The sequence below is a fragment of the Psittacula echo genome, assembly GCF_963264785.1.
Source record: "Psittacula echo genome assembly, chromosome: Z".
Taxonomy (NCBI): domain Eukaryota; kingdom Metazoa; phylum Chordata; class Aves; order Psittaciformes; family Psittacidae; genus Psittacula; species Psittacula echo.
The window spans coordinates 28,593,532-28,881,889 of NC_137742.1; the positions used below are offsets into that span (position 1 = coordinate 28,593,532).

Genomic DNA, 288,358 nt, shown 5'->3' on the forward strand with positions numbered 1-288,358 from the left:
CTGATCCCCAAAACCTCAGAAGCTACATCATTGTGTTAGATACTGTGGATCTCCCTCCTTTGGTGAAAATGACTACATCTGCCTGGGATGCAAGCCTGTGGCCATGCCTGAGAGCTGGTGTGCTCCAGCTGCCCCTGGGACTGAAAAAGGTGTTGCTGTTATACCACATTTCCGCCTTCTGCATGTTGCATCCAAGTGCTGCTTCTCATGGACTACATAAATTCTTTGGGGCTGAAACCAGCCCTTTAATTTTAAAATTGGATACACACTATTTTATGCTGCAGACTTTCTAACTGGTCAGGGCTTATAGTTATTTCTGAAGTAGCAGAAAATCAGATTTGGCCCCAGTGTCTCTTCAGAGTTGCCAAATATATATAAAGCCACTTTATTCTCTAAACTCAACTATTATAGATTCCTTTCATCCTGTGTAAACTATAAAATCCCCATTGCAGCTGTTTGCTTCTATGGAGAGTATAAACTCTGCATGTATGTTCTTCCTGACAAGCTTTGCAACAGTCCAGTGATGATTTAGGCACTCCACCAAAGAAGAAGAGAACCTGTGCAATGTATAAATTCTACTGAGAGCCTGCACAGCCTGTGTACTCTCTAGGATCCTTTGCAGAACACTCCAACAATCAGAACAGTCAGAACAAGAAAAGCTATTGTTGTATATCCCAGAATCCCCACAGTATTCACAGACCCAGTCAACAGTAACAACTGAAAAAGCCAAAATGTGCATTTTGCAATTCCAGTTGTTGTTGGGATACTGTTTGACAAAAGCAAACAGAAAACCTCTACCAATTTTCAACTCAAAAACATATTTTCCAATTACTGTCAAGTCTCCCATGGAACGATGTGCTGGCAAGAAACTTCCATGATACAATACAAGCTGAATGGTTCCCAAACAACTTTGATTTTTGTGGCAATTTAAGGTCACTTAGAAAGTAAAGGTTCCTGTTCTGGCACTTATACTGCACAGACAATTGTAGCTTAATTATATTTTAATAATTATAGCTCAAGCTTCTAAATTAAAAAAAAAAAAAACCAAACATTTTTGTGTTCTGGCAAACACTTGCAGGTATTAAAAGGGACTGGGTTAAAGGTCATGGAGTTTTCAGTAAATTACATTGGCTAGAGCTTACATCAGGGGCTGGGAACCTAAGGCATACCATACCAGTAACCAGCAGAGCACTCTAAAACCAACGGTATTCCCTCCCATGCTAAGATTTTAAACAAGTGACCTCAAATATATGGAACATTATTGAAGAGGAAAAGGCAAATGTAATAAAATACTAGTTTGAAAACCCAGGAGTCTGGGTAGTGCGACTACCAGCAAGCAGTGCATGCTTCCAATAGCCCTGAATCCAGGCCTCCTCCTACAGCTGAAGCATCCATGCAGGCAGCTAGCTGTAATGCCTCTGCAGGTTGTTCTCTAGGTTTACGTCAATCCAGCTCCCAGCCATGCTGATCTCTTCCTTCTAAGGCACTTTCCAGCTGTTTTACCATCAGGCTGATTGTCTATTGCTGTATTGTATTGCTGCTTCCACTGCCTCTTCATTACCATTGCAGTATACCGTGTTGGAAAGCGTAATCTTTTATTGTCAGCAGCTTTCATAAAATTCTTTCATTCACAGGTTTCCAGACTTGGATATCAATGTTTTATTTCCCTCAACGTCCAACTGGCATGTCATTTCAATAAGAATGTCCCAAAGTCCTACTTAAGGTCATATAAAGTTTGGCCCATCCAAACATCTGTTCCTGCCTGCCAGCAGAGCAAAGTGTTTTTCCAGCTCAATAGCTTCCTGCCACACTCTTTGTCAGCATTTCTGTTTAAGTGAACTGTCTGATGGAAAATGCTTATCTACTTCCCAGAAGATTTTCGTCTGTTAGGCCTTAGCCTTCCACAATTAAGATCAGAGCCACATCCATTGTCCCAGAAGTGTCTCTGAACAAACACTCTTTCATTTATAAAATCCAGGGTGGATCAGCCCACACAGATCCCCTAAGTCATAAGAGCAGTGGGAGGAGACTGCTTTCACTTTTGCGCACGGGCTTTTTCAAAGTCCCCATTCTGAGACACTGGTAGAGAAAATATTCAACTGACTTTGACCCAAATTTTGTAATTATGCTGACTCTTTACCAAGATGTGTAATTCCAGAGGACACACACTTTGGACAGGTGGAGAAGAAGCAAAGCGAAAGAACGAATGGCTCCTGTTTCAGATCTTATCAAGGTTTCTGCTGCTCTTAAATGCTACCTATCTTTTCTTACACACACACATACTCGTGGCTGAAAGGTCTGCGTTGCCGCCAACCTTTTTGTGAGTTTCCTCTCTCCTGATTCTTTTTTTATATATGTGACAGGATGAATTGCTGAGGAAATAACACTGAGGCATGAGTCCTTGTGCTGCTAGTACAACCCCACAAAAGGAAGAAGCAGACATTTGACAGGAGACTACAGCAGGACAGGATTTATCCTTCACTGGCCTGTGTGTTTATGGAGTTATCCTCTGTGTGATTAAGAAAATTTTCCTCTGGTAGTCCTCTGGCTGATGTTGCTCATCACCCTTGTGCGTGTGGGTGTGCTCCTCCTCGAGGATTTTCTGTTTTCCTTCTCCCATCCCTGCCAGTAATTACCAACACACAGTACTGGGGAATGAAGAAGGAGGGAGAGCCCCGAAAGGGCCTACCGCCAATTCAATAGGGCTTTGATTTAACAGCTCCTAGTCCTTTGAAACCATTTTGCCAAGAAAAGCTTGCCATCAACACGTATAATCTCTTATCAGAGGCCATTGAAAGCCTGGGCTCCGAGGTTAATTCTCCCATCGCAACGAGTTTCAATCAGTTCAAAACTCACATCGAGATGAAAGCTGCGAAGCCTTCTCGCCCGGTTTGTCCCGCAAAACCCACTGAGATCAACCGACTGGGGAGGATTAGGGCATGCTCATCTGCTGGCTCTCCAGCAGGACGGGCAAGCTCAAAAGAAAAACAATAATTAGGGATAATTGCTTGTGTCCAAACACAGGCATTAAAGCCCCTTTCCCCTTTGGTACTTTGTGAGCTGGAATGAAAAAGACACCCCCTGTTTTGACAGCTGGGCAGGCGAGCGGAGCTGGTGACAGATGAAGCGAGACGTCCCCGGGCATCCGCGGCTCGGCGGGGCGGGCCCGGCCAGGGCGGCCCCACCTCAGGCCCTCCCCTCCGAAGGAGGAGCCACCGCCTCTGGCAGCCCCTCCCCGGCTGCCGGAGGAGCTGCCGTGGCCCCCAAAGCCGTAACGGCCACGGGCTCGGCGGCGCCGGCACCGCGCACCAGGGCGGTCCCTAGGGGTGTGGGGGCCCGGAGGAGGAGGAGTCCGGGAGGAAAGACGCGGGCGGCCGGAGCCTGGCCGGGCAGGAGCGGCGCTTTGCACCTTCCGGACTGAAGGGGCCGCGGGGTGCGGGGGGGACCGGGAGGTTCTAGGTTCCGCTGGGAGCCGGGAGGGTATCCGGAGCCCTATCTACACGTGTTAGGGCTCTTGTACACTTAATCGTCAAATGCAGATCAGATGGGAGCAGTAACGCGCTTCAAAACGACTGACTAAAATTACACTCTTGAGCTGTAATGTATACAACTGCATGAGTGATTAATTAGGGGAACCCACATCCGACAAGAAAGATTTTTGAAAGCAGTCTTGGAAAACACTGCAAATACAGCTGGGATCCAGATTAATACATTTATCTAATAAAGCTCTTCCCGGCCGCCTTCTGCCTCTCTCCTGGTCCTGTCTCCTTCTGCCTCACATTAGACTCGGTTCAGCCATCACTTCGCTGCCTAATCGGACGAGCTGAACTTCTCACAAAGAAATCATATTTGCGTGTTAATGGCTGAGACGATAGCGTTAAGGTATTGGACATTAGAAGGAAGGGAACAGACAGAAGCTTCGCTTTTCTATTTGGGAGGTAAAGCAAGGCTATGGTTCCCCCCTCTGAAACCGGAGATGAAAATGGAGCTACGTTCCTCCAGAAGAATGAGTCACAGCGAGCGTGTTTCGTAAACGAGGTCTTTAGCAGCAGCAGCAGCACTGCTGTGGCAGGGGCGCTTGTGAACATAAATCAATATGCATTTTTTTTAACTGTTGTGTTTTAGGTGGTGCGGTACCAGTGCCGGCTAAACTGTATGTAATACGGATTATCATGCAAAACTGGTCTAAAGGGTGACGGATAAAAGGAGGCACAGAAAGCGATAACATACCTAATGCCAGCAGAGCAAACTCCACTGACAGAGCTCTCTTCCGTTAAAAAAAAAAAAAAAAAAAAAAAAAAAAAAAAAAAAAAAAAAAAGTTAAAAAAAAAAGTATATTTTTTTTACTTCTCTGTAAAACACCAAACACCCAGAAGCTGATCGACTTCAGAATACACCGAGGAAAAAAATGGATGCGAGATTTATATGTCTCAATCTTATTTTTCAGTATTATGACGACCTTACACACGGTAGCTGTTCTCTTCCCATTTATCCTGGACTTCAAGCATTCTTAACAGCTCATCTTAATGTCTCCATAGACAGCCTGTCTATACTTCACATGGAAAACTAAATTTTAAAAAATCAAGTATCTATAAAAGTGTTAAAGGTATATATATAGAAAAGGCACAGTCTGTTTCCATAGCTCCAAAACCTAGATCAAGTCAGCTGCTTTCACCCGGTGCCCCGGTTTCCATCTGGCCAGGCTGCCTGTGCCTGCCAGCACGGTCCACACCCGCAACGCTGCAACCCCATGAGAAACTCACGACTACAGATAGCAAACTCTGCAAGGAAACACGGTTTATCGGACACGGGCGATGCAGCGGGGTAATTTTTTTATTGTAACTATTTTCCTCGACTGCACAAAAATAATGAACGAAAGTTTAAACGGAGAAACGTCAAAATAAGTACATTGCAATGCAAAATGGAAGAGCGGTCCCACGGGGACAGATACAGCGTGTCTCTGTACTTTCTCGAGGCTACCTACGGACCTTTTTCTGTGACGAAATCTGCTACCGGACGGGAAGATAAAACAATTGTCAAACCGAGCAATAATTAGTTGTAAAGTATCCTTAAATTGGTTCAAACGCAAGAGACACCTCTTTGACAATGCTGGGGGTTCCCCGCACATAACAGGTTATCATTTAAATGCCGTGTGAGCGGGTGTGTGGTGTGTGGTTTCTTTTATCTTTTCCTCAAGGGTAAAATCTTCTCAGCTGTTTCTCACGAGAATTTTTGGGTGATTTTTATGGAGGCAAATTGACAACGTACTGGCTGTATTTCGGAGCCCAGTGCCCGCTGCAGCCTCACCGGCACCCTGGCTTGAGCAAACCCGATTCGGCTCGATCCCTAACCCGTCTCCCATCTTCAAAGTTACACAGCGGAATGCCAATCCTTTTCCTCCCCACTTGCACTTCCTTTGATTAGACAAATTTTGACAAGCCGCAGAGCCCTGATTAGAGACCCTGCCCTGCCTCGCGGGACTCGGAAGAGTCTATACAAATCTTTTATTATGTTGCCGTACTGCGGTGCTCTCTGCTGATAGATATATTTTGTTGGTAGTTGTTGCGATACCCGTGGTTGTGATTAGAATGGTAACGACCGGTTTACTTGGTAAACGCAGTAGTTCGTTCTGAAAATCTCTTAAAAATCTTTAGTTATGAAAAAACTAAGAGCAAATAAAGCACTAAACTACGTTCCTCCAGACACTGCTGGAGAACCTTCCCACCTAGTGCAGGGTCAAACCCCGAACAACAAACGTTGAACTTCGGTGTAGGTGGTAATCTGGAGTTTGAATGAGAGGCTCAAGCGTCATCTCAGTCTACCGCAAAGCAGCCTCCAAGCACAAATGAAGGGACACTACCACGGGTTTGTTCCTTCACCTCCTCTTTCCCTAAAAAAAAACCAAAAAAACCCAAACAAACAAACAAAAAAAAAGCTTTTGAGTAAATCAGTAAGGAATTAAAAACGAGGAAGAAACATCACATGCACCGGGATGTAATGGGATTTGGCTTTTGAGGACATAATTCTCTTCCGATCTTATTGTACACATTGCAAGTATAGAGTGGGGAAGGAGGGTGCCCTTTAAAACGAAATTTGAATGGGTACTTTCACATTTCCTTTTAAAATAAGGTCGCTTACTCTTTGACTACAACTGCACGACAGCCTGCTGCGGCTGGGCGCCTGCACACATCTGATTACAGCTATGCGAAACAGAACCGTAGGCTGGATGCTGCATCAGCGCCTGGGGCTTCTATTCTGAATGTTACACTTCGGGGTTTACGTTTCTGTTTGTTTAATACCATTTATGCCAGGTGGTTTTCTTCCAAATTAAACAAGAGGCGCCGATCGCTATGAGAATTAGTTTGCGTCAAGTTTTAGGTGGAAAAGGGAATTTGACAACATTTGTCGAACATTTCAACAACCATTTACTACTAAAAAGCGCGGCTTCCACAGTTATATACCTTGTACTACAGTTCATAAACTTGATTTATGATGAAATAGAGTTGCTGGGTTTTACTGCTCTGGCCCTTCCAGCTGGCAAAAATTTGACTGCAACATGTGGGATTTACAGTGAGGGAAAACAGCATTATATCGAGAGCTTCCCCTGTATCCGTGATACCAGTCAATAGGTAATGGAAAACTCCGTCTCGCAAAGCCACATACGTGTTCAAACCCAGGTTTAGGCAGTAGGATGGCCCAGAGGAAGTCTGCAGGCTCCCCTGTCCGCCCGGTGCAGCCCGTACAGCCCAAAAGCCTGGCGATGCCTGCCAGGAAGCGGGGAAGCCCACACCGGGGACAGGTCTTTCCTGTCCCGGGCTGCCGCCGGTGGTGCGGGGGTACAGCGGCGGTGCAGGAGGAGGGGGGGGACCCTCACGGCAGTTTTGCAGTCCCGGCTCTCGGGTGCGCACAGGCTGCCGGCCGCGGGCACCGGATTTCCAGGAACAAATCTTTCCTCGAGCATCCGTGGTTGTCCCGGTGCGATTCAGGTCAGGGAAATGGGTGAAATTTGTGCCATGATAGTATTTGTACTTGAAATAAGCTGCCAACGTAGCCGCGTAACCTGGTGAATTTTAATACAACAAGGCTGGCAATGTGCGCTAGTCAGTGTAAATCCTCATCTCCTGGCTCGATCTTCTCATAAAAGCATAGGCGCAAAGATACAGGGAAGTACGAGCGTGCTGTAATCAAGCCTTATTAACAAAACGGTTGAGAAATCAAAACGCCGCCCCATACATAGAGTCACCCTCGCAGCCCCTCACCCTCCCGGGTGGTGCACCGAGCTCCCTCCGCCGTTGCTCCCCACCTCCGGGGGCAGCGGTGCCGGCAGTTGCCGGGGAGGTGTTCTTCCAGCCTGGCCCTTCCTCTCCGCCCACCCCCCCCCCCCCCCGACGAGGATGCCTGTTTTCCCCCAGCGCGACCCCTGGCTCTGGGGAGGCGGATTCTTCGAGGGACCTCGCCGCAGAGGGGCTTCGGCTGTGCCCGCTCTGGGGGCAGCAGGCTTGCGAGGGGATCCGCAGGGCTCCCCATGTGCACAACCCTGCTTTTCGTCCTCCTCCGACCCGCTCCTTCCTCCCCAAGGACAGCTCTGCAAGCCCTGTCCTAAAACATGCCGCGTCTTACCGAGGTGGTTGTCAGAAGGCTACCCCTCACCAGGAGAAAAGAAAAACGATGATTTGGAGCCTGTATGGAGGACACGGGGTGGCCCAGGAGAGTGGCTTTCGCTGCCTGCACCCGGGAGGGGCTGCGGCCGTGCGGTGGGAGCCAGAGCCTCTGGCACAGCCTCGCTCGCGAAGCGACACGCAGGGGCATTTTTGTGGGTGATTTGTACAAGCCCGTGGAAAGCTAGGGAAAAAGAAAGAGGGAGGGAAGGAGGGAAGCGGAGGGCATTTGGAAGAGTGCAAAACCCGTGCTGGAGAGGGAGAGCTTGGCTTTTGAAGTACGGAACTGTATCTTGCCAAGGTGGTAACTGGAAAAACACCCATTCAAGCCAGCATTCCTATAGGTTGGGGAGAGGGATTTGGCGGGGAAGGTGGTTTGTTTTTGGTTTTTTTTTTCCCTTTTTCTTTTTTCTTTCTGGTACAGCACAACTTCATGTAAGCTTTCGGCAGCTAGAGCCGTCAGAGTTTCCATCCCTCATCCCGAAAGCCACTAATCTAAGTTGCTCTTGCAGTGGCTATTTACAGGCAATTATAGGATAGGCATGTTACCGAAAAGCAGGAACGAATGTGGTCTTTCGTCCTGTTTCATGCTTTGAATTAAACAGTTCTCTATGTTTATGCGCACTTAAGCACTTTTCTTCTTTTACTTGACTCCAAAGCCCATTGCTTAAAAAACTACTCCTGTAACATCTTCAGATTTTCTAACCTTTTTTTTTTTTTTTTTTTTTTTTAACTGCCGTCCTTTCTGGACTAAATAAAAGGTGACGGTTTCACTTTAGACCATTCGTACTCTGCCAAGAAAAGCCACCTAGCGATTAACGAGCGTGTTTCACTGCAGGGGGTCTCAAGGAAGGGGAGGTTTTGCTGGCCGCAGGCTGGGTGGGTGCTCACAGGCCGTGGGAGAGCGGTAGGGGCAGAAGGTGGAAATAAAAAGGGGCCTTATTATTAAACTTACTGAGAAGCAATAATGTAAACAGGCACTCGGATATGGAAGTGGGCAACTTCTAGTTTCAGTGCTTTGGCGGGATATATGGCTTCTCATATGGTCTTGGTGTTTTAGTTGTTGCTCCCCTCTCCGTAGAGATGTGGTCTTGACACAGCTGAGTTGTGAAGTGAAGAAGCCAGAAAGAGACTCACAGGCAGGACTGTCTCCTTCCCTGAGAAATAATGACCGAACACATTGTAAACCCAACGTTATAACCTCAGCAGCAGCACGCTCACCAGTGTTCTTGCCATAGAGACATTATTCCTAAAATCCATAGTAAAATGATTGGTTTTCATTAAGGTCTCTATGCATGCCATTTCCCATTTTTCTGTGATGCACATTCTTTATTTGGAGTTCTTAAAATTAACAAAACTGGTTTAAAAACCTACAGAAAGTCCCTTGCTGAGAATAAGCCTTGTGTTCTTGGGCTAATACCTGCTATTACAAAATACCGTTCTTCTTTCCCTCAGATGAACTGTCTGGGGAACAGGACATCAGGCAACTACTCTTTGTTTGCAGCGATGTGGAGGAAAGGAGAATCCCCCTTGATAATGCTACCGCAGGTGATAAGGACATTCAGAAATCTTGATCCTGCAATTGGTTTTTATCCAAAGCTCAGTGACTGTCCCCTTGCATCCCATTTCTCCACACTTCATTTTTGGCTCCTTTTCTCAGCCCAGCCTAGCTTTCCCTTCTCTAGACCCAAAAGTCCCTTTTCCCTTCAGTTCTTTAAACCACTCCCATCTTTCACCTACACACCTTTAGGACCTTTTTAATGTCGTTCCTGAAAGACGCTCGTTATTACGAGACGTCACCTCAGGGCGGTGCATTCAGCCCTGTCCGCAGCCTGCCCTCCGTCTCCAGTCTGACATACAGGGAATTCAAGAGGGATACTGGATGAAGGTCCAGATCAAAATGAGACAATCCAAAAGATGCCGAAATTTGGGCTATATCATTTCTCCCTTCTTTCGAAAATATTAATTGAAGGCAACAGTAATTGGAGTAAGACACGATAGCTCTGTTGGCACCAGTGGTATACCACAATTTATAGCAATTACAGATCCATATCACAGTCAAATGTCAACCTAACAGACACATCAGCAAAGAAGAAGACCTCTTATGGTGTTGGAGAGGAAGGGACAAGAACTAGAACTGTGACTTTTTCTAAATCTAAAAAAGGAGGCAGATCTGATTCCATTTGAGGTTTGTTCCATTTCTTATTTTATCTTTGTGGTTCACTAGTTCCTCGCTAAACAATAATAGACATAGCTACATAATTTAATATTTAGCTATTAAAACAATTCAACATGTCCTATTCACAATTTAACTAAGATCCCACCTTAAATCAAGCGCTCCTGTGTAACAAGCCTAAGTCCAGCATGGGACAATCGCCCTGTAGCTTTGAAACCCTGGTGCGGTGTGTGCTCATGTAATACAGCGCAATTCCTGGGCTGTTTGTAGCCGGTCCCTGTGGATCGAGGCCTTTCCCTTTGTTACACATCTGCCATGTGATCCGTGTAGAGGACTGGAAAGGGCAGCCTTGTAACAACATTATTTCAGGAGGATAATAAGTAGCCATCATAAATTCCTTTTTTAATAGTTTATTGCCGGTTGTAGTCTATTGACAGTGCCGGTTTTATAGCATGGAGGAAAACAGTTCCTTGTTGGCACTAGTCACTAAAACTGTTTGATAGCTCTGGCCCTTTTTAGTGCCTTCAGAGAAAACCTAGTGGCTCATGAAATGAATCATAAATAGCTGAGTTGAAGTTGAACAAAAGACGGAAAGAGGGAGGGAAAAAACAGTCTTGCACTTACTGAAATATGTTTACTTTGGACAATAATCTATTGACTAGTTTAACAAAGATACTTTAGGGCTCAATCCTGCTGTCTTAACTGGAAGAAAAAATAAATTCCATGAGAATTGTGTCTTGGGCCGTTAGAAGGAGACTGTTTAGCAACAGTTGTCTTTCTTCTAGCTTACAGAGTAGTACATACAAAACTCTACGTACCAGATTTCACATTTTTGAAAGCAGAAGCAACACAATCTAATGCTTACAGCTGTCTTGTCATCACTATCCTGTTGTGTAACACTGGACAATTTATGTGACCTCTTGGGGTAGGATACAATGAAATACGTAGGTATTTAGAGAGGGTTGAGAAAGAACTGGATTTCCACTGAGTCCCATAAAATCCCAACTAGGCTGCTGTGTAACTCCCCACAAATTTACAATCCCTATCTTAAATAATTCTACTCTGAACCCCAAGACCATCACTCTTGCTTAATTCTGTTCAAAATCCAGAACCTGGGTGCCTCAATCAATACTACCCTTTATAAGCCATGCAAAGGCTTGCAGTCTTTACATGCATCATCACACAATTTTGCTAAAGGTTACTCCCCAAGGGGTGATGGGTGCAATATGGATATCAAGATTCCAGTTAAATTAAATATTAATTTAAATTTTTGCTTACTTTCTCCCTGAACAGCCCTTCCCTGTATGACCTGTCTGAACAAGTGACTTTTAGTCACACCTAGAAGACACCCAGGAAGATATGACTTTGGACCTAATTTATTTTGGATGAAATACGCTGCCAGATGCCAGCTTGAAAGACAGGACTATATGATGGATCCCACTGTATAAGCAACACTGAGACAGAAATGAAACATTGGGTTAAATGTCCTCCTCAGCCTCAGAGGCTGAAAAATCTTAGTTGAAATCTATGTTTCGCTTTGATCATGAGAGCATCTAAGCCACTGCCCCTCAAACTGAACTGCACTGCAGAAATCAACCAAAAACTCTGCATCCTTGATTTTCAGGCATTTAGTTATGCTTGTGGTACCTGCTTCCTGGTCTGTTAGTATTCTCGTCTAAAACTTCCATTTTTAATTCCTTGGAAGAAGACTCAAAGCCACAGAACTCCCATGTCTCCTAAGTGATGCCAATTATGAGGCTAGACACAGTTTTTAGCGGTTAACCTAAATTCTTCACCTCATACAGCTACAAGGGGAATGAGAAATGTCTATGCTTTTATAGGTAAGACAGATGCAAGTGTAAGCCACCAGCCAGTGGGCTAAGACAATTTTACTATATAGCCAGTGCTTCACCTGAGATAAACCCTGTGCTTTGTGGAACGTATGATCCAAAGTGGATACTGGGCCATATTACTCATATAAGGTGAAGACAGCTTCCTACAGAGATATCCATCAGGTGCCTAAACTGAAGCTGGTGAGATGTGATTTCATGTGCTCCCCTATTCCTAGCATTCTTTGTTAGCCCATTCTGTACAGCTTTGTGCTCTTAACTGTGCCCTTTTCATATGTGTGTGCACTGCATAGGAAACCTGGGCACTTTAGGCTGAATTCTGGATTTCAGTCCAGACTGACTGGTGTTGCTTTTAGTCTGTGATAGCTTTCCTTCCTTGTTATCTTGCAGTCTCATGGTTTTATGGGGTGAGAATATGTGATTTTTCCCCCCCCCAAGTAGGTTCACACTGCTACAGTTATGCCTGCCTTTTTCACTTCAGGATTAGATTTCTCTTGAACTCTTGTCTTGGACTTTCCTCCTGAAAATCATCCTTCAATCTACTTCTCTATCAGAGAACATTGTGCCTGTGATTTATGATTGGCAGAGATTCTCAGTTTTGTCGTCGGGCCAACAAAAAACATTGGCTTTGTCTGACGATCTGAAATCTTGTCCCAGTAAATGCCTTTCTCCTCTTGTCATCTCTTGTATGCTGGCACTGATTGAGGAAGAAGACCTAACATCTTTGGTTTTGGTGCAGGGAGAGAGAGAGAAAGGTGCTTCTTCAAAAACTGTCAGTAAAGAGTCATGACAGTGGAACTTGAGTACCCCTGGGTATGATTTGGGGTAGATTTCTCGGAGGAGTGTACAAAGTCTGATCTGTTACAGAATGTGTTCAAAACCTGAGAGGGGATAGGGAAGTCCAAGCAGAAGTTAATAATAAATATCAGATCACTCCTTCATGTCTGGCACTTTTAATTTTTTTTTTTTAAATTTAGTCACAATGTACTTTGAGTAAGACCCAAGGGCATTAATTAAAACAATAAATGTTGCAATAATCCTGTCTGTTATTTGTTGGCCATCTGAAACTGCAGATTAAAGACTGCTGCCAGAATGAGTGTGCAATAAGCACTTTCCCTATTTTTGCTATGCCAAGCACGAAGCTCACGTGAATGTGTCATTTCAGTCACAGACAGCCCCAGCGAAACCAACAGTGCAGCTGTTCGCATGGAACAGGCTACAGGGTTAGGGCCAGAAGTCCTGATTTGTATGCATTTACACCCATGCAACTTTGCACTGATGAATGGTTTCCTTTATTTTTATTGCCTTTGAAGCAGAAATAATTGTCTTCCTTATTTCATTTATGTTGTAAATGCAAAATTGCTTGTTATCTTTCAGTACTTGGAGGATCCTATGCCACAGCAATAAAATAAACAAATAATTTATTTTATGTCAGTATTTCTTTTTAAGGATTTCAGTCACCTGTGAGGACCTGGTGCAACAGCCCATGTTTTATTAGTGTGCTCTACCTTTCTTTCACTCAGGTTTCAAAGTCCGCTTGCTTGACAGAGTCAGCAAATCCCTTTTTTCCACTGTCATAGTACACCTGCAGTTTTCAGAAGTCTGAAGAAATGTGTGTGCATGGACAATGAGTGCAGTGGTTTGTTTGGGTTTGGTTTGGTTTTTTTTTGTTTCCTGTGAGATAGTCCACTTTACATATTCTGCTGTAACATTTGTCTTTCCAAATGGTTCATTCACTGTTTTATTTGATAAAAATCTTAATCCTTTTACCTTTTACCTTTTTTTAGCTTTTCTTTCTGTTGTTGGAACACACTAAGGTGTGGAAATGCTGTGCAACATTGACACGTGCCAATAACAATCTGGAGAGCAGTAACCAACTTAACAGTGTCTCCTCATGACCTGACTCTCCTGCAGGAAGGAAAATCCTTTTGACATAAGCAGCAGTTGGAGAAGACAGGCAGAAATGTTGGTGTCTTCTACCCTTCTACATTTTTCTGTTAAAAATATCTTTTCTTTCTCTGTAACTAGGGAAAATGAGTGTAGAGAAGTATTCCAAACCAAAGAGAAATTTAGAGTCATTAAAGCAAAATACATATGCATGCAATCATTTTAGTGATGTATTACTTTGACTAATCATTAGCTTAAAATGCCACATAAGAATTCATAATCCACAGTAAATCATTTGGTAAGAATGATTTAAATGTACTGCTGACTAATGTAAAACAGTTTAGTTTCCACACTCGGTTGGCTGCCAAACATTGTTTAAGAAAAAAGGGGGTGTGATCCAAGTTGACATAAGTTATAGCAGATATAATGCCCCAATATAGTGGTGGTTTGCAGATTATTGGGTTTAAGAGATAGGAATAAGATGACATACCAAGTACCATGAGGATTGCCAGGCCTATTTTGTGTCTCAATTAGGATGCTTTGCAACTCTCCATTTAATTCTTCTCAAAGCCTGTTTGGAAATGCCTTTACGACAATCTCATCTGCTATAATACTGGAGAAGTGAAACAACAGCAAAATAAAGAAAGTAATTCTATGGTAGGGACAGAAGTTTGCTCTTAGTGTGATGATGGAGGAGTTAGTGTTTAAAAAACAGTTAAATCAAGCATACTCTGTGCTGAAGTGCAGAAGGAAACAAGGAGAAGTGACAGGAAATACATCAAGTCAATGTGTTGCTGAGGACGGGGACTGGGAGTTATCTGGAGCATAAAGAGCATGACGATGTGAAATGCAGAAAGCAGTAGTAAGCAGTGAGTGTGAAGGAAGATACCTCCTTGAAAGGAGAAACCAAGGATACATAAATACTAATCTTAGTGTAGACAACAATTGTTTCAGTGAAGTGCTTCCTATTCACTCTCCGGTAACAGATACATTATTTTTGCTGTCACAATCAAAATCTTCTAGAAAATGAGCCACTTCTACATTAGCCAGCACACTGTATCTTTTATCTTCCCTTACACTAAGATTGTATCAGCGCCACAATGGTGCAAGCAGAAGGGAGGATGTCTGCCCCACAGCCACTGCAACGTGATGCAGCACAGCTGAAAATCAACTTTGATACTCGTAGTAGTCCAGCTGTAGCATCATGGGTGAACTGTTCAAATGTTTACTCAGCATTTCAGAGTTTAGGAGTTTGTTCAGCCCTCCACACTGGCCCTGCTACATGATTATTAGTACCTGAGACAACTGGCTCTAGCCTCACATATTGCAGCCACAGCAGTGCAGTAGATCCCAGCAATCTGGGCAGGGTGCCTATGATCTCAGATCCCTTTGGTGTACTGGAAAATATCTACCCTACGGTGCCTGTCTGCAAATATGCTGTCACAGTTTTACTGTTGTGTGAGGTATGAGAGCACATTCCCAGCAGACGAATGATAAGGAAATTAGCTCATTCTGCACATTTAATATGCAGTTCCTGCAAGCTCCCCCCCCAGTGCCACCCTCTCTAATGCTCCTTTTAAAAATACATCATGATCAAATGGGTGTAACTCTTCTAGACACTGTGCAGAGAAACAGCCTTTGCAGGTTCAATACACTATGCAGAATCAATACTTTTACAGAAAAGCAGAAGTTAACATTGGGAACACTGCATATAGGAGTATAGGAAATAATGCTAATCCCTAGGAAGTTAAAAAATCCATTTAATGCATATACTCTATAGCCTGAAGGGCCACAAGTGACTAATAACTTCTAAGTTAATAATTTTTTGGAGCATGCAGCTGTTACATCTTAAAGTAATGTGGTTTTCAGTGTTAATAAGCATTTTCTGACAATCTGGTTGCTTTTAGGCAATGGTACTCAAAAAGCAGATGCATCTGAAATTACTGTTAGAAGGCAGACAACAAAGAGAGGAGGAGGCTTGTTAGAATTTGTTTGAGAGTAGGTGATGTTCAAGGGGGAAGGAAGGTTTTGTGCAGCAGGAAACAAGCCAGCCAGGCAATTACAATGAAAATAAGATAAACAGTTTTAAAGGAACTATTTGACCTGTTTGGATGTACTTTCTCCTGCCATTATCACCTACCAGCGTCTGTACTCCCAGGGATAACTTACTGCCCACATGATGCAGCAACTAGTTTTGTGGAGCTTTAGCCCTCATGCTTTCAAGTCATTAGCCCCCTGTAAGACTTGCTTAACAGGTTGATTGTGGCTGCGGCTGGAGTAGCAGAGCAGAGTGCTGGAGAAGCAGAAACAAATAGGACTACAGTATTGAAAGCTGTACTTGGACACAGGGATGAAACATTAGGGCAGACCCAAAGGAGAAGACAGCAGAGAATGGCCACCCTTGCCCTTCTGGCATTTATGTATCAGATCAGACACACCGGTGTATGTGAGCACCAGTCTCACTGAACAGGGGAACCAGTCATCTTTGCTGCTTTGGGCACTGCACAGTCACCTGATGAGGAGCTGGGGGTAAATGTCTCCTGCAAAGTTCCTGGATCACATATATGTTAAAGCATGAACTTGTTGGCAGAGTTTTGGTGTCCCTGCCTTTCCTCTCTCTCTTCTACCCTCCACAGGTGATGATGAAGCTGAGCATCATCATCTGTGATGCCAGTTTTTATCAGTTTTAAGCTTGGTTAGGTTAAAACTGATATCTGATAGGACCTTGAAGATCAGGTACTATGCATCACCTGTATGTGCTACCCACGGCTGAAGACAGATGGTATCTAGTGCCAGCTTTCCCTGCGGCAGAAGAGCGGAGACTCCTTCTTCCACTCTGGAGCACTTAGTCAGCTCTCTCCAAGTGTCTTGGGTTCAGGACTTGCAATTGCCTCCTACACCATCATCCCCTCAGTCCTTCAAATCTTTTTTTTTCAAGACTTAAATAGCTCCTGGTTCAAAAGGAAGTCATCAGTGTAAGAGAGCTTCAATGCTCCTCTGCCTGAAATTATTGCATGTCCTCTTCTGCTATTTCCTTTAATCCTGTGTCTGAACTTGCCATAACCTCTAGCAGGAGAGATTTGCCCTTGGAGATCCTACTTCCTTTCCACTCCGGCCAGCACCTATGATGTTCCTGTCTGTCCCAGTGCTCTGTACTCTCAGGGCTGGGTGATAAAACCCTGCAAAAATGGCATTCTGGGCTACAGCTTTTCTTTGGCTAACTTAGAAAGTCTTATCTGCTCATCTGAGAGACTTGTTAGCTGTGATAAAATTAATGGATAAAAGAGTTATATCTGCATGCATGTGTGAATCACTATTTTGTCTAAACAGCGACATCTCCTGATACCCGAGCTGCAGCTGTGTTAGTGGGTTACTACTCCAATAAAGTTGTTGTTGTTACCCACAGTAAATGGCCTCCCGAGGGCCACCCTTAACAAGAACCATGTCTACTTCTGCGTTTCATTCAGTGCCAAGCATGCTGTCAGCACTTAACAGCTATTAATAATAACAGAAAGAATTACAAAGCTTCATGGGATAGAATAAAGCCTGCTTAAAGGCAGCTCTTTGAGGGCTGTCCTAATTTGCTTGCATTTGTACAACCAAACTCTATCTATTTAAGATTATAAAGTTAAAACTACCAATGGAATATAATTCTGAGTTCAAAGCGTTGCCAGACAATAACTGCTAAGACTATTTCTATAAACAAAGTCCACTTTCAAAAGGAACATTCACTTCAGCTTTTAACTGTGATTTCCTGGGGAAAACAGCTGTGTTGGTGAAAATTCAAATATGCTGTTTATTCATACGTTAATTACAAATTGTTTAGAATAGCAGCAAAGATTTCTGTTTTGGGCATTATCTACCGCCTAGTTGATTAAAACTGGTTTGAAGAGTTCATCATATTCTTTTGTTTCAAAAGCTGATGGTAAATGGTAGCAAATATCTGGTATGAAGAAAATTATTTTTCAAATGTATTGGTCTAATCTGGCATACCTGGGGGCAAGTGACATTATTTTAAATGGTTGGGCCTGGGGAACCACGGCTGAATTTATTCCAGTATTGCAGATAATGAGAATTTTAGAAGTTTTCACAGCGGGCTGAAAAACATATTTACATATGAAACACACAAGGCAGTGTGCAATTTTCCATTTTTGAAGCATATGGATTTCTCTTGGTTCTGCTTCTGGCAGGGCAAAGTTAGTCACACTGGCGAGAGGCAAGAGAGCTGCTCAGTTCTGCTCTTGAGGGACGTCAAATTAGGATTAGATGGCCCTTTAGTGAACGGAAGACGGGAAATTTATCTTGGAGAGACAAATTCTGACATATTTTTGTTATTATACAATGTGTTGTAACTCCTATTAAATAAAATAATTAAAATAATTTATGCTCTGATAAGCAATGAACAATAACATCAACTGCTGAAAAATACTGATGGATACCTTTTTTCCTAATATTTCCATTCTTATTTTTCAGTCTTCAGCAACATAGTACAGGTTAAAGCAAGATGCATTTTGAGCATGTTCACATGTGTAAAGTGTCCCTGCCCATGGCAGGGGGGTTGGAACTTGATGATCTTCAGGTCCTTTCCAACCCTAACCATTCCATGATTCTATGATTCTATGGGCATATCAACTACGTGCACTCTTGCACTCCAAGGTGCTCTAAGTGGGCATGTGACTCTTCAATTACACACAGTTTTCTGTCCTCATTGCTCATAATGTGCATGTATCTTGGCTAAAATAAGTGTTTCAGTGCAGCAGAGAAGCACACAAGCAGAGATCCTGTTCTATGTTCAGGATCGTGTTATCATCTCTACATCTTTGACAGTGAGTTCTTCAGACTAGGCTATTTCTTTTACATTTCCACATTGCTTTTCATGTACTTTTGAAACACTTGCAAAAAATACAAGCAAAACGTAAAACAATTACAGTCAGTTCTGCCTGCTGGATATATAAAAGCACATGGTGAATCTGGCAACCATAACATTTTTGTTAGTTGTTTTATAGGGTCTAAGAAAAATACCTGATTTATACTGGTCTGTGGCAGCTTAATGGTGTTGCTTGTTATGAAAAAATTCAGAATGTAATGCTCACAACACCTATACGAGCAACTAAGTGCCAGATAAAATGAGCCTGAATTCATTAAGTTACACCTGCATCAACAATACTCAGGCTGATACTCATTCTGAGCTAATGATATTACAAGTGAATTATTATCCAGTTAGATCACAAGCCCAGGTTTGATTATGAAGGCATGTTTATACACATTCAGGTTTCATTCTTTGGAAGCAACAACACAGTTTAGCAACTCATTTTGATTTCTTTTTCTGCTACTAAACAGATGGAGGAGAGCTTGTTTTTTGTGAAAATAACAGGAAGGTAACATAAAATATTTGAACATGCAACATAAAACTAAAATATCTTAGTAGTGCTACCTTGGGGGCCACCACCTTCTGGTCTGTATGGATAAGTAAACATTAAAGATTAACACATTTGTTGCTTGGTTTTGATTAACCATCAATATTAAGTGCAGCACACAGAGTGTAGGCTGAGAAGGTAAAGGCATTTAAAGCAGGTAGCATAATGTCAAAACCAGTTAATCCCCCACCCTCCTGCCATTACCTGGCTGCCTCTTTTCAGCCATGTTGGATCTTACTCTGCCTTGCCTTTTTCCTCACACTAAAGGCAAGGCCAAATCCTAACAATATTAACACTGATCTTGAACAATTTAAGAAAGGGCTTCTGCAGTTGCCTACCACAGCAGGAGCCATGCAAATCTTTTCCACTTTGATGCTGCCAGTGCTGCAGTCTCTCATCAATTGTTGCATTAGTCCAGTCCACACTGACACAGCCCCAAAGCAGGAGTTTTTAAGAAAATCATTCTATTCTTTGAATATGCATGCTGAGGCTCATGTGTGTCAATGTTTGCATATTCTTATGCTTTGCACATACATATTGCAGCTTTTTCAAATAGAATGGATTTTATTCTGAAATGCAGTTCTAGGAGGAAAACTCAAACGTGTTTACTTGGAAGAGTTAGATTCAAATAGAGGCCTCATTTGAGGGTCTTAAAATACAAGAATAAAGCCTGTATCTGATGTGATTGATTTGTAAAGACGAAGCATGTGCATATTTGCACAGCTTTTACAGACACAACTGTGCTTATTCTGTCTGTGAAAAAAGGCATCTGGTCAAAACTGAACCCTGATGCTAAGGTACTCTGTGCTCCTGTGTCAGGATGGTGCAGTTTATGGGTGTTCTGATCAGTCCCTGTCCAACCAGCCTGGAGGGCAGGAAGGACAAGCAGAAGACCAAAAAGTCATAGAAGACTCTTGACTGTTGGCGCACCATGTAACACTCAAGTACCTCTGATTTTGAGGGCAAAATCTGGGGAAGCGGAATATATAAGCCTTATTTAAGCAAATATGGCAAAAATAATATTTATTTTCCCTTAACGCTTTATCAGGATTAGTAAAACCACAATGTTAATGGATTACATATGTACAAATTTGAAGCTATGTGACTTCACTATGTATAATTTTCTTTTCTTTTCCTTTTTCTTTTTTTTTTTTTTTTTTTATTCTTCTTCCTTTCCCAGGAAGATTTTGCAGGTGTCCTGGGTTCAGCAGTAGCAGTCAGTTTTTCTCCTTCTTAGTAGCTGTTGCAGCACTGTGTTTTTGACTTTCAGCCTCGGAACAGAGCTGATGACAGCGATGTTTAGACTGACCAAGGACTTTGTGAGTCTCATGCTCTGCCAGGGAGGAGGAGAAGCCGGGAGGAAGCAGGGACAGGACACGTGACCCAAACTAGCCAAAGAGGTATTCCATACCACAGCACGTCATGCCCAGGATGTAGAACTGAGAGTTCCCGGAAGGGCTGGATCACTGCGGGGTGGGGGTGAGGTACCGGTTGGTGAGCGGTTGTATTCTCTTCCTTGTTATTTCCTTTATCATTATTACTATTGGTGGTAGCAGTAGTGATTTGTGTTATACCTTAGTTATTAAACTGTTCTTATCTCAACCCGTGGGAGTTGCATTCTTTTGATTCTCCTCCCCGTCCCTCCAGAAGCGGAGGGAAGAAAGGGGGGCGGGGGAAGTGGACTGTGTGGTTCTGATTTACAGCCGGGGCTTAAACCACGACAACATGGAACTGTTGTTTTGTGGCAAAAATCCTACTGCACTTTCACAGTTCTGAAGAGATTAATTTCTGCTGAGGTCTTCTTAGTTTACTTTCTTTCCTCCCTTAAGGTGGTATAAGCAGAGCTAGGCCAACTGTTCATCCAAAGAATGTGTTTTACTGAAAAAGGTAACAGACCCATTACAGAGGTGCATGGTGACTGCTGCCCTGCTCTACATAAATGTTGAAGGTCTCATGTTAACTGGCGAAAAACAAAAGGCTGACAAACAAAACCACCCAAGAGGTGCAAACTGCAGCATCCTCACTGCAGTTTTGCCAGGCTTCTGAGTGAGGCCACGCTGTGTGAGCCAACCACAATGCTGTGCGGAAGGTACCTGGGAACAGGAGGCTGTGACAAGCCAATGCTGCCCCAAATGATGGTTTAATATGTTGCTGGCTGGGTTTGGGTTGCAGAGCAGCAGAGAAACAAGAAGGGAACCCCAAGTGGTGTCTGTTAGCATGGAAGCTACCACCGGGTTCATGGTTAGAAGTTTAAAACAATTTCTGTTTTTTAGCAGTCACCTACTTGGGCTGCACTATTGTTCAGTATTTCTTTAGGTATGCCTCTAGGCTAACAAAGTCTGAAGCTTTACCTTCAAGCTAAGCTCTTGATCCACTTCACCGTAAGTAAAGAAGAAGCTGCAGCAATGTGAAATATGAAAATACACAGCCATCTCTCTTTTCTGCAGCTGGCAGTGCGGGCAGAAAAGAGGGATAGGAACACATTACAGCGTAAGGGCATCCAGGACAGGCAGGTCCAGTGGTGTGTCTCACTGCTGCAGGCACTCCAGCAACTGTGCCTTGTAAGCACTTGTAAACCCCATGGGGTGAAAGGGTGGCAAAACCCCTTGTCACTGTGTTGCTCATTAACCCTTGTCTTGCCTGTTTCTTCTCTGAAAGTGTAGTCAGGCATTGGAACAAGCCACCCAGGGAAGTGGTGGAGTCACTGTCCCTGGAAGTGTTCAGAAATCCTGTAGAAGAGGCCCCCAGTGATATGGTTTGGTGATTGACTCGACGATATTAAAGGTCTTTTCCAACCTATTTGATTCTATGGTTCTATCTACCGAGGGCTGTTAAATAGCGTTCCCTTGTTCCCTAAGTAGCCAGCACAATGTCTGCTGTACAGACTGACGCAAAAATAAACAAAAAGCATCCACTATCTTTCAAAAAAATCTGAGACAATACAACCCAAATAAGAGCGCAATAACCTCAGCCTAGGATTTTACATAGGATGTACAGCTGCAGCATGTCCCATGGTGTTTGCTAAATAGAATGTAGCATGTGTAGCTGCATTCAACTGCTAGTTCGAGTTGCCACACATAGCACATATATAACCCTGTGCTGTTATCACTACGGGTGAGGTTCAGGAGGGCATTTGCTGACTGACCACATGAGCTAGAGAGACATTTTAGCTTGTTTCCCATGGAAAAAACTTCTCCATCACTTTGCAAATGTAGCTCAGGAAGACAGACACAGGCTTGATACATCTCAGAATTAGACTCCGTGTAACTTTGAAGGTGTTAATATTGTGCCCTGAGACCTCTCAAAGTAACCTCCATCAGTGCTGGTAAAGGGTCCCCCATGAGCTCACTACTGTCAGTAAGCTGAGGCAAGCCTCTCATATATGTAGGTCCACAAGGGTCTGCTCCTTGTGGACATGCGCAACACATGGAACTCTTGCAGCTGCTGCAAGTCACCCCATGCCTGCAGGGCAATGAATGTTTCTAAATCACATGCTTTTGAAGGAACTCTCCCTGAGATCCCCACTTGCCCTGTCAGGCTTTGCGTCATGTCACAGATGTGAGCTGAATAATGCCTATTGGATGAACCTGAACCAGAAAATACACCCTAGAAGAGCAACCTGTGTATTTCAGCTGCTGGTCGGCATTCAGTGCACAGGACAAAGTCTGATACAAACCTCTGAAACATGCAGTGAATGAGGACACCGGGCTCTCCACACCTGCTGCCTCACTCCTGCTGAGTAGTGCTGCTCAGCTAATGCAGGCACAGCCTGTGAGTTCCTACCTGGCTGCGCTGTATGCTCCTCTGCCAGACACGCTGGTTCACATCCAGGGATGGGTTGGCAATACAGCGATGTCCAGCATGTCCTGCTGATGTCTATTCACTTTGACAGCTAAAGTGGTGCCAATAATGATACTTGCAGCAGGCACAGATTACCTTACGTGCTGCGTACAAACATCATGCCCTACTTCTTTGCAAATGACCCTTGGACTCCTTCTGCTCCTTCATGCAGAGGGAATTCTGTCCGATCAGACACAGGGATGAGGAGGAAAAGTGTGGATGCAAGTGCATTGTACAGTTTACCTCCCGACACTGAAGTCCTTCAGGATTTCCACTCCTCCTGTGAGAGTGGGGGTACTCAGCTCTTCAGTGATTTTGCTGGGTCTTTCACCACAGGTATTATTTTCCCTCAAACTCTCAGTGGTGTGGGAGCTCAGGATACTTTTTAATGGCATCTTTAGCACTTGTATTAAGGGACAAAGCCTTCACCTGTCGCGGCTCAAAAGCCAGGTGGCATACGACAATGCAGCAGGTGAGAACGTACTGGCTCTGCATCCTTGCCACAGCCCGAGTCAGTGCGGACACACGGTCGTTTTAAATCCGTTCAGTTTCAGCTTGGACGGCTGAGCAGAAGGCCGGGCCCGCGGCGCCTCTGTGCCGCGAAACGGACGCAGCTCCCGGCACAGCAGCAGCGCGCTTTCCGCCTGCACTCCGCGGCCCCGGCCCCTCCGTCCCGGTCTCGCGCCCCCGCCGCCACTCTGGCCAGGGAGCTGCCGCTCCGGGCACTTTGGCGCCCCCTGGCGGCGGCGGTGGGCATCGGCAGGCGGTGAGCGCTGGTCGGGAGGAGGTGTCCGGGCGAACGGCTCCGACTGCTCTCGGGGTGAATCTGGAATCATAGAATCCTCGAATCACCTCAGTTGGAAATGACTTTTACGATCACCGAGTCCAACCATTACCTCGGCACTGCCAGAACCTCCACTAAACCATACCACTGAAGGTCTCATCTGCAGGGTTTTTTGAGCACTTCCATGAACAGTGACTCCACCACTTCCCTGGGAAGCCTGTTCTAATACTTGATCACCTTTCCACCACCCGAACACCGGCCGGGGCAGGGGGAGGCGGCCTGGCCCCTTGGGTCACCACAGGAGGCTTGGGGTCATCGCAGAATCCAGGGCACTGCATCCCCAAGCATCCCACAGGGCCCCTGTGCTGCAGGCCTGCCCTGTGCGCAAGTAGGACTCTGGAAAGGAACAAGCCCTGGTTTCAGGTTTATTTTTTTCCCAAGACCCCATTTTCCTAAATCCCAATTCAGTTTAAAAATAACTCTTTGCAGGATCTGAGCACTGCTACTTTTGAACACTGGCTTGTGCAGGCTTTCAGCTCAGGTATGTGCTGCAGAGACTTGCACAGGAGCATCAGTGACAGAAACAGGTGCCTCTGGTGAAATCACATACAACACTCTGTCACTATGGCCAGAATTTGAGACACATCTAACTATAATAAAGCATTATTTTGCGGGGTTGCAGTAGTATGGCAGGCAATGTGGGAGAAGGCAATTTTGCTTAAAGATCACTGGTTTGAATGAAAAGTGGATTGAACAAAATCTCAAACACAGTCTTCTGGGTGCTTTGAGGAGTTGAATCAGTCAATCTAACAGAGCTGTGTCAGTTCACCTTGGTTGAAGGTCTGGCCAAATAGGTTTGTTCTTTCACTCAGCAGAACAGAAAAAGAACATAATGTTGAGAGTTGAATTCATGTAATGGTTATATCACTGAAGATACAGTAAGAAAAGTAAAACCCCCCCTAAAGATAAAAAAGGTGTCTAAATAGAAAAAAGTATGAAAGTAGAAGGTGGAAGGAAGAGGAAGAAGAAAGCCTTCCTAGAATATTGCTCTGTTCTTAAAAACAATAATTAACACTCAGTACAGCAAGGAAATGTTGTCAAACTGGAGCTTCTCAAATATCTGTGCAACATGAAAAGCCTCCTACAAAATTCAGGCAGAATGCATCTGATGGGTCAAGCTTTTAATACATCGCTATTTAAATTTATTTGTTCAACCTTTCCTCTAAAAATAAACCCAGGGCTCTTTCAGTGAACTTAGTGTCTACAGAAGTAAACTTAAAACCAATATGAGGCTTGCAGTGCAACCTTCTGGATTTCTCATATTTACTCTGACAGTACAATTTGGTGTCATAAAAATGAAGTTACGATTACCCCATGAAACATGCTTCTGCTATGAATATGAGAAGAAAAGCTCAGCAGCAAAAGTCCGGTTTCTGACTGAAGGAGTTTTCTTGTTGTGGGGGAGGGTGATTGGGTAGAAATCTTGACCCTGGTCCTGCAATTGGATCCATCAAGCCTGACCTCTGTGCTCCTGCAGTCCCTGCTGGAGTCAGCAGAACTATGTGCTAAGTGTGGTGATGTGTCCATGTGGAACTAACTGGGGATTTGGGACCTTCCAGTTTCCTGCTGTGGAAGGAGGATGAGTTCACCTTTGTTTAAATATTGGAAGCAAAACAAGAGATTTCCATAAGAGAAACATGAATGTATTTTTAGATCTTCTTTTCTCTCAGTCCTGTAGAGATCAAGCTGAACGCAGATTGCCTGCCTTTCTCCAACTACACATCTACCTGCCAACACCAGGCCATTGCTGCTGAAAATCAGTGTGCCCCATATTTCCCTAGGGGTAAAAACCTCACACATAATTTGTAGTCACTGTCCAGTGATTGCTGCTGCAGTTACTAATCCAGGTTTCAGCTGGTTAAGTGTTGTGTCCCAAATACGACCTCAGTCAGTGTCATATTCATCACTGTGAAGCACAGTGGTTGTTAAGTGCTCCTCAAAAGTGCTTTATTTCTTGGCACCTTCTAAATATAGGGACAGGGAGCTTGGTGTGCACCTGAAGCTCCATGCAAGTGGACAATGTTATGAATGCACCTCTCCATCCAAAGCTACGTCTTCTGATTGCTAGTGAGCCTATATGGATACTCAGTGGCTTGGCTCAGCTGCCAAGTACATCCCAAATAACCTCCCTGTGCTCAACATCAGGATCCTCTAGCCCCCAGGAATGAGATCAGTCACAGATCAATGACAAATGGCAGGAGCTGAGACAGCTGTGTTGGTAAGTAAGAGAAAGTTCATGCATTTGACAATGGACACCTGCTTTTAGCCATGCTATTCCAGGCCACGAGACTAACAAGCAGGCACACCAGCAGCACACCGCTCAGTTACTTTGGATGGTGATCATTTCCCTCTAGATCAATTTGCATGTTGCCTGCTCCAGCAGATGTGGGCAACGAGAACACATTGGTTTGAGCTATTTGAGGGAAATAGGCAGAACTGAGGGGATCTTGCATGGGTAGATGCTGACACAGCTGTGCCAGGGCACTTCTAGGCATGCCCAAAAGCAGAATTTGAAGCATATGTTGTAATACGAAATAAAAATGAAAGGACTCATGGCATTCTCATTACTCTGGTGTTCAGACATCTCCTGAGGAAAGGTTTTGGGACCTTCATTCTGGATTGCAAGATTTCAGAGCCTATGCATCTCATCCTTTGTTTTATATGGCTGTAAATCCATTTGTGGGTACAATTCCTGGAACCATGTTATCCTGAAAGTTGAAGTTGAGTAAGAAAGTCCACTGTAGCCCTGGGATTACCTGGATGCTCTGGGGAACCTACAGCCTGAGCTGTGTGCTAGGACCTACATTCAAACAAGAAGGGACCTCAGGAGGGGTACCACCACTCCCATAGAATGAGAGTGCAGGAGTGAGAAGCTGATTTCCAACGGCTTTAAAACTGGTAGGACCATACCCCTCTGTCAAGGCTTCAGAAAGGTCCCATTTCCTTATTTACATTAACCTAGTAGTTGGTAGGACTCCTGGTGAGAGACAGTGCTTTGCATCCCATCAAGGTGAGGAAGGGAACTGAGGTCACTGTTTATATTTTCTCTGTTCCAGTTCAAGCAGAGTGCTCCAAAAATGCCTATAGAACTGGGCTGCACAGGTGGACCAAGCAGAGGAAGTCTAATCTGTAGACTGCACTTATTAATGAATGAGCTGGTCTATGGAATCGGACAGAATTAAGACTTTATAGGCAATTTCATGGATCAGATGCTTGAGGATTTTTGAAGTTTCCCAAGCAATCCCAAGCAGAGGGAAAATGAACCAAGAATAAATCAGGTGTTTTCTAATGATGATGAATGTGCAGGAGCAGTCATGACCTTCCACAAACATCTTGTGCATTCACAGTTCACACCGGTGAGCAAATCTGAAAATCAGGCTTCTTGTTGCGGAATCCTAATATGGATTTAGATCCCTGAGTTTAATAGCTTTGCTCTTAATAATTTTGCTATTAAATAATTAATAGCTCTGCTATTAAATTGCATAGCAAAGGGCTAATGAATTCTGAGAAAAAGAAGGAATTGGTTAAATATCTTCAGGGACACTGAAGTATCAGTAACAAGATTTTGCTCATACTTGCTTATCATGCAAGTGTTTAAAGAAAAGATTCTTGGGGATTAAAAAGCTGGTGTGTCTTAGAATCGCTGTCTGTTATCCATGGTCATTTTATGAAGAGAATGGGTATATTTCCTCATAACGTGGAGGCGACAAGTCACCACAGGCGTAGTCTTCTAGCAGTTCCTCTGGCTCATCGGAACAGTTCTCTGACCTAAAAATGGGAAGGGAAGCAAGTGCAAAAAAGAGTTTAATAGACACGAAGCATGCAAGTAACCTCAGTGCTGCATTCTGCCATCCTTATCTGCGCAAAGCACCTCCTGACTTCTTGAGAAAATGCTGTGAGATGAAATTTTACTAGGGTTGAACTGTTTGCTGTGTTCTTTTTGCATCAGGAGGTGACCTTTGGTTTCATGCTGCCCATGCCTGTCACACATACTGCTGAGAACAATGGGTCAGTCAGCAGTTTTTCAAAGAGACTTTGATAAATGAACTAAAAGTGACTCGTGTTCTAGGAAGGATATAATTCTAGAGTAATTCCTATAATAAGAATATTTTTCCTTAGAGAAATGAACTATATAAAATTATTTAGTGTCCGATTAAAGGAGTTTCGTACTGCTCTGTAATATGAGTGGTCTTGTATATGCCCCAGAACCAGGAAAAAGGTAAGGGCTGGAGGGTTGCTACAGTGGGAAAGGAGCATGTTGTGACCAAGGGTAATAGGAATGAGAACATCTAGTACCAAAATGATTCTTGCACTGTTCTACAAATGCTGTTTGTGCACTGACTCGTGTTGTGACTGAGTGGAAGCCTCTGGCTGTAGATAAAATAACTTTCTGGTCAACAGTCTAAAGGTAGTGAGATAAGCATAACCCCCCTCCCTCTCCCCCCCAAACAGAAGCATATATTCTAGTATCTTCAAAAATAACAGATTTAGTAGACAGAAAATTGAAAGGGATTCATAACTGAATTTAATTTGGATAATAATGCTTTCCAGAAAAAGTATGTCTCCATAGTCTTTACCTAAGAAATACTTCTAACAAAGAACAAAAAGCCAACTGTTTGAAGAAGGATAACACCCTGGACTACTGTTTTTTCCCTTTGAAACCATACATAGCACTTGAAATAGTCATAAGCTTGTGTCTTAACACACTAAGGCATTTCAGAAGAAGTACCTCTGATTCCTGGTATTCTCTGCATGATAAGCAGCGCAGTTCTCATCTCCAGTAAAAGCCAGGTTATCCAGGGGGTAGGCAGGGCAGAAGTGAGCAGACCCCGAGCCGGGAATTGATGAGGCACTGGGGGAAACAGCACCGCAGCAGCTGAGCACTGGGTGAAGGTATCCAGGGCTCACAGCAATGCCCTCCTGCGCTGGGTACGGTGGAGGGATGTACTGTACCACTGTGGCACCATGAAAAGTTATAGGCTGGTTAATGCCAGTGAAGACAAAGGACTGTCCGCTTGAGGTCTGGTCGAGGTCTGACGTATTTTCCTCTCTTTCTTTGCAGGTCTTACATGTAAGCATGTTAAACTTACAAACAGCAATCAGAATAAAAGTTACCCCAACAGACAGCAGAATAGGCCCTAGTAACTGAGTCCACTCCAGGTGAGTAATGCCATCGTATTTTATCCATCCCATCACGGTGAAAGTGATCCCCACCAGTCCCAAAAACACACCTGAAAAGAGCAAAGTGGCACCAGCTTTATCCCCATCTGACACCAGGGCATCGGATCTGTTTGACTGACAAGGAGTGACAGAAAAGACATTCAAGGAGAAATCTTCTACACTGTTGCTGTTTGGCTCCATTTCTGAGTATAATGTATCTTCTGCCTCAAGGGAAAAGGGGCTTGTAAGAGACTTAGCAGAGCTTTTAAAGTTGAAGGTTCAGGTTAGTTATACAAGAACTTTGTGCGTGTATGGTTAACAGAGTACATCATGTGAAAGAAGAAACTTTGCTTAGAAGAATAAAGGTCTGCGAAATGAAGCCTGAAGCAGTCACTAAAGACTCCTTGAATTACCACCATCACTTCCGAAATGGCTTCACCCTTGCATGGTTGCTTATCTCTTTGTTTATCCTTTTCTTTAATTCGGCACCTGCTGATACTTCCTCGCTATGAGAGAAAGGAAGCTGCAGCCACTGCAGCTTTCCATAGACTCCCTGCCAGCTGATGCATCCAACATATGGACAACACACTGTCCACGTGTTTAATCAGCAACAGCTTGCCAACTCTTGCTCTCCTTGGACCATCACTTCCAGCTCCATTTTCTGCAGGAATATGTGTGGGCATTGCTGGCAGTGCTTTGCAGTGCTCTGAAGCGTGACATTTACAGCCACACCTGCACCTCTGTTGCAGCTTGCTCTGCAGTCCAGAACCCCCGTGGTTTAAGAAATACCAAAGTAGGCTTTCTGATAGTTTGCCAAGGGGCGGTGGTGGGAGGGTAACCAGCAACAGGGTGCTGAACGCTGAACAGCCTTAGGAGAGCTGCTGTTGTGGGAGAAAGGTTGTTTCAAGCCAGCCAAAGCTTTCCAGCTGTTTGAAGGTAGCATTAATTGCTCTGTAATTTCCTCTTAACTGTGGACATTTTTTGTTACGGGATCTCCACCCCTTTCCCAAAGTGTACACTGAATAAAGCCCACATACCCTGAACAGCACACCGCTGCAGGAATGAGAAAGCATCTCCTGCAATGTTTAACCTGGTAAAGCGAGGGACCTTATCCTGTACCTAGAAGTGTGTGCAACATTTTTTTTTAAACCACAATGAACTGTTCTGTTGAACATATGTCCCATATATTAAACAGACAGCTTAATTGAATATTGAGATTTTCCATTTCCTAACAGTTTCAGACCAAAGTATTTGCTGCCAGAGGGTTCTGGTAGAATATCTTTGTATAATTCATTAAGGAGGAAAAATCTCGAACTACTCAATCTGTTTTGACTTGCATGTCAGGGGACTACACACCGGACAGAGATTACTACTCATGTGGGAGAACATACAATGCTATTTTCTGCTACCAGCAGGTCTGGGGAAGCAGGCTCATCCTGATATTTATAAGATGAAAATAGCTCTAGAACTAAAAATCTCACCTTTCAGACTGCTTCTTCAAAATCAGTACAGATGCCTTTAGTCTACTGTGCCTTCATGTCACAGCGTGACAACAGCTCACTTCTGAAAGGGCTGCTCGCTGAATTTGGCACCTTCAGAACTGAATGCAATCGCAGATGGGAATTTCTCAACTGTTAGCAGATAGACCTTGAGGAATATTAGCGCTGAATTCCTTTAGAAAATGTCTGGGTAGTTTCTAAAGTCAGTATAATGTCTCTTCTATTACCAAGGGTGCCAATAAATTTTCTGATAAATACACTCAACATCAGCCTTTCCCACAGCACCAGGTCTAGTCAGGACTCTGCATCACTTGAGCAAAGAGTTAGGGCTTGCAATGCAATGGTTTCATATGATGACAATTAAATCAGAAAGTGCTGAAATACTAGCTAAGCTGTCCTTGTATTGGCAATTATAGCCAAAACCTAAGTCACCTTTACCCTTATATTTGGTAAACTTAACAGAATGAACTTCTGTTACTGCTCTCTGCAAGTCAGGTTTTTCCATACCATGAATCATTCTTGTCACTGCTTGCTGAATCTTCCAGGCTTTCCAACATCCTTTTAAAAGCAAGCATTATATCATAATAGTTGTCTAACTAATGATATATACAGATGCAGTACCACCTCCCTCCTCTCACTCATTCAAGAACACTTCCTCAGTCCTACGCAATAGTCCTTAGATGCTGGCTGGAGTCAGAGTTTTCCAAGCTGAATGTTGTGCCATCCCATGGTTGATGCTCTTTGCCTCTGGCCTAGAACACGGGTTCATGGTTGTTGAGTAAGTGAACAGCAGAGCTGGAGAATACAGGTGGTTTCTTTCAAGACTACTTGTCACTTGAACTTAGCAAATTGGATAGAAAACACTTTCTGTATGGTGCGGTAGGATCTAAATTAAAATTACAACTTTTCGTTTAAACTGTCGCCTCCCTGTAAGATAGAGTTTCCTCTAAGCCTCCCCAGATTTCCGTCATTATTTCCCCAGACAGTGGCAATGCTGCATTTGGGCAGATATCAAGGTTTAAAGAGATTACCGGATCACATTGATTTTTTAAGGCCAGTACTTCCCTTTGCCAAGTATGTGTATATTCTGGGGATTCACTTAAATATGCTCATTTATTAAATATATCCCCTGTTACCTGGAATAACTCATAAACAAATGTTTTGTGAAACCTAACAAATTGGTCAGACTGAGATTTTCAGAATGAGTGGTGTTTCCAGATCTCACTACAGTTTTCTTCCCAGCTGCTTCAGGGACCTTAACCCTAAACACAAGCACTGCTTTGCTTTCCATTCCTCTATATAATTTTCTATTACCAATGCAGAATCCTCCCGCTTGCTGCTGGAAGTAGGTTTTCTGTAATGCTCTGCACCTCCTAAGTTCTCTAACTTGTTTCTGGTCATCCTAGTAAACACTGGCAGGCCTTCACTTGATACTTTTCTCCTTCTGCTATTTATTTTTACATAGTTGTTTACATTAATCAGCCCATTGTAGTGAGGTTTTATTTTCTTACATGCCTGTAATATAGCCAGGGACTTAGTCATAGACGTCACATAAAAGAATATTATACCATGGTATTGCACACTGAGTGACTTTAAAAAGAGTAGGTACAAATCAATTGTAGGGAGATAAAGAAGCCAATGATTTGTCTGAGATAGACTTCTTCCAAGGGATAGAAGCATTTTTTAGTGAAACAACACAAATCATATGTGTAAGAGTACTTGAAGAATCATCACAAATGAGCATTGCACACTTGGTACCTGGATTACTGCACTGCCACCCTCAAAGCGTAAATAAGCTGGGAGGAGCAGGCTCAGCCAGCTACCCACAACCACATCTACCTGCAAGGCAGTTTTATGTGCTCCCAGGGAGTGTCATCTTGTTAACAGGCACACCAAACTGAAGCTTTTTTCATGCCTGATTATTCAGATACATACATGTGTGATAGAGGAAAGAGCACAGTTCTAAACGAAGGCTGACACATTTGTGGCAGAAACATGGAGGTATTGACAAAAGTGTCTGCCTGGGCACAGAAATGCCCTGGGAGCCATTACTCTGAAAAGGCAGGATGGAAAAAGGATAAATGGATACAGCACTACCAACCACAAAGGGCAATGATGGGGCAGGTGCAATCCAGTGACTGTTGCTATCCTAAAACATAGCATAATTGCAGACATCTATGGTATCTCAGTTTTTCAGATGAGTTAGCTTTCTCTTTTTAGCTGCTGCTGAGGCAGAATGATTTCCTGTAGAGAAGAGGCATCCATTTATATTTTCATGAATCCTTCACATATCCAAAGGGTTGTATTGTTGCAGTTAGAAGCAGAACAATGTCAGTGCAGGCAGCAAGGAAGAGAGACCTTACCTTCACTTCCAGAGGATAAGCAATCCTTACCTCCCACTTTGCCTGTTTAAGTAAGTGTGAATCAGTAACCAACTTGATTTGCTTCCTAGCATTTGTATGTCAAGCACTTAAGCTAACCTTTGGGCAGAAAGAGGGTTATAGCACCATTAGTGTGACAGTAAAGTATCTCACTTCCTCAATAAAAATGCTATTCCGTATTATTTTAAGCTACTTTTATAGTTTTACAAGGTGTTGCTTCCTTTCTAATACAGGCATTTCACCCCTACTCCCCACATCAGAAATTCCTCCCACTAACACTGTTCACCAAGTGGTAGCCCCCAGTGTTGGAGGCAGATCTGCTAGCCTCTTACCCACATTTTCTGACCTTGCTGAAACAGATTTTGACAACACAGTAAGCAAATACTGCTGCTCTGGCTATGTTAGCTCTCACCGCGCTGAGCAGTTTATGAAGATGCAGCCAGCACATCCGCTGAGTTTTCAAGGAGTGATTCTCCAACTCAAAAATAATACAGCGAATAATAACAATAAGCTAATACAGCTGTACACCGAACTATTTCCTAAGCACCTTCTCAAAACAGTACAAAGAGAAACACTCGTCTTCAGTGCTTATTTTCAGAGATAAGTAACACCTACCCTTCCAGGGAAGTTCAGGTGCTGACTCCAAAGAGTCAGGTCAGCACCTTTCTAAAGCATGCTTTCCTTGAAGACTACTTTTTTAGAAATAAAGTGATTCACAGACTCTTCAGTACAAGATCAAAACACAATAACCTTGAAATAAAACAAGATCATGTTTCAGTTCCAGGGGTCTCAGCTCAGTCTCAACATATTCTGCTTGATTTGTCTGGTCTGTCAGGTACATCTTGGGAACAACTGATGGAGCAAGTTGCAGGCAGCACAAAAGTTTAGTACCTATAGAGTTAGCAATTAGATGTGACTGTTTTTTTAAGATGGTGACATATTTCAAGATTTCTTTGTTCAAATACTTTTTGATGAGTGAAATGAGTGTTCATTTGTAATTCAAAAAACAGAACAAAGCCAATGTGGGTCTTTGTTTCCTCAGGATCTTTTAGGTAAAATACCCCAGCTTCCTTACTTGCTATGTAATAGCACAACAAATTCCGAGACAGACAAGCTCCTTCAACATGTACAAGGCTTTGTATTCATGAATCAAGCATGCCAGTGGGCACCACTGTTAAATATCAGGTTAGAAACAAAAGCTTTAAAAAAAAAATCAAAAATACGGTAAACCATAGCTTGGACTACAGAAGGCATTCAAGGAACAGCATCCTTGAAAAACTCACTAGGTAAAAAACACTTCAGAGAAAAGATGACGAAACACTTGCTGGCTTTTGTGGATCCCCTTTCTTCATATAGACATTTCCCATGGCTGAGTCATGTCAGTTTAATCAGCTCCCACATGCCAAATCCCTCTCTGTGCTGCATTCACTCATTACTTTCACGCATAAGCCCCTCAACTCTATTGCTGGCTAAATATACCTCCCTCACAGGCTGGTTTGGTTTTGTGTAGCTGCACAAACAGCTGCCCTAGCGCGACTGAGGGAACAACACAGGAGCGTAAATAAATGGCCACATCCAGGAGCTCCTGAACATCTCCAAAGAGCCCTGCAGGTGAGAGGCATGTTCACAGAAAGATGACAGGAAGCAATCACCTTTCCCTGGGCACAGGAAGGAACTCAGGTACTTAAAGCTTGCATTCTGTTACAGCCATGTTCCCTGAAACTCAGCAAGACAGAAGGCAAGTTGAGGTGTAGCTGAGGTCCCAGATCATGCAGGTGTTGAGTGTCAGCTGAACAAGACAGAGATCACTCTTGCAAGATGTTTTAATCCTGGTTAAGTTTACCATGCTGAACCAAGTCAGAACAGGAGCTCTCCCACCTTCTGCTTCTGGGCATAGAATGAGGTCTATTTTTCTCAAATGGGGTTCAGAGTAAGTTGTGAAGTGTTAGCAGCAACTCAGTTCCTGATAATTACCCTTACCTACTACAAGCAAATCCTCCAGTTCAGGAATAAGTGCAAACAATGGCATAATAGAACTAGAACCTGTTGTACTCCACCCTGAAGGCAGGCAGCTACTGCTTAGGGGCTGCACAGGTACACAGGAGCTAAGAGGTCTGTTTTCTGAAGGGTCTGTCAATTGCTATGTCAGTTAAAAACATCCACTGCATGCTTTTCCATGAATCTGCCTCTCTTGCATTTGCTGATAAGTAACATCTGCGTCTGGAACATACTGGGCTGAGAGGTTCTCACTCTCACAAAATAAGCACTCCTTGTATAAACCATGAATGATGATATATATAACAGCTGTATAATCCTCCTGAAATCAGTCATTATCACAGTTAAACTGTTAGCCTATTAACTATCCTCAGTGCCGCTTTAGGGCTCTTAACTGCTTGTTAAAACTGATCTTCCTAGGGATTATATTTACATAAGTACCAGAGAGGGTCTAAATCAAGCTATGGAATGTTATTACCAGGCAGACCAAAATCTAACCATTTAAGTTCTCCATAACATACTTGGTCCCAATCTTAAACATCCCTTTTTGTGATGTTCTCAGAGCATATATGAAGTCAGTTACTGTGCAAACCAGTATTTTCCACAAAAGTCATACAAAAATAGAAATAAAAACACTTCCTAATTATTTCTTTTTGAAGCTCCAAACAGATTTAATTAAAATAAGAAAAAAAGTTGGCTTCTACTTAGTGCCTCCATTATATAAACAACTAAAAATAGAAATTGAAGCTGTAACAGAACAAGATGAGCATTTAACATTCTTACAGCAAACTGAATGCCTTCAGACTACTTGCTCAAGATGTCCAGCATTATCTAATATTCCTTGAAACCCAAATTCATTGTTTATGCTTTTTTGATGAAAAATTAGACACAGCCAACATTATTATTTTTATTATAAAATGTAAATAAATTCAAAAATTGTAAATCTGAATGTACAATTTAATTTAAAAATAAAGTCTAACTGACGGTCCTTTATAAGCTGGTGTCAGATATGGCTGAGGAAACAGATGAAGATGAAGAATATTCATTATTTGTTATTGATGCTTTTTCTTCGTATTTTGGAGGCGATTCAGAGGAGAGGTATAGCACTGGTAAAATATCTGAAGGTGAGTTGCTTCCAGAAATTGTATATATGGTTTCATAGTCTCTAACAGCAACTGTTCTTTCATCGCCTGCAAGCTGTGCTCTACAAAAACACGAAACTGCATATTAGCATAATTAATTTCTCTACAGTGAGTGAAATTCCACTTGGCTTACATAAACATACATGTACACACATGCTCCCTAAAAATCCCTGGAGCAAATAAATTGCATAAGCATTACGATTTCATTCTCTAGGCTACATTATGACTCATATGAAAATTCTATTACTTCAGAAGGGAAGGGCAAACAAGCTCCTTTCTAGCTTTTCACATCACCAGTCACAGCCTGGCTTATGGGTATTAGGGGCTTCTAGCACAGCTATCTCATAATCTTACTAAATCTTCTTCTGATCCTTAGCTCCTGACATATCTTCCCTTTTGTAGTGTATCACATACATGCTGTCCACTTCCCTTACAAAATTAAAAGACTTAGAATTGCATTGCAAAAATCACAATCCTTAGCCATTTGAGATCCTACATGAAAGGCAACTTGAAACTTTTATTAAGCTTTCCAGAAACCCATGACAGACATAAGGAGTAGCAATCCTGCTCAGAGCTGGAGAAACAGAAGTAATTGGACACGACCAGACTGACAAGTTCTCAGTGACAGTCAAGGAGGGCAGCCAAATATTCATTACCTTCCTCTGACCATCATACCTAGATCCCCATCAGTTGTAACAACATGGCTCTGGCACCCTGCTCATCTCACCCTGGAGTTGGCTGGCCTTCAGCATGTTGCTTCATCTGCTTTCCAAGGGAAGGGAAGGGAAGAACTCCTCATTCCTTATGACTCATTCCAAGAACTGACACTTGCCTTTGTGCATACATCTGGTCACCCACCAGTACTGTGAGGAGCAGGAATACAGAGCATCTTATCTTCAGTGGTGCTACTGGTGTGTGAAGGTGTGTGCTTAAAGGAGAGAGAACATACTAAAAGATGAATGCTGAAGTGCTATATAACAGACTGCAGTACAAAACCAACCATGTCTGGGATCAGATCATGACTCAGCTGCCTGCAAGCTCTCTCATCCAGCACAGCCTCTGGCACAGCACTTGCTGACAGAACTTGGAGCAACTGAAAAAGTAAATCACATTTGCCTAGTAACCACTCACATACGAAATTGGCATGCCCTTCCAGCTTTGGGATCTTCAACCATGGCGCTATGTTAGGAGGAACAAGGCCTCTGCTGCTCTTCCATGAAAAGGGCTTGGGAACCAATTTGCAGTAGTCAAGATGCCATGGCCGTGACCAAGTGCTGCGCCATGGGAGAGCATGATTGAGTGAAATGCCCAGAGGTGGGTGGTATCAGCTCACAGGGTTTCTGTGAAGACCCTGGGAAGCACTGAAGGGCAACAGTTTGATCACCGCCAGCCACAGAACACCAAAGCAAGAGGTCAAGGTTTCAACATACAAGGTTGAGGTCTTTTGCCCACTCCACTAGAAACAAGCTGGGCTACAAACTACCATCTTGTGTACATATGTTCACAAGACAGGGAAGTCCAGACAGGCAATCAACAAGGATTGAGTTGATGTGATCACATAGAAAGTTCAGAGCACAAGAACTGGACATTCATGGATTGAGGCAGCTGATCCAGCTGCAGGGGATTTTGTAGCAGAATGGATGAAAGAGAGGGGTAACCTTATGTGCACCAGCAGGGGGAGCTCACAAGAAGTGTGAGGAACTATTGTTTTTGACATTCCCCCACCACCCTTTGTTTTTCCTTTCTCAGTGAAGGATGTACTGCTTGCATGCCTTCACAGCCTTTGGTAATCCACATATTTTACCAAACATGGGCAGGCAGGCCACATCTGAACTCAGGGCCTGAAATTAAGGGTAGAGAGCACCTGTGTCCCTCAGTTTAGTGCACTGTACTTATAGACAGGTGGTATAAGAGTCACATACTCTCTCTCCCAGATGCTTACAAGGCTACAGCAGAACATGGGTGTTCCTGTATTCCTCCCAGTTATCCACTCCAGCCTGGTCTGCTAAATGTATTTAAACAATGTTTTTTGAGAGTGCTCTTGGACCATATTTGAGTCATCTGTTTCAGAGCTACTGGAGGTGCAGGTTCACACTTGGGGCAAATAATTTCTCCATATACATCCATTTGCTTTGTGTGTACATCTGGGATGTACATGCCAGAAGGGAGTTACAGCGCATGCTGGACATAGGCATGCTCATGTCTGACGCTTAGCTCTAGGACTAGCAGCAGCTGGCATGAAACACCTTCCAGCTTTGGACACCTCCACCCAGCCCAATCAGGACACAGATACGTCATGTAAATTCCTTCTTTCAGCAGCAGCAGTTTATTTCCTCTCCTGTTTGCTCTGGCCATCCTTTAATTGCACTAGTACAGCTCTGAGAGCTGATACATTTCACTTGCAATCTGACAGCAGGCTAAGACTTCTATACTTAACGAAATTAAATGTTTCTTTGCACAACAATTTATCCCTGGCCATGAAAGCCACTGCTCTCTGGAAAGTACCTTCACTTGATCAACCCGACATCTCATACCTACATCCGCCCTTGCCATCCTGAATTGGCACGTGTTTATGGCACTGAGTAATCAACAGGTTCTCATCAGCTTTGTACAAAAAGTACTTTCTCTGAAACAATTTAAGTGGAAAACCCTCAGACCATTAATTGCGTGCATAGCTAGGATTTATTAGGCTTTGTATCAGCACACATCATCAATCTCAAGCTGGACCTCAGTCAGTGGGAACCAAACACTGAGTGTTTTCCCTCTCTAGGTGGTATGTAAATGACCATTTTATTTTGTCTGGGGGCTAGTCCCACTGTGCACTAGAGAGAGTGCTACACCAGTCATCAAGAAGACTGAGTAGGGGTTTTGACAGAGGTGTTTATTCTATGTTAAAAAACCACAACACAGTGATTTTGAGAAAAAGCAGAAAACCAGTCTGGCTTGTAGCAACAGCAACAGAAGGCGGCATCTGCTGTCTCCAGCAAAGATAGAGAGGAAATATTTGGAGGAGGGCACTAGGAAGTTAAAGACAATATGACGAGCCGTTGAAAATGATTGACTAGAGAACAATGCCTCACACAGTGGGGCTGAGCCTCAAGAATCCACCAGGTACACTTCAAAGGATGACTGAAAAACCACAGACATGGCTGCACAGTGTGGTAACAAGAATAAGTACCACTGCTAACACAGGTATCCTCCTCCTGTGACATTTAGGACTTTGCACAGGAAGAAGGTTCATGCTTGCTCACTTCAAAAGGAAGATTAGCACGAGTTTTGAAGTGTGCCGACATCAGGCACACAGCTGGTCATGGAATACACTGCCTTGTGTGAGTAGAGAAACCTGGAGTATAGTGGAAAGCTATTAAAGCAATGGATGAACAACTACGACGATTGGACACAGCCAGGCAGGCTGGAGTTTTTCTGCAGTGATGGTGCTTAAGATACTGCAGGTTGTAAACTAAAGTCATCCAGTGAAGAAGTCCCACACTACCTACTGACTCACAGATCAAAAATAAGCTGACATAGGACCTTCCTAAAGGTAAAGTCAATTCTGGATCATGAAAGCCCTGAAAATGAGTTGGGGGCTCTAGGCATGTGGCATCTAGTTCTCCTGGCCAGATCTACTTCTGTGCCCTAGTATATGGGTCTTGCAGTACCTCTTACACCTCCAAGTTAGAACCCATTGGTGGTAACCCACAGGGGATAAATAACCCTGTGTAGACTGGACGTCTTCAGTCACTTGGCAGCTCTTCTTCCCACAGTTTGGTAGTGGCAGCACCTAGCCAATCAGCTGTTCTCAACCTATGGAAGACTGGATGCATGGTAAGGTACAACACCTTGAGATAAAGTTGGCATTGCAACCTTCCTTTTAGAGCTCCTGCTCTTCTCCTGCCATATCAAGGTATCCTTTTATCTTGACACACTGCCACAGCTGGAACAAGGCAGACCAGCACAGCAGGTCTCACTTCCTCAAAGCAGTAAGCTAATGGTCACAGAGGGAACAGAAGCCACTAAAGTGGAGTTGCAGGGTCACAGGGCCTGGGGATAGGTGTCATTAAGGGCTCACTGCATTGGTTCTACAGAGAAAAATCTTTCAGTGCAGGTATCATGACACTGAAGCACTGCTGTCAAGGGGCACCTTCTCCTGGGCAATCTGTGGACGAAACCTAATCTGACTATATTTAAATAAGACCACTTATTTAAGGCTTTGTTTTTACTGCATCGAAGTTCTTTTCAGTCATAATGAACTGGTAAGAATTTAACTCCCATAAAGGACACTCTGTGGTTCGTGATTGCCCTTTCATACCAAGATATTTTAACGCTATTTCAAGTGAGGTATCTGAAGCAAGTCCAATGACACACTAGGAAACTTTCTAGTGCCTAGCAGAGAGTTAATTCACAGTGATTACTTTAGAGTGTGGTCTTGGATACCTTGAGAAGCAGCTCAGATTTCCAAAGACAGAGAAGAAAACAGTCTTACCCATCACTGAAGATAGAATGATACGGTGGGGGATTTTCACTTGTAGGCAAACCACGTGACATAAGACAATGTGTTACAGTTGGTGACACAGGATCAGCAAAATAAGGAGGTGGTGGAGGTGGGAATATCATTACTGTATCACCTAGGGAAAAAAAACACCAATTACTACCTCTGAAAAACTGAGCACTGCTGTTTATTATAACTGTATCCAAAAATATTTCCCATCTTTGGAATTACTTTATCTACCTTTTAAGATAAAGTGCAATGCTCACACATATAGAACTGTTATATTCTGGGCTATTAAAGTACATTGGAGGTACATTCAAAATCAAAATTATCCCAGAATAAAGATGCAGCACATTGACAAATGGAAGATTTCATTTAGAAAATACAGGTGGGGAGAGGAAGTGCTCCATCTAGCTAAGAGACACAAACCTCTTCACTGTTGGCTAAACTGGAAGTGCAAGGCACAGTTACTGTTGGCTTACTTTAAGGATAAGCAAATATTTAGTTTTCCTCACAAATCTAAAATAGTGCATCTTAAGTTTCTCCACAGTACTGCAGAGTTATAACAAAAGTATTCATGTCATATTAATACCACAATGTTATTGATGCATAATTCACTATTAAGTGTACTGCGCAGCATATCTGCCAATTTCAACTTCATAATCAAAGAGTTTAAATTTTTTAAAAACAAACAGAAAGTTTGTATCTATCATTCACTGCATGATTCATATCGACATTTACAGCTGCCTGGCACCTTTCTTCCTTGGTAATTTGTCTGCAGGGACAGGTCCGGGAGCATCAAAAATATTGAGTAAGGTGAGGGTATTTTCTAGTTGAGTTACCATTGTTCCAGAATGCCACAATGTCAACCAGACCTCAGCCTTCAGCCTGTCAGTTTCCTATTCCTGATGGAAATATAAAAGGAATCCACCAATTTTGCTTCCTTGTCTTTAAAAACCATCTGAATTCCTTTCTATGACCTTTGATTTGTCCTGGTGTCTGGAAAACTGACTTTACACCTTCACATCTTCTAATAGTCACCAGGCTAGAGGTCTGTACACTGGTTTGACAGGCAGAAGTAAAAAAGTTTTGTATAACAAATTTCAAGTCCAGTCAGTCAGATGACAGTCAAGCCATATTATGATTGAGAGGTAGAAAGTTATCAGAATAACCTACGTATAGAATGTGCTCACAGGATATTAAAAGCAGTGGTACATGCAAAGGAGCATTCCCTGCCATCATACCACATTTACCCAAATACTGTGAAATTACAGAAGCATTTCGCAATTACATCTCTGACTGATGAAAGCAGTGGCCATGATTAGAAGAAATACAGCACACTTCTTACAAAACAGATTCTTCTGTTTAAGGTGTCAGAGCTTAAGGCTAAAATAAATCTTAAATAAAGTCACAGAAGTCAACACACCTGTGATTTGCAGTGTCAGCTACACCCTCTGGGCAAGGAAATGGGATTGGACTAATCTGTGTTGGATTACGTGGCTACTTTTGCACAGATAGTAAGACCCTTTGCTCTCTTGAAGGTTTTGCCTTTTGGAGAATGGTAACTGAACTGATCTTACAAAAAAACCGTATGAGACAAAGTAACATTTTTCTGTTTTGGCTGGTTTGACATATCAGAACTGACACGCTTAGACCTCAAATAAGTAATATTCAGAGGTAAATAATTAGGGAAAAAAACCCTTATTACTAACTCTCAAATGTAAAGTTCACACATTATTTACCCACCTACTGTAACCTGAAAAGGTTCAGGCCTCTGAGGTTGTTCTTCACTTTCACAAGATTCTTGGCTGAGATTTAAGTTTTGTTTCTTTTTAACATGAGCTATCACGAAGAAACACAACCCAGTGAGCACAATCAAAGGTCCCATGATTTGAAGAGACAGGAATCCACAGCCCTGGAGGTCCACATCAGAGCTGCCAGTGTGGTTGAGCTGTATGGTGTGCCAGCTGGGGCTGCAGCCAGGAACCCAAATGCCCAAGATGCTAATTAGCATTCCACTAGTTAAAAACAGGAATCCAAATATGAGAAATTGGGCAAACTGACAGTTCCCACGACAAAAAACAAGACTGTACACCTGTTCATTCTGCAACTCTCTTTGTCTTATATACAATCTGGCCCTTGATCTTGCCAGTAAAATACAAACCAGTCCACTTACAGCCAACACAGGCCCAGCAGCCTTAAGGACCTCGTTACAGTCACTGAATGTTCCAGATGGGCATGACTGTAGAATAAAGACTGAAAGCAGGAATCCAGCGCATAGCAACACAGCTCCACAAACAAAAAGGAAAAAAATAAGTTTCCCATGTTGTCCATTATTTCCTTCACCCCCTGGTGCAGGAACAGCCACTGGATACATTACAACAGAATCTTCTCAAGCAGATGAGTTGGGTTTTTTTTGTTTGATTGTTTTTCCTGTTAGCATTAAGTGGCAGAAAACTACAGTAGATCTGTGAACATGAAAACACATGAATAAAAATAATAAGAAAAAAAAACCAATAGTGGGACTAGCTACATTACAATGTTTATTTCTGCATTTGCTACTCGGCCTATATTGTATATACTTGGTCTATTTTCTGTTTTATAGTACCTCCATTATGGATTAAAGGGCCTAATTCAGTCTGCTGCCATTGAATGCTGATGAAAAGACAGAACCTGCTTTATAGGTAGACTGAAAAAAACCCTGCAATTGCTGCTGCACATCTAAATGAATTGTTTCTTTAGATACACAGTCCTATGAATAAGGCGATATTATTTTCAAAGGCTGAAGGACAAGGACAAGCTACCTGAACAAGGACAGGCTACCTTTGCCCTTGAAAGCAGAAAGCTACGGGAAATTTCTGCAGTGAATGGCAAAAATGAGAGCTCTTGAGAGAAAGAAACTTAATGCAAATGAACACTGATGATTATTGGACTTTAAATCTTCTCATGCATACCTTTTCAAAGCATATAAATCTTGCTTTTCCTTCCACAGGCAATAAAAGCTTTTCTGTTTCTCTCCTTAAATCAGCTTCTGGTCCTATACAGCTTCAAGAGCAAGCATATAGAAGATTTTGGTTCTATTCTGAAAAATCAAAGAAATAAAAAAAGAAAGACAATTTTAAAAGCCATACTAAAGACTGTGTACTTCATCTCTCACTGATTCAATAGTTAGAGTTGGTAAGCATACTGCTCCCATACTTTCTTTTAACTTCTTATACTCGTGAATACTTTGTCTGTGCTACAAGAAAGCTTTAAAAAGAAATATAACAAAGGTGACTCCCAAAAGGCTTCTGAGCCCATGGGAGTATAAATTCAGCAGTAAACCAGAAGAAAATAGGAACTAGTGCTGAGGCTAGTCCATATGGTAGTATGGATGACAAATCTGCTGGATGTGGACAAACTGGGACAGGCAAAGCCTGACAAAGTTAGGATTGAGTGCCATTCAGTGAGCTCTAAGGAAAACAAACCTCAAAATTATTTCTGACATTATGCACAAGGAAGTTTGTGCTGCTCTGACACTCTGCACTACAGGGGTCATATGGACATCTGTACTCTATACTACAGTGACTAGCAACCATGAGATCTCAGGTCCAAGTGGCTACATTCATCAAAAGCCAACCTGAAACCCAAGGGAATTTCAGACTATGAAAAATAATATCTGGATGAATCACAAGAAAGCTGTTCCCTACCAAGCCTAGGAGTTACTTACGTGTGCTCATATTGCAGCATTTTAACACTGCCCTCTTCTCCTCACCCACAACCTCCCATGACAGACAACCTCATCTATTACTTGGTGAATAGTATCAGGATACATTGGATGTATCAGGAAGGATATATATGGACTGGAGGAGTTTGTCATAGATAGAAGCAGGGAATCTACTTAGTTACTGTTATTAGTTAGTTAACATTCAGACTTTCCTCTACCAGCTTCCACTGGCCTGCTACTAATTCACATGACTGGAAGCAAGAAGTCAAGTTAGACTGACTCCTCCTTACATGTGCCTCATAACAGTTATTCCACAAGAAAAACAAAGTATTATGTGATTTTTGTAAACAAACTGTTGAACATACGTCAGCCACAAGAAGCTTTGCATCACTCCCTAGTAACTGCAGTGCCCCACTGGGATGAAAACAAAACACAACCATAAAACCCATGTGTCACTCAAACATAGATTGTTTTGCATTGCAAACAGATACTTATATCACGTCATTTTACTTAGTCACTTGTAAGAGTAGGACCCAATTAAAGAACTGGCTGAGCAGACACATGAATGGTGAAGTTATTACATGTATTACTGCTGACCATCAAACCAGACTGCCAGCAGCATGGGAGAAAGCAGAGAGCAGCATGCAGGTAAAGGGCACAATAAGCGCTAAGCTCAACAGGCAAGCAAACAGGCTATACCAGCAGCAGCAAGAAGGCCACTGCAGGAAGAAACCAAGTCTCCCAGCTGGCTATCTTGAATACCAAAACTGAGAGACCTCCCTTAATGCATCCCATTACTGTGGTCAATTAATTTGTGAACAGTGCCTGCTAAGTGTTCTTCACTGTTCTGGATTCAGTCTATCCATCTACTAAGACTGGTTCGAAAACCTGCTAGCTGAGGTTCCCTTGGTAGAAGAGTCACAGTTTCAGTCTGGAAAAAAAAAAAATGCTTATAAAGAATACTAAAGATAGGACAGTATATCAACAAAAAGAAATTAAAGAAATTATGATTGATTTCAACCTGAATACCATTTGCCAAGCACACTTTCAAAACTGCAAGAGCTGGAGACATTCAAAACCCGCCTGAACACATTCCTGTGTAACCTCATCTAGGTGTTCCTGCTCCGGCAGGGGGATTGGACTAGATGATCTTTTGAGGTCCCTTCCAATCTCTAGCATACTGTGATACTGTGAGTCAGTTTGAAGGCTTTCCTTCTGAGCAGAGAAATTATATTAGTTTAGTCACTCCTCCGTCCTCGATTTCACTGGTCTTTCTGAAATTAATATAAAAGTTTCTCATAACTGCATATAATCCTTCACATCTAGGACTTTCTCCATTTTTATAATTGATCTGAAGTGGCTCAGATTTACTGTTCCACAAATGCACAAAACTGAATAAAGGGCCCCTGAAATACAAAAAAAAATAAAAAAAAAAAAAAAAGAAAAATCCCATCAAAGCCCAGTTCCAGACGCAACTGTCTTGAGATACTTTTTGCTGAGGCACATTAATCATTATAACAGCAATAATACACTATAATTAGAGATAACTCTGAATCCTTCTTTTGCATTTCCCTCCAGGGAAGAAAACATGGACAAGTACAAGTGAATTACAACAAAAAGAAATAATGAAGGGAAAAACAAAATCCAAACATTTAGCCCCTAGAAAGAAATACCTGTAAATTTGTTCTCATTACTCCAGCACAGCGTCTGCTTCTCTTCCACCAATCTTATTATGAAATTAAGTTAAAACACACATTAGAAATGAAGCATGTGCATATTTTGTTAATTCTTGCAGGCCAGAAAAGAAGTAACATTCAGAACAGTCTGTTGTGGCTTTGAAGATGCAAGCCACAGATTTAATGCTGCAAAATCCAAAGGAGGACTAATTTTCATTTATGCTACCACCAAATTTCAGTAAGAAACCCCAATGCAAGATTAAGCTTTATTTCTTGTGTTTCAAGAAGAAGCATTTTAAGAAAGAAGCAAGCCTTATATTGACTATGTGCTTGAAATACTTCCATTAAATCTGATATACGCAGAGGTATAAACATAAGAGAATTTTCCTTTTATATTGACCCAAAGTCTGAGAGCAGACATGGAAATACTAGGTCAGAAACTGCTAGAACAAGATCTGTTAGTGTGGAGGCAGCTAAGGATGAGGAAAGAGGGAATTGGAAACATAGCTTGTAAAGGAAGTCTGGTTATGAGCTTAACTTAAACGATAGAGTGCTTTACCCTTTTGTAAGTCTGGCCCAAGCCAGATATATTGAACAGGAAATAACATCACAATCTCTTGTCAATTTCTGTGTAATACTTGCATTACAACATTCACATTATGAACAACTCCAAGAAATTTAAAATACAAGTTTTAATGATGGAACAGGGACTTTCTGCTTTCTGCTTGAACCTTCAGAGCTCATATTGTCCAAGATTTCCACTGCAAACGCCAGGCTATAAATTTACTCCCCCTTACTCATATGAAATTTGATAGCCAGGTGCAATCACATGAATTCAGGAACTGAGGATTAAAAGAAAAAAAGCACTGAAAGAATTAAAATGCTCCTGTCCCTCTGTTTTATGTTTCTTAGAGAAGGTCCCATTCCTGCTCTTCTGCTTGCAAAAGCACCCAAATAATTTCATGCAGAAGGATCAGATCTATCCTGTGTTTTTATTTCAAAAACTACAATACCCTGTCAGTTGTAGTCTACAATGGAAACCCATCAGAAGTCACAAGCCATCCTTTTCAAGATTTTTCTGTTTAACTGTTTTCACCCATACTTTCAATTTTTGAGCAGCTACTGGGAAGTTGCCACTGCCATTGTGGCTGGGTGGGTTTTTTTGTTTTGTTGGGAGTTTTTTTTGTTTGTTTGTTTTGGTTTTTTGTTTTGTTTTGGAGGTGTGGGGTTTTTGTTTGGGTTTTTTTATTATTATTATTTTTTTTGTTTGGTTGGTTGGCTTTTGTGGGGTTTTTTTCTTCTCAGGTTTCAAGTAAAACCATGACTTCTGACAGGACAAGCTACCTGGAAGGAAAACTGTTAACTTCATTCAGTTTAACTTCCATATCAAAACATGAACAGCTCTCCACTTCCTCTCACTCTCTGCATCCAGTTCCCTCCTCCATTTTTAACTCTCTCTGTACCTATGCCATTTTCTGTTCTTTATCACATCACAATTTTCCCCCAGATTGCACTCTAAACTTGACATTCAGCAGAGCACCCATCCGTAAGTACAGCTGGTTAAACTGCAGTAAACTGGAGTTCACTGCCTTCATCCCCACAGTATTCCCTCCCCATGGTGTTTTTAATCATTTGTATTAAGAGCTAGGGGGAAATGCCTGACAGGATGAACTTCCAGATTTCTACTTTCAAGCAACATTAAGGCTACAAGGACTAACAGGTTCTGAGATGCCAAACATAACCGATTTGATCTCTTGCTCACATGCTCTTGGATCAGTGCCTAACAGTGCTCTCATCTCATGGAACATACAACTCTGATATCCCAGGAGGACTTCCCTAAACAGGGAGTGGATGCCACAGAAACAAACTGCTCATGTGGACTGACAAAATGACTGCGTTAGCTCACACTGCAAGAAGAGCAATGCTGTTATTTACGACCATTGAAGGTGGGGCAGAAATCAATGTCTGAAGAAGTGCCAGAAAGCAGCTACAGTAGGAATTTCCAGAAAATGGGATGAACCCAGACAGTCTCCAGACACGTGTGCCAGCTATCCTTTTCACCACAAACTGGCAGACAGAGATTCTGACCTCTGCCAGGCAGAAATGTGCTCTGTGAAGAAGCTGCTAGCTACTATCCCTGTGGGCCACAAGAGAAAAACAGCTAGAGTAAAAGCTCGCTCACAAATGTTCCCCACTCACTCTGGCAGGCAAGAAAGCCCTGATGGCACAGTTGGATGTGAGGACCCCAAAGGGATGTCTGGACACAGAGGAGCTTGCAAAGCAAGATTTGGTAACCCATTGATTGGATGCCATGCAGGTAACTAGGACAGCACCTAGATTCAACAACATGCTCTGAAGGTTCCCATGCATGCATGTGGGATGCTTTTTACAGGACCCACCGGTGGACCCAAGAGGTGGGACAAAGCAGCTCCTGCTTTCTGCAGTACCTCCAGGAAGGCTGGGGAGAAGGTAGACAGAAACAGGTAAAGCCAGAGCTGACTTTTTTCAGACAGGTAACACAAGACAGACCAATTTCTGGCAAGTTCAGTGAAAGTCTGTCCCATGAGGCTGATGTACCTCAAAGTTGCAAATGCCACAGGCAGGTCTTCGAGAGGGTAGGACAGTGACGATCAGGAAGATGAAAGTCTCCAAAAGCTACTCAAAGCCTTCCTGTTCTGGTTTCTTGAGGTTGGCTTGGAGCATTAAATCACAGCCAACTCATAGACAAGCAATTAAGCTGTACTCCATCTGGTAAATACAGCATCCCATGGGATAACCCTCCTGACACACCAGCCCATCCGGCGTGCTCTCTTCTAGCTACTACGTCTTTTAAGCCACATTAAGGTCTTCAGCAGGACAGATCATGCCCAGAGAAGACAGCTCCCATGCTGGAGCAAGGAGTGGCACAGGGTTGCTCGTGTACCCACTCCTGTGAGGGAGCAGCACTTGGTCGGTGTGGGGCCAAACCATCACCCCAGCAAGAGCCTTCTCACCAGTGCCTTCCCAGGTGTGTGTCACCAGCAGTAACTGGACCAAGGTATATCAGCAGAATAATTTGTAAAGGCCCCTTCAGAGATCTCTCATCCTCTCACTCTAATGGCATCAAGGTCACGCTGTGGGGAAGCAGTGTGGGGAGCAGGGGGCTCTCCAGGGAGATAAAGATGCTTTCCTTGCCGCAGGATGTTTATGCCCCAGATACGCGAGACGCAGAGGCATTGCCCTAGCCTCCACGCTTGAGGGGAGTGAAAAACACAGCAACGGCAGCGGCCGAGCCGGCAGCAGGAAGACACGGCACGAGCCCACCCGCCCGCCGCGGCCCCCTCCCGGGGTCAGCCGGGGGACGAGCCGCCCTCCAGCAGCGTCCGCCTTCCGACAGATAGCGTGCCTGCCAGGGTGCCCCTCTCCGCACCGCGCCTGCCTCCCCCTGCCCCGGAGGAGCGGCCAGGGGAAGCTCCCTGCTTTCGCGCCCGCCTGGTCGGTTCTTTCAACCCGCGGCGGAAGCAGCCAGAGAAGGGCCTCGCCACGACCTAAGCCCCCCGGGGTGGGCAGCGCGGAGCGAGAAAGGGTCGCTGGCGAAGGGCTCCGAGCGAGCGAGCGCCCCCCCCTTACCTGGCCGCGGTGCGAAGGACTGCGGTGATGCGGCCAGCGACCCTATTTAAGCTCCTTCTCCGGGCAGCGCGCACCTGGGCGGGGCAGGGCAGGGCCGGGCCGCCCCGCCCCGGGGGACCGTGCTGCTGCAGTGGCTGTTGCGGCACCGCCTCCCCCTGGAGCCGAGCGCTCCGCCCGGCGGTGGCCTCGGTCGGCGGTCGTCACCTCTCAGTCGCCTCGCCCCGCCGCAGACGGGGCGGTTCACGCCTTCCTGCGGCCCGCAGAGTGGGGGACGGCTCTGCCGTCCTTTGCCCACAGGCCAGACCCCCCGGGGGGCTGTGCCGGCGGATGGGTCCGGTTTGAGCTTTGCCCGCGGCCCTGACGGCTGAGGAGGAGAAGGCGAGGGTGCGAGGCGGCGCCATCTTGGTCACCCAGCTCGAGTACCCGCGGCCCTGCCGCGGTGCGGAAGGTTGCTACGCGGCTGGGAGGTTTCTCAGCTGGTGGAATGGAAGCGCAGCTCTGTGGGCTGTTGCATGTGTCCCTGGAGTCATGTGTACGTGGTGTGCCTCTGAAGTACCAGTGGCTTCGAGGTGAGGCAGGTGAGCAGCCCTTCTGGGGAGGTTGTGCCATTTCTCCCGTTTCAGGAGCCCTTCTTTGTCACTTTATCCTTGCAGCCTTAGCCTGCTGCACACTTTGAAGCTTGATAAGTATTAAAGGCAGGCCAAGCTTAGATGTGACTCATTTCAGAGAGTCGTAGAATGGGTTGGACGGGACCTTAAAGATCATCTGGTTCCAATGCCCCTGCCATGGGCAGGGACACCTACTGGACCAGGTTGCTCAAAGTCCAACCTGGCCTTGAATACTTCCAGAGATGGGACAGCCACAGCTTCTCTGGGCAACCTGTGCCGCTGTCTCACTGCCCTTAAAGAATGCCTCCCTAATGTCTAATCTAGGTTTACCTTCTTTCAGCTTAAAGCTGCTTTCCCTTGTCCTGTCTCTACATGCCTGTGTAAAATGTCCCTTTACAGATTTTGTGTAGCCCCCTTTAAGTATTGGAAGCTGCTCTAAGGCTTCCCCAGAGCCTTCTCTTTTCCAGGCTGAACAAGTCCAGCTCTCTCAAGACTGTGATGAATTTCTATGAAATTCGTAATTTTCCTTCAGTGATGGCCAGTTCAGCCACTGGACATGGGGGAAGTTGCTTTCTGTCTTACCTACTAAGTGCAGGCAGTGTGGAGGAAGAAGCTGGCTTTGGTAGTAGAGACAAGAGCTGTGAAGTGCAAGGAGCAGCTGTGTGAGACAGCAAAGAGCCAGGGGAGAAGGGTTGGGTTGTGCCACATGTAAGCAGGTGTAGCAGTGGTAGGACCTGAATGACAGTGGGACTAAAGCTGCCCCACTGGTTAGGCACAGCCTGGTAGCTGATGAAGCGTGAAGGAAGCCATTTGGAGTTATGTGAGTCAAAACAAGGGGAGCCAGAACAGGGATGAAAGGTGGAGTGATGCCCAGAAAATAGATGGCAGGAGGAAAGAGAGTGTATTAAAGTTTTGCTTGACAAGAGGATAGTTTGGTTGGATGGTGAGACTGGGGAGAAATGGGATACTGGGGTTTTGAAGGGGATCTGGATTTAGGTAGAGAAGTAGGGAAAACTTAGAATTCAATGAAGAACCAAAGAGTGCATGAAAATGTATGTGGAGTGGAGGAAGGAGCTTGTGATGGACTATAAGGCTTCAAGCTTTCCAGAGCTTGAAGATTCCTGAATTTTGTTGGCCCATTTCTGTCTCGACTGTTTTATGTCCCAATCCAGCTCCCAGTGACTGGAAGGTGGGCTTCAGTTGTTAAAAACATGTATGCTGTTGTGAAGAGTCTTAGGGTAAGGAGAGACTTTGAAGTAATGATTCCTGTTCTGTGAAGAATAAAATATTCTAGTGAAGTAGAAAAGCAGTGAATAAAAAAAAGTGCCTGAAGAGAACAAAAGATGAGCACTGTTACAAACACATGCTGAAGCTTAAGTCTTGCAGAGTGGAAGAGTGTAAAAAATGCATAATCAGGCTATTTTACGATGTGTGACAACAGTGACACAAGATTTAATTATGTTTATGTAGCAGTTTTCTAATACCTGATTCTTGTTCTGTTTTTCTTTCAACATGAAGATGTAATAATAACAATAGAAAGCATTTATGTGGTGCTCGTTTCTGTATGAAGTATTTTATCAGGCTAAGCTTTCTTCAGTTGTCTGATACCATTAAATGATTCAACCACTGCTGTGCTCTCTTTTCCTGTTATGTAAATACTTTATTCCTTTTATGTAAATACTTCTCGTGCCAAACCTAACATGTCTTAAGGATTTCACTTAAAAAAAAAAGTCAGGCTTGACAAAAGTTAACATGTTTGTTGGCCAGCATCTACATGCAAATGATTAATGATTTCTCTTTCCAAAGCTTGTCATAAGCTTTTCCCCTCCATCCGCCACTTGGGTTTCTTGTAGTGTTGGGCTTCAGGATTTGACACCAGTGATGAACGAAGGGATTTCAGGAATATCATTCTTCAGTTAGTGAGATTCTGGCTCAGCCTGGTGTGCTTTTTCAGTGGATTAAGTGGATGTTGGTTCCTGTCATGGCTACAGTCATAAAACTGTAATCTTGAGATGTATCTTGTGATTTAAGAGAAAAATAATTCTAACTACTTTTTTTAACTTTTGATATAGTAACTGTTTAACTGTGGGAAATGCATATTGAAATTCCAGATTGTAAGTGGTCATATTTGTCAAAAATAGAGGTAAAATGTTTTTTGCCATGCAAGAAGGTACCAAGAGGTTTGTGCTAAGTCTAGATATCATTGTGTGACAGTGTTTTTTGGATGTTGATGTTAGTAGAGAAAATAAAGTATTTTGGGCTGGCATGGAAGGCAGTCCTGGAGCTATGGAAAGCTATAGTACATTTGCACCTGGACTATGGCAGGGAACCCAGAAATACCAGAATGAAATTATTTCTGTGATCAAAATCAGTAACACTTGTGGAGACACTGCCAAGAAGATTTTACAATTATGAGCAGAGAAATACAGTTATTGATAATTTATTGGTTGGGAATTAGTCAAGGGTGCTTTGATGGAAGCCACTACTTACGGCAATAAACTGATGAAATATGAATGAAAATTTCTCATTTCACATTCCTTTTTATTATTTTATTATTTTAGTGAGCAAATATGCTTATAAATGGCAAAGCCATTTATGTGGCTTGGATTGTTTGCCTAGTGATGGCCTCTAGAAATGAGGTTGCAAGTGCAGTAAGACTAAATGCAGGTCATTTCTAGAATAAAATTCCATGTTGTGGAAAATATGTTTATATGTTATGAGCAATATGAGGCTGGTCAATAAAATCACAGTTGTTAGACTAATTTTTCTCTTTTGAAATCAGACACTGGATGTGCTGGGATTGTGCTTCAGTTCAAAACACAAAATGTGATTTGCAGAACTTGTTCAGATGTTTAAAACCACAGAGAATTCAGACTGTCCTAAACTGTCCTGATGAGAATGTAACCACTGGAGAAATACCTAGTGTTTATAATTCATAGCAGTTAGGACTTTTCCTGTGATGTTTTTCTGAAATCGTACAAGATCTTTGAGTCTAGGCTGGTGCTATTTGCTTTGTTTTAGTCAGAGCAGACCTTTCATTAGTATACTTTCAAACAAGAGCTGCTGAAAAACACATAGACGTAAATAGTAAATTTTACTTTATAAAGTGAGACTTGCTTTCCGTGATGTTGGGGTCCAAGTGAGATGATGGTTCAGAAGTCAACAGTGATACAGTTCTCCAGCTCTCATTAAGCTGTGTACAGCCAGTTCACAGCAAGAACTTCGTGTGCATAGAAACTGCAAAGCTCAGTTGAATGGCTAACAACTGTTAAGTGTTGGTTTAAGTTCTGCTAGACTTAAAAGAGCTATACTTAGAAATAGGGTATAAAAATTTTTGTTTTATTAGAATTGTTGATTTATAGGCTCAGAAATGACAGAAGCATTGCTGTCAACATTCAGTAAGCTTTTGAACCAAACGTAATTAACCCTGAAATAGTTCTTTGCAGTTTGGCAGATGGCTACAAAAGAGCCACAGAAAAAAGTATCATGCTGACTGTAGTGGCAGGGAGGGTGGACTAGGCATTGACACCCTCCTCCAAAACAGCAGCCAGCTGGGCCTGTGGTGTTGTGCTCATGGAGCATACCCTAGTGACTTGTAAAGATCATTCCTTCAGGAGGAACTGGGAGAGACGCAATAACAAAACCAAGATGACTGTTCTCTTCAGGGCCTTGGCAGGGCAGGAGTGTGCCTGTCTTGGCTGGAGGTCACTGCCTCCTCTTCATAACTTTCTTTCCCACCCTCCTCTCTCCCTCCCCTCTAAAACATGTGTAAATGCAACAGTCTTGCTCAGTATTACTGGCACTAAATCATAGAACCGTGGAATGGTTGGAGTTTAGACCTTTGAAGGCCATCTAGTGTAACGCCTCTGCAATGAACAGGGACATTTTCAACCAGAGCAGGTTGTTTAGAGGCCTGTTCAATCTGATCTTGAATGTTTATAGGTGTGGGGCATCTGCTTCCCCTCTGTTCCAGTGTTTCACCACCCTTATTGTAAAAAATTCCTTCCTTACATCTAGTCTGACTCTACCCTTTTTTAGTTGCAACAGCCCTACTTTTCCCCATCTTTTCCACATAAGCCCTCTCTAAGTCTTGAAAGGAAATTAAGATATTTAAAGAGAAGTGATTAAAAATTAAATAGCATTCAAACAGGTTAAGCATTAACCCTAATAAAAATAAAATAGTTGAGGGTTTTTTTTTTTTGCCAGGAGAGATAGACCCAAATCTCACATCTGAATCTTTTACTGGGTTTGCTTATCACACAAGCATTTTATTTTTAAGAGAAAGGCATGACAGATACTTCAGCTCTGTGATGGCACTGGGGTCAGGAAACGAAGGCAAGCCCTGTGAACGCTTCTATGTGCTGCGTCTATCATTATAGTGTAATTTTCTGTTTCAGAGTTCATCATCAGAGCTGTTATTTAAAAGGAACACATGGCCAATATACACTTAACCAGGAGAAAATGTATCTTGATGGTGTGTCATTGCTGACTTCAAGTAACTTTTGAAAGTAAATTAGTAAGTGGCCCCAGTCTGGGAGGAAGGACTAAGTACAGTGAGAAACACTGTGGTGTAACGCTTTCCAGGAGAAACCCTTCACTACAAGAAAGACATTGAGGTGCTGGAGCAGGTCCAGTGGAGGGCAGCAAAGCTGGTGAAGGGTCTGGAACACAAGTCTGATGAGGAATGGCTGAGGGAACTGGGGCTGTTTAGCCTCGAGAAACAAAGCCTCAGGGGAGACCCTTATCGATCTCTACAACTACCTGGAAGTTGTGCCAGGAGAAGTTTACATTGGATATTAGAAAAAATTTCTTTGTTAAAAGGGTTATCAAGCACTGGAACAGGCTGCCCAGGAAAGTGGTTGAGTGACCATCCCTGGAGATATTTACAAGATGTGTAGATGTGGTGCTTAGAGACATGGTTTAGTCGTGGGCTTGGTAGTGTTAGGTTAATAGTTGAACTTGATTATCTTAAAGGGAAAAGATGGATGGAGACCCAGGAAAATCCTTGGACAGAAAGTAACAATATTCTGTCCAAATAAAGAAAATCTAAGCATGTCAATGTGAAGGGTAGAGAGTGTTGCTTCTGTTGTGGATGAACAAGATTTCGAATGGGTTATAGAGAGGGGTAGTTTGGACTAGGTGAAGCTCAGAAGTACCTTTTGGTAGGAACTTTAAGTCAGTCTGAAGTGAACCTTGCCTCCAAAACTCTCTGTAAGCAGATCTGTCACACTGCCCCATGTCTTTTCCAGTCATTCTAGCTGAAGTAAAAGATGCCAGATACTAAATTTTGTTGAGGTGGAAAATAGTAAATAAAACCAAGGTTTACCTCACTGAGATCAAGAGAGTGAAATCAAGCTTTCTTCAGAAAATTTCTTTCTTCAATAGATGAAAAAAATCAAAGGAAGATGTTGAGAATGGAACTTCAGTCAAGTGGGTGTGAATCAAAGGAGGAAAAGAATAAGGTGAAAGTGATAGTTAAATAGATTTTTCATTGAACTAATGGAAGGTCCAGAAAGCCAGGATAGCATAGAGGAGATTGTACTGGTAAATGGGGAGTGATTGGTTCTAAAGAAGTCACTTTTTTTTGACCTTTTTAATGTTAAAATCCACATTTTAAGCTCTGAAGAGTTCATTAGATTGGTAAGATGGTCAGGTCTTTATCCCTGCTTTGAGCAGGAGAAATGGCTAAGTGATCTCCAGAGTTCCTCGTAGCCTCAGTTCTTCTGTGATCTCATGAAGATGTGCAGATTTGTTGTCAGCGGTTCTACCCTTGGATGTATCTTAAGAATAGTTCAGAAAAGTCCTTAGTTATCCTAAAGTGATATGAGTTTTTTTTGTCCTTATTTATTTGATCCTAAGTCTGTTCTTGCCATTTCGTGTGATGATGAAATCTACCTTATTTATTTTCCTCCAGTCTTTTGTCATCTGCAAAACTTCAGGATTTTTAGCGAGGTAACTGGAAAAATATTACATATTAATTCTGCAGGAATCCACCAGAAATGTGCTTAAATTTGATTCCCTGCTTAGTTACGTCTGAAGATTAATTTTTCAATCTATCATGTTCTTGCATTGCTCTAGTTATAAACCAAAATGTTGTGTACTACTAAATCAGGTATCTTACATATATCTTTTTTTCCTTTGACCCTATTCTTATGATCCAGATTTTCAGCCTAATCCTAAATTAGTTTAAGACCTCTATTCAGTACATCCATGACTGATACTAATTAACTGTATTTTAATTTTCTTACCAAGTTCTATATTAGTTGTTTGGATTATCACCTTTTTTTTTTTCCCTGATGGTGCAGTGTTAGCTTTTTCTTAGTCTTCAAATACTTTCCAGCATTTTAAGACTCACTGAAATAAAAATTAATGTTCCATGGTGTGGCTTTTTCAACTTCCTAAATTCTTGGATGTTGTTATCTGATCTGCTGGTTTAAAAATATTTAGCTTTACTGAATCATGTGTTAACATCTCTCCTTAGATACTGTTGGATTGCAAAGTATTTTTACCATGTGACTACATAATCTAGATATCCTTTAAGAAACGTGGCAAAATGTTTATTGATCACTTTGCTTTCTCCCTGTTTTGTGTTCTTACTCCTTCTGGCATTTCCAGCTAGTATGGGTCCAGTAACACAGTGGAAGTGAAACATTTTTGTTGTTGCTTTTCAGAGCGAACTCCGTTTTATCACTCTTAGTTAAACATTCTACATGGACTTTCCTACCCCCTGTGTTTATTTACTTTACTTATCAATCTCTTGCCGTTTATGACTTCAGGGTTTGTAGCCACTATTAAGAGAAGTCTTCTGTTATGTCATTAGAGCCAGCTGCTTTTAGTTTCCCTCTCTGGCTATGGTTTAGTGAACAGCTGAGCTGTTTGTTTCGTTGCTGCCAAAAGGGGGAGATCTTATTCCCTGCCCCTTCTCTGCAGTTAGGCTGGGGATTCCTGTGCTCGGTGTTTGCCAGGCTCTGCTGCATGCTGGTTTAGTTGGCTTAACTTGCCATAAATATTTTCTTCTCCTCTCCCGACTCCCACACTGCATTTGATGTGTATGTGGTTGGTGAGTTGACTGAAGCAGGTAATGATGCATGCCAGAGATGGTACAAGGTGTGGTGGGTGAAGATAGAGAGCATGGCCTATCTCTTTTGGCAGTATTGAACTGTTCTGCTGGCTTATCATGAAGCTGTATCCTAAGCCAGTTTGGTTGCTTTTAATTAGTGTGGGCATCTCAATCATGGAATTATATAGAAAATCTAAAAGTTGACCTTTTGAAGTACTGCATGCCCATTCTATTTGAACCTGGTTATAAACAACAAATGCAGTCAAGTAATTGTGACTAAGTTGTCACTAATATTTGGTTGTGCAGTCCAGGCAGGCATCTTAAGATGAGGTGTAATTTATGATTCTTTGTTTGGCAACTACATCAGAGGGTGTTTCATTTGTGTTTATTTCTGTCCACAGTCTCTGTGCTCCGACCTCCAGTCCTGAGCTCAGTACGGGGCACTGCAAATGAATTGCACATGATCTGATCACAGTCAGCAAGCATGGGACTTTCTGGAGAGTTTAGGACCTTCCTAGAAGAAAGCAGCTGCTGTATTGCAGATTATCAGAGCGCAGAAATTCTCAACTCAGGAAAGTGGCAGGCCAAAGAGAGCTTCTTTTCAGCTTGTGGCAGCTGTTGGCTTTTCCTAACTGTCAGTGGCAAGAGAAGCAGGAGAATGCACTGCTGCTGCCTATACAGGGGACAAACTGCTTCCTGAAACACAGGTTATAGTTTTACTCTTTTTGACCAAAACCAGGTTCTTGTAGGTCTGTTTTAAGCTGGACGATCCCTTGGAGGAAAGGCAAAATGGTATTTCCCAAAAACCTCTGAATTCTAATGTGTGTTTTTGTGGCATCTCTTAGGGATCAGCTGGCAAAAGTGCTGCAACCTTAAGCAACCTCGAGAAGTCATAGCTCAGGAAATGGAGATATAGGTTCCCTGCTTCTCCCTCTAGGAAAGTTACTGTTGCCTGGAAGCAAGGGTAGATGCTTAGGTGACATGTGCTACGCACGTTCAGTCAGCACTGAGTACAGTAGTGCCAAGACGTAGCTCTTAGCTACAGGGAGACAGACAGCACTTCTTGAATGAGAAGATGTCTTGCATGTCCTCCCATTAAATTAAAGACACAACAGAGAAACACAAGCTGAGATGATTTAGGATCTCCTCAAATAACTTGCAGAATGCCAAGAGAATAGATGTAATGGCCCATCACCTTGACATTTTTGTTTTTCAGTTTGAACCCCTTCATGTGAGAGTTGTGTAAAATACATATTCTCCGCCTTAATCTTAATGTGGGCTCTTAATGAGCCCACATCTGATTTCCCATGTAATTTCCTTGTTCTGTCTCCTGTGAGTGTAGTGTTTGCATTATATTACCTTGAAGTTTATATTGAAGTTATGCCAGAGTAACAGTGTGTTTGTCTGAGGTTAAGCTTCTTGTCCTAGATATACAAGATGCAGTTCTTAAATCAAGCAATTGTCTGCATTTTAGACCTTCAATAAAATTAGATTATCCTATCTTCTGACTAGAAGTGGACAGCCAGCCTACTGCTTGTTACCAGAACATGGAATTGTTGCAGCAGGAGAAAAGCTGCAGCAGCAGCAGGGAATAGACTGGTGAGACTTTGGAGAGATGTCAGCAGCAGAGGTGGCAGATCACAGCCTGTGACACTTCTCCTGTGCTCACATACTCAAGTACTTAGCTTGTGTTGTCAGTCTGGGAACTGCTCAGAAACAAGAAGGGACTCATACACAGAGGCTGAGGGATTCTGACATGTGCTCAGCCAAAGGCCAAAAGTTGTGTCTGTTCAGACTTTGGTTCTCTGTCAAAATCCACAATCCTGTAAGACTCCAGAAAAATAGGGTGCAAGACAAGTGAAAGGTAAGTGAGTTTTTGAGCTTGGGTTGGTGTGGTTTGATATTTTTTCTTCCCAAGTTTTATTGGTGCATCATGCCTGGATCCAATGTCGTATCAGTACTAAGACTGAGGCAGCTTTACTGCTTCTATGTTGGTGATGGCTATTCGTATAACCTGCCAGTGACAGGAGTGGGAAGTGGAAGGGAATGCTGTGGATATTATATAAGGAGTTTACCTCATTACAAAGGAGGAGATATCTGGAGGGGAGAATCAGCAGTTGTTTTAAAAATGGGCTACTTCATTTAACGACAATGAAGAAGGAGTTGAGTCACCACTGAATTTTGAGTCATCACAATTACCACTGCTAACTTTCTGGAGCAGAAAACATGACTTGGGAAATGAGAACTTCAAGAAGGTAGGTTGGGTGATGGTAAGAGGAAAAGTTTAATCATAATCAGAATGGTGAAGTTGGCATGATTTATGGCTTGTGATTATTAACCTAACTTTTAAAAAATAAACAGCTCAGTTCTAATAATAAATAAAAAAAGGCAAGTTAAAGAACAAGGCTTTTTAAAAGAAATACATCTGGGACAATGGCAAACAAAAACAATACTTTCAGTTATAATAATTACAATAGACATCCCAGATTTAAAACCAAAGAATTGATTCCAAAGGAAGTGAAAGTAGCTCCAGAAAATGCAGAATTTGAGTATTAAATGTTTAATAAGTAATCCAGAAGAGGCCTCTTGTGTTTTTAAGAATATTCTAAAGACTGTATACTTTCTATTGGTTATTGAATGAAGTAAGGACGAACATAAGTAAAAATCAACATGTCAGTAAACAGTACCGTCATACTGAGTTGAGAAGGAATACTCAGTCATGTAATAATATGCAGAGTTGAAGATAAACATTAATTTTTCAATTAAGAGGCCTGGTAATCAGTCCAATCAAGGGCACCACAAAATACATTTTGCAAATATGTTATCTGCTGCTTTAGTACCTTGAACTGTTTTTAGCTTACTGTATCCTTGGAGGAATTCCTGAGTTTTTTCTTGGATGCTCTAAAGTAAAATTGCCCTTGCATGACAACTGAAATGGAAACCAATTATCTAGCAATTCCAAGAAAACGAAAGGTACACAGATACTAAGATGCCTATCTTAAGCTTCTCAAACACACAACACTTGAAATGTAATACTTTTTTGGCATGCTGCAAGACCTTCCCTTCTAGTTAGATAGCAAAATCTACCACCGTTTTAACTCTCATGCTGTTCCAGTTGATAATCAAATAACTTAGCTCCTTCAAATACCCTACATAAATATTATTTGGCAGTGGTAGAGATAATCACAAACCTTGGGCAGTATAATCCAGTTTATAGTACTTGTGAGTAGTACATGGGCACCGGTGTACAATAACAAAAGTCAAATGTTAACAGAAGTGCCAGAGTAAGTGATCTCTGACACTTTCAAGTTCAATGAATACTAGAAGAACTGAGCAGCCTTATACCCTTTGCATCCCTAATTGGTAAGCTGGGGAGATAGAAAGGGAATGGATCGTGAGCTCTCCATGGCATAGCCTGTTCTTTGGTCATTGGTGAAGACAGATGGGCTAGATGGATCATTCTAAACCAACCATAAATATCCTGGGATGCATCAAAAGGAGCACGACCAGCAGGTCGAGGGGGATGATTCTCCCCCTCTACTCCGCTGTCATGAGACCCCACCTGCAGTACTGCATCCAGTTCTGGGGCTCCCAGACATGGACCTGCTTGAGTGAGTCCAGAGCAGGCCATGAAGATGATCAGAGGGCTGGAGCACCTCTGCTATGGAGACAGGCTGAGAGAGTTGGGTTTGTTCAGTCTGGAGAAGAGAAGGCTCTGGGGAGACTTTAAAGGAGCTTCCAGTACCTAAAGGGGCCCTACAAGAAATCTGGAGAGGGACAAGGACATGTAGTGACAGAACAAGGGGGAATGGCTTTAACTGAAAGAGGGTAGATTTAGTTTAGATATAAAGAAGAAATTCTCTACTGCAAGGATGGTGAAGCACTGGAACAGGTTGCCCAGAGGAGTTATTGCTATCCCATCCCTGGAAGCATGAAGGGTCAGGTTGTTTGGGGCTTTGAGCAACCTGTTCGAGTGGGAGGTGTCCCTACCTGTGATAGGGGGTTAGAACCAGATGGTCTTTAATGTCCCTTCTAACCCAACCCATTCTATGATTTTGTGTGACTGTAAAGCACTTATGTTCTTCACTCCTGCCTTCCAGCAGAAGATAAGAATCAAGCTCTTGGACTATTAATTTCCAGTATGACAGGAATGGTACTTATTGCAGTGATATCCAGCCATCTGAGAAAGTCGATTTAATAAATCATTGCTTACTAAACTTACACAGGCTGTGGGGTTAGGAGGAAGGAAAACAATTCAAACACCTTTGCTCAGTTTCAACTTTTGTTTCTGTGGTCGCAGCTTAGAAGGAGTATTCTGAGACTGAGCAAGTAGTACTTAAATCATGTACTATTTCATACTGGTGGAAAATAAGAAATCAGAAAGAATTACTTTTATCTTGCCACTGATTTTTTTCCTGTGCACTCAACAAAACATAGGCTTATTAAGGAAGTTAAGGAATGTACAGCACTTGATAACACTCTTTAAGGAGAGCAGCTCATGTCTACAAAGTTGAGATTTTTCTGATAAACATATCTGCAGTTTTGCCTAATCTAAGCTATTAGTTTAAGCGTATCAACTCAGTAGAGCCATTAGCCATTGCAGATGACTTGGGCATTCCAGTTTAGTAAAAATGCAACTCTGTGGAAGTTGTCTTTCCGCCCACCTTTTCTGTTTTATGTATATAAAAGAGGTCATATATTCTCTCTACCCCTAATCATCTAAAAATTGTATCACAGAATTATAGAATGGGTTGGGTTGGAAAGGACCTTGAGATCATACAGATCCATTGCCCCTGCCACAGGCAGGGACACCTCACACTAGACCATATTGCCTAAGGCTCTGTCCAACCTGGCCTTGAACACTGCCAGAGATGGAGCATTTACCACTTCCTTGTGCAACCTGTTCCAGTGCCTCACCACCCTCACAGTAAAGAACTTCTTCCTTGTATCTAACCTGAACTTCACCTCTTTAAGTTTAAACCCATTACCCCTTGTCCTATCACTACAGTCCCTTTTGAAGAGTCAAACCAACACTTTTAGAATGTTCAATACAGGCATAGTTTTGTTCTTTTATCTTACTGCTTAGTAGCTGTGTGGGACTAACTGCAAAAGTATAGGCAATATAAATCAGCATTTAAGTTATATATTACGTGTTTATTATGGGTGCATTTTTTTTAATTTACATTTTATGAAAAGTCAGAAGTATTTACAATTTTTGTAAGACAAACTTGTATGCTCTAATTTACAGTCTGACGAAGTAACAATTCATAAAAATTCAGATCCTTTAGAGTTGTGTTTACAAACTAATTTTCTTAGGAGGCAGCTACAATGGATATTGCTGTATACATAAGCAAGAACCAGCTTGCTACATATGTTTCTTTTCATCAGATAGCTACATGTACTTTTTACATTGGTTTTGAATGTCTTTACAAAATGTTTAAACAAATTTGTATGGCTTCAAAATTGTAACCTGCACCCAATGCAAATGTATGTATAATCACCTGAATGAAGGCTAGTTTAAAAGTGCTGAAATATAACTACTTCATTTAACTTAGAAATGAAAGTAATACTTGACTAAGGATAGCAATACAGTTTTGGGTTTTTGTTAATAAAATAGTCATGTTATCTATGGTTTGACTGCAAAGCAGATTACAATTAAGATTCCAGTAAAAAGACTGTACCATTTTATGAGTTAGAAATTTACCATTCAGTAAGATTAGCAAATTAAGAGCCAAATATACTCTTCCAATCAACTCTACAGTACAGTATGTACTTAATGTTAGCAATGGAACTCTCATCTGCAAGTGTGTAGTAAACATTAGCATTTATGTAGCCTCTACAAAGCTTAATTTCTTGTAAAGATTGCCTCAGCAATCCAATTCATTACTGGTTTTGCATAAATTAGTTCAAACACATTTTACTGTTTTAATAGAGAATTTGAAATAGATACTGGTATTCAAAATGGTCATGTAAAATTCCCACGTGCAGGTTACTGAATTATTTTGCCCCAATACTTCTGATTTCAGCACTAAAAAAACTCTTGATAATACAAATACATAGAAGATTTTATGAAGTAGTGACTACTGTGTCACTTCCCTGTGCTTAGGCTGTGGGAATGTCAAGATTAGATGACAATACAAATATTAAAATTGGTGGTTATAGAAAAAAATTAAACTAATACAAATAGCAGTACTTGTTATCCTGCTGCCAAGAAATACAATTCTATAATGCTATTCCTCCTAAAGTACTATGTTACATTCACATCCCCAAAAGCACTCAAAGTAGAAAGACTTGCAGTCAAAGTGAAGAGAAATGCTGTTTGCTTTTACCATCTTCAGTGATTTTTCAGTATTCTTGTCTTTGGTAACATTAAAGTTACTGTCTAAAAGTGTCAAAGTCCTGCTTGGTGCATCTCCCTTTACTACAGTCACATTTATTGCAATTACCCCATGAGGAAGTAATCCAGTATTTTAAGCCTCTTTTAAAACAAATCTCCAGTTTTTTGCAAATCTGCCTTCTAAATAAATCCCAATCAAAAGAATTTTTATAAAGTTGTGTGTATTATATAGAAACTCCGTGCTTTCTTGATGAAGAGCCAAACTTTGTAAAAGGAAGTGAGGCACGTGAATAACAAATTGGATAGGCACCGGCTTTTTTTAAAGGCACGAATGTTACGCAATTCATAGAAAAATAAATTAAATCTACAGCATTAGTTCAAACAATCACAACACCCACAAAATTTACTAACTGCAGAAGTAAATCTCTGCTTTCTTTTGCAATTTTGTAACACATTGCACTTAGGAAAAAAACCCTATATAAAATGACTTACATGTTAATAATATATGATACGTGGGCATCAAGTTACATTTATACACCTCTAACTCAGCTGGTTTTGTGGCATGTGTAGATAAAAGAGCTACACGAGACTTTGCCTCTTCTTTCTTCAAAAAACTGGCAACTAAGAATCTGAAAAATTAATATTACTTATGGAAAGCTCAAATATTTCTTACTCCTCTCCTACATTTTTAGGCTTAATGTTTACAGTATAACCTACAATTTCATATTACAACTATGGATTACTATTTTGACTTCATCTATATAAATTTACTAAAATTTCAACAAATTTTCCCCAATATTGCAGTTGATCATTTACAGACAGTGTTGAAGTTAACTTCAGTGCTATTTTAAAGTAGAAAAAGTTTGCAAAATGACTTTGAAAAGTGCATTTTCTGTTTTGTAGTTCAGCTTCAAAGTAGGTCAACATTTTGAAAAAATTAATGCGTGCTAAAATAGTGTTTAACAGGTAGAGGCAGAGAGTGAGCTTCTTGCACTCCTTCGATCCAAAGACTTTCACAGGTACATCAGCAGTCTGCCATGTAACGTCCTGAAAAATAAAGGTAGTTTTTTTTGCAGTCAATAGATAAAACAGATTTTGTCAGTATTTTCCTGGGAGCAGTTTGAGTAACTATGGAAAAACAAAACACTTGTGAGATAGTTTTCAGCCATGTTTTAATGAAGAGTAACTATGTACCACGTAACAGTTTCATATTTTGTAATTTAATGCTACAGAATATATAATATCCATTATGAATATATAAGCATGTCAGCTCCTTACCAGTGGCAAATCTCTTCTTAAGGAGGGACAGCCGATAGCCAGTGCCTACGAGCTCTACATCTACTCCTGAAAGGGTGCTTCCTTCACTAATGAATTGCACTGCAAGAGTTGCCGGTTTACTGGGTCCTTCTGAAACTTCAAATTTTGCCCTGAGGGATCCAGAACCTACAAAATACCAAAACTGAAAAGCTGGTTGTTGTGCAGGAACAAGATAATCTCTCAAAATTTTAGTAGTAAGAAGTGAAACTAAAGGGATGACCTCTGAGATCTGTTCCTAATGGCAGTCCTACATAAATGTTCAAAAGTGATGACAGAGCAAGTACGTTTTTTCCAAAACTCTACTGAAGACAATGACTAGTGAATAATTTACAGAGAAATGATACACGTCTGCAAGATTATATAGAATGTGTGTATCAGCCTGGTAATCACTTATTACTTGAAATATCTGATTGGGAGAAATTATATTTATTTAAATAATTAACAACGGAATAACAAAAATCAGCTATTTTTGCTTCTTTAAAACAACCTGCTATTTGTAGGCAACAGAAACTGCTAAATGATGAGTAAAGTTAGTAACTGAGATATTACTGGTTTAAAAGTGGGAATTAATGAATGGAATTGTTTTATGCCATGACTTGTTGATAAATTTGGCTCTAGGTCCACTTTATTTTTCCAGTAGGTCACAGTTTGGGTAAATTGGCTCATCTTTCCACTGTAAGTATAGAAACTGATATATTCCAGTGATTTTAAAGTTTGTTTTTATCTCCATCTCCACTTGAGAGCTCACATAATGTGTTGGACCATAAAAAAATCCCAAAATATCATACCACCCTCTATACCAGAATAAAGATGACTTCACAGATATTTGTCCGAATATTAAAAATGTTTGTGCGACTTCTCCCTTTGTAAGGTAAGACTTTGTAAGTGTAAGACCAGCATAGTATTACTTCCTCTTAAACACTGACTTGTGAGTACTATGTTCTTATACTCAAGGAAAAGAAAGATGGTGCTAAGAGAAAGGAATATAGCAGAAGCACCAGGGTGCAAGTCTACTGAACATATATGCAAGGTGCAATCCGCATCACTAAGCAGCACATTTTGTGTTGCTCTGCAGGTGCACAGTAGCTCTTCCTCGGGCTGCATTTGTGTTTTAGTATGACTTATTTTAAAAGAAGCTCCACAGTTTGGAAAAGGGAGAAAAAGAGGGCTACCCCTGTGTAATCACAGTGGAAGACAGAACTGCAAGGTCAGTGAAGGACAAAAGACACCAGGCTACAGCAATAATTCTCTCTGAATTAGTTTGAATCATTGACCACAACTTTGCATTCTTTGCAGGCATAGAAGTCCTCCCTTTCCAGGTTTGTGATTGTTTGTGTATGAAACCAGTCACACTTACAAGCAAATCTATGGTTTCATAATGGCCTTCACTAAATTCTTAACAGGGCTGAAGGCCTTGCCTTTACACCCTGAATTCATTTCTCCACAGAGGCTTGGGGATGAGATGCCTCCTCCTTTTGGCTCCTGTTTTTCTGATTCAGAAAAAAAATGCATCTGAAGAGGCTGCAAAGGCTGTGACATCAACTGGACCTCAGGGAAAGGCAGCTGGGCAGAGGACAACTGTTGGTACCTTACAAAATGCTACATAAATTACCACTCTGAGCAGATGTGCATAGATTCATTTTTTTTTCTTGGAGTCATATATGGTCAAAACAAAGACTCAAAATGCTGATCAAGAATCATCTGTTGTTAGGACAGGACTTTCGTATCTTTTTGTTTTCCTTTCACAGCTAATAAATAAATTCACATTTTGATATCTGTTTGATTGAGAAGGTGAACTGGTAAACAGCATATAGCATGACAAGATATGTGAACACGCAGGAGGGTGTAGAGGCTAAAGCTGATTACCTTTTTACTGTTACAACTTTCCTGTACAAGAAAACAAAAAAAAAAGAGTTCTACTTGCCTCCATTCTCAGACTTCTCTGAAATGCTAGATATTTTCCAATATGCTTTCATCTGGTCTGCATTCCTGTAAAAGGACAGTACGTTAGTTATAAGCACCAGTTTTAGTAATTTATTTTTCTAGATTTACACTGGTATATTACAGACATCACTAAATGCATATTTACAAAAATGCTTAATAATTGTAAGATAAGTTTGTGTAAAACTATATAATGCAATCAGGAAAAGAGAAAGGTGTGTTTCTACTGCCCCAGAGCAGCAGCACTCAGAAGTACACGCCACTTTTTTATAGTTAAGACTGTCTAGTACCCAATCTATGGTTCCACAACTCAAAACCCTCTGTAGTCTCAAAGGGTAAGGACAGGCCAAAAGCCATTGAAGTAATTTGAAAGCTATGTCTTTATGCTTCATGATGATGCTATGAGGGGAAGCCATGCTGGTTGCCTTTCTCTGTGTAAGACTCCTGGCAGCATTAACCTGGCACCAAGCACACGGCATTTTAACTCCTGGAGCATTTTGCTGCAGTTCCACCAAAGAAAAAGTCAACAACTTAAAACTGCAAGCAGCATGAAGTGCTGATAGGCTTGAAATGGCTTTTGGCATTGGTGTAGCAGGAATGAAATGCTCACACAAGTAGCACAGATGATAGTGGTTACTTGCAGGTGCTCCGGTTATAAACCCCCCCAAACCTGACCACCCAATCCACTCCCTCAGACACACAGCCCAACACAACACTGGAGCTGCTGTGACATGACTGTAGTTTTTTTTCCTGGTCAGCTTGCCAGGCTCAAAATTCCGTCCTTGGGGAGTTGCCTGCGTGAAATAGAGAATCTGAGCTCACGTGCCTTCACTTGATGAATCTGTAATGAAACTGTAATTGAGTCTTCCTAGCTAATGCTAGGTGTTCTGGGTGGGTGCTCCTGCTCTCACTCAGGCTTCATTAAAGAGGGTTTTGTGGAAGAAGCCTGGGCAGGGAGATTGGCTTCACCAGATGTTCTAGTCATGTTTTTCAGGAGGACATTGAACCTGCCCTTACTCAGAATAATCTTAACAGTGATTTGGTTTGAAGTATTGCTCCCTTAAAATACCAGGTCAAGAAAGATTCAGTCTGGCCAGGATTTTTTGGACTTAAAGTGATACTGTATTACTACTTTGTTCAATTAATACATTTAAATGTATTGCCTCCAGAAATATCAGAACCCATCTGACAAATTCATCAGGTTTATTTTTTCTTCTGAACCTTGCTTTATAAGGTAAACTGATCTGTAAGTAACAAGGTTAACAAAGCTGTGCAGTCAAAGTGAAGAGAAATGCCTTCAACTTGGTATTCTTTACCTTCTTCATGTTAAAAAGACCCTCTTGGAAATACACAGCCCAGGAATTACATTACAGCTGGGCAAGTACCTATGTGCTGCTAAGCTGCAGGTGCAGTGCTTGAATTCTGCTCACCTTCTTCTCTACAGCTGTACTGCTCTGCCTAGTCCCACCCTCTTGTTTTCACAGACTTGCAGGAACATAATTACCTGAGATCTGTGTCTCACTTTTCAGGGACTACTGTGTATACAGGCTTAGAAGACAGCGACAGATGGCTGCTAGTCAGACAATAATCTGTATGACGCTTGAACTGAAAGACAATGCTACCTGGCTTATGAAGAGCTTCTCAGTTACTGAGGTTTTAAAACTATTTCAATTAAAAGCTAATTTTTAAGCCAGAACAATCAAGTAATCTTTTTAAGAAATGCTTTTTTTCTAATCTCTTTATATAATCCAAATATATGGATATATTTATACACACACAAAAAATGGTTTTTTAAGCATTAAGATATTTTGGTTTCAAATTACTGTATTAAAATGCCCGTTCTGTCTATTGGCCAAAAGAAAGCAAACATTGGGGATTTCATAAACGTTTGTATTACATGGTTGGAACAGGTGCATATTGTCTCAGTTTATGTGAATTAGCTGCACATGATCTGTAAACATCTGATACTACATATTTTATCAAGAGAAAAAAATTAGCTGTTCCAGTGAAAATTTTCAGACTGACATTAATTAATACACTGAAATGAATGTGAAGTAATACTGAAAAGTGTTAATATTACCATTTTGCAGGTGGAAGTGATTGCATGTTTGTTACTCCTCCATCTACTGGTACCACAACCTGGACGTTAGACAGTGTGCTAGGCATATTCATAGACTCTGGATTGTATTTATAATCCACTCTAACGTCAGTAGTGCTAGCATTACATTTCCAGTAAGTTGCAAGATTCAAGGGAGTGGACTGGATGCCATTTGAAGATACCTGTGAAAGAATAAACCATTGAAAGTAGCTTAATTGAGGTATTCCCCTCTTGGGCATAATTAAAGAATGATAGTAACAAATCCTGCAAAAGATCAAGAGAATAACTGATCTCTGAGTCCTTAACTGCACAATTCTTGCAGCCTAAAGTTAATTCTTGTTCTTTTAAATTAAAATGAGAAGAGGGACTCTTCAAAAGGGACTGTAGCAATAGGACAAGGGGTGATGAGTTTAAGCTTAAAGAGGAATTTCAGGTTAGATATATGAAAGAAATTCTTTACTGTGAGGGTGGTGAGGCACTGGAACAGGTTGCCCAAAGAAGTGTTAAAGGCTCCATCCCTGTTGGTGTTCAAGGCCAGGTTGGACAGAGCATTGAGTAACACAGTCTAGGGTGAGGCGTCCCTGCCCATGACAGCAGGGGGTTGCAACTTGATGATCTTAAGGTCCTTTCCAACCCAAACCATTCTATGATTCTATGAATATTTAAAGAAAAGGTTTAAATGCTTTCTGGTCTATGAGGCTCCTTCCTGGCTATTCTAAGTCAAAATAGTTTTGTTTTAGTCTTGTGTTCTGCCTCACATGTGAAGCATGCTTGTGGCAAAATGACTTCATCCTTAGCAGCCGTGTGCCATACCAATTCAGTGTCCAAGCAGCCAGCAGCACAGGGCAATCAATACCTGTCACTATGGGATAGGGAGCTAGCAAAACATTCTTAAGTATTCAAAGCAGTATTTTCCTGCAGTAGAAGGGTTGGATGCTGCTTCTTTAGCTGAGCTTGTGCTACTGCCCTGCTGCATCTCTATCATCTTCCTAGTCTACATGAGGACCCTTCTCTGTCCTGGTGTCACCTCTCACCTTTCCTTGGCAGCCCAGAACCTTTTCTATCTGCCAGGGCTTCCGCATGCCAATGCATCATATTCCGCTGACAGTAAAGATCCTAAAGTGATAGTATTCTTCCACAGTACTCATTTCTGCTATCCGAAGAAAAGTTTTGTTCTTCCATTTTTCTCAGGAATTCTGTGTGTCTTAACATGCTTCTTATAGATTCAGTATGCCAAGATTTTAAACTATATTGGGAGAATCTGGAAACCATAATGGTATTAATAGCTGGAGTGACAGATTATTTTGGTTTTTGATGTAGACAGTTGTCTCAGACATTCAACCATTTCAATGCAGGCCTAGCAAATCTCTCTTCCTTTGAGGTGAGTTGTCTATTTTGAATTTTCACAAAGATTTTTTTATTGACAGCCAGAACATCGTCTCACAGATTCAGGAACAGCTGAGGTTGGGAAGGTCATCTGGTCCAACCTTTCTGCTTAAGCAGGGCAACCTCCAGCCAGCTGCCCAGGACCATGTCCAAATGGCCTGTGAATATCTCCAAGGGTGGAGACTCCACCACCCCTCTCGCAACCTGTTCCATCGCTCAGTCACCCTCAAAGAAAGAAGTGTTTCCTGATGTTCAGAGGGAACCTCCTGTGTTTCTGTTTGTGCCCACTGCTTCTCGTCCCGTCACTGGGCACCAGTGAAAAGAGCCTGTCTCTGTCTTCGATGTACCCTCCTGTCCGTTCTTTGTACCACAGATAAGATCCCCTGTGAGCCTTCTCTTCTAGGCTGAACAGTCCCAGCTCTCTCAGCCTTCCCTCAAAGGAGGGGTGCTCCACACCTTCATCATCTTAGTGGCCCTTTACCGAACTCTCTCCAGTACGTCCATGCCTTTCTTGCAATGGACAACCCAGAACTGGACACAGTACTCCAGGTGTGACCTTATCAGTGCTCGGTACAGGGGAAGGATCACCTCCCTTGACCTACTAGCAGCACTTTGCCTAATGCAGCCCAAGAGACCATTTGCCACCTTTGCAGCAAGGGCACATTGTTAGCTCATGTTCAATATGGTATCCCCTAGGACCCCCAGGTCTTTACTTCCAAGCTGATTTTGAGGTGGGTGGCCCCCAGCATATATCAGTGCATGGGGTTGCTCCTCCACAGGTGTACTTCTTGTCAAACTTCATCAGGTTCCTGTCAGTTCATTTCTCCAGCCAGCTGAGGTCCCTTTGGAGGACAGAATGACCTCCAGAGTATCCAGAGCATCCTCCCAGTTCTGTGTTATCAGCAACCTTGCTGAGGGTATACTCTGCTCTACCATCCAGATTATCAATGAAGCAATTATCAGTCAAGGATTGTAAATTCAGTATTGACTCCTGGGGTATACTGCTAGTTACTGGTCTCCAACTGGACTTCACGCCAGTGACAGTCACTCCCTGGGCCTGGCTGTTCAGCCAGTTTTCAATCGACCTCAACATCTGCTCATTCAGCCCATACTTCACCAGCTTTTCTATGAGTATGCTATGGGAGACATTGTCGAACACCTTCCTGAAGCAGACAATATCAGTCGCCCTCCCCTCATCCACCAGGGCAGTCATGTCATCATAGAAGTTTATCAAGCTGGTCAAGCATGTCTTTGCCTTGGTAAATTCATGCTGAATACCCCTGAAGGCCTTCTTGTCCTTTGTGTACCTGTAAATGCTTTCCAGGATGAAATGTTCCATTATATTGTGAGAGATCAGAAAGTCGTATGTTCTCATGTATTACAATTCATTAACTACAGCACCCAAAACTTATGAAATTACAAAATCAAAGGCAGTACAACTACAAACGCAAATAACTCCCCACCAAGCCCCTAAATTCAAGGAGAATTTGACTTTGCCAACAAATATATACAGAAGCAGTGTTAGACCCTTGCACACATGAATTGGGAGTGATCTGCGAGCAAGCTGAAACTGCTCATGAATCCAAGGGAAGGACATGAAACATGGAAGGAATGCACTAAACCTGGACAGAGCCTATGCACTGTACACAGCGGTATACCCAGAATTCGTCTAGATGAGGGATGACAGTTCATCTGCATGCTAGTAGGCAAAGAATGATTCTTTTAATTCCTGTGTGTTATCTAATCTGCCAGAATTCCTTAAAAAATTCCCAAGGGAAAAAAGCATTTACCTGATACTTTAAAACATCCACATTGTAATAGGATGCAGACGGATTCTGCTCTGATAATTTCTTGAGGTAGAAAGTTATAGCTTGCATGTTCATCCAGAAGTCCATAGTACTGGAGTCACTTTGTGACTGATCACTACAAAGAAAAAGAAAGGTAGGAGTCAGAAGGCAACACTGAGTTTTATTATTTGTATGTCTAAAAAAAATGGAGATTAGATCCTTCCCTTTCTTTGCTATTTAAGCAAGAATTTGCTCTAATGCTTTCTAACACATAACTGTATCTTTCTAAATATTAAGACAAATTAACAGCTTGTTATAGAAAAATTCTCCTTCAAGTGTGTGGAGCAGTGTGAGTTTCCTCCACTGATTATCTACATCACAAGATGGAGTTCATGCTGAATTTGGATTTTACTTTTAATAAACCACGATTTTAATACAACTAGGTGCTGTGAGGATGTGTGGGAGGTGGGGATGAAAGTGATATTTGAAAAGGAATGTTATCCAATTTGGAATAAATCCTAAAATCATAACTAGTCTGGGATACGACATAGCTTCACTGATGTACTGAATTTAGATTTGTGCTGTGTCTCTTACTATACTTTCATATATTTCTAGAGAGTGTAAGCTTGCAAAGTTTTTTTTTAATTAAAAGTGATTTTCAAATTATTATAATCAATTGTTTCTTAGATAATAATAGCCACATTCAATCTTACTAACATTTTATTATATCATTTCTATATGTAGGTAAGAGCGCACATGACTGCAGAAGCTGTTTGGAAGCTACTGGAACATGGTGTTCTGCAGATCAAGAATATTTGCAGCTCTGGTTGCATCAGTTTTATTTTGAATAAGGATGAAGCATTTAAGAAAACTGATTCAAAACCCTGAATTTAAATCAATTAAGAACCAAAGACCTCTTCTGAATGTCTGTGGATACAGTGAAGAACTGCATCCATTCCTAAGGAATGCAGAGTGTGTCTGCGGAGTGAAAGCTGACAATGAGTACCTGCAACACAGTAAATATGACTGCAGTGGGTTGAATGTCTTAGAACTGTGACTTACGTACTAGTAGTCTGTCCAATTTACTCAGAATTTGCTTCTTGATAACACTACTGCGATTGATGAATTTTCCATTTTCAGTAAAATATATACACACTTACTTATCACTAAAGAGGCCTTCCAAATTTAAATAAATGAAACTAGTAGTAAAACCTTTCTGTTGCTCCACAAACAAGTACAATTCAAACCAGAAATTCTGACATCACTAGAAATAGAAATATCACTCACATTAAAAACTTTAATCACCGTAAGTACCAAGCAAATGAAATCCCTTGCAGTATATGATAAAAAGTCAGAATGTTGCTATATGAGTTTAACTTTTGTAAATATCCATTATATGTATCCTTTCTAATTAGAGGCAAAGTGTTACAGCACTTAAAGACTACTAGACACTTTCACTTCTTTTAAAATCTACTTTTCCAGTATAACTCACTCTGTCTGATACAGCTCTGCTACCATTTCAGTTATAAACTGGCATGTCAAAAAGTGATTAATTTTGTATGAATCATTCATTACATATGAATGATAAAAATGAAATTAAATAGAAAAGAATGGATGTGTACAGTTTGATTTTTAGTAATTTAAAAAATGTAACATCAAAAAGCATTTAACTCTTTTTCAAATATTTTTTCAATAAATTAAATAGATACTGCTTAGCTGAAACACATCTCTGCTAAATAATATGAACTTTTATAAATTTTTTAAAAGATCTCCAAGTGCTGTGATTTCAACTATTATCCTACACAATCAGCACCCTCTTAAGAATTCTCGCAAGTGTGCTGCTAAACACTTGAGAAATACAGCTAAATAATGCATACGATCTAGTGTAGAAATTAATACAGCTTAAAAATATGCTAGTAGATGATGAATGAGATTAGGTGTAGCTCCTACTACTTGTCTTCCGTGTAAGGCTACTGTTTCATCATTTAATCCTACCACTGTTACTACTGTGTGAAGAAAAAGTTATAAAATGCATGTAAACCCAGCTGCATTTACAAACTATTTTTTTTTACAGCTCCTGTTACACTCAACACAAGTTTCAAGTCAAATACTCACTAAGGTTTTTTAATGGTGGCATTGGAGAGAACTGAGGTGAATAAGATTAATTCAGGAAATGAAACTGTGTATAAGCAAATCAACAAGACTATAGAGAATTCCAGTTTACATATACAACTGACATTTTACAAATCATGTAGTTTACTTTTTTATTAAAAATATACAAAACCTGTATACAAGTTGTGCATTTGGAAGTATCTGCTCTAGTTTGCTTGTGTTCTTCATCCTGAAGCAGAGCACGGCTGGAGATGGGTTGCTGGTGAATACCTTAATAATCCCACTTGGGAATGATACCGTCATATCACCAGTAATCTTCACAATACATCTAGAAAATAATGAAAACATCAGTTTCATTGCAACTCATTACTGCCTAGCTTTAATACTAATTTTAAAGCAATCACTGTACTTTCAAAATCTGATGATCTAAATTAAAAACAGAAAATCAATTTCAAATGAGGGTAATGTGACAATGTACCATCACTTTCAGCTTGAAAGTTAGATGAAATAAGAAAAAACTTTAGCTGGTTAAAGCATACAGTAGTCTTTGTGGATGTTTTTTAGGCTTTGTAAACACGGCACTGCTATGCTTAGGCAAGGCCTAAGAAGCATAGCAAGGGATGTGATGAAATGAGAGGCTTTTAGGTGGCCAAATTTACATCTAGCACCTACCTGACTATGATAAAAACCCTTCTCATTTTCAGTTTTCTCATTGAACACAGTTTTGTAAAGCAAGGATATATGAACTCCTAGTGGGATGCCGGCCAACACAGAGCAGTCAATCACTACTGTCACTTATATCAGGGGGAAAAAAAAACCAAAACAACCAACCCTCTGAATCCCCCTTCTAATAATTTTCCCCAAAATATTAAAAGTAAACCCAGTGTGTTTTCTTACTGTAACTTATTATTCAAAATTCACTATTTAACTAACTTTGTGGGATCTGCTCCTTTAAAGTAGGCGTTTACAGATTCAGTAAGGGCTACTGCAACAGGCAAGGTGTCCTGGTTTCCAAGGCTGACAGGGCTGGGACCACCTGAAACACCTAGAATACATACAGTGTATAGGTTTAATTTTCACAAACCTTAAAAATAGATTTCAGAACAGTTGACTACATCTGTAATTTTCACAAGAGGTTTTTGCTATCAAGGTTACAGTAGCATCTGAAGTATTACTTGAAAAGTATGTAGAAAAAATACAGACATAGTACAGTACAATCGTACCATCAAAACACTGCTTAGCAGCCTAAGGAAACAGGACTATCAGTATGAAATTATGTAAATGGACAGACACAAGAAAATACGTGAGACAAAGGAACATGTCATTAAAATAGCTATTGGTGAAAGTGAAATAAACAGATCCAAAGGAAATCAGACATTGACTAGAATACTTAAAAAAAATCCCTACTGTATGCTTACTGTATGGAAAAATGTATGATAAAATGGTCACGGAAATGCGAAGAATTCACTTAGAGTATGTATGAGCTTAAATGCAAACACATTAATATTATGCCTTATAAGTTATCTGTTAAACATTCTTCTAATTATTTCCGACAATAAAGGTTCCCAAGCAGAAGTTGTTGGGGAAGCCTTTACAGATGCTTGGCCAACACAACACAGTTCCAATGCAAAGCTAGAAAAATGAACTCAGATCTTATGGTAAGGCTTTTTGAAATGCATGTGTACAAATAATGAAACCGTTGTCATAGGATTTTACATTTCACAAATTTTCTGTATGTGTACCAAATATAAAAGACAATACTGGAAGTTCTATATTTTTATTACTACAGCAGTGTAAGACATCTTACTAATTTCTTATACCACTGCTGAAATGTCCTGTATCACATAATATTAACTATCACAAAGGAAGCACAATCTTTCTTTTTTCATGAGCAAAATGAGAATTTTTCTCTTATACCAAAAAGCAGAAACAAAATACTTCAATATAATATTTCTCATGGCAAACTAATTCTATTTACTCTAAAACAGTGGCTGTGGCTTGTGAGCTCTTTCAGAAGCAAAAATGAAGTTGGGACCTTGTTCTTCACACAGTGACTAAAATGAGATATTAAATCCAGAGATAAGTGAAAGAAGTAGTAACAACAAGAGAGTAAAAGACAGGAGTTGGTCTTATTCTGCTACCTCATACCTCACTCTTCATCATGGTTTCTTGCCTAAGGTAGTAAAATGCTCTAAATACTCTCAGCATCATGAAAGAAAAAAATTCAGTGCAACACCAAGTCGTCCTTAGATTGAAAGTGATACTCTAGTCACAGGTGTTCAGAAATTCTTAGCTGAATGAAATACTATGATGTTAGCTCCAAAACACTAATGTATTTATTTTTTCAGTATGAACAGCAGGCTGGGTTTATTTATTCTTTCAGACAATACAAGGGTCATGTTTCCAAAGTTTTCTTTTTCTCCCTGAAGCCTACCAATAAAAGCTGTGATTCTCAATCTCAGGAGTCTAGAAACCACAATTTCAATACGTAAATGTGCAATAAAATAATGAGTTAAGAATAACCAGAAATTCTGTTTGGTGAAATATTGAATTCCAGAAGTATTTTCCACTAAAGTGAAAATGTGTACTCAATGGTTTTGGCACTATGGTTGCTGGGGTGTTTTACCTTCTTTTTCTCCCAGTTTACTAAGGAAGAACAAGCAGTTGCAAGCAGACAGGAGGTGATTACCATGTATTATGTCAGATTGTTTAGAGATGCATATTTTTAAATCTTTTACTTATCATGTCTTCGTGTATATTTTTATATTGATATTTGCAATGCAGAGTAATGCAAATATATAAATGATACTCACGGGTAAAAGACAAATACTGATTTCTTGACTGAAGAGTGAATTTTATTAACAACACTATTTTTAGTGGTTTTTTTTTTTGAAACACCAAAGCAAACAAATGTAAGTATATAAATTTCTCTGAGATGTATTTGAGAGACTACAAATAAGACAGCTTTTCTAATTTGCTCACCCATTGATTCATCAAAATCTGTGTTTTTGTAAAACCTAGTAAATTGAAACAAATATAACTGTTTAACTTAACTATGTAAGCCATTGTTTTGTTGCCTTGCTGCTGAAGAGACAAAGCAATGCAGTAATATCCAGCTTCAGGGCCTTCCACACCTGCTGTGAGCTCTCAGAGGGAGCCTTGCTGCATCTCAGCCTGCAGCTCAGCCCAAGGCTCCAGTTATAGCACCTTCAGCAGTGACAGCAAAGCTGACTTCGATGCCCTGCCATCTGCCTCTGCCCCAGCCACCATTAACAGCCCCTGAGCTGTGCTGACACAAGAGCTACCGACAGCAACATGCAAACAGTTGCAGTGACACACTCAGGGAGGTTGCCAAGCTGCAGAATAAAAGACTGCATCATTGGTCATAAAAAGGGAAAACAAACAAACCTGATCAAATGGTTTTAGTTCAATTTAGGAACAATGATTCAGACAATTTTAATACTGGCTAAAAGGCTGTCATAAAAGAAAAATTATTTTACAAGTTACCTTTGTTATCTGTATTTTCAAAGAACTGTATTACATGTAAGTATAGAAACATTTTTACCTACTTGTCTTATGATTATCAAAGTAAAAATATTCACTTTACTTGAAAGAAAGTAGTATTGACAAACCAAAGAAGCAAAAGCAAGTTCCAGGTTGTTTGGGGCAGAGAAGGGATAGACAGAAGATTATGTTATATAAAAGCAGTTATATCAAGTTTTGGTGATTTCAGCAACATATAACTTGCTATGTAGTTGAGCTTTCAGGCTACTTGTATCTGCCATGTACTAGAAATAGCTGGACAAACTTGTTTCAAAAGTACAACTTTATTAGGTGCAGTATATTAGGATGATTAGTTAACATGTAAATCTACTTTGAATACAATACCTGGTGGTGTCTCACAAAGCTTTTCAATTGTAGGAAGATTTCCAATCAAAAGATCATCTTCTATTACATTTAAATAAAACAAAACATTGCAAGAAAACAAAGTATTTCAAGCAAAAATAATGTTAAAAATTAATATATACATAAATACTTTGCAAATTAAGGCTAAAGCGTAAAAGAAACATTCCATTATGCATGCCTTAAAGTTAACTTGGAAAAAGATCATTAGAGTCAGCTCTACTATTTTGAACAAATGGGGTAACAGAAACACTGTACTGTGCAAAAGTCAAAAGAATATAGACACTAGTGTATAGTATATTCTCATGCCCATAGTCTTTCAGCTATCTGCACTGTCCTTCCCAGCTCTTCAGGACTATTTAGTTATTACAGTCAATGCAGACGGAACTGTCCTTTGTTTACTTTTTCTAGGCCCAGTGAATAAACTTGTCAAACCTCAGTGTCAGCACACACCTCCTTACCTCCTCCCTCACCTCATGATTTCACTCTGTCACTGTCTCCAATAACACACACACTCACAGCTGGGGCTACTGATGCTGCTGCCACCAACTTTGGGTTCCTTGGTGCTGAGGCCTGAGGATGTAAGCCTGGATGAACTTTAGCAACCAAAGTATCAGTTATGTTTCTATGATGCTTCTGAGCATTTGGGAAACTGGTGGACACTGAACTGTAACAGGTACGGCTAGGCAAACCTTATTAGTTTTTGCTTTGCACAGTTGGAAACGGTTGCACTACTTTCAGTGCAGAACTGGCACTACTCCCACTAGAAGCTATGAGGTGCTCTCCTGAGCTGCTGAGCCTGGGTAAGGAATCCTTGGCATCAGTAACATTCACAGATAACGGTTAACTCAAAAATCTCATTTGGCTTGGGACTGAAGTGGTAATATAATCAGGAATAAAACTTTTCAATTCTGCTACAGAAACAAGTTAGATGTCTTTAAAAAAGCCAAACCAACCACACAAAAACTATCCCCTAGTAAGTCTCCTTTTCATTTGTTATAACCAAATATCAAATCTAAAGGACTTTTGTTTAAAAATATGAGAAAACCTTCTGAAATTAGTGGCAACACACGAAATCTAATTTGCTTTTCATCATCATCTTTTTTTATTTTTTTTTGCTTTTACTAAACACGTCTTCAGCTTACATACTTCACTAACTTGAAGAAAAAGACGCGTTACTTTCATGATTTGGAAAATGCAATTACAGGATAACAACAACAACAACAAAAGAACATAATATAACTCGATTTTGTAAACATTTATGTTCACTAAAATTTTTCAGTTCCCAAAATATGTCTGCACTTATATAATCATTTTCTTATATACTTACATAACTTACACATAATCTTCCGAAAAAATATATAACATGTTGTGCTTGATGAATGAATGTACAAGCATACAAAATAGGAACTCATAGAATATTAGTTTTGAAAAATATTTCCTTAAAGAACATGCCATAATTGGATGTATGGTGTAATCCAATTAAATCCCCTGTCAGTGTCATTTAGAAGCAGGCATTGCAAAGGATGCTTGAAATACCTAGACCGGAGTCACATGCGGAACACCTAACTCCAATGAGTGGCTTTTCTAACAGGTGGAACCTAGTGGCAGAATTATGCTATTTCTAAAATAAGTTAAAATGGTTAATTTAACTTACCAACTGTAGGTGTGTTTGCTGCACTGAGAGAAGCAGAAGAGGATATGGAGGAAATGCTCTCTGCACGTGCCAAGGGAGCTGCAGGAGGTGGACTGGAGTTAGAGGTCAGTGGAGGGCTGAATGGCCTAGGCTGAACAAAAGAGATTACAAGAGCATTACATGAAGTGATTCTAAAGTGATGAAAGAAAAGACTGTAAATAGAAGAGTTCTTCATTTCATGCCCCAATCAATTTCATAGTGTTTCTCAGCATAGCTTTAATGCTTTATCTACCCTAATATTTTGTGTAAATCCAAGAAACCACATTTCCCATTATAATCAATTCCATTATTTCATAGATTACCATTATTAAGTTTTTGCCTGGGTAGTTAAATCTAATATATTTGATTATGTAGCAGCCTGTCAATAATTGTGCAATAACACAGTAGCAGAACCTAAGCCTACAGCCTTGTGTATGTGTGCAGCAAATGCGGATTTATAGAGCTAAAGGAGAGCTGCTAACAAACTGGAAGTGAGTCCAGCAGAGGCCAAATAAAATAGCTGGAACTGAAGTACATGAGAGGGAGATAGGCTGAAGGACCTGGGTTTGTTCAGCCTAGAGCACAGAAGCCTAAGGAGAGATCTAGAAGCAGTCTTTCACTAGCTAAAAGGTCTTACAAAGAAGGTGGCATCAGGCTCTTCTCAGAGATGCAAGAGCTACAGCAAGGGAAATTTCAGCTGAACTTGACAAAAACATTTCTTCTTGTAACCTCATGGTTAAACCCTGAGACAGGCTTGCCCAAAGAGATTGTAAGATTTTCCTCTCCAGAGATTTTCAAAACTCAGCATGTCCTTGAGCAACATGATGCAATTTTGAATTGCCCGGCTAGCCTAGAGACCTTAAAACATTCCTTCCATCCTAAATTATCGAAGTTTTTATGATTTGCTTAACAGTTAAGGTATTAAACTAATTAATCATTAATTTGGGATTAACCTATCTAGAAGGTACTGGAACCCTTGAAGCATCTATTTTGGCTGAGTAACTGTTTATTTTTATTTTGGTTCTATCATAGTTGTTGCTGGTTATGTGGCTTTTATGCAGATTATGGAAATTGTAAAAGGAGTTTATATATAATGACAACAACTGACAATCTTCCACTTGTATGCAGATAATGACAATTTCTGAAATAACAGTATAAAAAGAATGTAGCTTTGTGCAGAATCATACCTCAGAGCAGAACAGTACTAGCTGAATTTTTCTACTTAATTATGACATAAAGAACAGAGTACTCAGTCTAAGAGCAACTACTACAGTTTTATACTGGAATGAGAAAAGAATCTCAAAATTAACCCTATTCTGACCTTACAGAAATGCAAAACAGTTTAAAAATATCTTAGTTTTGTCAAATCATAAGACCATATTTTTGTCCATAACAAGAGTATGACGAAAATACTTGCTACTTTGAAAGACAGTAAGAGGATCTTAACCATGGTCACTTTTTTCCAAGTCAGTAAGTCAAATGAAACCTAAAGAATCCACAGAGAAGATTAAGTGTGGCTTGGTGTGATATGTTGTCTGGGTGTCTGCAGTCTTTGCCACGTTCATTATCAGCAGGTGGACCCACACTGCAGGCAGTGAGCAATGTGCAACCTCTCACTATCCCTGATGGGCAGCTGCTGCACTTACCTTCTCTACCAACCAACACAATGTGTTGTCAACACATGAGTTGATAAAGATCCACTTAATACCATTCATTCCCCAAAGCTTTGGTGATATCCCTAAATCAATGGAGCTTTGTTAATAATTTCACTATTTAACATTTTAAAAACTTCAATTTTATACACATGCTAGCCTTTCATTAAATTACTGACTTGTTCAATTAAAAACATTCAGCTGATGCAAAAATTATGGTTTAGACCTGTGTAGTTCTGTTAAGAATTATTTTGTTACAGTAATGTTATTATGACAAACAACATCCATGCCTGTCTGGCAATGCTGAAAATCTGCTTGATTCCTTGAACATTAGCTGCAAAGCAACGCCACTGCAATGGCATAAATGAATGGTATCTCTGACATCAAGTTACCATGGAAAGTCAAAAAATCCCAATCAATACATACTATTTCATTAATCCCAGTAAGTTTCCCGGTGGACAGCTTTGGTCTTGAAGCTGGCCTTGGAGGGGGTACAATGGTGCCTATAGAAAGAGGAGTTGTGGGCCTTGCTGAAAGAAAGCAAATTTAAGGAAATAAATATTAGAAAGATCACACTGAACATTAATATGTACTCACTTGAATTGAATAACTGGAAGTTATGTTTCTAGTAGAAGTTGCCCCATGTTCTTCTAAACCTAACAGAAACAACTAACAGATGGTGGCAGCAGTGCAAAGACGCCACTTTTACAGTCACTTTTCTGAATAGAATTATATTTCAAAATGTTAGATACCATCCAGTAAGTATGCCAGATGTAAAATTAACTTCAAAATAAACTGAAATGTTAATGTATGTACAACTATGTTGTTGCAGCACATTCTATTATCTTCCTCAAATTATTCTGGATGACTCTTATTTAATGAAATCAGTTAATGATATTTAAAATACAACTTTAAATATGGAGTTTTTTCAGGCATTCAGCATAACTCTGCTGTCATTTAAACATGGGAGTTTCACACTGACTTGGGAAGAAAGAACTTAGGCTAATACTGACCTCATTCATCTTAAGAGATGCAAACTCAAATGTTCCCAAATAAAGTAATTTCTAAAATATCAATAATTCCTTTAAAATTTTTATTATGCTCCAAGATGACAGTGCATGCTAAACACCGAGTAGTCTGCTGCATTATTACAGGTATATTCAGTGAGCCATGGCACACTTGCCCATATGCACTTTTCCTTTGTCCTCTTAGTATGTGGCATTACCATGATATCATCCACACTTCAAAATATGGGGTGTTAAAAAGGAACAGTTTTAAATTCAACTTATTTAACCTGAAATCTAATCTATACAAAGCTACTTAGGAATGGAATTGTTTTTGCAAAAATCAATCACTTAATCTTTGAGATCTGCTGTCTGACATCCCACAAAAAATACATTCCTATTTCTAAAAAGTAAAGCTCTGCATAGTTAAGAGAAAGCAATGCCTTTAATTGAATAATTTGAAATTTTCTTCTTATTTCAAGCTGCATATTTACTTCATTGTCCTAACTATCATGGATGTTGGTGCTAACAAGCAGTTCAGTACATTCTAAGCAAGAAGATGAGTTAATTTTAACATCAGGTTAACAATAATAGCAAAAAGAAAAATGAGTCCAAAGCTTGCTTTCTGGAGTCAGTTATTAGCAAAGAGCAGTACACAATGCATGCTTGCCATACCCTTATTTGTATGAGCACAAGAAGACACTAAACTATAGTCCAGTAGTGCTGAAGATGATGTGGAAGAGATTTCAGCAGCAGTGACAGTTTCTTCAATGAATAATTGTTCACGGCACAGAGCACTGAAAAGGTCACTTTGATCCTCAGAAGCACAGCTGTTGGAAGAAGTCTCAAGCAAAGCAGAAGAGGCAAGGCAGGCACTTTCAGTTTTAAAATGCAATCTTTGGGGTTCCTTCTTGTCTGCGTTTGTGTGTCTAATTGTAAGAAGTTCATCAGCAAAGGAAATCCACTGACTCTGAGACCATGAAGTACTGGTACTCTCTGATGGCGCTGCTGTAACACCAGATTTGCACAAAATGCCAGTGCTAAAGTCTGGTGAGGATGGGCTTGCAGACCCAGAATCTGTCTGGCGTCCAAGCAAAGACTGACATACTCTACACCCAGGCAAATCAGTGGTAGATGAGGAGGAGCTCCTATTGTGCTCTCTTAGTGTAGCTGAAGGAAAAGGGAAGAATTGAAACTAGGACCAACATTGAAAAGATAAGAATTTCAATATTCAAAAAAGTATTCAATATCCACTGCATGAGACTAGCCAGCATGAAAAATGACTGCTCTACTAGGCTAAAAATGCCACTTACAAATACAAGAAAAAAAACCCAGCCACATACCACATGTATTTCATTCATACTGCCAACCACATCACTTCCCATTTTTTAAGTGAGCCAAGAAGTAATCTGTTTCCCTGCACTTAAGGCCCTACTTTCCTTATTCCTCCAACTTTGTTCCTGTCATGCTTTAACTTCCACTCATCTGTGTGTTTTTGTTCTTGTGTCCTACTCTAGCTTTTTTCTTTTCATTTATTTCAAATTTATTTAATCAAAACTATCCTATCCTGTTCCTTCTAAACATTTTTATCTTCTTACCCTTAATATTTGTAATGTGAAGGCCCAACATAAATGGCTGTCCAGTGAATGAATGCAGACAATGCAGTCATGAGATCCTATTTGATATTCTCTCTCTATCAACCTGTATCTATATGTACAAGGCATGATCCACCTCAGTTTATTTCCTCTCTCATCCTATAATCTTCAGGCTGTTGGAAAACAGGAGTTTTCCACAAGTATTCCCTGCATTTGGCTGTTGCCTGTTGCAGTAGATGACAAAAGAAGCATAAAAAGCAAAGGTTAGTCCTCAACATCTTGCAGATTGGTAAAGCTAGGAGCAATGGCAGAGTGACATACAGAATCAAAAACCAGAAACCTGTTTAAAAGTTCAGATAAAAAGTGTAGGTGTCCTCTCTACAGTGGCCCTTTTGCTATGAAAAGTGCATAATCTAAGCCAACATAAACAAGGCTTTCCCCTTCTAATAAATATTTTAAATATTACTCAAAGGCTTTAAAGTAATACTAAAAAACCTATTCCAAAAAAAAAAGTGAAAATGTTCAAAACTGTTTTAAAAATACATATGGATGAAAATGAGGAAGATAAAAAGAACCAATCTTACAATATCAATAGCTGGCTAAAAAAAAATGTCTGTTTTGTTTGTTTAAGATAACAAAGTTAGCTTAAACTTCTAATAAAGCAGGATTATTCATGGATGACCAAAGTTTACTTCTGTGTTGCATAAACCACTGTCTGCTCAAATACCATGGGGTAGTTTAAGTGTTCAATGATTAACACAGAGTTACAAAAGAACAGCTAAAGGAATGTTTCAACAGTAAAAAGAGAACAGTAATCTGTGGGACATGCTACACCAGGATATGCAGATATGCTGTATATAGAACAACTAATTAATGTACTTTAAAATTTTGATGGAGATTTTTCAAAGCTTTAAGCATCAATTTACCTATATTAACCTTCAAGTTGAAGATAAAACACTGATTTCTAGAAAATACAATCAGATCAAAGTATTTTTTTAATTTTTTAGAAATAAGGTGCAGGTTAGTAAGCATCAGAACTTGATTTAAACAACAATATAAACTACATCAATCCAGTATTTTTTTCCCCCCAGAACATATTAGTAATTTGTTATACGTTTGGACACTTACTTTCTACTTAACTCCATGGCTCATTTCACAAGTGTAAATATCTTAGTTAACTCCTATAATAACAATCCTTTAAATGATTATTTAGCAGATAGTTTGCCAAAGCACAGATGCCTGATACCAGCTTTCTCACAGGGCATATTCCACCAATTTCATTTAAATGTGCATAAGCCTTTTTCACATGTGATGGCTTGGATAGATGACTCCCCCAAGATGTGGCTTCAGAGAATGTTACAGATCCCAGTTACCTGTCACTACTCATAAACCAGAGACCACTTTCTCCACCATTCTGCTGACAGGAAGTCAGCAGAACTGTGTACAGGAAGGACTGTACCAGCATTTCCTAACCTGCTTTGAATTTCCAGCCATGAACAACTGGATACAGTAACAACCACCAGCACAGAAAATTGTGTCCTTGGCCTTGCTTTGCAGACTCTTAACATGAGACCGAAACAGCTTTCGGGAAAGAACCACTTCTTTTCAGCATATTCAAGTAATATATATTTCTGTATAATTTATCCTTAAATATGCTATAGATTGGAAGACACTAGCCAATAATAGTGACTGGTTACTCACATCTAATGATTTTCAAAAGCTAGATTTGTTAAAAATGAAAATTTAAAGGAACACATTTATAATGAAAGAGTAAGTTCTACTTAAAATCTGAAAGGTTACATGGCAATACTGGTTCCTGCTAAAAGATCATTACTACGGCCAAGAAGAATTAACTCTAGTTGTGCAGAATTCCCCTATTGATACACGTATTCTTCCTTACTGTTCATTAATCCATACGATCAAGCACAGAGGAAAACAGCTAGAAAGCCATGACTGTGAACAAAGAAGGGAGGTCTATTATAATTTTTGGTATATGAATACATAGTTAAAAGAAACAATGAACAATTCCTTTCTCAGGCATGTGGGAAGAGTCTCTACATTAAGACAGGAGAGGCTGGAAAACAGATACACAGTAGGTAGCCTGAAAATAGAAGTATACTGCTTTAGAAAATTCTTTTCAATAGTCTAAGCATGTCCCCTTGCAATAACTAAAAAAGCAACAACAGAACACCTTGACGTGTATAGACAAAATGTTTTCTACTATCAAATATTTTACCTGAGGAGGATGAGGATGCCAAAGAAGCTGAAGAGGAAGATTCAAGAGAACTGCTGAAAAGTGGGTCCCATGCCAGGAGGTCACTGTTTGTCTTTCTATATTAGGAGTTACAATTGGAATATAAATGAAAGATGTATATATTAATAAATATCAAGCTACAACTCTGGTAGTAGTTTGATAATATAATAAACATAATATGATAAATAAATGTGATAAATTCTTCTTCATCAGTTAGTCTTTGCATATAAAAATAAGAAGTACTTACAAACTGCAGGTCAAGGAACTGATAAGGAGACTAACTGAACTGATACCTTGATGCGATTTTGTGTGTGGACATACTTAATAATGTCAGTTAAAGGATTATAATTTTCAAAGAGACATACATCTTCAAGTATTTCTGTATACACATTTATAAACAATGTATACAGAACTGTCCAAATATGGGGCTTGTAATCTTAAACACTTTACCATGGAATAGTATAGGATAGAAACTAAACCTGTCTTATTTAAAACCTGAGATTTTAATAAAACCCAATATTTTGTAATCATGTCATCATAAGTAACAATTCAGATGGATGACAATGAAGCAAGTACATTAGAAGGGAGAAACAAATTAATAGAAACCTCCATTGTTACATAATTTACTCCTTCTGATGCAATAGATCATGAATTAAAATAGCTGTCAGCTGATATTTCCAATGAGTTTCTGAGTATTATATCAAAAGAAGACCAAATTCCCATGAAACTGTTTCTGACGGAATTTTAAATTTGAACTTACTCATTAGTTGGAGCGGAAAGCTTTGATTTTGTTAATTCTTCACCTAAAGAAAAGACACAGTATTATTGCCAAAGCTGTGACAATCTAAAATAAAAAATCAGCTTCATTATAAGAAGACAGAGAATATAATTATTTTAAAAACTTCTTCACTGGAAGGGTGATAAGGCAGTGGAACAGGCCTCCCAAGGAAGTAGTGGAATCTCTGGAAATGTTCAAAAACAGTGTAGATGAGGCCCTCAGTGACATGGCTTAGTTGTGGACTTGGCAGTCCTGGTATAACAGTTGGACTTGATCTTAAATGTCTTTTACAACCTAGTTATTCCTATAATTAACAGTTGCAGTTCAAAACTAATTATGAATTATTAAAGTGACAAAGAGAAAATGCATTCTTTTTCACAATATAAATTCAGGTAGTCCTGAAATACATTCCAATAAGAGAGGACTACACAAAGCAATGCATTTCTGGAGGAAGTGTTTTTCACTTGAAATTTCTTCCTTGAATTATACTGCTCACTTCAATATAATTCTTCAGCAAATCTGGCTTGATTTCCCACTGGAAGAAACCCTCCAGTATAGAGACTAATGCTCTGTCCTCTACCTCCAGGGCCACCTTTTATGTGTTTTACTATAAAACAGAGAGAGTGTGCTTTGCTAGTTTTTGGACCATACTAAACTTGAGTGGGTAGAAGGGTTTTAAGAACTTTCACAGTAGCCTTTTCCACGAAGTCCTCCCTTTGGCTCTTGGATATGTTCCCTATCACTGCCACAGCCAAACTCATCTGTTAATCAGAATAGGGAACGCCCAAGTATATTGAAAAAGAACAGGTATCTAGAACTGACAAGAGACTTTTTTTTATTTAATTTATAGATACTTAAGAAGTTTATTTCTTCAACAATTAAAAAAAAATCTATTTTGATGCTATGTTAAAAAACTAACATAAATAGACTAAAAGTTAAAGATTCATACTTACTGGATAAATTTTGATTCATTTGTGCCTGAAACAGGAAAAAATAAATTAGCAATAAATTCTTTTACTGTCAAATCAAATGCTCTATAGTCCCAGGGTTCTTATTTCCACTAAACTTTCTATGAGACACTTTTCTTTCAGTGCTAGGCAAAACATTCTCAGCTTGCAGAGGACCGGAACATAAGTCAAGACTGAGCAACCAGTGCACACCTGCCACACCAGTAAGGCAAGGCAGAAACCAACACTAGGGAGTTGACAAAGACAGCTGTATTACTAAATCCCTTTACAGGCTGGGACAGTAAAATTAAACAGCTTATATATCACATGGTATATATGAAAAGAAACATTCCTAAGGTTCTCCCAGTGACTCCCCTCACATACTACACCTACTTGGGTTTAATCTAAAAATGTGAATGAAGAGCCATACTGTACTTACAGGACTGTGTCTCTGCTTTCAGAATGTGAGGAAAAAAAAATGAAAAATAATCATTATTATTTTTATATATTATGCACAATATTTTCCTAATATCAGAACCATTCTTATTTTGATCTGAACATTGCACTACCATACTTTACTACTACTTATTTGTAATACCATCTCATGATATAAAGGGTAATCATTCTGTGGATTGGCAGAATACATCAATAAAACTGCACTGTAAATGTTACATGTATCTCTATTATATGATCTGTTTTAAAGTTCTGTATATTATTGAATACTAGTAAGTAGGCTATGTTAAAAGTATGCTTAGCTAACTCCACAATGCAGTCAAATGTCTTGGGGTGGCAACAACAGAAAGACAAGGACTGAGCACACCCAATACTGAAAGGAAAATTAAAATCTGAGAAGGGAGAATTACTCAATGTTACACTGCAATAAAGCGTATCAAAGATGACCTAGTACACAAGAAAAACAGAATCATTGAACTTGAACCTACAATAAATTTTGAAAAGTAAGACATATGTTTACACTACAGACTCTTTGCCACTCTTCTGCACATTAAAAATACCAGGAACAAAGCAACTTACAGATATTGCTGGAGAAAGAGTGATGTTCCCTATAGATACTTTTAATTCATCCAAGGAAGGCACAGTATATTGAGAGCTATTAGGTGGCTGGACAGGTTTTATTTCTACATGGAACCTTCTGGGTTCATCATCTTCAGAATCAGAATCGCTGCTTGAATAGAAATGGTTCTCTTTGGAATGTTTTTCTCAGTTAAGGTGGAAATACTTCAAGTTCATCAGCTTAATCCATTTCATAATTACACTCCACAAAATGCTCATATTATGTCAACAGCACAGATAAATAATGCCACCTAACATCTTTCTGTGGTTATACAGACACTTCAAATACAACCACTGTCCAAAATTCACAACTCAGAGTTAAAATTTTCATTCATCTTCATAACAGTATTCTGTTCTAAAAGGCAACTATGTTCAAAACTGAACATTGGCATATTTGAAGGCATCAGTACGAATTAAAGATACTACAGTAGCAACAGTTCCTCATGTTAAATTTATGACTTTTAAGACAAAACCAGGGATTCTAACACACATATGGAAAATGCAGGAATCCTTTTAAACCATGTGAAGGAAAGTCGTAGCCTTTTCAGTTAGCAGTGAAATGCCCGTGGTATCTGTATAAACCATTAACAATAGAGGAAGGAGTGGAAGCCAATATTATTTGCCCCTTTTGTAAACTGACACTAAAAGTTCTGCAAGAAAGGATGCCAGTTACACAGAAGGCTGCACAGCAAACTGAATGTCAGTTGCTTAAAACTGTCATCTTTGAAAAAAGAAGAACAGAGATAACTGAGCCCTCAAAATAATCAAAATATGCAGATGAATTTAGCCTTAGTTCTTTATATGCACAAGAGCTGCACTGAAGAAAAGCTCTGAAAGACCTATGCTAAGTCTTAAAAGATACAGTTGTTTTGACAAAAAAGAATTTGAAAATTTTCCTCTACTTAAAACTTTTGTATCACCTAGGGGAAGCACACACATTCTAAAACTTGCTTCTGTTATTTTCACTTGGAAATATACCAGCCATTTGAATGAAATATCTTCAAACTATTCCCTGACAAAAATTAAACCTGAACCCTAAAGACATTCCAAGTCCATTTCAGCTGAAAGAATTTCTGAAGTCAAATGTCTTCATTTTACAGCTTATCTGTCTCCCAAAATGGATCATACCTAGAAAAGTAAGCTTCAAAGACAAGTCAGTTTTCATTTCATCAAAACATTTCTGGTCTTGAAAGTTATCACCAAGTTTCAAGATTTATTTCCTATGAATCAGTCAGCTCTTGTAAAACGCTTTCCCAACACTTAAGACTGGACTTACTAAGACTAACTTCCATTACAGTTAAATAATTTCCTCCAATAAATCATCAGAAGAATTCCAATCAATAGAACAAATATTCACTCTTGGAAGCTGAGGGAAGAAAAGAGGAAGAGAACTGATGAATTCCTGAATCTGGTAAAGATTTTCAGAAGCTGAAGTACCTGGCTGACACAGATTGTAAATCACTAAGCTTTTCCACCAAGTGTATCGCCTTTTCTACTGTTTCACAACAGAAAGTATAATGTAGAAAAGGATGCCAAGATCAATAATTTACAAAGCATGAATTTTATTCACTCCTCTCTCCCTTTCCTAAGTATATGCAAAGCATGAAATAATGCCCCTCTCAGAACTGGATAAAAGTCTGTCACTTTTATATCAATTTTGTAAAAAGGAGCTGCTTTTATTGGTACAGGTATCTTTACTGGGGGCAATAGAGGCATATTCTGCAAAGCTGATGAAAACAGAGAAGCTATGATGACGGACTTGTTCACTTTAAGGTACTGTTTACTGCTTAACAGTTTTCAAAATTTAGGATAATTGCAAAATATAAGTTTACCTTTTATTTGCAATACCCAGAGAATTCAGTGAATAGATTTTCAAAGATGAGCTATCTTACTAATATATTAGGCTTGCTTAGATCTACAGAAATTATGCCCAGCTCTTAGGTAGGGTTTCTCTCTGTGTCTGATGGGAGGAAAAAAGAAGACAAAGAATTTTTTCCTTCGAAGGAAGAGCAAAGAAGAATCATGAGCCTTCATAAAAAATGACTCATAAGAAAAATCTATTCTGCATATCAAAGCCATTAATAAAAACATAGTAAAAGCTAGAAGCACCAATTAGAAACAGCACGTGGTGTAATTACTTTATGAAGCAAAAGAAATTTTATTTGTAGACTGTTGGAGCTCCCAGTCTTTTTAATGGTGTTATAAAGAAGTGGGAGGGTGCAGGTATGGAACAGATAACCACTCTACTTAAAAAAAGTTTACAATCTTTACTTTATAAACTGTCAGAGAACTTTTCAGGGAGAAAGATTTTCACAGTCACCTTAAAGCTTTTGTTCAGGGTTTTTTTTTTTTACTCCTGTCATACAAAAGCCATTCTCTTAAAGTTCCCAAGGCAGCTCATCTAGTATTTAACATCTGCATACATACAAAATCTAAGAAAACCAAAATCCTGTGCATTTTGCAAAAGCTATGAAAATTTCTTACGCTGCAACATAAGCATGAGTGTCATTATCTTCCTTTACTTAATACTTTAGTCAGTACTTCCTGTCTCCAAGCAATTGTAATAACATCAAAAAACTTAGCACAATAATAGTAAAAAGGATATCGTGTGTTGCTTCTGGTTTAATGCTGTATCCTTCATCATCTACATCAGGAATGTTCTAAAAACAACAACGGAAAATATTATCTTGACAAATAACTAAAAAACCCTTCACGTTCTTACATCAGACTGAATTTTATATGATTGATAAACTAAAATTTGATTACAACAGCTCATTAAAGTAATTGTTCTTAACCATTCATTATTATAGTTATCTCAAGTAATGATCAGTAGTTCAAAAGTAATGTTACAAGATGCTTCAGTAATAGAATAGAACAAAACAACTTCCAAATTTACCATAAAAACTGGCAAGTTTGAATGCATCTGCTTGTACTGGTATTCCATGAAACGAAACCAACAGAAACATTATAGATTTACTACTAAGTGTTAAATAAGCCTACAATTCTCTTGCACCAAATATTTTCCCAGTTTCTACTTTTAATTCTCTCAGCTAAGTTACTTTAGTCTCTGATAATGCAGGAGCAAAACCTTTTCTAAGTACTAGTGAACACTTTAATATGTGAGTAAAAGCATTCCAGATTATACAGGTTGCAACTTCCCCTCCCTCTTGAAAAGACAGTAAGCACTGTTGCTTTAGCAAAGAATATCCACACTAATTAAAAGGCATGGATGAAACTTACATGCAAGTGCTCAAAATTGGATTCTAAAGTTTTCCTTTACATATCTCCTACACCCATCCTGGATTTTCTAAGCTAATAAGGACAGAAAAGCCCACACATTACTGTGTATCCAGTTAGTCCATAGGAACTGCTCGGATGCCTCTGTAAGTTTATTACAAAAATTCACAACTCAAGTGGCTGAAAAATGTAGTATTTCACCAGTTATACGTTTCTCATAAAAGTTACAAGATTCATATAAAAAAGTGATTTGTTTTAGTGTACCAATCAGTTTATTGTTCTAGAATTTACGTACTGGGAAGTAGTTTGGCTAATAGAGATTATATATACAGTATGGCCAAAGTATACTTTGTTGTTATAAGGCATAAGATCATAGAATGGTTTGGGTTGGAAGGGACTTTAAAGATCATTCAGTTCCAACCCCTGCCACAGGCAAGGACACCTTTCTCTAGACCTGGTTGCTCAAAGATCCATCCAACCTGGCCTTAACCACTTCCAGGAATGGGGCAGCCACAGCTTCTCTGGGCAACCTGTGTCAGTGTCTCACCTCATACTAAAGAATTTTTTCTTAACGTCTAATCTAGATCTACCCTCTTGCAGTTTAAAGCCATTCCCTGTTGTCCTGTCACTATATGTCCTTGTAAAAAGTTGCTCCCCAGATTCCTTGTAGGTCCCCTTTAGGTACTGAAAGACTGCTCTAAGGTTCCCCCAAAGCCTTCTCTTCTCCAGGCTGAACAAGTCCAACTCTCACAGCCTGTCTTCATAGGAGAGGTGCTCTAGCCCTTGGAGCATCCTCATGGCCCTCCTCCATACTCACTGGAGCACGTATACATCCCTCTCGTGCTGGGGACACAAGATACAATAACTTACACTGGAGACTTCAAGTGGACTAGAAAAGAACCACTTCAGCTGAAATATGAAACCAAATTTAAAGAGATAGTCACTTTGAAGAGCTTTTGAATTACAGAGGAAAATATAAACAAAAAAGGTAGTTTTCCCTCTATTTCCTTTGCAAATATCATAAATGAGATGTCTGATATTTTACTGAATTAAATAGAAAGAATTTAAACAAATATTTTAGTAAAAAGAGTAAGAAATACAATCCTGTACAGGAGATGTAATACTGTACCCTACTAAACAGTGCATCAAACTAAGGCCAAATCTGATTTTTTAGGGCAAACCTTAAAATACGGAACATATAGATGCAATTTCCTGAAATAGTTGTAAGATATGGACTGCACAACTATTTGTTTTGTTTTTTTAATTAAAAAAAAAAAAAAAAAGTCATAAGAGTAGGATCACAAGGTCCAGTATCCTAGCTCTGCTTGCTCAAATCAGAGTTCTTAGCTACGCTTGACCTCAGGCTGACCTTGTTTATATACCAAAAAACACTAATGAAACTTGACATCAAAGTAAACAGAACAAAAACATAGCTAGAGGGTAGGTACATTTTCCTACAATACTGTAACTTCTGAATTCTGAAATTATTTTAATTGTCATACTGGGCAATTTTACATAGATCAGGATCATTCATGGTTAAGATGAATTGAAAACCAACAAAAATCTTTAAATATACAACATTTAGTTTTTCCTCCAGCTGGGCCATATATGTAAAGGATATTATTAACTGGACACACACAGCATGCACAACATAGATGGAAAATTTGACTATTTTGACATAAAATTGTGAAAGAACTTTGCAGAAGTTATTTTCATTACATTATTTTAACTTACTAACTAATCTCTTGGATAGAGTAAATACTTAGAAAGTACTAAAATCTTACAGTTCTTAAAATACTAAGTTTATTTCTTAATATTTTCATGTTAATTATTTCTGATCTTGAAAACATATTTGACTCATCTATTCCACAGCAATAGCAATTTACCATGTAGCCTGTATTCATAAATTCAGACTAAAAGTCAAAGCTATGTACATATTAACAGAGATGGATGCTTTACAGCTGAAGTTACGAACACAGAAACTGAAAAATTCCTTGCCTTTTTTTTTTCAGCAGGCTTTTTTTCTAACAAGGTGCAGAAATTTATACTAATTTTTAGTAAATTTATACTTCCCCCCATTTCTAAAGTTTAAATAGATGTAATTTAAAACATCTGACTACACCGTGTATACAGAGTCAGAAATCATCCTCTTTGTATTTCCACTTTTGTCAATGATTCAGATTGATTTTGTATCAATTTATGATAATTCTTAAAACACCTTCTGCTTTCATCAATTAATATTTTTGTGTAACCCAGTAGAAGAATAGTCTGGAAGAGATACTGAATTTACCTTTGTATCAACAGAGATAGATTGTGTCAAAGGCAAGCAAAAAGGTACCCCAAAATGTTACAGGTTAAGTAGTAATTTCAGAATAATGTTTTAAATATTTTGAACAGTTGAACTGATTAATGGTTCTGTTTTCTGAAACATCAGAATTTTATTTACTAATTTACACTTTGTAACAATGATAGAGGACATAACATTTTGAGATAGACATATTCATGAATCTGTTGTTAATGAAGGCATTTCCATTTATTTGACTAATTCTTGCTCCCTTCTCCAAACTCCTACAGTTACAGAATTACCTACTATGTACTGTATAGCAGTGCATCTTTTAAGTAAGCAGATCTAAAAGTATCCCAGCCAAGATAAGGGTTACAATCCAAATTCAGATCTTACTGGACATAAGAGGAACCTTGTAAATGTAAATGCTTCCTTAGAGGAAAAGTTTCTACTACAGCTCATATGTTCCTATGGGCCATAGAGACAGGGCACACCCACAGGAAACGAGAGTTGGTTATGCCTTTAGAAAAGCTTTCTAGGTAATAAACACACTAAGCTAGACTTCAGTTGCTACTTTTTTCTAGTGTACACACAGTTAACTTTTCTACTAATTATGAAGGCTTTGTTTAATAGACATTACATGTGTAGATTGACATACAGCAATGTATGTCAATTTATGTTGGTGTCCTCAACATAAAAAGGACATGGAACTGTTGGAACAAGTCCAGAGGAGGGCCACGAGGATGATCAGGGGACTGGAGCACCTCCCGTATGAAGACAGGCTGAGAAAGTTGGGGCTGTTCAGCCTGGAGAAGAGAAGGCTGCGTGGAGACCTCATAGCAGCCTTCCAGTATCTGAAGGGGGCCTACAAGGATGCTGGGGAGGGACTCTTCATCAGGGACTGTAGTGACAGGACAAGGGGTAACAGGTTCAAACTTAAACAGGGGAAGTTTAGATTGGATATAAGGAAGAAATTCTTTAGTGTGAGGGTGGTGAGGCACTGGAATGGGTTGCCCAGGGAGGTTGTGAATGCTCCATCCTTGGCGGTGTTCAAGGCCAGGTTGGATGAGGCCTTGGGTGATATGGTTTAGTGTGGGGTGTCCCTGCCCATGGCAGGAGGGTTGGAACTAGATGATCTCAAGGTCCTTTCCAACCCTAACTATTCTATGATTCTATGATTCTAACACAGGAATTTTAAAACTTAAGACATACTGTCATCTATATTTAAACAGAGACTGCTTATTGAAGTGGTTAACCTTTTTAACAAATACCAGTTCTCAGTTCACAGCTGCATTCCTACACATAAAAACCTCTTATAGCAGTTACAGAATTTGATAGATATTAACAATTGATTCAAATGCATCACATTTTTCAATGTATACAATCTAGCAGTTACAGAAAAGATGAGTGTAAGCGGATGGCTTGCCACAAATCAATTTGAAAACTTCCATTTTGGTACAAAAGACATTTATTCAGGCCATCTGACTGTTTTGTTTTCTGGAAACAGAGAATACAAGTTTGAACACATTGCATTATACATTCTGGACTAGTGAGAAGGCCCTAATGATACTGACTACACACTGCATGTTCAAAGATCCATAATATCATGTAGAACGGGTAGATAAAAGTATTGAACTCAGTTCTTATTGGATCCTTAAATTCTAAAATTTCAATATTTACCTCAGTGCTTATCATTATAAATAATTTTAGAGTGGTTATCTTTTACATTCCTTTCACACAATTAAAATTCTTGACAAATAAACAAAAGCCACCTTTAAAAAAAAGATCATGTTAATAACAGAAAGGCCAGGCAGTTTTTCTGTGAGTGACCAAAGCTGGCAAAAATCATAGCAACTTTAAACCACCTGAATTTTCTAAGGGCTGGTCCTCATAATTTTCTATCAATCAACCACAAATGATAACTACTTTCAATTTTTTTTTCAGTAACAATTTTCTAAGTTTAATTTCCTGAAATGTGTAATTTATTGCAAAGATTAATACAAAACAAATTCTCAGAAATAACAATATAGATGTCTGTAACTATTTAGATGAAGTTTGGAAAATTAAAGAGAAAGGAAATCTTAAAATAAGACACAAATGAAAAGCATTTGCAAGAGGATCTTCCAAAAGAGGACACCAAATTTAAAATATAAAGCACTCTGGGGTGCTTGTTTGTAAGGGTTGAAATGAATCTCATTTATGGCATGCTACATAGTTTTTTCACAAGAATAACAGTAATGGCATCTGCTATTAAAAGCATTGTACCATTCAGAATTCTGTTACTTGTAGAAAGCAAGAAGAAATGATAGACCAAATTTTAAATTCAAATGCAGTCATAAAAAATTTGGCATAGAAAAAAAACAAACAATAAAAGTATTAATTTTGTTGCCGGACACTACGCATCTTTCTTTTTTTTTTTTTTTTTTTTTTTAACAAAATATAAATTACATCTAGGCAGAACAATAAACTTAGAAGATCACATGGTGTGCCCCATGCAGCCAGAAAGAATGTCAAACACATTTACAGTCAAATTTTTTGAACTAAGTATTTTTACAAAATGTAGAGACCAAAATAAGCAAAGAGGAAAATAAACATTGCAAGCCAAACTCAGTTGTGGTTCACTCCAGTGATTCAACTTGAACTGTCAGAAGACATTATTTCCATGAAAAGCCTGATAATTACAGGGCTAATTCTAAAGTTACTTTACCTTAAATACACCCAAGAAAAGAAATTTGCTCTAAGTCAAGATGACTCTGCACAGGACAAAATAACTCTCCTGATGATGCTTACAGGCTGTTCTTATACATGTAGTTCTATTATGTGGCAAAACTTAATTTTCCTTATTTAGAAGAATGGTTCTACTAGATTATTTAAACCATACTTCTTCAAAAGAAATTTTAATATTAGGTACTGAAACTCCCAGATATTAAATGCAAAGAAGAAAATCCACACAACAGGTGAATATGAAAACTTATGTTGTTTAATATAATTGGCATCTAAATAAGTGAACTGAAAACCAAATCAGTCTACAGAAAGTCAGTGAAATTATTCTACAAATAATTAGCTAATATAGCTATAGGTAGAAGCAATCTTCTTATAGATAGGTTTAACTTAAGACAACATACAGGTTTAAATAAAAAGGCTCAGTTAAGAAAATAAAGTATTAACATTCCAATTTAATTTGCAGCTGTCACTTATTTGAATTTAATCAATAAAATTGTAAGATGTATCACAGGTCAAACTGACAGCAATGAAAACCAGGCCATTATTGAAATGCATCTAGAAATACTGCATTTAAAGCCATATTTTAAAAAGTATATTCCTATATCCTATTTCCAGTGATAAAGCAGAACTCCATTGATATTAGAAGGATTTCTCAAAGGAAACAGTAGTAAGCAAAGGAATATTATGATGCAAATTTGGGTACACAATAAACTGAACCTTTTTTTTTATTTAGAACCTATCAGCCAGCCATTAACTTGGAAAATGAAGTAGCAAGTACTTGCAGTAAAAACACCTTGTTTGAAATCTAAAATGTTAGGAAGGATAGGTGTATTACTGACACGTTTGTATATATAGCTAAAGATTATGTACTAAGCAAAACGAACACTTCAGCTACGTTATCAAAACAATAAATCTTCTATCAGATAAATAATGCATTGCAGGGACAATACATAAGTTTAATCAGATTGCCATGCTTGATAATATTAGCATATGCATTTGTTTTGGAAATAAGTCTACTTACAACTGAGTCTGCATCTGGACACTCCCTAGGAAACCAAAAAAAAAAAAAAAAGGAAAACATACAATTATAAAAACGTGCAAATTATTTTATTCATACAGTTCTGGTATTTCCTTTAATATTTTTAATTAATTTAAAAAACTGCAACTGACCGTTTTGCCCATAAGAGTCCATTAATATTTTCACTATAAATAATCCACATTCAACTGAGCAAGATTTAAATAAAAGCTGAAAGTTTATGCTCAAAACACTGAAGAAAAACTCAAAAGAAATGGTGAAAAAAATCAAGCTCATGTCACAGTGAAAAAACTCCAAACCCAACTTAAAAGACACCAACCAAGCAAAGCCAGGAGTGCCCCACTGTATATCTAAATCAATATGTATTAACTCTGTGGCTGATGTGCACATTAAGTAGAAGTCACCAATCCTAATAAAACAGTCCACATGCAACCGCAAAACATTTTGGGCAATAACCAGTTCCCAAAGAAATCATGACTATTCTTAGAGGAATTCAGAGCTTCCCTTTTTTGGAATTTCATTCTTAGGCCATGTTTGTCAAGCACAGTTGTAGTTAAGCACTAGATGATGATGAAAAAAACAGTACTAGTACACTCCTAATAAGCACTTTTTAAAACAAACAAACAAAAACATCATCAGCTGAAAGGCAATGACTGCAAGCACATTACTCACAAGTATTATATTTTTCCACTAGAACTTTGATTTTAGCAGCAGTATTTAAAAAAAACAAAAAAAAACCCAAACAAATGACACTGATTATCCCAGATGTCTGCAAAAAGCAGAAGCAATTACACTTATAAAATGTGGGAATATTGAGTAGTATACAAGTCCTCTAATTTGCAACCTGACAAAGTCAGAAATGCCAGTGTAACTGAACAACAGCGACTTTATATGATAAAACCTGCAGTTATAGAGAAGAGGGGACACCTCTCCCCCCAAATGTATTTTAATCTAAATCATCTTCTCTGAAAGCCTAAGCATGTTAAATATAAAAACTCCAGTGTCATTTAAAAAAAGTTATGAAAACTTGCTATCATGACAGCATTAATATGAAATTTAGTATTGCCTGTTAAGGAATTGACAGTAGGTGAAGGATCCCATATCCTCTAAAAGGCCTTACACAAAAGAAAATATATGTAGCCAAGTCTATAACTGACTTACATCTTACCTCCCTCTGCTGGCTAAACTGAATTCACAGCAACAGAAAGAGCTACTTTAAAAGCTATTTTACAGCTCCAAGAGAAAGTATTAGACTTCTCGCAAAAGATAACAAATTGATTTCCTGACATGTGGTTTAAAAAAGTGTCTGTATGCAGACAAGACAGTCTGAAGTCCATAAAGGTTAAGAAATTTGAAAGATGTGAGGCAAACTACAATGGAAGTAATTTAACCCATAATGAAGATTTTCAAAATTAGCGAGCTAATAGATCTCAAAAAGTAATGGCAGATCTAGTATCATACAGAGCAGCACCAACAGAACCTCCCAGAATCCATTCTTGCGATACAAAGGAAAACCCAATAGACTGCAGATGCTGGTGAAATGGAGAATGAGGACATCAGGTATTAAACAGATGTGCTTTTACATCACTAGATGTATGATCTTTCTTTTAAGACTGAAAAACTAGGTCATGCATTTTTAGTACACAGTAACATTTCAGCAACATAATGAATCCTGTGTTGTTTCTTTGTGATGTTTTAGTTCATTCACAAGTTATAGATTAATGCAAGAATCTTTATAAAAGCCTATGGCATGTGTTACTTAAGATGTCATTTTCCCTCTGGGCAATCTGTTCAAATGTCTCACCATCAATGACCAACGTCTCAGGTCAATATCATGCTGTCATACTTCCTTCTTTTTGACCTAAGAATCAACTAATTTTTGTATTGTTTGTATGTATATAAACAAAATAGTATAAATCAAATTTCAGTCCAACTTGTTAAAAGCAAGACAAATTCTTTTCCTATTTCAGAGCATCTGAGCTGATTTATATTTTCTGATGACATCTTTGTGCCACGAAAACCAAAATTTTTTGAGAAGAAACAGTAATACTACCTTTCAATATTAAATAAAATGTATTTGTAAATGTATTTTAGAATTGTAAATGTATTTTAGAAAAGCATTCAGATACTACGACAGATAAGCGTATGAAGATAGAAACTATTTCACATTGCGTAGAAGCCAGTTTTCACCCTCAATGCCTAACAAAATTTTCTTTGTGTTACAGGTCAAAGAAAAACATCATCTCTGAGTAAGGATATATTGAGTCACAGACCTGGGATGAAAGAGATGCCTGGTTTGCAAAAAGGCTTATAGCATACATAACATGAGATTATCCTGAGTAATAACCCATATGGTGGCAAATCAATTATTTCATTGAAGAAGAAAAGCTGACAGCTACAGAATTCAATCATATAATAGTACTCAATACTATCAAAATCACTCCTTTGCAATTTACTAAGTAAAATACACTAAAGGCAAATGATCAATGGTATGTTTTTGCTGCTATTTGATACTACAGCTGTTTAGCATCACAGAAAAAGTATAGTAAATAACTTTTCAGAGAGAATTAATTACTTTAAGAGCACTAAAGCTGTTTAAAACATGAATGCCTTAAAATATTTATAGCATTTTATTATTTTAAATTAAACATTCATTGAAAAAAAACAACTCTTTGTAACAAAATAGTATTCTCATATTACTGCTGATCAAAATCACACTACATACAACTCTTCTCTCACCAATTACTCCAGCTTAATAAAGTACAGAAGAGAGGGTGGGGGAAAGACTAAATCACAGAAAGGGCAGAAATAGAGAAGAATGACTTCAAAAACCAACAGCTTGGAGCCCTAAAGGCATCATAACAGAGAAGAAAAAGCACAGTTTACAAGTGTATCACTATCAAAATTAAACATTAAAAGAAAAATAGCTATGAGGCATTTTGTATGTGCAAGTAATTAGCACCTGCAGTTCTTAGGTCATTATTTTTTGAGCATTATATTAGAAAATAAAGCTGGCAACAGATTTTTTTGAAGTAATTTTAAAAAGTATGTATGCAGATATTGCCTCTCAGAATATTTCTGTATTGCTAAGTTTGTGAAATTGTAGGCTATTTTTCTGTTAAATCAAATGCTTCTATTGAGAGAACACATCTAGAAATTGTGAAAAAAAATACACTGGAACATAGTGGTCACAACTACTAATACACAGACCGCAGTAAGTCCCATCTTATAAGAACTTTGATTGAAAGTCACTTTTTGGAGAGTTCTAACTCATGGGAAGCTGAGCACGTGCAATGAATATGGCAAATGCTATAGCTGGAACATCACTTAGAGAGATGGCCTTTCAAAAATGAGTGTGTGCATGATGTATTGAAAAAACATTGAAGTATTTTTCTGTCCTTCAATACTGTACACAAAAGTTTTTTCTAATAAAAGAATAACTGAAGCTTCAATTCTGCAAACACAGGCATCCGGCACTTTTTCCATGTATGGAGTTATTATTTTATTAGGAGCACACATGAGAATCACATTATCCACACTGTTCATCTGTACATCTATACTGTATATCTATACTGTACATCTGTAGAACAACTGAGAACTACTTACCTATGCACAGGAAAGGATGAAACATGAGCAGACTACTGTGAATACATTTATGTTATTTCTTTAAAATCCTTTGCTACAAAAATCTTAATAACTGATGTTTTCACATTTATAGCATTCTAAACTTCTGTTATAACCCCCCTTTTTTTTTTTTAAGCAACAACTAATGTTTATACCTATGCTTTTACTAGTACAGTAAAGTACAGGATAAGGCTTCAGGATGGAAATATACTTACACAGATTCAGTATCTTTTTCTTTTTTCATTATTCCTGATAAACCAAAAGGCTTCCTCTTCCGTGGTTTTATCCCTATGAAACAAACACTTTTCATTTAAATATCAGAGATATGTACGCATTTAGCAGTATCAAACATGGGTACATACCAAAGAGAATACATTTCAAATGCTGCCACAAGTGACAGAAAAATCGAACAGTGCATATACATATGGAGCCAAACTAAGGGGATATTATTCCAATTTGTTGTTAAGTAGCACCCATCAAAAAGTAAATTAAAGTATGGTTTAACACATTAATAACTCCTTATATATTATATATATATATATTTGCACTTTACATCCAACTCTCCAAGTTGGGTATGCAGGCTGTCACTTCACCCCTGCCAAAAAAAAGTAAATGACTGTACTATCACTTTTGAGGAAAGGTACTCTGCTCACAGAAACTTAACAGGAGCTATTGCTCCATCTAATTCTGAATAGCCTATGTACTTGGACAAGAAGCTGAACCCTGTCTCCCAAAGCTACTACAGTTCAACACCCTGTTATTTCCCTGCATGTTTATGGCAGCTGCGAGCCCCTGTCTTTCTTAAGAATCAGGGTCTTGGTCATATAAAGAAAGTCTCTTCACTTTCCAGCTGATAACAGAGTTCATGATTTCCCAGGGCTGTAGCCAGCTTGCAGGCTAGCTCTTCTTACTGAGTTTGTAACCATGCCTCCCCTCTATCACTGCTTTCCCATTTTTAGCACTGGACACATAACTATAGTACAGAAAAAAAAAAAAGGTTGCTCTGATACCTGTTTAATGTACTAAAGTCCAAATACATTTAACTATTGCATCAGAGTTGCGCTCACATCTGCTTCTATCCCTATCTTTTTGCTGAAGCAAAGTAGACTGCCAGACTAAAATGACTAAGCACAAGTATCTGATCCAACTAGTCTACAACTTCATTTTGATGCACGATACTCCTGACAGCATGCTTTTGAGCAAAATGGTGGAAATAATTTGGTTTCGAAAATTTAACAACTTGGCAATTCAAGCACATCATTAAAAAATAAAAATAATTATATTCCCCTTTACAGAAATACATTATGCAGCACACTCTTAGAAATTAAATAACTGAAAACTTCTCAAAACAGGTATTTTTAAACTCAGCCATATATTATATTGTCTAAATAATATTCTAAAATTATTTTATTTTTAAATGCTAGTCTGGGATTTATTTTCTTTCTGGGACTTACGCAGCCCAAAACAAAGACAAATGGAGTACAAAAATAGTTTCTGAACATGGATCCTCTCTGCTTCAGTCAAAGAAAGTTTTACGTCTAAGCTGCAATGTTGACAACAGTTGTCGGCTGCTATAGCTATATTGTCAGCTTCTCTGTCCCAAAAGTAAATGCATAGCTTACGCATATAGAGCAGTTCTTAACCACTTAAAACAATCCCTAAGCAAAATAAGCTATGCCAGGAAAGAAAGGCTCTGTGACCGTAACACTGCAGCATTAAACTTGGTATAACAACATGGTATCAATGGAAAAAGACTGGGCCATGTTTAGACACTTGTAAATTAAGTTACAATACAGTCATAAGTGAACCAAATCCAAACCTATGCAAAGACAAGGTCTTAGCCAAAGTATATTCTGTAAGAAACATTCAAATTCCCTGACCTTTTGCATGAGGCTTATTGAGCATAAAGTCTTATTTTTGTTGAAGTTTCTCAAAAGGAAAACTGCTTTTTAGTCTACTGGAGTACTTTAAAGTTCAACTTTAAAGAATACTAAATGCCCTTCACTCCACAGTTTTAGGTCCTTACCCACAGCATTCTTACATAAATAACTATGCTATAACAACTCACCTTCAACAGCACTGGATGTGTTACATTCTTCAAATTCAATAGGGCCTTAAAGAAATGACAATGTAGATAAGCTATCAATATTTCTTGAAAATACTAGATAATGTAATTATAAATTTTTAGGTGGTATCTGAAAGGCACAATTACCCTGCCAATGGTAAAACAGATTGCAAAATTATACATGTACAGCAAATCATTAAATATTTTCACTCTTTCATACTGAAAAACCAAAATACTAGTGCACACTGTCCAAATACTACTCAGTTGCCTATGTTATTATAACCACACGAAACACCTAATTGGTGTCCTCATTCAAAATTACATCCATTGTATAGTATCAGTTTAAAGCTTTCAATTTATCTTCTTTTTATGAACAAGAGCTATATAAAGAAAAATTGAAAAAGGAAAAAAGCACAGCTATAGCCCTAATTTTCAGATCCGCACTTTTGCTAACTCTATCGTCAGTTCTCCTGTTTCGTCTTCACAGCCACTTAAAAGTGGCATGCAGAATCTTTAACACAGCAATATGAAGATGAAAAAAAAAAATCTAAAAAAATCAGTAAGACTAAACAGAACAAACAAACAGAATCATAGTTAAGTAGTTTATCTAAATAAATGCATTATTATGGCTTTCCACTACAGTTTACAGAAGATGACAGTCAATGGTCATTGCAAAGTGAAGTTGTAACCCTTCTTCAATCTGCCCAGGTCTAGAATTTATTTAAGCCATTATGAGCCATTTTAAGGAGCAAACTTGCAGAAAAAAAATATTTTCTGTAGGACCTTGTTCAGGGAATGGCAGAATCAGACCAGCACTTGTGCAAATATAAAGAAAACTGAGAGCATATGCAGGCAGGTGCCATTATTTCAGCCCACACTAAAAGAATAACCATTTTGCCCAGTTTGCTTGCAACGGTATCCACAGAACAAAAAACAAAGTTAGCATGCCAGCACTGTGACATAGCACTTATTACTTATAAATTCATAGAATGCTTAGCATTGGAAAGGACCTTAAGATCATCTAGCTCCAACCCCCCTGCCACTGGCAGGGACACCTCACACTAGACCATGTCACCCATAGCTCTGTCTGCTCTGGCCTTGAACAGTGCCAGGGATGGAGCATTTACCACTTTGGGCAACCTGTTCCAGTGCTTCACCAGTCTCACAGAAAAGAACTTCTTCCTTGTATCTCACCTAAACTTCCCGTGTTTAAATTTAAACCCCTTACCCCTTGTCCTATTGCTATCGTCCCTGATGAAGAGCCCCTCTTCAGCATCCTTGTAGGCCCCCTTCAGATACTGGAAGGCTGCTATGAGGTCTCCGTGCAGCCTTCTCTTCTCCAGGCTGAACACCCCCAATTTTCTCAGCCTATCTTCATACGGGAGGTGCTCCATGCGGCCCTCCTCTGGACTTGCTACATGTCCTTCTTATATTAAGGACACCAGAACTGTACACATGGCACTCCAAGTGGGGTGTCACGAGAACAGAGCAGAGTAGAGGGGCAGGATCACCTCCTTCGACCTGCTGGTCACACTCCTTTGGATGCAGCCCAGGATATGGTTGGCTTTCTGGGCTGCAAGTGCACACTGCAACCGGCTCATGTTCATTTTCTCATCAACCAACCCCCCAAGTCCTTCTCCGCAGGGCTGCTCTGAATCACTTCTGCCCAACCTGCAGCTGTGCCTGGGATTGCCCCCACGCAGGTGTAGAACCTTGCACTTCACATTGTTGAACTTCATAAGGTTGGCATCTCTCAAGCGTGTCAAGGTCCCTCTGGATGGCATCCCTTCCCTCCGGACATATCAGCTGAACCACATAGCTTGATGTCACTGACAAACTTGCTGAGGGCACATCAATCCCACTGTCAGTGTCACCGATAAAAAAGTTGAACAGGATCAGTCCCAACACTGAGCCCTAAGAGACACCACTTATTACTGATCTCCAGTTGGACATTGAGCTGTTAACCACAACTCTTTGTGTGCGGCCATCCAGCCAGTTCTTTATCCACTGAGTGGTCCATCTATCAAATTGATGTCTCTCCAATTTAGAGACAAGGATGTTGTGTGGGACAGTGTCAAATGCCTTGCACAAGTCCAGGTAGATGACGTCAACTGCTCTGCTCCTGTCCATCAGTTCTGTAGCCCCATCAGAGAAGGCCACCAAATTGGTCAGGCATGGTTTGCCCTTAGTGAAGCCATGCTGGCTGCCACCAAGCACCTTATTGTTTTTCATGTGTCTTAGCATGGTTTCCACAATCATTTTTAGGGAGTTATATATAAGCACATTACAGATAGCGGGGAAAAAATACTCCAAGGCAGCCAAAATCTGTCCTCCTCCCACCCCCTTATGCAACTACTTCAGGTGAGAGTTTAAAATCTTGAAAATTTCAATTAAAACAAACTGGAAGCAAAGCAATTGTGCAAACCTCAAATACAGAAACTGCTTTCATTCATGCATTCATGCTTTCATTTCATTCATATACCTGCTAGTAAAAACAGTTTTCCAAAACCAAGTCTAATTATTCACTATAACAAGACGAAGTACAAATTCCTAACAGGTCACTCACTCTACTAAATATTGTCAATCCATGGGTGTTTTAAGCTGATCTTAAAAATCCTTTTTTCTTTGCTCTCCACTAAATTCACAGTAAAATAAAGTCAGGATGGTCCAAAAAAAAAAATCAGCAAATTTTACTATCTCACAAAACACAAATCAGCCCAAAGAATCCAGAAAAATGGATTTAGAGAACTGTGTATGTCTATATCCCCACACTGATTTCCTCAACATTTTATTTTAGGAATTTAAACTCTATTGTTCAAAATATATTGAGCAAGAAAAATACCATAAAACATAGAAGCTGAAGAACAAATCCATTACTTCTTCACCACTACACTTCGGACAATACATTTTTCATCACTTTGCTGAGGATTCAACTATTTCTGTTTCTTGCTTCTATACATATTCCCATTTGAGCAAGAAAAAAACACAAAAGCCAAACCAACCACAGACATGCATCTCCAAAACAAAAACAGGAGGAAAAAATTATAAACAAGAGACTTAAACATATTTTTAGAGAAAAACAACACTCAAGCTTTTTCAGAATACCATGGGTTTTTTACCCTTTCCAGCTACTAAGACTGATCCTCAGACCTTTAAAACTTTTATACTAATGATTAAAATAAATGTTCCTCCTCATTTCAGATCAGCATCTTCAACTTTCAATTCTAACACAATCAGAAAGCAAAGATTTTAACACCACATCCAAGTTTCTCTATTTTGTCCATTATGCTTGCCTAACACTAACACTTGTCTTTGAAGGTCTCGTTTTTTTTTGTTTTTGTTTTTTTTTCTGTTTTTAAACAGCTTGATAAACTTTCTATTTGAAGATACAAACATTCATGCTTCGTACAGAGGTACAGAGACATGAAGATCAGATTAGCATTATCAATTAGGTTTAACAAAGGCTTGTTTGCCTCCAAAAGGGTTTACTTCACTGTGGCAACAATCTCATTCGTTTTTTCATAGGGAAGACTATAAAATGCAGTCCGAAAAATCTCAGTTACTCAAGAACTGCCTGAGATAGTAATGTGGTGGAAGCTGTGCAAAAATTTCAGTAAGCCAGGTACCACTTTTCACTAAGGGCTATGAAGTTAACACTTTCTTCTTAATGATACCTATTAGCTTATTTTATCCTTCACCAAAATAAGCAGTTATCATTGGAGTACTTTCTCCTCCCACAGACACCCTTTCCTCCCTCAGCATCTATTAGCTGCTTTACAGCAGGAAAGATAAACTACAATTATTAAAACAGCATTTTCTTACAACAAGTTTTGTGAATCTGTTGTAGTTCAAAAGCATCACTTGATCCTATCTTGTTTTTCCTAACTCAGCTCATATTTCTATAAGGCCCTTCACCCTTGGAATCTCTGAAGTTCGAGACACCAGTTGCTGTACCTAATGAATCTGGAAACATAAAAAAAAAAAATAAAAAAAAATATATATTATATATATGTATTTTATATATATATAAAAATCAAGTTCAGCATTTTCCTCCAAAGCCTGAAGATGTTTGCTGGTTTTGTAAAATTTGCATGTAACTCACCCCCACCAATATAAGACATGTTGCATTATTTGCTTGCAGCAAAGGCAAATTCATACATTTTGCCTTTTTGAGTGGAAGTACAGTGAAATTTGTAGCAGTTTTACACTTTTGTTCTGTAACTTTAGATCTCCAAACAGCTCTGCTCTCTATATGCCTGCTCTAAAGAATACTATGTTTTGCCTGGGGAGTAGTATTTTAAAATAAAAATAACACAGAAATAGACAATTTTTGTGGCATTCTGTGGTGAACCAATTTAGAAAACAGGATAGCTGTGATGAGCTTTTGGTAGCCTAGGTAACAGCTGGAGTCTCCTATAGGCAGATGTCTTTGTGCCCAAGAGGTAATACTACTGTAGTCAAGCCAGAAGTGTGTACTGTGACCACATACTGCTATGGAAGCACAGCATCTATACAGAATTTGGATGCTTTCTGAATTAGTTCCCCTGCATTGTCCATTGTATATGGAAACAAAAGCATCTGCACCATCACTGGAAAAAATCCTCAAAATGTTTCTTCTCTGAACTACCATTAACAGCTATCTTTCCAATTCCCCAATTCCCAGTGGGCTGGTGTTAATGGAGATTGCCAGGCAGGTGTAATATAGACATGCTGTCAAAGAATATTAACTCATGTTCAGGTATCACTTTTGTAATAGCTACACAAAGATTTTAAGGTGGATGCATTACCTCTTCTCTATGAGACAGAAAAGTTTTTTAAACAGGCTTGTGCAAGGCAGAGAAGTCTTTTTAACAGACTTGAGCCCAATAATTGAAGTATAGACAAAGGCTTAATACCAACAAGGATTTCAGCTCAAAATCTAGAAGATAATCATAGCCAAAATTTCTGAAGCAAGTACACAGATTCACTGTTTGTTGCAACATCCAAGGTAAGAAAAGCAGCTGTTTCACATTTAAGAAATATTGCTAATGTTGGGGACTGAAGTAATCCCTGAAGCAGCCTCCAGAGTTCCAGACAAACGGTAGCCCGAAGCACTAAAAAGGACCATCTAGATGTTGCCATACTGCAGTAATGATGATCATAATGACAGTCTGCAGTATTACAGTCAAAGCATCAAGATTTCCCTTGATCTTTTTCTCATAACAAGAATGCAAACTAACAAGGAAGCCTATTCTCAAGCATTCATATGCATACAAAATAAAATATTAGAACTAAAGCAGCACCATGTAAGAAAGAAAAAAAAAAAAAAAAAGGCATTTTAAGACATCTGCCAGAGTAAGTGAAAAGCTATAGCTGAGATCTAGCTCAACCCTTGCAAACTTCTCTGAATTAGTGTTCTGTTGGTTTAAGCATGGATAGTTTCAGGCTCAAGATAGCATTTTTACAGTCTTGTCTGCCTATTACTACATTGATCCATGGAATGGTAACTGTGGCTTAACCACCACAAACAGCCATACATTGACTTGAAAGTACTTGTTACTGTACACACACAGAATAGACAAAAATAATACAGTGCATAAATGAAATGCACTTTATAGCAGTTAGCCTTTATAGCAGAAAGATATGAGTATCAAGTGGTATTTCAGTCACTTAAGGATATATACCTAGCTACCAGGATGCTAATGAGAATTTAGCATTCTGCAAAAATCGATAAGCTCCTCTAATTTTATGTAAACATTCCCACCAGGCGTCATCCTAAAGTATTTTCCAAGGCAAGCTGCTGCAGCTCGCAGAACTCTACCAGTCAGGACAGATACAGACATGAAGAAAAGCAAACGGATGATGGTTTTACAGACATGTGCAAGCAGGTATCTGTTATTTGACATGAGACTTAAGTAAATAAACCAGGAGCAGGTAAGTTCTTACTCTTGAAAATGAAGAAGCTTTGGTTTGCTAGAACAGAAAAGCCAAATTATACAAATAATTTGAATAAATGGAAATATTTTAATTAATCTAATAACTTAGTAAGTGGCACAGGCATAAATTTAGCACCAGTGGGTCTACAGCTTGGGATGCACCTCCCAGGCTGTTCGGAAAACACAAGTACTGTTTTGCTTGATACAAGATGCATGTGAATATGTGGGCTTTCATACACTAAGAGGTAACGTGGATGGCTAAGGAGATACTGATCTTCTCTAAAGATGAAATGAAGAAAATGTAATTACACTGTAAATTATATTACTACATATTTATCTACTGCTATAGTAGTATCTACTACATATTTAGCTCACATCTATGGGAACAGCATTTTCAAAGTATACACAAAGCAGCTACAGAAAAGACTTTATAAATAGCAACCTTACACCTGCTACTTAATTCATCTACAATGATACTAATTATTTTGAAGACAGTCAGGCATGTTGCCAGCAGCCTTGAAAAGAGTTATAAAACCTATCTCCACAAAATCCTAGAAGTACGTTTTCTAACCTGTGTATCTCTTACACAAAATCTCTGTAAGGAAGACACCAGGAGAAAGTTTTGCTAAGGTAAAAATAATAAAATAATTCACATTTTCCTCAACGTGTGTGTGTGTGGGAGGGGGACAAGGATTTTTCTGTTTGCATTCTTAAACAAATATGATAACAAAACATATTCTTGTTTCTGATAAAAACAAAAGTTTGTCTCAGAGTAAATCATGCATGAAAGGAGGACAATTTTTTAACTGCATATGCTTCACATGCTGGTTCAAATGGCAAAGCTTTGCGTGCCTGGCTCAGTGCCAGCTGACAGCTCAGCTGGATATCAATGCACATTCTGACCCCCCTTGCAGCGTGTCACTTCTGAATTGTTTCCGCAGTAGAAAGTTTATTCAACCTCTCTCTCAAATCCAGTGGACCGACCATCATTCTGCTATTTAATCACAGTAGAATAGGTTATTTTTCTGACAGCGCTAAAGCCAGACAGCAACTCCTAATGAACAGCTTGATACAAGTGGAATTTCGACTGGTTTAGCCTCAATTAATTCTGCTGTCAAAACAAATGACTGCTTTTAGTGTTTAGATGTCAAGCTGCATCACAAAGGTCAATTTTGTATGTACACAAACATATAAGCAATCTTTCTTGCTATCAACTTATCCTGTGACATGTTTATCAAAAGATTTCAAGCTTTCAGATTTATAAGCCAGGAAGACAAAATACATTTTCTCAACACTACTTTTTTTAACACTAACTTCTCCTTTTTATTGCCTGTCCAAAGCAGAGAAGTGATTTTATAAAAAGTGAGGAGAATTTTATTTTTCCTTGTAAAAGTACTTCTTATTCTAGTGTATCTTCTTTGTTGGAATAAAGACTAAAGATGAATGGCTATTACCATCTCTGAGGTAAAGAACATATTTGTGATATATTTATCATGCTAGTACCAGACTGTCACAGCAAATGCCAGTTTGCATATTTGGTCAGGCCTACTTTGCCAAAAAGAGGCTAAAGGGCGGAAAACATAACTGGCCTATTAACAATCTGAGGGAAAATACTAAAATAATCCTGGTAAAACTGTATGCTTTAATCTAATTCTACAAATACAGAGCATATATATCAGTTTAGCTGATATATAGGCCCTAAAGATGCTCATGTTGAAAAGAAGAGAACTGTAGCATGGTGACAAGCACTCCTTTCGAAAAGGATAGATGTGATAGGGAAGCGTTAATAACTACAATTATCAGTAGTAACATATGTAGATCTGCCAATTATCAGAAGTAAGATATGTAGATCTTTTTTAGATGAAGATGTTAACATACAAGGAGAGTATCTACTAAACAAGCAAACAGTTCTAACCCTCATTCTGCTACTAGCCTTCCAGCCCTGCAGTCAGTTCATGGGATCAAAGGAAACATTCATCTCAGGCTTTTCTGGTTCTATGGGTACAAGCTCATGAATACAGCAAGCACTACTCTCAAGAGGCAGTATTTCCATGTGGCTTACAGAGCAAAATCAAAGCAGAAGAGGATTGTTATCTGAGTAGCTTTAAAATAGTTACTATCGATTAAGATGTTTACCAGAAGCAAGAAGAGAGAAGATTTTTTTTTTTCTAAGCAAAAAGGTGGCAAACATCTTTAGTTACAAAAGAAAGTAATGCTTATTGCTCAGACAACACAAAATTTTCAACCAGAGACACTGAATACATACCCAAGGCAACATTTCAAGTTAGAAATCCAACTAGCTTACAAACGCTGAAATATGAAAACAAATGCTGGAAGTTTCAGCCACAATTTATGAAAGCACGGAACTGTGAGCAGCAAAACTAATGTCAGCTAAGACATCAATATGCGGAACACTACATTCACCAAGTCTCATCATCCACATTTTTTTAATCCTTTTCTACTCTTCTCCTGATATATATATATATATATATATATATTTATTTTATATATATATATATTCACCCCATATTTCCTCTCTGGCTGCATAAACAACAGGATGTGAGCTGTGGCTAGTTTTGAACTACACACAGGTTAACTGACTGGATAACACATAGATACAAACACACACAGCTGTCTGCTGACTCTACAAATTTATAATTTTTAAGACTGCTTTTTCCTTACATAGAATGACTAGTTTAGGTCCTTCTCTGACTCCTCATTTTTATCAAGTCTATCAATACTAGGTATCATAAACCTATTAAATTCTAGACCTCATCTTTAAAGACTGCTTCAAAGAATCACGTCTCTGTACATCACCTACTGTCCCTGTAATCCAAGATGGGTATGGTTTCTTACTGAACTTAAGCCCATGAAATCATCAGAGGTTAAGGCATTTAATGGGACCGTTTCCTAAAGAGAAAGAAGTGGACAACACATTTTTCAATATTCGGACTTTTTTTTTTTTTTTTTCCAGATAGAAAAATCTTTTTCAGTAAGACAAAATCCTCTCCATGGGAACATTTTCCTGCTTAGTAGTGCTTTTAAAGTGCCTTTCCTACTTATTTGTACAGAAAATTTATTTTGTGGGGAAAGGAACAAAAAGTATACATGCTCAACCATCTCTTCACCCCAGCTATAAAATGGGAAATATTAATTCAGCTTGTAACAGTTTCCACACAGGTACCATCAATAAGCAAAGAAAGTCGATGTGAATTTCTTCATGGTGTGCTTTTTCTGCAGCTTATGGTGAGTTTGAGACACTTCTTTGTGGGGGAAAAAAAACCCCTGAAACTATAGGAAAACATTGAGAGACATGTTATTAAGGATTACTACAAAAATCTACCTTTCCTAGTTATGCCCAAAGGGCTACTTGGAGCACAAAACAGTGTAGCTCTAACCTTGAAATATATCTCAGCATTTAAAGACACAAAATATGCATACTATTATCCAATATTGTCCATAAAATATGGATAATTTGCAATCACTGTTTGCAAGAGGAGAAATGCATGTGACAAGACCTCAATTTTCTGCTCCTGTCTGTTCTTCCTGAACCAGGTTACCCAAAATTCTGCAGAACTACACAATCCTCTGAAGGATTGTATCCGCTTTGATAGTGAAACAGAGAGGGACTTCTGAAACTAAATACTCAAGGCTGAGGAAGAAGTTTAATGATAATAACAGCATTCCTTACACTGTTTTTCTAGATATCCCCTTTCCCCTCAGAGAGCAACTCTTCAAAACAAAATTTCAATAATAAATAAAGAATTTAAATTATAGACACTATTAAAAAAAATAGGAACTTGAAATTTTATTGTTATGGCTAAACCTGGGCTTAGGTCTGCACAGCTAGCTTGATTAGCTACTGCTTGGACATCTTTTTTCCTACTCTCATACTATTCAGACAACAGGTCAAAGGGTACTCCATCATATCTTACACTGCCACAATGAAGAAAAATCAATATCCATAATCTAAAAATGAATTACTGACACAGAAGGCCACCCAGGTGATCTGTAATTAGGACAATGATAAAAATTATAATGAAGACAAAGCAGAAGAGATCCTCTACTTCCTGTGAACCACTATGAACGCAAAAGGTCAAATACAAGCCAAGTGAGAAGTTGCATTTAAATGCCAGAATAAATATTTGTGCTCAAGAAAGTGTATGGCGTATAGACCTAGTTGACCAGACAGTCAATCTGGCACAGACTTTTTCCGGTGGTAGCTTGTGGTGGTATAATGTGCTACCATGTTGCGCTATTATTGTTTACTAAATTATGACTTAATTAGAAGTGGGATGCTGTGAAACACAACTTAGTGATCACTAATACTAGATAGACTATTATATGAACAGTTTAGGATTTATTTCAATTTTATTAGAAAAGGAGATAAAATAGGTGGTTTCGGGTTTTAAGTTCAACTTCAGCTTCCTGTGTTTGCTTGCCTAGTTTTAAACTACAGTTTTCCTCAAAAAGCTTGGGTTACAGGGCCCAGGCCATTGCTCTTCTCTAGCACTGTAGTCTACAACAAATAAACTACATGTACAGATGTTTATAAATAGGTTTCCAAATCCCTTGAAAAAATAAATGCCACACCCAGCACCGTTTCAAGTCTTTTCTTTCAGAGCAGAGTTCATTATTTAAGCACATAAAAACCTAGTAGCTTGAATCAAAGCAAGCTTCAATACTCTATGGCCCTTGTTGGGCATCTCAATCTCTGGGAAAGGAGTAATTTGTTTCTAAAATCTCTTACGAGTTATTAATACAGTTATTTTAAGCCTTTTTTAATTATTATTTTTTTACTTTATCCTGTTCATCTTGTATATTTCTGCATTAGATAGAAAACATGTAGTTTAACACAACACACTAACTAAACAGGAATATTAATATGGAATAAGACTGTTTACTTACAGTATTTGCATTAGCTTCCCAGTTGTGGTGCAGCTGACTTTAATGCCTTCATATTCACTTTGATAAAAACATAAGCAGTATGCTGCTGCATAGGCATTTAGGACTAAAATGCCCACATAAACAATTAGAAAAGACCTGATAATAAGTCATAAACTCACACCAAACTTTGCACTAAGCCCCCACCACTGCCAAACAGCAACATGAAACATTATTCTAATCAAATAATAATTCAGTTGAATTCACAGAATCAGAAATCAGTTGAATTAAAGCCTATGTAAAACTAATTTTTAAAGTATTTACTAAATTGAAGCTTTCATGATTTATCATTCTGGTAATACCCAGTGTCAGCAGCATTAATGAATTTGTAAATAATCCAGATTAAACTGCTTTGCTTGCATTCAAATAGTAAACTTCACAGTCAGTTTTGAAGCCTGTGAAAAGTCCACATTGCTAAATAACCATTATTTTTTAAGACTTCAAAATACATGTGTTTGCTTCCCAGGAACCGAGCTCTTAAATGTGTTCACTCAGAATAGGCAAGGGTCACTAGCACACTGACAAGGATGCCAGAGTATATTTTTGTTACATGCTACCTTGTGAGGCAGTGGACATCTTGACCCCGCAAACTACAGGCCTGTCAGCCTGACCTCAGTGTTTGGAAAGGTCATGGAGCAGATCATCCTGACTGAGATCACACAGCAAGTGCAGGGAAAAAAAAGAGATAGATCAGGCCCGGTCAGCATGGGTTCATGAAGGGCAGGTCCTGCTCGAATAATCTGATCTCATTCTATGACAAGGTGACCCACCTGTTTGATGAAAGGCTGTGGACATTGTCTATTTGAACCTTATAACGCAATTGCAACTGCCTCCCACAGCAGAAACTGGCTGCTCATGCCCTGGAGAGGCATGTTCTTCTCTGGATTAAAAACTGGCAGCCAAGCAGGCCAATGGCATCCTGGCCTGTATCAGAAATAGTGTGTCCAGCAGGGCCAGGGAAGTGATCACCCCCCCCATACTGGGCAAAGGTGAGGCTGCACCTCAAATACTGTGTTCAGTTCTGGGCCCCTAACTACAGTGATATTGAGTCACTGGAGCAGGTTCAGAGAAAGCAGTAAGGTGATGAAGGGTCTGGAGCACAAGTGTGATGAGGAACTGCTGAGGGAACTGGGTTTGTTTACTCTGTAGAAGGGTCAGGGGGGACCATACCACTCTCTACAACTACTTGAAAGGAGAATGGCGTGAGGTGTGGGCCAGTCTCTTCTCTCAAGTAACAAGTGATAGGACAAGAGGTAATGGCCTTAAGCTGCACCACGGGAGGTTTAGACTGGATATTAGGAAGAATTTCTTCACAGAGAGGGTGCTCAGGCATTGGAACAGGCTGCCCAGGGAAGTGGTGGAGTCACCGTCCCTGGAAGTGTTCAAAAAACATGTAGATGAGGTCCTCAGTGACATGGTTTAGTGGTGGTCTTGGCACTCTTGAGGTATAGGTTGGACTTCATGATCTTAAGGTCTTTTCCAACTGAGTTGTTTCTATGATTATAGCTGTCCTAAGTCACCGATATATTTACTAACTCTAGACTGTTTGATAGTCTTGCCAGAAAAAAATTCAGAATTATTAAAGAAAAAAAAGTCCTGAATTAATGTCTCCATTTGACACCCATGACCTTAAACTTTTCAACGGCTGGAATTACCAGGAGCCTTGAGACAATTTTTGCTGTATGGGCAAAGAAATAGGTTTCAGCAGTTCCAAAAGCAACAGGCCAAACAGTTTTTTAACCAGCATTACTGCTCGATTACTGACCAAATTGCTAATTTCTGGATTTGGTGAAGGAAGAAACAGAGTAGGAATTTTACATCTGCCCTGTTCTGAATCTTGTTATCTGTGGATACAACCTTTGCTTAAAAGGACTTACACTATTATTCCTCATATCTAAAAGGATAAAAGGAACCGCAGTCAAATGCCTTACTATATGTGCAAGAGCCACTGATGGCTGATCGACAACAATCATGGACAATAAATACTGTAAAGTAATGTTAATATTTAATCCAAAGAACCGATGTATTGCAGTAACTAATTTTACAATGTTTTAAAATAAATGAACTACTTCTAGTCCCTCCATAAAGTTCAAAATTGTTGGATAGATAATGAAAGGGGAAAAGAAGTATTTTTATGGGCTTGTGTTTTCCACAGCTCAAATTCTAGATGTTTTTTACTGGTACACACAAGTTGTATGAGTCTATTTTCTTTTTGCCAGACATCCTCTGCCTATTTGTGTGCTGAAATTTCAAATCATGCTCTGGCTTATTCAGATTTGTGCTTGCTTGATCCATCTTTCACAAAACAATGAATTATTTTTAATTATAGTTAAAAGATGACCCAGTGCCTCTCTCACACTCATTAATGGCACAGGATATATAACAATAGCCATCTGCAGGTCACTGTTTTATTGGACGCCCAAGGAGCCAGCAAAGATTATGGCTTTTCATTTTTTGTCTGCATTACAATATGTTTTGATTTCTTCTTTAATATATTTTTAAGAAAAACATGCAAAAATAAGAGGAACAACTTCATAAATTACAACAGCCACTAACATTGATACCAGAGCAAATTAATGAAACCAAATCATACAGATTTAATTTTGTTACTGGGTTGTTTTTTCTTTTTTTGGACAATGCATCACAGCTGAGTCTTCTCATTTGGCCTTCAAGGTACCTTCCTGGTAAATTGTGTAGCGGACAAAAACTAATACATGGACAAACATACAGAGTTAGTTCCCCACACATGAAAAAGCACAATAATTCAACAGCTAAAAATTAAAAATCATTCATGATCAGCTTCAGCTATGTAGGCATTCACTAATGTCTTCAACCACATGAGATATTATTCTGTCAATTTCAGACATAAGATCTAGGAAGAACGTTAATTCATATTTCCTAGCAGTTTCTTTTTCATACTGGAACAAACTAATTTTTAATAGATTATTAGAAGATTAAGTAAATATAACTAGAACTTATTGATAAGTCATTAACCTTGAATAGACATTATCATTTCAGTTATTGATTTAACCTAAGCTTTAGGTAGAAGAAAAAAATGTTTTCTGCCATGCAATAAATTAATTTTCCGAGGAACAAGAAGCAACAGACTATCATAAACAGAAAACTGATTCATCAGAAGTGGCCAACAAGTTTTGATGAACACTGCAGGATCATGTGAATCATAAAAGCATCTTCCAACTGATGGTATCAAACCTGCTATTAGGCCTAACAGCAGGAACATATCATAGAATCATGTAACAGCTTGAGTTGGAAGGGATTTTTAAAGGTCATCCAGCTCCAACTCCTCCTACAATAAGCAAGGCCATGTTCAAGCAGATCAGGTTGCTAAGAGCCCTGTCCAACCCGATCTTGGAAGTTTCCAGAGATGGGCACCCACAAGTTCTCTGGGAACCTCTTCCATCCAGTGTTTCACCACCCTCATTGTAACATATTTCTTACTTATACATAACCTTAAACTATCTTCTTTCAATTAAAACCATTGACCCTTGTTCTGTCACTACAGGCCCTGATAAAAAGTCTGTCCCCATCTTTCTTATATTTTTATCATATATATTTTATACTTTTATCTCCAAGTACTGAAAAGACACAATAAGGTCTTCCTGGAGCCTTCTCCAGGCTGAACAACCCCAGCTCTCTCAGCCTGCCTTCATAGAAGAAGTGCTCCAGCCCTCTGATCATCCTTCACGGCCTCCTCTGGACCTGCTCCAACAGTTCTATGTCCTTCCTATGCTTGGGGGCTCCACAGCTAAATGCAGTACTCCAAGTGAGCTCTCACCAGAGCAAAGCAAAGGGGCAGAATCACCTCCCTTGACCTGCTGGTCACACTCCTTTTGATGCAGTGCAGGATGTGATTGGTTTCCTGGGCTACAATCACACACTGCTGGCTCATGTACACGAACTCAGGTGCACTTGGTCTTGCTGAACCTCACAAGGTTCGCATAGGCCCACTTCTCAAGCTTGTTCAGGTCCCTCTGGCTTTTAGAAACTGTTCAGAGCACACTAAATTCTAAGCTGAAGCTTCACTGGTTACTGCAAGTCCTGCCAGCTCTCTTTCTGTTTTTCATTATTTTATAGTGATTTTTTTTTTTAAATCAGTTAAAATATCTGCAAATGGACATGGCTATATTTATTACACTGACTGGAAGAAACAAATAATGAATATAATTTCTTCAAATACTGTGTTACTAAAAATTGTAAACTAAAAACTAAACTAAAATTTAAATATGTATTTAAAAAAAATTAAAAAAAAAAAAAAGAAGTAGATGATACAGCTGACCAGGTAAGTTATTTAGATAGCAGTTAAAAACCAGCCATTTAAAAGAAATCCATAGGTCAATTTAAAAGTCTTACAAAGCATTATGGCTTGAAAGAAATATTGTCTGTATTAGGCAAACCAGCGTTAAAACTCTAGAAGTCCCTATACATTATGATTACAGATGACAGAAATCAGCCACCAGAGGGAGCCAATGCAATCTAGTTCAAAGGACATCACTGTACAGAGAGGAAGTTCAGATATGCAGGTCAGAGTTTAAGAAAATAATTGCCTATATCTAGAAAACTTTACTGAAACTTTTTATAGTCCACGCAACAAAACAGCCCTCTTCAGTACTTCATTTCAGATTAATTCTTATTTTTATAGATATAAGAAAAAGCAAGGGAACTCTGCTATGAACTGCAACTATAGCTAGAATATACTGAAATAAACCAACATACTTTGTTATGCATTACCTTTTTAGTTTACTTTGTTCTCAAAATTCAGTATTTCAGAAAGCAGCCTATCATTTAACTTGGTATAGTAGCCTACAAATAGTATGGGAGAAGGCCTACACAGTCCTAAGGTATTTTTAACCATTTTCTTCAAACAGATTTAGGACTGGAATCTTAAGCAACAGTGAAGTACATAAGACATCTTTTCTACATTTGTTTTGTATGCCAAGTCAGTATAATTTTTACACTGAATATTTAGATTTATCTGAGAAGGCATCTCTTTCTCCAGTCTAGTTAATAAATATATCATGCACAAGAACTGCCAAATTTTGGTGCACTAGTTACAATACCTTTCCATTAGAGAACAATCCTCAAAGGCGGAAAAGAATATTTTTAATCAAGAAAAAGCAGACCTTATGACACTGAATGTTTCCACTTCATTCTTAGATGGCTGATTCTTCACTCTGCCTTCCAAATCTTTGTAATTGTCAAAGCTGTATGATTATAACTTAATACAACAAATATAATAGAAACAGTAACCATAATTAACATCACTGGCAGTTGGTGTTTCTAGTCTTTGGCACTTCACAACTTCTTGTGAATTTGTATTCTTTTACTGCTGAATTTGCGTGTGCTTTCTCTCTGCACCATGACTGCTTTACAAAGTTGGTATCAATAAAATAATTTAACACTGAAAAGAAAATTCAAGATGCATATATTTCCAGACTAAACATGCTATCTTTCCTTAGAATACTTTGCTTTTAAAATGAAGAAATGTAATTTGGCAAAACTTTTATTTGGCCCCAGAGAATACAAATGGGTTTTGAAGAACTCTGTAAAGCAGCAAATAAGTACAGAAAATTTATAACTTCTCCCATTAAATTAAAAAGTGAAGTGTTACTTTTCATGCAATTATTGTGTTTTCTAGCAAAAAACCTCACAGTAACAACATGGATGACTTGAAGTACAGAGTGCTCTAGCACACATTAGGAAGTGTCTTTGTAACCCAGGGAATCAGAATCCTAAATGCAAGATGGAGATCCCTAGTGATGGACATCTCACAACAGCTAGTCTAAACACAGGTAAAAACACTCAGTTTCCTGATTTCAGACCCATGTAACTTGACCCTCTGAAGTTCATACTTTTTCTTCATTAATCTTTACTGAAAAATTGCAAAATATGCAGAAAAGATTTGAAAATTGTTCCATATACAGTCAGATCTCAGCCCACTCTGATATCAGCATTGGTGGACCACAGAAAGAAAATGAAACAATGTTATATTAAAAACACCTAACAGAGACACTGTAAGATACCTAATAGTAATATTTAATAATTTAATATAAATTCTTCAGATCTACTGTGTTATGTACATCCTTGCTCTTAAAAAGACATTTGAGCTTCTATACTGGAGGAGAGAGATGCTAGTCAGGACTCCCAGCGCTGAAGAAAACAGAAAACAATACTACTGAATTCCTGTATTCATACACCTAGGGACTGTGTATTCATGCCCAAATACTAAACTTTTTATTCTTCCTATAATGCTAGAAAAACAGTACTGTGAGATGGTCTTTTTAAGAAAGTTCTATACACCACACTCAACAAGCAGTACATTCAGAAAGCACTAGTCAGTTTGCTGCTTAGTGAAGAAACAATCTATATACAATTTATTCAAATGGACAGTTTTGTAAACTAATCAAATAAACTGATGCAACTCTTCCAAAAGTTTGATAAGTAGCTTTATAGACATCTGTTCTGAATAGAAATTTTTTTATAAATATATATTGAAGTTCTGAAATATAATTTATGCAGAAACATATTGTAAATAATACATAGTTTGTGCAAGGAACTTCGTTTCTTGACAAATTTCACTGATGTACCAAGGAACAACATAGTTCAAAAGCTTCCTTGAAGATCTACATAGAGTAACTCAGAGCTAAAAAATGCCATGCTTTATGAACACAAATACTACACATACAATTTCAAATTCTCAGAATTAATTAGTTTTGATATAAAATTATTCATAGAAATTGATAACACATGATTTTGTCTAAGTACCTTAAAAATACAGCACACTAACAAACAGGGGTTTGACCTTTCATTAAGAGTGGAAACCTAAAGTTTTAAAATTAACATTTCCTACTCTATTATTTTTAATCTCTTACCAGGTCTTTCCTTGCCAGTTCCTTTTGACTCAGCAAATTTCTGGATCAAACTCTCAACTGTAGTATTTGTCATGTTAATGATAAACTCTTCATGCACCTTCAGAAAAACCACACCACACACAAAAGGAATTTAAAAAACAGTAACTGAAGGAATGTAATTAAGAAGTAGTTTTCTGTAGAGCTGAAGTTCAAAATACTTCCCTCTAAAATATATTACAGGGCTTCCAGAAATGAACAGGCATTTCAGTATTAGCAAGTGTTTGTACAATGCAGATACAAATTAAGAATGAAAGAATAGAGCTTGATGAAGAGTCTAGAATTTACTTCAATTTCCTCCATCTAAACCAACTTGTGTATATAATTTTCTGAATTTGTCAGCAACACGACTCATTGCAATGTCAGAAAGACAAGTAGTCTCCTAAGCCAGTACAAGTTAAGGGCGTGAACTCCTACTACTGTATTATCACAACTCCCACCTGCTTGAGTGAAAGCATTACTGTTGTAATGTTTTGGTATGACAAAGGAACAACCACATACTCTTAATTAGAAGTTTTTCCAGCAACACCATATGTATATGCGTTAGAAATAAATATATGACCCTTGTGACCACTATTCACTAGCAGAAAACCTCTAAACTGACAAATATAGTGACTCTAACAGCAAGCAAATAAAACTCCACTTCAAAACATCCAAAAATTAAGAATTATTTCTAAGGATTATTGATTAAACCAACTAAAGAAAAGATATTATAAAATCTTCCATTACTGACAAAAATTGGAAACTTCTGTTTTTTCAAGTTTTAAACAAAGAATAGTGTAACTACGTGTGAAATGAGTGCTAATTTAATACCCAGACATCAGAACTTTGAAAGACACTAAAAATTCTTCATATTGTCAAAATATTTTGTTTTGTTGAGACTAAATTTATTCAGACTTATTCTGTAAATTTTGTGATGCTGAACTTATAAAAGCCATGAAAATTTCAGCTTATGTTGAATTTACTATAATTTGAAAGCTGTGATCTTGTAATTACTATAAACACAGTACGAAATCTTCCACTTAATAGTTAAGAAAAATATGTGGCATAAAAAAAACCCCAAAAAACATTTTACCTCTCCTATTTGTAAATGAACTTCTTTTATGGTGTTTGACAATGATTCTATAATCTCTTTCATACGAAGAAGATGTGTTTCCTCAATGTCTTGAAATTTCTGTAAACCAATACAAGAAGCTGTAATGAAATCATACTGAAAAGATTTCTTGAAAGACTAGACCTTAAATTTTAATAAACTACACATAATTAAGAATTACATAATTAAGAAAAAACCCCAAAACTAAAACAAACAAAACAAACAAACAAAAACCACAAAAAAAAAAAAAACCCACCCCAAAAAACCCCACCCATTTATTTTCTTGTTTGTTTGCTTGGTTTTGTTTTACAATTACAATAATTAAGAAATTGTAATTACAATATTTAAGAAAGAATGGTGCAGAATTCAGTTATGAAATAATATACATTAAAATACAATATATTCTTTTAAAATCTTTGCAAATTTTTTTTACTTGCTTTTTAAATTTTCATGTATCTGTAGTATTTCTACCAAATAGGGTTAGAAAATGTTAAAAAAAACCCCAAACCTCTTTTCTCCATTACTGAAGCCTCGTTTTTCCATCTAAACCCAGAAATCTTAATCTGCTTTGCGCTCCCTTTTTAGCACTCTCTCCTTCTGCGCATAATATTGTCTTGGTTTAGCTTAAACCACGACAAATATACACATGCTTTCTCTTTTTCTAGCTAAACCTATATCCTTTGATTCTTCAATTATGATTAATTTCTTTGATCTTTAAACTCACTGCATATAATCTTCTAGGTTTGCTCCATTTTACACTTCCAGCTAACAGCCATTTTAAAAGCACTTTCAATGTTTTCAATGACCCTTCCCTAGCCAGAGATCAGAATGTTCCATCCTCCCCAACAATCAACCATAATTGTCTTGAAATATTTGTTTACTCCTGCTCTTAGTTCTCTTCCTATTTCTGTAACTGTCCTTTCAAGTGTGACCAAACTTTGGAGCACCACTTAATCCTCTCTCCAATTTGTACAGGGTTCTCTGAAGATCATACTTCCACACTTCACACCTCCTGCTACTCAGATTCCCAAACACATCTCCGTACAGACAAGTACCTAACTTCTAAAATCTCAGTTTTAATTTTGCCAAACTTACATATCTCTCCAGCCACCAATCAAACAGATTTTTTTTCCCCCAGCAGCCTTACTCTTTAATTACAGAGGATATGGTCATCCTCTGTAGTCTACTCTATGATGTTACTTCCTGTACTACTCTATGATGTTACTTCCTGTACTAATTGCCTTATTATACAAACTACATTATTTTCCTTTCAAAACAGTCCATCAGATGGTCCATCTCTACAGTCACTTGCTATCAGGGTGTCAACACATGTGCACAACGTGTTCTTCCAATGTGTGCCTTTTTCCACTATCTAATTTTAACCTAAACACAAAGTCAACTTTTGAAATTATGCCAACAATGCTTCCCTCATGTTTGGTTTGAGCTCCCCATAAAACTCTGCAAAACAGAGGTACCAGTCTCCTCTAAACTCTGCTCTACAATGACTATCAAACAGTTGGCCATTTACAGACCTTTTTTTTTTGGTTGTTTTTTTTTTTTTTGTGTGTGTGTGGTTTTTTTTTTTTGTGTGTGGTTTTTTTTTTTTTTTTTTAACTTGGTGGGAAGCATTCTCCTCCTCCAATTGTTTCCTTATTTTTTTATTGTTTTATACTTAAGATGTAAAGTCTTTGAAGTAGAGTTATCTAGGCCTGTACAGTACATAATACAAAGAGGTTCTGATCAAAGAATAAAGCTAGGTGCTATGACACAACCACATTGTTCATATCACAGATATAATCATTAACCAGCTTGTTTACTTTCCCTTTTGAAAGATCAGTCCATTTTGAAAAGATTGACTGAAGTGAATCTGTCATGTTAATGACCCAACAAATGCAAGCTACTTCTTACTATTTTAAGCTACAATAACGATGAAAAATCAGTAGACAGAATCGTTAGCTGTCCAACTCAGTATACAGAGTTTAAGCAAACATTACTCCTTTCTATAAACATGTATTTTCCTGTAAGTTTTACAATGGTTTTTTAAATGAATTTTTATTCATTCCTGAACATTATTTATATGCAGGCTGCTCAAACACAAAATCATCACACAACTCTACTCAGTTCTAACTTTTAAACAATAATTTAGCACTTTCAGCTATTTGAGGGGTTCCAATAATTGACCATGGTATGCAATAAAAAATAATTTTAAAAAAAGCTTCTCACAAGGTGAAAATCTGGCAAATAAGACATGATGTTTTATTATGCAATTGCTATGCAGTTGCTAAGAAAACTACAGCTTTACTCAGAAAAATCAATGAGGAATTTCTATTAAATCCCATTTCTAAACAACAGTGAACTGCAATTTCCTGCTTCTTTAATCAAAATAAAACCTTTCATGTTTATCACAGCAAAAACCATAACTTGCAATTCAAGATTAGAAAGACTGTATGTTTTAAAATTCAGTCTCTCAAATCACATATCACAAGTCACTTTGATAACTTCAGGTAAAATAACAAAACGCAAAAGAGGAAAAATAGGTAAAAAAACCTCAGTGGAGTCTGACTAAGAAAAAAGTACAGCTAAGTGAGTACGTTACACACATTACTACGTTAGTAATGTAGGTAATTACATTACTACATTAGTACCTAGAAACCCACAGCAATTAAAAATGTTTATCCTCAGAAAAATAGTATGTGAACAGTATAAAATATATTTAAGCTAAGACAACCAATTTTGCACTGAAACAGTTGAGAATGCTTACACTCCCCATTGATTGTTTTCCAAATGAATATATTTCATGTGAAATGTACCCTAAATTAAGATAATACAGGGTGTGCTTCATACAGAAGTAGTCTTCCACATATTTGTAAATGTTGTTATTTTTCCTATCAGGTCATCTTTAAAGTAGGCCTTCTGCAACCAAATTGTAGACGCAGCTACACTACTACACTAAAAACAAATTTCCAAAATATGACTTATACTGGCAGAATGACAATACTAATTTCTAGAGTGGGCATGGGTGGAAAATTTCCAGGTGTCTATTATCACATAAAGTGAAAATTTAAATATTAATTAAAAAGGTAGTTGCAATTAAGAAACTAAGGACATTTAAACAAGTGTGGTTTGTGGTGAAAGGTAACTTTGCAATGGTTTTGTACTGGGGAAAAAAGTAAATAAACCAAAAGATCCTAAATCTCCAGCCCTCCCACCCCCCAAACATAGAAACACAAAGCAGCCCAAAACCATGGTGAGATTTTCCCAGCTGTAACATCCCTCACAGCAAAAATGTGTGGTGGTAGGTTTTTCTGTTCCCCCACCCCTCACCTCTCTACATCTCAGCCTGGTTTAGACATGTAATACCTACCCAATAACACAAATAATGATTAACAAAGAGCATCTTCATATTCTGTCTCTAAATACAAAAATAAGCTGTTAGCTTTCTCATTATTTTGTTGTAGTGGATTATTTAACTAGATTAATTTTTTTTAGTACATGATGAAAAGCCCAACAAATTTGCTTGCTGAAAGCCCTTACATTTTTCTTCACTAATTCACTGACGATAAAATCCATTTCATGTTTACCTCTGTCAATTCTAAAGAACTTGTTTTCATTATTCCCAACATTTTTGCTCACTGGGGACAAGTTTTTAGTGCAGTTTAGCAAAGCCGGGTTATTGAAGTCATACATGTTAAGTTTTTTCTTATTGTTTCAGAGAGTTAATAAGACAACTACTATAAACATAGTCTCTTTCTTATAAGGTAAGGAATGGGCAGCATGAAGCTTTTATGAGACTAAATAAAGATTTAAATCAACCTGCCTGAACTTGCTGTGCAGTGGATTAGAAGTATTCACAAGATATGTTTCGGAGGGGGGCTCAGTAACTTTTAAAGCAAGCTAAATAACAAACAGGGTATGAACTTCTTGATCCAGAAAAGCCACACTTGCATACAACTTGAGACAAATAGAACAGTTCAGTATTTTTTTCTGGTATTACTTGATTGCTTTGTAGCAAAAGGTGGGGTCTACAGCAAAAAGTCAGGCTGCATTGCAATTTATACAAAACCAAACAAAAATGGAGTTACTGGAATGCTTACTAAGGAAACAGAATAATTACATTAACAGGAACAGTATAAAAAGTTACCATTTTGAGTAGCAGCAGTATGTGTCCCATGTCAGTTTGAAACCCCCCAGGAGTAATGGTACACTTCAGTGATTCTTTTGTTACTCTTTTATTATACTTGTTTCCAAGAATTGTATTAAGATACATACTAGTTTAAAGTTTAAAAAGGTTGACTAATCCCAAAACTCTCAAACAATTTTAATCACACATATCAATTCTGATCCTAATCCCACTCAAATTGCCTGGGGATAACATATGCAAATATTTTAAGTTACAGTAAGAGACACACAATGCTAAGGCAACAGATGTAAATGTGTATGGTGGACATACATGCAAGTGAGCCCAGGCCAGTGTCACACATTAAACCAGCTTAAACTAGCTTGGTACCACACTGACTGCCTTTGTGCCAGCACAAATGCTTATGTGATCTCTTAACAAAAGAGACTGTAGGTCTCTTATGGTTTAAAGTTTTAGCTGGATTATTTCTACAAGGTACCTCTTGCACAATTACTTGACAAAGGAAGAAGCATGTACTTCTCTTTCATCTCTGACGTGTGAAGCTGTGTTTTCAATATATGTTTTAAGTTAGCTTGCTGTCAAAATTACCAGTTGTCCTATTTCCACGTGTCCTGGGTTCAGCTGAGAAGTACAACAGGCCATGGGTACTGGCCTGTTTTTTTTTGTTGATTTTTCTTGTTGATCTTCAATTATTAATGAAGCCTTTTTAAACCACTAACTGCAGTCATCACTTTTTTTATACCCCACAATAAAAAAGCATTTAAAACTCACAGATTTTTTTAAAAGGAGAGAAACATGATGTACATTGTCAAATTTAACTCAAACTAAATATAAAAGCATAGGGAGCACAGTTTCTTCAATCAGAACCAAGACAGGACGTGCACAAAAACATGATTTTGCAACTCTTCATGGAAAGGTTGTCAAGACTTCTAAAGTAACAGTTTTGTTACAATCAGAATTTTGCAGTAGAGCACTTCTTTGTTGCAAATGCCTGCACTGGCGAGTGGGAGGGAAAAGTTCTGGTATGTGATATATGTGGTATCCTTTCTCTAACAGCTGTGTTGAGTATCTATTTAGAGATTAACTAGATCAAATTCTAATGAAGGTCTCAAAGTAACGAAGTACCTTACAGTGGAAGACAGACCAGCCTTCCACATGCCAGCCTACACACCCCCAACCTGCGAAATCTCTATTTCCAGGGAGTTACAAAAAACCTGAACACTTTTGCACTTAAATGTTAAAAACACAAGTATGAATGAATTTCCCCAATAATTCCATCTCCACCTGAAAATTAATCTTTGACACTAATGGAAAGAGCAACGAATTTTCAAACAAAAAGAAAATTCCTACCTTGTAAAAGCTTTACTAAACCAAGAACTAAAAATAAATATCTTAGAATCTTAGAATCTTTCTTAGAATCTTAGAATCTTAGAATCTTTCTTAGAATCTTAGAATCTTAGAATCTTTCTTAGAATCTTAGAATCTTAGAATCTTTCTTAGAATCTTAGAATCTTAGAATCTTTCTTAGAATCTTAGAATCTTAGAATCTTTCTTAGAATCTTAGAATCTTAGAATCTTTCTTAGAATCTTAGAATCTTAGAATCTTTCTTAGAATCTTAGAATCTTAGAATCTTTCTTAGAATCTTAGAATCTTAGAATCTTTCTTAGAATCTTAGAATCTTAGAATCTTTCTTAGAATCTTAGAATCTTAGAATCTTTCTTAGAATCTTAGAATCTTAGAATCTTTCTTAGAATCTTAGAATCTTAGAATCTTTCTTAGAATCTTAGAATCTTAGAATCTTTCTTAGAATCTTAGAATCTTAGAATCTTTCTTAGAATCTTAGAATCTTAGAATCTTTCTTAGAATCTTAGAATCTTAGAATCTTTCTTAGAATCTTAGAATCTTAGAATCTTTCTTAGAATCTTAGAATCTTAGAATCTTTCTTAGAATCTTAGAATCTTAGAATCTTTCTTAGAATCTTAGAATCTTAGAATCTTTCTTAGAATCTTAGAATCTTAGAATCTTAGAATCTTAGAATCTTAGAATCTTAGAATCTTAGAATCTTAGAATCTTAGAATCTTAGAATCTTAGAATCTTAGAATCTTAGAATCTTAGAATCTTAGAATCTTAGAATCTTAGAATCTTAGAATCTTAGAATCTTAGAATCTTAGAATCTTAGAATCTTAGAATCTTAGAATCGTTAGGGTTGGAAAGGACCTTAAGATCATCTAGTTCCAACCCCTCTGCCATGGGCAGGGACACTTCCCACTAAACCACGCCCCCCAAGGCTCTGTCCAACCTGGCCTTGAACACCGCCAGAGATGTTCTGACTTCCCAACAGTCCTCAACTATTACTACTAAAACACAGAAATGATGAAGTTTCTTTTTTGAAATCTGGGGCAGTGGTAAAATGTCTGTTATCAACAGATTTGAAAAAGAAACTTTACAACGTAACAAGAAGCAGCATATGCAATGACACAGACAACTTGGTATCCTCTGGAATACAGACTAGAAGTCTTCAAAAAAGCCAAACAAACACCAGAAATTTGAACAGATGCAAGTGCTTTTCACAACCTCAAGTAAACCCAAGGAAGACACTCTAACAAGCTGCAACTGAAGTGCTTTGCTGGAAGGACAACCAATATTAGAACACTTACAAATAAGTGATACAAGACTTCCCACATAATCGCGTATGTAGGTGCATTAATGCATCTACAACACTTTCAGTAGTTCACTTTGTTGTCTTCCTAAAAATTTCTTAAAGATAAAAAAAACCCTAGCATTTAATTGTGTCATTAGAGGACAGTGCCATCACAACATATACAGCCAATGTTTACCTTCAAATGTATTACTTCTAATGTTATTGTTCGTATTGGTTTCCAAAGGAGATCATTCTATCTTGAATCAATTTTTCAAAAGCTTTGATATCAAGTGTTCAGACATAAAGTAGCATCTGTTATTTTAAAAGTAACTCATTTAACACAGCACTTACCTGTGCAGTTTCTGTCATTTTTTGTTCAAAATCAGATTTAAATGCAGCATATTTCTCCACATACAGTTTATAGGTATCTGTAGCTTTTTTTGATTTAACTGCTGCCTGTAGATCAGTGCAAAAAAAGTGTCAAATGTCACATACACAATCTGATCCAAGGTTTTTAAAGACACCATTAAAAGAAAGCCTAGGATGATCTATAAAGGGCATATCAAAACAGTGAAATGTCGTAACAAAATTTCATCACCAAATAACTCATATCCAAGCCATTAGAGATTTCTATTCAAACTATACATAAACCACATAAAATGGTAACAAGGCAACTACTTGATTTAAATCACCTCCCCTTATCAGAAATAATGAATTTATAGTATACTGATTTTGAAATCAAAACTGTATTGCTGAAGTTAACTAATTAGTTCTTTTCAAATATTTAGATCTGCAACAGAAAACAGGAAGGAAGCCAGACCAGAACACAGAGCAGAGTTATTTGTGGAATTCTGAGAGAGTCAGTGGTTAAAAAAAAAAAAAAGAAAAAAAAAATCAGGAAGGCACAGTTCTCTTAAAAATACACCCAGAATAACATAGCCTGAAAATGCTTCACTGTTTGAAGAATATGGATCCTTCAGGCATTAAAAGGAGAGCATGACAGGTTGTATCAATCCCATCAGTTACTTTTCCTGAATTTTACTTCATGATTCTAATTCTTCCACATTCACACAAGGGAATTACTGAGAAGAAAAGTGTCCTAATTAGTTTCCCAAATGCCATTTACTATGCTGAAATTACAAGGTGTTCTCAGAACACCTGCTTTTAAAAATAATTGAAACTGTTTTACAATAAAATTATTCCAACCTTAAATATTAAAAAGGAAGGAAATGACCAGTTAAAAGACTTCAAAAGTAAGTTTCTTCATAAACCATTATGTAACCCCAAATGCATGGATTTTGGAGGAAAAAAAAAAAAAAAATCCACCACCACCAACAAAAAAATTCTGTCTCTTATAATGTTTAAGATGAGCAAAATGTGAGTATTATGTGCTGAAGAGCATCTACAAAAAACAACTACTCAGCAGGCCAGACAAAATGATGAAACACATGAACATTGTATGATTAACTACTAATCTCTTCTGAAAACAAGATGTGTTTATTCTCAGTTGGATGCAGCAATTGCTAGAACTCTAGCAGATTTACTGTAAGAGAAAGTATAAGGATCAGTCAAGAATTTTTTGTCAAGTCACTATAAATAGAGAAGTTCACATGTCAGAGAACAACAGGAAATTATTACAAGTTAACACTAGCTTTCAGTTGCAGTGAAAATTGCAAGGACTCAGACACCTCCTCAGATTCTTCAATGAAGTATTTCACTACATATTTCGCTTTATGATTAGCTCGTAGCATCTAAGTGCAGATTCCCTGCTTTCTGATAATTATTCTGTTACTTTGATAGAAAACATTTTTTATGTTGTGCTAAAATTAACAAACCTATTCCCTGCCAAAGCTAAAATAAATGAATACAAACTTTGTCACCACGTTTCTGAAATTACAAGTGTAAATCTGAATAAAGACATGATTGAAAGAGGTGATGGTCATGGTTACTTGCTCCTGCTGGAAACATTGATCAAGTGCTTTCAGAGCATTCATATATGGACTAATTGTTCAAACAGAAGTATCTACGGAAAACATAAAATAGAAAAAAATGGCCTTCACCCACCAGTGCTTCCTCTTTCTCCCTTCTCACATAGACATCAGACTGAACCTTTTTTTAGTATCCAGCTGAACAAGGATAATGTTACATCTTAATAACATGCCTTCCATCAAGTCAACTTTTCCTACTGAAAACTTTCATTCTATTTACAAGAATTCAGAAAAATTATACTTTGAACAGACTGGCAGGAAAACTTCTGCCAACCCACATATTTCTGATTGATGTCTAGAATCCAACATTGACTGTCACTGGAGACAGAAGCTAGAAAAAAAATTAAAAATCTAGCTTTACATCAAAAATAAAACAATTGGAACATGGTCAAAAAGATCACTTTTGTTATTAGTGAAGACAATAACCAGCTCTATCTGGTCTTTCAAGATAGCATTATAAAAGGCACTAAGATCATTCTCACATGAACAGAGTCCTACGAATATACAATTGAAATGGGAGTAGGCAGAGGCACCAAGGTTTAAAATGAGAAGACGCAGAGACAGGGAAGCATGACCTATTTCTTCTACTAGTTTCCCGGAAACAGGAAAGGTCAAGAAAGTGATCCTTCCCTTCTACTCTGCACTGGTGAGGCCACACCTGGAGTACTGAGTCCAGTTCTGTGTTGTCCATTTCAAGAAACACATGGACATACTAGAGAAAGTTCAGTAAAAGGCCACTAAGATGATAAAGAGTCTGGAGCACCTCTCCTATGAGGAAAGGCTGAGAGAGCTGGGACTGTTCAGCCTGGAGAAAAGAAGGCTCACAGGGCATCTTATTAGTAGTACAAAGAACTGACAGGAGGGTATGTAGAAGATAGAGACAGGCTCTTTTCACTGGTGCCCAGTGACAGGACCAGAGGCAATGGGCACCAACGGAAACACAGGAGGTTTCCTCCGAACATCAGGAAACATTTTTTTCCTGTGAGGGTGACTGAGTGGTGGAATGGGTTGCCCAGAGGGGTGGCAGAATCCCCATCCTTGAAGATATTCAAAAGTCATCTGGATGTGGGCAACTGGCTGTAGGTGGCCCTGCTTGAGCAGCAGGGTTGGACCAGATGACCTCCAGAGGTGCCTTCCAACCTCAACCATTTTGTGATTCTGTGAATAGATCAAACTCCCTGATAACCCCAGCACAGTACTCAATACAACAGTAAGATACTCATCCTTAGGTTTCTAGTCCATGAAATTGGAATCTTTTAAATTAGCACTGGAAGCAATGTTATTTGGTTTTCTTCCTAATGGGACAGACTTCAGATACTGTATAATTAGCTACTATGTCTCACTGAAGGGAGAATATCCCTCTACCCCTTAATTCAATAAAAAGGGGACCGAGTACTTTCGTATTTACCCAAGGAAATTTATCCAAAACCGTAACAGATGCTGAAACAATTATACACAACTTCTGTAAAAGCCAGTAAACAAAATTACCATATGATGCAGGTATTCACAATATAATTAAAACAGCAGTGCAATTTGAACAAATAAGGAATTGTAAACAAAACGTTAGTAGGTATTCAAAATATCATGCACATTATGAAATAGCCACAACTACTACTTTTAACTATTTTCAGCCCTTTGTGAGCATTTCACTCACTAATATGAGGTGGTGAATGTGATACACAATGAATTAAATTAAGATACCACAGCACTACCTTATCAACTTCTCTCTGTGTTGCTCCTTCCTTTTTCAAACGTTCATGTTCAACACACTTGGCATTGTAGTTTTCCTTTGATTTCTGTAAGGCCTGAGTGATACTTTGAATATTTTGCACTGCTTCCAGTGTTCCTGAAACATCTTCTTTAGTCTGCCAAATATCACATGGTTATCAAACCCAAATCATTTTAATGTTAACAAATCATTGGACATGCATAAGAAAAAACTGATAACCTTTTTATAAGCTTTGATTTGTTCATCGCCATATTTGTGAACTTCTTTTATTAGCTCTTGTAATCTCCGCACAAGATCCAAGTGACAGCTTGCTAGTTTTTCTGTTGAGGTTTTGAAAACATCCCAAACCGGTGCAAATGTCCTAGATTGAAGAAATACGAAATATATTTTTTTTAATAGTGGTAAAGTATAATCGTAAGTTTCCACAAGTTCGCTTCTGTTTCTAAACCAGAAACAAATAAAATCCTTAACAACTGCTATAAATCCTTATTTCATGTTTCAGACGTACTTAGAATCTTACCTACTGATTTTTTCCATGTTTAAAACTTTAAAGCACTGATGTTCAAACTAACATCAGTGATACAGATATAGAATCTCTGAAGAGCAGCAACAACTGGCATCAAATTATCCACTGACAAAAGCTGCCCACAATTCTGGCTGCTTTTGCTACAAATGAAAAAAAAAATCTTAGATAAGAAGTCTGAGCTCTTGTTGGTATAATCTTTCTAATGAAAAAACACTCATTAATCATTCCAGTTTTTAAAAACACAACCCCATGGGTAAGACTTTCATTAAACTATGGAATAAATCTATTGAGAAGTCTCATTCTTAACATCTTTGAGGACAGAAATAACTCTCCAGAAAGCAGAAATAATAGAAATAAATAAATTTACTGCCACATTTGCAGACCATATCCTCTCTCTATCATAGGCTTGGAAGCATAGAACAGAAAGTAATGTCCTTTATCATGCTGAAAGGAACTCAACCTTAGACACAGAAACAGACAGTTCCTCCACATTTGGGCTTTGTTGGTTTTTGTTTTGAACTGTAAATAAAGAATTGCACTGTCTTTGTTGTGTATACAGTTATATGATACTTGCATGGTTACTAACAATCATTTTTAAAGGTGGCAAGGTTGTACTACCTTCAACTTCATTAATAAAATACTCAGAATCAAACTTGATTGATAACATGCATGCAGTTATTTATTTATCTCTTATGTATACCTACTCACCCAAGCTGTGTGTAATTGCTTGCTGATTTGGCTAGTTTTGTCATTGACCTTGAATATGCCTCTTCTATTGTAGCCCTGTCAAAGAAAAACATTAAAAGCAAAATCAAAATTTTGAAGATATTTGAAGATAGATAAATATGCATCATAAAGGTGCAAAACAAAGGACTTTTTACTTAATGACCCCTCAAAAACCATACGCAAAATCAGAAGTATATTAAAATAAAAAGAAATCTAAGAATCCAGTGATAGAATGTTGCAGGGAACAGAAACAAGTAAAACCTAGGAACTCAAGACTTGAAAAAGATGATTCCTTCCTTCCTATACTCTTTGCTCTTCCTCTTTGCCTTTAACATTATTTAGTAACAGTCAGAACAAAGTGACATAACAATCACCTGCCTAGCACTGTCTAAACACCAGAGATACACAGAACAACAAAATCAAATATATTTGTGACTAAAACATTTAGATAAACAAACTGAATGTTTTTTTGTTTGCTTAAGTTCTTTGCATAAAGGTATTTGAGTTTGTAAAACTAAAATTAACATACAAAGTAAAATATTGTGTTCTACTGTTTAAACTCATTTTTAAAGAGGGTTGTCTCAATACATTCCAATCTATTTTGGAAAACCTCTTCCCTATATAAAGTTTCAGTATATTTTCCTGCACTCAAACCCACAATTTTACTTGTCTCTTTGCAGATTCAAAATCCAAAGATCAGCATAGATGTCCTCCTTAGAACCCCTGCTGGGGCAAACACCAGGGAACAGCAGTCACACACCAAGTGTTACAGGAGTGACTTCCCCCAGGTCACTCCTGTAAGTTCTTCCCTCATCAATCTTGCTTATTCTCCTATTGCTAAAGTAAAGATACACACTATTTTAATTTTCTATCCTTAATCAATATTCAATATGTAGCGTCAACTTAGATTTAGAAGCATCCTGGATTCGCGCGAATATTGTAATTGCCTTTTCCTGAAAACGCAAAAGCTTGCAGCAATTTCTTTCCTGCTATGCAATTACTCTATTCGGGGGAAAAAGTGAAAGGAAAAGAAATGGAGATTAAGAATTCATGCCCTTCTCAAGTTCTAGCTTGACCACTTATGGCTAAGGGAGTTGTTTTTATTTTTCCTTCACAGCAACATTTTGCAACCAGAAAGAGTTTTCTCATGAAAATATGAAACAAAGCAGCAGTAGTCACCTGAAACAGAAGGACATGTATTTAAACCTACTGAAATTTGAAAATAACTATCCAGTCAGTTGGACAATCACCTTGGAGATTAAACTGTAAAATGCAGTAACTGAATTATATTTTAAATGTCACCTACAAATAACTGTGAAGTTACTTGCCACAAAAAAATCAATTAACTTTATCCTCCTTCTATATATGTATATATTTTAATTATAAAAGAAGTTTAAGTTCCCAAGGTTTGGAATTCTTGCTCACTGCACAGGAACTCACACATATGCACAGACACCCAGAAGATAGAGTGATTTTTTTTAAGATTATTATGATGAACAATGTATTTTGGCTAATTATCAATAGCTTCTATTAATGTTTTCTACATTTCATAGGTCTGTGCTTCGCCATCCCCACATTTAGTTAAATGGCAATATATGCATTGACAGTTTCTTCTGATCAAGCAGCTTCTTTTTATGACACTTTCAGCAAGTGGTACAGAAAAACATTTGAAAAACTTGTGGAGAAAACCCAGCACAATATCTATTAATTTCCCACCTGTGAAGAGTGGTTTCTTACATGCAAAGAATTGTGTCTGTGTGTATTTAATACCTCAAAGTAGTTAACAGTATTAAGACATTATCTTCCCAGTATTTAAAGAAATACAAAAATAAAAGGGGGCAGCCCAAACTTCTTATATTTTCTCTTCTTAAAAAAAAAACTACATGCTTTATCAAGAACATAACAAAGATACCTATCTTACAGCAGACAGATAACGTGCTCCATTCAAGACTTACCAATACTGAGCAGATTGTCTGCCACAAAACTCACTCTTTCAGATGACATATTTCTGAACCACAGACCGAACTGTCTCAGTTCTTTTAGTACTTGACCATTAAGAGGTACTCAAAACCAAAATGAAAAGTGAAACAACACTGCTGAAAATTGGATTGGTATTAACTAAAGGGACAGAGCCAAGAAGGAAAACTTCTGCTCCTTCTAGGGATAACCAGTTGGAACAGCAGATATATTACAGAAATAATGTACTTTTAAAAACACATTTCAAACTTTATTCTTTTTTCAGATGAAAAATTCTGCAATTTCAGAAGGTTCTTAAAGAAGTTTTGAAAGAAAAATATTTAAAAAAATTCTCATGCTGACTATAATAGAGTTTTCCCACATTCTATACAATTTTTCTGTTTTCATTACTATTTCTAAGGCTGGAGAAAAGAGAACAATAGACTTTTCCCCAAATAGGATGCCCACAACCAAAACACTATTCTCAACACAACAAGTGACAGAGACTGGCTTCATATAGACATGTCTTTTGTACCCTAAGCAGTCTGCACATCCAGATACACTCCACCACCTTCCCTTTCTCTCTGAGATTGCTCCACAAAAAAAACCAAACAAATTCTGTGCCTTGTCTGGAGATTCCAGCAATCCTGACCAACCAGGTGACTACTGTCAAACAGTATATACAAAGATTAAGCACTCTAACTTGTTGAAAGTAGTATCACCCACTCAGACCTGTCTCTACCTATCCAGCAGTTTTCACTCAGGTCAAGTCATTTTTAAGGAACGATACTGAAGCCTTGTCAAATAAATTAAAATGTAGCACCAAGATTCTAGTGAATTTCAGTCTGTTAATGAGAAATGAAAATTTCCACATATTTTACCAAAAATGCTCTTAAAAGGCTGCATCTATCTTTAGCACATCCTATTCATGCTCAAGAACAGAAAAGAAGTTTTTTGATCTCTCACTGAGGATAAAGTGCCCATATGGATCCTCATGTCTTTAGCCTTCAATGTTATTTAAACTTGTTTAGCTGGGGAAAAATAAAGGTCTCCTTTACAAATCACTAGAATTACTTAGCAGAAACTTCAGCTGAAACACTTTCAATATGCGGAGAAAGGTCCAAATATTTTATATATTGATTGCAAAGGCACATCTCATTTAAAATTTCATTTGGATAAATTTACAGAGTGAAAAAAACCTAGAATACCACATTATTTTTGCTAGGAATTTTGTGTAGAATTAACTGTTAAGTTTTATTTATTCACTATAATCAAGCAAAGAATCCAAGCCAGATATAGCATCATAATGTGCTCCCTGGAATCAGGAATTCTTGAAACACAAAACTCCTTGTGTTGTGTAGTCCTTCCAACAGGAGACTGCCCATCACCCATGCACTCTTAACTCACCTGTTTCTGGCTCAGTTGAAAGATTTGTCATTTTCTCCAATTCACTTTGAAACTATGCAAATGTCAGTGCAATAAAGTACCTGTCGTGGTTGTTACATTTTGTGGAAGCTTAAAATAAACTCGGTTAAGATCTATTTGACACCAAAACTAAAATTTTGCTTAAAAATTCCAGGAAACAAAAGCTGTTTTGTGGGACAGCTTTTACTGTAAGAAACCTTCACTGAAACAGGTCTTCAATCAGTCTCTTGCAAGACTTCTCCTTGTGTCATCTGGTGAGAGTAACTGAATTAAGACAAAATTCTGAAGCAGACATACAATTGATTTTGTCCAGAATGAGAACTGTTTTGTTCAATGTAGCAGCAGCAGCCTTCTTTCACAGAACAACTAAACCCAGCACTAAGTCATCTGTTTTGGAAGTTGTGATATTTGCAGATTTCGGTTCTGTCTTTTCCATCTCATTGAGAAGAACTTGTGTTATTTTCTGCATATTATTTTCTTGCCCTTATGTATCACTCATTTTTGTTTTAAAAAACTTAGTTTCTCATCATCTTAAAGTATAATTTTTAAGATCATAGCAGCAGTTGCTAATACCTTTATTTTACATCTACGGACAAAAACTGCTAAAAAGCCTGATAAAGTCTGCTACTTTGAATTACAGCTTTTCTTCCAAACACGAAGAAAAATTGGGATTCATTTAAATAAAGTGATGGACACCTATGTGACAATTCTAGGTTTTTACTCTTTTTTTAATTCAAACCTGAAAAATTAGAAGTTTGTTATTAATTGATCCGTAAGAGTCACTGTTCAGTTCAAAGTGAATGTAATAAACCTAGATATTCTTGTAGGATGTAAGAGATACTTTAAAATGCTCATTGATTTTTATGTATTTTGCATATTACTGCTAAACATGATGATAAACTTAGATAAAAAACAAAACCAGCATACTAAAGAGCCAAGATTACCAAGGATGAATGCTCACCTTTCTCTTATAAAGTCTGCTAAGTCTTTTGTTGACAAATGTCCATGTTTCATGTTGTGATAGAGGACATCAAAGCCATTGTTCCTTTCCCCCTAAAGATAAATAAAAAGGAAGTATAACTAAGAAACACAACATGCCAAAGCAATTAAAGAACAAAATATAGAACCTATGCACTTCAATAATTGATCAAGTCATATGACCTGAATGATTTCTAATGCTTCACCTTTTTACCAGATGCCATTAGTTCCCATCAATCCTCTATATGTAAAACAAACTAAAACCATCTCAGCAGCAACCACTACCCTTCTAGTGACAACTCTTCTACTACATATTTCTAGGCTATATTCAAACCCATTTCTTTTTCAGATTTCTACAGTTCTTGTATTCTTTAACTTCCCATGTTATTTAACATATACTAAATATTGTACTCTCTCTTCATTCTCTCATATCTTTTATTATTTTCCATCAATTAATATTCACACTTTGATATCCCTGGATATCCCACTTCCCCAGTTCTTCACACTTCAGGTATCATCTTCTGTTTTTTGAAAATTGGTCAATCCCCCCCCTAAAAAAAACCACCCAACAACAAAACCCCAAAAAACCCCTAATCTCATCTTTCTCACAAGTATCTTCCCTTTGTGCATTCTTGAGGTTAGTTTTAAAACTTAAATATTTTCCAGTAAGGTGTGCCTCACCAATAAAACAGAGACATTGCCCTCATCACTGATAAACTCAGCCATCTTATCACCTCTGGCATTGTGGTGAACTTCCTCCAGACACAAGAAACCAACAACAGAAATTAAAGGAAGGCAAGGCATGGTACAGCATATAGCACTGTTCCTAGAAAAGTCTTCCTGTCAAGCTATCCATTTCCCTCCACCTAGCTGCTAAAAAAGACACAGAAGCATGCCCTCAGGAAAACTGCATGCATGTTCAGAGTACAAGGGAAAGAAGATGGAATAGGATAGAATAGTTCAGTTAGAAGGAACCTACAATGGTTATCTAGTCCAACGGCCTGACCACCTCAGAGCAGATCAAAAGTTGAAGCATGTTGTTAAGGGCATTGTCCAAATGCCCATTAAACATTTGACAGGCTAGAGGCATCCACCACTTCTCTAGGAAGCCTGTTCCAGTGTCTGACCACCTTTCTGGTAAACAAATGCCTTCTAATGTGCAGCCTAAACTTCTCCTGGCACAGCTTCCTCCTGTCACTGGATCTCAGGGAGAATTGCTCGGCACCTCTCTCCACTTGCCCTCCTCAGGAAGCTGCAAAGAGCAATGAGGTTACCCCTCAGCCTCCTTTCTCCAAACTAGACAAGACCAGAGCCCTCAGCCATTCCTCACAGAACATGTCTTCCAGCCCTTTCACCAGGTTTGTTGCCCTCCTTTGGATGCACTCAAGGACCTTCACATAATTCTTAAAATCCCGGACTTTTCACAGCAGCAGTTCTACATCTCCAGTGAAAGAAACCTGAGAATTTGGTCACACACCCCTCGAAGTATTTCTGTCCTTTCTTTTCCAGAAAAATTTGTTTGTGCAGCCATGAGGTGCACCTGATCAGGGAAATTATACAGCTGAAAAATAAAGCTGTATAATAAAGGCAAGTAAGAACAAAGATCGGTGATCCAGATCACTATGAGGACACAAACAGCTGCATTGCTTAGCAGAAGAGGTGGTAGCAAAGAGCAGGCAGCGATATGTCAGTTTATGTAAGTGGAAGCAGCCATGGGTGGACAGAAGAACTTCGCAGGAGCCAAGGTAGTAGGCACACTTCTGTGAAGTGTTAACTGCACTACATAATACATCAGTCAATAATACAGCAAGTTGCCTTAAAGGGCACCATGCACAGACACATGAATTTACAAATAACAGATAGTGGAAGGCAATTGGATTCACATTACTAGCCAGGATTAATTGCTTTACTTCTTTCAAGCATCAGGGAACACAAAACCAAACAAACAAAAAGAAAAAACACCTATAAAATCCAAGTTCCTAAGGCTGCAGCAAGTTCTAACCTGAAAAAGTCCATCAAAATGCAGATCAGTTTTGCATAAATGCAATTACAGAAAGGTCTCTTAAAACTACAAGCAGAACTAAATTGAACACGTGAAAGTACAGCAAACTAAGAGGACCGCCTAGTGAGCAAATCTCGTATAAATTGGAAAAATAGAAGGATAAGAACACCAATTAGTAAGAAATGTAATTTTTTTTTTAATGTTGTTTTACACTTTCAAGAACCAGTTTAAACGTTTAATTCTCACCTATTTTTCCTTGTAGTCTGAAACCCACAATAATTTTAACCACTGGTGCACTAATAAGTAGCTTATTATCTTCCTGTATTTATTCAGTATAAAACCTGAATGCCACCACATAAAAAAACACCAGGATAATCTGTAATTAAGACTTCAGTAATATTTTCAATCAGAATAATGATTTTAAAAAAAAATGTTCTTATTTAATTACTCCAAAGTTCTTACTGTACTCAAATATGGAGATAAACATTTACAAGTAAGTGTTAGGCTCTTCTTCCAGATAACTAATAAAACTCTCCTTTTAGAAATGTTCTTTCCCCTTGCCTTAAGGTGCTTCTTCTAGCTAAATCAACACATCTATCAAAATGTGCTGAACACAGACTGCTTCTGAACTTTTCATAATGTGAGCTTTAATGGGGACTTTTCTATACTGGAGCTCCATAAATTTCCTGTAACTTTAGAAATACAGGAAGAGTAGCATAGCCATGACCTAGCCTCTGGCTGCAGCCTTCCTGATAGCTGATAATCTGTCAGAAATGTAACTTTGCAGACCTTTGGAGAATGAAATGAGCCAGAACAATGAATTCCCATAGTGACCTTGTTCCCTATCTGTAACTGAAGGTTACTGCAAATGAACTAGAAAACTTGAATTAAGTGGAAAAATTAATCAGTCCTACTCTTCTTCCTGACTTCACATTGAACAGCAGAAAGCACAACAGAGAAAGAGAACAAATACTTCTCTCAATTAAAAAAAAGTCCTCTGAAAGCCACATCTTTTATACATTTTCAATAGTTATCAGAGGCTAAGAGTCTAGGTAAGAAAAATATTTAGGTTTAAACAAAGCAGCAAGCCCAAAGCAGGCTCCGAGATTGGAGGGCCAATATGGTTTAAGCCTGGCAGAAGTAAAAGGCATTTTTTCACTTGTGAATATATTGTCAAATGTAGCTTCTCTTACCAATATCAGGCTCTACCTATAATAACAAATATCTAGACTTCAAAACTGTTCAATAATTTACATGATCAGTTCTGATGATTAACCTGATTTAAATTCTATACATTATGTTATTTTCTACTTATGTTTGGAGATATATGTATACTCATGTCAAGTTAAGTATGAAATCTCAGTGCAGAGAGCAGACGTTTTTCTTCTTAGGAAAGCTGTATGTCCTGTCCACAACTCCTTCATTCAGTAGTTACATTCCAGAAGAGTAGCTCAAAAAATTCATGTAATAAGCTCCAAAATTAAGGCTCTGTGTTTAGGATAAACATAGAGATATATGCTGCGGCTAAGAGAAAAAGTAGCTCAATTTACAAAATAAGTATGTATTCTTGTATGTACACACATGCCATCAACACTATTTATTTGTGTTGTGATTCCTTTTCCTTTACACTACCCCTCCCCCCACACATTGTATAAAATTCTATACATGGAAACTGTGTGTCAAGCCAGTTTTTCTTCATGAAGTGTTCTTACCTGCTCCTTCCTGGTGGCAACAGTAACAACTGGGATCACTAAAAGCCCAGTACCAGCCCACTCAAAAACAAACAAATGCAGCACGTAGCAGAGGGAATTGATAAGACCTTTCGCTCCCATTCAGAAGCACTGCTATGACAGATAGACAGTGAAGTCAGATGCAGATTCTTCTAGAAGCTGCATCTTAGAGAAAGTGGAAACTCTGTTGTGACGCATAACATCAGATTCTATGCAACAGATTTCTAGGTAAGCTTGAAAGACTATTATGAATGTCATTTTGCAGGTAAAACACTGTTAAGGATGATCCTGTTATCACTCCACAGAAAACAACTGTAAAACTGTGCATGAGAATGCAAAACGTAAGTGGTCACCTCTCCAGATAGGCTCAATTTAATCACTTAAGTTCATTAGGAGTTTTCTCCTTTTGCCCCAAAGCTAACAAAACTCTCTCTTCAGAAGCTGGTGTTCCTGTTGAGTTTTCCCATTTTATACTGCCATTAAGAGAGATATTTTGTCCATATAATATAGATGACCCTGGCAGCAAGTCATAAGAGGAAACAGGACTTCAAATACAAATAAACACTTAAATAACTCTACAGTGAGGCATTACTGGCCAACCTTGAATACTAAATAAAACCACAGAAAGCATGGGCAGATAGTCCTTCCATGTCCCTTCATGAGAACTAACTGCAATGATCTCCTCATGGAAATGAAAGTAACAATGTCAGCAAATGTGAAGTCAGAATTCAGCATTTCCATGACTTGTGCATAACAGGAAGCAGATTACAGGAACTGTGTTTCACTGAGCTACTTAACAGACTTTGAAAATTCTTAAATTTGTGTGTTGTATAGAGAGATGATTCTGAATTTAGAGCCTACATTTGGTAAAGTAGCAACTTCCAGGCAATCAGCAGGAATAAGTATTTCCTATGTTTCTACCAAAATACATGAGCGCCAGCTCTGTTGCTTTGGACTAAAACCATTCAACATTAATGTCTGATAGTGTAAAAAGTGAATACTCTCTATTATAGCAGTGTCTTTTTACCCAGTATAAACAAATGTTTCTCAATTATTAAAGTGATTCTAAAGTTCTCATCATTGGTCAGATATGTACTACTTGTTTCAAGAGCATGAGAAGCAAGAAAAGGACAGCTGCAAATACTGTTTTCACAGCAAAACTAAGTATATGACACAATAAAAGGCACATGCAGATCTTACATACACTCTTGTTTTGGTCAAATGTTTAAGTTTGATGACAGAAGTTCAGACAAAGTTTGATGTTGTCTAAGTTCAGCAAGTAAAGAAACATTGACAATAAGTGAATTACTGGCATTTCAAACTATGCTTTTATAATATGTATTAGCAGTGGTTAAGCACGCACAATCATTCCTTCAACCCTTTAAACATGACCATATCACCTACTAAACCACAACTTTTTCTCCAGGAAACAGGCAGAAGTATATTCAAACTGTAATATTTGGAAGTGGTACTGCAACTTAATCACAGGGTTTCTTTCTAATGATAAAAAAATTTAGGGTCCTAATTTACTTCAAATTGTCATAAAATGAAAACTGGAAAATCTACAAATTAAGTTTCCAAATCCTAGTTAAACCTTAGAACTGCCTTTGGCAAACATGATATATCAATGAAATATGACCAACACCCCTCCCATCTGGTTAGATAAATGTTAAACAGAAAAGCCTAGAAAAGAATGAACGTGGGAAATCAAATTGCTTAAATTTTTAGTGTTAGAATAGAAGAATTTGTATCCTTTGCCTCTTGTTTTGGTCAGGTCCAGAGAAGTTGTCCCATAGCTAGTTTTACACTTTAATTACTGTTGCACCAATATACCAAGTAATAACTGTAGACAATCCATTAAAGTGGGGCAGGGGAGCACAATTTCCTCATACAGGTAAGATTCAGTATTTGCTGAAACTACGTATAACTGTTCAGCAACTTCAAGATTTATGCAGCTTGAAAAATATCCTATTTTAACAATTAATGCACAGATTTTTATGCAACAGAACAACAGAGACTCTGTTCATTCCTGCAACTCTAAAGTGGAAGCTCCAAATACTAACCAAAACAAATCCTCACGAACTTAGGAAGACATGCACTCTTCATTATGGCTTGTCCATCTGTACTGTCAACATCTTTTCATTCACTCAAGAGAATAACACTTCAAAGAAATGAGGCACTAGAAATTCTCCTAACTTCAGGGATGCTGGTCATGGTTTAAGCCCAGCTGGTAACTTAGCACCACACAGCCACTTGCTCACCCCTTTCTCCCCTAACCCTCCCCCTCTCCCACCTCCAGGCAGGATGGGGAGGAGAATTGAAAGAATGTAAACCCCATGGGTTGTGATAAGAACAGCCCAGTAACTGAAGTATAATATAAAACCACTACTATTAATAATAATGATAAGTGAAAAAACAAGGGGAGAGATATAAAACTAAAAGGTGAAAGAAATAAAAACCAGTAAACACAAGTGATGCACAATACAACTTCCCCACCCACCGACTGATAGCAGGAGCAATCTGGGCCTTCCAGGTGACAACCCCCATTTATATACCGGGCATTATGTGCTGTGGTGTGGAATACTCCTTTGGCTAGTTTGGGTCAGGTGTCCTGTGTCTGCTCCCTCCTGGCTTCCCATGTCCCTCCTCACTGGCAGAGCATGAGAGACTGAAAAGTTCTTGATCAGGGTAAGCATTGCTTAGCAACAACTAAAATATTGGTGTGTTACCAGCATTGTTCTCAGACTAAAGCTGAAACACAGCATTGCACCAGCTACTAGGAAGGAGAAAAATTACAGTTACACGTGAAACCAAGCCAGGCTCATTTTCAATGCTCTGAAAAACATTCTTTATACTGCTGTACTGTAATGCAGTTTCAAATACACAGCACATGCTTCATCCATTCCACTTAGGAAATTATTTAATTTTATGGGCCCCATACACATGAAAGTACTTCTGTGATTAATATTATATTGTTATATTTTCGAAAGCTAGCTATCAGTAAATTTCAATTTCTGTGTGTCTGAAAGAGCTACTGAAAATTGAGAGTACTGAAGCATGGAAAAAAGCAGTCACCTAATGTTTACACAGACACAGTATCTTCTTCAGTACTGGAAGTTTTGAGATGTTTGAACACAAAAGAAAGCAGCAATTTCAATTTCCTTCTTCCAGCTTCGATAAATTGAACAAATATCAGCTCCAGGAAAGCTCTACGTATATGAAGGGCAGATATTTTCCTCTATGTCTAGATAATTAAAAATATTTTTTGAACATAAAGATGGAAAGTTGCCAACTCATGCTACATGCACACAGGCAGACGGAGGAGACTAAATAAATATTGCATAACAGCTCCCAGAAACTGAACATCCACCTCTATGCCAAGCAGAAAAACAGCACTTCGTAAACATACGAATGGAACTCCAGATGGATGCTTGACAAGTCTCAGTGTCACTCATATCATGTAAGTGCATAACACAATATGTCTTACACTTACTAGAGCAAGCCTGTTCACAAAACTAAGATTATTAACCCTGGATATCACCAGCCTTTACAAGTTACAAAAGCTCATGAAAAGAAAGGAATCCTTCTCACAGCCATCCTCAAAAGCTGTAACACAAGCAATTAAAAAGATAAAATAAGAGGAATTTGCCAAAGCAAATTTGAACACATATTTTTATACCCCAGGACTACCAGAGTTACCAAGCACATGGATTACACAGAGACCAGTTCCAGCTATACATAAAATTTCCAATAGTTTAATCAAATGAATTTAAAACACTCAATAAGTTAATGCTGACTGGCTTAGAAGGGGCTATTTTTGTTCACTTGACACAGTTTTAACAGACTTACAATTAACAAATGTGTCACCTGCACCAGCCCGTTTCAATACAATGTCAAAGCTTATGCAACACTTCCTCATCAGAGTCCAGAAAACAGTAAATCAATGATAATGAACATTTTTTATTCTACTGTACCAGTCTAAGCGTACTCAAAGTGACAAAACATGGATATGTATAATGGAAATAACTTATGAAAGTGTTCCCTTTAAATTACATCACCATTTTGATGTAGCACATACATAGCAGCAAGCACCCAATGTTTTATGACAACATCCTAAGTAGGAGTCGGGAATGTTTGGCCACCTGACTTAAATGCCTAAAACTCAGCCACAAGAACCAAAGCCATTTATAAGCTGTGCTACTAGTTCACGATTTTTAATACCACAAAAAAGTAACTGTATTCTACCAACTTTGAAAACTCCTGCTCTGGATTGCTGTGCTCTATTAGCAGGCCCCTACCTTTTTAAAGCAACAGAAAAAATTTTTGAGCGACAGTACAGGTCTCTGTACTTCAACTTTACAAATCCTGAAAACAGTCTTGTTATGACCTCTTACAAGCAGTCAACAAATGGCAGGTCCATAAGGCATCCAGATTTCTTACATCTAACAACAATGACAACAAATTGCAACTATTAATAAACTTCTAAAAGCAGTAAAAGATGAAGGTCTCATTATAAGCTTGAAGTATAAGCTTGAAGACTATTACAACAAAGAAGCTAAGATTTGTTTTGTTTACACAAGCACTTTTGTGAAGTTCATAAAAGGCAGCAGCCTCAATAGTGTGCAAGAAATTGATACACATTCACATGTCACTCCCCTCTTCCAAAGAAATCAGTTAAGTCTTTCAAGTTTTGGATGTCTTATCAATAACAGCAAATAATCAAATCAAGAGAGCATCCTAGAGCTCAAGATGCAGACTTCCATTTCCAGTGCACAATTTCAGAGGCAACTTGGTGGAAGCATGTACCTCAAATTATTCACTATTAGTTATGCTTTGGAATCATTTTCACATCATAGAAAGTATAAGCATCCCATCTCATAGGTGACAAATATATTTTGACTGGTGTTATGTAGAAGGGCAAAGCAACAATCAAGAAATAGAAGATAATTATTCTAAAGTTCCACACAGTATTGCCTTTCCTTCTCCTTACGGATTTCTTTTCATTATTTTTAGTCATTATGCATTCAATACATTTTAACAGCAATCTTCTGATTTCCATATTAACTCTCTCTCCACATTTCAAACCATACTGTATCCCAAGTCTTCCAAAGCATTGCAGTAACAATTCCTGCTCTGGAAAGGTAGTAGAAATGGAGAAGCCTAATGATCCAAAATGAATGAAGCTGAAATTTATGCTTGGTTCTGAGGATATATAGAAACTCAATACTTTGACCTCAAAAATCCATCATATTTAGAAAGTACAGCTAATCCTGAAAGCTATTTACCCACATGGCAAAGATGGAGCAGTCCCTATTCCTTTTTATTTTGCTTCTACACAAAATAAAACCCTGTCCATGGTATTACAAAGGTTTCTCAGTCAAGTTTTGAGAGTTTAGGACAGCCTCTAATGTCTTTGTAGTCACTACAAGACAAACACAAAATACACTTCTTGTCCTACTTTGTGTCATTTTTGGAGGCAGGAGGAAAACCTGCATCAACAGAAGAAAACCTCCTTTCCTGGCACTGTCCCACACTAGGACAACAGAGATGTAAGGCAAAGACTAAAAAGAGCAGAAAGAGAAAATGCAAAAGTGGCTATATGTCTACTTACTCTTATTTGCTGGCAGGATTAATGAAGACAGAGACAGAAAAACAATGTATGGCAATGGCCCATTGTCTTCACTGACTTAAAAAAATTCTTGGCTAACAAAATAAAATACAACTGATCAGACAAATGGTTAAATGAACATACCACAATACATAAAATAAACAGAAAAGTCCTTGATTTCAGTTGTGGTAGTTGAATAAAAACCTTCAATTCTGCTTTAATCTTTAGGATGAGATAGCAACTTTTCCAATGAAAATGTGTTAATTTCAGTTTTATTTTTATGAAAGATAAAAAATTTCCATATATTAATTTAATAGTGATCTCCCACCCTGGGGCTTCAAATTAAGTGGATCTCTATGCCAAGAGAGCAAATCTAATACCTTGTTTCATTAGTTTTTAATAATCTGTTGAAAGCAAAACTCAAAAGGTCAAAATTAAACACAACACTGCAAACAGAACATGAAACCCGGCTTGCGCTATGCTTTATAGTCAAGAATAGTACATTGTATTCACGAAATTAGTTTTCCTGAAGCATTAAGGACAACTGTTGCTCCCATTTTGTTTCAGGCTCAACAAATACCCATGTTGGTGTTTTCACCTATTGGTAGAGATGCACGCTGAAGCTTAAACACGCAAAGAAATAGCAACATTGTAAACAGCTCGATGATTACAAGAACGCTTACTTTAACGTATCAGACAAGCTACAGTCACAATGAAAACAAGTTGCCATTCCATGTCAGTGTTAATAATAATCCAAATCCGTATTTTCTATTTTCTCCACAGATGTTTTTCCGGTGGGTAGAGATATATGTGCGCAGAAATGACTGACAGACTGTGTTTCTAAAGCAGACTGTAACGCCTGTTGTTTCCCTAGCTGGCTCCAGTTCAGGCTGTACCTTCTGACATGCAAACACAGACAAGTCTACCGGTACAAAAGCACACAGCTCCGAGCCGCAGCTCGGCGTTTGCGTGATACCACTGTTAAGTTGCTACAGTCGATGCTGTTCCCCTAGACAACCGCATTGTTCGGGAGGCTTAAAGGGGAGAGACCGGATCGCAGCCCAAGCCCCATCCGCGCACCGCGCTGCTGAGAGGGCGAAACCCCGAGCATCCCCTGCCCGGCTCCCGCCGGCCCCCGCCGGCCCTCCCTCGCGCACTCCGAGCACCGGAGGTGGGCCCGGCCAGGGCCAGGGGGCGGAGGTTCCCCCCGCGCGAGCTGCCCGGGCGAGGTCAGCGGCAGCGCAAACAGGTACCCCGCTTCACCCACGGGTCAACCCGCCCGAAGCGAGCCGTGGCGGTCACCGCTCCCCGCCGCGCCCCCCGCGGCAAGGCCCCGGCCCAGGCCCGGGGGTGGCGTAAGAGCCGAGGCTGCTCCCGCAGGCGGAGACCCCAGCTGCACCAAACCAAGCCGTGCCCTGCCCGTTTCACCCCCGGCGCAGCGGAACATCCCACTGCGCTTCCCTACCCAGAAGCTCTCCACGAAGTACGCCATCATCAGCTCGCCGCCGGTGAGCCCGGCCCAGCCCCGGCCGCCTCAGGCGCGGAGACGCGACGGAGGAAAGGGGCGCCTCCGCGGCGCACCACCCTTCCCGTGACGGGGCAGCCGCCGCCTCCTACATGGACCCGCCGCCCCCGGCCCGCGCACGCGCACAGCCGCCACCAGCCCCTAGCCGCCTGCGCAGGCGCACAGCGTGGGTATGCGCGCGCGCGCGCGTGCTCCGAAACACACAAGCGCATGCGAAGTCAGGCGGCGCGCTGCGGCCGCTGTGGTGGCGCGGCGGGCCGAGGCGGGTCGCGCCAGCCCGCGGCAGCCCGCGGCGAAGGGTGGGGTGCCATCCGTTGAGAGAGGACACCGCGCGCTCTGCAGGAGCACGGCAGCCGTTGCAGCGGGCAGGACCAAGGGCCTGTAGTAAAGCCGTGTTCAGTGGCCCGGGGTGCAGCAGCGCACGGGGGAGAGATTCGTGCTGTTCGAAGGGGCCAAGCGCCGTTCCAGCCAGGGTCGTTCAGAGCAGGTAGTCCTTCAGACTAGTCCTGCTGGGAGCCTTGTGTATAAACTGCATCATATCTTCCCAGCTGCCTCCTCTCACAGGGCTTTACAGTCCCTGTGGCATGCTCCTGAAAACGATGCTCTTCACTTAAAGCCAGAGAGCCTGGAGAAACACTTTGCTTCAAGCATTCCTCTTCAGTTTTAGTTCAGTTTTCAGATCCTCATTTGCTTGGTGTATTAGCCATTGGGATGATGCTGATGGCTGGACCAGAGCACGGAGCTGCTGAAGTGCCATCTGTGGCCAGTCTGTACCTGCTGTGCTGCTTTTCAGTGGCAGTATCTCAAAGTACTCCTCATGGCAGAGTTGGCACCACTGGGCTCTTTCTGGGCCCCCCAAGAGATCCTGTTCCACCTTGATGGGATGATTTGTTGCCAAAGACAGCAGTTAGGTTTTCATTATGGACTAAAACCAGAGGGCCAGGTTTCAGCAGTGATGTGAATGGCTGCAGCTCGTCATCCTTTGCGCATGTGTGGTACGCGCTTTATCATGGTTTGTCAGCACAAAGCTTTATCCAAGATACAAAAAGTAAGGAGCTGATATTCTGTTCTGGGTGTTCAAGGTCTTCCCTTCCCACTCACTGAAACCCTATCGTTTCTGATTTGAAAAATCTTGCCTGCCTTAATACCAGTGTCCTTTGGCCTTCATTCTCTTAAGACACTAGGAAGGCATAGAGCAGAACAAGGCATCCTGCAGCATAGGTACAGTTATATAGAAATCCACTTTGATAGGGATGATGATCAGAATCAGTAGCTGTGTTCTTAAGGCCCACTGGAATTACCCACAACAGAATTAATTTCTAAGGAGTGGACTTTTAACTCCACATACTGTCATAAAATGAGCTCTACCAGCATCAAACGACTGTTTTTAAACTTTCCTATCCTACATGCTACATGGCAATCTTGCCTCTTACCTGTCAAAGTAGCATATACTGCAAAATCCTTACCAAGGGCAGCTCTGTTAATGCATGCTTCTTTGGGGTCTGGCCTTGGTAAGAAAATCCTAGATTACTGATTACCTTGCTTTATGTGCTGCTGGATATTATGTAATGAGCACGAATGAAGAATGAATCAGTCCATGCACTTTGCCAGTGCCATGGCAACATCAAGTCAGCATTTCTACAGATTTTTAGTCATGTTTCCTGCATAATACCCAGCAACAGCTCTTAGCAGATACCAGCGCACAGTATCTCACATTTTAATTTTTAAATTCAGTGTAAGTACGTGGAGCTATGATGAGGAGGTGATTTTATGTGCTGTGTCAATACTGAGCCAGTTTATTCTAGAACCTGACAGACTCTAAGCAACACTCACATGAGGTCTTGAGGTTATGGGACCAGCTATATACAGTACTTAAGGGCAGAGATTTATGCTCAGTCATATTCAAACCAAATTGTTAGACATATTAGGAACACTGCATCCAGTGTGTAAACCTGCGTGTATGGGCATCTGTACCATGAATGCTGTGTGCAGTGCTGGTACCCCTTATCTTAAACAAACAAACACACAAACAAGAACCCAAACAAACCCCCAGAAAACCCCAACACCCCCCCCACCAAAAAAAAACCAAACCAAAAACAACACCTCAAACCAAACCAAAACCACAAAACAAACACCCAACAGCACAAAAAAGGCCCAACAACAACAATAAAAACTAAGCCCCTCAGAACTGAGGTAAATGCAACAAAAAAGAATCCAAGATGTGGGAACTAACAGCCACCAAGTCAACTAGAATTCTTCAGCCCAGAAAAAGATGACTGAGAAAGAATATGAGGTAGAGAACTCACAAGTAAGACTGGAGAAGGTGAGTTAAAAATGAAAAATACCTCCTAGTGAAAGCCCAAGCTGAGAATTCAGTCAAGCTAGAACAAAGGGGAAACTGGACAAATTTTCTAGGCTTCCCTAGAAATTCTTAAAGGATCACTAAATACAAAATCAATGGAATATCACTCATTCTGGAAGCCCCTTGGTCTGCAAGTTAGTGAAGCCTATGAGAATACTTTGCAGTAGTATCATTTATATACTTTAAGCTTATACTCTTTCTTGGGTATTGGCTGCCAAGGACAGGATAGTGGGTTAGGTAGACTGTTTGTCTCAGTACAATTGTTCCTTTGTTCTCCTGGTGCAGTGTGGGTGGACAGAAAGGAACAGTATTTTGATAGCCATAACCTTACAGTTAATCCTGTATAACAGAACAAGCATTACCATTGAATATTTTCAGCAGTGTTCATGGAAGTTCCATGTAGTTTTCTGGATTACTGATTTTTTTCAGTGGAGAGTTAAGAAAAAGCAATTCCTCTCCTATTTTTGTCATCTACATGGTTGCAGATGAAGAACCACCACAACAAACCTCACAGGAATGGTTTGAAGAAATTAAGAGACTTTTTTTGGCCATACAGGTTAACAGTTATATTTCACAAATATTATCCTAATTTTTGAAAAGTTATCCCAATTGTCATTAATGCGGGTTGCATACATGTGTAAGGATTTATTCAACTCAGAGTTTCCCTTTCAGAAAAGCATTCCTGATGCCTCAATTTATCCATCCTCCCATGTTTCCAGCTTCTGGTTTTATAAGTGTTAATATTAACTTATTTTCAACAGTCTTCAAAAGGGTGTTCTTTAAAAGTTAAGTTCTTTTAAAGGGTGTACATCATCTGAGATGTGGTATTATATACACTAAGTTGTTACTTTACATGACAAATATGCTTATAGATACACTGCATCTAGACTACAGGCATTAATATGATTGACAAATAAAGATTGTGTATTTTATTTTTACTTGTAGTAACTAAGTCAGTTTGCCTTCTGTTTTAGACATTTGAAAATGGATTATGAACTCTAGGTAAAAGAACTGTATTTAGTTATTAGTAAAGCACTTGATACATGAACTTACTACTAAATACACTAAATATTTTAAGATGAACAAAAGAATAAAGAATCCAAATAATTGCCAAAAATCATTTAGATAATGACATTACTTAATGTTATAATGAGCTGCCAAAAAGCCAGTTGATATTTAAAGCTCTTAATTAATTAAAAATGAGTAAGAAACTGATTCAAGTAAGATAGATAATTTAACATTGCACTTTATTTTTTAAGAGAACCTAAAGAAGCAAATGGAGGTGAGGCCATTTTATACATCATATATGTAGTTCATATATCAGATTGAGGATGTCTTGGAAAATGCATTTTCTTTCTTTACTGTCCTTGTTAAAATAACTACCCAAAGAAGCTTGATTGGTAAACAGGAATTTTTACTGCCAATTGAGGTATGTTTTGAAGATTATGAGCACCAAAAGGAAATTAAAAAATCCAGAGTTTTTTAGCAATGGGGATGAGGAAAAGGAAGATAGTGAATTGTTAGAAAAGTCCCTTTCAAGAGTTGTTTAACTTTGGTATGTAGTCAGGTTACCTTTTAGGATTCAAAACGTATTTTAAAAAGCATTATGTTCTAACCAAGCAATTGTACCTGAACACATGCAGACATTACCCAGAAGTTTAATAATTTACTTGCTCATGACCTACACATTACCTTCATGACTGGACATTTATTGCAGCCTTTCTGTACAAAAAGTGTAATGAACTCCTATAGACAGAAGTTGAAACTATAATAGTTTAGGGGAAAAGTATATTTGAGTAGGAGAAAGAGATTATGAAATTAGCAGTAAATACAGCTAACTTGAAATATTCATTCAGAGGGTACTGACAATTCTCCATCACAATCTTAAGGCAGGCTAAGCACTTTTTTAAAGTATATGTAAAAACTCAAATTGTCTGATGAGACAACACTGTTGAGATTATAGACTACATTACTCCTGTGGGTAGGATGGATGTTTCTGAAGTCTTCTCTGAGTTTTAGATAAGCAAAAATACTTGTGCACAGAGTTACACATAGCCATATTTTTTACAGAAAGAGATCAACTGATTTTTTTTCAATTTGGTGCTATACCTCATCAGAGTTCTTTCAAAGTTAGTGATGATTTCTGTGTTCTGTTGAAGATTGACAGCAATTTTTAATGACAATTTTCAAAATCCCTGGAATGATGTATGCCATTAGGCTGCTTTATCTGACTCACTATATATTTAAATGCATAATTCTACTGATCTAGTCACCAAGCTTGATTGCATCCCATTCATTACTTCAATTACTTACATTATGAACCCAACAGGACTGTTTCACAATAAGTCACTTGGAGCCAATACTCCACCTTTATTACTTTTCTGCTGTGTTGCTTCCAAAAGTATGTTTCATCAAATTAGCCTTCAGTCATATGGAAGGATTAAAAAGCATTGGTGAACATTAGTAACCACAAACTGGAATACTTTAATGGCTGTAGATTGCATTTTGGCTTTTGCTAGTCACACTCCAGGCCTGTGAGAAAAATCCTGGGAGACTTCTAATATATTCAGAAGTTGCATTACTACAAAAACACTATAGTAAGTACGATATAGTGGAATAAATGGCACTTGTGTTCTTAATTAAACCAAATACAAATTATAATTATTGCTGTACTAATGAAGAAGTGCAAAGGTTTGAGAATAAATTTCTGAAAGATAGTAAAAGAAGTAACAAAAAAGAGGTATTAGTCTGCACAGATTTATTTAGCTGCCTAGGCAAGAAGCAGCTGTTTGAAATTATTTTATTATACAGGTACTTAATTAGGATTGCGTATTAAAAATCAGAATGGCAGTATGAACAGGATGGGCAGTGAATAGTTTGCATTTGGGCAGAAGTCATGCTATAATATATATGATTCTTACCTTTGATTTTTCACAGCATCCATAGATACATTAGGTAGTGTTTACTAATGGCAGCCACCAGCTTGAGTGGCTGGAAGAAAGACGTGAACTTCATAGTGTCCTTATCACTTTGATAAAAGTCTTAAAGCCTAAGTGCTTACGAAGATATGCGAACTTGTATTAGTAATGATACAGAGGGCTTCCTGTCTTCACACACATCAACTAACATCTTGTTATTTATGCCAAATTTGAAATTAAGATATTGAGGTTCAGGGTTTTTTTGGAGAGAGAAAAAAAAAAAAAAAAAAGGAAGAAAAAAGAAAGTAGAAACCTGCCTATGGTTCTTAATCAGACAAACTAAAATATTAAGTTGTTAGATTAGACAATTCTTTGCCCAACAACACCCTGTTAATCACTGCCATTTTATGGACTGAGAAACAGACAGATGAGTGAATGCTTGCAACAAACAAGAGCTTCGGTCTAAGTTTCCAGCTAGCTTCCATCTCATTTTGGCCCAAAGGTGACAACAGTTTTGGTGCTTAAGGCCTTCAATAAGGAGAATGGGGATAAGCAAAAATAAAATTAGGTAAATCTTCCTATGGGACAATACTGGAGAAAAGGATGCAACTATCTTACTCCCTTATGCTAAGGTCTGTAAAGAATTAAAGAAAATGAATACTTGAATTCTTACTTTTTCATGTGATTAATCTGTTCTTCCGAAGTATTCCTACCGATAGAAGGAAAATGTGCACGTATATACATGTGTAGGCTTATTTGGGATGTGGTTCCAAAATATTTATTAGAGCATGTACATTTCAGAATGAAAAATATATATGTAAGACAATGACTATCAATGTCTTAAGGAGAAAAAAACCCACCACCATGTAAGAGGACTCAACATTTCCTTTTGAGATAATGACGAAGTTCAAAGAAGACACTGAATGATGCTGTGGGTCAAGATGCAATTGTGGGAAGAAAAGTATCACCTCAGAATTTAGTTTTAAAACAATTTGCATTTTTTTTTGTTGCTGTTGTTAGTGTCAAAAGCCATCCATCTTTTTTATGGTCTCATTCACTATGTTACATTTTTCAAACTATAGAAACTATAGTTTCTATACCTACAAGCCACCCCTAACCAAATCAATGTGAATGTAAAGCTGAAAGATATCCTGAGACAACTGCAGATTAAATATGCTATACATGTAAGTGCATTCCTTGACAGTCATTTCAAGGTAAAAGGACTGGCAAATTAACATCATTTCTCATTGCACACAGTGCTTTACCAGAGAAACAAAATTCTATTTGGCGCTTGGGTTAAGCACAGGGGGTGCAGAGAGAAACCATGGAGAATTTTAAAATATTGATATCAATTATAGTAATACTGCAGTAGTTACACATCCAAATTAACTTGTGTGCTGTTAACACAGGGAAAGACCTTAAGTTCCCCTGTATATTTAATAAAGGAAATTTATGACTATCTGTTTTACCAAGAGGCAGTAACAAAAGTTAAACTGGGTAAAACTGTCAGCATAAAATGTTGTATTTGACATGTTTTATTTCGATATTTTAAATATAAATTAAGGTTCAATAAAAATGATTAATACCTGAAGCTACAAAATAAATACCTAAATTTTCACTTTTCTAATTCAAATGAAAGTCTGGCAAAAAAAGAATTGGTGTCACAAAAACCTGCTTAAAAACTATGTTTCAAAAAGAATTCCTTTTATGCCATCACTTCATAGAATCATAGAATAGTTAGGGTTGGAAAGGACCTGAAGATAATCTAGTTCCACTCCCCTGCTGTGGGCAGAGACACCTCACACTAAACCATGCCACCCAAGACTCTGTCCAATCTGACCTTGAACACTGCCAGGGATGGGGCATTTACCACTTATTTGGGCAACGCGTTCCAGTGCCTCAGCACCCTTAAAGAACTTCCTCCTTATATCTCACCTGAACTTCCCCTGCATAAGTTTAAACCCATTACCCCTTGTCCTGTCACTACAGTTCCTGATTAAAAGTCCCTCTCTAGCATCCTGGTAGGCCCCCTTCAGATACCAGAAGGCTGCTATGAGGTCTCCACGCATCCTTCTCTTCTCCAGGCTGAACAGCCCCAACTTTCTCAGCCTGTCTCCATATGGGAGGTTCTCCAGTCCCCTGATCATCCTCGTGGCCCTCCTCTGGACTTGTTCCAACAGTTCCATGTCCTTTTTATGCTGAGGACACCAGAACTGCACACAATACTGCAAGTGAGGTCTCATGAGAGCAGAGTAGAGGGGCAGGATCACCTCCTTCGACCTGCTGGTCACTCTCCTTTTGATGCAGCCCAGGATACGGTTGGCTTTCTGGGCTGCGAGCGCACACTGCAGCCGGCTCATGTTCATTTTCTCATCGACCAACACCCCCAAGTCCTTCTCTGCAGGGCTGCTCTGAATCTCTTCTCTGCCCAACCTGTAGCTGTGCCTGGGATTGCTCCGACCCAGGTGCAGGACCTTGCACTTACATGTATGTGCAGCATAATTGCATCTGCTTTTCTGTGGGCCAAGGGGACAAAGAATGTGTGTTCAAGGAGGATGGGAAGTAACAATGTAGCAAGAAGTGGCAGCAGAGAAACATGTTCACCTATTTGGTTAAAAATAGCTGCTTAAGCAAAGGCATGTGGACAGTAATATGACTGGCTGAAAGGGCACGTGATCAGTAAGGTCGTTGGCTGGAGAAGCACATGGTGCGCGCATGGGGAAGGAACATTGTTTTGTGATGGAAAAGTACCGAAGGAGCTAACCACTACTAACCACTAGGCACAGTACTATAAAAGCCTGTAAGCTCACTCAATAAACGTCTTTAGTTGCACCACAACTGGAGTCCGTGCCTCATACACCACACTTTTCTTCAAAAGTGGACTGAGCATTGGAAACATCATTTTAAGCCTGCGGTTACTAACATTTGGGTGTCTTTTGGGAGGTTTTGATGGTATACACTGTACATACACAAAACAAGGGTAAATACCTCTGACAGAAATGCACTTTACATATTCATTTATATAACAGTATATTTCATTGCAAGTCATTCTGGGCTAACAAATGCTACTAAAATCTACTCTTGACATCATTTTACACAATATTCCTGCTGAAATACTTTTTCATTCAAGTACGTCTTTAAATTAATGTATTTTTTAATTAAAGAAATAGCATGACCCATTTTGAAAGTACAAACCTTTGCACTGTTGCAATCTGACCACAAACTTAGTCACTAACGTTCATTTCACTTATTCAAGATGCTCACACTTACTCTACTCATCTCTTGTTTGTACATACAGGTAGTAATTAACCTCAGACTCAAAATTAGAGGCCATAGCTTAAGATCAGTCCATAAGCTGATAGCTGGAGACTTGAACAAAACATTGGCCAGCAAGATGTTCTATCCTCAGTATCCCACAGGACTGGTGAGGGCTAGTGGAAGGAAAATAAAATGTAACCCCATGCCCTCCCGCACAGCCGCTGGTATGCTCAGCCAACAGGAGCTCTCCCTCTGCTAATCAACTTGATCTCAACGCACCAGCACTGCTGTTAACAGATATCCCACAGCCTTCTCCCCTTTCCAGAGGCAGAAATCAAAGTCCTTCATTAAGCAGAGTTTCAGCTGAGTATGCAGCAATTAATTTTTACTATAAATTTTATTAATATGTAATTATAAAGATGCATTTTAATGAATTTAATAATTACACTATCGAAGCTGTGCTAGACACTTGCAATTGTCTAAATTGTCCACATGCTACTGACCAACTACTAAATATTGGAATTGAACATAAAACGTTCAAATCAACATGGGTGGATTTTGTCCAGAGAGCTACTACTGTTAGTTTCATACTCCCATTTTAGAGACTCCTGTATCAGAAAGTTATATAAGTGAAGGACAGATCCTTAAATAGTTTGTATTATCACAGTCTCATAAAAGCTAGATAAAATTAGACTAAGACCACATCAAGTTTTGGTACAAAGTCTTGAATAATTTTAGTTTATTTCCAGTTAGCTCCTTTTTTTATTCACATTATTGATAGCACAAACAATAACTCCCTTCCCCTCCTTTCCCCGCCCACCCCCCCAATTTGGTCACACTTAGCAAACATCAGCTGTTTGAAACAAAAATACAGTCAATATAGCATTTCTCAATAGTAAAGCAGTTACCAGTTATCACCCAACACTCCTATTTATACATTGATCTGCCAGCATAAAGCATCTAAACTGAACTGACTTCCTTAACTTATCCAAAGATAATTTTTTTTTAGGTAAAATATAAATCTTTATGCAAGAGACTCCAGAACTTGCATGTGTGAACCAGAAGAGTGCGCTACTGGGGCAGGCAAAACATAAATTTAATATGAAAATTTAATCTCTCATTAAAAATGGGAATGCAACATCTATATTTAAACAACTTTATTAACATAGTCAAGCAGTGATTAACATTCACATCTATTATGTCACATCATACAAATGTAAATACAAAATTACTACAGTACAATATATATTCTCTGCATGATCCAAAATATTTGGTGGCCCCAAAAACTCTTTAAAATTCAGCAGCTTATCAAAAATTAAAACCATATTCTATTTAAAATGAAGTTCTGTTAGCACAAAGGCAGACTTCAAGAAATATCACTCAAATTTAGTACAGTTTGAGAGGTTGCAGGAGGATATGTTTGAAGGAAACATTCCAACATTGTGGCAGATACAGACACATCAGATTTAAAGCTTTCAAGCAAAACTCATACAACCTAAGTTGTCAGCAGAAAGATCCAGTCACCTTTCATTTTAAACTATTTTGTATACTGCATCCAATTAGAAATTTTAGACGTGTCTAGTATTAGTAAGTCAGACAATGCACAACATAACTACCTATCCCCATGAAGAAAAGATTATGCTGGATATTTCAACAGCCAAATGAACGTGCTCATACCAATGCGTTTTTTTTTTTTTCCTAATCACTCTCCTCACAAAAAACACCCAGGCCTTCTCAATTTTGTTGCTCACCCAAAATAAGGAAATAGATACCTAAGGTAAAAGTAGCATAATAGAAGCAGCTTATAGAAAAGTGATACTGTACTGTAAGTGCTGATTCTTTGAATGTGGATTCGGCTTATTTTTAAATATACTGTAACACCACACAACAATTTATCTTGTAGAGCCATTTTAAACTTCCCTCATGTAAGTACATTCAAGTAAGCATCACGGTTATTCTAGCAGAGCATACTCTACAGGGTGAGCAGCAAGAGTACTCGCCTCAGTGTCTCATTTAAAATAATCTAAAGCTGGCTTGCTCCAACCATTAAGTGCAAAAAGCAAGCATCAGCTTGCATCACAAAATTTCTATTGGAGAAGAATACCTAGAAGACTGATGGATGCAAGTCATTCTGGAGAATGCATAGGCGAGTGAAACACACAGCTACTGATCAAGCTTTATTTAGCCAAGATGAGGTTACTGGAAATACTTATGTAATATATAACAAATACGTATGCAAACTACACCAGCATCTGAGATAACTGCAGAATGTTTTGCCATTTCACTGTAAAGCTTAACCTTTATCTAAGACAAAAATTTACTCTTTTGACCCTATATAGAAGCTTTATGCATCTATCATCCCCATGAAAAAGACAGTATTGAAGTAGTTAGTGTTAAGTTGCAACTTCTTCCCTTGGCAAAATCAGAAACAAATGATTTCCAATATAATGTTGCATTTAAAGCATTTTGCAATAAATATTTCAGTTTTTTGAATATGGATGCATTCTCCTCACGGGAAGAATGGTTTTGCACCTTATCTGTTAATACATTCAATATGAATAAAATAGGTGAAGCAAAAGTCATTATTGTCCCCAGTAAAAGGTTAATTTAGATTAAGACAGAGGAGCTGTCTGAATGAAATACTTTAACTGATATAATTAAGACACATTTTTATTAGCATGTGTTCTTAAAAAAAAAAAAAAAAAAAAAGGGTACAAGAGTATTCACCTGAGATAAAGCTAGTATTTGAGTATTTCTAAGTAGCAATGGGTTTCACTTGAGGAAAGCCACTTGAAGATTTAAAATATACATTTTACTATTATACAATATATGCAGTCTAAGTAATTAAGATTGAGGCTAACATAAAAGTCCTAACAAAACAAAAAAAAAATCACAGTGTGTATCCATATTGTTACAAAATCTATGCTACTTCAGACCTTTTAAAAATTATAATGATTATAAACTTTAAACCCATTCTTCTAAAAGTTATCTTTTGAGTACAAGCTTTAAGGAGCAATAAACTAAAGCACAAGAATTATCTTATTACAATTTAAATATATACATATTCATTGATTTAGAAAATAATCAAGCTTTGGAAAAAATTTACAAAATTTATTATTTTTGCTTGCACTGGCTAAAATAATGAACTATTCTGATATTTCTCCCCTAAATGAAACAAGTTGTTTCCTGAACGTGTAATGAAAAAAAATTTAGTACTGAACTTCACTTAAGACTAATTCAACAGCAATTTAGAACTGCCAAAAAGATGCATTTATAAGGATTTTCAATACACTTTCTGTTACCAACTTAGGTTGATCAGCAGCTTTTGTTCACTCTCAGAATCCTTCAAAAGGGAAACTTAAAACAGGAAAAAGGCATATATAAAAACAGTAAACACTGACCTCCTGAGGTTCCTACAACAAAAATATTCAAGTAGAAAATCTACACCATTACTTAGCAGCGGCTATTTCTGTAGTTTAGCACACTAACAGCACTTTATTCAGTGTGTAAGGAGCAAATGAAGTAAGCCGTGCTTTTAGCATGCCAAGAGGCAGAAACACTGGAATGTAACAAACACAAACTCACAATTCTACCAGTAGAAACATTCAGTCAACATTCAAGAACTGTCAAAACTACACCACAAGAATTAAGATGCTTTTTATATATCCCATGATGCAATAATTGAATTATAAACGTTAATGCTGATTCAGAACTTTTCTTACCTCACATTATACCCTAAATGGCTTCTGCAAATCTCTGTGCTATATGATGTGTTAGGAATATCGTTTATTTGCTTTAAAATATACCATGAGAGAACTTACTGATACAAAAGACTATTTTTTGTCAGTACTGTTCATTTCTGCCTGATTTTAATTATTTTCCTTGCTGTTATACCAGATCAGTTCACATCTGTATAAATACCTATTAAAATATGTATGTACAAAAGTGGCATCCTAAGCTAATCCAGGGTGAGGTGGAGTGGTTTTATTTGGTTAAAGGGGCTTTCTGAAATTTAAGAAGTTTAGTTAAACTCAGATTCTAGCTGTTATGCTACAGTATTATTTGAGCACATTTTCTATTCTACAGACTTTTTAATGTAATTTCTCTGAAACTCTTCCTTAATGTTCAAACACACTCAAAATAAAAACAAGTCTGGGTCCAAAATAATATCCCACCTTGCTACATATTAAAGGTTTGGGGTGTGGTTTTTTTTTTTTTCCTTTCAGAATTTGGTTTTAAAGTGTTTTTAGTGACTATTACTAATTAACTTCAGAGTTATTAGTTAAGAAGGAATCTTGTATTTGTGACCAAAGCAATGCCATTTGAAAGCAAGTTATCACATGCAATTTTGACCAAATTGAATAAATATTATGTACTAGCATTACTGAATGTACTTCATATAGTACATGTTCAAACTCTTCTTCAGGCATAACCCATTAAAAATTTGCAAAGCCAACAAAAACCCAGGGAAGGGAAGTGGGGGGCATTTAAAACATGCATGCTACCATGCATTTAAAGAAAAAAAAATCAAACCTCTTTAAACAGCATTTATAAGTTCACACTCACACAGCTCCAACTTCAGTGCAATGGCTAAATCATTCAACAGTAAAAGAACAGAACCATGCAAAGAGCAAGTTCTTAAGGAAAAAGAAAACAAGACACAAACCCCAACAAAACACAACCAAACAAAAACCCCCAAAACTGTTATCCAGTATCCATTTTGCAATGCAAAGGTGAGAAACTAAATCTACAAAAAGGCTGTTATGGCTTAATTTTGTTTTGCAGATTAATTATGCAGCACTTGAAAAATGGAAAGGTGTGGCTTCACCTCTGACCAGCAGAGTTAAAAATCTCTCCATTTTCCTTTATCATCATGGGATACTCTTTAGGCAATCTAAATTATTAAGACTTGCCACTTTCAGATGGACACAAGATCAAGTGTACCAGTTAGGATTTCACATTCACAGTACATAAGAAAATACACATGGAAGGAAAAGTAAAGGGTTAACTTAACGAGGATTTATTCACAGGAATACATGTAAGTAGAGGAAAAAAAAAAAAAACAACAACCCAACAGAAAAGCTAAACAAATGAAATGAAGAGGATCCAAACCAACTTTCACTCCGTAGCTTTAAACTTGCACCCTTGTGCATTTAACTAGATCACAAAGGGCCACCAACATGCGCCGATACAGTGTAGATACCCTGCATTACATCCATCAACTTAAACATCTCTTTAAGATCATGCTTTGAACAAAAAGGAAGCGTAGAATATGTTGAGTGGGAATAAACACAAAGAGAGCAATCATGTCATCAACTTCTACAATTGTCTTTACGTGCCAACTAACATTTATGCAGCCTTTAACGGGTCTTACCATGTAACTCATTTTTAGAGATTCTGATAAAATCACTAGTATATAACCATGCAGAAAGCACATCACACTGACAGCACAGAGGCAAGTATTTTGCACAGCTATATCAGCTTTCCACATTGTGCAGGTTACACACAATACAATATCAATCTTATTCTTAACAGATCCTAAAAAGGTATTTCAAGGCCTAATTGTTAACTACAGTACTTTATATCTATATTCTTAATAAAAATAAAATCCACAGAATCTTAAAGGAATTTTAAATGCAGGGCTATATTGAATTGGTAAACTGCAACACAAAACTGGCGCAACATAGGTAAATGTATACCAATTTCACTCTATGTGATGCAAGCATGCTACTTCCCCACTAATTAAAATTACTTCTGATCACTATGAGCCAGAACACATGCCTGAACCTTAAACTGCACGTTAAGAATAATGCCTTACTCTAGAAATGAAATCTAATGAAGTACAATAATCAAATCATATCCACTACTTTAATTCTTCTTTTAATGTTAAAAATTAAAATGTCAATCTTTCCTTTGAAGTGACCCTCCCCTTACCCTAAACATGAAAGGAGTGACTTATTTGGCAGCTTGCAAGTTGCTTCATTTTGTCCAACTTAACCTTTATTACTTTATGATAGGGTTTCTATAGTGTATACTGCAAGTGCCTGCTCCTAACACAGACACAAGCTGCATTTTAACTGTACTAACTTCATTTGTGTAGTTCTTCATCAACATGCAAATACCTAGGAATCCCATCAAGCAGGATGAAATAATGTAGAAAACCCTTACTTAAAAACATAAAAGAAAAAAGAAAGCCTTTTACTGTTTGTGACCCCCATTCTTAGGTTTCTTTTATTGTGCGCAAAATAGTTTTCCTCTTTACGTATCCCTATGGTTCAATTATATGGTTCTTATTTTGGTATAATCCCCCACAGTATTCCAAAATGTGCTGTTTTGTGACTAGATTCCTTTTTTTTTTTTTTCTTCTTCACATCCAGTGCAGAGTTGTAATAGGAGACAGATTTCCACCCACAAAGGCTCCAGATGTTAAAACATTTCCCAACATCGACTTAATACAGTGACGGCAACACCTCCCTCCCGCCCCTCCCAGTAGGGTTGGGATTGTACTGTATTCCCTACTGGTTTACCCTTCCCCCCAGTAAAGGGTAACATTTTCCCTGGGTGCAGAGGCTCCCTCATAGTCTCCCAGACTGAAGGACCTGTAAAAGAAAAAGATAAAAGTATAATTAAATCTTACCTTGAACCTTAAGTGACAGATCTGTGATAAACAATGAGCTTTTTTGCCTTTTTTTAAGCAGTAGGGGCCACCCTTTAACTTAAAAACAAATTTATGCCTAGATTTTATTTTTTACGTCTGTTAAGAAAAAAGCCCATTTATATCAGGTAAATTATTATTCATGAAACAACAATGTATTTTAAAGCTACAATAACAGTTCCACTATTGTGGCTAAGCTTAGATTTAAAATAAGTGCAGTCCTATATATTCTAACAAGCTTACCCATTTTTAGCACAGAATTATGAGGTAGTTATAACAGTGAGAAAGAACATTAAACATAACTGCTACAGAATTAACAACTTCACAACTATGTTGTTAGAGAAGGTATAGTGTCTTCTCAGGTAAAATTGAGAATAATGGCATATTTTATCACTTTGGTTTCCTCTTTAGTAGGAAAACACCCTTACAAGAGAACTAAAATGCCCTCATTGAAAAATATTTAAATGTTTGAAATTCGTTTATTTTTAATCCATTGGTCAGACCAACATGCAATTCAAAGAGGATTTCTTACATTACTGACTTTGAAAAATCTTAGGCCAACTTTTAAATAGTTGTCCATTCAACAATAAAACAGAATTACACAATTTACTCTTAATTTTAGTACAAAAATTCTACAGCAAATATAAAATTTATAAAAAAGGCTGAATGAATAAACAATTCACCCTCTTTTTTGGGTAGTATAGTATCACACTACTTCACACATGGGAAATTTGCTTCATACAGTGTGCACCTTGCAGATAGCAATGTGGTATAACAACATAACTATTTTAGAATGTACTATCACTGTTCTTTGTTGTTCTTTTCACTCTGCAGAAAACTGTAGCAATTCTGAATTCATGCACTCACTTTTTATTTTGCTGTAAAAATAAAGCAAGCCAGTCAATTGCCTTTGCTACAGCTACCATCATTTAGGTACACTATCATCCCTTTTTTTTTAACTTCTCATAGGAAGCACATCTGAAAAATTCTAGTCTGATGAATTATTTATGCTTCATGTAATGCAAACAGGGAGGAAGTTTGTTATATAGCTCTGTTTAGCAAGGAAGATATGTGTGCTTACCTCTAATTATGGGACTGCAGCTACAGTGCACGAGGTTAAACTCCATAGTAAGCTGCAAGGCGCTCTTTTAAGGGAAGAGGAAACTGGTCAGAGAAACGCCTCCAATTCTCATCCCCAACTTGATTTTTAAATCCATGAAGAATCTACACAAGAGAGAGGGGGAAGTCAAGATAATCACTAAACAGAGGATACATTATTTACTAGCAACGCATACAGTGAAGTGCAAACTGCATATATTGCTGTACATCTGTCCACTTGAATTCTTCAATTTAATATTGAATTAAATTGTACTAAGAAACAAGAGAAGTCTAGTAATGTCTTTCTCCACTGAAATGCTTTCTTTTAAGGGTGACATATTCAATATAGCTACCCACAAAAATTAGTCTGTGTATACATATCTGTACGTATTTTTAATGAGCAAGGTGACTTCAAACCTAGTTAGGCCATTTCAGAATGGTATACATTTTACCAATTGACACAGTTTATATATGTTAAGATTATACTGTATTCACATTTCTATTTTAAATGTACAGTATGTTGTGGGAAGAAAGGTGAGCCAAAACTACAGCCAGCTGTTAACTGCAGTTTAACAGAATGAAAATCTGTCAATTTCTAGCACAAATACAAAAGCATCCTGTAAGAACTCTTTTTTTTTTTTTTTTTACCATGGAACCTGTAAGAACTCATACTGAAAAGGAAGCTGTTAACATTTTTTGTGTTTTGAAAGAAGAGGGACACACAGTCAAGGGTAGTCAAAAGCCAGTGAAAGAGGGGAGAAAAGCCCTACAGGTTTCAGTCTGGACCTTCCAACATAATAAATTAACTGAAAACCACGAAAATTAAATGATGCTATTAGAAGCTCTTAGTATGCTAGCTCCAAAAACAGGAGGTTGAAAGGCAAACATTAGAAAGAACAAAAGCAGATGAAACAGCTTCTCCTCACAGGAAATTATGCAATGACAGTCCAAAGTTGTGTTTTTCTTTCCTAAAGTCAATGATACTATATTGTGGAATAGTCAGTCATGAACATATCCTCAGAAAAAAGTTAAAGCTCATGGCACCAAGTTCAGGCTCAACACAACATTCTCAAGCAAGCTGTTCCTCAACAGGACTTAGTGATAACGGCATTACAGTATCACCAGTTAACTTACTGCTTTTATCCCTGAGACCTTCTACAAGCAGGCTTGCCTCTCTTTCCTAACTGAAAGAGTCAGATTAGCCAGCTGCTACGAAACTACTGAAAATCTAAGAACATTCGGGTATGACAAAAGGAACACTATTAAAATAATCTTCCAGTAGAGTTAAAGCAAGTGAGCTTCAGCTAGAGTCTTCAGGTAACTTGTTTTTATAAAGAGTGGTAAAATTCTTAGGGCATATATCAGGTTTCAACACTGGCAGCTCTTCTACCCGTGCTCTTGGAAGTGATATTTTCAGCTCTAGTGTTAAAGAACAAAACAAAACAAGCAGGTTTTTTGCAATGCTTTTGAAAGGCACAATTATTGCTGGACAAACACGTAACTGGACTAAAGCAATCATGTATTCATGAAGAAGTAATCCAAAAATGTTAATGCCATCACTTGGAGAATGCTTTGTCTCCTTTCCTGCATGGCAAAAAGCACAACAGAATGAACTTTAAAAAGGAAGGGTGGCCTTATGCCGCATGACGAAGAACCATTTTGTCTAGTTTGAATGCATTAGATCCCACACAGACAACTTTGGAAGAATCTGAAAAAGAGGAGTCTAACTAACTGAAGCAAGTGTCCAATGCTGAAGGACCAGTGCAGAAACACTCACTGAGACTGCTTTGGACAATCATCACAGACTGCATCCTGGACTTCCTTTTGAGCTTGTAAGTATTTGCTGTTTTCCTTCTGCTGATACTAAAATACTCATCAACTGTGCATTTCCTGGACCTGATGTTCCTTCAGAGGAGACCAGTTATCCAAGAGGCTAACTAGGACAGTGAGATTTCTGTCTTTGCTCTTAAAGGCATGATACAAAAGTTCTAGCTTCTGTTCTGATGCTCACACGTGGCATTAGTTGAAGAGTAAGTGGCAATACTGACCCACCTACTAAGTATATAGGAATATGCTCCATTTTTGCTTTAGAAGTATTGTGAACTTTTGACATACGTCCTTCCTAAAAACAGAGATTTCACTTTACATCTTGTGAGGGAAGCCACACTACTGAACAGTAACAGCCTGTGTTCATGTGGCGCAGAAGTGTTGAACCATACAAATCTCATTCTCTACAAAGTCTTCTACATAGTATAAAAATCTTTTGTTCTTCCAAAAGCAGGCAAAACATAGTAAGCTGGACATTCTGAAAAGTTCTTTGAGGATTTTCAATAATAAGATCTCCAGTGAACTTTTCAATACTGTTAAAATAAATCTGGAGCCTCCATGATCACAAATACAGTAAGTGCTAACAGTGGAAACAGAAACCAAGAAAAAACTCAAAGGATCCAAAACAACTACCCTTAGGATATACTGTTATATTAGACACCTTACCTTACAGAACATGTCTCGGAGATCGTCTTTTGGGCTAATCCATGATGCAACAGCATCACAAAAAAAAATAAAGTCCTATAACATTAAACAATCACATAGGTTAGAAATCTCAATTTACATGTCTGAAAACAATGCTTGATGTTCATTCTATGAACTATGTTCGGTCTTCAATGATAATTCACAACTGCTTTTGTTTTTGTGTATTTATTTTCCAGTTAATTCAGACAATAATAGTAAGCTATTATACGCCTAAGTGTTCAGAAATAGAAATAGCTGATTGTAGGAATTTCTTTGTTTAATCAGGTTTTTGATTTAATAAAACCATAGCTGAAACCCCAACTCTCCGCTCCCACACCACAGCTGTCTAACGTTAATTCTTTCAGTACACATACCAAGTTCAAAAATCAATCACCTTAATAACCAGCAAGAAACTCAAGAACATAGTTGTAACACTCTCTCACACATTTCCCATTGGGGAAAAAAGCTGTTTTGTTTCTTTAAGCAGAGCCAAAAGATTTTTCTAGGATACAGAGAATGTTTATTACACAGATTCAAAACTAAAGACACCCCAAAATCCCTAATCCCCCATCCGCTGTCATGCATTACCTCCTAGTACACTAGTAAAACACGAGTCTTTAATAATTAAATTGGTGATGCCCATGTTTTTGGTTAGGTACTGAGGATAACAACTACAAAGACAGAGCGATGGGATAATGAAGAGAATTTTTGATCATGCCTTCCCCTTATGAAATGTGAAAGAACAAATGGACAACAGCAGAGGAAAATGCTAAGTACAGAATAAGTGAAATCAACTGAAAATTTCAAACCAAGGTGTTTCACAAAGAATTCCAGACAGGGAAGAGGGAAAATAACCTTCTTTTTCCTCTTAGGAAATATTACATTGGTACAACTTTATTTTGGAGGTGTGGAGACTAAAGAGCAAGTCACACTGTATTCTTCAGATGTGCCTTTTATTTTAAAGAGATGCATGTTCTTTGTCACATTGACTAAGCAAACTATCCAAAGTTGAAACAGCATCTTCCCTACCCAAGTCAAGAATGAAGGGGTGGTTACTGTTTTTGTCCTGTTTCTTGTTTTGAAAGCCTAGGTTACATCTGGAAAATAGGTTTAAGTATGTAAATTTCTGCCTTGGATTTTCATGCAGATCCTGACTACAACCTGACAAGTATCAAAATGCAGTTATTTTAACCAAAGTTCATTACTTACATATTCTTTGTAATTAAAAGGCAAAATCTGAATTTAATAAGACTCTTCTCCTTTCATTTGCTAGGTGATAATTACTTAAGCATCCTGATATGTACCATTAGCAATATAAATATTTTTGCCTCCTTGACCTCATAATAAGGCTACATCATGCACTGCAGGGAATCACATCAAGCTGAACTTTTTTTACACTCCATATACAGCTTTCACTACATTTCACATGAGTAGAGAAAACAAGTTTAGATCTATTCATGTATCTTACTTGGACTACTCCACTGGGGTTGACCGAGATCATGGTACATATCCCACGGAACGCTGAATCCTTTTCCTCATTGTCTCTTATGTTTCGCAGAGAGGTGCACCTAGGAAGTTGGAAAGCAAAACTTAGCTAACTCTACTACATTTTTCTTCAGCCAACTTAGAACTAGATCATGGTATCTGATGGAATAAGTCACACTGATAAGATGATCTGAAACACTATTTTGAACTCTTAGAAAAACATTTGTTGCACAGTCTTTATTAGTAAATTCCCATTAGGCATCATCTACAGAATCTTGTTCTCCTGTTGCACTATATACAGTTAGAAAGTGTGACCTGTATTCCATTAAATACAAAAGAGACATGTATCTGTAATATTTATAAAAACTATCATTATTAGAAGCGGGACATATAATACTATCACAGTATGAATTATGTCAGATACCACTTACAGAACAGTTATTTAAGTTTTACAGCAGCAAGCAAGCTATTTTATACATAACAAATCTATAAACATATATTCCTTACAGCAATTCAAGCCTCAGACTGAATTTTAAGTAATGCACGGTTTAAATTTTACAGTATTTGCATGCATTGTATTATCATTCTGGTGGATTTTAAAATGCTCTTTCATAGTCAAGCTTTAACACAGCAAGCATGTGACAATCTTATCCCATGCATAAATTAGTCGTTAGCCACAACATAAAGAATACATGACGGTGCTACTAAAAACTCACAAACCTGATAGGACAAGATTAGTCACATGGTTGGCAATGATTAAGGATTGAGATTTTGTAACCAACTGAAAATATATCTAAAAGTGAGATAGAGAGAAGAAAGAAAGAAAGAAAGAGAGTGAAGAAAAATGAATTAAAAAAAAAGATTGAATAATACACACCAGGGTCTTATAAACTGCTGTAGCATGGGGGCCACCTCTTGAGGACAAACGTAACCAAGACGACCAATTGTTATTGCTAAGGTAACGCAATCACGGTTATACACCACCAAACGCCAACCAAGACATGAGCAAATGAGGGGGGAGGAGAAAAAATAAAGAAAAAACAACAAATAACTCAGAAACAGAAACCAACAGAATCTGTGTATGATAATAAACATAAGATTTCACCAGTGCTGTTTATTACCACCCCCTATATAAGAGGCAGCAACATATATGGTATACTCTCCAGGGTAAAAGAAAAATTAAAGAAGTAAATGAGAGAACACCAAAAACACAATTTAAAATCCAAAGGCTTTCTCATGTAAGCTGTCATTCTGTCCTCTTCAGAGTAATCACTTACAGTAAATTTACCTAACATACGTTTTGAAGTTTTTATTCAAATGTAATATTATGGATACTCTTGATAAAAAGGAATTAAAAGTTTTCAATTTTAGATTCAAGTACTCTAAACTTTTTTTTGTGTCAATATTTAGAATTCAAAATTTAATAGTTTACTTTGTAAGTAAAGATACATTTATAAATACTTTTTCATGGAAAATATTGTGGTTTAAAAATACTAAATAGATGAAACACTTCTCAAAGAGCATGAAATATTTGTCTTCTTAACATTGTAATTATAAATAATATCATAAATCCTCTGATTTAAAGTAGTTGCTAACTCACAGCAACTGACTGCAAGAAAAATTCATTCTTTAATCCAAGTATTTCTCCTGTTCACAAAAGGCTTCCTCATAGAAGTTGCATACGAATCTGACTTCTGATACCAAGGCATAAAGATACATGAAAAGCAAAATTGCTTCATTACATGATTAGGTAGTTCGGTCCTTTGTTCCAAGGGACAGACTGAAGGAAAATATCATCATGCAAATGTGTTTTAATGGTGTTTGCTCAACTCACAAAAGATTAATCTTTAGAAAAAGGAGAGGGTGGGGAATAATGTATCAGGATCACTTGAAGCAAAATACATGAATAATACTAAAATCCAGCAGATTTATATGAAGCAGAGAAAGGAAACCTATGTTCAAGGGACATACTATGCAACACTCTAATTAACAGGCATTTGTGAACAGTTCCATGAAACATGCAATAAAGCAGATGATGCTTTCTCCAACAAAAGTTTGGTGTAGGATATACTAGCAGTTTGAAATATATTCACTTCATGTAATCTGCAGCTCACCGGCAATGTACTTTTTTGCTCTGATGTTACTCAATTTCAATATGCAGTGTCTAAAATCTTCAGCACTTCTAACTTAGAAAACTGCACTTGAAGTGCTACTTTCAAATGAAAATGTATTTTTAAGTTTTTGTCTGTAAATTCTCACAGCTACAGTCTGTACAAGGAATAGTAATCTCTGTGAACTCAACTTTTTTGTATATACTGGTTATTTTCTATGCAATTACTTTTATTTAAGGTGGTCTAATGCTTCCATAGAAGTGTTTTCATAGCTCACTGCATAGGAAGCTAAAGCAGAAAACAGTGATATTCTTACACATACTAGTGGCACACAGCACAATACCCCACAACAAACTTATAATAAATACACCACACTCAACATTTATTTGCAGTTATGCATCCACATTTAAAGTAACTATTCAAATAATTAAAAAAAAAAAAAAAAAATTGTCAGTGTTTGGATGCTTCCAAAAATTCCCTAACAATGATGGAAGCAAACATTTAAGTACTGGATGCCTCTCTGTTATAGGTGTTACACATCCGTTAGTGTGGAGTAAGGGTGTCAGGGCAGGGGCGGAAGGAAAGAGAATTTTTATTGCTATACTATTCCATGGTGCATTTCACAACAAGTAAGCATATGCTCCAAAATTATCTTTGGAAAAAGTAGTACCTATAATATGCCAGACAACTAGGTAATTTTTTCCTTTAAGTTCACCTTCCATGCTAAATGGGGGAAGGGAATAGGAGCAGAGAAACTGCAGCATTTAAGTTTAGAGAATAACAGAGGAACAATATGCACTGAAAAAATCTCTCTCCAATTAATCCCTTGCTTAGTTCAAAAAAATACAACTGTACCACTGTATTTGCATAATTTTACATCTTATCAGGTGTAATGACTAAACCATACTTTCCTTACAAGACAATTAGTTTTCAGACAGAGGGAGTGGGAGGGGAGAGTCTCAATTAGTAAAATAGTAAAACAGAAACATAATTATTAATAAAGTTTTGCTGAAGTATGGAAGGTGCTCTTTATACCAGAACATACCCTCTATAAATGCAAAAGAAACAAGCCTCAGAAATTTCAATTCAGTAAGGCATTTGAGGATTGATTTAGAAGGCAAAGCTGTGGTCCAGAACATAAAACATGCATGCCATTATTAGAATTCTTTTCAGGAATTTGTTAAGTGATCAGGTAGTAGAAGGTTTACATAATTTTAGTTATGTTGTAGAACTGCCATCACAGATCTAGATTTTTTAGCATAATATTACAAGTTTATCTTATTAAAAAGTGCATTTTTTGTAAATTCAGAAAGTTCATTACTTGTTTCATATATGCCAATTACATTTGTTTCAGAAACTAGACATATATATACAGTACACATGTAAGGACATGCATATATTAAAATCACTGTGAACTAAGTCTTTAAGTGTTACTGCATACATCTGTCAATTCAATACATAAATAAAACTGAAAGAATACTTAAACAGATAAATAAATATTGTAAAAGTGAGAAAGCAATAACTTTAGGAATCTAGATATATGATAGTTTTCTTCGAGACTGAGACTTGTAAGAACTTCTGCAAAACAGAGTTGCTTTTGCTTATAAAAGCCAAATACATAGCAATAGAATCAGTTCTGGTGTGGTTGCCCTATGCAGTTTTTAAAATAATTTAAAAAAATCTCTAGTTCCCTTCACTATGTATGGATCAGTTTTTGGGTACCTGTGTTCTCTAACAACGTCTTTGGTGTGTTGGGTCTGTTAATTATTTCTACAAGCTGGTGCAACACCATTGGAATATAAGGCTGCATCTCTATACCTGAAACAATCAAAGAAAAAAGAATATTCAGAAGAAAATGAGCATTAATATGCATAATCTAAATGGACTGGGTACTTACTAAACTGGAACTAACTGAAGTTACTAAAAAGGAACAAGACTCTTGGATTTTATTTAAATTTTAACATGAAAGTATCACAGTGCCCCCACCTCCCAAATCACGCTAAATGCGCAGAGATTCAAGGAAAAAAACATCTTACCCATCTGTATGGAGATTTCTCCAATTGCCCAGGTGGCATTATTACACACAGAAATGAATTCAGGGTTTAGGTTGGTTCCCAAAATTGGCATGAAATCAGCTAGAAAGAACAACATTTTAAAATTTCATCACACAATACAATCATCTTGTCCCATTACTGTAAGATCATAGCGGGGGGAAAAAGAGAAGTTTTTTTAAGAGCTAAAGTAAGCCTATTTAAATGCTTGGAAAGTGTTACACATGAATATACAAGAGCTATATTTCTGTTATATGTCAGAGTAACCTGAATTTTAGAATCTAAGCAGATCAATGCAGATCTGTCCAAATTCTGGTTTAAAAATGTTTCTAATAGGCTTCATGTAACTCTAGAAGCCTTTTTTCTCACCTTCCTTTGCTTGGGTAGGGGGAGTGAGGGTAAGAGGGGAGAACAAAAAACAGCTACAAGTTCTTGCAATTTTATAGTATAGTTGAACAACCCTCAAATCACCTGGATAGCTATGTAGCTGTGTACTCAGCTATGCTTGGGGAAAAAAAAAAAAAAGTTTAGGAGGCAATCACATCTTTGATTAAATTTGAAGAAAAAATTAGTTACAATGATAGATTACAGCACCAGCCAAGTGTGCTAAATGCCAAGCCTATCCAAGCATTCACTTGGCAAGTTAAGTTTATCTCAAGAGTATCTGTGGGTAAAGCCAGCAAACATCATGGAAGTGTATAACTGATGATACTTCCTTACTGCAACTAAAGCAAAAAAAACCATCCCAAAAACCTTCCTTCATGCCAAGTTTTCTAGTATATATATATAATTTTATATAACAATATATTCTAGTAGAACAAAAAAAAGCCGTAAATTCAAGAATTTATCAAAGCAAGCAACTATACTAATTGAAGTCTAAGTACATCTGGTTTGCTGTATTCCAGCACAACAGGCAGTTTGCTACATCATAAAAATCAAGGACAAAATGAACTTTTGCACTGTCTACAAAAATAAGAACATGTATTTTAAGTACACAATTTGAAAGACAAAAGACTAGATACTGTTGCTGATGAAGGAAAATGAAAACTTACACAATGAAAAGACAACCCACAGAATAAGGAGCTTAACAATAGCTAAACCAGCCTCTTACCAGTTTGTAAGACAATTATTTAATATGTAAAAGAAACATACCAATGCATGGCTTAACATGCTGAAAACACGCCTTTGTCAGATCACCTAACAATGCAAAAGAACTCTGCCGTACCTCTGGCATTTTATCCTAAAGAGAAGAACAAAAAAAAAAAAACAATTCTAGAAGTGTTTCTGACTCTCTTAAGAAAGAAAATCCTTAGATCAAACAGGTTACTCATCTCACCTGCATGCATTGGTACATTAGTGTCAGGATATTACTACGAGCCACTAGCTGTTCAATGTTGCCTCCAAGTCCTTCAGCTAAACCACTGAGTAAATCAAGAGCCACGATCATGAAATCTTTATCTGGAGCCTCATATTGGTCTGGCTGAGCATTATGCAACTGCAACAAATAAGTACATGTTTTCAACGTGAGTATTAGATTTTTCTCAGGGGTATGCATACAAAAAAGTTTCAGAACTGCAGCGTCATTTAGATATTCAATAGTTACACTACAAATTTCTCTGCAAACCCATAACTTTATATAGTCAATACACTGGTTTAAGGAGATATAATGAAAGCATTGGAATAGCAATAGAAAAATACCATGGCTTGTGCAAGTGTCTTCTGCACCAGATTTACACAACGCTGGTACACAGGTTCACAGTATGGAAGAAAGCCAGATTGCAAGGCAGTCGCAACTGACGACAGGCACTGGAATTAACAAAAAAGACAGAAAACAGTCACTACCTTTCCTCACATTCCTGAAGTGCCTTTTACTTGGAAGAGGTAAATTAAAATATATTAGTATTTTAAGTATACCCCCATGTAACTGATTAAGTTAACACAACCTAGACAGGCAGTACCTATTAGCTGAGCCAAGGCAACTATCAGCAAGTTGTTACTCTCTTCTCCATATGCCAGTTGAGAAAATTTCTCAGCGGCATCATCTTCTTAGACGTAGCCAATATAGTGCATACACAGAATCACAGAATCCCAAGGGTTGGAAGGGACCTCAAAAGATCATCTAGTCCAATCCCCCTGCAAGAGCAGGGTAACCTAGAGTACATCACACAGGAACTTGTCCAGCCAGGCCTTGAATACCGCCAATGTAGGACACTCCACAATCCCCCTGGGCAACCTGTTCCAGTGCTCTGTCACTCTCACAGTAAAGAAGTTTTTCCTGATGTTCACATGGAACCTCTTATGCTCCAGTTTACACCCATTACCCCTTGTCCTGTCACTGGACATCACTGAGAAAAGCCTAGCTCCATCATCCTGACACTCACCCTTTACATATTTGTCAACATTGATGAGGTCACCCCTCAGTTTCCTCTTCTCCAAACTAAAGAGACCCAGCTCCCTCAGCCTTTCCTCATAAGGGAGATGTTCCACTCCCTTAATCATCTTTGCGGCTCTGCACTGGACTTTTTCAAGCAATTCCCTGTCCTTCTTGAACTGAGGGGCCCAGAACTGGACACAATATTCCAGATGCGGCGTCACCAAGGCAGAGTAGAGGGGGAGGAGAACCTCTCTTGATCTACTAACCACACCCTTTCTAATGCACCCTAGGATGCCATTGGCCTTCTTGGCCACAAGGGCACAGTGCTGGCTCATGGTCATCCTCCTATCCACCAGGACCCCCAGGTCCCTTTCCCCTTCACTACTTTCCAGCAGGTCAACCCCCAACCTGTACTGGTACATGGGGTTGTTCCTCCCCAGATGCAAGACCCTACACTTGCCCTTGTTGAATTTCATCAGGTTTCTCCCCGCCCAACTCTCCAGCCTGTCCAGGTCTCACTGAATGGCAACACAGCCTTCTGGTGTGTCAGCCACTCCTCCCAGTTTAGTGTCATCAGTGAACTTGCTGAGGGTACATTCAGTTCCCTCATCCAGGTCGTTGATGAAAATATTAAACAGCACTGGTCCCAGCACCAACCCCTGAGGGACTCCACTAGTCACAGGCCTCCAGCTAGATTCTGCCCCATTGACCACAACTCTCTGCCTTCTTCCTTTCAACCAGTTCTTGATCCACCTCACTACCTGATCATCAAGCCCACACTTCCTTAGCTTATCTACCAGTTACGACAATTTTGCCAGCACTTACATTAAGCTTCAGTATCTTGAGTATGTACAAGCCCTAACATTACCTAAGAGTTATGAAATTAATTTTTCTAGAGGTGCTTTCCTGTTTCAGACTTGAAAAGTACAGAGAATAGACTACATGATCTGGCTCATACCTTCCGCTTGCCTGACAATAGTTTTAATGGAGGGACGAAGGGAGAACAAGAAGAGAGAAGACAAGAATAAAAGGATAGAACATTTTTTCCTCTCAAAGAATCCCATCAAATGCTCCAGAATGGCAGAACGCCCCCCCAAACCAAACCAAAAACAACAATAAAAACCTAAAAGACTTCATCTAAACCTAATGACAATTCCTCAGTCACAAAATTTTCCTCCTATGGTCAAAATACTTTCTCCATAATAGGAAATACCTAGCACTCTCAACTTTTATAGTCTTACTTCATAGTAGGAACATCTTTAGTAGGAAGTATAATTCTTAAGATAAGTTGATAAACAAATATTCCAATTCTAAAATTTACCTCTAATAAAGGGAAGAGATCTTTATCCTCATCCTTCAGCATGTTCCACTTCTGGATTAATGGAGGCATTAGCATCTGAATATATTCCTGTTTAGGATGAAAATACACCAACTGCTGAAACACTTCACTGCATCTGCTGAAACACTCCACTGCATACTATTTTATTTCAAAGCCAGAAAATTATATATTACTAATTTATATTCTACTTTTTCAGCAAACCCCCCCTGTTGTAATGTAATTCAATCATTGTTGCAATATGCATATATAGTTCAATATTAGAATTTACCATTTGTGTTCTAAGATTTATTGCTGAAGCATGTAAGTCCCTTTGCAGAGTGAATTTGCTCCTCCAGGTTTGGGGTTCCAGTCTAGCTGCCTGAGTTGTTATAAATCTGTATGATTGCCTCAGGGCCTATGGAAAATGTTTTTCCTAGCAATGCAATCTGGCTGTGTACCTGCCACCTGCTTTTCTCAACTACTTCCCATGCCCTGATGCTACAGCTCCACCCCCCCCAATTCCTGAAACTACTCCATCCAGCAACTAACTACCCGTGAAGAAAGTAATTTCCTATCCCTCCAGAAGTATGCACTTACCCCTTCTGTATAACACTGTTGCATGCTGCATCTTCTCTGTCACTGCACAGCCAGAGTCACAAGGACATTGAGCAAGGCATCCCTATCATGCTGTTGCTCCCAGAAGGTATGTAAAGAGTCAGCATGCTACCAGCTAATGCTATGTCCAAAGATACAAAATTCTGCATGACTGAAGTCTCACAATCACCAGGAGCTTCTATTTAGCTTCCTCCTGGTACTGTCAATTGTTAAGGTGGCTAGGGCCAAAGAGATTGAAAAAGAGGTCTTCTGATGGTGTGGGATCTTCGCTTGCAAGTAAAATGCTATGGAAACAGCTTCAAAAGTTTTATTCTAGTGTGTCTATGTCATATGAAGCACTACAGAGAAATAAATTTCAAACACCATCATAAGTTGCCCACATGAGACATGTATGCATATTCCATTAGTTAATATATGTACACTAAAAAAAATCCCACTATATTTGCCTGTGTGTTTTCTGTCCTTTGTCCAAAGGATTCTGTGTTTTTATATATAAAATGTGTGTCTCCCTGATAAAGCAATTTCTACAGACAGTGTGCTCCAATACACTGGAAAGAGACACACGAAGTAGCTTAGCTATGCTTAGAAGTGGTTACTGAAAATGGTGTGGTCATTAGAAATTAAAACACATTCTGCCAATTTCTCTGAAGTCCTATTTCACATCTATATTGAGATACATATCTATTCTGAGCTGAAAAACTTAAGAGCATGAGAAAAAAAAAAAAATCACAGTAAGAAACATGTTTCACAAGCCACCACCACACCGAATCATGTATTCAAAATGGCAAATGTTTGTGTATATGCAGTCTATCTAATTTACCTGTACATATTTAGTGTTATTGAAACCTACACAGAAATAATAGTATTTCTGTTTCATAGCATGTAAATCATGCTTCAAAAACCACTGAACCAGTTTTTCAATTATGAGGAGTGCTTCTACAGAATATAAGGTATACTCACTGGTTTATTTAGATGATGTCCTACAGAATCTGCTAGAGTTCCTATAGCATCATAAAGAATGAGCAGGTTTTTATGCTGGTATTTACTAAATGCAAAGACCAAAGTGTCAAGTATATATGCAAGATAAGGAACAAGCTCTGTACAAGCCTCCTCTTCTAGAGTAGCAAAGGCACTGAGGAACAGAAAAAACAGGTCAGTTACTATTTTGGAAAAAACAAACTAAGACGACTCAAAATGCCCCACACTACCCACTTTTGTTTAAACATAAAACTGTATTTAGTCCTTAAATTCATCCAAAATGTTTTCAGATTGGTGTTACTCAGATAACCTTGATCTATTTTGACTGAACATGCAAGATTCAGCTCATACTGTAATGAACAAAATTAAAACATATTACCATAAAACCTGTTGTGTATATGCATGAAGCCCCCACCAAAAAACATTACTGTACACAAGTTCCTGTATACTAACTGAAGGAGTAGGAACCATTAGAAAATCTGTTTACTTCAGTTAAAAATGGCCCACTCTCTTTAATCTATGCTGTTAACTGCATGTAGAAGCCCTAGTGCTGTTATGCCAGTAGAGTGCCAACATCAGCCTGTACTTTCAGCAGTTCAAACAAACAAAATGTCACAGGGGAAAAAAAAAGTCACAAAAACCAGATACATAAAGAAATGGAAAACTAAAAGCAAAGACAGAGGATGAACACTTTTAGCCAGCCTTAGTCAGAGCACACACCATGGCATCATGGAAAAACTTTTCAAGTTGTCTGTCAAGTGTCTGAACAACAGCATTACGAAAACCCACCCAAAACAAACAAACAAAAGCCCCCACACCAGACATGCGGCTTTAGAGAAACAGTAAAGAAAGGAAAAAATTATGAGCTATTGAAGATTTACTGGCCTAGCTTGTGTCAACAAGATTATTATTAGCCTGTCTCTGCACTAAAAATGCATGCATCACCACATGAGGCAAACAATCCCCTACTAGCATGCTACCCAATACAGAAATGCTTTTTTCTTAACACAATGCAATGGTGAACACTAAGTAGCTAGCATTCTTATTTATCTATTATTCTATTGTGTTATTATGAATTATTTTTTCAGAAATGCATACAACATGAGCAGGAAAACATGTTTCAATAAAGTATCTTTTTGGGTGTCACCAAATAAAGGAGCAGGGAGCAGTTTCTCAACAATACAGAAAAGAACGTTAAGACATCTGTTACGATACAGAGGTTAGCGATGGAAAACAGAGTATTCTATGACTGATTTTCAATTTGATAGACACTAACAATCCATGCAACTATTCACTGCAGGAAAGCAGGTTTCTACCCCTCTCCAAGAAAGAACATTGTATTTTCTTGAAATTTAGAAAGCTAGTAAATGTTTTGACTTGTAACAGCTTTATATTTTCCTTAAGCGGAGTTTCCCAGACAGTTGATTTTTTTACCTGCAACAGTAATCTTAATGAATCTGTGCTCTAAAGAAAGTATTTCAAAACATGCTATAAATCTGATCTTGAACTTTAAATAAAACCCCCAAACAGGTGTATTGTTATTTTTATTAATTCCATGAGGTTATTTAAGAACTGCAACACAGCTGTGTTCAACTACATGCATATTTCAACCAAGTTTTGGGTAAGAAAAGTGTTAACAGATTTTGGGGGGAGAAGCAGTTTGAATCTGTTAGTCTTATATCACCATTTTCCTGCTGAAACAGATTATCACCACTACGAAAAGACAGACTGGAATAGGTGTTAAAGCCTAAGGTATTTGCTAGCCCAATGCTTGAAAAGGTTTAGAGGCAAAAAGGAAAGTGTTTAATATGCAAATCTTACGAAGCATGTTTCATTAAACTAATTGCATCAGCACACAAGGGAGATAAGGGAATCTTATCTTCCAGGATCTCCCTTCAAGAGAAAGAGGCTATCCCTGGAAATAATCATAAGCCAAATGTTTTGGTAATCCTGAGCTAAATATAAACAAAATCAGTTATCCAATGATAGGATGGTATACCATTGTGGTCAGTATTGACCTTTTTCGTAGGCATATTAAAAACCATCCAGATTTCTCATCAATGAAATATCATATATTGAAAATAAGTGTCACAAACAGATAATTTCTTTTATTACAATAACTTAGTTTGGTGAGTCATATACTCTGAAAACAAAAACTGGACACGAGAAATACAAAATAACTTTTTTCAAGTTATTACAATGTGGAATAACTTGTGACTACTCCAGAAAATTATGAATTTACTCCAATTTCAAAAAGAAAGAAATGGAGTCGTGCATTGATTGATAAAGGCATTAAAATAGTTTCCAATGAAAAAGAAATGTCATGGATAGTGCTGTTTTCTTAAGCTTTGGCTTACCTGCAGGCAGCTTCTTGTACTCTCTTGTTGCTATCCAGGATACGCTTCAGCAACTCAGTCATTAATGGCTTCAAGTATGTGTCCGGGGGTTGACTAACTACCCAGTGTGCATAGCGACTAAGAGTCCAGCATGTAATGGAGCGCACAAGAGCCTTTTTGTCGGAGAGGCACTGAATAAGGTGAGGGATCAGCTCTGGAAGATATGGAATCATCCCCTGCATGCAGCCTAGAAGGAAAAATACAGCTATTGCAGTACCAGAATTAACAAAAAGTTCTTTTGTTTCCTAGAAGGGACGTATTTTCATTCTCTACCGTGTAGGAATACATTTTTACAATATGCAAAGCCTACCTGATTTATATTAAGTGCTAAAACGAAACCTTATATAAAAAAAATTATTAAAAATTCTGCTTTATTAAATGGAGTATGGCAAGTACACCCAAATAAAATTAGTTTATAAAGCCTGGAGGTCCTTTGTCAGTCTACTCAAAGTAACCAAGACAAGAAGTATAGAAAGACTTGACCTTGGCAACAAATCACCACATCATTAAAAAAGATTCCTTAAGAAATTTAATCTTTTTCTTGTTTTCTCCTAATATACAAATACTGACCAGCAAGAAAAACTACACATTTCTAGTCAGCAAAGTTCTACCTTGCGCAACTTAAAATCAAAACAAAACTTTCTATTAAAAAAGAAAAATGTTCATGAGACACTGTGGGAAAAGGATGATAATCCAAGCATGGACCCAAATGTATTTCTTCAGCTTGAAAAAAGGACAGAGATGCTGGAAATACAGGCAAAAAGCCAAGCAAGAATGAGTAAATACAAAGGAACAGAAGTCAACATATTTAAATGGGAGAACCATCCACAAAAACGAGCTCAGGGCACTGACATCACAGGCGTGTCTTCTCCGTTTCTGAAAACACTTAAAATAAGGCTCAAATTTATTAAATATTCCTCTTCTAGGAAATCAAGGTAGTATTTCATGACAGACCAATAAATATATGCTGCAGAGTTAAGAGAGAAACAAAACAAATTACTTAAGCTATTTTGCCTCCCAAACATGCATAGATTTGAAAGTTAAATAACTCCAGTCACCAATTAGTAGATGTAAAGATTAATCAATGAAACCAAACCAGCTAAGGACATACACTTGTTTGCATATGTAAATTCACCTGGAAGGAACTGATCAAAAATTCACCAACATGATATGCACTGTTGCCTTACCTTCAGCAATTGCTCCAAGAACAAGGATACCAGACTCTTTAACTACCCATTCAGGATGGAAGAGCAATTCCTTCAAAAGAGGCAAAATGTGTGGCAGAAGTTCATCACGAAATACATTGGCCAGGACATCTAGAGCAGCAGCAGAACACTTCCCTGAGGGGAATTAACTGTGTTAATCTCTGCTTATTACACAAGTACTTGTAGTTAGGAAATATAATCCTCATTTTAACTTTGAGCTGCCAGCGGAGTCTCAGGGCATTAAAAGATACTTCCATTTCATTACAATACACAGTGATCCACTATGCTCTGTTGCAAAACCACTGCTCTAAGAAAGCAAGTTTTGCAGCACTTAAATAGCCATTAAAAGGATTTATACACCAGGAATATTAAAATCCTCACTGACAGGAACCACTCCATTATATTGCAAAACTATATACACTACATGATTTCAGGATAGCATAATAAAGGAAAAGGGAAGGTCTGTGACATGAATGTAGCATACTGGATAAACTAATGAGAAATGGCCTACAAGTACTAGCATTTGATTAAAAATAAAGCGCTCAAAACCAATCTATGTCTCAAAGTAAAAAAAAGGCAAAATGATTTAACTCTATAGAGACTAAAAGAAATTTGCTGGTCTCCACTCTGAGCCTTTATACCTTACTCCTCTGCTGCGATATACCAATATGAAGAGAAACACCTCAAAATTTGTTTGCAAGTTTTAATCTCAAGTTTTTAGCAAACAAAAACTCATAAAAATCAGCAACAACTTTGAACATGAATCAGAAATCCTTATTCTTTCTTTTCTGCTGCACGTTGTCATGTCTAGTAAAAATAACGTGAAGGTATTTTTATGAAGATGGTTCATATAACAATTTATAAAACACTTTTTGCTCATTATAAACTCAGTTCCTCTGGATCCAACTGGTCTCATTAGTAAGCAATGATACTAATTGTCAGGCTGCACTGATGCCTCCTCTCTGGTCAAATTGAAAGTCAAATATAGAACACTGGATAAGAAGTAGGGCACGCAATTCTGATTTTCAGATAATCCAAATTCCCTCAAGTCCAGATAACATATGTTAATACAGATTCTTAACTGTTCTGCTCTTTCTCTTTCAGGCCCCCATTCCTGATAAACTTTAGCTTCCTTACTACCTTAATCAAAACTGTGATCCACAGGGCACCCTCCATCATTTCAGCTATCTTTTTCAGAAAACACGTGTTTAATTCTGCAATCTCTGCATATAGCAGTGACCAGAACAGCATTATGAATATAAAACAACACTATTTTTAAAAAGAGGCTTTACAGAAACAAGCGTATCTGTATTAATTTTAATAATAATAATAGCATATGGTCTCAAAATTCATAAGCTTTAAGGTACATTCAACTTTTGTGAAAACTCAGGGCCTTGGAAATAAAAAAAATTATGTGGATGTATCTGAATCTCAAAATATTATGCCACAATAAGACTGCTTGCAAAGTGAATTTGTCACATTTGTCAGAATTTCACTCCCTATTTTCTATCACTGAGCTTAAAATCAGTTTGTGGTGTTTTCTTTACTTATCATATGGCCTATTGGCCTGAAGGTCCTATGACCTGCACACAGGGCACCAACTGTGGTTTCCTCACACCTATCTCCTGTAACAACTAAGATAACTATATCTCTCTTTATAACTAAAGTACTATAGTCTGGTCAGAAGCAAATTCCTCACATAGAATAGAACTATTAGTAGTGGCTGTCAGTGGTAGCATGTTCACATGGAAAAAAAGAAAAAAAAAACAACAAAGGCACAAACAAAACACCCCACAAAAACCACAAAACGAAACACACAAACCGACTTTAGAGGGAATACTGAAGTAAATAAAAGCATTATTAAGCGTCCTCCAGCTATCAGTGTGTAAAGGGTTGGGGATTGGGTATTTTTAATTGACATTACACAGGTGATACATGGTTTTCATTATCTTGTAGAAATAAAATTTTAAGTCCAAAAGTTCTGTTGAACTCCATCCCATAAATGTTTGTTGCTCGATCTGCCATATTCAAAATAAGAAATAAGCTTACAGGTGGCTAACTTTTGCCAGTTACACAGTCAAAGTGTCATCTAAGACTCCCCCTCCATGTTCCATACTCTCAATATTCCTGTAAAGTCCACTTTTTACTGTGGTTCTTCTATTACATAAATAGTTCTATTTTAAAACATTTTACCCATTACTTTGACATACTTAAATTCCAGTCAGAAATAGTATCATCATCATCAAGTTCATCGTCATCATCATCATCATCTTCAATACCATCTTCTTCATGTTGCTGAGCCACCGTCCGTGAACGATGAAAACGAGGTCTTATGTCCTGTTCACTATCTGGAATAGCTTCGTCTTCTTCAACATCCCCCTGTCACCAAAATGTTTTATCAGATAAACTAGTCCAACTATATTGGCTAAGGAAGTTAAAAATGTAGTTTTAGTTCAAGATTTTTGTAAGCATATAAAAGATTCACATCCCACTTGTGCTGCCCAGCTAACTAAATTGTTCCATTGTTCCTCCATTCTGCTGCCACATTTACCAGAAATGACAGGAACACAGAAGCAAGAAAGGTAAACTCACACTCAAAGTATCCATCTTTATAAGAAATTACTCTTGATGGAATAAACTAGAAAGATAGTAATAGGGAAATTCTGGTACACAGACATATTCTAAAATGTAGCAGTGGAAAAAGCTGTGTATTCAATCTAAAAGGCATTAGAACTAATTATGAACTGTTTTTTTAGGCTGCACTGTTGCAGTATTTCATGGGTAATAGTCTCTCAATTCTGCCTAAACTGGATGAGAGGGAATAAGGCAAAGCAGGAAAGCCTGCAGATTATTTTGCAACAAACATGACAGCAGTTGTGTTTAGTGTTGAAAGAGCACACCTTGCCCCTGAAAGCTAATTCTCCATTGAACAGATGGTAGGAGAGATCTGCCCATTCTGATCTGAATCATTCTGAGTTATAGGTCAGAAGCTAACCAGATATTCTTACAGAGTGAAAGAAGTTGATGCTCACCTTCAACAAAATAATATCAATCTCTGAATATTTCATACCATTTACCAGCACAGGTATCAGCCTACAAAGAAATATTGATATATGTCAAAATAATACATAAAAAAAGCAAGCCAGTTTTCAGTTACTTCGACTACAATCTTGGTTGTAACCTTCATCCCCAAAATAATAAAACCCCCAACAACTTAACCTGATAACCAAAGCTAAAGTAAAGTAAAGTACCTAAACCAAACTCCATAAGGTTCATGGATACTTTGTAATCTGAAAGTGTTAACTGCAAATCACAAATTTTTAAGCAGAGGGAGCCAGATGGCACAACTGAGTTTCAAATTTTAAAAACCAGATTTTCTTCCATATGGTTTATTCTGAAACACTTCTCAAAAATTAAGTCTACAAGTTTCAGCAAGAATTCAAACTCGCATAATATGCATGACAAACAAGTTGGCTCTCACAAATAATACTTGTCACTTTATTTACTTGTGGTTGAAGACTCTACCTTACTTTCATCCTAAAATGGAAGACTAACTACATTAAGCCCTCCTATCTTTTTGTCATTACTTCAGTAAGATAAGTCTCCAACACTGCAGAGATCTTGACTGATCTAAATTAAAATTTACTTCATTATTAAACTGATTATGGCTATGTATGGCTGTAGAGACGTACAGAGAGTATATACTTCACATCAAACCACATTCTCTACTAAAAATGGGTCTTAGAAGCCAAATAAAGCTGATAATGACCATGGACTGACCCAGCCCCACTGACAGGCTCAATTTCTCTATATTCTGCAGCTGAAAAGTATTGTTTTTGAAGGTACTAGGCCAGCAGTAATATTCATGCATTGCAATGGCACGTTAACTTCTAAATTCTGAATGAAGGAATAGTTAAGTATACGTATCAGCAATTCATTGTCATTTCTGCAGCATACTTCATGAAGTATGCAGGAGCTACATATTTTATAAAAAAAGCCTATAGGAGCTAAATGGAACAAGATGTTAGATACTACATGAACAGGTTTTTAGAAGATCCTGTTCCACTTTTACTTGAATATAAAAACAAAGTAAGATTATCATCAAGTATTGATAAACTTATATCGCTCCCGAGTCAAACAGGACTCACCAACAAGTAAGTTGCTTCCCACAAACGTGACATTGAAAGGTTATGAGAGAAGTGTCATGTTACTCCTATGTATTTGTTCTTTTAGAGATTTAAAAGCTTAAAAAAATTAGTATGACGCTTCACAGTGTCAATATTCATGTGGGCCAAGACAGGTTTAATACCAGCAGTTAAGTTACTGTTATTCTCAGTATAAACATGATGTGTATTCAGATGCAGGTGCACAGACTCAATTGTGCTACCCTTCTTTTGTCTTTTGAGCTGCAAGAGTAGGAAATAAGTAAAACCATTCTATAATCTAAAATTATTTCTCATAGCATCGGTTCTCCTGTTTTCAACTCCTATTCCTCCACTGCTACAGCAGGTGTTTTAATCTCAATTATCTACTTTCTAATTGCTTATGAAAACCAAAATTCTGCTGATTGTTTACATCGCAAATATGGATATTCATTCCCATTCAAAGACCTACATTTTGAGGCATTTTGAAACTTACAAAAAATAGTTTTTGAAACTTAAATTACTATCAGGCTGCCGAAGTAAGAAGGAACATATTGTACATGCTTTCTTCAAGTTTAAATTGCAGTAGCAACTGATATAAAATTGATTCCTAAATCCAATGATGTCACTATGGTTTATGTTCTCTATGAAACAGGGAACATTCTTTACATGGCTCTGCACATAGAAGCATTGCACAGAGATGGCTACCTCAATGGTAGTCAAGACAACGTGTTCACGGCATACCAGATATGACAGGTAATGGCACGTAAAGATGTTTGTTTGAGCTTAAGTACATATTAACACATTTTTGCATCCATGTGAAGTCTGTTAAGCTTCATGTAAAGCACCACAGTGATACAATTTGAATTGCTTCTGGAAGTCACTGGGTCTGAAATCTTCAGCAGTCCTTTCAGTGAACTCTGTGCTACAGTCATTTTTACTATGCACAAGAAACAGCTACAGGAAAATTCTTCTAAGCATACCGCAAGCTAGATTCAGTCTTTGTAAGACCAACCAGGAACGAGTCAACTGAAGTTTCTGATTACTATTTCAAAATAAAAAGGAGTTATAATTCTTAATACTTACTTAGTAAGATGCCGACATAATACCTCTTTACAAATTGGCTGTTCAGCCAAAGTCAGCCAAAACTCACAAGCCTCCAAAGCCACATTTTCATCTTGGTCCTGGGTCCTCTGAAGCATGTACTACACAATATAAAAGTGTATTACTTGTATAAGATAGAAGTTTCAAGTGTCCAGAAGCTACCAACATTGCAAATTATGGTCACAAAACCAGACTATGCTACCATAGTTTCTCTGGGATGAGAGGAAGAAACAGACATGAAAGAGTACTTACAACTACTGTGAGAATAAGCCAAGAGGCTTCTTTATTAACACTAGATGATTCAGATTCTAAATTTCCTCATTGTTTAAGTGAGAACATTATTACCAAGAAATTGAAGAGACCTACTATAATAAACAGCAGTTTCCTGTGAGTGGATTTTTTTTTTACTGCCCCTTTGCAGTTTTGAATCAAAAGGTACAAATATACCCTTAATAAGATGGAAATACTTTTTATTTACAGTACCATAAAGAAACTTCCCTTCCAAACCTTGATTACTTGACCAGATGACAATGTGGGGGGGAGAAGGAAGTGTCACATTTTCAAGCATGACTGCAACTCACCGATTCTATATCAAATCTTTAAGCCTGCTACTATTTAGTCCTCCTTCAATCAAAAATAATCAAATACCTGCATAAAGAAAAAGCTAAGTGGACTACTGCTGCAACAGTTTCTTATACACAACTACCAAAACATTCCATGCCAGCCCTTATTTCTAATACAACTGATTCTCCTGTTCATTTTAGAAAACCTCATGGAAGTCCATGCAGCTACATTTCTTCATACATGGATCTAGAGCAAATGAAATCCCTCTTCAGTTGATTCAAAATAACATTTATTCTCAAAACTAAATAAAACGGAGGAACCTTTAATATCCCTATTTATTTCAAGGATGCAAAACTTGCCAAGAACAGCACCCCATCCTACAGAACTGCACCATATCTTGAGCTTTTCCTAAAGAGTCACTATTGTGATTAAGAACTCATAGAAACAGAAATACTGCTCTGTTCTGAGTTGTCAACAGACTGTATCTCAGTAAAGCTGAAGAACGTCCTACTCATTGCAAGCAAGGCTTCCTTAATGCACATTGGCATTTTCCCAAAAGGGCTTGAAAATCCACTATTTTGTTGTAGATTTGTTATTTCTCAAGAAGACAGAATGACAAAATGTAGACTGTTTGACAATGCCCCTCGCACTGTCATTTCCTCTTTAAGTATCTATTATTACTATCAGACTATATGCTCCTTGAAGTTAAGATAGCGGTAGACTGAAAAGGCTACTTACACTCAGGGGTGTAAGACAGCTGTATACACAGCCTGAAAACCAAGAACAAAGAAGAGTGGCCCTACTAACAAAGCAAACTATAGGAAGGGTATTTCAAATATTTTTTTTATTTTTAATATTATAATGCCACGTTTTAATGAGTACTTTTAATGAAAAATTTCTACTACTTTACGCAATGCAAATAGTTGCTTCAGCACAATAAATTACAAACACCACACAGGAAGACTAGACAGCAGGCCAAGGCTGTCAAGGGTCACCTCAGTTTTATGCATCTCTAATGCCCGTGTATAGGAGCAGAATCATAGAATAGTTAGGGTTGGAAAGGACCTTAAGATCACCTAGTTCCAATCCCCCCGCCATGGGCAGGGACACCTCCCACTAAACCATGTCACCCAAGGAAAATACCAAGAAAAACATAAACACCTTCTTTGTGTTGTTTGGACATAGTCTTTATAAAATTTGACACCGGGTTATGACCCACTTGTCCACACGAAATCTACATAAGAAACATTATGATCTTAGCTGTACTTCTAGTCTGGCAAGTAGCATATGTTAAGCACTACCTAGAAACTGAAGGTATTTCACAGAAATTCGGAAATTATTCACATCTTAAACTGAGCAGACAAAAAAACAGAGCTGACTGGTCCACTGGTAGACAAGTCTGCACTAGTCTAGAATGGTAAAGGAACTATCAAATTACATTAACCTCTACAACTGAATGCTCAAAGAGTATCTGAGCTATATAAAATAACAAATTACATATCCTTGTAATGATCAACACATTTGCAAAAAGTGACAGCTTCAGTGTGTAAACTACAGCAGTATCAGCACAAGTACTGGACTTTTAACATGATATTGTAAATTAGGGTGCAGCAGTGTCTAGCTGCTCTGTAATATAACTGATCTTGGCCATTTCAGGATCAATAAAGGAAAAATAGACAACCGTTGCATGCATTGCCTGTCAAATACTATGTTGAGCTGGCAATCAGCTAAGAAGAAAGTTTTCAGTCTTGAAGGAAAATTGAAGAGTAGACAACTGCAAGCGTAACATAATAGTTCTGATGAATGCTTTTTATTTGTTACTATTCATGCAACCCCAGACATTTTTTTTTCAGCACGCAATCTGATAAATGACACTCACCTCAACTATACTAATCATATGAGGCAGTAGGCGATCCATTCGAACTTCCAGCAACATTACCAGAGCACGGCAAACATTTTTGCGTACTTCAGGCTCCTCATCACCAGCCAGTGCAAAAAGATTCTGTTGGAAAGCAGTACCAGTTGAAAAGTCTCAGTTCATCTAGTTCAACTTCTATTTAAATAGCCATTACTGGCAAACTAAAGTATACAAAAATGTACTTCTGTACTCTTCGACCCCACATCTCAGAATACCATTTTACTTCTTAAAGGTATATGGTTTAGCAAATGAACTATTCAGACTCTCAATGTGTATATGTGTACACATAACCAAAACACTACATAATATTAACATTGGCAAAAGAACAGTGGTTTGGGTTTTTTTTTTCTCTTAAGCTTAAATGAAGTTCTGAGGCTAGAAAGCTCCAGGAGTATGTAACAGGAAAAATCAAATAGAATCATAGAATAGTTAGGGTTGGAAAGGACCTTAAGATCATCTAGTTCCAACCCTCCTGCCATGCGCAGGGACACCTCACACTAAACCATGTCACCCAAGGCCTCATCCAACCTGGCCTTGAACACCTCCAAGGATGGAGCATTCACAACATCCCTGGGCAACCCATTCCAGTGCCTCACCACCCTTACAGTAAAGAATTTCTTCCTTAGATCCAATCTAAACTTCCCCTGTTTAAGTTTGAACCCGTTACCTGTTGCCCTATCACTACAGTCCCTGATGAATAGTCCCTCCCCAGTATCCTTGTAGGCCCCCTTCAGATACCGGAAGGCTGCTATGAGGTCTCCACGCAGCCTTCTCTTCTCCAGGCTGAACAGCCCCAACTTTCTCAGCCTGTCTCCATACAGGAGGTTCTCCAGTCCCCTGATCATCCTCGTGGCCCTCCTCTGGACTTGTTCCAACAGTTCCATGTCCTTTTTATGTTGAGGATACCAGAACTGCACACAATGCTCCAAGTGAGGTCTCATGAGAGCAGAGTAGAGGGGCAGGATCACCTCCTTCGACCTGCTGGACACGCTCCTTTTGATGCAGCCCAGGATACGGTTGGCTTTCTGGGCTGCGAGCGCACACTGAAGCCGGCTCATGTTCATTTTCTCATTGACCAACACCCCCAAGTCCTTCTCCGCAGGGCTGCTCTGAATCTCTTCTCTGCCCAACCTGTAGCTGTGCCCGGGATTGCTCCGACCCAGGTGTAGGACCTTGCACTTGGCATGGTTAAACTTCATCAGGTTGGCATCAGCCCACCTCACAAGCGTGTCAAGGTCCCTCTGGATGGCATCCCTTCCCTCCAGTGTATCAACCGAACCACACAGCTTGGTGTCATTGGCAAACTTGCTGAGGGCGCACTCAGTCCCACTGTCCATGTCACCGACAAAGATGTTGAACAAGACCGGTCCCAACACCGACCCCTGAGGGACACCACTCGTTACTGGTCTCCAGCCGGACATTGAGCCATTGACCACAACTCTTTGTGTGCGGCCATCCAGCCAGTTCTTTATCCACCGAGTGGTCCACCCATCAAATTGATACCCCTCCGATTTAGAGACAAGGATGTCGTGTGGGACAGTGCTGAAGGCTTTGCACAAGTCCAGGTAGATGACGTCAACTGCTCTGCCCCTGTCCATCAGTTTCATAGCCCCATCATAGAAGGCCACCAAATTGGTGAGGCAGGATTCCCCCTTAGTGAAGCCATGCTGGCTGTCACCAACCACCTCCTTGTTTTTCACGTGCCTTAGCATGCCTTCCAGGAGAATCTGCTCCAAGATTTTGCCAGGCACAGAGGTGAGACTGACTGGTCTGTAATTCCCCGGGTCATCTATTTTCCCCTTCTTGAAAATGGGGGTTACACTTCCCTTCTTCCAGCCGTCGGGTACTTCACCTGACTGCCATGATTTTTCAAATATGATGGCCAGTGGCTTAGCAACTTCATTTGCCAGCTCCTTCAGGACCCGCGGATGGATTTCATCAGCTCCCATGGACTTGTGTACGTTTAGGTTTTTAAGATGGTCTCTAACCAGATCCTCTCCTCCAGTGGGCATAGGGTCTTCATTCTCACAGTCCCTGTGTTCGCCTTCCAAGACTTGGGTGGTGCGGTCAGAGACTTTGCCAGTGAAGACTGAGGCAAAGAAGTCATTAAGAACCTCAACCTTCTCCAAATCCTGGGTAGCCAGTTCTCCCGATATTTTCCGAAGGGGGACTACGTTGTCCTAGTCTGTCTTCTACTCGCTATGTACCTACAGAATCCCTTCCTGTTATCCTTCACATCCCTAGCCAAGTTCAATTCTAACTGGGCCTTAGACTTCCTCACCTGGTCCCTAGCTTCCCAGACAACATCCCTGTATTCTTCCCAGGCCACCTGTCCCTGCTTCCACCTTCTATAAGCCTCTTTTTGTCTTTGAATTTTCCTGAGCAGCTCCTTATCCATCCAAGGAGGTCTCCTGGCCCTCTTGCTGCACTTCCTTCTAGTTGGGATGCAACACTCCTGAGCTTGGAGCAGGTGATTCTTGAATAACAATCAAGAGTCTTGGGCACCCCTGCCCTCTAGGGCTATACTCCATGGAACCTTACTAAGCAGGTTCCTGAAGAGGCCAAAGTCTGCTCTCTTGAAGTCCAGGGCAGTGAGCTTGCTGCACGCTCTTCTCACTGTCCTGAGGATCTCGAATTCGACCATCTCGTGGTCACTGCAACCAAGGCTGCCCTGGAGCATCACATTTCTAACCAGCCCTTCCCTGCTGGTGAGCACGAGGTCAAGCATGGCACCTCTCCTTGTCGGCTCCTCTGTTACTTGCAGAAGGAAGTTGTCTTCCACACAATCGAGGAACCTCCTGGATTGCTTGTGCCGGGCCGTACCTTCACTCCAACAGATGTCAGGGTGGTTGAAGTCTCCCATGACAACAAGGGCCTGTGAGCGTGAGGCTGTTCCTATCTGCCTATAGAGCACTTCATCCACATATACTCTAGGTAACCCAAAGTACGATCCTTCTAATCCACGTTCAGTAGGAGTGTTCAGAGGAACACAGGACTCAGTGACATGATAATCCTTGTGCTGACTGCACTTTCCACCACAGCTAAGTGCCATTACTTTTACACCTTTCTGTGGCAAAAGTTTACTCTACTCAGGGAGGGGAAGCATTTTCCAAAATACTACTTTTTGGCCTTGGAGCATGCTTAGACTTATCAATTCTGAGCACAACCATACAGAATGAGCTTCAATCCATGAGGCCTGAAACTAAGAACAGGCAACCAGAAATGGGAGTTTGGGGATAGAGGTGGTTCAGAACACTTAGACCCCAAACCAAGAATGCACACCCACCTCAATAAAAGAATCTATGTGCAACATAAGAGCTTGAGTTCTGCTGATGATAAATTGATTGACGCATGCAACAGCATGAGACCTACAAATGGAACAGTTAAAATATAAATTTTAAATGAGTTAAAAACATTTTCTAAACTGTACGTTGATATCAGAAACATTAGGAAGCAAATTACAATGTCCAGTCATCATCAAGAGGGAACAAATCTGCACATCCATAGTATTACCAAGCAAAATTACTAAGCCAGTTATGAGTTTAGTAGTCAAATTAAACCAACTCTAGTTTAGTTAATAACCACCTTATACTCTGACGTATCTAATGAATATTTTAAAATAAAGTCTTCAGTAAATAAAAACTAGAGCAGGATGTTTGGCATATTTGTTCCAAGCAGTATGCAAGGATGCTCTTTTTGAATATTTTATGATTATTGATCTTCTCAGATACTAACAATTCCATACAAGCCAACTTAGTGAAATTTTTAAGAGCCCTTCTTTGTTGTTAAGTATCCAATTGCCTTTGCAATATTTTTAGTATTTAGTGGGACCAGTAAGTGTCAACAATGTATCTGTAGCTTAGAACACAGACATACTTCTAGTAGGATACAATAAAACACTTGTGGTAGAAGCATATGAAAAAATTAAACATTGGTTCTATCCCATTTCATGCAAAGCCGTTACTTCCAGGCCTTTCTTATTCTCAGAGATAGAGAAGTCAAATTCCATTAAGTAAAGGCACAAGGCTTTACCTGTAAAAGCCTCTGAAGTTCCATTAAAGTATTTTTACTAAAGTAACTCCAAACTTCTACTCTGTTCAGACATTTTTCATAAAACATTGTTCAGAAGTTGTCTTTTGACAGATCTAAAGTATTTTACTGACACTAGTAACAGTTTTCATACTTCAGTACTATATTGAATAAAGGCTGCAGGTCAGCAAGTAGGTTGCTTTAAACCTGAAACTGGTTTAATAGTTTCAAAGATACAAGCATCACAGCACAGGAAAAAAGTGAAAGACTGTATAATGTGGTAAGGAAAAAAGTATGTTTTAATCCATCTCTCCTAGCTCCAGAGAAGTACTAAATTCATATTTCCACAAAAGCAAGATACTGCTTTGTTATGTATTTTTCTTAGTGTGCATCTATTTCAGGTTTCTAAATCTCATTTGAGTCTTATGATATATTGCAAGTTATAGTTCTTCCTCTTTGTCTTTACCAGATACTACTATTGGTGATAAAGAACTGCCACCTTCAAGTTGCAGCATCTTTCAATATAATTTTCAAACGAGTTAAAAACACATTTCACAGAACCACAGAATGGTTGAGGTTGGAAGGCACCTCTGGAGGTCATCTGGTCCAACCCCTCTGCTCAAGCAAGGCCAGCTACAGCCAGCTGCCCATGTCCAGATGGCTTTTGAGTATCTTCAAGGATGAAGACTTCACCACCCCTCTGGGCAACCCATTCCACTGCTCAGTCACCCTCACAGGTAAAAAATGCTTCCTGATGTTCACAGGGAACCTCCTGTATTTCTGTTTGTGCTCATTGCCTCTGGTCCTGTCACTGGGCACCACTGAAAAGAGCCTGGCCATGCCTTTTTTTTGCGTCTTCTCTTCAGATTTTTACATACATTGATGAGCTCCCCCAGCCCCAGGTCTCTCAGTCTCTCCTCACAGGAGAGATGCTCCAGTCCCTGCATTATCTTCATGGCCCTTTCCTGGACTCTGTTCAGTAAGGCCACATCTCTTTAGCACTGGACAGCACAGAAATGGAAACAATACTCCAGGTCTGGCCTCACCTGGAAGATGAAGGGAAGGATCACCTCCTTTAACCAGCTGGTAACACTCCAGCCCACAAAACCATCAGCCTTCTTTGTGGCAGTGGTACACTGTTGCCTCATTTTTGGGTAAGACCTACTGTTCTTTCTAATGAATATTAGCAAAAACCATTTAACTCTGGAATTTTCATTCTATCCGATACTTCTTTTACTTTTGAGAGATTAGTACAGGTTTACAGTGAAAAGATGATGAACCTATTCAATTTGATTCAGCTGAAAGATAAAGAGCTTTCTAAATTTTGGTGCAGTTAAAGCAGATTTTTTTTCCTGCAAAATCTCAGAAACTATTATCAGCAAAAAAATTTTGACTCTCCTATTGCTGAAGTCATTACCAAATGAATACAAAATTGTTCTTTCTAAACAGAATGCTAAGTTCTAACCATAGCACTAAATTTTTCATAATAATATGCTATCATGGCATAAGCTAGCAACTAAGAACTACGCAGCTGCTTGCTCACTGTCCCGGGCAGCAGCATGGGAAGAAGAATCAGAAAAAGGTAAAAAAAATGGGTTCAGAAGAGTTTAATAACTGAAATAAAGTAAAATGTAACTAAGAATAATAGGCAATAAAGAGAGAGAACAGAATAACCATCCTCAAAAAAACCCCTAGTGATGTACAGTACAACTGCTCACCACCCACTAATGCCCAGCCCGTTCCAGAGCAGTGTTCAGCTCCTTTCAGCCAACTCCCCCCAGTTTATACGCTGAGCATAATATTCAATGGTATGGAACACCTTTTTGGCTAGTTCAGGTCAGGTGTCCTGTTTCTGCTCTCCCTCCTGGCTTCTTATGCACCTCCTCACTGGCAGAACTGAAACGTTCTTGAGCTAGAGCATTACTTAGCAACAACTAAAACATCAGTGTGTTACCAGCATTGTTCTCAGACTAAAGCCAAAACACAGCACTGCACCATCTGCTGGGAAGAAAATTAACTCTATCCCACCCAAAACCAGTACATATGCAAAAACTTAAACAGTTTGATTTTCAAAGTCATAAGCTAACTGTACATATTTGGAAAAAATGTATAGAGAGGTGAGACTGTTTATTAACTAAGCAGATAAACACTGAAATTACTGGTGCATGGAATCTCTGGATCTCTGCAGCATCATTTAAAAAAAACTATTCATGTTTTAAACAGATCTACAAATAGCAACCTTGCTGCTCATGTAAAGAAAAGTTACATAAATAAAAAGGTAACTGTAGTACAACGCCTAAACCTACCTTATTTTTGGACTGCTGTGCTTGAAAAACTGCAAGAACTTAGGTATCATGATATTGAGTGGTCGGTCCAATACATCACTATCTAAAATTTCAGCAGAATCTTCACATATCTTCTGAAGAGCGCCAAAAGCACCCTATTAAAAAAAAAAACACAACCAAACAACCAAAACAAAACAAAAAAACAACCACAAAACATCAAACAAACCAAACAAAAAACTTTTTCACATCTGATCAAAAGAAGATTTCAGGCTTTGTATACAACAGGTACTTTCACATAACACAATAAATATAGCTATTTAACACAATAAATGCACATAACTAAATATAGAATTGGAACATCATAGAATCATAGAGTAGTTAGGGTTGGAAAGGACCTTAAGATCATACAATTCCAACCGCCCTGCCATGGGCAGGGATGCCTCACACTGACCATGTCGCCCAAGGCTTTGTCCAACCTGGCCTTGAACACTGGTGGGGATGAAGCATTCCCCACTTCTTTGGGCAACCCATTCCACTGCCTCACCACCCTCACAGTAAAGAACTGCTTCCTTATAGCTAACCTGAACTTCCCCTGTTTATGTTTAAACCTATTACCCCTTGTCCTGTTGCTACAGTCCCTGATGAAGAGTTTCTCTCCAGCATCCTTGTAGGCCCCCTTCAGATACTGGAAGGCTCCTACGAGGTTTCCACAGAGCCTTCTCTTCTCCATGCTGAATAGCCCCAACTTTCTCAGCCTGTCCTTTAATATCCTTAAAGGGGTTTTATTTAAGCACTTTATACCAGCATCTGTAAACTCTCAAGCTGAGTGAGTCACTAATGGATAAGCGGGAATTTTAATTTTAGCATTCAGTGATCATCTATTCAATCGTATTTTTAAAAATGCTTAAAAGCTGGTTCTTATTTGAGAAATAAATGTTCAGATGCCAAAGTATACCATTTAATATATAAATAATTGTATTCCATTTATGGTTTGTTATGGGGCAGAGCTTTGGATATGATGGTCAATTTAAGTTCCACTTTCAAGTGGTTGGTTATTTTTTTTTCTTTTTCTTGAGGAAACAGCACTACATCTTCACATAACAGCATTGCATCTTGGACCATTATCCTACCTCTGAGCATTATTTTATACAAAATGCTTCACACACTCTCATGGAGACAGTATCAAGCAATTAAAGTCATGTTATCACAGATATTTGTAAATCAGACAAGGCCTTTTTACTCATCATAGTTTAAAACAGTTAAACTGGTATTTTTTAATTTCCTTCATACACACTGAACAACAGTTTATTTCACCCCAATACAGCTTTTCCAGATTAAGTTACAAAACGAATGAACACTACTTTCATGTAAGAGAAAATTCAGGGTTAACTTTATGATGCGGTAACTTCAGGACACTTCTCAGATGAGACGAGATGACTACCCATCTGCAGTCTTATTCTCCCTTACGCAAAGTAAACTAATTTGTTTGAATGAATGGTAAGAACATGGAATTCAGGCCAAAGTATCAAATTTGAGACACTGTTCTCTGAGGAGAACATATGTGCATGTAAACACAAACATAAGAGAGAAAATTCAGATTATAATCTGGTTTTGATAAGTCTCCTTACCTCACAGGTATTGTAATCTTCAGAATCCAACAGACCACAGAGCTTTGGTAAGAGTTCAGGCCAATTCTGTAATTCCCCTTTTGAGGCAATAGTTGTTATCAGAATGCCTAAAGGAATCAGATGGATGAGGGAAATGAGATCTCACATACCTTCACATGTTTCATACCAGTCTTTCTCATTTTTCTCCTTTCAAAGATCTAAAGAGTTGAGAAATTTCTTGTTTTGTGAAGAACTGGCAAGCATAAAAAGAATTACATTTAATTACAAATGGTTTTTGAAGGGCTTTGAAATGCAAAGGTGGGTTGTTCCTTTCTGCTACCATGAGGAGCTCAGTGTAAAACCAAGCACAGAGTCACCCCAATTAAGGAGATAATCATGCCCAAACACTGTAGGGCAGCTTTGGCATTGAATTTAACAAATGCTATACAAATCTTGACCTTCAGTAAATAGAGTATCCACCTCAAGCCACCTCTTATTATGATACAAAAACATGAATGTGTGAATCTGTCATTCAATAAATTTACCACCCAGTGGTAAGTTATGTGATCACAACTTTACTGTGTTTACACAAAACACTAATGAGATATTCTAAGACCGAGATACCTACTAACAGCTTACACACTATGGCAGGTCATCCAGTGATCAGCTGTAGGGGTTGGCTGGTTGAGATCCAGCAAACAGATAGGTCAGCCCAAAGAGTCACAAATAGTTTCCAGCACATACAGAAATCCCAGGAAAAACTAATTGGGTGATAGCAACAGGGAAAGCTACTTATAAACTAGGACTGACTTTGCATGAGTCCATCTTGCCTCAAGACAAAATGAAACAGGTAGAATAACCCATTATGCTACTGACAGTTACTTCTAGTGAGTATGAATACAAAAGAACTTGATAGTACTACAACTAGTAATCTCCCAAGTGACAAGTGATGGAAAAAAATTTCCAAGCTTTTTCACTGAGCTAATCACAACACACGATTTTTCTTTGCAATAAAATGTTAAAGATCTTGTTAAATACACAAGAATACAGGACAACATTACAGAGCAAAGGACATTCTGGATAAGACACACAGTAACTAAAAGATACTTTGCATCATGTTTCCTTTGATGCAATAGGCTGGAGAACCCACACAGACAAAGGGCAAAAACGAAGACAGAGGTAAAACACAATTTTACAGCTCCAGAAGCAGTATCCAGTTCTCTTCTTAACTGCAACTGAATAGAAAAGATTCCCAAAAGCCTACAGAGATCTAGAGTGTCAAAAAGATGGCATTTCTCCTGAATATTATGGTCCTACAAATACCGGATGTATTAATAGAAAATATTTATTTTACTGTTGCTGAATCTTAATGATCCACTTTTTAAAAAGTAATTTCAATTTTTTAGATTAAACTGAACTTCACAAGAAGAACAAAATAAAATAATTTTCTTGCCTCCTAGTCAAACTACATAAATTGCAAAATTATCTCCCCAACTTAGGTCTGGCACAGATTTGTTTGAAAAATGAATTCCTGGAACTCCTCTGTACTAACACGTGACACAAGCTGTAAGACTCAAAGGAGTAGGTAGTTTTGGAAAAGAGTTAAAGATCTTTTCAAAGTCCTAGAAGTGGTTTCAGAGGATGACAAATGGTCTGGATATACTTGTAATAATGCGTGAGCTTTCACAGCTGAAGGGAAGACTATCTGAAAACTACTTTAAGTGTTCTTGCAAAAGGCAACATGACAGCAACAAGATAACCTAGGAGAAAATACTTCCAGATGCATAGGCAAGAAGCAACTTGAGGCCATTGCCCCTTGCAGGACAGATATATGCAGTCCAGATCATATAAGTGTGGGACTCGGCTCTGCCATCTTTTGTGATGTCTCAGAAAATCTTAAGTTTCACCTTCTGTTCAAAATGGCCGACTGAACAAGGACTGTTGTGGCCACACAGATCATGTATTAGGGAGCTGAGGATACCTCAATGCCAGCCATGAATGCCCCCTTTCCCCCGCCTTCTCCTCCTGCTCCTGTTCCCGTGCCACAGACGCTGATTCCTGTGGGCAGCACCCACTGCAGGTACCCAGCCAGCAGCAGCAGGCTCAGGGGTGTGAAGGTCCCAGCCATGCTCAGTAATGCTGACATCACTGAGAAAGTGACTGGTATAGGATGGCTCACATGGAATGACTCAGCAAGTTGCAACTATAAAAGAGTGTTTTCCCTGAACTTTCCCCTCAGAAGGAGGGAAACTAATTCCTTTGCCAGCCTCTAGTGAGAGGAATCTCAGTCTTACCCTGAGAGGTAACCAAATACAACTACCTACCTCAACACAAGAATTACAACAAGTGCTAGGAACTTCAGTCTTCTGGCAAAAACACATTCCTGATTTTTCCATAACAGCTAGACCATTATCTGCTTAAAAGGTTCCTCAAACCACAAAACTCAGGATGGGCAACATGAATACGGGAGGCTCTCACTCTCATAAATACCCAGCGGGGAAAATCTAGGAGCCCAAAAATCACAGCTTTTTGTCCAGGACCTCCAACAGTATTACCTGCTCCTCAAGGTCCTGATCATCCCAAAAACCCATTGTATTACCCTGGTCAACCAGTATTAGTAAAGCTCCCCACTGTAGGAGAAGTTTCCCTAGCGCTTGACACCCCACTCAGTGAATACACCTGGAAGGCAAAGGATGCAGTGCGAAAACAGCACAAAATTAATACTTGATCATCCCATCGTTTTAACCTATACCAGATCCGGTTCCCTTCTAACAGGGACCGAGAATTTCCTGTTATTTATTTACAGGATGATGAGCTGCACCAAGAAGAAAAGAACTAGGAACAAAGACTTTGATTGCATGTATTTGTGTATGCGGCTTAGTTTCAGTAACTCTTATAAAATGTTGGTATTATCACAGGAAATGGGAATCTGGCTAACTATGATTTGTTTCTCTTGGATCACTGGAAGTTCCTCTGGTGACATAATAGCTCCCCTGCTAAGTGAAAATAATGAGTTCTTGTTACTTGGGAGAGCTGTTGCTCAGGCTTTCAGTCTGACAAAATGCTGGATATGTGGAGGACCCATGGGACTATCTAGTTGGCCCTGGGTCTCCATCCTTTTGGAACCAGACCAATTAACAAACAATTACAGTTCCATAGAGAACGTCCTCTACGATGATACCACACCTTGGCCTATAACATATCCAGGAAGGGGTCACTTCTGTCTATTTCATAACCAGTCAAATGGAATTCGGATGGGGAAAGTCAATGTGAGTGGATATTTTGGCTAGGTTGTAGTGGGTATTGAAACTGCAGTAACAAATTCACCATTCCCATGTGGGGACGGTACAACTCCACTGGAGATTCCTAGAAAGCCCGGGGTTCCTGGTGGAGTTCGGACATAATTTCGGAAAATTGTACCTACCATCATAACCCAGGATACCAAGGATGGTGGTGATCCCCTTTTCCCATAGGCCCCTACTTTGGAAACTGGAGCAAATATATGGCTAACATAAACTGGACAGGACCATTTCAAAATGGGTGTCCCAACCTAAAAGGTCACTATTGGATATGCAGAAAATAGGCATATAAACGCCTGCCTACCAATTAGACGGGTGAATGTTATATTGGAATGATCTGACCCTTGTTCTTTTCACTTGATGATAAAAAAGGTGATCAATTAGGTGTCCCAGATTATGATGATCTCTCAAAAAGTAAATGATCCCTTGACCTCTCCTTTACTGGTAGTTCCGCACACTGATGGGGAAATGACGAATGGCTTCCAGAGCGAATTATCGCATATTACAGGCCTGCAGCCTGGAACCCTCACGAACCCATCAATGGTGCTCCAGAACCTATCTATAATTTAAATCGTATTATTTGATTACAAGCCGTTTTAGAAATCATCACAAATAAAACTGCAACAGATTTAGATTTACTGTCTGTGCAAGCCACTCAAATAGGGACAGCAATTTTACAGCATAGACTGGTTCTCGATTACTTGCTAGCAGAGCAAGGACGAGGTTGTGGAAAATTTAATGATTCTAACTGTTACCTACAAACTGATGATAGTGGAGAGGTAGGTAAAAGGATTACCTCAGGAATTCGTAAATTGGCACACATTCCTGTTCAGACATGGAACGGGTGGGACTTTGATATGTGGTCCTGGTTTCCAGGAGGACCACGGACTAAAAGGGCACTTCATCACTGAATTTGGGGACTTCTTATGTTACTTATACTACCTTGCATAATTCCTTGCCTAATACACTTAATTCAAAGTGTAGTTACCAATATGCATTTTGTAGCTACCCCTGCCGATCCCTCAGAAATGTAAAAATTAGTAAGTATCTGCATACATTGAAAATTAAAAGTTTATGAATAGTTATGTGTTTATGAATAATTATGTATACCAGTATCCTTTTATGTTTTCCTTTTTTCCTTTCATTCTTACCTTTCTTTCCTCTTTTTTCCCTTTCTTTCTTTTCTTTCTTTCCTTTTTTCCCTTTCTTTTCTTTCTTTCCTCTTTTTTCCCTCTTCCCCTTTTTCCTAACCCACTGTGAGCCCAATGGGTGACGTCCCAAAAGATTTTCTGAGTCACGGGGTTGTGTGGGACTCAGCTCCGCCATCTTTTGTGATGTCTCAGAAAATCTTAAGTTTCACCTTCTGTTCAAAATGGCCGACCAAACAAGGACTGTCATGGTCGCACAGACTGTGTATTAGGGAGATAAGCACACCTCAACGTCAGCCACGAATGCCTCCTTTCCCCCTGCCTTCTCCTCCTCCTGCTCCTGTTCCCATCTGGCAGACGCTGATTGGCTGTGGGCAGCGCCCACTGCAGGTACCCGGTGAGAAGCAGCAGGGTCAGCAGCACAAAGGTCCCGGCCATGCCCAGCAATGCTGACATCACTGAGAAAGTGACTGGCATAAGATGGCTCACGTGGAATGACTCAGCGAAGTTGCAACTATGAAAGAGTGTCACTGAAGAATCTGTGTGTGCACCCACCGCCGATTGCTGAGGACCGTCAACAGATCCACGGGACACCACGGCATCCAGGTTGTGACTATTTTTACTTTTAATCTCTTTTTCTCTTCCCCTCTCTCTCTCTCTTCTTCTCCGTACGTTAGATAATTACCCTCAGGAGTGTAACTAATAAAATGATACGAGCTTAGGTCACTGTTACCGTGCCTTGTTTGTGCTTTGTCTGAACTTGGATCTCAAATCTATTCATCAGTCAGGATTCTCAGAAAGGTGTGCTCTCTATCTGCAGGTGGGTAGAGCACACCAATAAAACTACAGGTGGGCTCCATGTGGGGCTGACTGCACTGTGTTCACTGGGGGTTGCTGTCAAGCGCCAGGGGCTGGGTGACCACTGAAGCCTTGGGCTACTAAACCTGACAATATGTCATTGTGAGCTTTCTTTAAAGGCCTGTGGAGAAGCCATTGAACACTGCGCTACTGGTTTTGTAATCACAGAGGCACTTTGGTGGGGAGAAAAAAAAGAAGAGTAGCGTCAGGAACTTAGGCAACAGCTTTGGCATTTGAAGCTTTGCAAAAAGTCTTAAAAACAATGAGGAAACAGCCACATAAAATTAAGTTTTAAGTGCTTATGTTCATGTTAAAAGGAACCTTCATGGGCTTCTAATGACCTTCATCTTCTTTCAAATGTGAATTTTTTCCCACCCACCTGCAGCCTTATTTGGCCAGCAGAGAACAGAAGACACCAGAGATCAGCCTTTGTGGCTTTCTCTGCGACACTTCACGCACAGAAACATGGACATCAGAAGAATCATCACAGTAAAAAAATTATCAATTTGATAGCTTGCAGCTTTTTGACAGGTTTGGGCTAGAGCTGACAGTTAAAACAGGCCCATTCTTCTGACCAACACACTAAGCTGCAAGGTTAGAAATACCAGATTGTTATAAAGGTGGTCTTTGGTTTTTATGAACTTCAAAACAGTATTAAAGAATCCGTTGATACTTCATTTGACAAATGTGAAATCTAATGAATACAGCAGTTGGGCTAATTGAACAGTAAACATATGAGAAAGCAAAACTTCAGAGGGATGTCAGAAATTGCTGAAAACATAACTGTCATGACAGCATCTTTTATGTCACTTTCAATTACGTGCAACCTCAGTTTACAGCATCAATCTATAATTAAAATAAGTAGAATATAAAGAGAAAGCAGCTATGCTTCAGCAATTTCATGCCAGTAACAGGACACTGAGAGGTTGTTTTTTTGGGGGTGGTGTTTTGCATCTGTAGCTCCTCAAGTTGCTTTCTGAACTCCTTTTCTGAAAAGCTGGACTTAACAAAATTCTTCCTCACAGGGCAATCATTAGCTTTCACTTTCCTTCTGCGATAAAGCTTTCCAGACCTGCTACTACTCTTAAATACTCAAACTACTTCCGTGTTTGCTTTTAAGCACGAGCTACGTTACACTATAGACTAGAATCCCTAGAAGGTTTTAAGACCAATTACAGGCACTGCCTAAAAAGATGCAATTATTTTCTGGTAAGTTTGTGGGTCCCCAACAGATGCAGCCATCTTTTTTGAACTTGAATCCATATTTCAACATTAGCACATGGAGTTTAAAAACCTGTACTGAGGTTTTAGTACATTAGCACAGTACATTTAGTACCATTAGCATAGAGAATTTCCACACTGTTACTCATTTGAGGATTAAAATGGGGAAAAGCTAAGTAAGGATACAAAAACTTGGAGTTACCATTTGGAGTCAAGTCACAGCTCTAAAATAAACTATTGCCATGCTCATTCTACTGAGCAAGATGATTTCTGGGATTAATCAGCTTGCCTCCATCTTTGAAAACGGTCAGGGTGAAAGTATGGGTTAAATAGCAACTGTTACACAAGCATACAGTTCATCAGTTGCTAGCCATCTTCAGAGTTCATATGTGCTTGAATAATCCCTGCAAAGATCACTTAAAGCTAAGCAGTAACTGAGGTACTAATCCACAGACATTTTGTACTAGGAGAAATCAAAGAATAAGTGCTTGAAAACAAACAACCCACACCATTCTATGATTACTGTACATCACACCTGATCTACTGTGTTCTGACAGAAGGTATTTAAAACCAGAAACTTGTTATGTGAATGTTATGCGTGGTATGATGGTTCCCTGAAGGGATGTGCGTGTGTGTGCATACAGGGGGTGGGGCACAAGAAATCAGCCAACAGAAGTGCTTCACTGATGCAAGCAGAGTACCAAAATAGTCCTGAAGTCAGACCTTTACCTTGTTCCTGGTTTTAGGTATAGAAACTGGCAGCTAGCTCAATTTTCATAGATTCAAATAAACTTATGTTCAGTTACATTTCAAGAGATATGAACTGAATTTAAATAATTTCTAAGAGAACAGGAAGTAAAATAAAGTATAACTTTAGTACATTCACACTGAAGATGAATATCAGCATTTAAACATGGTGTATTTGTGACAAATATCAGAAACAAACAGTTTTTGGAGTTTAATAACTCTTTATGTCACTAGTGCAGCTCTCACCCATATCAGTAACATTTTCAGTATGCAGAAGACAGCAATAAGAGCAAACTTACCTACAGTAGCTCTAATTAAGGGGGAGGAATCACCAATGTTGTTCAGACATTCACTTTTAATGAAATCAGTTACCCCATTCGGAAAGTTGTGAAAATGTGCTTTTACATTATTCTTCAGGATGAGACCACTCAAGGAACGTGTTGGCTCATCTGCAACAGATAATTACAGTCAACTTTCAATCAGATCATAGGAATAAAGCAGATTTCCACAGCAATGCAACACCACCAAAGCTCATACAGAGATACAAATGTTCGTTTCCTTATCTTACCCTCCAACTAGACTCATCAATTCACATAGCAAAACTTTTCAGGTTCAGAGTTCACTATTTCTATTTATTTAAAATTAGAATATCAGTATTACAAACTCTACATTTTATCAGGAAGTTTCATATAGAGATATAGGCAAGGAACAGATCTGAAGTCACAGGATCTAGGAGACTCGTGAAAGAAATTGGTCAAAGACATTCAGACATTCTGATTATACTGACTTGACTTCAGGCAATACTGATATTGAAGGAAATTGATAACAAATCTGTTTTTCACCATAGTAATATATAGAAATGATGCAGGGACAGTAAATCCTCCATTCCGTAGTCCCACAGAAACACAATATTCACTTTTTCTACAAAATAAGGTATTGTAATCCCTTCAGACACCAGCTGTTATCTCGATCTATCAATGTAATAATTAGGCGAAGAACAAAAGTCTTCAAACTATGTTAACAGGTGTTATGCAATGTGAACCATTCAGAATTGACCTGAACTAAGTAAGAATTTAAGTTTAGGCAACAGTTTGAGTCCTCTTCACTGAGCATTTTTTGCCTGCAAATTTCTCTATATTATTGGGACAAGAGGAGGAACAGAAAAAGAACAGCCTAGATTTTTCATTTCTACCGGAGCAGACTGGAGTAACTTGGTATTCTGAAGTATGCCAAAAATGAGATCTGGATGTTTTACAGTCAAAAGATTAGTTTATAGTATAAGAAAATTTAAACTTACCCTTTACAATAACCCTAAGCACAGAAAGCAAAATTTACTTAGCATTTTAGCCATTTGTTTGGTTTGTTTGTTTGTTTTTGTTTTTGTTTTTTGTTCGGGGAGGAGTTTGTTTGTTATTTTGTTTTTTTCTGTCGTTGTGGTTGTGGGGTTTGGGTTTTTTTTGTATGAAGCTCTTATTTGGGCAAGAAATAAGGATATTCGAAGTTCTTTTGTGACAAAAATTAGCTTACACATGGATCCGTTTCAGGCCTTCAAAACTGTTAACATCCCAACAGAAATAAGGATAAGCAAAGTAAGAGATAAAACTTCCAAATATAAAGTATTTTCAGAGTAAAGTTACTGGATTACAACACCAAGACTCACAGTACACCTTGAATGATGGAAATTAAAGACACTTTCTATTATGATCTGTGCTAGCTAGAACAGAAACAGCACTTTTCAGAAGAGGGGGTTTTGTTTGGCTGATTGGAAATTAAAACTATTTTTTTATCAACTCATTTTGAGCGCCAAAACTGACTGTCATCATACACTTTTCAATCTTATTTTTATGTTCATACTTCAGTTCTCCTGAAGAAGCACTATTTTTCATAGTCTGTTACTATAAATGTATTGATTTGCAAAAAACATGTCCTTTACCTAGAATTCAGTAATGTCATAAACGAGGAAGCCACTCTATGCGTATGTATTTGAAACAATTCTGTAACTTTAGATATGCTGTATGTTTTAAATTGATGCCTTTAAGGATACAAGATAGAAGGGGAATTAAAGAAATAATTGATAGGTCTCTAAAATACAGTTTATAAGTGGAATGTGCATCGGAATATAACACCCTCATTTTACCAGTAAAGAAAGCAGATGGGAAAAGCTATAGGCTAGTTCAAGACTTAAGGGCAACAAATAAAATAGCAGAGGACATCCACCCTGTGGTGGCAAATCCATATACTTTATTGACCAAACTAAAATTAAATCAGAAATGGTTTGCCGTCCTGGATTTAAAGGATGTTTTCTTTTGCTTACCATTGGCCAAAGAAAGCCAGAATTTATTTGCTTTTGAATAGGAAAATCCTGACATGGGAAAGAAAACTCAATTAACCTGGACAGTATTACCTCAAAGGTTTAAAACCAGTCCAACGATTTTTGGAAATCAGCTAGCACAGGAACTAGAATCATGGAAGCCACCCACTCAGAAAGGGACTCTGTTGCAATACGTGGATGACCTACTAATTGCTACAAAACAAAAGAAGAATGTGTCTAGTGGACGGTGGAATTATTAAGTTTTCTGCGACTGGATAGTTATCGGGTATCCAAATAAAAGGCTCAACTAATACAAACCCAAGTTTCCTACCTAGGATACGAAATAACAGGAAGACAGACAGAACTTAGAACTGCTAGAAAAGAAGCCATTTGTCAAACTCCACGACCGTCGACCATCAAGGAACTCTGGACATTCCTGGGAATGACCAGATGGTGCAGACTTTTGATCCATGCTTATGGTGCTCTGGTAAGACCACTGTATGAACTGTTAAAAGGAAATCCTCCCTCTTTAGAATGGACTGATTCAGCAGAGGAGGCTTTCAGAAATTTAAAAATACAGCTAAAGAGAGCTCCAGCTCCAGGACTTCCAGATGTGACTAAACCCTTTTGGCTATGTTCTTATGAAAAACAGGGAATAGCTTTGGGGGTCCTTGCTCAGAAATTAGGACCCTATAAAAGGGCAGTGTTTTTTCAAAACAGCTGGATGAAGCGAGCAAAGGATGGCCCAGATGACTAACGGCTGTGGTGACAGTTGTCATGAATATCAAAGAGGCTTGCAAACTCACCGTGGGACAAAAAATTACTGTGCTAGTGTCCCATGTTGTACCAGCAGTCCTGGAACAGAAAGGTTATCCCCTTCACATTTTTTAAAATACCAGGCCACCCTTGTCGAACACGATGACATAGAAATTGTGGTCACTAACGTTGTGAATCCAGCATCCTTTTTGCAGGAACAATGACAGAACCACCAACATTTGACAGCTTGGCCACTATAGAGACCGTATTTTCAAGCCAACAAGATTCAAAAGAAAAACCTCTGGAAGATGCTGATTCTTGGTTTACTGATGATAGTAGTTTCATGAAAAATGGTGACTAGAAGACAATATATGCCGTTACCACCACTTCACAGGTAGTAGAAGCTAAACCTTTACCTGCAAACACCTCTGTCCAAAAGGCAGAAACAATAGCATTAACGAAAGCCCTGGAATTGGCTTAAGATAAAAGGATAAATATTTGGACTGATTCTAAATACGCATGTGGTGTGGTCCATGCACATGGAAAGAACGAGGACTTTTGAACACACAAGAGAAACAGACTAAACATGCTATAGAAATTATACAGCTACTGGAAGCTGTTTAGCTACCTGAGGAAGTAGCCATTATGTATTGTAGAGAGCACCAACAAGGGGACTCTAATCAGGAAATTGGAAATAATTTGGCCAATTTTGAAGCCAAACGAGCCGCTGAACAATCTAAAATCATGTCCTTAATCCCTGATAGCAAACTAACAATTGAGAAATCTTAACCTAGATATTCAAAAGAGGATAGAAAGTTGACTGAAGATCTGAAAGGACAGGAAAACACAGTGTTGGGTTCAGATACCTGATGGGCGAATTGTAATTCCCTATAACCAACTCTGGAAGCTAGTTCAGCAGGAACATAATAAAACTCACTGGGGTAGCAACTCTTTCAATAAATATTTAGCCAAACAAATTGTAGGAAGGAATCTATACACCATAGTTCAATTAATGACAAAACAATGTCAGCTCTGACTTAATAATCCTAAAACTGAAAATAGAAATAAAACTGGGACAATTGGGAGAGGAAGTTATCCAGGGCAGCAGTGGCAAATAGATTTTTCTGAATTACCAAGAAAAGGAGGCTATCGATATTTGTATCGACACTTTTTCAGGGTGGCCAGAAGCATTCCCTTGTAGGATAAATAATTCAAGACGAGTAATTAAAACATTATTAAACGAGATAATACCTCATTTTGGAGTATCAGCGGCAATTTCTTCCAATTGAGGCTCACACTTTAGTGCAAAATTGTTAAAAGAAATCAGCAAAAAAATTAGAAATTGATTGATTGAACCTTCAGGACCCTTACGTATGAAATTGCATCGGTCATAATTTGGACTTTACGATAATTGGCATACAGACTTGGGACCAAAATTTATACCTGAAATTAATGCACAGTGTTACTAAAGTTTTTAATCATAGTGACTGTTGGGTGCGTGCACAGTTGCCTAAATCAGGAGAAAATCCGCACCTTCCATTAATTGGCGTTCCACTATCTCATGGACAAATTTGTGGGTGAACACTAGCAATCTATGTCCAGGGGAGAAGCTAAAACTTGGGATAGTTAATCCTAATCCAAGTAAAAAGTATTATAACTGTGTACAAAGGTGTATTGCACTAGGAACAAGAATACGAGATTATGTTTGTTTAAATGCCACAGGTGTAGGTAACTAGTCAAATTGCAATCACACTATTAATACAGATGGTATCATAGTTCAGTGGTGGCCCGTTCCTGAGGGGAAAAGATGGTATTGGTTATGTAGAGAAAATGCTTATAAGACCCTACCCCCCAACTGGAAGGCGGCATGCACCTTAGGTGCTGTGGTACCCATTATTGACATATATCCTTCTGGAACCTGGGTTAGAAGTTTTGTTGAATGGACTAAGCGAGGGTTTAACCCTATTGCCAAACAGAGCACTGCATTTCATACTTTTGTGAGATGGCTAATTCCATCTTTGGGAGTAAGCGAATTAGAGAAGGCAATCGTAAATATCTCAGCAACCACAGAGGAAACAGAAAGTAAAACTATTGATATAATCTAAGCAGAACAAAAAGAGGCAACTAGCCTATCTAAAGTGGTATTACAAAACCGAATGGCTCTAGACATGTTATTGGCTTCACAAGGAGGAGTGTGTTCCATAATCAATGAGAGCTGCTGTTCCTATATAGATCAAAGTGGCAAAATTGAAACAGATCTGGAGGAACTTGGAAACAAACTAAAATATTTCATGAAATGACCAAGGATGGTCAAAACTCTTGGGGTTTTGAAAAAATTTGGAAAAAGTTAACTTCATGGTTACCTAATCTCTCCTGGTTAAGGCAACTGGTTGCAGGAATATTAGTATTAATTGGTTCAATACTGATTACTTCTGCTATGATACAATGTTCCTTCTGGTGTTGTAAACGATCTATGATAAATTATGAAGATTGAGAAAGGAATGAAATCAAGCATCAAGTAGAAACAGGAGAATATTTCAAAAGGACTCTAAATTGTAATGGCAATATATAAAATGTTGCAAAAGAATTTGCAAAAAGGACAGAAAAAGGGGTGATTTGAGACAAGGAGGCACAAAATCACAAGATGAAATATAAATCTTTGTAAATAAGTAGAATCAGTTTTGGGTAACATTAAGTTTGATGGCTTTGTAGCAGTAGCAATGGATAATAACTGAGGTACATGTTTCACAGAAAAAAAAATAGTAGAGCGCAGCTAGAGAACATAATGAGAACTCTTGTATAAGATAAACCGTTGTAGCTGGTGTAGTTTTAGGTCCTTATGACCTTAGTACAAAAATAAGTGTAAGAAAAACAGGATAGAAAAACAGGACGTGTGGATGGGGAGTATCTGTGAATACCACACGTCCAGGATATGCTGCCACCAAACTAACTGATAAGTAGAAGGACAGGATGATTGCTACGTCTGCAGTGTTATCGAACCAATTAAGCTGGTATAAATATTATCTACTGCGTGTGCTTCAAATGCTGCCAGAAGTGATGAAGATTGTTCGAAGAAGTAAACGACCGTCAGAGACCATCACCACATTTTTGTACGCATGTGGGGAAACTTTCCGGAAAAAAGATGTAATTCATATGCAGCCTCATGAATATGCATGTGTGTACGTAATGAATACGTATGACCAGCGACTTGGTAGCTACACAAGACGGCTTGTGTAGCAATACGGGGACACACGCTAGGTGGAGCTATCCCCCGTGTCTCCCGGCGCCGCAGTAAAGAATACCTGCTTGTCAACTTTGTCCGCGAGTTCCTGGAGATTTCTTCGAATCAAAATACCCACAAACTTCTAAACAATATGAAACCAAAAGTCATTTCACTTGCACAGCTCTGCATTTCAAAGGCCAACAACTTTTCTGGGAGAGTAGAGAAGGAGGGAAGAAAAGGGTTATTATTTTAAATAAAAATATTAAAGACTGGATGAGTGGACAAACTTCTCAACTACAGAATCTGGCCCTGAGATGTGACAACTGTTACTACTACTATTACTTGGCAAATCAAATCAAGTAATTTTTTAATTTTGCTTCAACTTTTGAAGATACCACTAATAAGGACCATGTAGAAAATGACCTGAAGAAAGAAGTTCTTACTTGAACTCCTGATCAGTCAGTCTCAGGTTTGCTTGAAGCACTCTCCCAATTAAAAGTAAAATCTCTGCATAAACTCTTACACCAATATAGTTATGTCAAACCCTGAATGCTTTATATAATTATAATCCATTGACAGGTATACACATCTGGAAGAATCCAGTCCTCCATAAATGATTATTAAGATTCAAAGTTGTGCCTGGACAGTAAGGAAGCAAAAGAAGTCTTATTTTAATTTCCACTTGATTTAAAACTCTTGCAAGCCACAATAAACCATTGTCAGCAGCCACAGTTCAGAGACAGAATACACTAGTTACTCCTTTTGTATCAGCCAGGAGTATCTTCTTGGGGTGAAAGAAGTCAGAGTGCCAACCTAAGGCTAATTAGAATATGGCACATTAGCCAGAATTTGTACAAGCTCCAGCATGATGACATTAAACAGTGCATTAATGAAAGCATTGATCCTTTAGAATGCCTGGTTACAGTTACAAACAGAACAAGGCAACAGCTTCCATTTAACCAAGCAGAGATATTATTATGTCTCTTCTGTGTCAGAAATAGGCAGATTAGCCAGCGGTTTAGATAAAAATCAAGGTTGCCTTAAGGTGAAACTTCAGCACCATTTTTTTTCTTCATAAATAGCAGCATGAAACATCTTAAATCCATTGCTTTAGCCAAGAAAGACTTCTCCTCATAGCAAGTGTTTTTTCCCACAGACCTGCGACAAAGATTCCATTGGACTGATTCATAGTAAAAGTCACATCTTTGACAAACGAAAAAGAATTCATGGAGCAAGAAGAAGATTAAAAACAAAAAGCAAAACCAATTATCATCATAGTGAGACATGACAAGCAGAAATCACAAAACTTAAGTGTTAAACAAATAGCAATCACTTGAGCTTGAGAAGCAGCACAGAATCTGATACTCAGGCATTAAAAAAAAAAACAAACAGGCATCAAACAAGAACCAAAAAATGAACTCTACACTGCAGCCAGGGAAAATGGTCCTACTTGGAGCCTCTGGCAGAAAGGTCCAGGGGAGACTCGAGGTCAACCCCTCGGCTTTTGGAGTCAGGGATACAGAGGATCCAAGGCCAGCTATACCCCAACTGAGAAAGAGATACTGGCAGCCTATGAAGGGGTTCGAGCTGCTTCGAAGGTGATTGGCACTGAAGCACAGCTCCTCCTGGCACCCCGGTTGCCTGTGCTGGGCTGGATGTTCAAAGGCAGGGTCTCCTCTACACATCATGCAACTGATGCTACATGGAGTAAGTGGTAAGCACTAATTACACAATGAGCTCAAATAGGAAATCCCAGTTGTCCAGGCATTCTAGAAGTCATCATGGACTGGCCAGAGGGCAAAGATTTTGGAATGTCACCAGAGGAGGAGGTGATGCGTGCTGAAAAGGCCCCACCATATAATGAACTGTCAGAAAGTGAAAAGCAATATGCCTTGTTTACTGATGGGTCCTGCCGTATTGTGGGAAAGCATCAGAGATGGAAGGCCTCAGTGTGGAGTCCTTGATGACAAGTTGCAGAAACTGCTGAAGGAGAGGGTGAATCGAGTCAGTTTGCTGAGGTGAAAGCCATCCAGCTGGCCCTGGACATTGCTGAACGAGAAAAGTGGCCAGTACTTTATACTGACTCATGGATGGTGGCAAATGCCCTGTGGGGGTGGTTGCAGCAATGGAAGCAGAGCAACTGGCAACACAGGTGGAAACCCGTCTGGGCTGCTGTGCTGTGCCAAGATATCACTGCCTGGGTGCAGAACCTGGTTGTGAAGGTACGCCAAATAGATGCTCATGTACCCAAGAGTCAGGCCACTGAGGAACACCAGAACAACCAACAAGTGGATAAAGCTGCTAAGACTGAAGTGGCTCAGATGGACTTAGATTGGCAACGTAAGGGTGAATTATTTTTGGCCTGGTGGACCCACAACACTTCAGGCCATCAGGGCAGAGATGCAACATACAGATGGGCCCGTGATCAAGGGGTGGACTTAATGGACACTATTGCCCAGGTTATTCAGGACTGTGAAACACGCACTGCAACTAAGCAAGCCAAGCGGTTAAAGCCTCTTTGGTATGGAGGACAATGGCTGAAGTATAAATATAGGGAGGCCTGGCAGATTGATTATATCACACTCCCACTAACCCACCAAGGCAAGCGCCATGTGCTTACCATGGTGGAAGCAACCACCGGATGGCTGGAAACATACGCTGTGCCCCATGCCACTGCCCAGAACACTGTCCTGCGCCTTGAGAAACAGATTTTGAGGCGACACGGCACCCCAGACAGAACTGAGTCAGACAATGGGACTCATTTCCAGAACAACATTATAGACACTTGGGCCAAAGAGCACGGCATTGAGTGGGTACATCACATCCCCTACCATGCACCAGCCTCTGGGAAAATCAAACAGTACAATGGGCTGTTAAAAACTACATTGAGAGCAATGGGTGGGGGAACTTTCAAACATTGGGATACACACTTACCAAAGGCCGCCTGGTTGGTCAATACCAGAGGATCTGCCAGCAGGGCTGGCCCAGCCCAATCAGAACTTTTACATATTGTAGAGGGGGATAAAGCTCCTGTGGTGCACATGAAGAATTTGCTGAGGAAGACAGTCTGGGTTATTCCTGCTTCAGGTAAAGGCAAACCCACTTGTGAGATTGCTTTTGCTCAGGGACTTGGACATACTTGGTGCGTAATGCGGGAAGATGGGGAAGTCTGACGTGTACCTCAAGGGGTTTTGATTTTAGGAAAAAACAGCCAATGAACTCAATTATATTCCATTGCCTGCTACGTAGCACTTTTATAGCCCACCAACTAGATGTCTTCAGGTCACCAGTGGCTGGCCCTGACTTCCCTCCAACCACCATCCCAACAAAGACTGAACTTTGATGAAACCAGATGAGCTCAGCAGTGACCAGACAAGTTCCACAGTGTCATCAGCAGGCAATAATCCAACACTGCACACTGCCTCTCCTGCTCTGAAGGACTGTTACAAGAGATTGAGGCCAACATCATGGATCAGATGAACTCAGCAGCTTTACAGGGATTGGTCCATGCACTAGGGAATGATCTCTCTCTTTCTGTGTGTGGGCAGATGTATGTGTATATATATATGTGTATATATATATATACGAGATGAGTGATGGTATATTGAAAAATGTGGGATCTGAGCATGATGTGAATGGTATGGAATAAGGGGTGGATACTGTCCTGGGTTCAGCAGTAGCAGTCATTTTTCTCCCTCTTAGTAGCTGGTGCAGTGCTGTCTTTTTGACTTTCAGCCTGGGAACAACGCTGATAACACCAATGTTCTTAGTTGTTGCTAAATCATGTTTATTCTGACCAAGGACTTTCTGAGTCTCATGCTGTGCCAGGGAGGAGGGCAAGCTGTGAGGAAGCACAGACAGGACACCTGACCCAAACTAGCCAAAGGGGTATTCCATACCACAGCACATCATGCCCAGTATATAAACCAGGGGTAGTTACCCAGAAGGGCTAGATTGCTGCTTGGGTCGGGCTGGGTATCGGTCAGCAGGTGGTGAGCGGTTGTATTCGCTTTCCTTGTTATTTTCCTTAGCATTATTATTATTGGTGGCAGCAGTAGTGGTTTTATGTTACACTTTAGTTATTGGACTGCTCTTATCTCAACCCATGGGAGTTACATTCTTTTGATTCTCCTCCCCATCCCTCCAGGAGCAGGGGGAGGAAGAAAGAAAGCAGGGGGGGGGAATGAGAGAGCAGCTGCATGCTTCCAAGTTACTGGCTGGGCTTAAACAACAACATACACAGATATCATTTTAGGACTATGTCGTGGTTTAAGCCCAGGCCGTAAATCAGAACCACGAAGTCCACTTCCCCCCCCACACACACCTTTCTTCCCTCCGCTTCTGGAGGGACGGGGAGGAGAATCAAAAGAATGCAGCTCCCACGGGTTGCGATAAGAACAGTTTAATAACTAAGGTATAACACAAATCACTACTGCTACCACCAATAGTAATAATGATAAAGGAAATAACAAGGAAGAGAATACAACCGCTCACCAACTGGTACCTCACCCCCACCCTGCCATGATTCAGCCCTTCCGGGAACTCTCAGTTCTACTTCCTGGGCATGATGTGCTGTGGTATGGAATACCTCTTTGGCTAGTTTGGGTCAGGTGTCCTGTCCCTGCTTCCTCCCAGCTTCTCCTCCTCCCTGGCAGAGCATGAGACTCACAAAGTCCTTGGTCAGTCTAAACATCTGTGTTATCAGCTCCGTTCCCAGGCCAAAAGTCAAAAACACAGTGCTGCAGCAGCTACTAAGAAGAAGAAAAAATGACTGCTGCTGCTGAACCCAGGACAGACTACTGCAGTGCTTTTAAGAACTACAGCGTGTCCTCATACATCTATATTTTCTCTGATAAGGGTTTGTATGATATGTGGTACACATGTAAAAGCAACAAGTTTTTCATAGCTCACCTGAAAGTCCAGGGGAGCATTTGTTTCATCATGCCTTTTCATCCTCTCTTCCTCAGAGCCTAACTTCCTAGATGGCTAAAAGAACTGAGCGACTGGGATGAGGGTTACATTATCCATTTACAGACTGTGATAAAGCGATTATGAACATGGCTGTATTCTGCCCTATTACTCTTGTGGTACTGGCAACTTTGAAAGCTAGGGTGAGACTTCTTCTAAAGAACAGCTCTGTCTGTTGATTTCAGTCATAAAGCTGTTAAGACTTTTTCAGAAATAAAGTTGTCCTTATGTGTGTTTTAATTACTGGTATGGATTTAATATGCAGAAATACAAAATGTGATTAAAAAATCATGAATAGTGTTACTGGTGCACATGAAGAGTTCTGATCCATTACTGAGTGACTGGCTCTCTTAAAAGAGCTAAAACAAAAAATAAGGATCCCACCAGAGCAGTGTCAGATAGGAAGCACAAGATCAGTAATTTCTTCCATCCAAATGTATAAGAATACAGTAGAGAGACACCTTCACGAGCTTCCTAGAAGAAAAAAATCCTATTTTTCTTTTTAATGTTTAAGTAACTGTGAATATAACAGTACGAACCAGTATGGTTTGCTATCATGTCAAAAGCAGGACTGACAAAGTTTCAAAACATTTAGTGTATCTGAACACATAAATGACCTTGAAATGTAGTAGCCAGTCTGAAATTAATCAGTGTTCAATCGACTCATGTGAGTCATGGAAAATAATTTGACACAACTGCCTAAGCTTAGGAACATTGGTAAGACACCAAAACAAAGCTGGAAGCGTTTTGCTGATGCTGAGAGTTGCATATTTATTGAATAAATAGCAACAGCTATGCTTCTGAAGACAGTGTTGTAAATAAAACTGAGATGTGGACAACATGGAAACGGTGTTGAACTGCTGATCAACAATTACTTTCTTGTATTATTTTTAGTTATGGAAATTTTTGCATTCTAACTAATAATGACCACAGGTCAATCAGAATGCCAAAAATGGTACATCTCTACAGACTGGCAAAACCACAAAAAGTTTTTAAAAAACTAATCCTCTGGTTTCACTCCTGCTTTCAGCTTCTCTTATCATATCCCTACAAACTGGTTGTCTCAACACCTTTTCGCTCTAATGACATTTTACGTATCACCTCCTGATCCTGCAGTTAAATCCATGCTAGAATTCTATCAAGAGCGAAAGAATCCTCACTAAGAAATGGAGATTCAGTGTGATGAGAGTATGACTCACTACAAGATCCCAAACTACATAACCAACACAGGGTACTATTGCAGTTTAAGAATATTTAGAAAGTAGTATCATCCTTCTTCTATGTTTATTTGTTGGATTGGGGGTGGACAACACTGGGGCCCCCAATACAACAGGGATGTGGACCTGCTCAAGTGAGTCCAGAGGAGGGCTACAGAGATGATCAGAGGGATGGCACACTTCTCATGTGAAGACAGGCTGAGAGTTGGGCTTCTTCAGCGTGGAGAAGAGAAGGCTCCATAAGAACTTTTAGCAGCCTTCCAGTACCTAAAGGGGCTTACAAAGAAGCTGGGGAGAGACTTTTTACAAGGGCCTGTAGTGACAGGGCAAGATTTAATTTAGGTAACAGGAAGAAATTCTTTATCATGAGGTGAGACACTGGCACAAGTTGCTCAGAGAAGCTGTGGCTTCCCCATCCCTGGAAGTGTTTAAGGCCAGGATGAAGGGAACTTTTAGCAACCTGGTTTATTGGAAGGTGCCCCTGCCTGTGGCAGGGGGGTTGTACTAGATGATCTCTAAGTTCCCTTCCAACCCAACCCATTCTATGATTCCAGGATAAGGACTTTTGCATTAAGTGCACAGGGAAAGAAACTGAGCTTTCCATTATAGAAAAGGAAGAAATGAGTTTAAAATGCTTTGCAAAAGCAGTAATAATGCTTAGCCTCAAACGTGGGATCAAGATGCACTTTTATATGGCTTTTATAAAGATACTTAGTGCTGGAGCTCGGAAAAAATGCCATGGGCACTATTATTGTTGGCATTGGAACATAATTGTTCATTTTCTGGGTTCCACTCCCTTTTTGCAGTAAAGAAAAGGTGTTTCCACTTGCACATGAAAAGTGGTAACAGGCATTCTTTTATATGGCTAGACCAGACTTTATGAAAGTGGTCAGATACCAACTGCACCTGCCCCAGCACTGCAAGATAACAAACACATTGAAACAGTTTTGTCATCCTAATGCCTCAAAGTAAGGTCACTTTCTGAAAATCTAGAAAAAGGTGGTGATGTTGCTTTCGAAAAGCCATCACAGTCTAAATCAGACACCTGCATGTAGCCTCATAAGTAGGAGGCACCACTATTTCAGGTAGGAGGAACCTCAGAACTGTATGAACCAGTATTGTTTGGTAGACAGAAATGCCTTTACAAATCACACCAACATTTCCCTTTTTTTGTAGGAAAAGACCATGTAGGGATGCTTGATACTGGCATTTTAAGCATTTTAAGTACACTTGAATTTGACATAAGAAACAATCAAACACCACTGAGTAGCAGAGTCTGACTTCAAAGCATACAAAGAAACACCTCTTATAGCAGACTACACACAGCTCATAAAATGCACTAACGAAAGACTTCAAATAGCTGGCTAAATACCTCCAACTTATTTCCAGAAAGTCGTATTTATTGTAAGTCCAAACCAGACCTTACCAAAGGTTACGTGAACTTCAGAAAAAAAGGCATAGCAAAAAAACCCAAGAGTTTGATAACCTTAAGAATCAAGGGAAAACCTAAAACCAGCCCTTTCTCTCCCTAAACTACTTGAAAGAAAATATATTCCAAGACTCAACCCCAAAATGCTTACAGTGACCAACACTTTCAAAGAACCTAAACCAATGCTAATAAGTACATGAGGACACTAGGCTAACCAACAGGGAAAAATGCTCAAAAACTGCCTGGGAGGACCCTCAGCAAAGTAGAGAGCATGAACCTGACAGCATACACAGAACTCCTTAAGTGGCTTCTTTGCAGGAACATGGAAACAGGTATCTCCAGGAGTGTGATGGTCTTCTTTGGAGATAGGTGAATTTCCATGCAGCAGCCCCAGATTCTTCTAGAGTATTTACCTGAGGAGCACTCTATATGCTGGGGGAAAGTCCGTTCCATGTAGATCCCTCGAAGTTCCTCCAGGCACCTTCTGGAGAGTGTTTGCCTCCTCTGGAGACATGTGAATTCCCAGATAGCAGCCCTAGATTCCTTCGAGGTAGCTACCTCATGAGTTTTGTTGATGTTAGAGGCAGTTCCATTCCTGTGAGCTTCCAATGACCTTTTGTGGGCATCTTCAGGAGCACTTTTGTCTCTTCTGGACACAAGTGAATTCCCAGGTAGCAGCTCCAGACCCTTCTAAGGTAACTTATCAAAGACCATTATGTATGCTGGGGAAAGATTTATGCCCAGTAGCAATTTGGAAACTTTTTCTATGATCAAACTTGTTTTTTACTTACTCTTTTTCAATAATTTCTTTGTATGGGCCTCAGGGATAGGGAAAGAGATAATAATGGAGATCCCACACTCTGATTCTGGATGCTCAGAATAAGGAGCTTCAGAAAAGCATTCCTGAAGCATTGAATCACGTAACACAATGCACTAGATAACTTCAAAGTTTTTTTTCAAGAATTAAAATAAATAAGCAAGCAACCCACTTCTTACATTTCATATGTATGCCATACAACTTCATAGGAAAAGCCTTTCCCTTAAATCTCCACTACAGTATCCCTACAGAAGCATAGAAAGGAAGAATTAGCTATCATACAGGGAAAACCATGGAATTTTTAGTAATCTATCGGAACTCATTATCTCAAAACTTGTTTTCCCTTAAGATATTTATGCACCTCCATTACTTCATGCATTGATTACTAAATCTTAGGCTTAATTTCTTTTTGTAATTCTTCATGTACGTAACTTAAGGAAAATTTTTTTGGTGTTGTTTAAGTAGGACACTTCCTATGTTACGCAGCATTTTAAACTGTAAGGGTACATTAATCTGTCTTCCAAATTGCAATGCAATCAGATTCATGTCTTGGCAGTTAATCTTAGGATACTTACTAAGGACATAATGAGGAATGATGGTATAAGGGGAGGGGCATTTGTTTTAACCGAACAGTTAAAGCTGCTGAACCACTTTTCTGGATTTATCCTATTCAAAGATACCTTTCTGAAACTGCTAGCTGGCAAATTAACACCTGAATTCACACCAAGGTCTTTTTCTTGCTCGGCTTCAAAGTTTTTTCAACACCAACATGCCACGAACACGCATAATGGAATGGACTCATGAAAACTTCTGTAAATATCAAGTTTAAATTTCAACACTCATCAGAAAACATTCACACCAAACCTACAAGACCACTCTGGGTCCCAGTAACAGTTTATAAAGAGCAGTTTCAAACTCTCCTTGCAGAGCTAGATGAATTATTAGCATCATGATTACCAGAAAATAAATTACCATCTGAGCAGACTTCTGTTGAAACAAGAACTTGGGCAGGGGGAGTGGGGAACGAATGTGGAGGGAGGGAGGAGAGAGGAGATGGGGACAGGACCTTCCTTCATGGTAATGTTCCACGTCAAAGTAAGGTACAGTGTGATTGCCTTCTGGTAACACTTCTGTGTTTGTGATTGACTAAGTCATCACATGAACAAGATCAAGAGTTGCAGAGACGTTCTATCTTCAATCGTTTATAAAAATCCAAAGCATTTGGAAATAAACTTAAAAGACTACCCTTAAAGCTTATGACAAAAGCAGTATTAAAGTAGTGTTCTCAATCCCATCTTGATCACCTTCAGAGTGAAAGTTCATCTTGAGATTCTGATCCCTGACTGTGATAGCCTTACATCAGGCCATGAGCAATCCACACTGAGATAACTGTTGAGACCAAAGACCAGAGTTTCCACATTAGCGTGGGGTGAAGAGTCAGTCACTAAAACACAGTCCCAAATAACAAAGAGTTTGTATAGCTGCAACAGAATACATAACAATGGCTACACAGGTCAGAAGAAAGCTACCAGGACCATCATGTATTTGTCTCCATATTTTCCCATTAGCCTAGGTCCTACAAAGAGCCCAGTGGAGAGAGACAAATGCAAAACTTCACAGACACCATGCACAAGCTGACCATGTCCTCTGTTGTCTAAGAAGGATAAAAGGTAGGTCTGAGAATGGAAATGTGCATTTTGGGAATAAGGATGAGAGTCTGAATCTTAAGTGGAATAGATATTATATCAGTAGTTCTTTTTCCACCACACAGATTCATTAGGTATGCCAAACCCTACCTAAGAAGTGGTAAGCTTTGACACCGCTTCTGTTCTTGCAATTTTTTTAATAAAACATCCACCAACATGAAGGCTATGTCAAGCCAAGCAGAATGCCACATTAAGTTTGACCTCATGTAAAGACTGCTTCCCATTTTCCCATTTTTCGCTGAGAGGTGTGAAGATCACAAAGAATCATACACGCAGAAACATAGCAGGAATGGTCTGCAGCAATTACAAAGTCTCAATTTAGTTTCTCCTTACAGTTGAACAGAGAAGTGTTACCAAAAGGTAATGCAGCAGACTTTGCTCATGCAAGTAGGACCTGTCATGACACAGCATGCTCATACAACCTTGCATCAACAAAATATTACAGCGGGATTGTGACAGTCATCATACTCAATGCTCCCTAACCAAAAACTCAATTTATGAAGATTAGACAGTATTCCTGGTGAACAGCAATTGACATCTTATGATAATTCAGTGCAAGCCAGATGCACCTCTCATTCACAAAATTCAGGACACTGTGTGAGGTAAAATATAATAATGTAATTCCAGGTCAGAAATAATAAGAAAACACCAGGGAATTGACAAAGTTGTCCTACAAAAGGATAAGACAGATGATTTAAGAAAGATGCGTTTTTTGGTCAGTCTATTTTAGTTTGGGGGGGTTGCGGCATATCTTATAATCAGTCATTTGCAGAAGGTATAAACAAACCAAGGCTTTGATACAGACAACTTTGGGAATTTCATCATTATGATCAACAAGGCCTGAAACAAACTCTGAATTTCTGCTTACAATATGAATTGTCTGTATTAGGACACAGAGGTCCTTCCTCTGACCTGCCTCAGGCTTCAGATGTCTCGGACAGCTGCGTCAATTACCTTAACGACAAGCTAGAACTGGCCTTGGCACGACAGCAAGCAGGCTGAAATTAGGATAACACTTTCTTATCTTTTCCTTCAAGGGAACAGACTTGGACTACATAAGCAAAAACGTGGACAGGGAAGATTTAGACGCATGGCTTGGAACAAAGAAGAAAAGCTGCAGGTAAGCACGCAGCAACAGAGGCAAACCTGATACTTCCTTGCAGCACTGGATTATGTCAATCAGGCACACATAAAAGAAAGTGATCTGAGAAGTAGCAACATGCATACACTCCAGAAAACAGCTCATTAACAGAATACAGAAGCCTACAGGATTCTGAGCTTAGCTCATGGGACACCAGGGGAAAAACAAAACAAAAAGCCCAAACCAAAAAAAGAAGCCAAAAAACCCCCAAAACAACAGCAAAAATGAACAACACTAAGGCAGGGCAGTACCACTACATTACCTGAGGGGTTTTACACCTGCGAAACCAAGAACAGCTACACTAACAGAGCATCTGAGTAGTATTTTCAGTTGCAGATAATTTAGTAAACCCAAGCTTCCTTCATTCAGGTACATTTTAGTTAATCTGGACTTCATCTCACCCAAGGAAGATCTGCACATCATGCTTCTGGGAAGTACATTCTACAGACTTACACCAAAATCTTTCATGTCTGGGACTGTATTTTACTCCACCAGCCTGCCTACTGTCTGACTTCCAGGACTGAATGCCATTTCCTCAACATTTTTTATATTCTGTGATATTTGTAACATTGGGGTTTGTCCAGATTCACAATGCTATCTTTAAAAATGCACACTAGTTAAAAGGAAAAAGAAAGTGCTTAAACGTAAGGCATGCCTATACCAAAGCTGCAAGCCAGGCCATACATTTTCACTGATCAAATGGTAGCAGGGCAATACCTGCTTCCAGGAAGATCAAAGCTGAACAAGCTTGGACTGATTAATAGAGCCCATGGAATTTAAGAACAAAACCAACAAAGCCACTACATATACATGGTAGTACCAGAATAGGCCTAGAACCAGCAAGTCACAAGCACAGAAGCCTGATCAAGCTAACACTGGTGAGAAAAAGAACTTACACTTTTTGCAGCTGAAAAGTAGTATGTCTGGTACTAACCCAATGCATGTTTCCTATACATGAGATTTACCTAAGTATCTTAAAGGCAGGCCTCAATCAAACAGTCAGCTTTGCAAGCAAAGTCATTTCCTTGCAAATAAAATTTTGCTTGCAAAGTTATTTGCCCACAGAGACAAAAAACTAAGGCCAAAGATAATTTGGTACAAAATCTGGTGCAGTAAAATGAGGCTATTTAACACCCATTTTAATCAACCATTACAGAATTTCCACATTCAGAAGCTGTCACCTAAACATATCCTTAAGCAGTTTTCTCAGCAGCAGTTTCAGCAGTGGCAAAATCTGAAAGAAAGGTTAGTCCCATCTGCTGTGAAACCAAGCTCTTTTTTTCATGCATTATGAAAACACCTTAAAGTTTATTGAATAAGCTGACATTGATGTTGGAAGCTTATTTTCATGGCTCCTTCTGCAGGGATGGTATGGCCGTAATAAAAGCATGAACTTCCCACAGTATAAATATCTATGCTTTGGTGTGTGGTGTAAAGCGCGCTATTTTTTTCCCCAAAATAAAATAAAATAAACCATAACAAAATTAAATATTAAACTTGGCAAAGCTGTAGGAGGTCACTAACAGAACCCTCTTCAGGAGGGGAAAGGAAGGAATACTTTCCCAGATGTACTGAAGACAGTTATCAACCTGATGAGTCCATGACATTTTCCCCTACTGGCCCACAAGAGCTATTAAATGGCAGTTCTAATGGTCACTTTACCCTGCTTAGGCAGGTAAAATGAAGGACTACAGAGGGCTGTTGGTTGGATTCAAAGCAAATCCAACCAACAGTTCTTCCACCATCTCTCGTTAGTCTTACCCAAACAAGGTAACAGGATATTTAAACTTGGCAGATACTATGAAAAGTACCAACACCGGATTCACTTATAGCACTCTTAATATTGCGCAAATTTCCTGAACTAGAGATAGAATATTAAAATACAGTTCCTTCTGATAAAAGATTATTACTTTGTCACTGATGCAGAAAAAGAGCATTTCTGAAGCAACAGCTGCTTCTCAGCAGTCTCACAAGAAACCTGTTGTACCTGTGAGAAGTATCAGTGTAATCGGATGCCAAACACCTCCTCTTAGAAGTTAATTTTCTACTTGTCCCCTACTTGCTTGCCTCTTCAACCTGTCAGATCACTTTTTTTTTTCCCCTAAGATAAAGCAATTTTATAGAACCATTTTATAATAGTTAACAACTCCTAGTCTTCATCCAATTTCAAACTATTGATTTGCCTAAACACTAAGAACAGTAAAGACTACTGGATAATCTAAGGAGATCTGTTTGGAAGAGAGATTCTGACACATCACTAAACACATCAGCATGTAGACCCTTAAGCTTAAGTAGTGAATAGAATGGAGAAGGGGAAATTAGCATCTAAAGCAGAGTTAAAAACAATTTCTTTTTTTTTTGGTAGGGAGGGGAAGGGCGAAGTGGAACACCCTTCTCATCACATTTTGTACAGACTCCAGATCCCACTAATCGACTCATTCTGCTTCTCATTTTTCTGTTAATGGTATAAAGCATATGGTGTATCTACACTGGCACCTTGCTCAAAAATTTAACATCCTGATTCAGGCTGATTCAGATCTTGAAACCTGCCTCTCTTATATATCCCCCAAGGCCTCAACAGATGATCAGAAGACTTCCTATGTATCCTATTCTATGATAGAATACACAGAAACACTGGGTTATACTCCAGCCTTTAAATATGAAGTCATACTTTTGTCCTCCTCTTTCTTCCCTCCTCCCGAATCTTGACAACAGAATTTTTTCACTATCACAGACCTCACAAATTAGTAGCTGTAGTATACTGGAAAGAATCTTTCATACATTCATGATTACTACCAAGGAATTGCCTGGATTTACCAACTAGTAGAGGCTACGCAGTATGCTGCATGCAATTTGGACTAACAACCATAAGAATAGGACAACAGTAAGTAGTCTTCTAACTAACTTCTAACAGTAAGTAGATTTCTAACTGTATTTTACTAGAATGAAGACTTCAGAATGGAGACTCTGACAGACATCATCTTCAGACAACTCTAGAATGTGATCTTCAAAATATTTAACAGTCTCATTAATAAGGAGATCATTATCATAACTTAATTTAGCAGAATGTTTTATAATGTATATAGTCATGATTCATCAAAATTATTCCACAATTTCACTGCAGTCTGATAGAGGTATGATGCTCCAACATTTCTGGGAAGATTTCATAGGACATTTACAATGGAAACTATTCCAAGGCTGAAACTACAAGCACCGTTATGTCACCAGATTTTTTTCAACAAAGACTTCCGAGAGGATAAATGAGTTCTATTGACTACGGAGCTCAACCAACCAGCAAGCTGACTATAGGCATCAGTTTCCTATTTCTTTCAAGCTAAATAAAATAAATTTTTTAAAGAAAATGGGGGCGGGGGGGAAGGAGAATAAAACATTATCTCAAGAACTTACCTTCAGACTTCAACTTAGTAAGAACAAAAATCAGGTAGTTGTTGAAATCTGGATACTGATTGAGTTGTTCTAGTTTCTGAAGAGAGAAAGCGTTAAGGAAAGTTGAATCTTCATGCACAGCATTTACAGCTTTCTGGATACAAAGATAATTAAATCAGTTATACATTGCTGCAACGCTTCAACCAGCAGTGAATACAAGCTCACAATACACAAACTATGAACCACCTAAAAAGTTTCCGTAATTTTCTTAATGAAGCAATTGCTTCCAGTTATGAAGAAATCTGAAAATAAAATAAAATCAAGGGACAGACACAGAAAACAACAGATCCTTAAAAATATTTGTAAAGCCATGAAAAGAAGTTTCCTCCCTACAGTTTTGTATTTCAACATTCAGACTTAGAAGCCCACAAAATCTATGGAATCCACTGAGACACAATCCTGTAATACATTTTTTCCCCTCCACAATAAATGAAAGCATTTCAGTATTAAAATGCAACAACTACGAATTTGATAAGCTACTAATTTTAAAATTAGACATATGCTTCTTTACAATGCTAACTAAGCCTGAGCTTTCAGCAATGGGAACCTGTTTAATCATAAATGCACAGACAGTTGTACCAAGAAATTCATGCTTACCCCCAGTCTCATTAAAAAAAACAAACAAAAAACCAACTCAAAAACCCTAAAATGACAAAAATCTCCTTAACTGCAGGAAGAAATTAATTATGTCTCTGAACAGCTGTGAAAGTAGGTAGTTGTTTCTCCCAAAATTGTCATTACTTTGGCCCCAAATTTCCCAGTATTTTGCCACTGCTTGGCTAGAGCACTGATCTGGCATTCTTGTATCCTGTTCTCACATCCTGGTACTAATAGGTATTCAACAGCAACATTTTAAGTCAGTGCAGTGTCACCTCTGAGTTACTAAACACACTACGTATCATCAGTATGGCAAAAAATCAAGAAAAAGAAGAAGTAAGATTATTTGTTCCACTGGCATTTAACTTGCTGTTTAGCTAAATCGCTAAACATTCAAAGTAGCTAAACCTTAGCCAAGCACATGTATGTTAGGACCTGATGGCCCAGTAAATCCCTTCCAGTTATAAAAGATCTACTTCCTTCCCATGACCAGCAATCAGTGCCTCAATCACAAGCTTAACAAAACTTGATTTTGGATATTTGGGGTGTCTGGATCAAGTAGTAACTTGATCCAAGAAGCCAAAGAAGCCTGCCCTTTTTCTACTTAGTAAGAGTGCTTATCAGAGCAACAAGCTCCTTTGCTGTAAAACACACAAAAGATGAAATGTAAAGAAGAGGATGGTCAGGGCAATAATAATAATGGTCAGGAAAAGTAATACAGAACACTCCACATGGCTCCTAGAAATGAAAAAACACACATGCAGAGATTCTTGTCAAAGATGCCAAGCCAAAGAGATCCTTCAGTAACAGCCAGGAAGTAAGGCAGTACACTTAAAAACATTTTTCTTCTTTTCCAAGCTTCAGAGACATAATCACCAAAACAGCCAGCCAAACATTACTAACAACTGTGAATTCCAATGGATGAGGTAGGAAGCAGCAGCAGAAGTGAGAAGAACTGAAACAGCAGTATTCAGCAGAAACCTAGTAAGAAAACACTTAGTTGGTCTGAGAATCAGAAAACAATTTATTGGCCATATTTTCTTAACAACTTCTTCACTCACTTCAATTTTTTTACTTCAATATCTTCATTTGAAAAATATCTGAAGCCTTACTAATTCATAACTTTGTTAACAATAGGTTCTGGCTAACCTAGACTCCCCCACTCGGTTATAGTTGAGTTCTAAGCACTGAAATGTACAAACCCAGTCATAATGAAAGAGCATGACAGAATCAACACACTGATAATCTTACAAAAAAAAAAAATGGACTGAAAATATTTTAAATCCGAAACCACTAACCACCACCCTGCTTTGGAATGTTACAAAGTAGCACTCTACAATACAGCAGCCATCAGATTTTTTTTTTTTTACGGAAACAATCTCAAAGGACATATATATATAATTTTTTTAACTGTAGAACATCACCTGTCAAATTCCAGTAAACCACTTTCTCAAATGCATGTATAATACAACAGTAAAAATGTGCCACTTCTCTAACCTTTACAGACCAACATACAAAGACCTTCTTGAAAGCACAGGTATCTCAGCACAGCAGGGAATTTACCATTTAAAAAGAATTTCAAACATCAGTTAACAGCACTTTTGTTCAGTTAACTTCTACTCATCTTCAAGACATACACCATCACCTATATTGCCCTTCCTGCACTTGCACTGCTACTTTTCAATAAGCAAACTACATGCTATTAAATTATTTGAAGCGGAGCTTTAAAATGTAATTTTACAGTAAAGCTACACTATAAACACTGTTGCTGTAAAAACTCTCGTATTTTAAATACCAAAAAGCACCAGTATAAGTTTGGGGCATTATCAGAACACTCAGACACTTCTGATTTATCAAAGAAAGCAATATTATCTCAGAAATCTGAAAGAGCTGCAAGAACAAGATGATTGAGATGAATACTACTATCATCTTCCAGGTAAGAGCTGAAGCCTTCCTAAGCTTGACCACATCTGTTATGAAAGCCTACAAGTGAAACAAACTTGGCTTCAAGCTAAGCTCTTAAAATAATGTCAAAATACATATACACACATGTACACGTTCTTATCTACTTAAATAAATTCTGCTGCTTTCTGAAGACCTTCAAGCGTTTATTAAAAAAATAGGATCAAGATGATAAACCTCATATTCTTCAAAGAATTTCAAGACTTCTAATTACACTTACATGGCTGGCTCAAGAAGCAGGGAACAGTAGATGAGGCCTTTATTTTTCAATACCTATATTTCAATTAGTCTTAATTTAAAATTCTACTATCTCAATATTTTTCCCCTAAATCCTTGCTACTTCATCACTTCCACAACCAAGAGAGACCTAAGGGAGTAAAACCCCCAACAATCCACAATGCCAATACCAAATGCGCTGCAAAGCAGCAGAAGGAGTCACATACAGGAGATCTCCCCCTTTCCGTTAGCTTTAACGAGTGTAATGAGCAGTATTTCAGGCTCCGGCTTCTAGGCATGCAGAAACATACGACGTAGTGAAACGCGCCGTGTCAGAGCCAGCAGGCCAACGAAAGCGCGCAGGCAGCGGTTCCGCCGGCAGAGCTCCCCCACCAGTCGCGGCTTTCGCCTCGAAACCCCGAAATTTCCTCGAATTACTCGGGAGGCCCCCGTTTTGCAGCGCCGCCTGCTCAGCCCGGGGGCTGCGGGGCACCCCCGGCCACTCGGTGGGATCCGCCAAGGCGAGGGCCGCGCTCCCGCCCGGCCGCGACTGGGGGCTGGGCGCTGGCGGCGGCCCAGCGTGGGAGAACCCGGGAAAGCAGCTGACACCGGCGGGGCCGCGCCAGACCCTGGGCTTTAAAAAAAAAAAAAAAAAAAAAAAAAAATTAAAAAAAAAAAAAATCACCTCCCCACGCCAAAAAAAAGGGGAGGGGGCAAAGAAAAAAAAAAAAAAAAAAAACAACAAAACCAAACCTCAAACAACCCCACAAAAAAAACCAAACCCGCCCCTTGGCTCCAGGCTTGCAACAGGTGCCCGGGCCCCGCGGCCCACAGCCACCCCGGCGGTTTAAACGCCGCGCCACGGCCTCCCGCTCTGGCTGCGGTTCGGCCCACGGCGCTGTGGCGGCTCCCCAAGCAGGGCAGGGCAGGCCCGGCCATCGCCGCCTGCCGCAGTGCCGGCCCTGCCGCCGCGTAGGCCGCACTCACCGCCCCGGGGCCTCCTCACCACCCACTAGGGCCCCAGCTGCCCCGCTCCGCCCGCGCCCCGGACAAGGATACTTGTTGCACTGCTCTCTGCGTGGTGGTGTCCGGGGACTGGGACTCCTTGAGCAGCTGCAGAATCTGCTGGAGCCCCTGCTCGTCAGGCTTCCATTCGTACTCCATCTTGGCTAGCTGGAAAACACCAGACAACAGGCGGCCGCGCTTAGCGGTGCGGCAGGGCCCAGGCCGGGGAGGCGGGCGGAAAAGCAAGCAGGCAGGCCCGATGGAGGGAGGGAACGGAGGAGGGGAGGGTCGCCGCGCCGCCCTGCTCGCTCTAGCTCTCAGTCCTGCAGCGCGCACCCCGCCAGCCGCCTGGCCTGGCCCACCCCCTGCGGCCGCACGAATGGACGGACGACACCGACCTGCTCCCGCTGTGCTCCGCGCCCAGCAGACTGAGTCACGGCGAATTTGTAATCCAGCCCGCAGAGCTGCCGCGCGTCCTCCTGGGTCCTAGCGCCGGGCACGCCTCCGCCCGCCCGGGCCGCCTCGGGCCCGCCGGCGCCGCCGTCAGCCTTTCCCCGGTGCGTCCCACACCGTCAGGAGCCTGAGGACGACAAATCGCGGACCCCTCAATCCCGGCAGGCGGGAAACGGGGCTCTTTCGCCCCAGCCACTCACCCAGGGACAGAGAGGAACCTCCGGCAGCCGCCACAGGCCAGGGAAGAACCGGCGGCCCAGCCCGGCCCCCTGCGGCAGCCGCGGTCGCTCGCCGCAAGGCCTGGCAGTGAGCGAGGAGACTGCGCCAGCGGAGGAGAAGCGGGGGTGCGAGAGCAGACCCAGGAGTCAGGAGCGTGGTACTTGCGTTGCCGTCTGCTGTTCTTGTACGTGATTTGGCTGGGTGCTGAGCAGGTCTCAGAGGCTCCCAGTTCCACGTGTAAAGAGGGAACCGAACCAACCACGCAAATAGAGGAAAGGGGGGCAGGGGAGGGAAACTCAGCCATTGAATACCTAGTGTATCTTATCCTTAGCTTCAATATATATCAGGGGAGATCGCAGGTCAAACTTTAGACATGTGTATATATATATATAAATAAGTATACATTGCATTTTATATATGTAGCTATTCAAAAATATTCTACATATGCTAATGGACAAAATATGAACACATGCTGCCTAAAACCAGGCTAAATTATGAAAATGGAAAATAGTAATACCTTGGCTTTTTACAATCCCACTTTTAGTCACCTTGTTTGTAAACACTTGGCTGTATGAAAACTAGTTTCACTTTCTCCTGCTTCTGCTGCAGTACAGAACTCAGTATGACTGCTGCACATCACAGCCTTAACAGCTGCTCAGAGGCATTGAGGACAGGAAACACTACTGTCTTCCAAAGGTTCATCCCAGGTAATTTGCTGTGTGGCAATTTGTGTCATATACCCAACACTGACAGTCAGCTGTCTGGTCTCAGGTGCTAAGCGGCATCCTGAGCCAACTTCCCTTCTATTACTATGAGCCACTATTCTTGAAGAAGACAAAATCAGTGGTGCAGAGACTTCAGCAAAAAAAAAGCAAAAGGAACTGTCACAGGCAACAGGACAGGCAGCATACTTATAATATCTACATACCTGGAAAACGAGAATGGTGAAAGAGGGTACTTGATGAATCAGGAAAGCATGCACACTGGAGTAAGAAGCGGGCTAAATAGTAGAGAAGTATGCTACAAAGCACACAAGACAAAACCAAAAAAGAGAAAAAATGTTATTTTAAAAAGCAAAAAGTAGAATATGTTTCTTAAACTCTTCAATTTAAGCAATTGCTGAAGTTATCACAGGGTTGTTTGAGAGACTACTAGAGCAGCATACCTCTTGAGAGCTTATCACACTGAACTGGCTACAAGACAGAGTCAGTAAGGCAGGTGCGTAAAGGTGCACCACCAGTTTTTAGGAAAGGATAGGCACAAGGTTTATACAGCATTTTTGTGACCAGGGTGAATCTCTGCTAGTTATGTGGACCCAGGCCATTAAAACTGATGTTAGTGGTTCACACCGCATGAGGACAGTTCTCCATAGTGAAGCTTGCACAGCTGGAGCAGATGAAAGCTGAGGTCCAAAAAGTCAGGGAAGTTCTAACTTAGGCCTCATTTCCCTAACTCCTGCCTTACCAGGAAGGCTGTAGATTCTTTATTATCTTTGAGACTTCTGGCCCACTGTCAAGTTTGTTTGAAACTGATTACAGCTTCAGAAGTCATTAGTCAGAAATTATGACACACGGATTACATTTGTCTGATTTTATCAGGAAACCAACTGCACCAGACAAAAATAACATTAAGTATGAAAAATGAGGGAAGAGACCAGAGAGGAAGGTTGAGAGACAGAACAGGAAAAAGCAGGAAGCAGGCTATGGATCCATCACTACAAAAATATAGGGTTTTTTCCCAGGAATGTGACCAGAATTAAATCCTGGCAATATCTTTCTGCAGCAGAGAAAAAAAGGCCTACAAATCAGGAGCATGAATAGGAGTGTCTATAGTTAGTGAGGACATAAAAATGCTTTAGACAATCGTCCTCCAAGATAGATTCCTCCTGAGGATTAATAGGTACCATACTGGAACACTGGACATTTCAATATTGAAGGCAAACAAATCTGTAATGTGCTTTGCTCTCCACCGAACATCAGCTTGGTACTGAGAGTACCTACAGTTGTAACAATGTACCTGCTCTTCAAATCTGCAACACTGTTGCCTGTGAGAAAGGAAGAGCTTTTCTGGCTCCGAGTTGTGGCATTACTGGCCACAATTTCATGGTTTCTTTTCCCAAAGTAGTGAGTGCTATTTCCTTTTGCAGATGTCTGTAAAAGCCTGCACTGTGGAATCCCATTGAGCAGATGAAATAGTACATATGATAACCTGTCAGCCTGTAATTCCACTTTTCTGACAGAAGTATATTTCTTACTTAATGAATACCTCTACTCGTCATGTATCCATTGATCATACAGAAAAGAGTAAAGTAATATAGTTTCCATATATACAAAGGCACAAAATCACCACACCACTGTGGATAAAATGGATGACAGGCCACAGCATGCACTAATGTTTGATGTTTGGTAGAACAATTAATGAAGACTTAATCCAAATTAGCAAGGTGGTTGGATTATGGCAGAGCAGTGGATGTGGTCTACCTTGACTTCAGTAAGGCGTTTGACACAGTCTCGCACAGCATCCTTACAGCTAAACTGAGGAAGTGTGGACTGGATGGTCGGGTGGTGAGGTGGACTGTGAACTGGCTGAAGGACAGAAGCCAGAGAGTTGTGGTCAATTGGGCGGAGTCTAGTTGGAGGCCTGTATCTAGTGGGGTGCCTCAAGGGTCAGTGCTGGGGCCAGTATTGTTTAATATCTTCATCAATGACCTGGATGAGGGAATTGAGTGTACTGTCAGCAAGTTCGCTGATGACACTAAGCTGGGAGGAGTGGTTGACACGCCAGAAGGCTGTGCTGCCATCCAGCGAGACCTGGACAGGCTGGAGAGTTGGGCTGTGAAAAATGGGATGAAATATAACAAGGGGAAGTGTAGAGTGTTACATCTGGGTAGGAACAACCCCAGGTTCCAGTACAGGTTGGGGAATAACCTATTAGAGAGCAGTGAAGGTGAAAGGGACCTGGGGGTCCTGGTGGATAGGAGGATGACCATGAGCCAGCACTGTGCCCTTGTGGCCAGGAAGGCCAATGGCATCCTAGGGTGCATTAGAAGGGGGGTGGTCAGTAGGTCAAGAGAGGTTCTCCTTCCTCTCTACTCTGCCCTGGTGAGACCACATCTGGAATATTGTGTCCAGTTCTGGACCCCTCAGTTCAAGAAGGACAGGGAACTGCTGGAGAGAGTCCAACGCATGGCGACAAAGATGATTAAGGGAGTGGAGCATCTCCCTTATGAGGAAAGGCTGAGGGAGCTGGGTCTCTTTAGTTTGGAAAAGAGGAGACTGAGGGGTGACCTCATTAATGTTTATAAATATATAAAGGGTGAGTGTCATGAGGATGGAGCCAGGCTCTTCTCGGTGACAACCAATGGTAAGACAAGGGGTAATGGGCTCAAACTGGAACACAAGAGGTTCCACTTAAATTTCAGAAGAAACTTCTTCTCAGTGAGGGTGACAGAACACTGGAACAGGCTGCCCAGGGGGGTTGTGGAGTCTCCTTCTCTGAAGACATTCAAAACTCGCCTGGACACATTCCTGTGTAACCTCATCTAGGTGTTCCTGCTCCGGCAGGGGGACTGGACTAGATGATCTTTGAGGTCCCTTCCAATTCCTAATGTTCTGTGATTATGTGTAAGTCAGAACTGAAAACCAAGTCTATTACTTTGTTGGGTTCAGTTAGATATATGACATTGTTAGCTGCATAAGCAAAAACCTGTTAAGCTTTCACCAATCTGGAAAACATCAGGAGTGCTTTGAATTCTACTTTGATTGGATGAAACAGCATTCTTATAACTCATCAAAAAGTTCAGCTGATTGAACAAGTGCTAGACAGTGCAAAACTGCAGAGATATCTGAATTTAAAATGCCTTTGATCAATTAATTTTCTGGACAAGGATAAATTCAGATGCATCGTCTCTTCAAACTTGCTGTTACTTCATTTCCACAGCTAGAGATACCAAGTGGAAAAATACTCCGTTGCTAACGATTTGCCCAACTGTAATCACACATGCTAGATACTAATATTGCAGTACATGTTCTTACTGCTGGGAGTTGTAAAACAGTCTGAAACTGAATGAGCGGTTGTATAAGAAAATCATCACCTCCTGAATTTCATAGAATCATAGAACAGGGTTGGAAAGGACCTTAAGATCATCTAGTTCCAACCCCCCTGCCATGGGCAGGGACACCCCACACTAAACCATGCCACCCAAGGCCTCATCCAACCTGGCCTTGAACACCACCAAGGATGGAGCATTCACAACCTCCCTGGGCAACCCATTCCAGTGCCTCACCACCCTCACACTAAAGAATTTCTTCCTTATATACAATCTAAACTTCCCCTGTTTAAGTTTGAACCCGTTACCCCTTGTCCTGTCACTACAGTCCCTGATGAATAGTCCATCCCCAGTATCCTATCACGTGAAGTATCAAATTGTAAAACCTCTTAAAAATCTCCCACACCTGGTTTGGTTTGTTTGGGGTTGTGGTTTGGGTGGGTTTTTTTGGTTTTGGGGTTTGGTTTTTTGGTGGGTTTTTTTTGTTTGTTTGTTTTTTTGTTTTGTTTTGTTTTGTTTTTTTTCCCCCCTCTTTCTGCTTCCCTCCTTCCTCTAGGACACAAGCTTCTTTCTCCAAATTTCTCCACAAGTACTTTGCTTTCCTACATGAAGCATATAAACCTCTGTATTTGTCCAACATACAAGGGATTTTTAAAGGCACAAGAAATAAAGATTAACTACAGAGTGGGAGGTGAAAACAGAACGCTCTACCCTGGGTAACAAGCCATACTCATTACTGTAACAGACTAAATCTACTGTACAGGGGTGAGTGCATGTGCAAAGTCAGGACTGATCGCCAGGAGTCCAGAGTGTTATTTAAATCTGTCAAATTTCATGTCTAATTCAACATGTGCTATTTGCCATCTTAGAAATCTTTCAAGCAATATTAGCGTCAGGTTCTTATGAACCCTGTTCAACTTCCTATTTACAACTGTAGTAAAGTTTCTTAGCTGTAGGAGGCAAAGCAGCTGGTGTCTGATGTAGGGTTTTGATCAAAATTAAGTTTCAGTAACTGATGGTTCAGGCTGTCCAAAGACAGAGATAAAATCAAAATGATACATAGCTTCTAAACCTGTTCCTCATTTACAGAGCAAAACTGAGACTTGAAAATACCTGACAGAAGTAGCAGATATGATTTAAAAATTAAGTATGTATTGACTATGGTTAGAGAACTGATGCTGTATTTCCTTCATCATGGTACAGATTTTTCAAAGTTAGTTTAAGACAGATTGCAAATTACTCAGGAATTTCATTAAATAAGAAACAGAACATGTTAAGATACTGAGGCCCTTTTGCTAGGAGAAAGAAGTAATGAATACAAGACATTATATATTTATTTGCAAGTATGTTTTGATGCATAAATGAGAATAATCTGAGGAAAAGAAAAGCTACAAATGTAAAGCAAAATTAAAACCAAATATACAAACTTAAACATTTTTGCCTTCTGAATTAGATTATTAAAATCAGTTATTTCACACTGTTTAAGTCAGACTACTGTCTTTTCACGGTATGAATAAGCACCAACTGTAAAGAAATTAGTAGAAAGGATGTCTCAAAAAACCTGAGTCTTCTCCACTACAAAACTCAGCTGCCATTATTAAGAATAGTGTAAGGGTCAAGGCAAAAGTGATATGGGAACACTATCAACTGATTAGTCAGGATTAGGTTTTATTTTTACTTCTTGGCAAAATACCTTGTTCCAGGATGCACAGAATTTAGAATTCAATGAACTCACGTACCTTCCCGCCATTTTTTTCTGAATACTCAGTGTGTATTAAAACATTCACACACAAAACACACATTAAGACATGCAACTGTCAATGATACTACCATTGTCAGGTCTGTCATTGGTGGCAACACTGGCGCTTTGGTGATACTTGCAATACTGACAGTAACACTGTAGGCTAGACTGTAATCACTGGTCATTGTCACAGAAGGCTAGTGTATCATTTCCTGAATGGCCGATGAATTTCCCTACTGACTGAAGTGGCTTATCTAAGGTTCTTAAGATGCTGTTGCCTCAAGGAAGTGACAGTGTTTGTGTTTATATTAGTCCCTTCTTGACTCCAGGTATCTGTCGTCCACAGGGATAAATAAGAATCATATATGAAATGGTAGACACACAAATGGAAGATGACTTAAAAAGCTTCAGACAGAAATAGGAATTCAATCTTTCATCCTGTGAGCCGAAGTACAGTTGTTTGGCTTTCTCTAATCTCTAATGTTAGACAAATACTCTGATACTACATTATCCTGGAAAAAAGTGAGGAAATAACTACTGACCTGGAATCGAATTCCTTCCAAAAGAGACAAAGCTATGCATATGATCATCAGCAAGGGGAATTAACTGCTCCAGTCATACTGGCAAACAAAAGGAATGATGCCCTAACCCCCTTAATCAAAAAAGCAACTCTCTTAAGGCAAAAAAGCAAACAGGACTTATTTGATCTTACCAAGACTGCTAAGCAATGACTGCAGACTTTCCTTGTCTTTCAAACCTCAGATGAAGAACAGGGTAAAAAAGAATGAAGGGTAAATGTAGAAATACAGACACTGGTCCTGTTATCCCCAAATTGCTCCTATGTATACATACACAGTGGAATTTGCAGATGCATAAACCCCAATGTTTTTGCCTCCTCTGAATATCAGCATTTTTAGATGGCAAATAATAATACGAGTTGAATTTATTACTGTTTAATATAAAACCCAGTATGATCCAAGTGCCTCAACATTATCTCAGCAGGAATTCTATGAGACAGAGAGAAGTACCTTTAGAAATTAAAACAGTGTTAAAAATTCCTTTACAAGTTTCCTTTAGAAAATTCCTGGTCATCTGACCAGAACAATAAACCTCACTGGATAATCTGGTAAGGAAAAGAGCATAATCTTAGCACTGAAGACTATGTCATTAAATAGATGCACACAGAATATCTAATACAAGTGGATGTTTCACAGTATCACAGTATGTTAGAGATTGGAAGGGACCTCAAAAGATCACCTAGTCCAATCCCCCTGCCAGAGCAGGAACACCTAGATAAGGTTACACAGGAACGTGTCTAGGCAGGTTTTGAATGTCTCCAGAGAAGGAGACTCCACAATCCCCCTGGGCAGCCTGTTCCAGTGTTCTGTCACTCTCACTGAGAAGAAGTTTCTTCTCAAGTTTAAGTGGAACCTCTTGTGTTCCAGTTTGTATCCATTACCCCTTGTCCTATCATTGTTTGCCAATGTTTTGTTTGTTTGCCATTGTTTCAATGGAAGATTGCTTCGACCTTTTCAGTTTAAGCATATTCTAAATGCTCTTGCATACAACATCTGGAGATTTAAGAGAAGTTTTATATTTTCAGTTAAACAAGATATTCAAGTTGCTACAGCTTGAAGCCAACAGACGTTACAGAACAAAGCCTGTAGTTGTACACAGATCTTCATGGCCCTTTCCAGCAACAGGTATTAAGAGATCATGGAATTATTCCAGGTAGACAGGTGGACTTATATTGCTTAAAAAAGGCACAAATACAGGATGTATTTAAAAAAGTAATACATAATGGTATAATTCTTTATTCTATAATTCTGCAGTCTCTCATTTCTACCGTTGTTTTTTGAAAAGCATTCTCACACCTCTAAGACCAGCTTTGAAAGAATATTGAACCAGTTGAAAGGAAGTTGCAAGCAAGTCTGAATGCAAGCAATGATGCAATGCACCTAAGCTACAGCTTCTGTGCTGAAATGGCTTCATTAGTGTTTTTACAGATAGAGATTTTTGTTGTGTAGATGAACGATCTGGTAAAATTTCTTGGGCAGTTAATGCTGCCTTAGCCAAAAGCGATAGACATTCAAAGTACTACAAGTCCCCTTAGCAATTATTTTACCTCTTTCTAGTTTAAAAGCAGTATTTCATGCCAAAAAAAGAGAAACATTAGAAATAAAACTTTACATTAAAAATATATCGTACATTCAGGTCAGAAAAGGCAGATAGACTTCAATAATCTGAACATGTAATAATGTAATCTGATGAAGAACCTCATTGCCATTTTTTAACTGAGTTGTAACTTTTCAATATTTTATGCATTTAAATACTTTAATGTTGGTTTGTGAAGGATATGAGAATGGTATTTGATTCAAAGATTAGCTGCAGTGATTAGTTGTTAGTCTAAATAGCTATACATGTAACGGAATTCCCTTAAAGTGCTACTAATAACACAGTGAATGCAAACAAAATATTTCAAGGTTTTTAAAGGTTTTTTTCCCCCAAGCCCAAAGGTAAAGGAAATTTACTTAATGGAAAAATTGTAATTGAAAATAATTCTATTTACTTTAAATGCACAGGTCATTTAATAACTTTAAGGCCATTTTAATATGCTTTTAATAAAAATCTACTGCAAATAGCTTCACCAACTCCACTAAATAAGTTTGCTGGCATTCTACATGCATCTTTGTCTTAATGTAGCCACTTCATGAAACATAAAATGATGAAGAGTTGAAACCATTGTCACAGGTTAAAATGTCTACAGACAAAGAGAATAAGTCAATGTCTCAGACCTACAATCAGTTGTTATATATTATCATGGTGCAAAATCTGGGCTTTTTTTTTTTCCTAATAGTGATTTTAGGGTCTTCACTTTGAGGCTTGATTTACCAACCTGCATTTTGCTTTCCCATAGGCTGCCTTTAAAAACAAAAAACAAAAAAGTAAAAAGAAAAGGCACTACAAGGTACATTCTGCTCTCTCTCACATTTATGTGGAAATTCTCCCTTGGTGCAGTGTTGTTTTAAGTCTCTCTCTTTCTCCTTGTAGCTGCCTATTGTAAAACACTCATCTTTTGTTTTGCAATTCAGTTGGAAGCCACACACAGAAAAGACCGTTGTTTTACACTCACCTAGTTTGTTAGAGCCTTAATTCATATGTGGAGCTTCTGGTCACTACTGTAACTCAAATATTACCTATAAAATATTACATTCAATTAAAAAAAAAATATTGCGGCTATTTTCTGCATGAGATGGCAACCAATTTTTTCCTCCTAGGTTCTTTTTTTTTTAAATTTTATTTCAAATTATCTTCAATAACAAAACTGAATATTTGACAATGTAGTAGATTCAAAATAATGTCTGACATACAATTAAAAAAAAATAATAATTTGTAAAACTTGGTCTTACCATCACAGAATAGCAATACAAACAATGTTAAAGCTACCCTGCATGGATAAGACCTATTTTTTCAAGATTTCAAAGTTGAACTTAAAAGTCTAACCGAGGAAAGCAGATTTCATTCCCAAACACGCTTTTGACTAAATTAACATTATACATTAATTAATACATAAATTAACATTATTATATTAAGGACATCTGTATAATAAACAGTTTTCTCTAATATGCACTTACCAAAACTGTACACAAGACACCTAAACTTCACTCAAGTTAAAAGATACATTTGCTTCCCTTCATTCAGGTCATCCTAGATGCAAGGCTGAAGTAATTCATCAACAATACTGTTACAACAGTGTTACAAATTTTATTATCTTAAATTGACATCATTTTCTGGAGGACACAAGGGTTAGACTGCAATGAAAACATTACATTATACTCGACCACTTTGTTAAATTTCCTCTGAACCTGAGGTGTAACTTGTAAGCTTCATGGAAGATGCTATAAGGGATGTTTCAGAGCTCAAAAGCACATACTATAGCACCTTTTCTAGAATTCCTTCTGACGGATGGCATGTCTTATCACACACATCAAATTCTCCTATACTGGATAACTTTTGAAATTAATACCTCACCTCCTTATTTATCAATTTATCACCAGATGTCTCTATTCTGGCACTTCCATATAATTTCTGCTATTACTGCTGATACAGCAAGAACATCAAGAAAACGTGATGATAAATATTCATGTTATTTTCTATTACTGTTATCCCTACCTGTAAAACTTTACATTAGAACCAAATATTTCTAACTATCATGTTTTATTTGTGAAAACAGCAACTCAGATTACCAATAACTCACAGGCCAACTTTCAAAACCTCTATCATAGTACAGACCCAACTTGTATGACCACAGATAATTAAGGATAGTTATTTGTTGTCAAGGGTATACTCTTTCTCCAAAGCTTAAAGAAATGTGTGGTAAAGAAGTTTTAAATAATACTTATGTCAAATTAAATCTGCATTACTTCTGAATTTAGAAACATCTGAAAATACATTTATCCAAAGCAAGACCTGCAAAGGGATCCTGAAAAGGACATCAACTTCTGCCTTTTTTATTTTGTTTTTGAAAAAATAGAGGGAGAGTCCCAGTGGAGCTGAGGTTATCAAAGCCTTACTATGACCCATTAGCCTCATTACTTAGCATAAAAGAAACAAAGCAAGTGCAGTAATCTCAATGTCTGCTGATTCTCAGTGTCATGTGCCAACATAAAAATCCATATTCTAAAAAGGGAAATTATTAAACCACACAACTTTGTATATTCTATTTTTTTTTCTTATCTAAGAGAAACCTATCTCACCTTTGCAACACATTGTACAGCAATTGAAAAAAACACTGAACTTTGTGGTTGTTACATGAAAGACTAACTTCTTTTTTCTAGAATTCCCTTATCAGTATCATCTTTTCCAACCCACATTTTGTAAGACTGCAAACAGAAGTAGCAAATAAAACAAAGCATACCTTGAAATGTATACTGCACATAAGGGAAGCTCTGAATACTGCCAATTGTGCTTTATGTAATTTCTGTTTGATCTGTGTGATCACTGAAAAATTAAGAGAATCACAAGAACAGCCAGTGCCTAACCTAAAATATGCTTCCTTGCTAAACTGAAAGACATATTAATGTCATGAATCGTAAAATACATTACAAGTACTCATTGGCTCAGAGAACCAATAGGGTTCTCTTGTGGGAGAACAGGGAATTCTCCAGAAGCAAAGAATTGTGTGAAATTACAGTGTGTTACCCAGATTTTAGTGGAGAAACAGAAGATGACTACAGAAAGTCTTCTATAGGCAGAAGGATGATTTTGGAAGGTAAGGTGTCTGAAGAAATTTCAGAAAATTATTGAAATAAAATAAAAAATGTTAAAAGATTAGCAGATATCCAAAGACGTGGTATACAAATACACACCTACTACCACTAGTGTATACACTTCTATGTTAGAATCATACAGACTAATTTAGCTTAAACTTGTCTATATATCAATTTGGAAAATTCTGCGCAAAGAAATTAATTTACTGTTGGATTATGGAGGTTTTTTCACTGATTTGGCTTCTTTGGTATAAAAAGCAGATCTGTGCTTTAGTCTCTGGTTAGAATTACTCTTGCTTCTCCACACTTGTCTGCAACTGACTTTCCTTGTTTCTCTATAAAAGAGGTGGCCAAACTGTAGTGCACATACCACTTGTGTCTCCTTCCATGATATGTTCAATACTGAACTGAGCCACAGCTTATGGGTCTCACTGTTCTTATACAGGCAGCCCAGTAATTGCCTTTTAGGTCCTGTAAAACCTGCATGAATACAGTTAGGAACTACTGCAGCCACCACCTGCATTCAGCAATAATGAATAACTGTGCTGCCCCAAGGCAGACTTGCACTTCTGGTTCAAGATACATGAAAGAGACCAAGAAATGGTGAAGTAGGAAGAATAGGATTAAGAAGATAACACGCTCACAGGGGAAGCCAAGTTTCCACTTTGTTGTGAATGAAGATTCATCATTTGAGTGTGTGCAAGAGAAAGGATGTGGCTGAAGTCTGAAATTGCACTAAACTTCTGTGGGTGCAGGAGTGGATAGGGAAGGTTAAGTGTGAGGATTAGACTACAATCCTAGCTTGGAAGACAGGAACATGCAGCTGGAAAGCTAGGAAGCCATAGATGAGCCTCTAGCTTTGTATGGTTAGAAAAGCACATGAACTGAATGCCAGAAGTTACTGAAGATAATCAAATGTGCACTAACTAGGTTTGGAAACCCCTGGTATGTGCTACCTCACCACCATTTTTGTAAGTGTCTCCTTTTGGGGTTCTAATACAGTAACAGTTGTCTTGTATCTTTGTACCTATTCATCTATTATCTATTTTCTATTCTCTGACAAAAACATTTTGTCTTGCCTTTCCCACTCATCTGTATATTTAATATTGATCTATTTTTTAAATTAATGCACATAATGACAGGCTCAACATAAGCAGCACGTTTTGAATGTTTAAGGGTATCTCACAAGGGCTTACAGAAAAAGCTCTACAAAAATAGATTATTTAATAGGAGAATAATGTAAAAGTAAAGGAAGGTTTTATTTAAAAATAAATCTTATTTGATTTTATGCCTTATTTCAGATTTGACTCACACACATTTATATAAACTCAAATTTCAGAAGCATTCAGTACACCACAAATTAGCAGGGTATCTTTTAAATTTCACTCTGGAGTCTGGTTTGGAAAAGAAAACCTCCTAGAGGCTAAAAGTGACATTTGAAAGTTTATTTCATAATATAGTACCAAAAGATGCCATATTCCATGGCATCCCTGTGTACATGCATAAAAAGGTTATTATGTGGGAGGTGTTCCTGCCCATGGGCAGGGGGGTTGGAACCAGATGATCTTAAAGTCCTTTCCAACCCTATGATTCTATGATTATGTGCACTGTTATATCATGTATATGGTGCTCACATACATAAACCAAAAAACACTGAGTCTATGCAAATATGTATCAGTATTTAAAAAACTCAACAAACACTTCTGTATGAATTGCATACTATACCTATACATCTTTCTATGTATAATGTCTATAAATACATAAAAAGATATATTTATATATAAGTATAGTAATAAAATACTGTTAGTATTAGATTGGAAGGGATTTTAGGAATTACTGGGTGGAACCTTTCTTAAGAAACGCAGTCTATACAAGATGATCCTGTATCCAACCATAAACATGGTCTTTAGTCAATATTGATTCTAACCAGAGCTTTCCTCCTTTAAAAGTCAATAAACTGCCTTCTTAATCCTGTCTTTGCAGGATCATAATTATCCTTTTATATTACACTGCTCTGAGCAGAAGCTAGCTAGATTTTGAAGAAAGGCATTCTAAAGTAATTCTGATCATATAGAAACTATTCTCCCCAATTGTAGGCACCTTTCCTCCATCCTCCCACATATAACTCAAAAATAACTACAGTTCACACAGCAGATGCAGAATGAGAACTTATGGGCTCAGTTTCCAATTCTACCAAAGGCTTCTTATATGATCTTGGGCATGTGATTATTTTTTCTGTTCAGTTACTCATGTACAGAGGAGACACGTTCAACGAGTGTTACAAGGATTGAACAGCATCTATGAAGTATACACTAAAGACTACTTAAGTATGCAAGAAGGCAAGCAAACAAGTTATGAAGCTGTGGTGGCCAGAATACATTGCAGAATAGCCCTCACAGTAGGAGGCTCTCTCAGATCCTGAGCAGAAATTAAGTGAAGGGAATTATCTTCATAGAAAGGAGATGGAAATCTCACAGACTAATCAAGCCATTTATTTCAACCCAAGAAGCATTCTTGCTGTCTGTACAGTCACCCCGCAAAAGCTATACAATTTCCAGTGGCGATTACCACTAGACGTCTAACTCAACAACTTCCCTAAGTAAACAAACAACGGTACAAGACAAACACGAGATTTCTCTTCTAGTATTTCGTAGAGGAAAAAAATTAAATCCCACCTAGCAGAACAGCAGAGACCGACGGACTCCAGAAAACAAGGCAGGAAATACAGCCACGTTCCTATAACCCGAGGCAACTTTCACTTTCCGGCTCGCTGCAACCCCAGAGTTTATAGCCCTGCTGCGGAGAAGGCACCAGCCTTAGGAAATGAGGAGCCGGGACGGAGGATTAGAAAGGGAGAGTTTGCCCAGCCCTCAGGTCCCGGCCACCCATCAGGCCGCGACCACCCCAGTCCTGGCCACCAATCATCTGTTCACCCACCAACCCGTCCATCAATTCATTCATGCACCGACACGAAGCAACACAGGCCACGGCAACGGCCGGAGAGGCCGAGTCGCTCCGCGCCCGGACCCCACAGCTCCCCACCCAGCGCAGAGGCCCCTGGCGCCGGCCGGACACGCGTCAACGGGCGCCCCGGCGGCGGCTGCAGCTCCGGCCCGGCATCCCGCTCACTGGCAGGAGGCGGCGGCTGCCGGAGATGGGACGTCCCAGCCCGCCCCTCACAGCCCGGACACCTACCCACACCATCACCAGAGCGCGGCGGCAGGGGAGTGGCGAGGCAAGGCGCAACGCGGCCCGTCCTCTCCCGCCGCAGCTCCGCACCCGCTCCGGCCCTTGAAATGGCTGAACAAAGGAAATCTCACTGCGCTGCCACCGCCCCTCCGATTGGCAGGGGGAGCGCGGGGGGCGGGGCGGGGCCCGGGGAGCGGGGCGGGCGGGGGCGCCACTGCCCGATCACCCTGGCAACGGCGGTCCTGGCTGGGGCCCGTGGCAGCGGGTGTGATGGAGCCGGCAGTGAAATGGCCGCCCGGCCCCACCCAGCCTCTGGCCCCCGCGCACCGCCTACCCCGTGATCGCACCCAGGGGAACGCCTCGGCCTGCCGGCTGCTAGCTCAGTTCGGCTTTTCGCCACAGCCGCAGGCGCGCAGGCTTCGTGTCCGGGCACGGCCTCCCGCAGTGATTCCCCTGAGGACAGGGCTTCATGTTCAGATGCACCCTTTCTCCAGACCCACCATCACTTCTCTCAGATACAAGTGCGAAAGGCCACCAGCCCCTCGGGCAGCACTCACCCCCTCTACGGAGCTCTCTTCCCTCTTCAGCAGCGCCTGTCTCTCTGACACACCGACACTAAACGGGCTTCTCACAGGCGCTCTCCCCTCTGGGCCCTGCCGAGCTAGAGAGGCTGGGCTCCTCTCCCCACACCCCCAATACCCCCCATGCCAGCAGCAACAGAGACCTGCAGTAGCTTCACAGAGGGTGTCAGATGCATATGTCAAAAATCGTAGAAATGAAAAATGAGGCTAAGAGCAAGACAGCAAAAGTACAGCACCCTGGATTTCATCTTGAGTAGGCAACAAAAGTGCACAGCCAGGGCCCTCCTGGACTTCTCTGGGAGTGAATGGATTGAGAGCAGCCCTGAGGATGACTTGGGTAGTGGTGGATGAAAAATTGGACATGACCTGGAAATGTGCGTTTGCAGTCCAGAAAGCCAATCGTGTCTTGAGCTGCATCGCAAGGAGTATGGGCAGTAGGTTAAGTGAGGTGATTCTCTCTATCTACTCTGCTCTCAGGACACCTCACCTGGAGTACTGTGTCCAGCTCTGGGGTCCTCAGTACAGGAAAGACATGGACCTGTTGGAGATGGTCCAGAGGAGGCCACAAGGATTATCAGAGGGATGGAGAGCTCTCCTGTCTTCACAACTGAAAGAGTTGGGCTTGTTCAGCCTGGAGAAGAGGAGGCTTTGGGGAGACCTTATTGTGGCCTTTCAATACTTAAAGGGGGCTTATAAGAAAGATGGAGACAGACTTTTTGCCAGAGTCTGTAGAGACAGAACAAGGGGCAATGGTTTTAAGGTAGCTTAAGATTGACATAAGGAAAGCGTTTTTTATGGTGAGGGTGGTTTTCATGGTGACAAGGTTGCCCAAGGAAGTTGTGGGTGCCCCATCACTGCAAGTGTTTAAAGGTTAGGTTGGACAGAGCTTTGAGCAACCAGATCTAATGAAGGGTGTCCTAGTTAATTTTTAAAGATCCCTTCCAACTCAAACCATATTGTGGTTCTATGATTCTATTACTTGTGCAGCCAGCTGTTGTGGCAAGAAAACAACATTCAGGTATGGGTACCCAACAAGTTACATTGGTAACCTGTCCTGGGTTGAGCAGTAGAAGTCATTTTTCTCCTTCTTAGTAGCTGGTGCAGTGCTGTGTTTTTGACTTTCAGCCTCGGAACAACACTGATAACACCTATGGTTTTAGTTGTTGCTCAATAATGTTTACTCTGAACAAGGACTTTCTGAGTCTCATGCTCTGCCACGGAGGAGAGGAAGCCGGGAGGAAGCACAGACAGGACACCTGACCCAAATTAGCCAAAGAGGTATTCCATAACACAGCATGTCATGCCCAGTATATAAACTGAGGGCAGTTACCTGGAAGGGCGAAATCACTGCTCGGGTCGGGCTGGGTATGGGTCTGTGGGTGGTGAGCAGTTGTATTCTCTTCCTTTGTTATTTCCCTTATCATTATTATTATTGGTGGTAGCAGTAGTGGTTTGTGTTATACCTTAGTTACTGGACTGTTCTTATCTCAACCCATGGGAGCTACATTATTTCCATTCTTCTCCTCATCCCTCTGGGAGCAGGGGGAGGAAGAAGTGGGGGGAGTGAGCGAGCGGCTGTGTGGTTCTAAGTTACTGGCTGGGCTTAAACCACGACATAATCTCTACTTGCACCATAATCTTACCTCCTTGACTGCAAGCAGTAGGTACTTTTTATTAAACAACTATCATGGTTTAAGACCAGCCAGCAATTAAGTATGATGCGGCCACTAGCTCACTCCCTGACAGTCCCCAGTGGGATGAGCAGGAGAATTAGAAAAAAAGGTAAAAACCTGTGGGTTGAGATAAGAACAATCTAATAACTTAAATATATCAACAACAACAACAGCAATACTAATAATAAAAAAAGAAGAGGGAGAGAAAGGAAAGAATAAACCCTTCCCCCCTAAAAAAAAAAAAAAAAATAAAAATCGATATACAGCATAATTGCTCATCACTCACTGGCTGATGCTCAGCTTCCAAGCTTGTATCCTGGAAGCAATCTGTGCCTCCTGACCAACTCCCGCGGTTTGTACACTGGGCATGAAGTGCTGTGGTATGGAATACCCCTATGGCTGGTTTGTGTCAGTTGTACTGTCTCTGCTTCTTCCCGGCTTCTTATGCCTCTACTAACTGCATAGCATGAGAGACTGGAAAGTCCTTGATCAGAGTAAGCATTACTTAGCAACAACTAAAACATCTGTGTGTTATCAGCATTGTTCTCACACCAAAGCCAAAACACAGCACTGCACCAGCTAATACGAAGAAAATTTACTACCTCATCAAAGCCAGGACAACACTGAAAGCTAAATATTTTCATCCAATTTCTAAAGCTTAGAAAAGCACAGTCTTGTGAGAAACTCTGAGTTGGTAACTTTGCTTATGGCTCCCTGTGCATCTTATGCTCCTGGGGACACACTGTCTTCTTTCAGGCACTCTCCTTATCCAGAGGATCCTCTCTGGCTGCCTTTTAGACATGTACATGCCCCTCCCATCCTCCCCTCAACCCCAGCATACTACCAAGATTTCACAACAATCAAAATTTCTTGAGTGTCTTCCATAAAGTGAGCTGCTTTCCCAGCAACTTGTCTAAGTCATCACAATCATGTTGCTGTGTTACATCAGCCCTAACATTTTGCAAGGCTATTTCCAAATTAAAAAAAAATAATAATATCTTTTAAGGTCATTTTCTTAAGCTCATTGCTGCAGAGGAAAGCTTGAAAACACAACTGGTCTGAACACCAGAAGTTTATACTGATAACAAGTCCATCATCTCTTATTCCAACACTTGGGCCAATTTCATTTTCATGGGACATTTGTCTCAGCTCACAAGAAATGTCGCATGGATCTATGGGCTCATTCCATGTAAAGTTGCAAGCACTTACACACTACGTCTAGATCTTCTTGTGCTGAAAGATCTACATGTGCACATTCAAAAGGATGCTTCCTTCTATAGAAAGCCCTACCCTCAAAGTTCCATCAAATACCTGATATTTTTTCAAGTATTATTTTACTGAATAGTTTTTAGAGAAATTCTATTGCAGATATAGACTGTATTTAGTTACACTACACTGATACATAGCCTAATACTTACACCTGCAACAATCGCTGTATATCCACAATTTCACAATAAAACCCAACCTCTCAGCTAACATGAAAGTAGGTATGTGGGGCTACGTCTTCCAGTTCAGACTTCCCAAGTACAGACATAAGTCCTATAGCTTGCCTCCAGCCTTGGAAACCTACATGCCAGCCACAGCTACAGCAGGCAAAATGCCATAGTGACAGGATGCAAATGTGTTAGTTGCAATTGCTGATATCAGGGAAAAGGACATAAGAGCCATATTCTTGACTCTCATATTGAAAACACAAAATTTGACACGTCAGAGTAAAAGCTGCTGGTAGAAATTGTTAAAATTGTTTAATAGTACTTTGTTATATTGAAAGAAATGAAAAAATATTCCGAACAAAAAGAGATGAAATAGTACAGCAATAAAAACATATTTACAGTGTATTGGCACAACATAAACTGTATGTTTTATATGGAGATGTCTGGCAAACAGTTACAAGATATACATTTATGTAAGCTAAATGGGCCCATTTAACACACTGACTTTTTACATTTAATTTTAAAGCTACATTTAAAGTTAACCCCACCACCATATTTACATTTGTACAAGATAGAAGACCTAACTAGACACTGCAAATGCATCAGCTACTTTGAATCTAGGAATCCTGGCTTGCTTTCCTCCTGACACAATGCTGTGTAATTCTGATGTCTGCTTTGATGCCCAGTCCTCTGCTATTCTTTTCCTAACAGTTCTGAACCTGTTGATCAGCTGCAGTCAAATCTGACTGACAGGTGGCGGTCTACAGAAGATAATGAAGTTTAAGTCCTGTGACAAACAACGGGGAACCAGGTAGAGGAGAGGGACTGTATTAAGGAGGTGATATTGGAAGTGGGTGAAAATAAGGGATAGTTTGTTGCCTACCAGTCTATCAGTACCAACATACTGGTTATTCTACCTCACACACATAATTTAAATAAAGCTTATAATACTGTTTCTGTCAGTCTGAAGATGTGGGAATGAGCTCATGATAACACAGAATGTTTAGTGGCTATGGAAGGAACCAGAAATACCCAAGTTACAGTGCATATCATGGTTCCTACTATAGGTATTTCAAGCCAGTTCATAGTACAAGAAAGCTACAAAAGTGACATAACCAACTACTGAAGTATTTCTGCTAAAAGTCATAGGGAAGCCAGCGTGGCCACACTATGCTTGAACTTAACAATCTCCAGTTGCGGAACGGTTTTTTTTGGTGGCTATCACAATTAAAAAGATCCAGGCCTAATGTGTCCTTTCACCAGATAGAGACCGAGGGATGGAAGAATAAAAAATATTAGTTACCTTCCTCTGATTTTAACCAGGTTTAAGGTAAATACAGAGTACTACCTGAAAACTTCAGATTTATCTGTTTTAATGAAATGAAATGATAGAAGCAAGCAATGCTTTTCAATTAGCTAGGCTCCATTGAAATACACCTTCAGACTTCATGCAGCAGGCTTCTGTATATAAACAAGGCCAATGAAACTGTATCTTTTATTTCCTTTTTGCTCTAACTATAGACAGCAGCACAATATTCAACCATGTCATAGAATCATAGAACAGTTTGGGTTGGAAGGGGCCTTAAAGATCCTCTGGTTCCAACCCCCCTGCCATGGGCAGGGACACCTTCCACTAGACCAGGTTGCTCAAAGCCTCATTCAGTCTAGCCTTGAACATTTCCAGGCAAGAGGCATCCACAGCTTCTCTGGGCAACCTGTTCTCTGTGTAACCTGGGCAATATGTTTAAATAGTTTCTCCTTTCCATGCATGCTCAACATCAAGTGAAGGGGTCCCTCAAAGACTTCTTCCATACAAAGACAAATCTTCCCTGGTGGTCCATTTCAGGTGGTGCTGATGTTCTATCAAGAACATATGAAGGAAATGGGTTATTGAAAAATGAGCTCTGTTTCCATGTTCATATACAGGTACTACAGTCTGTTATGATGGTAGGTTACCTGAGCACAAAACACAGCCTAGCCATGACAGCATGTAGCAAACCGTGAGCTAATCTACCTGTTTCCTCAGTAGAATAAGTTTGCCTGAGAAAGTCAAAGTTCTGTGCTATTTCTAAGATTATTTGAAACCACCTTAATCATCTCTACATTGCTCTAGATGGTGCCTTACACAGACATACATTTAATTTTTCTTTTGGTTGGAGGCTGCAATTCTGTCTGTGTGATTGTAGCTTTTATCTTTTTTTTTTTTTTTTTGAGCAGATTTAGTTATTTTCACTATCATTTGTTATCCTAATCAATCGTCTTTTAAGCATCTGATTTTCCTTGGCAGGATCAAGCAGTGGAGATAAGTCATCTGAATGCAAGAGCAGTTTTCTTAGTCTTAAGAGAAGCTGTGTAGTTTCCATGCAAATTTGTTCTCTAGCTTACACAGAATCATTTAACTGAATTTTTGGTTTGTTGAACAGAGAAATAGGAAACAACATGAGGTATTCTATGGATGGTGATAATGTGTCCTGTGACGGGTACAATTTTTTTGTCTTCTATTTGTAAGTAAGTGTAAAGTTATGACTAAATAAAACCTTAAAATTGATGTGAAGGTCTAGTGATATTTTCCTGAGATTGCTCATTTCAGAAGAACAGGTGGGAGAAGTGTTACTGTCCAATTTACGTTAGTGAGACATTAACTTAGATGGTCACGGACCATATTTAAGTGTTAATATTACTGTTTTATTGACCATCAAAGTCAAGGAAAACTGAAATTGTGATTCTCCATCATTTAGTAGCTGGGATGTTTATTCTTGATTAATGTAGGTGGATTTGTCAGAGCATTAGCAGTTATTGTGTTCCTTAGACAAGAAATAACTGAGATGAAGAAATCTAGCAAAAAAATGAGAAATCTGACAGAAAACTGCTGTCCTAAAAAGGGAGAACAAGGTGCAAATCAGTATTGCAAAAGTATGTATTTGCATTAATACATTTTTTTTAAGGGGATAAGATGGATAGATGAACAGAAGAAAGGAAGGAACGAAGGTAGTAGTTGAGTATATGTTTGTGTACAGTTAATTACTGTAGTAAAATACAGCAAGATTTGTTCAATAATATGCAGTTTGCATCTCTTGGAAGCATTATATGTGAGAACAAAGTAAGATTAATAACTTGGCAAGGACCTGGTCACTAACTGTGAGAAGTTCATGATTAACTTGGGTTCTGCTCAGCCAGAAATATCACAGATTAATTAATTAATTTAATAGAAAAGATTAATTAATTTCATAGGCAAAATTTTCCATTGACCTTCAGTATCTGCAAAATTACTAACTTAACTAATTCCTGGTCTGCAAGAACATGAAAATATCACTGCTATTTTGCCTATGGAAAGAGTATGTCTTTCTAGGGAAGTTCATGAATGATCTCTATTGACTTGGGTATGGAAAGAACTCACTGTTAACGGAAATGACATGTAAAATTTTTGTATTTGGGTTAGTGCTTGTGAAAATTTTATCCATGTCTTTCTAAGCAAAAAATAGTTTTTTCAACTGCATACATCTAAGAGGGTGTTTAGTGCTTGCTGCTGAGACCTATCTCAAGTTATTTTCTATTTTCTATCACTACAAAGGAATAAGCTGCCTTCCTAAAGGTTTTGATTCACAATTAAAGATAAATTTACCAGTCGCAACTAAAGCTGTTATTGCTTGAAGCAATCTACACCAGCCATTTCTCTGAGATTAGTCATAGAATGCCAAGTACATTTTAAGTGGAATTTAAAATACAAGTGCTCTGTAATGAAGGTAAAAATATATTGCTTATAATGTGTTTAAACTAAAACAAAAAAAATACATGATCTAAGGATGTAGTTTCACTGAGCGGGCTGAAGGTCAGAAAGGCTAAAAACTGGTACGTTAAATAAATGAACAGGGAAAATGTGCGAAGCAGGCCATCAACATGTAAACCAAGGCTGGTGGCAGTTGCAGACATAATAAACAAATCTATCATCTGTTCAGGTGCCATTTTTAACAGAAAAATTCTTCATGAACATTTTCTGTCATATTCGTGTTCTTGGTTGCCCAACCAAGTATTGATAGAACACTGGATCCTATTTGATTCCTGTTTGATAAAGCTAATGGTTGTACATCTGGAAGCAGTAGGAATTCATAGACAGAAGAAATCTTCAGAGATCATTTGAAGGAGTTTTAGGAACTGCACTGAGAATATCATCCATTGCCACTAGCACTGTGTTTTACAACTTCTTTCAGTTTGCAGCTCCTTCCCTGTGAGTGGAAAAATGATAGTAATAGAACCAGCTGAAAAAATGTCAGTACTTAGCAGGGAAAACTTTATTACGTAGGGATGGCAAAATTTTTAAAAGATGGGGTAGAGACACAGGCATAAACGATTTACTTCTGTCTTTGCAGTGAATGAAGGCAAGAGTAAAAAAGGATCACTGAAAGCCCCTTGTCTTTTCAGTAACAATGATGGTGACTACATTAACCAATTAATATTGGTTGGGATAAAGGGAAGAGAAGGATTGTTAGCTATCTTCTACTGCTTTTAATTTACCTAGTTCTTTTATAGAATATAGTGTTGTATAAGCTACTTTGTCACTCACTGATTTAAGCTTTTATGAATTGGTATATCTTTGATCACCACTTCCCAAATGGTGAGGTGTGGAGTGCACCAGGTGAAGCTGTCTTGGCTCTAAAGAAGGAGCCTGGGCGTTGTTGCATTGTGATCCTGGGACTGGTGTGCTGGGGAGCCAGGGCAGAGCTAGCTGCAATACTGATGCAGAATCCTGCCTGCCTGGTGAGCCTGTAATCAGATTTGTCCTAGCTTTATGCTAGCCGTGACATAGCTGTGATTTCTGTGTGCCCTCTTATACTGATATTTAAGAAGAAATACAATTAATGATCCATCAGGATACACTTTCCCGAAGTGCTCAGCCATGAGGACATAAAAATAGAGAAATTGATTGCTTGCATTCCAGCAAGTCATATTTGTAAATATCTTAACACTAAAAGCCAAAGTGATGACATGACAAATGTAAACTGCATGAAGTATAACAATTATCTAATAAAACATCTCAGTATTACAAACAAGGTTAGGTTGCTCTTCTGTCCTGTTTTGTTGGTTTGTTTTTTTTTTTTTTCTATTATGTTTACAGTTATATAGAAAATAAAAAAGTATGTTTTTCATAATTACAGCTGAAAATATATTACAATATCCAAATCATATCCAGGTCTAAATAGCCAGGGAAGTTTTATAATAAACATAAAATTATGACATCATCCCTAACTAACTCTGGCTTCATCAAAAACATTGGCAGCATTCCCACATTTTATGTGGTGATAGGATTTCGCTCATTGCCCAATGAAGACCAAAAGGCCAAAGAGCTGGTTTTCTTAGGACACCAACTTTTTAAATATGGGAATATTTAAAACATGTAATCATGGGGTAAGTCATGATTACATATTATATATATGTAAAATATATAATCATGAGGTGACATTTAGTATTTAGTAAAATGCTTATGTTAAAATTATAAAAATTATTTCAAAGGAACTCCGTGTGATTACAGTACTGCTTTGACAATCACCTTTGAAAAATATAATGGCATCTTTTGAGCAAGGCATCATTACTATAATTTAAAAAGCACCACTCTTTTTTCTTTCCAATAAAAATAGCTGTTGAAACAATTAACTCAAAGTTGATTAAAAAAAAAAAAAAGATAGAATGATGAACATGATAGGCATGAGAGAAAAAAATTACTCTTTCTCTCTAATGCCCCAAAAGAAAGAATGAGTAATGGGACTTGTGTTTACTTAGATACTAGAAATTTATCAAAGGACAAATATCCTGTAAAGTGTTCCAGTAAAAACTGTAAACATTCTTGCTAAGGAAATGTGTTTAGAAATGGTGGACCTTTCCAGGAGAAAATATCCCCCTACAGAATATCAGAGATTACCGTGAAAAAACTCACAGTCATTAATTAAGTTAATTTACAGTATTGGAGGTATTAAGTTTGGTTGAATGGCAGAAGAGCTCTTGCTTTGACATGCATTTCTTCATGATCCTCAGAGGCATTCTGACTGCTGGTGACAATCATTCTGGAGATTACTGAAGGCATTTATTGCACAACCTTTCTTCCACTCACTGTTTCAGTTTGAAGCAATAATAATTTAACTGTTCGTGAGCAGATTGTGTGTAATCTTCTTGGAGATATAAAAGGAAAGGTGGAGACTACACAATGTCCTTTTATTTCCTTTGCGTATTTGTAGGCATGGAATATTGTTAGCTCTCACCTCCATTTCAAAGGTGCAGGACTGAGAAGGACTTGGTAGATATGGTCCATTCCCTTCTGGTGAATTCCCCTGCCTCTGCAAGCCTAGGCATTGGAAAGGATACTTCCAGGAAGGCAGAGACTCTCAGAGAGGTACTTTGTACTGCACCAGGCACATTTCCTTTGGAGATGTGGGAGCTGAGAAAATGAATGTGCCCCATAAAGGATGAAAGTCAGCTGTTTATATCTTCTAATCATAGCAGCACTGTGTTACTAGGTAATGTTTTAATTTACGAAGAGAAAGTATGCACTCAATCTATTTTGATACTGAGTCTGTGTCTCTCTTTGGCCTACAATAAAAGGATCACATGATCTTCATCCAATGTTATTTTGTAGTGCTGGTTATTGGAAGGAAAACCGGACAGCCACAGTGGGCAAAATTTTATAGACCTGGATTTATTTTTTTTTTCTGTTAAAAAGTTAATATAAACATGAAAAACTTAGACACCAAAATTTCTAGTTTAAATTCTTTCAAGGTTGTGAAATCCTATTTATCTTCTCCAAATTCTTAACACAAAATTACAAAATTATTTGTTTCCCAACTCTGAACAGGGAGGTGAGCATCCTTTCTCCCTGTTATATTTCATAGAATCATAGAATAGTCAGGGTTGGAAAGGACCTTAAGATCATCTAGTTCCAACCCCCCTGACATGAGCAGGGACATCTCACACTAAACCATGCCAGCCAAGGCTTTGTCCTACCTGGCCTTGAACATCGCCAGGGATGGAGCATTCACAACTTCCCTGGGCAACCCATTCCAGTGCCTCACCACCATTACAGTAAAGAATTTCTTCCTTATATCCAATCTAAACTTCCCCTGTTTAAGTTTGAACCCATTACCACTTGTCCTATCACTACAGTCCCTGATGAATCCATCCCCAGCATCCTGGTAGGCCCCCTTCAGATACCAGAAGGCTGCTATGAGGTCTCCACGCAGCCTTCTCTTCTCCAGGCTGAACAGCCCCAACTTTCTCAGCCTGTCTTCATACGGGAGGTGCTCCAGTCCCCTGATCATCCTCGTGGCCCTCCTCTGGACTTGTTCCAACAGTTCCGTGCCCTTTTTATGTTGAGGACACCAGAACTGCACACAATACTCCAAGTGAGGTCTCACGAGAGCAGAGTAGAGGGGCAGGATCACCTCCTTCGACCTGCTGGTCACACTCCTTTTGATGCAGCCCAGGATACGGTTGGCTTTCTGGGCTGTGAGCACACACTGCAGCCGGCTCATGTTCATTTTCTCCTCAACCAACACCCCCAAGTCCTTCTCTGCAGGGCTGCTCTGAATCTTTTCTCTGCTGAACTTGTAGCTGTGCCTGGGATTGCTCTGACCCAGGTGCGGGACCTTGCACTTGGATGGTTAAAATGTGATATAAATCACATTTATATCTATCAAATGTCTTCGCTTCCCTAGCAATTAAAAAAGAAATAATTACTAAAGTACCATTCCTAAAAAGATTTATATCAATGCCCAGTTGGAGAAGTGTTTCTTTTGTTTCTATAAAAGCTATGCTAATGATGTCTTTATAGATGCAATTCTTCAAGACGGATTTACCATCTTTGTCACTGTGCTATATCCCTTCTGCAAAAGAAAAAATAAAATAGAAAAAAGAGTGATTTTGAACCAGAAAATGTGTTTAGGTACAATAAGTCTGTTTAATATTTGTCTCATTCATTCCTTTCATATGTTGAATTTTAAAACTGATGGGTAGATCATTGGACAGATCATTATCATTTGCTGTCAAGGGAGTTCTAGGTGAGAAAAATACATAACAGAATATGAGTCCATATAAACTTCAGAAATGGTTTTATTTTCTTTTGAAGATATTTTTCAAACCATAATATAAAGTATACACAAAATGGTTGATGTTGGAAAGGGCCTCTGGAGGTCATCTGGTCCACGCTTCCCTGCTCCAACAAGACCACACAGCTGGTTGCTCAGGACTTTTGGAGTGGCTTTTGAAGATGTCCAAGGATGAAGACTCCACAACCTTTTGGGGAACCTGTGCCAGTGCTTTGTCACTCTTACAGTAAAAAAAGTGTTTCCTTATGTTTGGAAGGAATCTTCTGCACTTCTGTCTCTGGTCCTGTCACTGGGCACCACTGGAAAGATCGTGGCTCTGTCTTCTATGTACCTTGCCTTTGGATATTTGGATACATGGATGAGATCTGCCCAAGCATTCTCTTTTCCAGGCTGAACAGTCCCAGCTGTTCCAGCCTTTCCTTGGAGATGTGCTCCAGTTCCTTCATCATCTTCATGGCCCTTAACTGGGTTCTCTACAGTATGTTCACATCCCTCTTGCAATGGACAACCCAGAGATGGACAAAATATTCCTCGTGTGGCCTCATCAGTGCTGATAAAAGAAGGATCACCTCCCTTGACCTGGTGGCAATACTTCTCCCAGTGCAGCCCAGGATATCATTAGCCTTCTTTTTCAGCAAGGGCTTTACGTAACAAATATTTATCTTGCATTGTTTTTATTAGGGACTTCTTTGTAGAAAATTCTTTTTTCAGCATTTAAGGTATTATTTTTGCTGTTGCTGTGCTTTTCCAAGGGACAATGTGATGGCAGTAATTTTTCTAAAATCAACCATAACAGGATCTACTTCATTATTTAATCTGAAGTACATAATTTGAGATAATTTCCAAATAATACCCCATCTCTAGCGCATCAGTTTTTTAGTTCAGCACAACCAGTATTTTCCCAGAATGGAGTCCATGAATGAATAATCATGGACATGCACTTCGTAATTTTGCCTTGATGTTCATAGTACTTTGGAAATTTATGCTATGGTATACCATGTTACATTGACCATGGAAGGGTGTTGAAGAAAACAGAAATGGAGTAGCACGCTCTTGGATGTTCAGATGGGTACTGGACTTTTAAGAGCACAGTCTTGCACATTCTCACCTCTCTGGATGAGTTTTACAAACAGATTATTCTTTTAGTTGAAATTTTACCAATTAGAACTAGCTGTCATCAATTAGGACAAGGTGGCACAGAAATTGAAGGAGTACACAATCATGGGAGAGCAAAGGTAATTAAGTTCTCTATGCATTTCATCTACCAGCCTCTACAGTGATGTCATCAGCAGGATGAGAGGTTACGAGGGAAGGATGACCACCCAAACCTGTCCATTTGGAGCTCAATAAATATTTCTAAGGAAGACAATACAAATGGATATTATACAGGTCAAGTAAAATGATACTATGGTAACAGAGTGAAGATAATCCCAGTAATATTCATTGACTCATGTTAACCTGAAGCTGCATCCATTTTTCAGGTATGGAACCTCAAGCAATAAAGATTCTCCTTCATGTTCATTCACATTTATTGCATTAGAGTTTACCTGTACTGGGGGCCTTATCTGGGAGAATTAGAGAAAGATATTCTGAGCTGCTGATAATTTCTGTCTTCCATTTTTTTCAAGCTTGTCTAAATGAAGAATTTTGAAAATAGATCCATAGATGACTTGGCAGCATCACTCAGGAAGTCTTTGGGACAGCTATCAACCTCACCTTAAGCTATCAGTTCTAAGAAAACCGCAAAATTGAGGACTCTTCGTTCTTACCTGTCACCAAGTTTTAGCCATTTTCTTTTATTTTTCCAGTGTTGTCCATTATTTAACAATTGAAATATAACATCTGGCAGATGCTATTTGTGTTTACATTTTTGTTCTTCCCTTTCATCACTGAGAGCAGTAAGGGCATTAACACTTTAACGGCATTTGTCCTTCAATGAAGACCACTGATTCTTTCCTCACTTAGATAAAGAGCAGTTTAATGAGATTTGAGTGCTGTTTCTGGTAAAAGGCCAGTAGCTGATTAGTGAACTAGCAGTATACTGACCTCTTCCTTTAACTTGCTTTATATTCACTGCATGTTGACAGTATAAAATTTAGAGCCAAGTATTTAATGATGTTTCCATGATTCCACATGTGGATTTTCGCTCCAAGTAACTTTACGTGTGCAACAGGCTCACTCAATGCTATTTGATTTCTACAGTTCACCACTGAAACTGAATATGCAGACATATATGCTAGCTGTGTAGAGACCCTATGCCGCATCTTCTAGTAATGATTGTTGATTTTTACGTATTTTGAAGTATACGTAAAAATATTTCGGTCAAGATTCATTACTTTCACAATTCTGTAAGTGGTTAAGCATGAAGTGAGAAAAAAAACCCTATGTGTTTGTATTTTTCTTCACATAATGGACCATATCTGTGATGGTATTTATATTTGCTAGGTGAAATTTCAGAGGAATACCAGAATTTTTTAAACTCCATTAAACTGATTTTTAGACCTGAACTGCATCAAGTAATGGATAGAAAAGGGTTACAGCAGAATACATCTATAAAAATTCTGCACTTAATCAAACTATGCTGGAATGTAACAGTTGCTGCCTTCGTGAGTGTCAATGCTATTTGCTGATGCAGCTCAGTGCAGTTGAACCACCACAAGGGAGACATTTCAAGAGCTCGGTGTTCAAGCATCTCTTGGATGAAATCCATTAAAGAGCAGACATGAACTGAGTAATAAATCCTGTTGACATGCATGCTGGTGCCGTATCAGTAATCCTATCCACAGTCGCAATTAAGAGAAAGTCTACTAATATTTTTCCTTTTACTAAAAAAAAAAAAAACCAAAACACAAAAGTAACAAAATAAGAAATTAAATAATAAATATGTTCTATTTCCAGTTATTAATGTCTCATAATGGTTAAATATATTACTACCTTTATCCCTCTAAAAGCTGAAACAAAAAATATATGCCAGTAAAGGCCAGGTCTTTAGACATTTCATGCACAAATAGGCAAGCATGAAAGATTCTGCGTATATCTACTGATGTGCTGGCATTCTTAAATTCCATAGGAGTGTCTTAACAGCTGGTAGCATATACTTGAACATCTCAAGGCAGCTTATGGTACCGCAGATCAAAGGCTCCTAACACATTACAATCTACAGAAGACTTCCAAGATTAAATAAAAAGTCGCAGCCTGCTTTCTGCAAGATTATGAATCAAAAAAATGTTGAGAACATGGTTTTCTGGACTTGGCATAATAATGGAAAAATAATTCAGAATTTCATGATCTCAATTACCAGGCTGTTACAAGAGCAAATCCATCCTGAACTACCTGTAACCCTCACTTTGTTTCAGGACTTCTGAGGTTGCTCTGTCAGCTGTCCTCTTTGACTAAGTACTTCTTGGGATGTGAAAGTTATTTTGCCGAAAAGCTAACATGGAAATTAAAACAAATAATAGACAAAATCTTCAATAGAGGATATGTAAATGGTAATTAGATTGCATTACAAATAATTACATCCTAAATCACACATAGGTAAGTTACAAATAGCAAGTAGCTATAAGGCTTGCATGGAAGAGCTTTCAAATAGTCTCCATCATGATCCATTAGGGTATTTCTGTATTAACTTTGCTAACCTGCAGATTATGGGCAGCCATTATTTGAGCAGGAGAAATACAGTTCCTTTCACATGGAATATTTAATGATTAAGAAGAGAAAGATTATTTTCATATACTTTGTATCTCATTCAACTTCCTTTTCTTAGTGGTTCCATTGATTTAACACTTGTTTTAGTGTGAATTTGATTGAACTAAATTTGATCCTTCATTTCTAAGTCAGCATTTTAATTTAGTTTGTCTAGTGAGCTAGGGTCTCACAGTGTGCATTCAGAGCAGCACTAGCCGTCTCTGTGCTTACATTTTCCTGTACAAATCTTTTTCAAAGAAATGGTATTAACATTACCATCATAATGTGGACCATGTTCCTGGTGAAGAGTACAAGAAAATTTCAGACTTAATTTTGAGTGTGTGTTTTGATTTATTTCCAGTCAAAGGGTAACTTCTGTTATATGGCAAATGCAATAAGCATTTCAATGTCTGTGTGTATAGATTTCAAGATATGTGCACAGCACACACACTGTGTCTTCACTACAATTTCATAAAGTTATTTTTTCCCAAGAAATACAGAGGGATTAGTGGGTTTTGCAGTTGGCTGCTGGTGAGTAAGGCTATTTTATGTGTGTCGTGGTTTAAGCCCAGGCCATAAATTAGAACCATGCAGTCTACTTCCCCCCCCACCTTTCTTCCCTCCGCTTCTGGAAGGACAGGGAGGAGAATCGAAAGAATGCAACTCCCATGGGTTGAGATAAGAACAGTCCAGTAACTAAGGTATAACACAAATCACTACTGCTACCACCAATAATAATAATGATAAAGGAAATAACAAGGAAGAGAATATAATTGCTCATCAACTGATACCTCACCCCCACCCCGCAGTGATCTAGCCCTTCCGGGAACTCTCAGTTCTACATCCTAGGCATGACGTGCTGTGGTATGGAATACCTCTTTGGCTAGTTTGGGTCAAGTGTCCTGTCCCTGCTTCCTCCCACCTTCTCCTCCTCCCTGGCAGAGCATGAGACTCACAAAGTCCTTGGTCAGGGTAAACATTCTGACCAGCAACTGAAAACATCGGCTTTATCAGTATTATTCCCAGGCCGAAAGTCAAAACCACAGCACTACACCAGCTACTAAGAAGGAGAAAAACTGACTGCTACTGCTGAACCCAGGACAATGTGCCATACTTCCTTGGAGAAACACTTGGAATGGAGCATCCTGTGGAGGGCGCATTTTGGTTTGTGAGAGGACTTCTTTCCCTTTGCTATAGATTTGATCTATTGCATTGAATTTCATGTAGCTAGGGAAGTGCATGGGCCTTTATATGCACTATATTTCAGGAAGAATCAGGGCTCTGACTTGCGAAGTGAAAATGAAGTTGACTTTGTTAAAGCTATTGAAGGAATGCTGGAGGAGGGGAAAATGGTCAAAATAAAGATATATTTGAAATTCATTTGGGAATGGAAAGGGTAACAACAGCAAAACCTCTACACTGAGACTACTTGGTACAGTCAGTGTAAGGTCTTTTTAAATGAGTTGGGGAAGTTGAGTTTTACTAGTCTTTCTGAGCTTTACTTTATTAATGATGGTTTCCACACTAAAATGCATCATGACTTAAATACACATACGCCAACAGATGTTATCTTGACTTAATAGTAAGGGTTTTTAAAATATGGTCAATTTTTAATTTGTAACACACCTACATTTCACAGGGGTAATCACATAATCCAGATAATCTGGAGACAATCTGTTGATGACCGTAACCCAGACAGCACTGTGTTATATTCTGTACTCCTGTCCATTCATAAAGCTATTTTTAACAACATGATTAAGAAAACAGTCTTTACTATATATAAAAAGGCACAGCTCCCCATCTCAATTCTAAAAAATAGATTTCTACTGATAATAAGTTAATGAAACAAAGGCTGAAAGTAGCCCATCAGAATAGCCAGATGACAGCAACATAACTGTATTGATGCCTTATATTTATAATGGGGTCCCTTGTCCCATTTAATCAGTTGAAGAATGCTGTAGTTATATACTGTATTTTTTCTTACTTACTGACCCTTTTACTTTTTGAGTGGGTGAAGAGAATGTTTGGCTTTAGGATAAGAAAAAACTTAAATTTTTAAAGATCAACCTGTTCTAGCCCAACACATACAAACACAGTGACCTAACTGCTTGGATACCTTTTAACTCCTAAGAATAAAATGGCTGACATTTACTTTTTAAAACTAACTTTTCAGAAGGTATTTAGAAACATGATAAAACATTCAACAATGTGCTAAATATAAACATTACAATTAAATAACTAATTTATCTTTTGAAGCAATCTGCTGCTTTTCTGTTAGCTGTGATAATTTTCTGAGTTATCTCATCAAATCTGACAGATTTTGTGGTTTGTTTCTTGGATAAAGAGTTCAACTGTTTTTTTCTAAAACATTTTTCCAACTGGTACCCAAGACACTTAAAAACAATGTTTAGATCTGCAAATGTCTAGATATATTTGGGAAATTAATATTATGGAAGAGAAAATAAAAAAGCAGGGTACAGTTTACCTGAATTCTGGGATGGTATTGTAACATAAGATAATACATAGTTCTAGTTACTAATTTTAGGGTAGAAAATTGCAGTGCTGATACCATCATGAAGTGCTTGCTGAAACTCTAAATGCCAGTAAGAGCAGATTTTTTTAGCTTGTTTATAGTTATCTGGTAATTCATGTGGCAAGCAAAGCAAGCCTGTATACTAAAATGACTCATTAATTATTAAAATGATAATGTAACATGATCTGAAGTTTTTCTGGAGCATTAGAATGTAAAAGCAGTTTTAGACAAATTGCTCTTTTTTTTTTCCCCCTCAGTTATTTTGCTTAAAAAATTCGCACTGGCCCTGTGCTAAAGGATTAATTGAGGCTTTAGGGCAATCAAAGATGAGCTGATGAGGTTTTGAATGGAAACAGTGATTTTTTTTTTTAAGTTATAAACCATTCAACTGTGGAGAGTTCCATCTGAAAATAAACAGATGGGAATAAATTAGACTGTGAAGTAGGAGTACATAATTACCTAAACTCAAAATAATAAAAAGAAATATATTTTCATTACTGGGAGTATGAGCCACAGGGGGCTGACTAAGGCTACAGGTATAGCTAATTACCTAAAAGTGATTTCAGTTTCTTTTCTTTCGTCCCATATCCATCTACTCCTTTTTTAAGTCCTCTACATGTACCAGATCTTCACCCTGTCTTTTGGAAGTTCAAGATGCCAATTCTGAGCCATCCAGTATGCAGCAAAATGTTGTAGAAACCATTCTCCAATAGAATTCCCAAAATATCTGTCCAAAGAAATCACAAGCAAGAGTGCTGAAGAACATGAAAGGGTCTGGTTTGTGAAAGAAAAGGAGGTACCAGTTCAAATGGTGAGTATTTGGGAGGCTGAATTCTGATATCAAAGATCTCTCTTTGTAATAACTGGAATAGCAAATCTGATTTTTATTTCCTTACTGCTGACACACCCAGGCTAGCAAAATTCTTTTTCTGGGGATATCATCAAACAATGACACATTGATGATATATCAGATTGCCAGACAGTGTGAATTTTTTCTTCCTCTTCATGTGCATATAATTGCATTACACAAGATGAACATTAAAGGAACACTTTTGCTTTGCAGCCTTCACTCCATTCTCATCACTAAATTTCCCTGGTTAGACTGTGTTAATAAATCATAAGACCTCTTTGTGGTTTTGAGCCTTCTGTCTGCCAGTGTGCCTTGAATGTTTACAAGATGCCTAACTCTAATCTATTCCAAAGAAGAAAGAAAAGATCAGCCTAATCCTTGCTCCATTGTACCAAAATGTTGCAGTTAGTATCTTCACTGTGTTTTATCATGCCAGCCAGCTTTCTTCTTTAAGAATCCACTGCTTAATGGAGAAGGATCTGTGCAACTGAGTAAAAGAGAGCAGGAAGGAGGAAAATAAGAGGATTGATCACTTGAGATATAAGGTTGCCTTCAGAAACTTCTTGGAAGCTAATTCCATTCTGGAGACCCTGCAAAAGATGTCTGTGCTCATAGTGGACTGAAAGCCTGCTTTCTTGGTTGGTGCCAGAATTACCATTCTCTGTTTATTTATTTTCATTCTCTGTTGGTTTTTTTTCCCACCAAAAATATCTGAAAGAGTGGAACCACCACTGAAAGGTAATAAAGCTGCTGCAGTGACAAGGGATCTGTTTCTACTACTGTTTTAGGACTTTCATGATGATGAAAGACATCTCAACTCCCACTCTGCCTTGAAGAGTATGGAGACATGTTAGAAAACCCGCTTGTTCAGACAATTCCTTGGCCTGTCAACGTTCACATTTCACTGATACTTCAGCAGCTGAGTCCTTTAGATACATTGACCTGGAAGTTTACATAAGAAAAAGGAACAAGTGAAAACACTACATCATTTTCAACATTTCATTTACAGCACGGCAGATGTAATATCATTACCTGCCTTTTGTTGCAGGACCATATTTATTTAGATTCAGGCAGATGTGGCCAGTGACAAGGAACATGCTAGGACAAGATACATCTCTGGAAGCCACTAGATGAATCATAGTGAGCCTTGAAAAGGGAGTGGAGAAACTTGCACCTTTCCAAGAACTTGTGCAAGAACGGTGATCAGAGACAAGGCTGAAAGTCAAGCAGCTCATGTGCAAAACAAGCTCTGGGATGAAAGGCAAGACAGCAGTGAAATCAGGCAGACAGAGGGAGGCACCAGTACTGATGAAATAGAAAAAAGAAGCAAAATATCAGTAATACCCAAATGACATATGGTCATTGACACAGTCACTGATGGGAGAAAATAGCATTTGGCTCATGGTCAACTCTTATTTCTCTTCAATCAGATCTGGGTTTTTAGGTCTTATTCACCATAGATTGTAGTTGTAGACGGGCTGCCAGTTGTCCAGGCAGATATATTAATATGCAGTTGATAAAAAATATCAATATGCAGGAATAGTACATCCTGACACAACTTTGAAATGGTAGCTGGGATCTAACAAGCAAATTTTTGTAATTAAAGTCGAAATTTTTATACAGACATTGAGAGTGCAGCTGTGAGGATGGTGGCAAGGAAGACATGTACTCACTTAAGATTCATACTGAAAAGTGAATCTCTGTCTAAAACATGAACACTGTGAACAAATTCTGGGGATAGAAACACTGAAGAAATCTTCCCTGCTGTATAAAATAGCCCAAAATGGATTAGAAAGAGTCTTTGATGACTTGTCTGTGGTAAGCAGTCTGTGGCTTCCCTCTGAATTTCCCCTGAAATTACCAGCTGGAAGGGAGGCAATTCCACAACGATGCCACAGTAACTGTCCCCACACAAATGGGTAACACACTCTGCTAAGGTGGAAAAGCTTACCTTTCATTGTAAGAATAACTTCTGGCCTTCCTATGTTTATTTTACCTGTATTTAGCTAAAAAGTAGTCACCTATGTGTCCCTTAGTGTTAGACCTGCACTACAGTCATCAGCCACTAGGTATGCTGGAACATATGGGCTGTAACATTACTTGTGTTGTACCCTTTTCATTGTTTTCTTAAAAAATAACAAAAATTCACTTATTTCCACAAAATTCATTGAAAAATGTGTGTGGTTCAGGAATAATAATAATAAATGCTGGGTTTAGCATCTTATAAAAAAGTATTAAATATCAAATGCCAACTTGAGGGAAACATTTATATTTAGTTTTTAGGTAATGTGTGACTCCTGGATTTATGAACTTTAGCTGAGTTTTGGGGTTTTAAGCCATTGCTTAAATTGGCCATACTCTGCAGAATTTCTATGAACGCATCACATATTTTGCTCTTTCTCTTAATAGATTTTTCAGATTTTCCAAAGAAATAAAGTGTTGTCATTTGTAATCCTCATAGTCCATGAGTTCAGTACCTTCCAAAGTACAGATACATAATATCACATGAATATTCACAGCTACTGTCAAAGACATTGTACATCACTGTGACATTAATACCAAACAGAAGGGACTTCCCACTGGAAAGCTGGTGCAAGTGGGCTTAGGCAGGCTATGCATCTATCCAATCGTTTGCTGTCATACAAAACTGGCACAAATGACTTGTTAACAGGCATAATGTCACTGCAACATATCACTACAAACGTAACTACAAAAGCACATATGTACACCAGATTGTAGGAAATACAGAAAGCAGGCATGTTAGGAGCAAAATTCTTGGCCATTTACCCTAAGCTTGCATGTTTAAGTATCTAACAGTAATTATAAATACTTCATAAACTGTCTTACCTCTTTAAATATCAAATGCTTTTACAAAGTTTTTTTTCAACAGTACTGAAAGGAAACTGGCAGAGAGATAGGTATAGGTTGAACTCTCCAAAGTGGCACAAACCAGTGTCACCACAGACAGAAACACTTCTTTCTATACTTCAAGAAGTTTGTACTATGGATGTGACTGCTGCAGCTGTGCTGGGGAAGTTGCACCACTATGTGAACGATACTGAGGAGACAAAAGTCTCTCTTGACTGCCAGCAAAGGCGCAGTTACATATTGTTGGAGAAAAGTTACATTTTGTATTTTTGAAGGTTTCTTCCCACACCTTCAAGCTCTAACTCCGAATTAATTAGGTAAAGCAGAATAGTAAAATGGTGCTAAAATACAGCACACCAAAAAGAAAAGCATTTAACTTCTATGCGGTTAGTTTCTGTGGCAGGCTGATACATATCAAATTTATGTTTCTGCAAAATGTGGAAATAATACTTTGTGTGTTAAGCCCATCAGTGTCAAAAGTCACAGACCTACAAGATGTATTGAACTGCTAGGGATTCAGCTGCTGCTAGAGTCCAACATGAGGGAATGTAACAACGAACACTCAAGAGCCCATTCTGCAGTCCGTAGCCTGGCTCTGTTCCTGTCCTGGCTTGATACTGGACTTCTTCTGTCTGTCTCTCATGCTCTGCTGTTTTCACAAAGAGCATTTGTAATTATTCAGTACTCTAATCTTTCTGAACTCTATTTTCCTCCTTTATTTCTTCTCTCTCTCTTCCTCCACCCCCTTCCCTTTATGCAGGTAAAACCATGTTGTAACAAACTTGTCCCTATGTAGTATTTATTGTATTCTTTTTTATCAAAATTAACTAATGGTTATTCACTTGGATCTGGCTTTTAAACAAATAAGATGCATTATTCTATGTTTAGATGACTGAAACGATGTTTCAGATATTCATTAATAATAGGCAGAGCAAGTCAGCCCAACAAGCTTCCTCTTGACAAGAAAAGCTTTCTCGCTGTGGATGAATAATGCAAATTGGAGAAATAACACTGCTCCTGCATTTTATGCGTAGGCAGATAATGTTCTATCCTTCAGCAAGTGCATCAGGCAAACAAGAACACTTTGGGGAAACAGCCGTCTCCCAGAATAGAACATTGTGTTCTTGCCATAGGAGAAAGAACTTTCCAAGTAAGTTACCATATTATCAACTTTGTGTTTCAAGGTTTTGATGTGCAGCTCCTCTGGGTGCCTTTTCTCTGCAGTCATGACTGGAATTGCTGCAGCAGGAGGTGTTACAGATGAGGGGTACTTCTTATTGTTAACAGAAAGGCTCCAAAGGGCTCACGCCATCCCCAGCAGGAAGGAAAACAGGGTGATGCTTGATACTGATGAAACAATAAATTAAAGATGCAGGGAGGTTGCAGTGTCCTGCAAATGTGTGCTCAGTACCAGCACTTATTTTACTTATGATACTAATCTTAGTCCTTAGACTAAGTCAGGTCCTTAGACACTGCGACAATGTTCTCTGGAAAGAGCCAAGTTATGCCCCCTTTTGCTGAAGAGTTACTCTGATTTCCAGGCTTTGAATACCCCGAGGTTCTCAGACTTCTCAATGGCTTAGGTGAGGAAGTCTGCACTGACTCAGCTGGTTCAGCATATCCTATTGTCCAGAAAAACCTTGCTAGGCTGGTGTTAAAGCCATGGATTTTTATACATGTTGATAAAGAAATAACAGGAAAATAAGTGTCCACAAGTCTCATGCTATCAGCTTTCTAACGCAAGGAGTTTTTGCCAAACATTCTGAAATACATATTCACATGATACAAAATAATATGCATTTATACAACATATATGAATGCAACATGCATGCTGCATTCAACTGACACATTTTCAGACTGTTCTGAACTAGGCAGTAATTAAATTACTTAAGTTTGCTAAGTTACTGCTGCATAAAAAAAAAACCCAAACCCAAGTGTCTCTGTCTGAACTATTTAGGAAATAAACGCAGACAAGGTAGGATGTTCTGACACTCCCATAGAAAATGTCATAATTTTTCTTTTCACTTCCTTAATCTTAAACATGTGGGTAGTGAAGATGGCTGATTAATGTCTGTGAGTTCACAAATAAACTGTGTCTCTGGAAAAGATCTAAATAGAAAGAAGGCAAGAAGTAAGCATGGACAGACAAGCAGAAACCTGGAGAAGGAAATAGAAGAGTCAGTTACACCAGTGCCTTTGACAGCTCCATGTTGAATGTGAGGAAGATCAAATGCAACCTGAGATGGGAATGAACAGAATATTGAATATTCAACTGTAGTGTCAACAAACCTCAATGCATTGGAAAGTCATTTCAAAGCTAGGATTTATCTGTGAGATGGCATAATATGCATGTGACATATGTGGCATAAACAAAACAGAAATAATTCAGTTATTTGGAACAACTTTCTCACAGGAGTATAAGGAGACATATACCTGTGCAGAAAATACTGGAGTTATTAATGTCCCCAGGAAATCTGCCTCCTGGACTGTGGTTCAGTCATGTCCTGTGAATTTTGTGTACATGTTTGTGAAGGTGCTGTGTCCTTTCGTCCTCCAGGGCCGCGGCTCCTGGCCATCTGCTCAGTGCCCTGATCTATACTGTGTCTGTGCACCTAAGCCATCTTATTGCATCTCTATCAGCATGATCTGGTGACCTACGGAGTTGTGTTTGGGGTCTTGGATTGGACTGCAGCATTGACTAGTGATGACTTTTTGGCTTGCTGCCTGGATTGAAGATTTGTTAAAAATTTAATGAGAATTTAAATAAGAATCTTGAAAAGGAAGATGTCCTGGAAGATCCAGCTACGATTTATGGTTTTTGAAATCCAAGTATCAGGATGAAGCAGAAGACGTTGTGAACATACCAGGGAAGTTCTAGTTGTTTCTTACTTCATCTAGCAGGAAGGTAAAACCGACCTTCTGTTGCCACAATCTGATTATTTTCTCTGTGCTACTGAAAAATATGTTTTTCATCCTGACTTTAGACACAACAGAATACCTGGCTAGTACATAAAAGCTCCCTGAGTAGTATGCTTTTTCCTAAAACACATAAAGAAAATATAAACAGGTACTGCCAGCTGTTAGTCCTATTTATTCTTTCCACTTCAATGCTTAGCAGCTCAACCAAATAATCTCTGCTCATACCTAGCAAGTCAGTGGTATGCTGGGCACAGAAATCAGGTTTCTCTGTGCAGTGTACATTAGAGCACATAGAATCTTAGAATGGGTAGGGTTGGAAAGGACCTTAAGATCATCTAGTTCCAACCCCCTGCCATGGGCAGGGACACCTTACACTAGACAACACCCCCCTAGGCTCTGTCCCACCTGGTCCTGAACACTGCCCGTCCCTGCTACCTAGAAACTTGTTTGAGTCTGTCAATGTAAGTGCTGCAGTGTTCTAGCTTCTATTTTGTTAATTAACTATTGATTAATGTTGCTTTTTAAATCTAATTTCCTGTAGTTAAATCAACAACAGGTCAGTTAATACCATCTTTAGGGTGAAATTAATTAATCTCTCAATGTGTGACAGGGGTTTCTTTTACATGAAGAAATTAAGTTATATGAAATTAATAATCTGCCAAAGGGATATTTGGAAGAGGTAAGAAAGTTCTGTGGCTCTGCTTGTATTTCAGCAACAAAACAAGTGCTCTCCCTGTCACAGCTCACATATTTTCTTTTTATGGCAGCTTTTAAATACTATGAAATTTGCAGTGGTAGCATTTATTGAGAGCTGTCCAGGAATGTAATAGCAAGAAGCGGTGAGACAGTTCTTGAGAGCACTGGAAAATATGAAGTGCTTTCTAATAGTAGAACACATTCTCAGTTTCTGTTGAAGCACAACGATAACGTAATTAAATTGGTTTGAAACCTTCCTTGTAATATATTGTAGAAACACATGAGAGTTATGATATAGTACTATAATGGAAATCATGAAGAGAATAGAATTGAAGGAGTGAGAGAAATCCAGTCTGAGAACTGGGACTTATTTTGTATTCTGGGCAGAAACACAAATTTCATCATATGTCTGTCAAAACTGCTAGAAGAAGGAGCTGAATAAAGTAACTCAAAAAAAATACGTGGTAAGATTCTCTAAAGATGAAATTTTCAAACCTTGGGAAATATTATTCTAAAAAATTCTGGTTTTGAGATGAACAGAGTTCTTAGATAGCCAAGGTGTTAGTGGAGAATTTTTTATATCACCACATTAATGCTGAATTCTAAAATACCCACACAGTTAAGTCATGCTAAAAGTGACTATGAAGTGTCTGCATAATTTTAATAAATTCCTAAAACTGCAGAATACCACTGAGCACAGGAAACCAAACTATATTGCTGTTACTTATCCTGACTAGTAGTTACTCCTTGAGTATTCCCTTGAAAACATTAGGAGCACTTGCTGAGTAAACTGCTACTTGGTCTGAGTAACATGTGAGTGAAAGGAACGAACAGTTTGTCTAGTCAATCCCAAACCTTGTAACACGTGTGCAGTAGTGCAAGCAAAAGCTTGACAGCTTTTTTGGCAACTGTTCAGCAGCTCCAATGCCATTATCAGTTTGAAGGGCCTAGCATCTACAGTGATCAGTGCTTGCCAGAACTTGCGAATCAACGAAACACACCACTCAGTAGAACTTTGAGGTTAGAAAGTTCCCATGTTTCATAAGAGGCAAAATGAACTGTTGTTCATTCTTGGTTTTAATTTTTGCCTTGATAGGTATTTGTGCCTACTGAAGAACTCCTGTACCAAATGAGGCGCCATAGAGAAGCAACCTTCTCTGAGTTCTTATTAGAATTTAACATAAAGTGATCTGTAATCAGGGCTAATTCAAAGCAGATTGCACTTGTCATATCCCAGCTATAGGCTTATAAAGTGGAATGCTGATATAGGATTCAGAGAACTGCAGCATGCTTACCAAAGCAGCTGGCTTTCTGCACACTTGAATTAATGACTTGAAAAGCCAGTTGCTCATAGCCTGAATGATAAATCAATTATCTGGTACTGCAGTGACAGGGATGCTAGTGTGGTTACAACTAGCAGCAAATTACTCAAAACCACAAATAGTCTCAGTTTTATTCTATCACTAGCACAGACTAATTTTGGCTATGCTTGCCTTGTCTAAATTTGCCTTAATTCCTTGATCACCCAGCCTAAATTGGATTCCGTGTGCCTGATTTTTCCTGTTATCTAGTTGTACTTATACTCAGGATCTCTGAGGTTCTGAGGCTCACAGAAAATTCGCTGCATGGCTCAGACCTGGAGATTTATGTATCAGGCAAAAGAAGCTTGATCAGAAGGTCGAAGGAAGTGACTCAGCCCCTTTACTCTGCTCTTGTGAGATCCCCCCGGGAGTACTGTGTGCAGTTCTGGTGCCCTCAACATAAGGACATGGAGCTGTTGGAGCAAGTCCAGAGGAGGGCCACGAGGATGATAAGGGGACTGGAGCACCTCCCGTATGAAGACAGGCTGAGAAAGTTGGGGCTGTTCAGCCTGGAGAAGAGAAGGCTGCGTGGAGACCTCATAGCAGCCTTCTGGTATCTGAAGGGGGCCTACAAGGATGCTGGGGAGGGACTATTCATCAGGGACTGTAGTGATAGGACAAGGGGTAATGGGTTTAAACAGGGGAAGGTCAGATGAAATATAAGGAAGAGAAGTTCTTTACTGTGACAGTGGTGGGGGACTGAAACAGGGTGCCCAAAGAAGAGGTAAATGCTCCATCCCTGGCAGTGTTCAAGGTCAGGTTGCATAGAGCCTTGGGTGGCATGGTTTAGTGTGAGGTGTCCCTGCCCATGGCAGGGGGATTGGAACTAGGTGATCTTAAGGTCCTTTCCAACCCTGACTATTCTATGATTCTATGAATTAGACTAACCTTTGACCTGAGCTTTATGAGGCAGCGGATGACATCTGCACTTCCATCTTATGCAATTAGGTGGATAATACAGGTGAGCCACTCACAGCAAGCATGTTATAAACCTGCCATGTCCCGCATTATTTCAAATTGTGAATAAAAAAGTGCACCTTACTAAGTAACTGAAAGGCAGTATGCATAATGGATTGTATGTGGAAAAGTAAGAACTTTCTCTCTTAATGTCTGCAGCCAGGTATGATGTTAGTGGCAAAATGAAGAAGAAGGAATGTGTCAAGATCTTAGGAACAGTGATGATAACCTTTGATTTTGCCTAATAACAGTAAAGAGTTAATATGAGAGAGATATCACATTAGAGACAGCTTGTGGGACAATTTCCTCCAATATTCCTTCCTCTTTCTTCTGAAAATGTAGGCACTGGTGTTGTCTGTGAAAATTCCTTTTTTTTTTTTTTCTGAGGAAGTCTGTCATTCTTAGCTTTCCAAGCACTCACACAAATCACAAAACCATAAACTGAAGCTGTCTTAAGCATCTTGTGAAGTATGCTTTTTTCTCACAGGGAGAACCCATGAAAAGAGATGATAAAAACATGAACTGTATAAATTCTGATTTGCAGATAACATGTTAAGCCAGGTTAATACAATGATTTCACTGATGAAGATACCTTCGTTTAAGCTTAAGAATATTTTTCAGACTGTCAAGGATATTAACTCTTGTGAAAAATTCTAGTAATTTTTCAGTGCATCTGAAAAACAAGACTATTAGTTTGTCAAGTTACTGTTACACATCTAAATTTTGTATTTAGACACTCTGGTTTTGAAAGTATTGAACATTTCTTTTACAGTGCTTTTCACCAACTACTCAAGATTTTGAGGATGCTACAGGAGAACAATTAAGGATTTACCACCTTTATCTCGATTTAGACTCAGAGTGTGTAAGGTCTAGGCACAGAAGAATTTGTCTTGTTGTCTTATTTTCCCCTCATTCCCTCAGTTATTTGGATCTTTTTTACAGAGCCTTCCATTTAATCACATTGCCTTGTTTAGCCCTAAAAGCCTCTTGTTAAGGGGCAATAAGTACTTCAAAAGATAACTCCTTTTCATTGTAATTCAGAGAATTAAATGCCTGAGTCACACAAATTTGTTCAGGGTTTCAGTTTCACCTTTATCATTACACTTACTAAGCTCAATGGGAGAAACGCTGTTGATACAAAAGTTGTGTTTTGTTAAATATTTCATGGGGCACGATGTTTCTGCTTTTCATTGTTTCTCTAAGTGATTGATTACTCTGTAAATCATCTTGTTGGTTCCACTGAACATTTTGTGAAAGAAAAGAGTGAAAGTTAAACCCAAAGATCTTGAGTAACTTGTGCCACAGGTCTGCTGAAATCCATCACCTGAGGCATGAGCTTGGCTAGCTGGTTCAGTTAGAGTGGTCACTTACCATACAATGGTTCAAATTTTCTTTGACAAATCATGCAATCATAGAACTGGCCAGGTTGGAAGAGGTGTCTAAAGTTCATGTAGTCCAAATTTTCATTGTTTGAGAGCAATCTTGCATGTTAGAGCAGCCTTGCAAGTATTCATAATTTGACATGAGGTTAAACGCAGGTTGTATACCACAGCTTGTCTGCAAAGCATTCAGGAAAGGGTGATGTTCAGTTCTCAAAAATGTACTTGCATTTATGAAAATTATATGATGGGTTAATCTGTTGTTATTATTATGTCAAAGCCAAGAGATTTCAATTAGTTTGGGATCCCACAGAGATTATCTGCATTCTGCAGATGTGCAGCAAGCTCTGTCAAGAGTTTAGGATTTACATCATTATCTAAACAGAAAACAAAGAGTAAAAGGAAAACACAAAGACTTTCAAAATGCTTTGTAGCAGGGCTGGGATAGAAAGCCAGTTCTTCCAAAATCTTTTTTATGAGCCTGTCTACCACGCCACATTTTCCTATCAAGATAAGCAGATTAAGTTAAAATCTTGCCACATGAAACTGATTCTACATGTAAATTATATGCATGTGCATCTGTGTATGTACACATGTGTAAGTGTGCAGATGAATACCCATGTATTTCTAATATAAACTTTTTGAAGTTTTCTTGGGTAGGTGAAATTCCTTGCGTACGAGCTTTGACTTTCTCATGAAACAGAAATATATTTCTGTCTTCTTTCAGGATAAATTGTTCTATGTTTTTACCCTTTCTATTTCTTGTTTATTTTCTGCTTCAATAATTTTACTTGTCATTTTGTTGTCTGCAAAATAGAGAAGGAAAAAGCCACTGGAAACAGTAGCACTTCAAGAGGAAGCTTGGTGTCACCCTGTAGCCGCCTGACCTTTGTATTACCTTGGTCTATTTTTTTTTCAACAGTGTTACAAAGGCTTAAGCCACTATATTGCAATTGTTTATTCACACAGAGGTTGTATTGCTGCCGTTGTGGAGGTATATAATAGACCACAAAGTACTATAAAAGACACAAAGTACTATCATAGTACTTTTGAAAATGTTAAAGGAATTAGGTATCTGTTTGCTTGTTTGGACAATACATACCTAACAAATCTGATAATGAGATATCGATATGTAATTTCTGTAATACAGAAAATATATTTGGTATAAAATAAATGATTGCTGTAATTATAAAAAATATTGAGAATTTATATATGTAATTATTTGCACTAGGGGAACAATGCCTAGTGTTTTAAAGACTTTAACTGGTACAATTAAGATAGAAACTTTTCCCTTCATGTCTGTCTGACACAAGAACTTATGAAATCCTCAGTTTTGCTTGTTCCAGCCATCACTGGAGATGTGTTTGGTAGGCGATGACAGGGAAACTCAAACTTTTTTTTGTTTTGTTTTATCTTGTTTTGTTTCTTTAGTGCAGGTGAATTTGTAGTGTTGGAGCCAAATTAAACATTGTTTTACTGAATTAATATACTGAAGGCACCAAAAATGTGCCTTGTTAGAAAAGAGTAACAACATTCTTGATACCTTCCTAGCTGCTCTCTCTCACTGCAATTTCTTTCCCTGCATCTCACCCCTCCCCTGAGCTTGAGCAAAGGTGAATTCGTATGTGCCCTTCTATGATGGGGCTACAAAATTGATGGACAGGGGCAGAGCAGTTGAAGTCATCTGCCTGGAATTGTTCAAAGCATTCGACACTGCCCCACACGACATCCTTGTCTCTAAATTGGAGAGACATCAATTTGATGGGTGGGCCACTCGGTGGATAAAGAACTGGCTGGCTGGCCTCATGCAAAGAGTTGTGGTCAATGGCTCGATGTCCAGCTGGAGACCGGTAACGAGTGGTGTCCCTCAGGGGTCGGTGTTGAGACCGGTCTTGTTCAACATCTTTGTCGGTGACATGGACAGTGGGATTGAGTGCGCCCTCAGCAAGTTTTCCGATAACACCAAGCTGTGTGGTTCGGTTGATACGCTGGAGGGAAGGGATGCCATCCAGAGGGACCTTGACACGCTTGTGAGGTGGGCTGATGCCAACCTGATGAAGTTTAACCATGTCAAGTGCAAGGTCCTACACCTGGGTCGGAGCAATCCCGGGCACAGCTACAGGTTGGGCAGAGAAGAGATTCAGAGCAGCCCTGCGGAGAAGGACTTGGGGGTGTTGGTCGATGAGAAAATGAACATGAGCCGGCTTCAGTGTGCGCTCGCAGCCCAGAAAGCCAACCGTATCCTGGGCTGCAGCAAAAGGAGAATGACCAGCAGGTCAAAGGAGGTGATCCTGCCCCTCTACTCTGCTCTCGTGAGACCTCACTTGGAGTATTGTGTGCAGTTCTGGTGTCCTCAACATAAAAAGGACATGGAACTGTTGGAACAAGTCCAGAGGAGGGCCATGAGGATGATCAGGGGACTGGAGCACCTCCTGTATGAAGATAGGCTGAGAAAGTTGGGGCTGTTCAGCCTGGAGAAGAGAAGGCTGCGTGGAGACCTCATAGCAGCCTTCCAGTATCTGAAGGGGGCCTACAAGGATGCTGGGGATGGACTCTTCATCAGGGACTGTAGTGATAGGACAAGTGGTAATGGGTTCAAACTTAAACAGGGGAAGTTTAGATTGGATATAAGGAAGAAATTCTTTAGTGTGAGGGTGGTGAGGCACTGGAATGGGTTGCCCAGGGAGGCTGTGAATGCTCCATCCTTGGAGGTGTTCAAGGCCAGGTTGGATGAGGCCTTGAGTGACATGGTTTAGTGTGAGGTGTCCTTGCCCATGGCAGGGGAGTTGGAACTTGATGATCTTAAGGTCCTTTCCAACCCTAACTATTCTATGATTCTATGTACCGCTTTTGACGGGCCCACACAGATACTAATGAGCTGAAAGTGCACACGCTGTCTCATCAGCAGAGGATGTGCATTCTACCATTCAATACCATGTTTTCTTCAGTATTTATGTAACTTTCAATGACTAATATAACCCCTGTATCCCCAAGAACTGTCTTTAACAGTATTTGTCCTAGTAGCCTGTCCCAGAAGTGAGACTAAAAGCCTGCATTTTTAGAAGTGTTACTCTGCGCTGTAGAAATTTGACAGCTTTTTCTCTTTTCCAAAGGGATACTGGCAAGCAGGATTCTGGCAGATGTGATCCACTGCTTATTTATATCTGGAGCTTATTCTCCAGAAAAATCTCAGGTGTTTCTGTCCCTAGCTGCCCAACCATATCCCTGTGCCATCCTCACTGCCAGCTGCAGGATGTGGGTTTGTGCCAGACACTGCCAGGCATGCCAGCTTCAGCTGCTGTCGATGGTGACATTTACCAGGCTGTGATAGAGCTGGCCTAGGTCTTCGCCAAAACCTGTGGGAATAGACGCCAAACTACCTCTGAGCGGACTCATGCTGTAAGGAGCTCTGGTAGCCTGCACACACACACACACATGTGCACATACTTGCTTACACACAGTGGCATTTTTTTTCATGAATTATTGCTGCTGCTGAGGCTCTCCACTGACTCAGCTTTGAAGTACCGGTGCTCGGTTGAAAGCACTTAACAGGCAAGCAGCCAGCACCTGCCAAGATTGCTAACAGCAGTTTATACGTAATTGGCAACTTGAGGTCATCTACAAACCAAGCTCGCCTTTTGTTCCAAGAGAACTTTGATAAATTTTGCAAGCAATCACCATAAACCACAACTGCCAGCACAAAACAGCAGCGACCACAAAACCCTGTAGTGCCCTGTGCTGCTGAGCCACTCAGTTTTGCATTTTTCGGAAACATTTGCCATCTGTTTGAAGACAAGGATCCCCTACAGCAATTTTAATTTTTTTTCTTCATTTTGATGATATGTTTTTTAATGGCAAATTACTGGCATATGCAGGAGCTGTGAGGAAAAGCAGGTTTGACACCCCACCATATTCTGAAGCTGACAAGGACCTGCAAGAGTTTTTGAAGCAGTAACAAATGACTTAAATGATTACACTGGACAAAACCACTGGAACTTCAGGTGTAAAAGCTGAATTTGAATATCATGGCCACATAAACATGTGTTCCAAAACTCTGTATTTTTCCCTTTGAAAAATCTGAAATCTGGACAGAAAATGGCTGGAAATCCAAACAGAATTACAACTGTACTGAAACTCCTCTTGCTATTTGGATTTAACGAGTGTGACTTACGTCAGTATGATTGCTTCTGCTTTTGGTATGCTGCTGCTTTCTGCTACAGACAGCTCTGCTCTGCAGAGATCAGCAGCCATTTTCAGGGGGATGTTACAGTCTGCAGCAGAAGACAGACGTAGTGTTGACCCTATTTTTAATACAGTTGAGAATGTTTCATGTGAAAGTTTTTCACTTGGTGTATAGAAACCTTCCTACTTTGAGCAGTGATCCAGATATAGATATACATTCAGGTCTATCTCCAGCTGAAATGGATTTAGATACCATTGTTACATCTTGTGATTAAAAAGGAAAGTTGCTGTCTCTTATGCTGGCATTCTCCTTTCAGATTCAAAAAAACATTACCTGGAAATTTTAGCCAGACAAATCATTTAAGAATTTTAAACTAAAATTTTCAGCAGAAAATGTCAGCAATTCTTCACATATAACTCTTAATGAAAAAAAGCCCAGCTTTTTTTCTAATTCACAATTAAAAATCCATTTTACTGCAAAGGGATTCCTTGGTGTTCAAACGTTGTGGGTAATGTTTTATTTTTAGTTTCAATTAAAACCACCTTTATCAGAAGTATTTTCTTCTGGAACTGGCTGTATCTACTAATGACTTAAGGTATGAACATTAAAAGCTCAAATAAAACCCAGAATGTCAATCTTAATGCACTTATATATCACTAGCTTTTAAATAAATAAGTACTACACATCTAGAGCGAAAACTCTTGTCTTCAGGAGCTATAGTGACAGGCTACAAAGCTTTCCTTCCTAGGGCTGAGAAATACAAGTGGAGTTCTGTTGCTATTGTTGCAAACAATGGTAATAAAGAGAATTTGTTTTGAAAAGCTTTTGAAGGCAGAGTGTTTAACAACACTCCCGCTTGCCCAGAATATTGCTTTGATAACTGAAGCAGTTGAAGAATCAAAAACATACTGAGTGTTTAGACTTCATATTACATACTTAGTACAAAACAGTTACTTCTTAGCACAAAACTTCTTAGTAGCTCATGGCTGTGCCTTGTAGATCTGTAATCAAGAATGAGCTGGACTGGGGATGAAACACTTCTAAAGAGATACAAAACACCAGTAAATTAGAGTGTTAAATCTGGTGCTATGTCTCAACTGGAATGAAACTGTCAGTCAAATGAGATGATAGTAATAATGCACTTTGCATTTATATATTATAGCTCCTTCCCACCCAGTCTCTAAAAAGCCTTTCTAATATTAAGGACTTAATATTGCCAGCTGGTTCACGTATCTTATTAGTAATATAATATGTTAGTAATGTAATATAATAGTAATATATATGCCTGGGGACTATGCTGTTTTTCTAGCTAACTGTTCACTATCTCAGATGACTTGCTGTCAGCACATTTTCTTTTCTCATGTTGGTGTGGACTAGAAATACATATACTAGTGACTTCAGTGAAACCTCTACTCTGAATAAAGTATTCAGGGGTACACAGGTCAGTGAACAGGTTGCTCAGGAAGGCTGCGGAGTCCCCTTCTTTGGAGATGCTCAAAAGCCAATTCTGCATGGCCCCGAGCAGTCTGCTCTCAGTAGTCCTGTTTTGAATGGAAGGCCCTCTATAAACTCAACCATTCTGTGAATCAGCAGAGGTATGCTGGCTTTCAGAGCTCTGAAGGGAATCACATGACTTGGGAAATAAATGCCAGTATCTTGGTTGTCAGTCACTGCACTGAGAAAACTTTCAAAAGCTGGTACAGCCTACAAGCCTAGATCTTATGTAATGGGGCCCTATTTTCAAAATAGCTCAACATATGATTGTTGCCATTCAGGAAATCAGATCAGAAAGCTGCTTGATATTTTGACAAACCCATTCCATGCCAACAGCCTGTCGTAACTTTCATGGCCTTATGTTTCTTATCAAGAACTTAAGAAGATGGCATTTTCCTTTGCAACTATGATTACATATTACTATGTAAATATATGTGTAACTATAAATAACATTGCCCACGTTTGCTGTAATATAATAGGCTCTGCTGTCACAACCTACCCTTCTGTCCCATCTGACACAGCCCTTAATACGTGACTCCTGTGGCACTGTACCACACAGGATTCTTTTTAAATGAAACTAGTAAATCTAACTAAGCAGACAGTCTCCATTAGCTGTAGAGTGAAAAGGAACAATAAGATACTTGTGTTTGTATTGACTGCTTAGTTAAATGGTTACATGTGAGTTAATATTTAATCACGCTGGTTCCCAATTACACTACTTCATATTAGAGTTGTCTCCACCTGTCTTAACAAATACAGCGTTGTAATGGGGTATGTATCTGTCTGGGATACAAAAGCCATTGTATTGTAATAGTTTGAAATGATTTCTTTTGCTTTTTTAAAGTAGACTCATGTGCAGAGCTGGTTTGAAATGAATAGTGCTTCACACATTGAATCAGATATTGTACTACTTGGACAATAAGACACGAAAATAATTAAAAAAGTCCTTATTTTAGTAATGAAAAATAAACACTCAGGTCTTGAACAGCTACTGCAACTACTCCTGTGGAACAACTGGTGTGTATCACAGCTACAGAGTTCTCTAATTGCAAAGCATGAGCATTTCACTAGGCACATCTTGTGCTCCTAGTCTAAGAAAATTGACAGAAAATCAATGAATTAACAGTTTAGTTTTTGTGTAAAGTGAAATTCTGGTGAAGGTATCTTTGTATCAGCAGCATTTATTTTTTTTAAAAAAAGTTATGAAAACTGTGAAATGAAAGCAGAGAATCCGTCATGCTCCTAACATAATAAACAGCCCATTAAAACTCAGAACCAACAGGCTATCCTTGGACCATAGTCAAGCTAGATCTTAACAACCTGAGTTAAAATATAGATGGTGTTGAAAGGTATCTTGCCAAGGGAGCCTTATCTGCTACCTACCAGAGGCTGTGGTGACTCTTAGTCTGAAAGTGAATGTATTTTGAGCTCTGCCAAGATTTTGCAGAAATTAAAATGGAATAGCTGAATATATTTGTCAGTATCAGAACACTCAAGCACTTGGATGATCACTATGTTGTGTGAATTTCCTAACTGGTATGTGGAATTTGGCTGCTGTCACACGAAGTGGTTTAAGAGCTGTTTTCTGGATTTATTCCAGTTATAGTCAAGGCTGTTGCTGCTGTAAATCATTTGAGTGTTATGAAAGAATCTCCACTAGGCTGACTATACTAGCAGGGCAAAATGAAGTGCTTTACTCATGAAAGGCCTTCCCAGTTGAAGAACAGAAGCAATGATATGAATGCTGAAGGAGCCCTGACAAATCTGCTGCTGGGTCATCTTCATGTTCCCATGCAATTCTTCCCACTTAACCGAGAAAAAAAAAAAAAAAAAAAAAGGCAAAAAAAGAAGCAATTCCCCAAATTTTCTAGTCACTGCAATACAGTCATAGGAATGCTGAGCAAATATGAACACAGCTGTTACACATCTGCTATGCAAGAGAAAAAAAATCATCTGCGCATTTGTTTACATAGTCGCTGCTCTGACATTTGGCCAGGTCACACAGCTCCAAGCTGAAGTGTAGTGCAAAAGTCAGATACTGCATGTACACGCTGCGTACGAGGGGGCTTCTCCTCCACAGCTGGCATCGCTGTGCCACACGTATAGACAGGAAGAGAACCAAACTCCAGTTAACTTACTGTCACCTTAGCATGTTAACACCCAGTTCAACATCCAACAGGCTGAAACCTACTCATCAGTGTGCTGCTGGAAAAGGAATGATGCAGGAGACTGGAGGAAGCCTGGCTCGGGATGGAGTCCCAGTAAAACTGGCTGCAAAAGGGATGTGGGGCCCTGAGAAAGGAACTGGGGACCTGGAAAAGTCCCTAAGCTGCACCCTGGCTACTGGTAGAGGACCTGGTGGTATGTGCAGGGGAATTGTGCATCCTGCTGCCTGCAGCAGGGAGGCAGCTCACGGGGGTTACATGGAGACTTTGGTGTTTTGTCCTGCTGTACAAACCTGCCTTGGGCTGAACTTGTTGATTGAAGTGCTGTCCTTTGCAAAGTGACTTTCAGTGCTCTGAAACTCAACCTTTGAATGATTTCACTATACATTTTCAGTGGTTCTTCAGAGATACATTTACTTTGAAGTAAGATAAAATGGAGAATTGTGGTTCCACTGCATGCAGTTTCAAGATCCCTAAAAATTTCCAGAGAGATGTTGAGAGAATATAAGCCTATTCAATGAGGAGCTGCCATTCTTTACTCCTTTTCTCAGAAACTGTAGAAATAGCCCACAGGTCCCCATGGTCTACACACAGTGTATTGAAAGTGTTGCTAGGAAAAAATGAACCACACCTACTTCTGTAAACAATTACATCTACTTATGCATTTTAGTTTGTGTTTGTAGGTCAGAAATCACACGAAAATAAACCTGGCTATATCTAGGTCTATCAAGTTAACATGAACATCTTGGTTCAGTTATTTAATTCCTGGACACAATTCAGAAAGAGGTAAAATCAACATCCACTTGGTGGAATTTGTTTGCTTTTCTGTTCATCCCTCCATTGTTTTTCCATCAAGATTTCTACAGGAAAATGGTGTTTGTTTTCTTTTGGAGTTAACAGAAAGTACAACATGTTACCCATAAAATAGGAGGAGGCCTTACATGTTGCTGTTTTCGTGAGCCCGATTATACTTACAAATATTTAAAATTAGTTTGGACCTATAGGTAGTTTGTATATGCACGCCACCTCTGCCTACCTTTTTGAATAATTTGACTGTAGAAATAACAATGGAAAAAATCTTAACGAAAATGGTCCACTTTTATTTTTCTTCAGATTTGTTTCTGATCCTGTAAGCTTTGATCTACGTATAGATCAAAGCAAAACCTGAAATGAAATTATAATAACATAATATATCTACTGGTCACACTTGCTGATCAGAATGTATAGAAATACACATACATACACGTGCTTTTGGTCATTCCAAGCCTCTCTGAGCTCATTTAGAATTACCCTGGAGACTTTGCTGTGTAGTACATCAAATTCTGGTCTAAATGACATCATGCTGTCCAGACAGTGGCAGTGATTAATCTATAAATCATCATTAATTAAAAAAATATATTGTAGCTGAGATGCCAAGTATATTAAACCCTTGAAGAGGAATGATCTAGAAACTTGTGTGGAATGTGATGATTTCACTCTGGCCATGGGTCAGAGTCTGCACACAGTTGAGATGTAGAAAGCTGTTTATAATGCTACGACAAAACAGTAACCTGACTGCGCGCCCATTTCAGAGTTGGTATGAGGGAGAGAAGAATTGATTTAAAAGGATGGAGTTGCACAAGGAGGAGTTTCTCTTCAGAGATGCGGAAAGGTCCTTGGTAAGTACACTTCAGTTAACAAGGCTATGTTCATTCAGAGACAAGTTTTGCTCATCTCACTCTTGCTGAGTAGAATCATAGAATCATAGAGTAGTTAGGGTTGGAAAGGACCTTGAGATCATCTAGTTCCAACCCCCCTGCCATGGGCAGGGACAACTCACACTAAACCATGTCAACCAAGGCCTCATCCAACCTGGCCTTGAATACCGCCAGGGATGGAGCATTCACAACCTCCGTGGGCAACCAATTCCAGTGCCTCACCACCCTCACACTAAAGAATTTCTTCCTTAGATCCAATCTAAACTTCCCCTGTTTAAGTTTGAACCCGTTACCCCTTGTCCTGTCACTACAGTCCCTGATGAAGAGTCCCTCTCCAGCATCCTTGTAGGCTCCCTTCAGATACTGGAAGGCTGCTATGAGGTCTCCACGCAGCCTTCTCTTCTCCAGGCTGAACAGCCCCAACTTTCTCAGCCTGTCTTCATATGGGAGGTGCTCCAGTCCCCTGATCATCCTCGTGGCCCTCCTCTGGACTTGTTCCAACAGCTCTATGTCCTTTTTATGTTGAGGACACCAGAACTGCACACAATACTCCAAGTGAGGGCACACGAGAGCAGAGTAGAGGGGCAGGATCACCTCCTTGGACATGCTGGTCACGCTCCTTTTGATGCAGCCCAGGATACGGTTGGCTTTCTGTGAGCGCACACTGCAGACAGCTCATGTTCATTTTCTCATCGATCGACACCCCCAAGTCCTTCTCTGCAGGGCTGCTCTGAATCTCTTCTCTGCCCAACCTGTGGCTGTGCCCGGGATTGCTCCGACCCAGGTGTAGGACCTTGCACTTGGCATGGTTAAACTTCATCAGGTTGGCATCTGCCCACCTCACAAGCGTGTCAAGGTCCCTCTGGATGGCATCCCTTCCCTCCAGCGTATCAACCGAACCACACAGCTTGGTGTCATCGGCAAACTTGCTGAGGGCGCACTCAATCCCACTGTCCATGTCACCAACAAAGATATTGAACAAGACTGATCCCAACACCGATCCCTGAGGGACACCACTCGTTACCGGTCTCCAGCCGGACATCGAGCCATTGACCACAACTCTTTGTGTGCGGCCATCCAGCCAGTTCTTTATCCACTGAGTGGTCCACCCATCAAATTGATGTCTCTCCAATTTAGAGACAAGGATGTCGTGTGGGACAGTGTCGAATGCTTTGCACAGTTCCAGGTAGATGACGTCAACTGCTCTGCCCCTGTCCATCAGTTCCGTAGCCCCATTAGTAACATCCATTTAGGACACTGGTATCTCACTATATTTGATTGATAAAGTAGGAAAGCTGGGCTGGTATCAGCTCTACAGATGGAGTACCACTCCAGTGTTTGGGCCTGGGGAAAGGCACACCCCACAGCGCAGCACAGCACAGCACAGGAAAAGACACTCATAAGTTATGTGGTTTATTTAAGTCTCCAATAAAAAAAGCTGACAGAACATAAATAAGCTTGGTGGATCTCAAGACAATCAATTTACAGTCTTTGTAAATAAAAAGGAGTCACAAAAACCTTTATTAATGGTGGTTTTAATTTTATTTGCCATGTTTTGCAGCAATACATAATTAGTGTTCTGCTTCAGTGCACAGTAAAGAAATTAATAAATATTGTGGGAGTGGGTATGATGGAAGAACCTGGAATAATTTGGGGATTATGCATGTCACTTTGACTTACTGTATGGTTGTTGAAGGAAAGACCCAATATCCGTATGCTGAGAGTATTGACAGCCTGAGAAATGCCTGAAAATATAGAAGGTATATGCAAGCATTATTTTGCCTTTGTAGTTCACGTAAAAGCCCCCATAATTTGGATACAGATTACCAGGGTAGTGGCTATGTGGTTTTGATTCCACCATTATTCCATGACAGCTATTCTAAGTGGGCTAAAAATGAAAAGTGAGATTTATTTAAGCCTCCTTTCCTTTGTTTGGAACAATAGGTAGCTGCTACCCATGGAAATGGCTTTTTATGGCAGTGCCTCCTGCCAATGCAGCCACAGTGGGCTGTGTGTTAGAGCTTTCTTATCCTCTGCAGAGAAGAAAAAGGAAAATACGGGGAAATTGCTCTGTGAAAGGTCATCCATGGTGTCTTCCAGGATCTCCTAAACTACTTCACCTTGAGGCAGTTGCTAGTACTGAACAGAGATGAGCGCAGTTGTTGCTGTCATGACCCTGACAAAGCCAAATCTAATTGGCTTTTTAAATTCTTGTTTCACATGTTAATTATCAAACTCCATTCAAATAGAAAAGGACATTTACACAGCAAAGCAATCTTTCCTCTTGCTGTAAAATCACGTAATCAAATTCACTACATCAAAACTATTTCACTAGCAACATCTGATTTTGCAAACACAAGATTAAGCATTTGCTGCTGGAATATGCAAGCGCAACTCAGCTAACACAGTGGAGCTCTGCTTGCCTGTGTCAGCAATAGATTTGGCACCAAGGCTTCATGATTTAGATTGCAAATTCCTGATCTGAGGAACTGTGTCTTTGTTTGAGAGATGTTTTAGATACTTTAGCTGCTTTATAAATAATAATTAACATCACAACTAGAAGCCTCAGGGAAAAGGAAGACTGATTGTGAGAGAGAAGGGCTTTGTAGGATTCAGAGAGATCTCATGCTAACCACCTTCCAGGGACTCAGAAATAAATAAAAAAATTGTTTAGGTATTTACTAGTTATTTTGGTCTTTAATTAAAAGCTTTGACCAGGGTGTACTTAGGTCTTTGGAGGTACTTCAACATAAGTGCCCTGGACTGTGAGTTACTCATCTATGGATGGTCCTACTGCAGATCCCAATGTTCATCAGGGTTTGGGGAAATGCACAGATGGAAATGAAATGTGGAAAGAACTTTTATGTCCCTTTTTCAGATGTGCTTGGGAGAAGGTTGTCTATGAAGACAGATGCCTTTACTACTGTCTTCTGAGCAATGTGTCTCACCATCTCGTGATGCTGACGAAGCCAACACCTACTCAGGCACCCTGACCATCGTGGTACCTTTCTAGCTGGAGACAGCTTACAAAGCCACATTACACAGTCCAACTAAACAGCCAAAATTTGCTTTGACTCATCAATATTGAACAGCTGAAAAGTGCAGCCCCTAAGGAGCAGGTAAACTCAGTCACATTTGCAAGTACTTGGGAGAATTTTTACTCTAAATAAAATAGAATGTGGAAGACCATAATCTTTATAAGGGAATGAAAGTTTAGATTTTTAAGCCATAACACAAGCATTTGATGAATAATCTAGTCAATCAGGCCTTGTCTGTGCCATTGGTAGTACCAATTCTAAGACATTTGCAGTCTAAGCAAGCAGCACTCTGTCTTTGAACATCCTGAGAATACAACTAAATAGGAGTTTCAGTAGTATGATGAATACAAGCAGATCCCAGAGCAATGACTTTACAGGACTGAAGTAATTTGAATACTCATTAAGTATATGTATAGAGATTACTCTACAGTCGAACTATTGGTGGGAATTTGCAAGAGCCCTCTTGCTGCAGAAATTTTTGGAAGATGACGGTCAGAGCATCACTTTTTCAGCACACACCAACACTATGCGAAGAATTATATACAGGCGAAAATCCTCAGAGCCAAATGTAATTGAAACTTATTCCCACAGAAAATATTAACATGAAATGTGTTATATAAAGGCCTCTGGAACAGCGTGTGCAGTGATAGCTTTGGGAGAGATAGAAAACTAGATGCATTTACAACTGAGAAGACAAGGCCTGTGGTGGGATTTCAGGTCCTTCTGCTTGTTTGCTGAATCTTGAAAATGACAGGTTCATTTAGAAAATACATGAATTTCTTATTTCAATTTATCTAATCTCAGGAACCCCCTGAAAGCCACAGAGATTTTGTGTCAGTACTCTTCTACTGCCAAAAGCAGTCATATGAGCTTCTCTGCACATCAATACATTGCAGAATTGTGTTAGATCAACATGTGCCTTGGTTCAGGTTGTCTAATCTGAGACTGTTTTGATGCATGTGTATTTTATAGATCCAACTTTGAAGAAATACCATCTTTTGGGGCTATGAATGTTATTAAAACCTGTATGGATGAATCAGCAACAAACTGTGTACTTAGACGTACAATGGTGAATGAAATGCATTCTTCATTATTATTGAGAAGGAA

General features: G+C 39.0%; 5 protein-coding genes and 1 long non-coding RNA gene across 12 annotated transcripts; 2 read left to right on the forward strand and 4 right to left on the reverse strand.

Moving 5' to 3' along the window:
- Positions 1-27,337: 27,337 nt before the first annotated feature.
- TMEM174 (transmembrane protein 174) lies at positions 27,338-29,033 on the reverse strand (the record flags this gene model as incomplete). Its single annotated transcript, XM_080637489.1, has 2 exons — positions 27,338-27,440; positions 28,402-29,033. The coding sequence occupies 2 exons, from the start codon at positions 29,031-29,033 to the stop codon at positions 27,338-27,340; spliced, it is 735 nt and encodes a 244-aa protein (XP_080493615.1).
- A 6,664-nt stretch (positions 29,034-35,697) lies between these two features.
- TMEM171 (transmembrane protein 171) lies at positions 35,698-42,715 on the reverse strand (the record flags this gene model as incomplete). The annotated part of the gene is made up of 3 exons (XM_080638066.1): positions 35,698-35,911; positions 40,333-40,474; positions 42,085-42,715. The coding sequence occupies 3 exons, from the start codon at positions 42,713-42,715 to the stop codon at positions 35,698-35,700; spliced, it is 987 nt and encodes a 328-aa protein (XP_080494192.1).
- Positions 42,716-62,152: 19,437 nt separating this feature from the next.
- Positions 62,153-151,160, reverse strand: FCHO2 (FCH and mu domain containing endocytic adaptor 2). Its single transcript, XM_080638470.1, is given in 26 exon segments — positions 62,153-64,381; positions 64,613-64,777; positions 66,576-66,640; positions 68,673-68,872; positions 71,867-71,999; positions 74,148-74,303; positions 74,909-75,020; positions 79,536-79,665; positions 81,632-81,735; positions 86,041-86,135; positions 86,819-86,861; positions 87,790-87,814; positions 88,804-88,992; positions 91,458-91,514; positions 98,121-98,145; positions 101,975-102,047; positions 103,828-103,872; positions 121,574-121,670; positions 122,685-122,783; positions 129,834-129,938; positions 133,183-133,335; positions 133,419-133,560; positions 134,434-134,508; positions 138,794-138,885; positions 149,616-149,659; positions 149,662-151,160. Coding segments are annotated over 26 exon segments (2,673 nt in total). The 5' UTR covers positions 149,888-151,160; the 3' UTR covers positions 62,153-64,358.
- Positions 151,161-163,210: 12,050 nt separating this feature from the next.
- TNPO1 (transportin 1) lies at positions 163,211-231,486 on the reverse strand (the record flags this gene model as incomplete). 7 transcript variants are annotated; one of them, XM_080638679.1, is made up of 26 exons in its annotated part: positions 231,381-231,431; positions 231,126-231,307; positions 230,782-230,895; positions 226,909-226,984; positions 206,232-206,381; positions 198,681-198,787; positions 197,074-197,207; positions 194,025-194,106; positions 190,700-190,822; positions 188,239-188,357; positions 186,043-186,103; positions 185,221-185,389; positions 182,993-183,145; positions 181,767-181,992; positions 179,392-179,563; positions 177,820-177,906; positions 175,823-175,930; positions 175,461-175,619; positions 175,277-175,364; positions 174,110-174,208; positions 173,796-173,891; positions 170,840-170,915; positions 169,946-170,045; positions 168,460-168,534; positions 165,950-166,092; positions 163,211-164,812 (listed from the first exon to the last, which is right to left on the reverse strand). In XM_080638679.1, the coding sequence occupies exons 3-25, from the start codon at positions 230,884-230,886 to the stop codon at positions 165,985-165,987; spliced, it is 2,673 nt and encodes an 890-aa protein (XP_080494805.1). In that variant the 5' UTR covers positions 230,887-230,895; positions 231,126-231,307; positions 231,381-231,431. The 7 variants fall into 7 exon arrangements, with proteins under 7 accessions (XP_080494805.1, XP_080494804.1, XP_080494806.1 ...); XM_080638678.1 differs by having other exon boundaries at positions 231,126-231,480; XM_080638680.1 differs by lacking the exons at positions 231,126-231,307; positions 231,381-231,431 and adding an exon at positions 229,950-230,356 and having other exon boundaries at positions 230,782-230,920.
- On the forward strand, positions 212,447-217,328 carry LOC308232462 (uncharacterized protein). The gene is made up of 2 exons (XM_080638686.1): positions 212,447-212,720; positions 213,379-217,328. Exon 2 carries the CDS (start codon positions 214,313-214,315, stop codon positions 215,393-215,395), a length of 1,083 nt encoding a protein of 360 aa, XP_080494812.1. The 5' UTR covers positions 212,447-212,720; positions 213,379-214,312; the 3' UTR covers positions 215,396-217,328.
- Positions 231,464-236,121, forward strand: LOC308232463. Its single transcript, XR_013958830.1, has 3 exons — positions 231,464-231,583; positions 232,009-232,106; positions 236,004-236,121. It is a non-coding gene; the product is annotated as an uncharacterized lncRNA (long non-coding RNA).
- Positions 236,122-288,358: the final 52,237 nt, after the last annotated feature.

Coding starts and splice junctions, on each gene's coding strand:
- LOC308232462 (XM_080638686.1), top strand. CDS start 214,313: ATGGTGGCAAATGCCCTGTGGGGGTGGTTGCAGCAATGGAAGCAGAGC.